Genomic DNA, 279,761 nt, shown 5'->3' with positions numbered 1-279,761 from the left:
ACACAAATGTGCATCATGTGCATGCAGTACCCACAGGAGCCAAAAGAGGGCATCAGATCCCTTGGAAATGGACTTAAAGCTGCTTGGAGGCCACAGTGGGTCCTGCTACCTAAACCCAGTTTCTATGCAAGAACTACAAGTACTCTTAATCACTAAGCCATGTCTCCAGCCCCAATAATACAGGCTTTTATTTGGGGGAAAGGAAGTTCTTCAGAAGAAATCTCTGTTGTAAAGAGAGATAGCTCAGCAGTTAAGAGCACTGGCTGTTCTATGAGAAGCCCTGGGTTTGATTCTCAGCACCTACCCAGCAGCTCAAAACCATCTATAACTCCAGGTCTAGAAGAGCATTGTCATCGTCTAGCTCCTACAGGCATCAAGCACAAACATGCTGTAAAGGCATACATGCAAGCAAAATAGCCATATACATAAAATTAAATTATTATTTTTAATTAAAAGAAGCCGGGCGGTGGTGGCGCACACCTTTAATCCCTGCACTCGGGAGGCAGAGGCAGGCGGATCTCTGTGAGTTCGAGACTAGCCTGGTCTACAAGAGCTAGTTCCAGGACAGGCTCCAAAGCCACAGAGAAACCCTGTCTCGAAAAACCAAAAAAAAAAAAAGAGTAAGAGCTCACTATCTGATTACAATCTGGGGTAGCCATGGGACAGAACATTGGGAAAAGGATGATTGAAATTTTTTCTTTAACCAGGTATGCTGGCACACGTTTTATCCCACCACTTGGGAGTCAGAGGTAGGTGAAGATCTATAAGTTTGAGGTCAGCCTGATCTACATAGTAAGTTCCAGGCCAGACAAAAGATGTTAAGTGATTATAAACATCTTTCATGGCTAGTCCCTTACTGGAGGTTGATAGAGAAAGGAAGGCAGGAATCTAACAAAGTAAGTTGATTTTATTCTAGAAACTTGACATTAACTTCCAAAATTGTCACTGTTTAATCAAAATGTAGGAGTTTTACAAAATGTCATGACTATGAATAACATTTCCTGACTTTTGTTTCGATTAAACCAGTGAAAAACAGAATAGTTTTTCTTTTTGTATCTCTCGCTTGACAGGGTCTGTATCCTCCTCAGAGAGGGCATGGGGAAGTCTTCAGTATAGTAAACTTTGGAAGAGGAAGATGATGGAAGGGAGGAGTCCCTTTTCAATAGCATCCAAAACTGTTATCTGTTTACCTACCTAACATTGTGTCCTTAAGAGTTGAGCCCTAAACTCATTTACAAGGTGAACATCGTTACTCTCTGCATTTATGGATGAAATTAAGGGTGTATAAGGGTTGAGGGTCCCAACTCTTACTGACTTTAATGTATTGGAGATCCATCAAGGGGACCCAGGTAGATGGAGACAGATTGTTGCAGGATTACCTGAATGTGAATGGACAAGGAGTCTATGATGTTTGGTGTGGTCTTAGTGCAGGCAACAACAGTTGATGTGAGTTAATGATTATAGTAGCTGCATCATCAAGTGAAGGGAATGGCCTTTCACCTTAGTCTTTTATCTTAGCTTCTAGCTCCTAAAGACTTCTGGCCACCTCTTGCACAGCGTTCCCTGATTCTAAGAAGTGGTGGTATAAGTGACTTGCCTGGGGCTAAATCCACATTTGTGACATTTTCTAAATTCTCCACTGTTCGTTGTAAGGAGAGGCTTCCGTGATTAAGGCTAAAGCTGTGTTTGCCTGTGGGTATACACATAGGTGTTTAGAAAGCAGTTTGCTGCTATATCAGTGTAGCTAACCATCAGAAGTCCATTCCTTCTGTGGGCATACCACCTTCTATACTTGAGTTGTTAGTCAAGCTTACTGGTCACCTTCCCATCACCCAGACTGAGACTCTCGAATCCATTCAGAGAGCAGTTAGTTAGCACCACTACTAAAACAGTCACGCTGTTATTGCATAGGTGGGTATATCTAGCTTTCCAGTCACGCTGTTATTGCATAGGTGGGTATATCTAGCTTTCCAAATGGTTTTTTATACCCCTTTTATTCCAGTTAATCCTCCTCCATCCCACACCTTCATCTCCCCAATTCCCTCTCTCTCTGCCTCCCTCTCTGTCTAAACATTTCCTCTCAGAATCCCTCTTCCTTTTATCTATGTTCTACTACTCTCTCCCCCCAAGGTATGCACACATGCTGCACACACACACACACACACACACACACACACACACACACACACACACTTGCTTTGCTTTTTTGTTTCCTAGTCCGCACAGGTACTCCACTAGATATAATGTACTAAAACTAGGATCCTCGTATGATGAAAGAAAACTAGTGAAATTTGACCTTTTTATCCTGGGTTACTCATGTACAAATCCACCTGTTTCCCCGGCAAATTTCAATTTTATACCCAAGTTATAGTCTACTATACATACATACCACATCTTTACTATTATTGACAATTTTGTGTCCTCCCATACTTGGACTAAAAGTTATCTAATGCTTTGAAATATTAAAAATATTCTGTATTTTTAATTATTATTAAAATTATAATTCATAAAAAATTATTTATGAATTCATATGTATAACATATGTTACAGCTGTCAGTACACTCTAATTGTTACTGTGTTTAACTTTTACTCTGGAAAAATCCATACCCTAAGCTAACATTATATTTCCTGATGATAGCAATAGTACTTTTGTTTTAAATTATGACACCCAAAGTTTTCTGTGTTTTAGGCTCAACAAAGAAAATATGGAAGCCATATCATCCTGGGTATCCAAGGTATCAGCTTGTAAACCTGATATAATAACTGAGGACTTTCTAGAAACTCAACCTCTGCTGTTTAATTCAGACCATATAACTGAGCCCTCATGTCAAGAAAACCTATCTATGCCAAACTGTACAATTAAACCAGATGAGCCTTCAAGGCTAGAAAAGCCATGCATACCATCCAACCCACAAAATTCAATGAGATGTACAAATACTGATGAGTCATCCATGCAATGCAGTATAAAAACATCAAACAGACATTTGGATCCAAAACGGTCAACCAAGTCGTTAAGTCCCCAAAGATTACATAAGCCATCTATCCTGAAGTCCCATAAGAAACACAGCCTTAAAAAACCGCAGAAGCTTGCCCGTACCTGTAAATTAGCTAGTCAAGTCAATTCATCCTGCTCAGAGATGCAAGTCACACCACCCTTGCTAGCCATTGTGAAAACGTCAGCTTCTCTAGCCACACAGCCTTGCCCATCAGTCCCCAATAATCAACTTGTGTCCACCAAACCATCTAGAAGGAGACCAAACCAGGCACGTGGACGCCGTGTTCTGAAAAAGTCAGTGAGTACAGGAAAGGCTGTGTCACGCAGGAAGCATTCATCCTTCAAATGTTGCCGTTATCAGGAAAAATGTCTTATTTGTAATCCTGAATTTCTTCCCAATGGTCTTGTGGGGCCAAAGAAGGCGCATGCTGGAAATCCCTATGTTTTAAAGACAATGAAGCCATTGCCCCGGTCCTTTTATGAAGCAGAGTACAAGTACACTGAAAGAGGGTACAAGTACAAATGTTATAAAGCTAACGAGGGTGATAAGACTACGAAAACAAATGAGAGTGAAGACAGTGGTACAGAAGTAGTCATTATTTGTGACAGAAGTCATGAAGATGATGACATGGCTCAAAGCATCTCAACTTACTAAGGACTTAAAACAATTTAATCTACATGTGGAATGCCGGCATGTAATCACTATCAATAATAGACATATATGTTCTGAAGGCAATTAAATGCATGGCACAACAAATTATTGGTCGTTGTATTTATCACTACATCTTATTGGCACAAGATTCATTTGGTGTAGTTTTTATATGTGATCACTTAAATGGGAACCATACATGTACATGTACATACAAATCTAGAAAGAAATTTTACTATGGATATCCTTACTTTCCTCTGAGATAGAGCTCAATGAAAGGCCCAATTTGACATTACTTATAGAGGTTTTTCTCAGTGCTGAGGAGTAAACTGAGAGTACCACTTCTGCTAGTCAAGTAGTGTACCGATGAGCTTTGTGACCACTTGGAAATGTTTTTTTTAATTTTTAAATTAATTTTGTATTATTATTTTATGTGTGTGAGTGTTTTGCCTCCATATATTCCTGCGCAACACTGTGAGCCTGGTGCCCAAGGAGGCCAGAAGAGAGATTCCCCGGAAGTGGAGTGCCAGACAGGAGCTGCCATGTGCATGTTGAGACTATTAACTGGGTGCCCTGGAAGAGCTCTTAATCCACTGAGTCATCTCTTCTGCCCCTGGAAATTATTTGTAAATTTTTATTTTCAGAGTTGAGATCAAGCCCAGGACTGTGACTACTAGGCAAATGTTTCACCACGGAACTATCCTCCCAGTCCCTGAAGCAACTTTTAGTTGGGGGTGGGATACGTGGTGCTGATTATGGAATCCAGAACCATGTAAATGATAGACAAGCTCTCTGCCACTGAGCCACATCCCCAGCTCTCCTGTCAATATTTATGTGGAAAATTCATAATTTAAGTAAGACTGTGTCTTTCTCTATAGGACATAGTGCTTGTTGGAAATATAGCTCTATAGCTCTGTACTATGGAATGAATGCTTGTATTTGCCCCAAATTCACATGTTTGAAACCTAATGCTATATAGCATGGGTATGGAGTCCTTGGGTGGTAGTGGGGTCATGAAAATAGAGCACATCATGAACGGGATTTGTACCTTTATAAGGAGCTAAAGCGCTTGCATCTGCCCTGAGAGACACAGCAAAAATTTCCATACACGAATTATAGAGCTGGCCCTCCCTAGACATCTGCTGCTGCCTTCAGTTTGAACCTTCCAGTCTTCCGAACTGTGAGAAAGAAATTTTCAGGCTTATAAGCCACTCCGTTTATAGTATTTTGTTATGGACTCCAGACTATAAGATTCTCAATACAGCTTGCTTCTGGATAATTTAGAAAAATTCCTAACAACCAGTTCTAAGAACACCTCCTCCTCTAGAGATTACCACCTAAATGGAAGCCCCCAACCTATATAGCACACACTCCTGGAATTCTATGATATCAGACTAAGTGTTGTAATTAACTCAGCAATTAACTTACTGTAGATAGCAAGGGGCCCATGGTGAAATTTATACACATTGATTATATAATGAAATTAAATGTTGGGGTCAAAGAAAGAATGGAGGCAAAATAGTAAAGTTGGAGACTGGAGAAAGGCTTAGCAGTTAAAAGCATTTAAACTACCTTAGCATAAGACCTAGATTTAATTCCCAACACCCACATGGATACTAATCATGACATTTAACTCAAATTCCAGGAGATATATCTCCCTCTTCTGGCCTTTATCGGCTTCTGCACGTATGTGATGTGAGATATATATATATATATATATATATATATATATATATATGCAGGCAAACACATATACATATAATTTACATACATATAAATACATCTTTTTTTTAAAAAAAGAACAGTAAAATTGGGAGCACTAAAGAAGACAAGAGGTCTTACAGCTGGGTATGAGAACACAAAACTGATGGGAGGAAAGGGGTTTCTGAACCAGTGTTAGTGGCCTGCTGGTTCCCCTGATTCCTAGTCCCCAAGGAATGCATGCTAGACACTATTGCCCTTTCACATACTATTGAACCCGATGCAGGTAATTGTAACAGAGTAAATCATGAGTGGAAAGTGTCCATATATTTCAGGAAAGAGACTCCCAGATTGCTCCGTGACATGAACCAAGAACAGCCGCAGCTACAACTTGGTATCTGTGATAAGGGTTATTTTGATGCTGAAGCTATAAGCTGGCCACAAAAGTGTAGTAGCAAGATTCCTGCACAAATGATGAGTAGTGGGCCAATGACTAGCAGACAAGGCTGGCAGCCAATGAAGCAGGAACCAGAGATGAACACAGGAGGGCTCTAACGACTCCCTAACTGGGTGGGCAGCATGCGAATAGAACATGGTTATCTCCCTGCTTGAGCCAGGAGAAACAGCTACTTCACCTACTTCTACAAATGTCTTGCATCTGTAATATTCACTGTAATGAGACAATCATCTCATGAGTCACTGTCTTTGGTGGACTTTTGGTGGTTATTGAATTTCCGGCACCTTAAGTCCCTAGGTCAAGTACAAATAGGCCAAGAAAAGGATGTAAGGAAGGAAGGAGGAAGAGAAACGGGGAAAAGGGTGGGGTGGGGGCACTACTAAAACCTCGCCCAAGTCAATAACCTTGAAAAATTAAACCTTGCAATGGCAAGTGTTTTGAACATCTTGGAAACGTCCTCATTTAATAAAAATGGTCTCAAATGACTACTTCCTGGCTAACTTGCCTCTTTGTCTTAACATTTGTGCTACTTTACTCCCTTTGTTCCCACTCTTTCCTTTAAAGCATGTTCAGAAAGAATCAGCGTCCTGGGTCCATCACTTCCTTACATTTTATACTGCCAAGGAACACTGTAAAACCATTTCAAGGATGCCTCCTCCCTTTCAGACCACCCCTATTCTCTTTCCTTTGAATTACCTCTCCATATTCATCTATAAAACTCATACTCCCCTCATGGCTATAGGACTGAAATGGATTATATTTTGCTTTTTGATCAATTTGGTTTAATGGAAGGAACAGAGATGATAAAGCAGGCAGATCTTTGTGAGTTTGAGGCCAGTTTAGTTTAAGAGTGTACATGTACAACATTTGCTAAAATTGTGGTAATAAAAGGTGATAAATGGTAAGATTTAAAATGTTTCTCTAATATACCTTCTATTTATACATAAGTATGGATCTAAAGGATTCTTAAAGATCTTCAAATTCACCCTTCTGTGAGAAAGGCATCCGTAGAGTGAAAAGTATGCTCAGGCAGCAAGATCACTTTTTTCCAAAGGTGAGCTTGCAGTAGCATTGTACAGGTAATAACATTTTTTAAAATTTAATTTATTGCTTTTAATTGAACTTTACATTTTCTCCACTCTCCTTACTCCCCCCCTCCTTCTACCCTTTTTTTTTTGTCTTTTTCTCCTTCCTAGATGAATCCATGTATGTCTGTCTCTCTTAGGGTCTTCTTTGTTGTCTAGCTTCTCTGGGGTTGTGGACTATAGGTTGGTTTTTCTTTGCTTTATGTCTAAAATCCACTTATGTGTGAGTACATATATGTTTGTCTTTCCGGATCTGGGAAGACACTTATGAGTAAGTACAAATTTGTCTTTCTGGATCTGGGTTTTACCTCATCCAGGATGTTTTTTTTTTCTAGCTCCATCCATTTGCATGCAAATCTCAAGATGTCATTGTTTTTTACTCCATTGTGTAAATGGACCACACTTTCTTCATCCATTCTTCAGTTGAGGGGCATCTAGGCTGTTTCCAGGTTCTGGCCATTAAAAATGAGCAAATGTCCTTGTAGTACAATTGAGCATCCTTTGGGTATATGCTATTGCTGGGTCCTGAGGTAGGTTGATTCTCTATTTTCTGAGAAATCGCCATACTGATTTCCAAAGCAGCTGTACAAGTTTGCACTCCCACCAGCAATAGGGGAGTGTTCTCCTTACTCCATATCCTCTCCAACATAAGTTGTTATCAGTGTTTTTGATCTTGGCTATTCTTACAGGTGTAAGATGATATCTCAGAGTTGTTTTGATTTGCATTTCTCTGATGGCTAAGGATGTTGAGCACTTCCTTAAGTGTCTTTTGGCCATTTGAGATTCTTCTGTTTAGAATTCTCTGTTTAGGACTGTACCCTATTTTTTTAATTGGTTTATTTGTTCTTTTGATGTCCAGTTTCTTGAGTTCTTCTTGTATATTGGAGATCAGTCCTCCATCAGATGTGGGGTTGGAAAAGATCTTTTTCCATTCTGTAGGCTGCCAATTTGTCTTCTTGACCACATCCTTTGCCTTACAGAAGCTTCTCACTTTATTAATTGTTGCTCTCAGTTTCTATACTATTGGAGTTATATTTAGGAAGTTGTCTCCTGTGCCAAAGAATTTGAGGCTACTTCCCACTTTCTCCTCTATGAAATTCAGTGTGATTGGTTTTATGTTGAGGTCTTTGATCTATTTGGACTTGCATTTTGTGCATGGGGATAGATATGGATCTATTTGCATTCTTTTACATGTTGATATCCCACTATGCCAGCACCATTTACTGAAGATGCTTTCTTTTTTCCATTTTATAATTTTATCTTCTTTGTCAAAAATCAAGTGTTCATAGCTACGCTGGTTGATATCTGGGCCTTTGATTCAATTCCATTGGTCCTCCTGTCTGTTTTTATGCCAATACCAAGCTGTTTTCATTACTGCAGCTCTACAGTATAGTTTGAAGTCAGGGATGGTGATGCCTCCAGAATTTCCTTTATTGTACAGGATTGTTTTGGCTATCCTGGGTTTTTTCTTTTTCCATATGAAGTTAAGTATTTTTCTTTCAAGGTCTGTGCAGAATTTTTCTGGGATTTTGATGGAAATTGCATCCAATCTGTAGAAGGCTTTTTAGCAATACTGCCATTTTTACTGTGTTGGTCCTACCTATCCAAGAGCATGGGAGATCTTTCCATTTTCTTATGTCTTCAATTTTTTTCTACAAAGATTTAAAGTTCTTGTTATACCGGTCTTTCACTTGTTTGGTTATATTTACAAGATATTTTATATTATTTGTGGCTATTGTAAAGGGTGAGGTTTCTCTGTTTTCTTTTCCAGACTGTTTATCATCTATATAGAGGAGGGATACTGATTTTTTTTTTTAGTTAATCTTGTATCCTGCTATTCTACTAAAGGTAATTATTAGTTGTAAGAGTTCACTGGTGGAATTTTTGGGGTCACTTATGTATACTATCATGTCATCAGCAAATAGTAAAAGTTTGACTTCTTCTTTTCCAATTTGTAGCCCCTTGATCTCCTTTTTTGTTTTATTACTCTAGCTAGAACTTTGAGTACTATATTGATAGATATGGAAATAGTGGACAACCTTGATTGTTCCTGATTTCAGTGGGATCACTGGGAGTTTTTCTCCATATAGTTTGATGCTGGCGGTTGGCTTGCTGTATATTGCCTTTATTATGTTTAGGTATGTTCCTTGTATCTTTGCTCTCTCCAAGACCTTATTATGGAGGGGTATTGAATGTTGTCAAAGGCTTTTTCAGCATTTAATGAGATGATCATGTTTTTTTTTTCTTTCAGTTTGCTTTTGGTTTTTTGTCTTTTTTTTTTTTTTTTTTGGTTTTTTGAGACAGAGTTTCTCTGTGGCTTTGGAGCCTGTCCTGGAACTAGCTCTTGTAGACCAGGCTGGCCTCGAACTCACAGAGATCCGTCTGCCTCTGCCTCCCGAGTGCTGGGATTAAAGGCGCGCGCCACCACCGCCCGGCTTGGTTTTTTGTCTTTAAGTTGAACTTCTTCTCCTTCCTATTATTCTTAGGTTTGGTCTTTACATGATGTCCCATACTTTCTTTATATTTGTGTTAAGAATTTGTTGGAGTTAATATTTTCTTTGACCAATGAATCTATTTCTTCTATCATATCTTCAATGTCTGAGATTCTCTCTTCCATCTCTTGTATCTGTTGTTTATGCTTGCATTTGTAGTTCCTGATCATTTACCCAGATTTTCCATTTCCAGAGTTCCCTGTTTGTGTTTTCTTTGCAGCCTCTATTTCAGTTTTCAAATCTTGAACCATTTCTTTCTCCTGTTTGATTGCTTTTCCTTGGTTTTCTTTAAGGAATTTGTTGATTTCTTCCAAGTTTTTGTTTGTCCTGAGAACTGATTATATTTATCATCAGTAGACTTTCTTTACTCTCTCTGGCATTTTCTTTTTCCTTTTTTTAAAAAATGTATTAGATATTTTAAAAAAAATACCAATCTAAGTTCCCGTTTCCTCCTTCTTCTGGGTTAGGATGATCAAGTCTTCCTGTTGTGTGACCACTGAGTTCTGGTGTTACCATGTTGCTTTTTAGGTTGTTGAAGGGATTATTGAATTGGCGCCTACCCATCTCTTCCTTCAAATGAGGCTGACAGTGTCTTTGCATCTTGTTCCAATCCTTGCTGTGGCTGTCTGACTGCGAGTTTTTCTTGGTCTGCTCTGTACTGTCCATGTCTGTTTCAGAAAGCCTCCGAGGTCTGTATAAGCCTGCTCTCTTCATCTTCTCTCCTGGTTTGCTCTCTTGGTGCTCTCTCTTAATCCCCTCAGTGTTGTAGCAAGCTCTTGGTCCCTCTTAAATCCCCTCAGTATTGGAGCAAACTGTGTTTCAGAGTTCCACCGAGGTTGCAGGAGGATAGGCGGGCTTGTGGGCGGGGATGTGGCTAGTTGTTTGGATGGCAGCAGGATGGGTTTGGGTTTGGGGGAAGCCTAGCCACAAGAAACTACCTGCTGGCTGGCTAGAAAAGCCAAAGGAGTTGGGGGAGGGGCCCGGGGTTTTGTCCCACTGGGGAGGTCATAGAGAGTGGGGCATCCCACCATGCGGCTATTCACTCACCTCTTAAGTCCCCTCAGTATTGGAGCAAGCTGTGTTTAAGAGTATCTCTGGCATTTTTCAAAGTAAGAAAAAAATCAATAACAAATTGTGTGGTTACATAGTAGGACAAAATAATTGTCATGAAGCTTCTTGTTTTTTTTTTTTTACTTCTGAATGTTCATCTACATGAAGCTGCTGAAAGAAAATTCTTGAGTGCTACAAGAGCAAGGTTATGTCTTATAGATGATTACAATAAAGATAATCAACTTCTGAAAGTGATACTGGTTTGAAAAAGGAATATATTGGTTTTGTGTGAATAAGTTTCATAAAATTTGGTTTAATAGAAGGGGCAGAGATTATAAAGTAGAATTGTGAAATATAAAGCTTTCTAGGATGGTGAGATGGTCCAGCAGTCAAAAGAACTTGCCATGCAAGCCTAATAACCTGAGTTCAAACCCTGGAAACCACAGTGGAAAGAGAGATCTGACTCATAAAAAGTTACCCTCTGGCTACAGAGAGAGAGAGAGAGAGAAGAGAGAGAGGAAGAGAGAGAGAGAGAGAGGAGAGAGAGAGAGAGAGAGAGAGGAGAGAGAGAGGAGAGAGGGAAGGAGAGAGAGGGAGACTGGGAGGAGAGAGGGAGAGAGAGATGAGAGATACACATATGTGTGTAGTGATGAGCTGTGGGCTGCATTCCCGCCGCCCCGCTCCTGGCTGCCTGGATCCTGCACAGCTAGCTTTATAGCCGAAATAACAACACACAAATTGTATTCTTTTAAATACTGCCTGGCCCATTAATTTCAGCCTCTTACTCACATCTTGACTAACCCATATCTAATAATCTGTATAACACCACGAGTGGTGTCTTACCGGGAAAGATTCAGCACATCTGGCCTGGTGGCTGGCTTCATGGCATCTCTCCCTGAGGAGAGGCTCGGCAGTCTGTCTAACTTAGGAGAGGCGTAGCATCTGACTGAGCCATCTACCTCACTTCCTTCTTCCTGTTCTGTCTACTCCGCCCACCTAAGGGCTGGCCAATCAAATGGGCCAGGAAGTTTCTTTATTAGCCAATGGGAGTCCTCCATCATATGTGCACACAAATAATAATCTTTTAAAAGGTTTTCTGACTGGTGTAAGATGGTATCTCAGAGTCATTTTGATTTGCATTTCTCTGATGGCTAAGAATGTTGAGCATTTCTTTAATTTCTTTAAGTGTCTTTCAGCCATTTGAGATTCTGTGTAGAGAGTTCTCTGTTTAGATCTGTACCCCATTTTTAATTGGATTATTTGGAATTTTAATGTCTAGTTTCTTGAGTTCTTTGTATAATTTGGTGATCAGCTCTCTGTTCAATGTGGGGTTGGTGAAGATTTTTTTCCCATTCTGTAGGCAGCTGTTTTGTCTTATTGACCTTTGCTATACAGAAGTTTTACAGTTTCAGGAGGGCCAATTTATTTACTGTTGCTCTTAGTGTCTGTGCTACTGATGTTATACTTAGGAAGTGGTCTCCTGTGCTCATGCATTGAAAGCTACTTCCCTCTTTCTCTTCTATCAGGTTCAGTGTGGTTGGATTTACATTGAGGTCTTTAACCCATTTGGATTTGAGTTGTATGAATGGGTATAGATATGGATCTATTTGTATTCTTCTACATCCAGTTATGACAGCACCATTTGTTGAAGATGCTTTCTTTTTTCCATTTTATAGTTTTATCTTCTTTGTCAAAAATCAGGTGTTCCAAAGAATTCAGGAATTTGTAAGAGTTGCCCTCTTACAAATAATTGCTATAATGGATTCTAGGTATTTCTTGCAAGAGACTGTTAGTAAAAAGAGTTAGCCTTTGGGTTGGAGACATGGTTCAGTTGCTCTTGCAGAGGACACAGATTTGGTTCCCAGCACCCACATAGTAACTGCCTGCATCAGGGAATCTGATGCTCTCCTCTGGCTTCCACAGGTACCAGGCAGGACTGTGGTACACAGATGTACATGCAGACAATCCAGTTATAAAATAAACATAATCATTTAAAAATTTTAAAGAGCCTGGCCCCTGAATGTCTCTCTGGATTTCTGATCTACCCCTCATGCACACTCCCACTATAGTATTGCTGCCATGAGGCCTTTATGAAAGCTGTTTCTGTTCTTGGACATTTGGCCTCTAAAACCATGAGCAAAATAAAGTCCTTTTTATAAGTTCCCCAGTGATCTAAATGAAAGAGCATTCAGGAACTGCCAAGAGTAACTTGAGAACGTGATTGTTTTGGCTCACCATTTTCAGATAAAGCTCATCATTGTGGGAATTACCGGCAAGAGGAGCTTGAGGCAGCTTTTCAAGTTGCATCCGCAGCCACAAAGAAAAGAAAGATAATGTCTGTATTCAGCAACCTTTCACTCAGTACCTCAGCCCAGACCAGGAAATGGTGCTTTCCACATTTAGGTTTTGTCTTCTCACATCAATTAACTTAAGACAATCAGTCAGGTATGGCCAGAGACTAGCAATCTAGATAAACCCCTACAGGTATGCCCAGAGACTAGTAATCTAGATAAAGCCCTACAGGTATGCCCAGAGACTAGTAATCTAGATAAACCCCTACGGGTATGCCCAGAGACTAATAATCTAGATAAACCCCTACGGGTATGCCCAGAGACTGTTTCCTTCTGATGCTGGTTTGTTGAAAATCAATGTTAACATCTCAGAGCCAGATGGGATCCCAGCACTGAGAGGGGGAAGTGGACACAGAGTCTCACCCCTAAGAGAGAAGCTGTTTGCAATTGACACTCAATAGCAAAGGGTAAATCTGTCTTCTCTGGTGGAGTGTCACTGTGTATCAGTCACTCTCCAGGACAAGCTCCATGGCCAGGAATAGCTGACCCTACACACACAAATGCTATGGGTTTTGTTGTTGCTGCTGCTGCTGCTGAAATAAAAATACATAAAAAATAAAAGCAGCTGTTCATAGGTATGTTTATTAATATCTGGATCTTTGATTCTATTCCAGTGGTCAACCTGTCTGTTTTTATGCCTGTCCCAAGCTGTTTTCACTACTGCAGCTCTATAATAGAGCTTGATGTCAGGGATGGTGACACCTCCAGAAATTTCTTTATTGTGCATGATTGTTTTGGCCATCCTGGGTTTTTTATTTTTCCATATGAAGTTGAATATTGTTCTTTCAAGGTCTGTGAAGAATTGTGCTGGGATTTTGATAGGGATTGCATTGAATCTATAAATTGCTTTTGGTAGGAATGCCATTTTTATTATGTTGATCCTACCTATCCAAGAGCATGGGAGATCTTTCCATTTTCTGGTATCTTCTACAGTTTCTTTCTTTAAAAACTTAAAGTTCTTGTCTAACAGGTCTTCTTGTCTAACTTCTTTGGTTAGTGCTACCCCAAGATATTTTATGTTATTTATGGCTATTGTGAAGGGTGATATTTCTCTGATTTCTTCCTCAGCTTCTTTATCATTTGTGTATAGGAGGCTACTGAATTTTTTGAGTTGATCTTGAATCCTGTCACATTACTGAAGGGATTTATCAGCTGTGGAAGTTCTGTCTAAGATCAAAAACAAAAATGATAACTTATGTTGGAGCGGATGTAGAGTAAGGGGAACACCCCTCCATTGCTGGTGAGAATGCAAACTTGTACAACAATTCTGGAAATCAATATGGCAGTTTCTCAGAAAATTGGGAATCAACCTACCTCAGGACCCAGCAATACCACTCTTGGGAATATACCCAAAAGATGTTCAATCATACTACAAGGACATTTGCTCAACTATGGTTATAGCAGCATTGTTTTTAATAGCCAGAACCTGGAAACAACCTAGATGCCCCTCAACTGAAGAATGGATAAAGAAAATGTGTGACATTTACACAATGGAGTACTACTCAGAAGAAAAAACCAATGGCATCTTGAAATTTGCATGCAAATGGATGGAACTAGGAAAAAAAACATCCTGAGTGAGGTAACTCAGACCCAGACAGATGAGGTATGTACTCACTCATAAGTGGATACCAGCTGTAAAGCAAAGGATTATGAGCCTGTAGTCCACGGCCCTAGAGAAGCTAAGTAACAAGGTGAACCCTAAAAAAAAACATATTATAGATCCCCATGGGAAGGAGAAATAGAGATCTCCTGAAAAAAATGGGAGCAGGGGTGTGGGGGGAGAAAGGAAGGTGGAAGGAGAGGAGGGGGAAAGTAGAGGGGGAGAAGAACTTGAGGGAATGGGATAGTTGAGATGGAGGAAGAACAGAGATGAGAGCAAGGAAAGAGATATTTTGATTGAGGGAGCTATTATGGGGCTGGCAAGAAACCTAGCACTAGAGAAATTCCCAAGACTGCACAAGGATGACCCCAGCTAAGACCCTAAGCAATAGAGGAGAGCATGCCCAAACTGGCCTTGTCCTGTAGTCGGATTGATGAGTATCTTAAATGTCACCATAGAACCAAGGCAGAGAGCCGCAGCAGAGCACTGGACTGAGCTCCCAAGGTCCAGCTGAAGAGTGGAAGGAGTGAGAATATGAGCAAAGAGGTCAAGACCATGATGGGTACACCCACTTAAACAGTCTACCTGAGCTAATGGGAGTAACGCAACCTCCAGCTGGATTGGGAAGGAACAAGCATAGTACCAAACTAGTCCCTCTGAATGTGGGTGACAGTTGTATGGCTGGGGCAGACTGCTGGGCCACTGGCAGTGGCACCAGGATTTATCCCTACTGCTTGTACTGGCTTTTTGGAACCCATTCTCTTTGGAGGGATACCTTGCTCAGCCTAGATATAGTAGGGAGGGTCTTGGTCCTTCCTCAAAGCAATGTGCTTAACCCTCTCTGAGGGGTGGACGGGGGCGTGGTGGGAGGGTGTGTGGAGGAAATGAGAGAAGAGGGAGTGAAAACTGGGATTGGTATGTATAATGAAAAAAGATAAGTTTGTTTTCTTTTTTAAAAAGACAAGATCTCCTGAGTAAATTGGGAGCATGGGGACCTTGAGGGAGAGTTGAAGGGGAGGGGAGAGGCAGGAAGAACAGAGAAAAATGTAGAGCTCAATAAAAATCAATAAAAAATGAAAATTAAAAAATAAAATAAATTAGGTTTTCACTACTGGTCTCAATAGTATAAGAAATGTTAAGGGATTATTATAAAACATTAGAGGTAAATGGAAAGAACTTTATAATAGGATTCATGCGCTAGTACTGGACTACTGGGTTACCACATTTTGGCTCAAGCTATTTTCATTTTCATCATGGATATCAGGAACCAAAATAATAAAAGTTTAAATCAGAGATGTATGATTCTCTGCAAGCTTAAAACACCTACATTTTATAACCAGTTCCCTAAAGAATATCTTTCTGTTCATTAACTAGGCACTGACTGTTGGACCAAAAGAAGAAGAAAAGTATTTTCTGAGACTATTACATCCCATGGATCCTTAGAAAATGAGAAGTACAGTTGAATGCATTTTCACAGGAAACCACTTCCTAAATATAATCCTAGTAGCACAGACACTGAGAGAAACAATTAATAAATGGGATCTCCCGAAACTGAAAAAATTCTGTAAAACAAAGAACACAGTCAACAAGACAAAATGACAGCCTACAGAATGGGAAAAAGATCTTCACCAACCCCATATCAGACAGAGGGCTGATCTCCAAAATATACAAAGAACTCAACAAATTGGTCAACAAAAGAACAAATAATCCAGTTTTAAAAATGGAGTACAGACCTCAACAGAGGAATCTCAAATGGCTGAAAGACACTTAAGGAAATGTTCAACATCCTTAGTCATCAGAGAAATGCAAATGAAAACATCTCTTAGATCCCATCTTACACCTGTAAGAATGGCCAAGATCAAAAACACTGATTACAACTTATGCTAGAGAGGATTGGGGTAAAGGGAACACTCCAGCATTGCTTGTGGGAGTGAAAGCTGGTACAGCCCCTTTGGATATCAGTACAACAATTTCTCACAAAAATTAGGAAACAACCTTCCTCAGGACCCAGCAATACCACTTTTGGGTATATATCCAAAGGATGCTCGATCGTGCCACAAGGACATGTGCTCTACTATATTCACAGAAGCATTATTTGTCATAGCCAGAATCTGTAAACAACCTAAATGCCCCTCAACTGAAGAATGGGTAAGGGAAATGTGGTACATTTACACAATGGAGTACTACACAGCAGAAAAAAATGACATCTTGAAATTTGCAGGTAAATGGAATCAGCTAGAAAACATCATACTGAGTGAGGCAACCCAGACCCAAATAGACAATTATCATATGTACTCACTCATAAGTGGTTTTTAAACATAAATCAAAGAAAGCCAGCCTACAAATTACAATCCCAGAGAACCTAGGTGACAATAAGGACCCTAAGAGAGAGATACATGGATCTATTCTACATGGGTAGTAGAAAAAGACAATATATCTGAGTAAATTGGAAGCATGGGGACCATGGCAGAAGGTTGAAGGGGAGGAAAGAGGCAGGGAGGGGAGCAGAGAAAAATGTATAACTCAATAAAATAAAATAAAATCATGCACTCCAGGTTTCTAAAAGAAATGGGTGACTTTCTCAATACATAACAGTATCAAAGTTAAATCAAGATCAGATAAACAATTTAAAAAGACCAATAACCACTATGAAATAGAGGCAGTACCTAAAAATTACCTAACCAAAAAGCCCATGTCAGATAATTTTAGCTCAGAAATTCTACTAGACTTTCAAAAGAGTTAATGCCAATATACCTCAAATTATTCCACAAAATAGGAAGAACCTTGCCCAATTTTTGTATCAAGGCTACAGTTATTCTGATATCCAAATCATATATTATGAAGACCAAGCAAAAAAAACAACTACAGACCAATTTCCCTTATGATTACGATGCAAAAATTCTCAATAAAAAACTTGTAAATCATATCCAGGACACAGAAAAAGACCATCCAATATGATCAAATAACCTTCATCCCAAAGATGTAGGAATGGTTCAACATGTGGAAATCTATAAATATAATCTACCATATAAACAGATTGAAAGACAAAATCTATGTGATCATCTCATTAGGTATAGAGAAGGCCTTTGACAAAATCCAATACCCCTTCATGATAAAAGTCATGGATAGATAAGGGATACAAGGGACATACATAAACATTATAAAGGTAGTTTTAAACAAGCTCATAGCTAGCATCAACTAAAAAACTGGTTTAAAAATGGAGAAAAACTCAATGCAATTCCACTAAATTCAGGAATAAGACAAGGTTGTTGACTCTTTCCATGTCTATTTCATAACAGTACTTGAAGTGCTAGTTGAAACAATGAGTGAAGAAAATCAAGGAGATGCAAATTGGAAAGGAAGAAGCTGAAGTATCTTTGTTTGCAAATAATATAATAGTATACATAAGTGACCTTAGAAATTCCACTGGAAAACTCCTACACCTGATAAACTTTTAGCAATGTGGCTGGATACAAAATTAACTCACAAAGTGTCTATATACAAATTGTAAATGAACAGAGAAAGAAATTGGGAAATGAACACCCTTTAGAATAACCTCAAATAATTTATCTTGAAGTGACTCTAACCAAAAAAGTGAAAATTTTGTATGGCAAAACTTCAAGTCTTTGAATAAAGAAATTGAAGAAATATCAGAAGGTGGGAAAAAATCTTCCATGTTCTTGGATAGGTAGGCTTGATATAGTAAAATGACTGTCCTACCCAAAGCAATCTTCAGATTAAATACAAGCCCCATCAAAATTTCAGCACAATTCTTTACAGGCCTTTAAAAAAATTCAACTTCAAAATAGAAACACAATAAATTCAGGATAGCTAAAACAATTCTGAATAATAAAAGAATGGCTATAGGTATCACTGATGGAGGACTCTCATTGGTTAATAAAGAAACTGCCTTGGCTTTTGATAGGGCAAGATTTATATAGGTGGAGTAGACAAACACAATGCTGGGAAGAGGAAGTGAGGCAGATGCCTCAGGCAATCGTCATTGCCTCTCCTGTCTGGGACAGTCGCCATGAAGCTAGCCACCAGGTCAGACAATGCTGAATCTTCCTGGTAAGACACCACTTCATGGAGCTACACAGATTATTAGAATGGGTTAATCAAGGTGTGAGAATTAGACAATAAGAGGCTGGAACTAATGGGCCAGGCAGTGTTTAAATGAATACAGTTTCCATATAATTATTTCGTGTTTTAAGCTAGCTATGTGGGAGCCAGGTGGGATGAAGAGCAGGCTTGCCTGCAGCTCCTTCTACATATCACCATCCCTTACTTCAAAATATATTACAGAACTATAGTAATAAAAAATAGCATGGTATCAGCACAAAAAACAGACACATTGACCAATGGAATCGAACTGTAGACTCAGACATAAATCCACAAGCTTTGGACACTTGATTTTTAAAAAATGTCTGTCATGGAAAAAATGTATATTTGAAATTGTTTTTATTTAGAAATAGAAAACTTCTTGGGTGGAAGGAAAGGAAAAGAAAAAACACATAGTATACAGGCAACTTTTTAGTTTTCAAACCCTCATTTGTTCACTAGTTCCCATGAAGAGAAAGCACTCAGTCACCCAAAATAATGTTATTAATAGGGATACGGGTCAGTTTCACAAAGAAGGCAATGAATCCCATGATAGCAAACCCTATGGCTATGGCCATGGCAATCTTTTGGAATTCTTTTCTCTCAGGCTTGATGCATCTTTTAACCAGCTGATTGAACTACTGACTTGGCTCAACAAATTGTATCACCTGAACCATGACCGATTGCAGGACAGCAGTTGAGAAGGCAGAGACACATAGCTTAGGAGAGTGAACACCTGATATATATGTATGTATATATAGAGAAATACCACATTGGAATAAAAGACAGCATGTTCAACATATGGTGCTGGTCAAACTGGATCTTTGCATGTAGAATAATCCAAATAGATCCATATTTACCACCCTGCATAAAACTTAACTCCATATGGATCAAAGACCTCAACATAAAACCAGAGAGACTAACCCTGATAAACAAGAAAGTGGGGAAATAACCTTGAAACTCATTGGCACAGGTGAAGACTTTCTGAACAGAACACCAATAGAACAGACGCCAAAGATCAACAACGAATAAAATGGAACCTCATGAAAATGAAAAGCTTCTGCATGGGCCAAGGGTATCATCATTCAGACTATGTGGAAGCCTAAACAATGGAGAACAAGTTTTTACTAACTCTACATCCAACACAGGGATAAGAACCAAAATATATAAGAACTTAAACAACTTGATATCAAAAAACAAAAACAACCCTAATTTAAAAATGGAGTACAGATCTAAGTAGAGAATTCTCAAAGAGGAACTCAATTGGCTGAGAAACAAAGACTGTTCATCATCCTTTGTCATCATGGGAATGCAGATCAAATTAATATGAGATTTCATCTTACATCAGTCAGAATGGTTACAATGAATAAAACAAGTGGTAGGTTCTTGCTGGTGAGATGTGATGTAAAGAATACACTCCTCCATGCTGGTGGAGTGCAAATGTGTACAGCCACTATGGAAATCAGTGTGGCCGTCCTCAGGAAGATGGTACAGCTCTACCTTAAGATCCAGCTATACCAGTCCTTAGTCATACACCCAAAGAATGTTTGATTCTAACCAGAGACACTTGCTCAACCGTGTTCACTGCTGCTCTATCCACAATAGTCAGAAATTAGAACAACTTAAGCTTTCCTCCAAGAGAAGAATGGTGTAGTGAGGGGCTGCAGGCCGCTTCCGCCCGCCCTGCTCTCAGCCACCGGCTAGCTTATGCCCCAAAATAACAACACCAAATTGTATTCTTTTAAACACTGTCTGGCCCATTATTTTCAAGCCTCTTACTCACATCTTGACTAAACCCATATCAAATAATTTGTGTAACACCATGAATGGTGTCTTACCCGGAAAGATTCAGCATGTCTGGCCTGGTGGCTGGCTCCATTACATCTGGCATCTCTCTCCCTGAGCAGAGGCATGGCAGTCTGTCTAACTTAGGAGAGGCGTAGCATCTGACTGAGCCATCTACCTCACTTCCTTCTTCCTGTTCTGTCTACTCCGCCCACCTAAGGGCTGGCCAATCAAATGGGCCAGGCAGTTTCTTTATTAGTCAATGGGAGTCCTCCATCATTTCCCCTTTTTCTGTTTAAACAAAAAAGAAAGGCTTTAACTTTAACATAGTAAAATTACATATAACAAAACAGTTATCAAGTAAGAATTGCAGTTACAATATTTATATCTACTTTATCTTTAATCATAACTAAGGAAAACTATAACTATCTATTTATTCTTCAATTCCATCAAAGACTCCAGAAGGATATAATATTACCTAAGTAAACAAGAAATAAGCAACTTCCAAACTCTAGAAATGACAGAGACATCTCGTTGCCTGGACAGTCACCCAAAGTTCCTTTGTACCGTTGGGGCATCCATCTTTGGCCTTCAGGCCCATAGTATCCAGAGACATTTCTATGCAGCAGGAAATTTCAAGGGCAGTTCAGTCACTATCTGCTGTGTCCTTCAGAATGTCTCACAGACTCTTTCTTGAGTCAGGAACCACGAAAGATCATCTCACATTTAGGCAAGTTAGATCATCTCACATTTAGGCAAGTTCAGCAGTCCTCTCTCTGTGGGTTCTTTGGTGTCCAGTTTCTGCAACGGTCCAGGCAGAGCAGTTTCTTGCGTAAATTGCTATCAAACTCCATAAGAGATCCCCTTGCCTGCCCATCATCTTCTTGAAGTAGATTGGTGCTGCCAGGAGCAGATGTGTCTCATTGTCATGAAAAGTCCTAAGTTATTAAACATTAAGTGGAATATTCTGTAGTCTTTGAAAGATATTAGGAATGCCTATCTAACTGAAATATATCTCTATATATCTAGAAAATCTAACTAACATGACTACAAGTTTTGACTGTTATTGATTATCCATTAGCAACCTATATTTCTTAATTATACATTACATTTTAAAATGGAAACTACACAATCACAATACCTTAATCAGTATCAAAAATACATATACATATACAAAATTGACTTAAATTTAATCACTAGAGCAAAATCCATATCAATGCAAATTATTCATCTCCATATCATATCCCCCTTTAAATGTAAAAGAACATTTATAACAATATTTGGGAATATGGACGTAGTTATTTCTCTCCAAACTGCTTCCTGCTGAATGGGGACGCTGTTAATCAGATCTTTCATGGTGTAACCTGTGTGCTAGGTACATCTCAGTCGGCAGTTTGAACGAAGTAATTTTTTGAGGGTGTTCACAGCAACCTTTCAGGAGGGCGTGGTCTATCATACCATATTGGTATAGAAGCAATCCATAGGGTCTCATTTTCTGTAAAAACAAAAGAAGAATCTCTTTTCCCAAGTATTCATATCCTTAGATCCAAATTCTGAAGTCAAGGTATTTTCAAGATATCTTTCTTGGATTAGTTCAGCAGCATTTATAAACAAATATCTTTTTAGCAGCTGTTGCTCCTTCCTCAGCATTCAAACAATTCAAAGAGAGCATAATAGTATACAGCATCAAGATTCTCTGTGTATTTTCCATCTTTGTACAGCTTTATTTTAGCCTCTATTTCATTTATTTTTTACTTTTATTTTTTGAGACACGTTCTCTGCATATCTTTGTCCTGGAATAAACTCTTTAGACCAGGCTGTCTTGAACTCACAGAGATCCACTGTCTCTGCTTCCCAAGTGCTGGGATTATAAGGTGTATGCTACCACACTTGAACTCACAGAGATCTGTACTGTCTCTGCCTCCCAGGCATTCAGATTAAAGGTGTATGCACCACAACCTTGAAGTCACAGAGGTCAATCCACTTCTGCCCCTGAATCACAGAGGTCAATCTACCTTGCCTCTCAAGTGTGGGATTAAAGGTGTGTACTACCACACCCAACTGCTTCCTTTTGTTTTTCTTTACGAACTTGAACTTGTAGTCTGCATATATTTACAACACATTGTAAACCCTTTGAATTTTCTTCGAACTTTGAATCCTTTCTTTTATTGTATATCTCTCTTTTTCTGACTATATGAGTCTTTAATTTAACAAACAATATCGGTTTAGGACTAGAGCCGTGGCCTTTGGACAGCTAGATCCAGCACCATTTCCTTAGCTTTCCAGCTCCGCTGGCAGAGGGTACCACGCTGTAACCCATGTTTATCACCACAACTCTGGCGGTTCAAGGTCCCTGCCAGCAAGCAAGCTGCAACAGTGTTAAACAATCAAAAGCTCCATAGTCAGGACTGCCTGCTTGAAAGAGTCAGAGTTTGCCCTGGAAGGATGGCCCAGAAAGCCAGCATTTTAAAACAGCACAACTTTTTTCCTGCTACAGCTGAAAACTGAAAAGCATGCATTCAGCTTTTCATCAACACCGTTTAAGTGTTTTGTGGCAGGACCTCTTAATGAGCTGCAGGGTTTTGCAGCTGAAGCTGAGTCAGGAAGCCTCTCTTAGATGAGAGCACTTGCTCAGACCCGAGAAATTGCTGTTATCAAGAAAACATGCTTTACTCTAGTCTTTCCCAAGCTTTCTCAAGCTTTCTGTGGATCCAGTCATCCACGTTGGGCGCCAAATGGGTAAAGAAAATGCAGTACATTTATACAACAGACAGACATTAAAAAGCTGAAGTCATGAAATTCACAGGTAAATTGATAAAACAAGAGAAACCATCCCGAGTAAGGTAATCCAGATCCAGAAAGACAAATATGATATGTATTCACTTATATGTGGGTATTATCTGTTAAGATCATACAGAGTTTAGGTATAGAGTAAGGTACCAGAAGGGGCAGATATGCTCCCTAGGAAGGGGAAAAGGAATATGTAGTTATGTATGGATAGATGATGGGGCTGACTAAAATAAAATTATCAAATGGGGAGGGAAGAGGACAGGGGAATGAGGGAGGGAATATGGAGAAAGACAGTTGAAATTAAGGGCTACTACTTGAGGGGTTCTTGGAAATTGAATACAGTAGAAACTTCCTAAACTATATGCATAAATAAGGAAATCTAAATCAAATTGCCAAATAATAGGGGAGACTGAGCCCTAACTGGACATTTCTTGTCTCCAAATAAAGCTTCCAGTACTGGGGTTGGATTGCATCTAATTGAATTGTTGGCCAAAGGGGGTCCTATGGGAATCCCCAAGCAACCCAAGCTGTTGCCAAGACTATACAGGTTGCTCTCTACAGTTTGATGGTAAAGCCCTATTGCTGATGGCAACACATATACAACTCACTGAACTTGAAGAATTCCAGCTGGTGACTACATAGAGCCTTCACTCATACATGATAGTGCCTTTGGTACAGGAAGGTACTCTGGACATGACCAAAAGAGAAATGTAAACACCAACCCAGCCACAAACCCTTTGCACTACAATGGTGTCCTGCCTCCAAGATATGTTAGTACAATGGTGGCACAAATCTTGTGGAAAGAACCAATTTCTGATTTGACTTAAGGTCCACTCCATTGGTGTGGGAAGTTCTTCTGCCTATGTGTTGCTTTTATTGATTAATGAATAAAGCTGTTTCAGCCAGTGGCTTAGCAGAATAGAGCTAGGAGAGGAAAACTAAACTGAATGCTGGGAGAAAGAAGGTGGAGTCAGTAAGAAGTCATGCTGGATGGAACTTTGCCAGGTAAGCCAAAGCCACGTGGTGATACACAGATTAATAGAAATGGGTTAACCAAAGATATAAGAACTAGCTAGCAATGCACTTAAGTGATTGGCCAAGCAGTGTTTTAAATAATATAGTTTTGAGTGGTTATTTCAAGTCTGGGCAGCCGGGAACAAACAAGTGGCCTCCTACAACACTTCATGAGACAGAACTCACATCTGGAACTGGTTGTGTGATCAAGAACCTGAAATTAGATAACCTAGGGACCTAGGGGAAAACCAAATATTACTGGTCTACTGAAAGAACATATCAGTAAAATGATTCCTAATCATATTCTGCTATACTTATAGATCAGTGCCTTGCTCAGCCCTCATCAGAGAAGCTTTCTCCTATAGCAGATGGGAAAAGATACAGAGACCCACAGCAAGACAATATGCAGAGAGTGAAGAAACCTTGGGACACTCAGCCTTAAATGGGCTGTCTCCATCAAATCCTTCCCATTGGGCCGGGAAACCCTATGGAAGAGGAGGCAGAAAGAAACTAAGAGTAAGAAGGGATGGAGGACACCAAGAAAACAAGACTCTCAATATGAGCAATGCACATATTTAACTCAGAGAAACTGAGGCAGCATGCACAGAGCCTCCATGGATCTGCACCAGATGGGGTCCTAACTCAGAAAGAGGTGAACACATTCCTCCATCCCTAACCCAGAACTATCTATCTCCAATTGATAACTACTTGAAAATGAAAATTTAGTTTTCTCCAAGGGAGTCTCACTGGGGAAACAAACTACTCTTAAGTGTGGACTTACATGCCCAGCAATAGATGGCTAGTAGTAAATGAACTTAACAGCATCATTAGAAGTTCTTTCAGATCTCCTGAGTAAATTGAGAGCATGGGGACCTTGAGAGAGGGTTGAAGGGGAGGGGGAGAGGCAGAGAGGGGAGCAGAGAAAAATGTAGAGCTCAATAAAAATCAATAAAATTTTTAAAAAGAAGTTCTTGTTTCATAATGTCATGCAGGGACATTTTTTTAAAAGTCTCATTTTAAAATTAATTTACACACACACATATATACATATATATATGTATATATATGTATATATATATATATATATTCCTCTATTTTCATCCTACAAGTCCTTTGGGTATATATTATGTCCTCCAGTTTAGTGGTTTTATGAGACAACAAGTGGAACTCTGTTTCTTGTGCCTTCTCTTGGGCCCTTTTCCTTTTGTTTGTTATTTCCTATAATGATGTGTTAGTATTTGTTTTATATTATTAGACCTTATTATTATCACTTAGAAGTTGTTTGTTTTTTTAATGAGGCAGAAAGGGGGTGTATCTGGATGAGAAGAGACATGGCAAGGAACTAGAAGGAGTAGAGGGAAGGGAAACTGTAATCTGGATAGAGTATGTGAGGAAAGTAATCTATTTCAATAAAAGGAAAAGTGAATATTGAAAACAACATTGAGCTTTAATTATCATGGGACAGTTTTACAACCATCTTCAATCTATACATAATATATAGATACATATACCTGTGTGAACTTCATACCATATTGCCTGACATTTGTGATGCTACACATTCTCCATTCTTTAGTTTTGCCTGAACCCATGCAGTGTCTAATTTTTGAAAGACTACTCTAAGCCAGGCAATGGTGGCACACACTTTTAATCCCAGTACTCAGGAGGTACAAGCAGGCCAATCTCTATGAGTTCGAGGCCAGCCTGGTCTACAAGAGCTAGTTCCAGGACAGGCTCCAAAACTATAAAGAAACTCTGTCTTGAAAAAACAAAACAAAACAAAACAATAAATGAAATGAAACTAGAAGAGTTACTCATGAGAAGTTGGTGGTAAGACCCTGTTGCTGAAGACACCATACTGATTTGATTATACCATATGCTTGGATCACAGAACATACAGAAATCAAGTTTGTGCTAATCTGGAATCTCCTTTTCTCTAGCTAGCTTTCTAAGTACAGGAAGGTCTGATGTGGGCCGCCAGGGGGAAAAATCGTAACAGTCCTACTGAGCTATTAACCCGTGAGTTACAATAATGACTAGATGGGTGCATATTGCACATTAGCAAATAGTGGCATGAATACTATTGGGGGTAATTGACCACGCGTTTTTGTTAGAATCAAGGCCAGTTCCACAAGGCAGACTCATGTCTAGTACCATTAATAGGGCCCAAATCCTCGGACTTGGTAAGGCATAGGCCATACCTACTACTTTTACTCTGTTGAAAGGACACAGTATTAAACTACTCCCTAAATAAGTGTTTTATATGTGTAGATTAATACATCTGTCAACCCTAATGAAAGAAGCACTTTCCCCCCAGTATATGGTAGTTAATTCAAGAAATTGGAATGGATCAAAGGCAGAAAATAAGAGACTAAGGAGTCCTCAGCCCCAAGAACTCATCTGTGTCCCATTGTCTCCTACCAGGGTTCAGGGACCATCACAGAGGAGAGAGCATAAAGATGATAAGGGCCAGAGATAGTAAAGGGCTGCTGCAAACACACTGTTTTCCAGATTTGAAAGGGATATATATGTGAACTCACAGTAGCTATGACCGCATGCCTAAGACCTTGTGCTACTTTTTTATTGCTGTGATAAAGCACAATGACCAAGGCAAATCGTAGAAGAAAGAGTTTATTTGGGCTTGTGATTCTAGAGAGATAAGAGTCCACTGTGGCAGGGAATCACAGCAGCCAGCAACAAGCATAGTGGCAGACACAACCGAGAGCTCAAATCGCAAGCCACAAGCAAGAAACAGAGAGAAGAAACTAGAAATGACACATAGCTTTTTGAAATCTCACTGACAGTGGCATACTCCCTCCAGCAAGGCCACAACTCCTAAACATACCTGTGGTGGTTTTTATGAAAATAGCCCCCATATGCTCATTAGGAGGTATGACCTTGGAGAAAGTTACTGAGGGTGGGCTTTGAGATTTCAAATGTTCAAAAAAAAAAGATTTCAAATGTTCAAACCAGGCCCAGTGTCACTCTCTATAAAATTCTTGGCTCCTTCTCCAGCACCATGTCTGCCTGCAGGCTACCATGCTTCCTGCCACCAGGATAGTGAATAATGGATTAAACCTCTGAAACTGTAAGCCAGCCCCCAAATAAATGTTTTCCTTATTAAGAGTTGTTATGGCCATGGTGTCCCTTCACAGAAATAGAAACCCTAATTCAATACCCAAACATTGCAACCAACTGGGGACGAAATACACAATACACAAACACCTGAGTGTATGGGAGAACATTCTCATTTAAAGCACTACAGAAGACACTACTGTGTCGTGTCATTCCAGCATGGATGAGGGAGGTACTCACAACGTTCCACCCCTACCTGAGGAGCTACTGGCAGTTGGTGACTGCTGAGGAAGGATGAATCTGTTTTCTATAGAAGTTAATGTACTCAGTAGTTACCTGAGTAGATAGCTTCCTACCCATGAACATACAGGCAGCACACAGAGGACTCAGTTTAGAAAAGGAGGATATGAAGAAAGGGGAGGGGAGGAGTGAAAATGGATATAATCAAAATACATTGTATATATGTATGAAATTCTCAAAGTACTTTTCTGTTAAAAAGTGTATCAACGTGGATAAATAAATCCAGGAGATAGTACAACAAAGGTGTATGGTTTTAAATTAATGAAATACCTTGGCAAATAGGTTGAATTGTGTCCCCTAAACCCCAAATTCACATGTCGAAATTTTTTTCCAGTTTTGTGAAAAAGGGTCTCACGCTGTAGGCGAAGTTAACCTTGAACTCACTACATAATGCTCATGCCTGGCCCTCTGAAATGCTGGGATTACAGTTGTGTGCTACTGCTCTTAGTCAGTCAGCCTTAGGGTAAAATACTAATACAATGGCCCCAGATTGTGACTTTCTATTTGGAAGTACTGTCCTTACAAACTTAATCAGTAAAGTTGAGACCATACTAATGCAGGGTGAGCCCTTAGTCATGTATTACTTATATTATTAAAGGGGGATACATGGGCACAGTCATGTACACAGAGAATGGCATGTAAATACTGCTGGCAGTTCCGATAAACCATGAAACTGTAGTAAGAATTTAGGAGAAAGGCTTTGGACTGGAATGCTGTAGTGTTTTGTGAGGAAGCATGGCTACCCTGATACCTTGTTCACAGATTCCTAGCCTCCAGAATTGTAAGACAATACAGTTTAATTGCATAAGGCACCTCATTTGTAATGTTTTCTGTAGTGATATTTTGCTTATGATCTAACAAATAAAGCTTGCCTGAAGATCAGAATGCAGAGCTAAGCCACTAGTTAGTCATAGAGACCAGGGAGTGATGGCAAACACCTTTAATCCCAACACTTGGGAGACAGAGGCAGAGGGACCTCTGTGAGTTCAAGGCCACCCTGAGCAACACAAGATTGAATCTGTCTAAAAGAGAAACAAAGCTCACACAACGGTGATCCCAGCACTTGGGATTCCATGCCTTTAATCCCAGAACTAGGGAGGTGGAGACAGGAGTGATAATGGCTGAGCAGAGGGAGGAATATAAGGTGGGAGGAGACAGGAGTTCAGATGCAGTCTGAGCATGCAGCATTCAGTCTGAGGTTTCGTAAAGATAGGATCAGCTGCTTTTGGTCTGAGCATTGGTAGAGATAAGAACTCTCTAGTGGCCGGCTGTTTTGCTTTTTTGATCTTTCAGCATTTTCCCCTATATCTGACTCCAAATTTTTATTATTAAGACCAATTAGAATTCGTGTTACAGTTTTCTTATGGCAACCCAAGGAAATAATAGACTTAGTGAAGTTTACTATTGTCTTGTAAGACTTTAAGACAATTCTGAAGCCATTTCTGACAATTCTGAATCCTCTCAGCCTCTGTGCCATAGTGCTTCCCCTCCTCCCCTGGGAATCAAGGACCTAACAGCTACACATGCACGCACTCAGTTCCTGAACAGTTACCCATATACGTATGTTTTGATTCAGTCCCCTGGGAAACGGGGTCAAAATGACCTCTTACCTCATCTGATCTGGCAACAGCTTTCCAGCCAATTATTGGTAATAGCCCTTTCGAATAAGCCAATCACAACCCCCCTTGTTTCTATGGCGTTCTCCTTTAAAAGTAGCCTGTACCAGTTAGTCGGGGTCTCTTGGCTTCCTGAATGCTGAGGGACCCTGTCATGACAGAATTAATAAAATCCTCATGCCTTTGCATCGGCTGTGGTGTGAGAGGTGGTCTCTGGGGGTGACTCCTCCTCAGTGTTTGGACGCTAGAGTCCAACAGTCTTAAAAATAGTTAAGTTTAAATAATAGAAGAACAAGGGAGTAGGACTATAAAAAAACTTTCCTTTCATTCTCTATCCCTGGCACTGAGGCCTCATCACAGGAAACAGAGTTATTGAGTGTGTGTGTGTGTGTGTGTGTGTGTGTGTGTGTGTGTGTGTGGTGGTGGTGGTGGTGGTGGTGGCTGTGATCGAGCCCAGAATCTTGTGCATAATAAGGCAAGTACATCTCTACTCTCCACCACCATCCTTGAGCCAGAGTCTAGTAAAATAATTCAGGCTGGCTTTGAACTCCTGATTCTCCTGCTGTAGCCTGGCCAACTATTGCTGAGGTTACAACTATATGTCAAGAAGCTAATCTTGACAGCATAGACTTTAATATGCATTATGTGATACTTCATGCCTCTTAGGGAAATGCATGTTTGCCATGGTCTCTAGATCATATTTGATGATAAATGTGAAAAGTCCTAAAAGACCCCAATCCATTCATTGGTTAAATGAGAGGATTAGGGTCTGTTTTAAAACACCATTTTTCTTTCCCCTTCTCTTTGGAAGTACAGATAAGCATTCAGTATGTTCTAAGATTTTGGTTTTGAACAAAAAGTAGGGGAACACCTCTTATGTCTCAAAATTTAAGCTGTATCCAAAAACATTCTCTCTCTCTCTCTCTCTCTATCTCTCTCTCTCTCTCTCTCTATCTCTCTCTCTCTCTCTCTCTCTCTCTCTCTCCCTCCTTCCCTCCCTCCCTCTCTCTTTGTTTCTCTCTCTCTCTTACTTTTGAGAAAACGTCCCAATATACTGCCTAGTCTAGTTATGCTCTCCTGGATTCAAACCCTTTTACCTCAGCTTCCCAAGTGGCCAGATCAGCAAGCATACATCACTACAACCAGGTAATATTATTTACCTCTTTTTCAGTTGATGGAGGAGCACCTGTTCTATAGGGCAAACTTGCCCTACACTTGCTTTCCTTCTTCCTTTGCTTCCTGAGTGATGCTGGAATTACAGGCACAATTTGCTTCCCCATCAGACATGAAACAGAGATTTGGGGTTTTACTTTAACAAGCATGCTTGGGTTTAGAGAAGGAGAGAGCCACACTCCAACTTCAAAGCCTGCTTTAATCTTTAATTAGACTGACACCACTAAAAGACCATTTGCATTATATGTCTGTAGAGAACAGCAGCAATAAATATTTGGGTAGATTTATAGAACTTTATCCTGTTGGAAATATGATATATCTATAGAATAATTTACTCTTTATCTTGGAACATTTTTTCTGGATGATTTGTCCTTTTTCTTCATATTTGTCTAGTGGTCTTTTGCATTCCTTAGCCAGATGCCTTTTTTCTCATGAAAAGATCAAAACAAAACACTTTCCCAAACCTAATTTTGGGGAGATTCTCTTTTGGCAAGTTACATCTGATCAAATGAAAAACATTTGTTAGTTTTATAGGTTAGTTTAGATTAAATGGTCATGTTGCTTGATGAACTATCATCTCTTCTAATCAAGAAGTCTCTCTTGTTCAAATTTAATCTTTATCAGTTTTGATGATATTCATAGTTTTTCTTCTCCTGTGGAAACAAAAGCAAAACCCTTTCCCCAATGTAACACATGTCCTTGGATCCATTCTGAGGTCAACACATCATTATAGTATACCAGATGATTTAATTCCATAGTTTTTTTTCTATTATCCAATGTCTCTTGGCAGCTGTTGCTTCTTTCTCTTTAGCATTTTTAAAATTCAAAGTTAAAAAAGCATTATGTACTATATTTCTGGGGGTCTTTATTACCTGTTTCTCTTTATTTAGCATATCCTTTAGAGTTCGAATTGATCTTTCTATAACTGGCTGCCCTGTAGGATTGTGTGGTGTACTTGTAATATAATTTATATTATAATAAGCAAAAAACTGTTTCATTTTCTTAGAAACGTATGTGGAGTATTGTTAGTCTTAACTTGTACAGGTATACCCATGATGACCATAATGTCTGGCAAATGTGTGATTTTTCAGCCTTTTCCAAACTCAAAGCAGTTGGCCATTGAAATCCTGAATAGATATTGATGATGTGGTGTACATATTTTAATTTTCCAAATTCTACAAAATAGAACACACCAATCTGCCAGATTTCAGTCCTTTGTACATGTAGAAGGAGCAGCGGGCTGTGTCCCACCACCCAGCTAGCTTTACACCCGAAATAATTACATGGAAACTGTATTCTTTTAAACACTGCCTGGCCCATTAGTTCTAGCCTCTTATGGGCTAATTCTCACATCTTGATTAACCCATTTCCAATAATCTGTGTAGCACCACGAGGTGGTGTCTTACTGGGAAGGATCTTAACCTGCGTCCATCTTGGAGAGGAGAGCTATATTGTCTGCCTCACTGCCTTCTTCCTCCCAGCATTCTGTTCTGTCTACTCTGCCTATCTAAGCTGCTGTCCTATCAAAGGCCAAGGCAGTTTCTTTATTAACCAATGAAACTAACACATAGATAGAAGACCCACCTCCATCATGTGCATTTTTTGGGTTACTTCCTTCAGATTGTGGAGTTTGGTTGTATAAAGAACAAGTAGGACATTTCCTTATAATTTCTTTGGCTTGTTGCTAGGTGATGAAAAAATCTTTTTTAAAAACCTTTGCTATTGGCAAGATGCTTTGAATGAAATTCTGAGGCCTTCAGCACATTTCCAATCTATATTTGATCAATTTCTTCAATACCTTTTGCTATAGGGCCTGGCAGACTGTTACCGGAAGTATGACATATATATATGTGGGATGATTCCTGTTCCTGTTTATTTCTTGTAACTGAATAAATAATAAAGTCAATTCTGTATAATCTGGTATATATTCAGTGGTTTGAATATGCAAAACAACTTTTTGCATATTGTGAATCAATAACTATGCTGAGAGGACCCACGAAATCCATTAAACCATGAGAATATCCTGTAATTCTGACTTTTGGGTAGAATCATGAGGGCTTTGATACACTTTACTTAAATTTTTTTATTTATAACCTGCCTTTTCTCATTTATTTTCGTCAGTATAGAATGTAGGGACAAGAGATATTGATGTTTCCACTACAATGTGAGGAAGGATAGAGCTGGTTCCCTTTATGAGTTGAATTCTCTTGCTTTTGGGATAGTTGTTAATCTTTCCCAAAAAATTACTGCAAGCTCTTTGCCAGGGATCACTTTATGCCCATAATTTTTATTTTTATTAAAAGGTACTATAATTTCTGCTGGATCTATCCCTGCTAATTGACAAAGTCTCAATTTTCCTTTTCAAATCACCACAGAGATCTTTTCCACATAAGTTTTTAATTTTTTACTCTGCTTATGTGGTTAAAAAATCCACTCTAAGATAATATCTTCCCTCTGCATTAAAATTCCTGCAGGAGAATGCTTAGAGGTTAATATGACTAGAATGCATTTAAGCTTCAGATCCACATGATCCACATGTGCATTATATAATTTCTCTTCCACCAAAGTCAATTCTCTTTCAGCTTTATCTGATAATTTCTTAGGACTATTCAAGTCCTTGTCATTTCCTGAGGTTTTGAAAAAATTACTCAGCTCATCAAGTTTTATCCCAATAGTGTGCTATAGATAGGAAATGTCTCCTAGCAATTTTTGAAAGTCATTAAGAGTCTGCAATCTATCTCTCCTAATTTGTACCTTTTGGGGTCTAATTTTTTGTAAACCTAATTTATAACATAAATAATTAATGAATCTCCTTTTGGATGTTTTCAGGAGCAATCTGTAATCTCCAACAAGGAAAAATTTTCCTTACTTCTTCAAACATTCTTTCTAAAGTATCTACATTTGAATCAGCTAGCAAGATGTCATCCATGTAATGGTAAACTAAGGAATGAGGAAATTACTTATGCGTTATTTCCAATGGCTGGCATACAAAATATTGGCACAGGGTGTAACTATTTAACATTCCCTGTGGGAGAATCTTCCATTAATATCTCTTAACAAGCTGAGAATTCTAAGTATGCACTGTGAAGGCAGATTTTTCTCTGTCTTTTTTTTGTAAAGATATAGTGAAGAAGCAATCTTTTAAATCAATAACTATAAAGGCCATCCTTTAGGCAATATACAAGACAAAGAAATACCAGACTTTAGAGAGTCCATTGGCTGAATCAACTTATTAACAGCTCATAGATCTGTTAACAGTCTCCATTTTCCAGATTTCTTTTTAATAACAAATATAGGAGAATTCCAAAGGCTTGTTGATTCTTCAATATTCTAAGCATTTAACTTCTGTATCAGCTATTCTAAGGCCTGCAGTTTCTCTGTTGTTAAGCGCCATTGCACAACCCATACAGATTTGTTCGTCATTTTAAAGGTACGATTGTTTTTGAAAGATCAGCAGTTGTTGTACCCTGTTCTTGTACAACCTGAGTGATCAGTGGCTGTTCTTTATAATACCTTCTAATATTTTTCCCAGAAACATATGCTAATGTATAATTTGTTTCTGAGATTGAGGGAATGTTAATCCCTGAACATTCCGCTGCTGTAACAAATCACATCCCCACAAATTCATTTCTATGTTGGCCACATATGGTTTATGATTTTAATTTTCCTGTCTTTCCTACTGGCTCTATGCATTCGACTCATCTCACACTCTGTTTTACCTAACATAAAGTTCCAATCCATAAAAACTGAACATTTACCTCCTAAAGAGGTCAATTTAGATGCAAAGAATTTGGTGCAATTTTTATTGCATTCACACCTGTGTCTACCAGACCTTCAATAACAAGGTGATTTTTTTCATATTTTTAATTTTGGTCTTTGTTCATTTATAGAAGTTTGTCAAAATATTTGTTTTATGGTTTCTCCTGAAATTTTTTCTTTTATCTATAGATTTCTACCATCTCAGAGCAATATGGTTTCTTACAAATAGGCATTAGGTTCTTTAATTGCTCTGAGAAGGCTTTTCCTTCACAATGACAGGAAATGATTGATCTAAAGTTGGCATTAGGGCCTTCAAGAAGCCCCTCAAAGACTTTCCAAAAGACACAGGTTTACCTTGACTATCACTTGTTGAGCTAAACTCATTAGTCCAATACCTGCCTTTGCCACACTTTCCACATAATACAGAAGGGAGGGGTATTCTGTTTGAATTATGCTTAGAAAATTTTTTTCTAGGAACATCCTGTTTACAGTCCCTCTTAAGGTGATCTTGTTTCCCACAATTGAAACATTTGACATTGTGATTTTTCTTCAAATCTCTAGAAATCACCTCTTCTATCCAAGCACCATCAAGGTCACAAGAGTCTGTAGCGAGGAGCTGCAGGTCTGCTTTTCGTCCTGCCTGGCTCCTGCATGGCTAGCTTAAAACCCGAAACAACAACACACAAACTGTATTCATTTAAACACTGCCTGGCCCATTAGCTCTAGCCTCTTACTGGCTAACTCTCTCTTGCTTTAACCCATATTTAGTAATGTATGTAGCACCACGAGGTGGTGTCTTACTGGGAAAGATTCAGCATGTCTGACCTGGTGGCTAGCTTCATGGCAACTGTCTCAGAGAGGAGAGGCATGCCATCTATCTAACTTCCCTTCTTCCCAGCCTTCTGTTCTGTCTACTCCACCCACCTAAGGGCTGGCCTATCAAATGGGCCAAGGCAGTTTCTTTATTAACCAATAAAATCAACACAAACAGAATACTCTCCCACATCAAGAGTCAATATTGATTGTATCTCAGATCGATTCTTCCAAAGGTACTGATCTTGCCTTTAAAACCCTGATTATCCTTTTGCATTGAGAAGTAGCATTTCCAAAAGTCAGAGATTGAATTATTATTTGTCCAGCTTATGAATTTGATATCATTCTGTTTACTGTTGTTGTCAATCTTTGTAAGGAATCAGTGAAGATTTCTTTTGGGCCCTGTATGACATTAGTAAATAACTCAATCTTCTTTCCCACTTCTTCAATTCTATCCCAAGCATTCAAAGTTGCTGTATGGCATGAAGTCAGGATGTCACCATCATATAGGGATTGCCTTTCTATATTAGTATAATCTCCTCCAAGAAGTTGATCTTGGGAGATTTCCATTTCTCTAGCTCTACTCTGTTGTTCAATGGTCCACTAGGTCCTCCATTGTGGATCAGGCTCCCAGATTGTTGTGACTAAGTCTTTCCAGTCTTGAGGAATAATTCTATTACAAGTTGATCATGAGTTTAACATCTGCTTCACAAATGGTGAATGCATGCCATATAAGACTACCATGTCCTTGAATCCCCTTAAATCTAACATTGTCACAGGAGTCCTTTCAGCTTTTAGAGTATTGGGGATATCTATCATTTGGCAACTTCTGTAAGGTTACCGTCCATATTAAGATTGCTTGTTTGAAAACCTTAGGCTGTTCCTCTCTAACCTTATAAAGCAATGCTGAAATTGGTTCTCCATTTAATTCCTCTGTCTGGACCTGAATATCTCCATTATCTGTTTTATTAAGTTTTCTAGGGCCTGTATCTTGATATTCATATCAAACAACTTTTAAAAGATAAACCAAGAAATATCAAGATTATAATTAACATTGTATCAATCTCAGTTAATTATCTCATCATTTAATTGTTTTATTTTAAGTCATGCATTGTGCAATTATACAGAGACCTAACCATTTTTTAACGTGGGAAAGAACTCTCTATTGTAACTAATTCCTCCCTTTAAGAATTTCCAATTTTCTCACCAAATCTGCTGCCAATGGCAATGAAGATGTGAGACTGACTGCTGCTGCATAGAACAGTACAAGCCTGACCGCATTTCAAGGCAGCTACCTAGGTTGGCAGCAGCCTCAGAAGGGGGTTCATGAAAAGCCCACCAGAAGAGAAGAAAGGAAAACCTAGCGAGCAGGGCATTGATTCCTGCCATGTGTAGCTGCAGCCTATGCCAGTGGCTGTAAAGCCATAGACAAATAGCTTTATTTTTCACATAAATTTGTACACCAAAAGCTAGGCACCAGATGTAGCATGAATCTAATTGGTCTTAATGATAAAAACCCAAAGTCAGATCTAAGAAGCTGAAAGCTGAGAGATCAGAGAGGCAATGCAACCAGCCACTAGAGTGACCTTTTACCTCTACCAATGCTCTGACCAAAGGTGTGATCCTATCTCTAATAATCCTCAAACATCATCTGCTCCTGTCTCCTCCCTATTCCTCTCTCCACCCAGCCTTTTCACTGCTGTCTCTACCTACCTAGTGCTGGGATTAAAGGTGTGTGCCACCACTGCCTGGTCTCTATGGCTTACTAGTGGCTTAGCTCTGCACTCTGCTTCAGGCAAGCTTTATTTGTTAGATTAAAAGCAAAATGTCACTACAATGCCTGAAGGTAATTCCTAGGTGATTGGTGATTTTAAATCCAGTCATGTTGACAATAACAATTAACTATTATATTTTGAAGTCAAGAAGATACTGACAAATATGTTTCATTTCAAGTGACTCTCATACAGTAACATATTATATACAGGATTAGATTTGAAAAAAAAACATAGCATTATTTCCTAATTGAATGACAAAGATTTCCATGATTAAATTTAGGAATAGGAAGTAATTATATATGCATCATAATATACTTACCATCTCTGTAATAAAATAGAAATTAAAATATATATATGTGAGTACATTATATATTACATATGTACTATATATAATATGTGTGACTACATTATAGAAATATGCGATAACTCAAAGACCTAAAATACTCACTGTCTCATGACCTATAATCACAGCAGTTTGCTCAGCAGCTTTCCTTGATCCTATCTATTCTTTAAATATGCAATCCTTAGGCATAAATATAAATGAACATGAATCAATTATTTTCCTGGAAGGCTTTTTATTCAGACTATGTTGGTATATAACAGTTCTTGGAAAATATGCCAGAGCTATAAATAGGTTCTCTGTACATTTGCATTCATGAATATTGTTTAAGACCAGTGCCTCAAAGCCAACTGAGGAAAATATCACATGTTCTTGAAATAAACAGTAGTTTAAATCAAATAAGAGATGGATTTTTCTCACTAAATTATAATAAGGAGCAAAAATTGATTTCTATCTGCACATGATAGTGTACAACTGTAATCCAAGCATTTGGGAGGAAGTAGGCAGTGTTAGATCACAGATGCAATCCCTGTAGAGATTAGTCATGTCTTATAGCCCATTTGATATCTTCCTTAAACTACTAAGATCCTGTAAGAACCAGTGTAGAGTGAGGTGAAATGATTAGCTTCCTGAATTTTGATCCTATATTCTATCAAGTATATTCATTAAACTGTTTAACTCAGAGATGTATTCCCTTTAAAAAATTTAAAAATATTTTAAAATAGTGAATTTTCTTTGTCTGTGGGCTGTTGTTGGATGTCCTATCCTAGCTTCCCCCATTGAGAATAGCCAGCCTCATTAAAAGATATTTAATCAGAAATTGCCTCAGAGCATCTCTTTATGGAATCTGGGATGAATTTTTATAATTAAAAACTTATTGCTGGGTGTAGTGGTGCATGCCTTTATTCCCAGCACTCAGGAGGCAGAGGAAGGTGAATCTCTGAGTTCAAGTCCATCCTGGTCTACACAGTGAGTTCCAGGACAGCCAGTGTTACATAGTCAGATCCTGTCTCAGAAAAAAAGGAAAGGAAACTTACTGCTTCTAGACTACCAGCTAGATCTTGTCTCAGAAATCATAAACATCTAATACAGAAAAAAAAATGAGGAAAAAAAACAAGAAATAAAAGAAGCCAGATATGGCATACAGGCCTGTATTTCCATAACTTTGGAGGTTGAAGCAAAATGATTGCCATGAGTTCAAAGCTAATCTGGACTACAAGGTAAGACCTAGACTCAAAATAACAATAACAACAAACCCCAATATCAATATGGTACTTTATAGACTATCAAAAAGTGAAGCAGAGGAGGTAGAAACATCCCAGAAGTTAAGAGTATTTGTTGTTCATGTTGAGAACCTAATTTCAGTTCCCCGCACCCACATGGTGGTTCCCAACCACTTGTAACTCTAGTTCCAAAGGATCTGACACTCTCTTCTGAACCCCATGGGCTCCTGCATGTATGGGATGTACATGCATCATACTCAGGCCAACACACGAAAGAAATAACAGATAAATATAAGTTTTAAATTTTGACTTTTTAAAGAAGTGGAACAGGGCTGGGGGCATAGCCAGGTTGGTGGGTGACTTGCCTAGCATAAACAAGGCCCTAGGCACCTCACAAACCAAACACAGTAGCACATGTGTGCAATCCCACCCCTCAGGAGGTGAAGGCAGAAGACCAGGAATTTAAAATAATCTTCAACTATATAGTGAATCTGAGGCCAGCCTGGGATACATGAGACCCTGCCAAACAAACAAACAAGAAAATAAATAAATAAACAAATAAACAAATGAAAAATTTAACATAACATTAAAAATTAAACACAAAATGCCATCCAGAAGCACCATTGCTATCTAGAGTGCATAAATCCGACTCTTTATCAAGAATTCTGTACTTTAGAGAACACCCAGTTGTTTATGGACTAAGAAATAAATAGGGCAGGCACTCCTGAAAGAGATATGACTTAACAATCCAGTGTTTAAAGAGATAAGAGAAAAGCTAAACTCCTGCCTAATAACACATTCACAAATTGTCCACAGAATCCATTCCATCTTTTTGTGACTGATCCATTCCTTTTAGCAAATTTTATTTGGCTAGCAAGGTTGATATAGCAATGGGCTAGGTAGGCTGGAGATTCACAGTGATTGGAGTGGGTTAAACTTCTTGTGAATGCCTGGGGTCATTTGGAAATAACCTTGCATCATGGTAGAGTACAACAGGTATTAAATGATAGGAGATTGCTCAGCAGTCAAGGAAGGACAGTTACTAGAGAAATTGCTTAGTTATTAATTATGACTTACAGCTGAGCAAAAATTGAAACATTACCAATTACAGTCTTAGTAGTTTTCATAGGAGATGAGATAATTAGATTTTTGTGAGCAATGACAAGACCACTGTGCCTTTGAATCCAGTATTCTAACTGGTTGCCTGGGTGATTCCGGGCAATCTACAATGGATACACACAGTGAAGAAAACAGCTCCTCTCTGTATTTTAATGAAAAGTACAGCGTAAGTACATATTTGATGGGTTTAAGCTTTCTTTTGTTGCTGAATTGCTAGGCTCAAGCCAGAATAGATTGAAAGATTTTCATAAAACACTGATTGAAGTAGCATAGTATAGGGAAAATGGAGTAAGGAGGACATATTGGCAGGTAAAAGTACGCCAGTCAAGGAAGAAGAAACCAAAGTTATCACTTCCTAGACGAATCTGGTTTGTATCAAGCTGACAGTATACTATACTTCATGAACTGTTAACATGTTGAAATGTGCTAATTGGGGTAACTTGAATCTGTGTTCTCAGGCCATGGTTACTAATATTGGCACCAAAATGAACCTTTTTTCCCTTTGAGGTAAGAGCTGTGCTTTCCATCAACAACTAAATACTTCTAAAATCCTCAGATTCTTTTGTTGTTGTTGTTTTATTTGCTTTACTTTCAAGACAGGGTTTCTCTGTGTAACAGCTCTGGTTGTCCTGGAGCTAGCTCTGTAGACCAGCTGGCCTTTGGTGCAGGAGAACAATTCTATATCTGTCAATTATGTTTTAAATAAACACTGAATTATCCATAGCCAGGCAGGAAGTGTAGACGGAAAACCCAGACAAGAGTAGAGGTGGGGAATAAGAACAGGAGTATTCTAAGAAGAAGGAAGCTCTTTCCACAGTTCTTCCCAGATCACCGAAGAAGCAAGATGTGATTCTGCCCCCACTGAGAAAGGTACTGAGCCATGTGGCTAACATAGATAAGAATAACGGGTTAATATACGTTATAAGAGCTAATACAAAGCTGAGCTAATAGGCCAATCAGTTTATAATCTTATGGAGACCTCTGTGTGATTTTCTTTGGGACTTGCCTGCTGTGGGAAATGGGCAGGATGGAAATCCCAACAAGCAGGCCCTAATGTTACAGGCCTTGAACTCTGAGATCTGCCTACCTCTGCCTCCTGAGCTCTGGGATTAAAGGCATGTGCTGCCACCCCCCAGAAAAATCCTCAAATTCTTGGATGAAGAGATCAGATCTCATTTTCTTGTTCATAAGGAGAGGAATGTAGAAGAGCCATGATATTCCAGGAAGGTTTTTTTCTTTATTTATTGATTTTATTGAGCTCTACATTTTCTCTCTGCTCTCCTCTCTTTCTCTCCCCTCCCCTTCAACCCTCTTCCATGTCCCAATGCTCCAATTTACTCAGGAGATCTGTCTTTTTCTACTTAGCATGTAGATTAGATCCATATATGTCTCTCTAGGGTCCTCATTGTTGTCTAAGTTCTCTGGGACTGTGGATTGTAGGCTGGCTTTCTTTGTTTTATGACTAAAAGCCACTTATGAGTGGGTTACATGTGATATTTGTCTTTCAGGGTCTGGGTTACCTCACTCAGTATGTTTTCTACCTCCATTCATTTGCCTGCAAATTTCAAGATGTCATTTTTTTCTGCTATGTAATACTCTGGTATCACCCCCTTTGGATATCAGTATGGCGATTTCTCAGAAATTAGGAAACAACCTTCCTCAAGACCCAGTAATACTACTTTGGGGTATATACCCAGAGGATGCTCAATCCTACCCACAAGGACATGTGCTCAACTGTTTTCATAGCAGCATTGTTTGTCATAGCCAGAACCCGGAAACAACCTAAATGCCCCTCTACCAAAGAATGGATAAGGAAAATGTGGCACATTTACACAATGGAGTACTACACAGCAGGAAGGGTTTTTTTTTTAAAGATATGCTTAAATGAAGGCAGGTAAAATTCAAAAATTTCTAGCAGCACACTGCTGAGATAACTGCCTGTTCACCTGGATTATTACCCCCTCTTTTAAAAAAGAACTTCCTGGTTTACTGAAGGGTACTATTAGAGACTAAATGCTTATCAGGTAAGGATAAGACATAGCCTACCCATAACAAAAGTAAATGTTATTTCATCTATTTGCATATAAAATCTGGTGTGGCCAGCAGTATTCTATCAGAGGTATGCTACCATTTTCCGTGTGACTTTGGTCCCAGAACCCTGGCTATGGCAGTAGGGGAATGAAAACACACAGACATACATACAATGATGCTGAGATCAAATGTAAAATACTGAAGCAACCGAGAACCTCGATGTATTTATTAGGTACAGTGCAGGGGGTGGGGTGGTTGACTAGTCTCAGTAGAAGGTCTCTGTAGGTAACAGCAGTCTCAGGCTACAAACATTCTGGAGGAGGAAGCTGCCGTTGCTAGTCTTTGCATACACTGATCAGTCCCTCATAACCACTCAGACTCCTGAGGAAAGTTAAGTTGTCATCCCTCTCAAGCCTGGCTTGTATGGGTAATGACTTTTTCAATTTACCACTTGCCAATTGGTCTTGGAATCCTCAACAGGCCTCGCTCATGTCTAAGCACACATTCACTCAGGACTTCATTCACTCAGAGATTCCTTTGGTCCCTATTGTGCGCATGTGTGAAAGGATCTGGTTGGGATCTGAGAGCATGCTAGTTTGATGAGCAAAAGGCCCATACTCTTGTCATATGCTGTCCTTCCCTCAGTCATTACCTGTGGCCTATATAAGCTCAAAAGAAAAGAGAAATGCATATCTGAATAGCATATCTAGATTTCTAGCAAGTCTAGGAAAGATAGCCTGAGGAGCAGGCTTACTCATTCCTCACTCATTGAGTTGGCCAGGAATTTAGTACAAGTTTCTATAATTATACTTAAATATTTTTTTCAGTGATGTAGTTAGAAGTTGGGGCCTTGTGCATGCATGCTAAGCAAGCAGTCTATTGCTGAGTTATTAACCAGCCCCAGTAAAAGCTTCTCATCGCAATCAAAATAGTACTACTGGAAAACAGAAATTATATTTGCTTTAAAATATCATGTCAAAATAATAAAAATTCAAGCCTGGTGTGATAGCATATGCTTGTAATCCAGTGCTAGGCAGGCAAAATCGGAGATATTACAAGTTAAAGAGCAGTTTGTGTTACACTGGTTTCAGTCAAAAGGCAGAGAAGCAATTGTTTTGGTCTACAAAGAATATTTGAGGCCCTGTCTCAACCAAAATCATATTATTTTCACCAGGAGCAATTTAATAAGTCATCCAATGCCTTCACCTTTACAAGGGACAAATAAGGCCCAGAACGTATAAGTGGTTTGCATAAGAAGCAACTAGTTCACATCCAGAATTGATATCTCTTAGTTCAGGGTCTTTCCTTAGCAGCACATGGATATCTATTAATTCCTTAGTCAACATTTTCTGAGCTTTGCCAGTGTGCTTTGCTCTTCCCCAAAAAACAAAGACTAAGATAGGTAAGACATATATGATCCTGATTCACATATAACTTTCACAGCCCATACTCTCAAAGGGCTCATATTTTGTTCTATTTTGTGCATGTTATTGTTTTTGTGAATGTTTGTGAATATTCACAGTTATATCCTGTGACAAGAAATTAAAATAGATCCAAAATGGCAAATACTTTAGCAAGTAGGGCAGACTAGATACTTGCTGAAGAGTGCCAAATGAAATTAGAAATGCTAGAAATTGAGCCAGTAAGAATGATACCACTTAAAATAAGGCAGACACCAACAGAGATATTAATTAATTCAAGGTTGGATTTGATTGTTAAGGGGAGTTTGTATCTCTATCACTGCTGGGAAGAGAGCCATTTTAAATGGATTTTGATGGCATCCTGCCTGAATCTTAGTACTTTAGTGACAGCTTGGATGAGATAGAATTTGAATTAATTGATCAGGAACACTGGATATGCAATTTGCTATTATTTTAAAACAATGGAAAGTGGTGGAAATAGAATTGTAGAGTACCCACAGAGTTTGTTCAGTTTTAGGTGTGCACCTCAGATTCTATTCTATTACTTATGAAGTCCCATCATCTTTCCTAATTGCCCGTTCTCATACAAATTAAGCACTTCTCAGTAGATCAAGATCACTCATTCCCATGCATCCTCTTCAACTGAAAACATAAGATCCATTCTTTTCTCTTCTTTGACAGTGTTCTTCCTTGTCTCCAGAAAGAATGCTCACTCCTTTCTTCTCAAATCTGTGTCCTGTATTCTCCACTTCCTAAAATGGCCTCTCTTTATAAAATATTTAGCTTTTTTTTTAAAAAACAGAATTATTATCTCTTTGTTTTATTGGGTGTTTGCTTACTAGCCGTGAACTCACCATGGTATCCAGGATGGCTTTCTTCCTCATCCTCTCCAGTACTGGTATTATAAATGTGTGCCAGAATGCCTGGCTTCTTTTTATACTTTTAAATATTCATATGTTCCTTTAGCTTAGAATATAGCTTAATCCTAATGGATCTCATAACTACTGCAAAACATTTTGTTTCCTTCTTTCATCACTAAACATTGCAAATGAACAGTTTATACCTATAAACTCCTGATATCTGGCTTCAAGTACAAACACCGTTGAAACTGTACTATTAAAGCTCATACATGATTTCTGAAGCATCAACTGGAATAACTTTTCACAATTCCTATTTTCTGTGGCTAGGAATAATTCACACCATACTACATATACCAAGCTCTAATGCCACATATTTCCATGCACAGTAGGCATTTTTATTTGAGCATTTGTTGCTGTTTCAGCATAGTTATGATGAATTCATAACTTTCCTCACTGGTGTTTCCTCTGAATGACTTTCTTATGCATGACAGATGTAAGCTCTGCAAAATTGGGGATCATATCTTTCACATTCATAGCTATTTCCATCACATGACTTTGGTATAATCAATAACTATTTGCTGAAATACATAACAAATGAACAACATTCTTCCACTAAGGAAGCTTTAATTTCCTAGAATTATTTTGGATTCGCTCCCTTTATTTGATATGTATATTATACTAGTTTTAAAAACTTATAAATTATGCCTCTAAAATGTTAGTATCATGGGTTTGGAATCAATTTAACTCCTTTGACTCTTTTCTTTGCTATTTTCTAACTATGACTTTGTAACTAACTTTTGTACTAACTTTTTAAGGTTCATAACCCATCAGTTTCTTCATCTACAAAATGGAGGGTAATAGTTGTATTTACCTTTATCAGGTTATTAAGTACATAGTATATAATGCATGCAACAGCATGACATATAACAAATGTTAAGAAATGACAGCTATTTAAAGTGGTCGTATTACTCCCTAGTGTAGGCTCACATTCCCCAAAGGGGAGATTTACTTACTAAATCTTGTCTTTTCTTGAAATGTTCTATATTTTCTTCTTTTTCTTTTGGCTTTTGAGATAAGGTTTCTTTGTGTAGCCTTGGCTGTCCTGGAAACTTGCTCTGTAGACCAGGCTGGCCTCAAACTCAAAGAGATCTGCCTGCTTCTACCTCTTGAGTACTGGGATTAAAGGCATGCATCACCACTGCCCGGCTCTTTCTTTCTGCCCACTCAAAATGCTACACATTCTTTTTTAAATTAAGTTTTATATTTGAAAGTGATAGATATTTATATTCAAAAGCTGAACTGAATTCAAAGGCTTACAAATAAAAGATCAGACTCTTGCTCCACTTGTACCAACTTCTGACCTGTATGTCTAGAGTGATAAAGTAATTTTAGATGCTTTTGTTGTATATTTCCACAGAAAGTCCCTGTACCAATGCCCTAGCTTTATGTTGCTGTGGGAAAAAAAAAAACACTGATAAGAAGGAAAGGTTCATTTTGACTCATGGTTTCAGAGGTTTCTGCCCTGGTTAGCACACTCCATTGCTATGGGCCTGAAGACATTATGGCCAGAAGACCACTGAGGGAGGATGTGGTGTTGAGGACAGGAGTAGTTTACTTCATGCTGTATGGAAGAGAAAAATCAGGGAAATCATACTCTTCAAAGGAACTCCTATCCCCAGTAACTAACATCCCCCAGAGACTAACTTCCTCCAAGCAGGCGCTAGCACTCACTACATCCTAACAACGCCATCAACATAGGAGTCCATCAGCAGATTAACCCATTGACACATACATCTTTGGGGAGATACTTCATATCTAAACAAAAACCATCAATGTTTCTTGATCACTCCATTATTAGGTAGTATTACTTACCTTTTCTAGCATGGAGACAAAGACTTGGGTTTCACACAATACAGTTCTCTCCAAATCGTGCTGCCATCATTCTATGCCATTAACCTCACAAGCAAGCACTTTAACACTGCTCCATCCATCCTCACTCTTGATGTCCTATTTAGTTTTGGTTATGTAAATTTCTATCACGGTGGAGCCACATCAAATTTTATTATGACTCATTTGCTTTTTTTTTGAGCAACTTTTTTTCCTTTAGACTTAAGAAAATAGTTCTTTTTTTAAAAAAAGTTTGTTTGCTTTAATTCTGGGGTATCTATCACTAATTTCTTACTAATTTTTCCATAGGGCTGTAAATCCTTCATTTTTAATACTATTCTCTATATAGTCAAACACATAAGGTAATCAGGTTTGTTTTTCCTTTAGAGCACCCCTCCTGTATCTTCTTTTACTTTCCTTTAGTTCCATCAGGCGTGCCACATAACTGCTTGCCTTGAGTTTTCATTCATTATTATTTAGAGAACTCTCTTCTTTGGTGCTTACACCTGTTTTCTATGCCCTATGTCTTCTTTCTTGCTTTATATTCTTATTTAATGGAATGTACATTCCAGTATCTTCCTAAAAGTGGGGGTTTAAATTTTGTTTCATTAGGATATAACTGGGATAGAGGGCTAATTTAGTGGCATAGCATTTGTGTAGCCTGCGTGATGTCCTGGATTTGATCACTAGCAAAACACAGACAGACAGACAGACAGACACACCATTTATTACCACTCCTTAGTGTACAGTCATTGTTCCTTCATTGTTCTATTTATATTACCTAGTGAAGTATTTTTTCTTCCAAATCTTTACTCTTTTGCTGGGTTGGAATGCTTTCTTGCTTCCTGACCCCATCTTTCTAATGGGCAATTCTAGAACCTTGCTTGCTTTTCATATCATGAGTGATTACTAGAATACATCTGCTTCTCCTTTTTGAGAGCAAAACCATATTAGATCATCCTCAATCTCCTTGGACTTGTGCCATTCTCTATGATTATGAACCTCATCTGTCAGTACCATAAGACGTAATTAATATAGGCTATTTGGAGCACAATAATAGGGAGTAGTGATCTCATCTGAAGAAGTGACATTTAAGCTAAGATCTGAAGTATGAATAGCTAACATAAGTAAAAGCATTTCAGCAGAGGTGGTTGCCTGTGCAAATGCTATTGGGAAGGAAGGAGCTCGGGAAACTCAAATAATGAGCTGAGTCCAGTTATGTAAGTCAGAGGTATAATTGCCTACCTGAGCCTAGAGAAGAGGGCAAGGGTCAGAAAATTCAAGTTTTTGTAGGTGATATTTGGGAGGATTTCGGCTTTTGCTAAAAGCAAAGGGAAGTGTAGTATAGTAGGCTTTGTTTTGGGCACCAATCAACTCCCAAATCACGACACGGAGACTTAATATTAGTTATGAATGTTCAGCCTTAGCTTATGCTTGTTTCACTAGCTCTGATAACTTATTTTAACCTGTTTCTCTTCATCTACATTTTGCCTTGGGGCTTTTTACCTTTCTTTCCTTCTGCATTCCCTAATTTCACTGTTTGTTGTGTCTGGCTGGCTGGCAGCTGCTTGGTTGACTGGCCCTAGGCGTCTTGTTCTCGTCTCTCTTCTCTTCTCCTACCTATTCTCTCTGCCTGCCAACCCCACCTATCCCTCTACTGCCTAGCTATTGGCCATTTAGTTTTTTATTAGGCCAATCATGGGCCTTAGGAAGGCAAGGTAAAACAAATGTAACTCATCTTTACATTGTTAAAAAATGCAACAAGAAATGTAACACACCTTAACATAGTTGATGTAGTATTCCACAACAGGGAAGCCCCCTGAAAAGCCATAAGAAAGACAGGGCTTTTTCTAGTATTTTGAGATAGGCTCTCTATAGCCCAGGCTGGCCTTGAACCTGAGGCAATCCTTCTGTTTCATCCTCCCAATAACTAGGATTACAGGCAGGAACCAACATACTCCCATGAGGGGAATAATTTTATCTATATTTCAAAGATTTTGTGACTGTTGCATGAACAGCAATTTGGAAAGGATCAACAGGAAGGATAATAAGGACAAAATTGGTCTTAAACATCAAGGCTAGCCTTGCAACGAAGAAGGACATTTCGTATATGCAAAAGTCGTTGTAGGAGACGTGTCTGAAAGCTCAGCATATCCAGAAAGATTTCTTTAACTTGCTGATAATAGGCAATTTATATTCACAAGTCATAGTTTCATTTTTTTCCTTTAAAAACATTTAGGACTAAGTGGAAGATGTAATTCTACCTCACACATCACTTCCTGCTGATTTACTGTATTCCAGGCTTGTGTTCCTTCACAAGATGGTTGGACTGCTGTGCCCTAGGGTTTGTTCTGCACTCCTTCTGGTAATCTTTCAAAGTAGGAGGTAGGAAGGTATAAAAGGCATGGGAGTAAAGACCGAGAAGGACTCCTGAGTGCTTTGCATAGAAACGAGCAAAAGGATCACTCTTTTTCCATCCCTTGGCTTCAAGTTCAATCCCTAGTCAAGTTGAGAAGAGCCCAGACAACATGCTGAATTCCCTGGAAACTGTGGCTTCTGCTGCAGTCAGCTGACACTCTGGAAAAGTTGGCACTATGTGTCATTACTGGCTGTGGCAGTGTCAGCAGGAGGAAGTCAGTTTCTGCAGCTCTGTTTATGGAGTTGGCTGAATAGAAATGTTAGCTGAAGGTTTGCTTTTCATAGTCATCCACAACACCTAGGTTTTCTTTGGAAACTGTGAAGAGGCACTGAAAAGAACAAAATTAATTTCTTTTTGTCTTAAAAAATGACAAAGGAGTTACTCCATGGGGTGTATGTGAGAACAACTATAATTTCAGGTTGAGCTTGAGATACAAAAAAATTTGCTTTTATATAAATCTCATATTTTGGTAAGCACAGTTTGGTTGGTATGAAATTTCATTTTTATAGTGAAGTAAATTAGTCAGGACTCATGAGGATAGGTGTTGTGCTGAAATAAATTAGGACAATAAGGAGATAGTGTAGTGCTATTTCATTTATATTTTAATAAATAAAGCTTGCCTGAAGTTCAGAGAGTAAGACAGTCACACTGCTCAGCCTTACAGACCAGGCCGCACTACTTTTCTATAAAAACCGGAAGGTGCATGACTTTCATCCCAGTGGTATATGCCTTTAATCTCAGCCGTAGAGAGGATTATAAAACAGGAGGGCTGGAGAGATGGCTCAATGGTTAAGAGCACTGACTGCTCTTCCACAGGTTCTGAGTTCAATTCCCAGCAACCACATGGTGGCTCACCACCATCTATCATGGGATCTCATGTCCTCTTCTGGCATAAAGTTGATAGAGCTGCCATATACATAAAATAAATAAATAAATAAATCTTTAACAACAACAACAACAACAACAAAAAAAAAAAACAGAAAGAGACAGCTCTCAGACACAGCCTCATCCTGAGATTCCTGGAGGCAGGATCGCTATTTCGGACTGAGGTTGAGGTAAGAGCGAGTGGCTGGCTGCTTTGCTTTTTGAATTTTAGGGTTGAACCCCAATTTCTCTCTCTGAGTTTTTATTAATCGTGCTTTATTTAGTGGAATTCTAATAACAAATGACATGTGAACAACAATTCTTACTGTGTCCTGAGGGATCTTAAAGTCATTGCTTTTAAAGCTCAGTAATATATTTTTAAAAAGTGGAAGAAAACACTGACAATTTTGAGTGTCCATTTTTTAATGTTTATCTGTTCAAATCTATAAAGAGAGTACATTTTTCTTCCATCTGCTTAACAAAACTAGATGTTGACAAAGTATTTACTAGTTAAAACTTCCATATCAAACTTAGTTTTCAACTACTTATTTTGTCAAAAAGTTTGTATTTCATTGATGAAGATTCTATAGTAGTGCCTGAATTATTATCAAACTTGGGGTCACAACCTGTAGCATAAATAATAAGAACCCAGAGACAGATATTGGAGCTCAACATGAAGATCAGAGGAGCAATGCAGCCATGTCACTAGAGAGATTTTTTTTTTAACCTCTACTAAATCTTCAGACTGAAAGGGCAAGGTCCTGTCTCCACGAATCCTCAGACTCCACACTCCACTGAGTTCCTGTCTCTTCCCCTTTATATTCCTCTCTCTGCCCAGCCACATTGTTCCTGTCTCCATCTTCCTAGTGTACGAATCCCAAATACTGGGATTAAAGATATGAACCACCACCACCTGGATCTGTTTCTGGATCGATCTTGAACTCACAAAGATCCATCTGCCTCTGCCTCCCAAATTCTGGGATTAAAGTTGCATGCCACCACTCCCTGGCCTTTATGGCTGACTAGCGTGGCTGTTTTGCCTTCTAATCTCCAGGCAAGTTTATTTATTAAAACACAAACAATATACCACTATAACAACCTGTGACTCAAGGCAGATCTGGCCACCCATCCTCAATGAGTCAATTAGAAGAGTCATATTAAAAGTGGAAAGCAGAAAAAAGAGATTTATTCAATGTGGACACACTGATAAAGGACAAAGAAATCCAGTGGCAGCTGCCTCCTCCAATACCTTTCCATGTCAAAGCAGTCTCAGTCAAGTGTGGTCCCACCTACCACTGACCCATCCCATCACTGTCTGGCCTTCAGTCTCAAATTGGAAGGTATAGCAATTGTTAGAACTGTGGAAAATCTCTTCTCTGAACAAGTTCACTTTCTGCCAGGGGGCTTTTTCTTCACTCAGTGTAAGAACCCTGGGTAAATTCCCATTTCCTTGGCATCTATTGTTTCAAACATGTGATAGTGATAAGTGAGACATAGAGACACACATGTCTCTTCAAAATATCTTTATTTCTGTCCAAGCACATTGCAGAATGAGTGGCAATAACTTCCTTCAACACCCCCCTCAAGTATTCAGAATAGGAGTTATTCACATAGTAGCTACCCAACAAATAATTAGTAAGTAAAATTAAAAGTTTCTATGTTCAATAAAAGTAAAGTCAGGAAAAACAACTCTATTTAAAACCAATTCTTTGGAGTAGTAGAGAGCACGATCTTAAATCTTAATATCTAATTGGTACATTTAAGAATTCTTAAAGATTATTAGACATATCCTTAAGCGTGGGGAAATAGAGGAGCCATAGTAGGAAAGGTAGAAATGGTTGACTTTACCTCTAGGCAGGTAGGACCATTTAGGAACGAATTTAAATCTGGATTTGCACTTTATTGTGTGTGGGCTTCTCCTTGATCACAGAAACAAGGTCAAAGTTCATAGTTTGTTTCTAAGGATGTTTTGAGGTTTTAGCTTTTATTTGTAATGTCCCACCCACATGTGTCCCCGTTCCTGCCTAGACAGAGTGGCTGTGTTCTTTTTCTTAGGTTGCCCTGTACTTTCCAACTGACCTCTCCCTCTCTTCCCAGGACTTTGTTCCCTGGGCTCCTCCAAAGCCTTCCCACATTCCAAGGCCTGCGTTAATCTCCAGCAGCTCTGTTTTATAGGCTTGGCCCAGTGAAAATTTCATGGTTTTCAGGAAAGCTTCCCGGATCCTTTCTAAGGTCATTATCCTCTCCAGTTTCCTTTGCCATTAGAAACCATCACAAAACCGGTAATTTTCACGCGTTTGTACCTTGTAACTTCACTGCGGCCAGCCTGCTGGGGAGGTCTTTTAATACATTACTGTATCCAGCTTCTAGAAAGACAGCACTAAGTAAATGTTTGTTGAAAATCTAACCTTCGGGGGCGGGGGGTGTGTAACATGGGAAGTACCCTAGCCTCACAGTAAAAGCCTTTCAAGACTTCACACTGGGTCAGCCAGGGAGCGGAGCCCAGGCCTTCTAGGCTGGAGGGAGAACTTGCCTGTCTCTACAGAACTCCCTTTTTACCCACTTCTTTAAAGTGTTTATAGAAGAATTCGAAAGTTCTCAGCTAACAACAGCCTAGCGCCCCGCCTCAGAGGGCGGTGGAAAAATGGGTGGGAGCGGGGAGAGCTATCCAGGCTCAACAGAATTCTTGACCAAACTTTCACTTTTTAAGTTTTAAACTTTTGTACACTGCAATTTTAAGACAGCAAATTCAGGGTGTGCAGGATTAACGCTGAGGAAAAGTCGAGTTCTGGGTAAGTTTTCAGCATTCAGAGCTGAATTTATCTTCCTCATCACAGTTCCCACAGCTAAGAATGTACCCAGTGTTTCTGATTTCCACACGCAGCTAGCTGGTAAGGAGAAGAATCTTGATTCAGCCCTATGGTCTCCGCAGCTTCCTTCTCCAACTCCGTGAGCAAACCCAAGTCGGGCGTGTGGGGGAGCTCCCAGCCCGCAGTAGCGGGCAGAGAGAACCGTTGGACTACAACTCCCAGGATGCACTGGGAACATCAAAAAGGGCGGGTGATCGAGGCGAGGGCGGCAGGGAAATCCCGCCCTGCTGCGCAGCGGCAGCGACACAAAGCCCTACTTTACAACCTTCCAGAGAAAGTGGAAGTAAGAGGGCTGAGGTGGGGTAGCTGGACGGAAGAAAACCACAACCCAGGCAAAGACCAGAAAGCCCCAAAATACGAGAAAGGGAGGGCGGCGGCGGTGGGAACCGAGAGGCAAGTCTCTCCCGTTTGTAGCCTAGGAGGGGGCGGCTTTTGTAACTACTCCCGCCGCCCGCGCCGCGCCCCGCCACGCCCGCGCTAGGGTCTCCTCAGCCGCCCGTTAGTCCCGAGTGTTTCCTTAGAGAGCTGCCTCTCCCGGTGAGGAAGCGGGGCGCCCGGCGGCCTCCAAGTGGGCCGCAGCGAGGTTCCCCCTCAGCCCGAAGTGCCGGGCGAAAGCGCGGGGCCGACGAAGGGCTGCGAGGGAAGCGGAGAAGCGGACGAGTTAGGGCCAGGGTGAGGGAGACCGGGGCTCCTCAGACACCCGGGAGTCGTGTTAGGCAAGCGAGGCGCCCCGCTGAAGCTAGAGGGGAGTCGGGCGGGGGGCTCCGCAGCAGGACAAGTGGAAGGCGCGGGTTGCCGAGCCCGGCGCTGACAGGGGAGCCCTGGGCACTCTCCCCGCCCCCCCCCCCCAACTCCTCCTCGTGCAGGGCGAGCACCGCGCTCGGCCCCCATCCCTCCCCGCGCGCGCGCCGGGCTCGCTTCAAGGCGGGCTGCGGCGGGAGCGCCTGGCGGTGCTGGGGCCAGATAAGGGGAGCGACGGGGTCGCCGCCCCCGGGCCGGGCGGGCCGGGGTTGGTTGGGGGCGGGCCCCGGGGAGGGCGGGGCGGGACGGCGAGCGCGCGGGCGGGCGGGCGGGGGCGGGGGCGCGCAGAGGCGAGGAGGGCAGGCGGCGGGCTGGCGGCGGGGCAGCGGAGCTAGCTTGCCGCTTGGCGCCGCGGGCCCACGCCGCAGTGTGTTTTGTGGACGGCGCCTTCGCAGACAGCCCCCCGTGGACGGAGCCCGGCTCGGCAGCCCGCAGGCCTGGACGCGATGTTCCGCCGGACCTTGAATTGCCTGGTGAGTCCACTTGCGGAGGTTCCCGGCGGTACGGGGGGGAAGCCGGCTCTCTGGCCCCTCCGCTTCTCCGGAGTCGATGTGCGAGGGGGACCATTGGGACACGCCACCCCCCTTCCATTTTAACGGAAGCATGCAGCTTCGGGTGGCCTGGGTGGGGAGGCAGGTGGGGCTCCCTGGTGTCCCACCCCAGCCTCCTGGACCTTTCAGCCCGGGCTTCCCCGGTCTCCGAGGAACTCTGCCTCTGGACCAGGGATCGCCTTGGAGCGGCAGACGCGGGGACCTCGAGGTGGGGTGGGGGCTCCCCGGGGATCCCTCAGTTTCCTAATTAGTGGAAGATGGCGTTTGATTATCTGGGAGGAAGCTTTCTTTTGTTTCCTCTGCCACGAGCACATGGAGGTAAAACCTAGATCTGTCACCGTGGCCCAAAAGAAGAGCTAGGGGGGCCGCGAGAGCCCGGGGCTACAGCAGGACCCAGCTCCGGCCCGGCGGGCGGCTGCTGCTGCCCTGAGGCCAGGCAAACTTTGAGGACTCAGCCTCCAGGCTCACCTTGAGGGCGAGATAGAGCCGGGGCCGCCGGCGGGGTGGGCTGGGACCGGGCGACGGCGGGGAGGCTGCACCAGCGCTGCGGAGCCTGGAGCCCGAGGCTCGCGGAGGACTGGCTGGCTGCTCCGGACTTGGGATCTAACGTGCAGCTTGGCTCCTCTGGCCACCTTGCCTCCCTCCCTAGCCACCCCCCCCCCCGCAAAAGAAAGGGAATTGTCTTTTCTGTGCGGGGTTTGGCACGGGAGAAGGGGGAAGGGGGAGGGAAAGCGATTTCTGGCTGCTACTGACTTTTTGGATTAACCTGAGTGTTCCCGGGGTTCCTTAAGGACGGAGTAAAGTGGAGCAGTTTACTTACACGCTGCTGTTTGTAGCAACTTCCCTAATTTCCAGAGGAGGTGGCGGGAATAGGACTTTATTTCTGTCAGGGATAGGAAAGAAAGCGGTCAGCCTCAAATTTTATTTTATGTTTCTGTAGTTAGGGTTTAAAATGGTGAGTGCGTCTCCTGCACTCTTAGGATAGACTTAAGAACTTGACAGTTTGGTACCTTTTGTGAAGTTATTTCGAATGAAGTCATTTCTGGTATGTTTTTCGTAGGTCAGATGAATATGCCCTTAATTCTTTTCCCTACATTTGGAACTTTCGCAAATGTCTCCTGCTTAATAATCACGCTTAATACGTCCCTTTTTAGGATACTACCATTGGCGCATACTCTGTTAAGGTTTTGCTAAATGTTTCTTTCGCTCAGAAACACGCAAACGAAGGTGGAGCTGATTAGTACCTGTGGCACTGAGAACCAAGGATCTCGAGAATCCTGGGAAATGCATTGTGCTGGATGCTTTGCTGAAGCAAGTGACTAAAATTTGTTCTCACATTTAGCCTGAGACTGTAAAGGAGCATTGTATCTTCTAGTTCTGTTTCACATAGGTTCTTGTGATTCTGAAGTGTTGTTTTTGGGTGATAAAAAGAGAAAGGTGACAAGAAAGCTAATTGTAATGCGTAAGAAAAGGGTAATTTTTCACATGGCACTCATATGTTGCAAAATAACTGGCCTCTGAGTCATGTTAAGTTCATTAGCTCAAAATTAAGATGCTAACATCCCCATCCCCATTTTTTAAGGCTTTGGACATTTGAAATTACACAGCCAGTGCTGATCCAAAAGCCGTTTTCTTTTGCTGTGAGTGATCTGCATTGTAGCTGTAAAAATTAAGCCTTGCTGGCCCACAAAGCTAGGGCATGCAGTAGAATTTGCAGCAGTTGTTGAGTGCCAGCCTGCTGGTACCTTGCATTTTTCCCAAGATTTCTGCATAGACTCACTTTTACTAATATGAAAGGGAGCTTTGACCTCATTGTTTCAACTAAGATGTCCAGCTGCACACATTTTACTGCACAGTCCTGACTATGATAAGTCCTAGGAATTTGTTCCAGTGTCATAAGCTGGAAGGTTCTTAGGAGTTCTGTCTGAGCCCTAGGCCTAGAGCAAGGAATTAAACTGCAAATCATTGCACTGAATGTACCATCAAATTTTCACTGCTAAAAATGGCTTTAAATTTGGGGTGTGGGGTAGACAAATTTTTAAATTCCTTAGATATTAAATCATGCTCTATTGTCATTTACATGGAGCACATTCTTTTCCTAATATATACATTTAAATCACCAGATCAGTAAATTAAAGATTGAATTGGAACTTACACAGCCTAGTAGATGTAGTCCAACTATTGTGTTACCCTTACAATTGTTTTTAAGATTTTAGAGATAGGGCTATGGATTCTTTAAAAACCATTTATGCTTTTTTGGCAGTCATTCTTCTGAAGTTAACTTCGAATGTTATGTAAAGTATAGTATTGTTAGTCATTGAACGTTAGAGGACTATATGCTGAAATAGAACTTTCTTTTTTTTTTTTTTGGTTTTTCGAGACAGGGTTTCCCTGTAGCTTCTAGAGCCTGTCCTGGAACTAGCTCTTGTAGACCAGTGTAGTGATGAACGGCAGGGCTGCGTTCCTGCTGCCCTGGCTCCCGCATGGCTAGCTTTACACGCAAAATAACAACACACAAATTGTATTCTTTTAAACACTGCCTGGCTCATTAGTTCCAGCCTCTTACTCACATCTTGATTAACCCATATCTAATAATCTTTGTAACACCACGAATGGTGTCTTACCGGGAAAGATTCAGCATGTCTGAACTGGCTGCTGGCTCCATCGCGTCTGTCTCAGAGAGCAGAGGCAGGGCAATTGTCTGAGCCGTCTACCTCACTTCCTTTTTCCTGTTCTGTCTACTCCACCCACCTATGTTCTAACCTATTAGGCCAAGCAGTTTTCTTTATTAATTAACCAATGAAATCAACAGATTGATAGAAGACCCACCTCCATCAGACCAGGCTGGCCCCGAATTTAGAGATCCGCCTGCCTCTGCCTCCCGAGTGCTGGGATTAAAGGCATGCACCACCACCGCCTGGCCCTAGAACTTTCTTTGTATCTTAAACCTGTGATGGAAGGTAAGACTCACTTAAAAATCACTTCATCTTCATATAGCTTAGTTGTGTTTGTTGAGTCATTTTTAAAATGTCATTTTCTTCCCCAGCTCCTCTATTCTTGAGCTAAGAGAAATAGTGATTAATTGTACTTTTAAAAGACAGGGCTATGGCATGATATCTTTGCCACTAATAATTGTCCTTCCTGATAAATTACAACTTTTGAAAAAAAAATTCTGAGACAGAGTCTCATGTAGTGCAGATGGCCTTAAACTCAATGACCTTGAATTCTTGATCCTTGCTTCCACCTCCTAAATCTTAGGATTGCAGGTGGTTTCTACAGCTGCCAGCATCAGTTTCCTTTAGGCAGCCTTTTGTGGGTTTTTGCTTGTTTCTTTGTTGATTTGAGACAGGATCTCTTATTTAGCTCCGGCTGTCCTGGAACTCACTCTGTAGATCAAGCTAGCCTTGAATTAACGAGATCCACCAGCCTCTGCCTATGGAGTGTTGGGATCAAAAGCAATTCCCACAGCATCTAGCTTCTTATTTCTTTTTGCAAATAGTGTTACTCCATAGTCTAGGCTGACTTTGAACTCTGTCCATCCACTCCTTTAGCCTTCTTAGTGCTGAGATTACAGACTTGCACCATCGTGCCCAGGTTTTGACAGTTAGTGGCGGAAGATTAGTGTACAATAGTGTACAACATTTTGGGAGTTAGACCTGTGGGGGTGTCTTAAGAGTTCTATGTGTTCCTAGTGAACATCTCTGTAAAAACAACAAATATGTAATAATAGCTTTGCCTGTCCAATTAATTTGCTTCAAAGGTATATTTAATTGGAAGTCTGGACTAGTTAAAATTTAGGATGTAAGTTAGGTCGTGAACTTCAATGTTATTCCATTTTTTAATATAATTTGTAGTTGTTATAGGAATTTTATACTTTTCTCTAAAGTTTCATAAGCCATAGGCTTAATGGCTTATTGACAATCTGTCACAAATTTTTCTCTTTTAGTTTATTAAATTCTTGCTAAAGGTTCAAAGAAAATATCTTGATAAAGTAAATTAGGTGATTTTGTTGAGTGGGTACTATCAATTTAATTTGTTGAAGGGATATTGGACAATACAGATCATTGATAATAAAAGCTTATTAGTACTGTGGAAAACTAGAGTAAACTTGTATCACTGATTCTAAAAGTATTTAAATTGTATTGATTCTATGAAGAAAATGTCTTATCAGAGAGACTGGGGAAAATTAGACTGAATCAAGAAGAATGAAAATTTTAAATAAGGCTACAAATGCAAAATAAAAATTAATGAAATGGGTAGCTGGTTTATTACCTTGAGTCCAGAGTAAGGCCACTTTAATAAAACAAAATGTATAAAGGTAGTTAGCAAAATAATTCAAGTAGCTTCCTTTTGTTCCAGAAGCAAGAAAGTTTTTGGCTTCCTTATGAAATTATAAGGGTAATTATAAGAAGTTTTTTTTTTCTATTTCATTTCCCTAATAAACTTGTCCTGATATTGTTGAATGTCAAATACACTTATTTTATTTTGTTGTGTTTTGAAATATATCTGCATATATGTATTGCAATATTTTTGCATTTATATAACTGGTAATAAATATATCTATAGATCTATACATTTGACATTTACCAGATAGTTCTGATGGCTGAACTTGCCCCTACCTAGAAGCAACCTTTTTACCTTATTGCATTCTTTGTAATTGCCTTTTAATTTATATGGCTTTCTAGACTTGCTTTTCTCAAGTGGGAAAGAAGCTCTAATCCCTAAGGCATATATTGTACATAATAAATTAACTTTTCCTAGATAGTTGGAGGAGAAACTGCAGTGTGAGAAAGGAGGGTGTTCTAAACTGAAAGCAATTGGGGGTGGCTTTTAACACTATACTTGGTACCTAGAAGATGTTTAATGAATAACTGTTGAGAATATAGCTTTTAAATGTTTTACATAGACAATAATCTTTACACATGATCAGTGGTTTATAGTGAGCCCTGTTTTTATTCAGAGTGATTTAAGAATAAGGAGTTTGGCCTGGAGAGATGGCTCAGCAGTTAAGAGCACTGTCTGCTCTTTCAGAGGCCCTGAGTTAAATTCCCAGCAACCACATGGAAGTTCACAACCTCTTCTTCTTCCTCCTCCTCTTCCTTCTCCTCCTCCTCTTTTTCTTTTCTTCTTTTCCTTTTCTCTTCTTCCTCCTCTTCCTTCTCCTCCTCCTCCTCCTCCATTTTCTTCCTCTTTTTTTTTTTGAGAAAGGGTCTTACTTTGTAGCCCTGAGTGGCCTAGAACTTACTGTGTAGAACAGGCTGGTTTCTAAGTCATAGAGATACACCTGCTTCCTGAGTGCTGGCATTAAAGGTGTATGCAAGACTATTTTCCAATAATTCTTTAATTTTATGGGTATGGGTGTTTTGCATGCATGTATGTCTGTGTACCACATGTATGCCTACTGCCTATGGAAGCCAGAAGGGGTGTTAGATCACCTTGTGGGGCAGTATGACCAGTGGCCCCTAGAAGAAACCCTTTTTCTTCATGTTGTTCAAAGAATTAACTTGTTTGGCAAATTTAAATGCTGTTTTGTTGAGTGGACAAAATCACAACTGGTTGCTTATCAGCCATGGTTGATCAGTTCTTTCAAAGAGGGCAGACACATAGGATGGAAACACGTTTTCTTCTTTTTCCTGGTGTTGTTGAGTTTCCTGTATATCTGCATTGCTTAACCTCTGAGATATCTGAAATCCTTGAGATTGTATGCTTTTTCTGGTTGGATGGAAGAATGTTCTGACATTCCAGGCAAATTAGGTGTGCTTCGCTAGTTATTTATATTCACTCAAGGTTTGTTTTCTGACCTGGTATAAGTAAAGATCAGCAATGACCATAAGACAAACATACTAGTACAACTGCAGCATATGTTCATACTACTGCAGATTAATGATGAATGAGTGTTCAGCACTGCAGATATGGGCACAGGATGCCCATCCACGTTGGCAGGCAGCCCCTCAATTACTGCAGTGTATGGATGGATTGCCAGATTGGTTGATTTATTGACTATAAAAGATGCATTTTTAAAAATGGTGTTGGATTGACAATATCTGGTTTAGGAAGTTGATTTTATTTGTAATGTACAGACTACCATTGATTTCATGCCCAAAATATTTAATAGAATGTGAGAGGGTTGAAGAAGACTACTTGGTTCAAGCAGGTATCACTTGTTTCTTAGACTTCTCTAGTCCTTGTTATCTTGAAGTATTAATATTACAGTACGTTCTTAGTCCAGTCCTCTTCATTGATATATTCGTGGAAAATTCAAAACAGTGCATTGGACAATGATTTTATACTAGCACAGATAAGCCATAGATATTTAGTACTTGTGAGTTGTTTTGAACTGAATTAACAACACAAAATGAATCATTAATTATTTGAAAAAACAGCTACTAAGAAGCCTCTGTGTTTTAGACTAAGCTAAAAAAATATAGCAGAGGAAAATAATATTCTTTTCACTGGATAGTGTTCTGTTATTATTTTTTTTTTTTTTTTTTTTTAAAACTTTACTTAACTTTATTTCATGCACATTGGTATAATGATGTCAGATTCTCTTGAATTGGAGCTACAGACAGCTGCAAGCTGCCATGTGGGTGCTGGGAATCGAACCCAGGTCCTCTGGAGGAGCAGTCAGTGCTCTTAACCACTGACCCATCTCACCAGCCCCTCTGTTATTATTTTGAATGAGAAAAATAACAATTATATGTCCCACTAAGTGGCCAGAAGAAGTTTGCCCTTTACTGAAACTATTTTTCTCTATTAATCAGAAAGACAACCTTTTTTGATTTTTTTTTAAATATTTATTATTATGTATACAATATTTTGTCTGTGTGTATGCCTGAAGGCCAGAAGAGGGCGCCAGACCTCATTACAGATGGTTGTGAGCCACCATGTGGTTGCTGGGAATTGAACTCAGGACCTTTGGGAGAGCAAGCAATGCTCTTAACCACTGACCCATCTCTCCAGCCCCCCAGAAAGACAACCTTTAAATCATATCCTTTTCTTGGCATTTCATAAAACTGTAATTAATATACTATCTTCAGCTTTTAAAATTATAAATACATTTGTATTCTTTGTTAAGTACAGTTGATAACACATTTTCTACTGCCACTAACAAATCAAATCTAGTTTGAAAGCCAAAGACGCAAAATTAACTCTAGAAGAGCTTTGTATTACTTTTTGTTTGTTTTTGAGATAAAGTTGTCTCTATAGCTCAGAGTGATCTGGCCTCATTATTTAGCCCAAGTTGACCTTGAACACTGAATCCTGCTTTAGCTTCCCAAGTGATGGCTTGTAGGTATGTGTCCCTGTGCCCATTTGATTTATGTCATTTTACTCACTGTGGTAAGTGTAGTTTATCTGAATTCAGAGTAACCCTTACTTAGTATTTAGTACTAAGACTATAAGGTAGTGCAAACGCAGAACAAGCCAGGCATGGTGGTGCATGCCTGCAAACCCAATCATGGAAGGATGATGAGCTCAAAGCCCAACTTCAGCTATACGTTGCATTCTAGGATAGTCTGAGCAACAAGAAACCCTGTCTCATATATCCAAAAATAGGAGCACAGGGCAGAGGAATTGCAGATCATGAAGGATTTGCAGTTGTGTTGTGAAATAAATCTCAACCCTGTTTGAAGGCTGATATGAAATATTGATATTGAAAATTACTTCCAAGATCAGTAAGCTGATCAGCAATGGGGTTGAGTCTGTATCTGATACTAATAGAAATCATACCTTTTCAGTGCTACCTCAACTATGCTTCCCAATAATGAGTCATTTCTTTTCATATTGTTGACAGTATTCCCTCTTTGTCATTTGCCGCAGAAGAGCAACCTGCCGCTAGCAAATTGATGCACCCAGTGGGGGAGCCAGGAAGTATTGATGTTTCTGCCAGTTTAGCGTCAACACTTGCTGGTTTCCTCTCTGGAGCATCACCAAGTTCGTGGATTTCTATTTGGATTTTCATAACTGCCCAGATCTCTCCTTGTTCCATATATTTGTTCATGTTCCCAACATTCGTTTGCATCTTTCTCACATCTCATTCTACACATACCGTAGTTCATAGGCAGTAAATATGAAGTTCCTTTTAGGTTATATAATTCCATATAGCAAGCACACTGATGAGTATTTTTATTATAATACCACATACACACACACATATGGGGAGAGGGGGAGAGAAATTATTGAATTTTTGGGTTAATAAATTTAAGGCAATACTTGTATTATTTTATTTCAGGATGAATTTTGAGTTGAATAATCAGGGAAATATATTTCTGGTTGGTCTCAAGTTTCAGACTATTTACTGTTGTAAAGGAAAAGTAATAATTCTGCAGCAGTATAGTAGATCACCAGGGAGCAGAAGCCAATAGGGAACTGTCACAAATAACAGCTGGGTAGGGAATATTATGTAAGCTATACCTGCCGTGAGAGCAGTGGGGATGTCCTTTAAGCTTCACAATCTATTTTGTGGCAATGTGGATTAAGGAGTCCATAGTATAGTACACAATTTATTTCAGTTCCTTTTCCTTTTCATTTTATTTTAAAGAAAACATAAGCTGGGAAGATGGCTCAGTGTGTAAAAGCATTTGATTGATGACCTGAATTCAGATTCCCAGAACCCACATAAAAAACAGATGCAGTGGTTCAAGTGTCAAAAATCCCAGTGCCAGCCCTACTGGGAAATTGGAGGCTGAGACAGGAGAATCTTCAGAAGCCCACTTACCAAAGCAGAAGTAGTCTCTGTTTTAAAGAAAGCGTGGTGGTTTGAAAGAAAATAGCCCCCAAAGGGAGTAGCACTATTAGGAGATATGGCCTTGTTGGAGTAGGTGTAATCTTGATGGAGGAAGTGTTCCACTGTGGACATGGTCTTTGGGGTCTCCTATATGTTCAAGATACTGCCCAGTGTGAAAGTCCACTTTATGTTGCCTTCTGATCAAGTTGTATCCAACACCATGTTTGCCTGCGTGCCACCATGCTCCCCACCATAATGATAATTGACTGCACCCCTGAAACTGTAAGCTGGTCCCAATTAAATGTTTTCCTTTATAAGAGTTGCCATAGCTATGGTGTCTCTTCACAGTGACAGAAACCCTAACTAAGACAGAAGTTGGTATCAGGGACTGGGGTATTGCTGTGAAAGGCCTATGTTTTTTTTTTTTTTACATTTTTTGGAGGAATTTGGCTTTTGGTACTTTGGTTATGAAATTATTGGAATGCTTTAAGCACTGTTTAATGGGCCATACTAGTAGGAACATGGAAGACAATGATGTTGATAATGATTTGAACTGTTAAGACACTGGCTCAAGAGGTTTCAGAGAAGAAGACTTTTAGTATGTGATATTTTGGTATAGAATGTGGCTGCTTTTGCTGTTGTCTGAAAAGTTTGTCCGAGGATAAAGGGAAGTTTTAGATTAATTCCCTTGGCAGGGAAAATCTCAAAAAAGCTTAGTAGAGTCTGGTACATAGTTATTAGTGTTCACTCTGATGAAGATTTATAGTGAAAAAGAGCAAGCTGAGCAAATAATACACAAAATGTACACATTGAGAAAAGGGACACTCAGAAGTGGAATAGAGCACTAAATTCTGTATTCAAGGAGGCAGATTAAGAAATGGAATAAAGGGAATAGTGATGGCAAGATCCACCCAGCCAAGTTTCCAACTTGTGAAAAGGAAGTAAAGACAAGCTTAGAACTGGTTGTGATTGTGCAAGCCTTTAATCCTGGCACTGGGAAGACAGAGGCTAACAGATCTCAGAGTTGAGGGTGTCCTGGTCTATAAAGCAAGTTTCAGGACAGCCAAACTTAGGCAGTGAAAAACAGAAAGCTGGTGAAGATGTAATTGAACAAGGGGGGCAGCAAGCAGCAAAACTTGGTAGCTTTGGCCACGTGTTTCTGGCTTTAGAATTAAAAAAAAGAATTAAGGACAGAAGAAATGGGTTATGGAATTTGCCTTCCCATCTAAGGAAAGCTGCCGAGGCCAGGCATGTATCAGGGGTGTCCGTGAATGTCCAGTAGAGAGGCCATTGCATGAAGCTGTGAATTTGAAGCCTGGATTGTCTTGTAGACCCCAAGATGTTAGAGATGCCAGATTCGTGGGATACTTGCTGAAGGGAGTTGCTAACAGGGAGTGGAACCAACTCAAGAGAAAGTGTTCTAGTTAACAAAGCTGAAAGGAATTGGAGATCTGAAGAGCATTATGGCATCAGACATGGAGATGCAGAGTTTGGAGTTTTCCAGCTGGTTTTAAGTCTTGCTTTGGTCCAGGATTTCCTCACTATGCTCCCTTCCCTATATTTTGGGATAGTAATGTATATCCTGTGCCATTATATACTGGAAGTATGTGATCTGCTTTTTTAATTTTTATTTTATTGGGGAATAAAGTTAACGGATTGCTTGAATCTCAGAAGAGACTGAACTTTGGACTTTTAAACATTGTTGAGACTGTAATAAACTATGGGGATCTTTGAAGTTGGACTAAATGCATTTTTGCATTATGATGTAGCTATAAGCCTTTGGGGGCCAGAGAGTGAAATGTGGTGGTTTGAAAGAAAATGGCCCACAAAGGGAGTGGTACTGTTAAGAGGTATGGCCTTTTTGGAGTGGGTGTGGTCTTGTTGAAGGAATTGTGTCACTCTGGAGGCGGGTTTTGAGGGCTCATATATGCTCAAGATACTACCCAGTGTGACAGTCTGCTTCCTGTTGCCTTCTGATCAAGTTGTACCCAGCACCTTGTCTACCCACATGCTACCATACTCCCTGCCATGATGATAGTGTACTGAAACTTTGAACTGTAAGTGAGCCAGCTCCAATTAAATGTTTTCCTTTATAAGAGTTGCCATGTCATGGTGTCTCTTCACAGCAATAGAAACCCTAAAATGTAAGGTGAGGGCTGACATCTGACATTTATTCACATGCACAGGCACGCGTGCACACACATGCATGCACGCACTTATGGACACATACATGCACATGAAGAAGGGTGGGTCTCTAGCCTCTCAGGTAACTGGGACTATAGGTATGTTCCTATATAGGTATGCCTAGCTTAGGCTTCTTTTCTGAAAATGTTATATGAGTCATAAGCTTTTATTGGAATACTCAGTGTCTTATTAAGGACTATAAAGGGTTATAAGATACAAGCTCTCATACCTGTAAGGTCAGTCTTCATGTGAAACCAATAAGTCATTAGTATCTGATTGATTAATTGATTTGACTTAATTAGCTGGCCAGCAAGCCTCAATGAAGCCCAGGCTGGTCTCAAACTCCTCATTCCCCTGTCTTACCATCATTCCTGCCTTTGCCCTCTTGAATAGCATATGAAATAGACATTTGGAAGGAGGTACTGGCTTTTGTTTTACATGAAGAATGCTAATCCCATTTCTCATAGTTCTAGCCACAGACAGCTTTAGGTCTCTGCAGCAGCTGTACAACTTTTTCCATAAACTTGTTTCTGAAATCATGATTCCAATGTTCTACCCTTCTGATTTGGAATGGTAAAATGGGAACAGAAATTAAATTAACAATTGAGGTAATAAATTACTACTTCATACAAAATTATGTGATTGGGTACTTCAGTTGTGTGGCTTAAGTAATGGATAGATAACCTTCAAACATACCTTCAGAAACTTCGTATCTCCGGGGTAGTGATTTATAATCTTGAGTACTTATGTCATTTATTTTAATTTCTTAAAGATTTATTTATTTTTATTTTATGTGCATGGGTGTTTTGCCTGTATGTACACGTGCATGCATGCCTGGTGCCCTTGGAAGACAAAAGAGGATGTTGGATTCAGTTTGTTACAGATGGTTATGGGCTACCATGTGGGTACTGGAAATCGAACCCAGGTCCTCTGAAAGAAGAACAAGCTATCATCTCTTTAGCCCTAGTGGTCATTTATTTTAAAAAATGGGAGTCAGACCTTTGTTTAAGAGCATTTGTTTAAATCAAGATAGGGTTTCTCTGTGTAGCTCTGGCTGTCCTGAAACTAGCTCTGTAGACAGGTTGATCTCGAACTCTCAGAGATCTACCCACTTCTGTTTCCTGAGTGTTGGGATTAAAAGCATGCACCACCACCACCACCCGGCTAAGAGCACATTCTTTTTTTTAAAAAAAATATTTATTTATTTATTTATTATGTATACAATATTCTGTCTGTGTGTATGCCTCCAGGCCAGAAGAGGGCACCAGACCCCATTACAGATGGTTGTGAGCCACTGTGTGGTTGCTGGGAATTGAACTCAGGACCTTTGGAAGAGCAGACAATGCTCTTAACCTCTGAGCCTTCTCTCCAGCCCCTAAGAGCACATTCTTTAATACTTCATAACATGACTATAAAATAGGTATTCAGGACTATACTATTTTAAGAGTAGAGCATGAATTGTGATTTATTTTTTATGACCAGTGTATCACTACACCGAGCTGGTGCCACTGGCATTATAGTCCAGTTCATATTTGCCTTTTTCACATTTGTTGCCCTTTTAGTTTTCTGTGATTTAATAAATAGCACTATTTCTGATCTAGTGGTACTAACAATAAATAGAGTAGCCGTCTTTTTTTATTTTTATTGAGCTATGTATTTTTCTCCACTTCACTTCCTTTCTATCCCCTCCCCTTCAGCCCTCTACCATGATCCCTATGCTCCCAATTTACTCAGGAGATCTTGTCTTTTTCCACTTTCATGTAGTTTAGACCCATGTATGTCTTTCCTAGGGTCCTGGTCCTCTTTGTTGTCTAGGTTCTCTGGGATTATGAATTGTAGGCTGGTTATTTTTTTTGCTTTATGTCTAAAAGCCACTTATGAGTGAGTACATATGATATTTTTCTTTCTGGGTCTAGGTTACCATCCATTTGCCCACACATTTCAAAATGTCATTTTTTTCTGCTGTTCAGTACTCCATTGTGTAAATGTGCCATATTTTCCTTATCCATTCTTCAGTCGAGGGGCATTTAGGTTGTTTCCAGGTTCTGGCTGTTATGAATAATGCTGCTATGAACACAATTGAGCACATGTCCTTATGGTGGCTGGCTAGTGAGCTCCAGAGATCCACCCTAGCTCTCTCATACAAGAATGTGCTACTACATCTGGCTTTATACATGGGTGCTGGTAATCAAATTGAAGGTATAATGCTTGGATTATAAGTGCTTTACTGACTGAGTTATTCCTGCAGCTATCTCCTCCTTTTAATCCTCTATCAGCAAACTTAGTAATTTCTATATCTGAAGATGCTGTTCATACCTGCCCATTTCTTTTGCATGATCAGCACCATCTAAGTCCAAGTTAGGGCTCTGATTTATCTGAACCATTGCAATAGCTGATCTTATCCATTTCTGTACTCTTCAGTTGTCCTCTGTACAGCACCAGAGGGATACTTTACAAATGAATATCTCAAAGCCTTCAGTGACTTTTCTCTGTTTTCTGGATTTGCTGTTGTTGCTCTTACTGTTTTTCAATATTTGTTATTTCCTTGTAAAAATTGAGATAGTTATAATTCATATAAAATTTCAACATCGTGGGAGTATACATTTAAATGGTTTGTAGTATTGTCACAGTTTTGTACAACCATCTAATTCCAGTACATTTACACCATTTTAAAACCGAACCCTCTGGTTATGAGCTGTTACTCCCAATCTCTTCCCACACCCACCTCTGATAGTCTCCAATCTAACTTTCTGTACCAAATTTGCCAAATTCAGACATTTCACATAACTGAAATAATATGTTTTGTGCCATGCTTGTAATCCTAGCATTCAGGAGGCTAAGGCAGGAGGTTAGATTAGCAAGTTGGAACAAGCCCACCCTCTATAGTGAGACCCCAATATATGCTCTGCTGTTTTCTTTAATATATTTTTAATGCTTTATTACATTGTGTATCATATAGTCAGTACTTTATTCTTTTAAGGCAGAATAAAATTGCACGTGGGTACACCACATTTTATGTATATTACTCAGGTAATGGATATTTAACTTACTTTTACTTTTTCTATTATAAAAATGCTTCTGAAAGTCTTTGTATTTGTGTTGACATGTTTTTAATTCTCATGAGTGTATAGGGATAGGATTTCTAGGCCATGCTATAACTCTGTGTTTTAATTTTTTTAGAAATTGCCAAATTGCCTCTCACAGTTCTTTTCAAATAACTTTTTTTCTTTTTTTTCTTTTTTTTATATTTAAAAATTTCCATCTCCTCCCCTCTTCCTTCCCCTTCCCTCTCCTCCCCTCCCCCCATACTCCCCCTCCCTCCCTTTTCAGGCCAAGGAGCCATCAGGGTTCCCTACTCTATGTTAAGATCAAGGACCTCCCAACTCCCCCCAGGTCCAGGAAGGTGATCAACCAAGCTGAGAAGGCTCCCACAGAGCCTGTCCATGCAGAATATTCAAAGATCAGCGCCTTTGTCCTTGGCTTCTCAGTCAGCCTCCACCATCGGCCACATTCAGAGAGTCTGGTTTGGTCTCATGTTCCATCAGTCCCAATCCAACTGGAGTTGGTGATCTCCCGTTAGTTCTGTCCCACCGTCTCCATGGGTGAACGCACCCCTCACGGTTCTGACTTTCTTTCTCATGTTCTCTCTCCTTCTGCTCCTCATCAGGACCTTGGGAGCTTAGTCCGGTGCTCCAATGTGGGGCTCAGTCATTTTCTTCATCTCTCGCCAGGTGGAGGTTCTATGGTGATATGCAAGAAATTCATCAGTATGGCTATAGGAACTGGCCTTTTCAGGCTCCCTCTCCTCAGCTGCCCAAGGAACTAACTGGGGGCGTCTCCCTGGAAACCTGGGAACCCCTGTAGGGTCAAGTCTCTTGACAACCCTCAGATGGCTCCCTAAATTAAGATATATGCTTCCCTGCTCCCATATCCACCCTTCCTGTATCCCAAGCATCCCATTCCTCCGAGCTCCCCCCATTCTCCCCTTCACACTTTTCTCTCCCCATCTTCCCTTGGCCCCGTCTCGCCCCACCCTCAAGTTCCCAATTTTTGCCTGGTGATCGTGTCTACTTCCAATATCCAGGAGGATTACTATATCTTTTTGGGGGGGGTTCACCTTCTTATTATCTTCTCAAGGATCCCGAATTATAGGCTCGATGTCCTTTAATTATGGCTAGAAACCGATTATGAGTGAGTACATCCCATGTTCATCTTTTTGGGTCTGGGTTACCTCACTCAGAATAGTGTTTTCTATTTCCATCCATTTGCATGCAAAATTCAAGATGTCATTGTTTTTTACCGCTGAGTAGTATTCTAGCATGTATATATTCCACAGTTTCTTCATCCATTCTTCCACTGAAGCCCTTTGAATCTAGGTTGTTTCCAGGATCTGGCTATTACAAATAATGCTGCTATGAACATAGTTGAGCAAATGCTTTTGTAGTATGATTGGGCATCTCTTGGGTAGATTCCCAAGAGTGGTATTGCTGGGTCCTGGGGTAGGTTGATCCCGAATTTCCTGAGAAACCGCCACACTGCTTTCCAAAGTGGTTGCACAAGTGTGCATTCCCACCAGCAATGGATGAGTGTACCCCTTACCCCACAACCTCTCCAGCAAAGGTTATTATTGGTGTTTTGGATTTTAGCCAATCTGACAGGTGTAAGATGATATCTCAAAGTTGTTTTGATTTGCATTTCCCTGAATGCTAAGGAGGTTGAGCATGCCCTTAAGTGTCTTTTGGCCATTTGAACGTCTTCTGTTGAGAATTCTCTGTTCAGTTCAGCGCCCCATTTTTTAATTGGGTTAATTAGCATTTTAAAGTCTAGTCTCTTGAGTTCCTTATATATTTTAGAGATCAGACCTTTGTCAGTTGCAGGGTTGGTAAAGATCTTTTCCCAGTCAGTAGGCTGCCTTTGTGTCTTAGTGACAGTGTCCTTTGCTTTATAGAAGCTGCTCAGCTTCAGGAGGTCCCATTTATTCAGTGTTGCCCTTAATGTCTGTGCAGCTGGGGTCATGCGTAGGAAACGGTCTCCTGTGCCCATTTGTTGTAGAGTACTTCCCACTTTCTCCTCTATCAAGCTCAGTGTGTTCAGATTAATATTGAGGTCTTTAATCCATCTGGACTTGAGTTTTGTGCATGGTGATAGATATGGATCTACTTTCATTCTTCTACAGGTTGACATCCAGTTATGCCAGCACCATTTGTTGAAGATGCTCTCTTTCTTCCATTGTGTACTTTTGGCTCCTTTATCTAAAATCAGGTGTTCATAGGTTTGTGGTTTAAGATCCGGGTCTTCTATACGATTTCATTGGTCGACTTCTCTGTTTTATGCCAATACCAAGCTGTTTTCAATACTGTAGCTCTGTAATAGAGTTTGAAGTCAGGGATGGTAATGCCTCCAGAAGTACCTTTATTGTATAAGATTTTTTTGGCTATCCTGGGTTTCTTGTTTTTCCCTATAAAGTTGATTATTGTCCTCTCAATATCTGTGAAGAATTTTGATGGGACCTTGATGGGGATTGCATTGAATCTATAGATTGCTTTTGGTAGAATTGCCATTTTTACTATGTTGATCCTCCCAATCCACGAGCAGGGGAGATCCTTCCATTTTCTGGTATCCTCTTCAATTTCTTTCTTGAAAGACTTAAAGTTCTTGTCAAATAAATCCTTCACTTCCTTGGTTAGAGTTACTCCCAGATATCTTATGCTATTTGTGGCTATTGTGAAAGGTGATACTTCTCTGATTTCCCTCTCTGCTTCCTTATCCTTTGTGTATAGGAGGGCGACTGATTTTTTGGAGTTGGTCTTGTAGCCTTCCACGTTACTGAAGGAGTTTATCAGCTGTAGGAGTTCTTTGGTGGAGTTTTTGGGGTCGCTTATGTACACTATCATATCATCTGCAAATAACGAAAGTTTAACTTCTTCCTTTCCAAATCCAATCCCCTTGATTCCCTTATGTTGTCTTATTGCTATTGCTAGAACTTCAAGCACTATATTGAAGAGATAAGGAGAGAGTGGACAGCCTTGTCATGTTCCTGAATTTAGTGGGATAGTCTTGAGTTTCTCTCCGTTTAATTCGATGTTAGCTGTCGGAGTGCTGTAAATAGCTTTTATTATATTTAGGAATGACCCTTGTATCCCTAATCTCTCCAAGACCTTTATCATAAAAGGGTGCTGAATTTTGTCAAATGCTTTTTCATCATCTAATGAGATGACCATATGGTTTTTTTTCCTTCAGTTTATTTATATGATGGATTACATTGATAGATTTTCGTATGTTGAACCAGCCCTGCATCTCTGGGATGAAGCCTACTTGATCGTAGTGGATAATTTTTCTAATGTGTTCTTGGATTCGGTTTGCCAGTATTTTATTGAGAATTTTTGCGTCAATGTTCATGAGTGAGATTGGCCTGTAATTCTCTTTCTTGGTTGAGTATTTGTGTGGTTTAGGTATCAGGGTAACTGTAGCTTTATAGAAAGAATTTGGCAGTGACTCTTGTGTTTCTATATTATGAAATACCTTAAGGAGTATAGGTATTAGGTCTTCTTGGAAGTTCTGGTAGAATTCTGCATTGAAACCATCTGGTCCTGGGCTCTTTTTGGTAGGGAGGTTTCTGATAACAGTTTCTAATTCCTCGCGACTAACAGGACTATTTAGAGCATTTACCTGGTCCCGGTTTAACTTTGGTATATGGTATTTATCTAAAAAACTGTCCATTTCTTTTACATTTTCCAATTTTGTGGCATACAGGCTTTTGTAGTAAGATCTAATGATTCTCTGAATTTCCTCTGTGTCTGTGGTTATGTCCCCCTTTTCATTTCTGATCTTACTAATTTGCGTGTTCTCCCTCTGCCGTTTGATTAGTTTGGCTAAGGGTTTGTCAACCTTGTTGATTTTCTCCAAGAACCAGCTTTTTGTTTCATTGATTCTTTGGATTGTTTTCTGTGTTTCTATTTTGTTGATTTCAGCCCTCAGTTTGATTATTTCCAGTCTTCTACTTCTCCTAGGTGAGTCTGCTTCTTTTTTTTCCAGAGCTTTCAGGTGTGCTGTTAAGTCACCAATGAGTGCTTTCTCCGTTTTCTTTAAGTGGGCACTTAGTGCTATGAACTTTCCTCTTAGCACTGCTTTCATTGTGTCCCATAGGTTTGAGTATGTTGTGTCTTTGTTTTCATTAAATTCAAGAAAGACTTTAATTTCTTTCTTTATTTCTTCCTTGACCCAGGTGTGGTTCAGTAGTTGACTGTTCAGTTTCCATGAGTTTGTGGGCTTTCTGGGGGTAGCATTGTTGTTGAATTCTAATTTTAATCCATGGTGATCCGATAAGACACAGGTGGCTACTAATATTTTTTTGTAACTGTGGAAGTTTGCTTTGTTACCAAGTATATGGTCAATTTTCGAAAAGGTTCCATGAGCTGCAGAGAAGAAGGTATCTTCTTTCCTATTTGGGTGGAATGTTCTATAGATGTCTGTTAAGTCCATTTGGTTCATTACCTCCATTAAGTCTTTCAATTCTCTGTTAGGTTTCTGTCTGATTGACCTGTCCATTGGTGAGAGAGGAGTGTTGAAGTCTCCAACTATTAGTGTATGTGGTTTGATGGCTGCCTTGAGTTCTAGAAGTGTTTCTTTTATATAAGTGGGAGCTTTTATATTAGGGGCATAGATATTCAGGATTGAGACTTCATTCTGAAGGATTTTTCCTGTTATGAGTATAAAGTGTCCCTTTCAATCTCTTCTGATTGATTTTAGTTTGAAGTCAACTTTGTTAGAAATTAGTATGGCCACACTGGCTTGTTTCTTAGGTCCATTTGCTTGACAAACCTTTTCCCAACCCTTTACTCTGAGTAGGTGTCTGTCTTTGTGGTTGAGGTGTGTTTCTTGTAAACAGCAGAATGTTGGATCCTGTTTTCGTATCCAATCTCTTAGCCTGTGCCTTTTTATAGGTGAATTGACTCCATTGATATTAAGTGATATTAATGACCAGTGGTTGTTAACTCCGGTCATTTTTTTGTAGTAGAGTTTGTGTGTTTCCCTTCTTCTAGTTGTGCTGGTGAAGGGTCGCTAGATGCCTGAGTTATTGTGGGCCACTCCTTGGTTTGTGATTTTCCTTCTATTACTTTCTGAAAGGCTGGATTTGTGGCTACGTATTGTTTAAATCTGTTTTTGTCCTGGAATATCTTGTTTTCTCCATTGATGGTGAATGCAAGCTTTGCTGGGTATAGTAGTCTAGGCTTGCATCCATGTTCCCTTAGTGTCTGTAGCACATCTATCCAAGCTCTTCTGGCTTTCATGGTTTCCATTGAGAAATCAGGTGTAATTCTGATAGGTTTCCCTTTATATGTTACTTGACCTTTTTCCTTTGCAGCTCTTAATATCTGTTCTTTATTCTGTATGTTTTGTGTTTTGATTATTATATGGCGTGGGGATGCTTTCTTTTGATCCAGTCTATTTGGTGTTCTGTAGGCTTCTTGTACCTTCATAGGCACATCCTTCTTTAGGTTGGGGAAGTTTTCTTCTATAATTTTGTTGAATATGTTTTCTGGGCCTTTGAGTTGTAATTCTTCTCCTTCTACCCCAATTATTCTTAGGTTTGGTCTTTTCATGGTGTCCCAGATTTCCTGGATGTTTTATGTTAAGAATTTGTTAGATTTGTTTAGTTCTTTAATCTGTGAATTTATTTCCTCTATAGTATCTTCAGAGTCTGAGATTCTTTCTTCCATCTCTTGTATTCGGTTGGAAATACTTGTCTCTGAAGTTTCTGTTCGTTTACTCAGAGTTTCCATTTCCAGTCTTCCCTTGGATTGTGTTTTCTCCATTACCTCCATTTCATTTATCAGGTCTTGTACTGTTTCCCTTACCTGTTTGATTGCTTTTTCTTGTTTTTCTTGGGTATCTTTGAGAGATTTATTTATTTCGTCTACTTTTTTGTTTGTCATCTCCATTTCTTTATTGCAGTTTTTTACCTCCTGTTTAAGGTCCTCTATTATTTTCATAAAGTACTGTTTAAGGTCGGTTTTTTCTATATCTTCTGGGGTAGGGTGTTCAATTCTTGTTGTTTCGGGATGTCTGGATTGTGGTGATATCATGTTGCCTTTCATGTTGTTGGAGGAGTTCTTGCATTGGCGCCTGCCCATCTCTTCCTTCAAATGGAGCCGGGAGGCGCTTGGTGTCCTAGAGCAATCTTTGCTGTGACTGAATCTGGTTGGATCTCCCCAGTGCCAGAGAAGGACCTATTTCTTGCGTCACAATCTGAAGAAGGCCGCACTCCCTTGCAGTAATCCTCAGACCTGCCTGGAGGCCAGAGTCTGACCCCTTTGGGTGGATGGCCTTAGTACAGGAGCAGGACACCTGAAAACATCAAATAACTTTTTTGTGTGTGTGACAAGGTGTCAGTCCGTCTGTAGCTGATCTGGAACTCACTATGTAGAAAAAGCTGACCTAGAGCTGTGGTGTGTAGCATGAATAATAAAAACCCAGAGACAGATATTGGGGTTCAAGCTGAAGATCAGAAAAGCAAAGCAGTCAAGCCATTAGAGAGATCTTACCTCTACCAAGATTCAGTAAAAGGGGCGATCATACAATGCTGTCCTCCAACCTCAGGCTCCACACTCCACTGAGTTCCTGCCTCTTTCCTTTTATATTCCTCTCTCTGCCTTTCTGTATCACTCCTGTCTCCATCTCCCTAGTGCTGGGATTAAAGGTTTGTGATCCCAAGTGCTGGGATCACCTTTAGGTGAGCTCTGTTTCTCTTTTAGACTGATTAAGTCTTGTGTAGCCCAGGGTGGCCTTGAGCACACAGAGGTCCATCTGCCTCTGTCTCCAGACTCCTGGAATTGAAGTGTGTGCCACCATTCCTTGGTTTGTATGGCAGACTAGTACGGCTGCTTTGTCCTCTAATCTTCAGGCAAGCTTTATTTATTAAAACACAAACAATATACCACTATAGGGGTGATCGCCTTTCCTCTGCTCCTAGAATGCTAGAATTATAGGTGTGTGTCAGCACAGTTGTTTTACATTTATTTTATGTTTTGAGATGGTTTCTTTTGTAGCTCAGGCTGGCCTTGAATTTCTGATCTTGTTGCTTCTGCCTCCCAAGTGCTCATGCCACCACAACCAACTTAAACCATGCTTATTTTTAATAGCATTTAAAAACAGAACATAAAGTTTACCAAAACAAGCCTTAAATAGAACATTGACTGGTACAATAGATCTATAAAGTGAAACCTGTTAGGTCACCATTTTCTCATTATAATTTTTTATTAGCAAGTACTTGATTTATATATTTTTCATTTATCTATGTATCTATGGTGAGGCAAAAGTTTTTCAAGCAAAAGTGGTTAAAATGGAAAGAGTTTAAGAAGCCCTAGTTTAAGCACTTAGAACATTTACTTTCTCAAGCAATTTGTCACTAATACGTTAAAGGTATTTACTTTAGTAAGAAAATAGAATGAATAGAACTTTTTTTCAGTTTGCAGGTCGAGTTGATAATTTTCTTGTTTTTATTTTTTAAGACAGGGTATCATGTAGCTCAAACTGGCCTCATACTCACTGGATAGTTGGGGATGACCTTGAACTATTCATGTTTCAACCTTCTAAGTGCTGGAATTACAGGCGTACATTTAATTTTTATGTAAATATTTTTCATATTGTTTAAAATTGCAAACACCTTATTGAAGTGTTCATATTTTGCTATTTTGTAAATGTATTCTAATTTTAATGAGGATTAGATTTTCAGTAATGATAATATTGCCTTATTTTAGCCCCTGTTACAAAAAGATGGAAATAATCTTAGTTCATAGTTCGTATGTCAAAATTTAACGGGATGTTTTTGCTTTCGGTGCTGGGTATTGGACTCAGACCCTCATCACGCGTTTTGTCTTTCCTATACTACTGAGTTATGCCCCAAACCTCAAACAGGTGTTCCTCACCCCTCATTTTACCATCATTTGGAAAGTTGTCTTCTGTTAGAATGTCAGTGCTTAGAACTAATTATTTTAGACAACCTTCAATTGCTGGTCCATGATTTTATCAGTAAGTTGAAGGTTTATAGGGTGGTTTCAGTTGCAGATGGTTTTTATTACCTTCTTATGACTATTAGAGCAGCAAGAACTAGAGTAGTACCAGGACCTTTTTTATGTGCTCTAGAAGCATTAGTTTCCTATATACATTTGCATAGTGTATTAGGATTCTCCAGAGAAATAAAAAGCCAGTAGATATATACATATATGGGAAAATGGATTATAGAAAATTTGTTCCCAGAATTATATTCTCTGACAAGTCCTAAGGTTACAGTTGGTAAGATGGCAACACACAGTTCCCAGTGTTGATGGGAACATTAACAATTTTTAGAAAATGCTGTTCCTGAGCTTTTGATAATCAAGTTACACTTTTTCAGCTTTACACTGACCTGAATGATTGGAAATCAAATGTAAACCCATGTGTTTGTTAGTCTCTGTTCTAGTATTAAACTCATACCAATTATAGTACTTGCTTGGCAAACAATACTAATGGAAAGGACTGTTTTGGTGTTAGAATATTCTGGGCAGACTTTCTAGAGAAAAAGACTAATGCTTTTACCAGTGTCTACCTGCAATTATTTCCAAAGAGATACTCATTTTTCTGTTCATGGATAGGTAGCTACAAAATGGTGGTTAGAAAGAGGTGGTCCTTGTATTATAGGAGGTGCTAGGAAATAGTAACTATAAATAGGTAGTGGGAAGGAAATGAATGGTTGACGTATGTATGTACTTGAAACCAAAATTACTGGATTCCTTGATTATTATAGTTTAATTGATCCAAATGATGATAAATGTAAGCAAAGGACTCACTTCATAAAATAGATTCTAGAATACATTTTGTTTAAAAAGTTATTGGGGCTGGAGTGAAGAGCACCCAGAACCCACATGACCGCTCACAACTGTCTGTAACTTTAGCTCCAGGGAAATCTGACACCCTCACACAGGCACAAACATACAGGCAGAATACCAATGCACATAAAAGTAAATAACTTGTTTTTTAAAAAGTCATTTTTATTTGTGAAATTAGGTTAGATTTTTGACCTTGATGAAAAATAATAGCTGTAAAGGAGTGTAATTAAGTATTCTTGTGTAAATTTAGATGTATTACTTTTCAAAGATACTAATGAAGCAACGTAATCAAAATAAAATCAAATGTAATCAAATCAGAAGACATGATTGATTTTTAAAATGCATGTTTGGAATTAATAATTTGAAGTAATTATGAAATTTTCATTGCATTAACAAGTGTCTAGTTTCTAATATATATATATATATATATATATATATAGCTAGCATTATGTAAGTTTTTTCAGGTAAGAGACAGGAATTTTTTTATTTACAACACAGGGTTTCTCTGTGTAACAGCCTTAGCTGTCCTGGAACTCGCTTTGTAGACCAGGTTGGCTTGGAACTCACAGCGATCCACCTGCCTATGTCTCCCAAGTTCTGGGATTAAAGACGTGCACCACTGGGGACTTTTTTTTAATGGTGCAAACTACCAGTATAAAATCACTTATATTTTTTAACCTTTATTTTTAATTTATGTGTATGAGTGTTTTGCCTGCATGTATGCCTGTATACCATGTATATGCAGTACCCACAGATGCTAGAAGAGGATGTTGGGTCCTCTGGTACTGGAGTTACAGGTTTTTTAGAGCTACCATGTGGATGTTGGGAATTGAACCCAGGTCTTCTTCTGAAATATTTCTTCAGCCCCAGATATTTAAATTTAAGTTTTTTTAAAAATCAAGTTTTTAATATTTGATACATATGTAACAGATAAAAATACAGTGCATAATAATAAACATTTAAATGTTAACTGCCTAACTTGAGAAATTACAATGTTATTTACCTATAATGCTACTGACCCATTTCATCTATCTCCCTACTGTTGTGAACCTTTCAGCTTTTATTTTGCTTTGTTTTGTTTTTGGAGACAGTATTTCTCTCTGTGTAGCCCTGGCTTTCCTGGAACTTGCTCTATATATCAAACTGGCCTCAACCTTAGAGATTGCTTGCCTCTTGGTCTCCTTAGTGCTGAGATTAAATGTGTACACCACCACTCCTAGTGAAACTTTCAGCTTTTATAATTAATACATTATTTACAAACAACTACTTATTTTAAGCCAGGTGTGATAATGTACACTCATAATCCCAACACTCATAATGAAGTAGGAGAATTTTGAATGTTAGCCTTTTGAGGTCATTTGGGGCTACATACTGAGACACTATCTAAAAAAAGGGCTTAAAAATTTATGTGCAAACCTACATAATACAGTGTATCATTTTCTTATTTAGAGCTTTATCAAAATGCCTACTAACTTTTTAATTCTGTATTATATTTTTATAATGTTTTATTTATGTGTGTGTGTACTTGTGTCTATGTGTCTATTAGTGTATGTGTATATGTGTCCACGGAGGCCAAAAGGAGGGCATTGGAACATTTTGGAGCTGGTGATACAGGTGTGTTTGAGCTCCTTAATGTGGGTGGGTGTTGTAATCTGAACTCTGGTCCTCATAATTGAGTAACAGATTCTCTTAACTCTTGCACTATATTTCAAGCCTCTATAAAGTTCTGTGGGTTTTTGTTTGTTTGTTTAAAATATGTATATAGTTTACTTATGCTGAGTAATAATCCACTTTAGGAAGTGAACTAGTTAACTTATCTTACTGCTGCTGCTGCAAAAAAAATGACAATAGCAGCTTAAGGGTTGATTTTGGCTTACAGTTCTAGGAGATAGTCTATCTTGGCAGGGGAGCAATGACTGCAGGAGCAGGAAGAGGCTGACCACATATCCACAGTTAGAAATCATAAAGCTAGTATTCAGTATGCCTTCTCTTTTGTATACTGTTTAGGACCCTAGTCTATAGAATGGGATAACCTGTAGTCAGGATGGGTCTTCCTACCCCAACCTAATCTAGAAAAATCTTTCATAGACATACCCAAAGATTTGTTTTCATAGTGATTCTAAACCCCATTAAGTAGATAGTCAAGATTAGCCATCATAGGAATATACTTGAATTTGGCCCTCTTCTTGATTTTGATTGTTGTTTTTAATATTTATTCACTTTTTGTGTGTATGGATACATGTGCATTATGTGTGCACGTGCATGTCTAGGCCAGAGGTTAGTGCTGGGTGATCTTCTTCAACTGTCTTCTATATTATTTTTAAGACAGGGTTTCACTGAACTCGGAACTAGTTGATTTGACGTAATTAGCTGGCCAGCAAGCCTCAATGATTCGTTTGTCTATGCTTTTTTTCAACACTGGGGTTATAGGTACACACCATGACTTTTTACACTGTGTTAGGGATCAAATTCAGGTCCTTGTACTTGTGTACCAGGTACTCTACCAACTGAGTCAACTCTCCAGACTATTTTGGTGTACCAGTGTTCTCCAGGGTTTTTGTTGTTCATATAAACAGTATGTTTCTACGTGTGTGCATGTATATCTATAGAATTTATGCTTATATACATACACACTCAGGCTTACATGTAGAAAATTTCATACATGCCAGTAACGAAATATCTTGAACTTCGTAAATTGTTCAATAGTTACATCAACATGTTATCATAGGTTGAGTTTCCATTATTACATATTTGGGGGGTGGTTTAAGACAGGATCTGTCTACATAGCCCTGGCTGTCCTAGATGGAATTCACTATGTATACCAATTCGGCCTCAAACTCACAGAGGTCCACCTGCCTTTGTCTCCTGAGCACTGGGATTAAAGGTATATACCTCCATGTCTGGCTGTTTTATATTTTTTCAACATTTGTTTGATTTTTTTCCTTTGGCAGATGTGCTTTATGAAATTTTACTTCCCTCTACCTCTTACCACTGAGAAGCAGAGGCGGGTAGATCACTTGGAATTTGATGGTAACCTAGTCTACCTGTGAGTTTCAGGAGAGCCAGAGCTATATAGTGAGACCCTGTCTCAACAGAGGGTGGAGGGGGAGAAATTTTATTTCTCATCTTAACTCATGCTTCTCTGATTACTGTTTGAATCAATCATCTCTGTTTATGTTGTGGGCCATGTAGATTTTCAGTCTGTGATAATGCTTTTGTGTTTCTTCACTTTTCAAAAAATGTATTTGTGTATGTGCGTATATGATAGATTGAGTTTTGTGTGCATCATAGTGTACTGATGCCCACAGTTTAAGAAGAGGATGCCAGATTTCCTGGAATTGTAGTTATAGGGATTGTGAGTTGCTCACCAATGTGAGCTGGTTGGGGGTGTTAGGAATCAAATCCAGGTCCTAAGCAAGAACAGTAAGCACCGTTAAATATCTTAACTATATATCTATCCTCTATTTTTTTCAGACATATAGTCTATGCTGGTCTTGAACTTGCCATATAGCCAAGGTTGCCCTTGGACTTATGATTCTCTTGCCTCTACCTCCTGATTGTTTGGAATTAAAGGCATGTACCACCCCACATGGCTCATTTTCATTGTTCCACGTATTTTTTTCTGATAATAATTTATGAGACATTGTATTCCTGTGTTCCTGTTTTTTTGTTTTGTTTTGTTTTGGGGGAGATTAAAGGTGTACACCAGTTTTTATGCATTACCAATATCTCATTTAAGTTGTGGCTTTTCTGTGTTTCCCTCTCTCTCTCTCCTTCCTTTTTTTCTTTTGCTGATGCCGAGGCAAGCACATTCCACCACTGAGTTACGCATACCATAGCTTAAAGTTTTTTCAAAACAATGTATTAGTTACATGTCTTGGTACCTGGCAAAAGCATCTTAAGGAGAAATATGCTGTGACAAGGGAAATATTAGCGACAGATTGCATTCGCAGTCAGCAATCAGGAAGAGAAATGATTTCTCCTTTTCTTCAGTGAGATGGGGAAAGTTCATGGACTGCTGTCTATTTTCAGGGTGGGTCTTTCCTTCTTAGTTAAACACTTCTGAAAACACCCTCCTAAGCACATTTAGAATTGTAGTTTCGTCAAGTTGACAATGAAAACTAACTATCATAGCAAGTTTCTATTTTTTTTACATGTGTTTATTTTTTTGTGAGTGAATATGGGTGAAGGATTGCCACAGCACAGGTGTAGAGGTCAGAGGGCAACTTCTGGGAATTAGTCATTTCACCAAGTGAGTTCTGAGGCTCAGACTCAGATTCTGAGGTTTGATGGTAAGCACTTTTTGCTGAGTCAGCTTGCCCCCCCCACATAATCCTTTGTAAAATTTTTATTCTTTTTTTGTCTCTGTTTTTGAGGGGGCTAACTAAAGGATCTTGCTTATGTTACCCAAGTTTATATCAAATCCTGAATGATCTTCCTGCCTCAGACTCTCTAGTACTGATTGCAGATATGTACTACTATGAGTTTCTTGTGTGTGTGTGTGTGTGTGTGTGTGTGTGACCACCTCTGCACATGTGTAGAGACAGGTGATCTCCATTACTAGAATGCTGGGATGATAGATGTGTATAATAACCACATTTGTCTTATGTTTATTTTATGTTTTTAGATGGTATCATGTAGCTCAGGCTTACATTAAACTCCTGATCCTGCTGTGTATCTGTTCTCCCCGAACCTGAAACTAGACTGGGTGCCAGAAGGCCCTAGCAATCCTCCTGTCTCCTCCCCCAACTGTGTTTCAGTTACAGGTGTGTATGGTCTCACTTAGCTTTTTTTGTGTAGATGCTGGGATTTCACTTTAGTTCCTTTTGCTTGCTGACCAAGTAAATGCTCTTACCCACTGAACCATCTCCCCAGCCTGAGTTTCTAATTTTAATGTAAAAATTTGGGGTCTCTTTTCTTATTAAAAGAAAAACATTTATTTGTTGCTTTTTTGAGAACTGGTAATGGAGAAATTTATAGTTTTGATCTCTTTTCTAACCCCGTAGGAAGATCTGAAACAAGTATAATGGGTAAGAATCATAGCATACTCATGTCAACCTTTTAGGTTGTATTGTATCTTAACATAAATCTTATTTTCGTGACTACATATAGATATTTTCTTCTGCATTAATATGTTGCAGTAGATACATGCTGAGTAATTGATATCCATTAAGTCTCTTGTACCAGTATCAAATCTTTTCTGAGAGTTTTTTCTCTGAAAATAGCAAATTATCCCAGGTTTATTCCCATGGCTAAGATTTGCAGTGATGTTGGGCCAGTTTGCCACCACTTTCAAAACACTCATGAGGATTCCAACCTCCTGGTCTGGGGAAAGGGAAAGGATTGTTTCACATAATTAAACAACTGTCCACAAGTTTAAGAAACTTTTTTGATGAAGTTAATCACTCTTTGGATGTTTACACCCCATTCCTATATTTTATATAGGGCTATCCTCACAGCCTTTAGCGGGATGTCAATGTTTCCCCCTTGGTGTGGCTAGAAGGTTCTTTGGCCCCAGCAAGGCTGCAACTGAAGACAGGACTGTTAGATGGGGGATGCAGGTCTAGAGTGGCTACCAACCACAGCTGCTGAAAAGCGGAGCTCCAGCTTTTCTCTTTCCGTGCGCGCGTGTGTGTGTGTGTCTGTCTGTCTGTCTGTCTGTATTCATGTCCATGTTTGTGGGTGCCGTCAAGAGACCAGAGGAAGGTCTTTGGATCACCTGGAGTTAGAATTACAGGTGATTGTGGGCTGCCTGTTGTAGACACACTCCTGTCTTCTACAAGAAGAGAACGTGCTATTAACTGATGAGCCATCTCTCTCTAGCTCTGGGTTTTCTTTATGGTTAGTGCTATATGTATTTTGTTCAAGCAGTTTCTCCCTGTACCAAAGTTAGAAAATGAGTGTACTTGTGTGTGCATGGGTGTGGAGGCTAGAAGTTGTTGTCCTTGCTCTTTACCTTATTTTCTGAGGCAGGGTCTCTCACTGAACTTGAAACTCACCATTTTGGCTAGATTGGCTTTCCAGTAAGTTCCAGGGACTCTGCCCCTCTAGTGCTGGGGTTACACTAATGGGCTGCTGCACCTACCTTCTTACTTTTATGCTAAGAATATGAATTCAGGTCCTCATGTTTGCATGTCAAGTACTTTACTGACTGAAACATCTCTCCAGTCCCCATTTCTCTTTCATAAAATTTTGAAGTTTGGCAAGTTATTTTACATTTCATTATCTTGTCTGTAGTGGATACAACAACCGATATGTGGGATAAAACTGCCCATTATGTGCATAAGCATACACACAAATGAAATACACACAGAAATCTTATTTTTCAGGTCTTTAAAATGCACAGGTTAAACTTGTTTCATAATAACTCATTACTCTTGCATATTCTGAAGTAAATTTAGAATATTTTAACATAGATTTAAGTGTTTTAAATTTTATTTCATTGTTTGTATGTGCACCCAACGCTTTACACCTATGAATATCAGAGGACAACTTGCTAAATTTGGTTCGCTCTCCTTTGCCCTATGTGGGTTCAGGATGAAACTCGATAAGTTGTGATGGCAAGTGACTTTATCCACTGAGCCATCTGACCGCCTATGCAATTTTTTTTGGTTTGGTAGTTTGTTTCCTATTTCTGTATTCTTTCCTCTATGAAGATTCCAGTGTAATACTGCTTTTCTTTCTTTCATTGATTTCCATTCTCTTCCTCTTCAGGAAAATAAGCAACTGAATTCTGGAACATTATAAAATTTCTTATTTGAAACAGTATTTGAATATAAATTTATATCAAAATAACTATACACATGAAATTATAAGAATAAATATCCAGATGCTATGCACCTTTTGTGTAGTTTTTTTCAGTATTAGTTTGCAAAACTAGTATAGTATCATAGCCAAGATTCTGACATTGATATTATCTCCCAGTCATGCTCAGATTTCTGTTTCATTTGTGTGTGTGCTTGTACATGTAATGGGTGGTTTTATCCCACATGTACATTGTTGTATCCACTACTAAAGATAAGATACAGAAGGAAACACCATAATCTAAAAATTCTATCAATTATCAGGTGTGGTAGTACATGTCTTTAATCCTAGCACTCAGGTAGATAGCTATGAGTCATAGGCAAGCCTTGTCTGCATAGCAAGCTTCAGGCCAGCCAAGGCTACATAATGAGAGGGAAAAAAAACCTCATTTAAGTCTGTGTCAATGTGTGCTCCCTGACTGTTCCAGAATGTTCAATTTGGCTGATGCCCAGTTCTAGAAGATCACATCCGATTATATAATCTACAAGCAAGGTGATAAGATAAAACCTTATTATTTAAAAAAAAAACACAGGTTTTTTTAGTCCTGTGTTTGAGGTTGAGGGAGGTCAGTTGCCTAAGTATATTATACATGTCCATATGAATCCTGTGTTTAACATTAGTGAATGCTACCAGTCATATCAATAAGAATCATGAAAAAGCTGGGCTAATCCTAGCACCTAAGAGGCAGAAAACAACAAACAGAACAATCATAAAAATCCTGTGCACCTAAAAATAGTGGTGGAAATGAGGAAATAGTTGTACATATGCTCACATGTGCATGCACATGAGCACGCACACACACATGCACACATGCATGTTGACAGGCCTGAGTTTGACATCAAATGTGTTCCTTGATTACTCTTCTACTTTTATGTATTGATACAGTGTAGTCTGAGGTTTTCTGTCCTGTCTGGTTTCCACAATCGTTAAGTCCCAAAGAAATCACAGAGAGGTCTATATAAGTTATATACTGATTGCCCCCATTATCTCAGGCTTTGTATTAGCTCTTATAACTTATATTAGCCTATTATTCTTGTCTATGTTAGCCACGTGGCTTGGTACTCTTTTCAGTGAGGCAGTCACATCTTGCTTCTGTGGCTGAGTCAGCACTGCAGCAGAATGGGCTTCCTTCTTTTCAGAATTCTCCTGTTCTCATTGACCCACCTCTACTTCTTGTCTGGTTGTCCCATCTATACTTCCTGCCTCGCTACTGGCCAATCAGCATTTATTTAAAATATAATTGACAGAATACAGACCATTGTCCCACACCAATGCAGTCTCTCACTTGACTCCATAGCTTGCCTGTTCAGTTTAGCTAACCAGCTTGTTTCAGGGATTCCCTGCATCTGTCTCTACCATCCTTGGATTCCTATGTCCACACAGCTTTCATGTTGTATCCAGCTGATCTCAGATCCTCAAACTTAAATGGCAAGCTCTTTGCTTGTTGTGCTATCTCCTAAGCTCATAGGATCTGAGTTTCTTGTTTTTTTTTTTTTTTTCCTCTTTTCTTTTTTCTTGATACAAGATCTCTACATAGCCCTGGCTGTCCTGGAACTCACGATGTAGACCAGGCTGCCCTCAACTCAAATCTGCCTTTACCCTCCAATTGCTGGGATTAAAGGTGTATACCACCATGCCTGGCTCTAGGATTTGTTTGTGATAGGATGTCTAGGAAAATTCTAAAGAGATTATATTGAATTAGACAGGGCAGTGAATAAGATAGACCAATTTTTGTAGCATTATCTTGGGAGCAGTCAGGATCTGTTTGTTTTTGACAGGGTCTCACTATGTAGCTTAAGTTGGCCTCCAGCTTGCACTCTTTCTATCTTCGTCTCCCACGTGCTGGGATTACAGGTTTGTGCCACCTCACCTGTATACAGTTTGGATTTTTTTGAACTCAACTTTTTGATGTAATGAATGTGATTTGTTGGTGTAGTTATGATAAAAAGGTGTATGCTTAATCATTCACACATTTGTGGAGTTCCTTATCATATGTCATATATTGTCTTCTACTTGCTAGAGATGCATTGGTGAGCAAATAAGACAGATAGACATCTGCCCTCATTTAACTTCTAAAGTGAGAGAAAATAACAGTTTAAAAAAGGTTAAACTGATGTGGCAAAGAATTCTAGAATAGTGGCCTGAAAAAAAAAAGTGTTCATTTCTCTGTTATATAAGAGATAGGACAAGTTGGCATGAGGTCATCTCGGGTTCTAGACTAAGTAGGTTATTTTTGCTTTCTTCAGCATTTGGTTTTCATGTTCTAGACAGCAAGAATTAAAACATATGATATGTCAGTGATATATAATACCATGTGAAGTTATTAGTGATAAATGATAAAGGAAAACTAATACAGAGTAAAGAATTACCTGACTGGAGTTAATCCTAGACTGGCAAAAGAAGACCTCTTGAGAAAGTATCATTTGAGCTGGTCTGGTAGCATCTCCCTTTAATCGTAGCTATTGATAGGCCAAAGCAGGAAAAACTCCATGAGTTTTAAGCCAGCTTGGGTTTTGTAGTGCGTTTCTGGCCTGCTAAGCCACAGTGAGACCCTATCTTTAAAAAAAAGTGTCATTTGACAAAATAATCTTGTGAGCAAGCTGCTGTTCTGGTTTGTTATACCATAAAGCAGGATTAGTTTTAACAGTCCAGAATCTTAGATCTCATGTGAAAGTGTTTACTTAGTACAAAGGTGTGACTATGCCACAGGTTCGCTCACAGCAAGTAAACAAAAGAGCTTTAAATAATGAATGCTATATTAGTGAGTTATAATGTAAGGATCAAAGCTGAGGTTATTTATATAAGGTTTTGGACTGAGTTTCTTTTTTTCCCCTGGTGCTTTAATGGATGATAAGATTAGCCCCCTAAAAGGGAATAACTAAGATCTTGGCCTAGCACACAGTTCAGACTGTTGAAGTGTTTAAGTGTAGAAATTATTTATGATGAGAATCTGCTACGGAATTCTGGTTAATCTGTCATTGCCAGTGCACTTTTAAGGATTTGGTGACAATAAAGCAATGAAAATATTTCCATCCTTGCTCTTTTTCTCCAACTTTTTCTTGCTCAGTAGTTCTTCCAGTTATAGAAGGCAGTATTTTTCAAGCATTTTTTAAGATTTATTTTTGTTTTTAATTATGTGTGTATATGTATGTATGTCTTGGGAATGTGCATATGTGAGTGCAGGTGCTTCAAGAGTTCAGAAGAGGGCATCTGACCCCACTGAGCTCAGGTCCTCTGCAAGAACAGTATATACATTTAACCTCTGAGCCATCTCTCCAGTCCCTACTGTTTTCTTTAATTATGTTTGAATGCACCTTTAAATCTGAATAACAAGCACTTTATTCCTTCTGTACTACTTTTTTGAAGGACAGAGCGTTTGTTTAATGAGATATAATTTTCTGCCTGTTCTTTTAAATGCCATTTCTAGCTCCAACACATCTCTGTTGAAGTATACAGCTTTAGATTTTCTTATTGTCATTGAGCTATAACATTTCATTGCAGAACTTAAAGAGTTTAGAAAGAAGAGATATAGTTGTATAATGAAAATACATGAGAGAAAGTAATAAATTCCATTTGGAATCTAAAAATAAGGTGCTTCAGAGACAATGGAATGAGATGAATTACTGTCAGATTTTGCTTCCATAGCTGTGAAGAGACAATAGGTTAACTTTGAGGCTTAAATATAATTTTGTCAAAAAGATTTTCCAGTCTTAGAAAGAAGGGGCATTTGATCTGGCATCCTACTGTTTAAGATTTTTATAAGCCCAGTCTTTTCCTAAGCACAAATAAAATCCTTTTTTTTGGCCTCATGCTGTTTGTTTCATAGAGAAAAGGTCAAGTCAGTCTGGAAAAGGCTAATGATCAATTCTCAGCATTTTATAGCAGCATGGAAGTTATTCTGGAAGCTTTTCTCATTCTGTCTTACCCTGTCCGTCACTTAATTTCTGCCTACAATCTGTCTTTGCAAAGCAACTAGGTTGATGTATCTTAAAACACACATTAAGTTAATTCCAAGAATATTTAGTGATTTCTGCTGCGGGAATGTGTATAGCTAGCAACTACCCGCCTACCGGGGCATGGCCTCATAGACTATTTACCTGGATGCAGAGCGCCTCCGGCCCCTTTTCCTCTCTGCTTCCCCTTGGGCCCTGTTTGCTGTTTGGTTTGCTTTGGATCTGATCTACATCCATCGTTCAAGCAGAGAATCCTGACTTTGTAAGTTTTATCTTTTAATAAATATCGGTCTATTTCTTAGTTCTGAGCTAGTGTGGGATTCTTTTTTTTTTTTTTTTTTTTTATAAAAGTGTCCAATCTCTCCACCTTCAGATTTCCCTTATGCTTACAGTGTGCCTGTCAGGCCCTGCCTACCTGTGTGACATCTACCTTTTCTGTACTATATTCATGCCATCATTCCCTTGGGCTGTACTTCCTTACTGCATTCCATTTTCACTGTACCTGCAACTGATACTGTATGGAATACTTGCCTCCAGACCCTATTTCTATTCTTTCAGAACTATACTCAGGCAGTACTTCCTTATGGAAGCCATCTTTGACCATGTATGAGGTCAGACTACCCAGTCTCACAGGCTCTTAAAGTACCTTGTAATTCTCTTATGTAGTTGTTCCAGCAGTTATAATTAATAATGAATAACATAGAACCAGTTGTTAGCTGTCTCCCACCCTATAGCAAAATTTAAAAGGATATATACTTTTATTTATTCACTACACTCCTATTTAAGTCCTTACATTTGATCATATTTGTTTAAAAATGTTGGAATGTTTACAAAAGCCAAAAGGTGTATCATCATCTAAAGGCATTGGAAATTTGATCTCAGGCACCTGGTTTAGACTTACTGTATCAGAAACTGGGAATTGGGCCCGGCAAATATGTTTTCCAACAAACTTTCCAAGTTATAAAATGTCAGATTAGGTGGTTCAAATGACAATAGTTTACTTCTTTCTTTCTTAGCATTTGGAAAGTTCAAGATCAATCTGGTGAGTCTGGTATCTAATAAGAGCAAATGCTGTCTTCACAAGACAACAATGTAGTGAGGGGAGCTGTGGGCCGGCTTCCCGCCGCCCTGCTCTCGGCCACCGGCTAGCTTATGCCCCGAAATAACAACACACAAATTGTATTCTTTTAAATACTGCCTGGCCCATTATTTTCAGCATCTTGCTCACATCTTGATTAACCCATATCTAATAATCTGTGTAGCACCACGAAGTGGTGCCTTACCGTTTAGTTTCTAGCATACGTCCATCTTGGGCTGGAGCTTCATCGTATCTGGTTGCAGAGGCAGGGCAATTGTCTGAGCCATCTACCTCACTTCCTTCTTCCTGTTCTGTCTACTCCACCCACCTATTTTCTAACCTATTAGGCTAAGCAGTTTTCTTTATTAATTAACCAATGAAATCAACAGATTGATAGAAGACCCGCCTCCATCACAACAAAAAGAGGGAGATGCTGAACTCTCTGGCCTCTGGTCCCATTAACAAAGGATCCACTTTCTTCAGTGTGGGACAATACTTTCCCCCCACTTTTATTGAAAATACCTCCCCATATAATATACCCTAATTATGGTTTCCCTTCCCTCTACTCCTTCCTGTTTCTCTCCATCTCCCCTCCTATACACATCCACCCCATTTCTGTCTCGCATTAGGAAACAAATAGGCTTCTAAGTTGTAATAATAAAATATATTAACTTAAAATACCAGAATAGGACAAAAGAAACAGAAGAAAAAGAACCCAAGAAATGGCAGAAGAAACAGATAATGACAGAGACCCACTTGTTCACACACTTGGTAATCTCATAAAAACACAAAACTGCAAGATATAATGTATACTATGGTAGTCTGAATGTAACTGACCCCATAATCTCATAGGGAGAGGCACTACTAGGAGTTGTGGCTTTGTTGGAGTGGGTATGGCCTTGCTGGAGGAAATATGTCCCTGTGGGGGCAGGTTTTAGAGGTTTCCTATATTTAGGTTGCTACCCAGTGTTTCAGTTGACTTCTTGTTACCTGTAAGATGTAGTATGCTCCGCTATTCCTTCAGCACCACATATGTCTTCCTGTCACCATGCTCCCTGCCATGATGATAATGGACTGAACCTCTGAATCTGTAAGCAAGCCACCTCAATTAAATGTTTTCCTTATAAGAGTTGCCATGGTCTTAGTGTCTCTTCACCACAATAAAAACTCTAAGACAGAAATTGGTATTAAGGAATGCGGTATTGCTGTGATAGGCTAGACCATGCTTTTGTTTGGAAGAATTTAAACTTTGGTACTTTGAGTTATAAAAGCAGTAGACTGCTTTAATCAGTGCTTAATGGGCCATACAAGTAGGAGCATGGAAGACAGCAGTATTAAGAGTTATTTGAACTGTGGGGGCTCGCTCAAGAGTTTTCAGAGGAGAAGAATTTTAGTGTGTTGATCAGAGATCATTTTGTGATATTTTGGTGAAGAAAGTTCAAAAAATCTGCCTGAAGCTAAAGTGAAGAGTTTGGATTAATTCAATTGGCAGAAGAAATCTCAAAACAGCCTAATTTAAACTCTGTTTCGTGATTACTAGTGTTCATGCTTATAAAAATTTATAATGAAAATGAGCAAGCTGATTACAATACAATAGATTACAAAACGTAAATTTTGAGGAAGAAAAGAGTGCCAGGAAGTGGAATAGAGCTAAGTCCTGTGTTCAAGGAGATAAATGGAATAAATGGGAGTGGTAAACTAAGGGTAAGATCTCACCCAGCTAAATTTCCAACTTGTGTAAAGGAAGTAAAGACAAGCTTAGAACTGGTTGTGATTGTGTAAGCCTTTAATCCTGGCACCGGGAAGACAGAGGCTAACAGATCTCAGAGTTGAGGGTGTCCTGGTCTATAAAGCAAGTTTCAGGACAGCCAAACTTAGGCAGTGAAAACCAGAAAGCTGGTGAAGATGTAATTGAACAAGGCGGGCAACAAGCAGCAAAACTTGGTAGCTTTGGCCACGTGTTTCTGGCTTTAGAATTAAGGACAGAAGAAATGGGTTATGGAATTTGCCTTCCCATCTAAGGAAAGCTGCCGAGGCCAGGCATGTATCAGGGGTGTCCGTGAATGTCCAGTAGAGAGGCCATTGCGTGAAGCTGTGAATTTGAAGCCTGGATTGTCTTGTAGACCCCAAGATGTTAGAGATGCCAGATTCGTGGGATACTTGCTGAAGGGAGTTGCTAACAGGGAGTGGAACCAACTCAAGAGAAAGTGTTCTAGTTAACAAAGCTGAAAGGAATTGGAGATCTGAAGAGCATTATGGCATCAGACATGGAGATGCAGAGTTTGGAGTTTTTCAGCTGGTTTTAAGTCTTGCTTTGGTCCAGGATTTCCTCACTATGCTCCCTTCCCTATATTTTGGGATAGTAATGTATATCCTGTACCATTATATACTGGAAGTATGTAATCTGCTTTTTGACTTTTATTTTACAGAGTATTATAGTTAAAAGATTGCATGAATCTCAGAAGAGAATTTAAACTTTAGACTTTTAAACGTTGTGACTGTGATAGACTATAGGGACTTTTGAAGTTGGACTAAATGCATTCTGCATTGTGATACTGTTTCAAGCTTATGGGGGTCAAGAAGTGGAATTCAGTAATTTGAATGTAATTGGCCCCCATAATCTCATAGGGAGTGGTACTATTTGGAGGCATGACTTTGTTGGGGTGAGTTTGTCATTGTTAGAGGACATGTGTCACTCTGGGAGTGGGCTTTGAGGTTTCCTATGCTCAGCATACTGTCCAATGTCTCAGTCGATTTCTGTTGCCTGCAAGATGTAATATGTTCAGCTACTCCCCCAGCAACATGTCTGCCTGCGTGCTGCCATGCTCCCCACCATAAAAATGAACTGAGCCTCTGAAACCATAACCGAGCCCCCTTAATTAAATGTTTTCCATATGACTTGCCATGGTCATGGTGTCTTCTCAGCAATTAAAAATCCGTGCCAAGATATATATGCAAAGGACTTGTAGGATAAAAAAACAGAAGAAAATATTATATAATTAAAATTAAAAATAAGATTTTTAAAAAGTTCTGACATGATGTTATAAGATAAGGAACCTCCGATGGATAGCTTCTGGTTAGGAATGGGGGCATGTGTTAACCTCTTTCTGATCTAGGACCCCCATCTGGTGCAGACCCATGGAGGCTCTGTGCATGCTGCCTCAGTTTCTCTGAGTTCATATGTGCATTGCTCATGTTGAGAGTCTTGTTTTCTTGGTGTCCTCCATCCCTTCTGACTCTTAGATTCTTTCTGCCTCCTCTTCCATAGGGTTCCCTGGCCCAATGGGAAGGATTTGATAGAGACAGCCCATTTAGGGCTGAGTGTCCCAAGGTCTCTTCATTCTGTGCATGTTGTCTGTAGGTCTCTGTATTTTTCCCAACTGCTGCAGGAGAAAACTTCTCTGATGAGGGCTGAGCAAGGCACTGATCTATAAGTATAGTAGAATATCATTAGGAGACATTTTTTGATATGTTCTTTTAGTAGACCAGTAGTATTTGGTTTTCCCCTAGGACTCTGGGCTATCTAATCTCAAGTTCTTGGTCACACAACCAATGTCAGGTGTGAGTTCTGTCTCATGGAGTGGACCTTAAGCCAAATCAGAAATTGTTTGGTTCTTTTCTCAAGTTTTGTGTCACTGTTGTACTAACATATCTTGCAGGCAGGACACCACTGTAGAGCAAAGGATTTGTGGCTCGGTTGGTGTTTACCTTTTATGAAGGATCTAATTCAGAATGCCCCAGCTTCTGTAAATACATTGGAGATTAAATGAGTAGATGTTGTAAGATGTTATCTGAAATGTAAGCAAGGTCTACCTACTCAACACAAATCTGGATGTTTAAAAAGGTGTTTTCCATTTGTGATTCCCTCTGTATCCTTTTATCTTGTTAAACCCAGAAAGTGATTGTAAAACTAATAGTATCCATGATCTTTAGTGGTAGAGGGTTTAGCTTTAAAGTTTTTGTTTATCACACACAGGTGATTTATCTGTTTGCTAAAGATTATCGTATTGTGGTTTCATTAGGCTTCTTCTTAAAATCAAGCATCATGAAACATCAGCAGCATTTTCATGTGCACATTTTTGGCTGTGTTGAAAGACACCAGGACTGTACCTGATCATCAGGCAGATGGATTAACTGCATTGTTAAAGGGCACCCATATATAATTTTTTAAAAAAGAAAACATGCTATCCTTCTTCACTATATGTACCAATCCAAGTTCCTGCTTCCTCCCCTCCCCGCACTCCCTCCACATACCCTCCCACCCCACCCCCATCCAATCTTCAGAGATGGTAAGGCACACTGCCCTGTGGAAGGTCCAAGGCCCTCCCCACTACTTCCAGGCTGAGCAAGGCATCCATTCAAAGAGAATAGGTTCCCAAAAAGCTGGTACATGCAGTAGGGATAAATCCTGGTGCCACTGCCAGTGGCCCCTCAGTCTAACCCAGCCATGTAACTGTCACACACACTCAGAGGGATCAGTTTGATCCCATGCTTAGTCTTTCCCACTCTGGCTGGAGCTCCCATTAGCTCAGGTAGACTGTTTCAGTGGGTGAACCCATCATGGTCTTGACCTCTTTGCTCATATTCTTACTCCTTCCACTCTTCAACTGGACCTTGGGAGCTCAGTCCAGTGCTCCAGTGTGGGTCTCTGTCTCTGTTTCCATCAGTTGCTGGATGAAGGTTCTGTGGTGATATTTAAGATATTCATCAGTCTGAGTTAAGATTGGGTTCCCTCTCCTCTATTGCTTAGGGTCCTAGCTGGAATCATCTTTGTGGATTCCTAGGAGTTTCTCTATAGAGTCAAGGGCACAATTTTGATAAAGCCATTCTACCTGAATGCTGCTAGGTGACCCATAGAATATTAATTATAGGGTTTTTTTTTCTTTCAGGCATCTAGTCTTCACTGACCGTCATTCTGATTAGAATGTTTGGGAAAAGATAACTAAGAACAAATTTTGAATATTTGCTTATTTAATTATTTTAAGTGTATAAGTATTTTGCTTGAATGTTTGTCTGTACCATGTACATGCTTGGCGCTCTTGGATTTCAGATCCCCTAGAACTGGAGTTACTGGTTGTGAGCTTCCATGTTGGTGCTGGGAAGCGAAGTCAGGTCCTCTGCAAGAATAAGTGCTTTTTGCTAAGACCAAGGTCCTCCCAACTCCCCCCAGGGAGGGGAGGTATGGGTGGAGGGGAGGGGAGGGAAGGGGGAGAAGGAGGGGAGGGAAGGGGGAGGAGGAGGGGGGAGGAGGAGGGAAGGAGATGGAAATTTTTAAATATAAAAAAAATAAACCATGAGAAAAAAAAAAAAAGAATAAGTGCTTTTAGTTGATGAACCACCCCAAAATTGGAGCTATAAAGTACATTCTGGAGTTGAAGAGATGAAAAGTTAGGAATAGTTCAGAGAATTTCCAAATGCCCTACGACCAGTTTACACATTTTATTAAATGAACCAAACTTTATGTATTACTTTAAAGACCGTATTGATATGTATTTCCTCAGCTTTCCTTTAATTTTTTTTTGTCTTTACATCCCAGAATAAGTTAGTCATCATGTCTCTTTAGGCTTATGTTGTTGTTGGCAGTTCTTCATTGTGATGAAGTTGACAGTTCTACGAAGTACATTGACATTTTGTATAATGTTTCTTTATCATAATCTGCTTTTTTTATGAGACAGGATTTCTCTTTGTCTTGGCTGTCCTGGAACTAGCTCTGTAGACCAGGCTGGCCACAAACTCACAGAGGTCTGCCTGCTCTTGCCTTTGCCTCCCAAGTGCTAGAATTAAAGGCATGTGACACCACCACCCTGGCTGATTTTTTTTTTAAATCATGATTAAATACGTCTTATTGAGCTTGGGGAGACAGTAAAGTGCCATTTGTATAACATCATATCAAGGGTACACATCATCAGAATAACTTATCACTGTTGTTGTTTGTCCCAGTTTCTTTTCTGGTGCCATGATAAAACATTGAACAAACCAGTTTGGGGTTGGAAAGTTTATTTGGTTCACACTTCCACATCACAGTCCAACATTGAGATGAAACCATAGTAGGAACTTAACAGAAACTGGAAGGCAAGACACTAGGGAAGAATGCTCCTGGTTTGTTCCTCTTGGTTTCTTAAACAGCTATCACTTACTCAAGGGTGGCACAGCTCTCAATGGGCTGGGCCCTCCCACCTCAATCAGCAATCAAGATGTCCCAAAGACATGCCTACAGGCCAATCTGGGGGAGGCATTCCTCAATTGAACTTCATTACTGCCTCTATTTCATGTCAAGTTAACATAAGTAAACCACAATGTTGCCTTTAAATCACTTATCTAGAATAGTTTTTGTGAGATTTATCTACTGAAAATATACTCTTTTTTTTTCTATTTCCATACCATGTTCTGTAGAATCAAGTCACTAAGCATATCCTAAGAACCCGTCATAAAGAGGTTCCAAGCAATATCTGTTTTGCTGAGAATTTATAAATTGCTTTTTACTATCTCCTTTAATAAGAAAATGGTTATATGTACTTAGTATATTTAAAATGCTTATTTAAATTGTAAAGTATAGAGGCTGGAGAGATGGCTCAGCAATTAAGAGCTGTTGTTCTAGAGAACCCAGGTTCAGTATCCAGTACCCACATGGTGATTCAGGACCATTTGTAATCCAGTTCCAGGCCCCTGTAGACACCAAGCACATATACATGCAGGTAAAACACCTATACACATAATAACCAAGTTTTTTCTAATTATGAACATATTCTGCTGATGAATGGTTTTGAAATGGAAATTGATATTTTAGTGACTATTCTGGGGTTCTTATGTGGGAACTTTATGTAGTTTTGCATTTGTACTTGTCAACTGGCAGTTGTCCCCATCACTTTCCAAGCCTTTCTGTTTGCCCGTGTTATTGGAATTTAGCTGACTGGTAATATGTCTCTGTGAAACAATTTGGGTAGATTTATAACATAGAGTCTTTTTGATTGAGAAGAGCTCATCAAAATGATTGTAATGTTTGTGCCTTTCTACTGTGCTTTTGTTGAAATAGATACAGCACAAAAGGTTTGCTCATTTTGCTAATTAATGCCTTTGGTGGAAGAAGGAGATACTTCCAACCTGAAAATGTGCATTATTCAGAATTTTATTTTTTTAAGACAGGGTTTCTCTATGTAGTCCTGCCTGTCCTGGAACTCTCTTTGTAGACCAGCCTGGCCTCAAACCTGTCTCTCCCTCCTGAGGTCTGAGATTAAAGGAGTGCGCCACCACTACCAGGTTAGCATTAGATATATTAATCAGACTCACAGGATTTGAAAAATAAAGTTGCTTCACATAAACTTGAGGCTGTTATAAACAAAGCAATTTATGGCATGTGCTATAAGGAAGGTTCATTCCTAGTAACTATCAGATTTATAGGGAGCAAAGAATGAGGGTGGGTGGTATTCATATTTGCTTAAAGATTGTTGACCAGGGTCAGGGTCAGATGTGTCATAGGAACATTGTCTCTGTCAGCTCATCCTTCCTTCCTATTCATAATTCATGCTTTGATTCCTAATGTTCACTTAAAGTGCTTCCCAGAAAGACTGTTGTGGAAGAAAAGGCTAACACTGAAGTAACTTTTAGTTTTTTTTATTAGTAATTTTAGATTCCTGTTTAATTCATTAAATAGGGAGTAATAAACCTCACTGTGTTTAGATGTATTTCAAACAATGGAAGCTAGTATATCTGTCATTAAAAAAGCAAATATATAAAATTTTAAGTTTAACTTTTATGGGTATACTTTATGTAATCGTTAATTTACAAAGGTGTTAGTTTCCAATACATATACCACACCTTTTTTCCTTGCTATTAATATCTTACTATATTAATGTATGATTTGCAATTAACGAGCCAATATTCTTTTTTGGTTTTTAACAAGTTTTTATGTGTGTATGGGGTACATGCTTGTGTGCGTGTATGCATGCATGCACACTTGTGAACATGCACATGTGTACAACGTATGTGTGAAGGTATGAGGTTGATGCCAACAGTTTACTCACTTGCTAAGATAGGGTCTCTCAATTGAACCTAGAGCTCCATGTTTTGACTAGTATGGCTAGCCTGCTTGCTTGAGAATCCTTTTTTTCCACCTTCTGAGCTCTGGTATTGCAGGTGAGCTGCCATGATAACAGCATTTTTGTAGGATCTGGGGGATCTGAACTCACTTCTGCCTGGCATTCCATCCTCTGAGCAATCTCTTTTTCCTTTAACTTTTTTTTTTAAATCAAGGTCTTATATAGCTCTGACTAGGCAGGAACTCACTGATTAGGCCTGTTAGTCCATGGACTTCTAGCAATCTTCCCTCCTCTTTCACAGATGTTCTGGGATTCCTGTCATGCACTAGCATGCCTACCTAAAACTTATTAGTAGTAACTTACCTTCATAATTTATTCAGAATTTTTTGGTCCTTAATATGCCTTTTCTGTTAGTAATCCTACTTAAGATAAACATCATACTTAGCCATCATGGATTTTTTTATTAAAAATTTCCACCTCCTCCCCTCCTCCCATCTCCCTCCCCCCACACTCCCCACTCCCTTCCCCTCCCTCTCCAGTCCGAAGAGCAGTAAGGGTTCCCTGCCCTGTGGGAAGTCCATGGTTCTCCCCTCTCCATCCAGGTCTAGGAAGGTGAGCATCCAAACAGACTAGGCTCCTCCAAAGCCAGTAGATGCAGTAGGATCAAAACCCAGTGCCATTGTCCTTGGCTTCTCAGCAGCCCTCATTGTCTGCCATGTTCAGGGAGTCTGGTTTTATTCCGTGCTTTTTCAGTCTCAGTACAGCTGGCCTTGGTGAGCTCCAATTAGATCAGCCCCACCATCTCAGTGGGCGGCTGTACCTCTCACAGTAGTCCTGACTTACTTGCTCATGTTCACCCTCCTTCTGCTCCTCATTTGGACCTTGGGAGCTCAGTCCGGTGCTCCAATATGGGGCTCTGTCTCTATCTCCATCCATCGCCAGATAAAGGTTCTATGGTGATATGCAAGATATTCATCAGTATGGCTACTGGGAGACGATCTTCACCAACCCCACAACAGACAAAGGTCTGATCTCCAAAATATATAGAGAACTCAAGAAACTAGACTTTAAAATGCTAATTAACCCAATTAAAAATTGGGCACTGTGTAGTGATAAGCAGCGGGCAGGCTTGCTTTTCATCTCGCCCAGCTCTCGGCCGCCTGGCTAGCTTATGCCCCGAAATAACAACACACAAATTGTATTCATTTTAAAACTGCCTGGCCCATTAGTTTCAGCCTCTTACTCACATCTTGACTAGCCCATTTCTAATAATCTGTGTAGCACCACGAAGTGGTGTATTACCGGGAAAGATTCAGCATGTCTGACCTGGCTGGCTTCATGGCAACTGTCTCAGAGAGGAGAGGCATGGCGACTGTCTGAGCCATCTACCTCACTTCTTCTTGTTCTGTCTACTTCACCCACCTAATGGCTGGCCTATTAAGTGGGCCACGGCAGTTTCTTTATTAATGAATGAAATCAACACAAACAGAAGACTGTCCCACATCAGCACTGAACTGAACAGAGAATCTCAAGAGAAGTTCAAATGGCCAAAAGACACTTAAGGTCATGCTCAACCTCCTTAGCATTCAGGGAAATGCAAATCAAAACAACTCTGAGATACCATCTTACACCTGTCAGAATGGCTAAAATCAAAACCACCAATGATAGCCTTTGCTGGAGAGGTGGTGGGGTAAGGGGTACACTCATCCATTGCTGGTGGGAATGCACACTTGTACAACCACTTTGGAAAGCAGTGTGGCAGTTTCTCAGGAAATTCGGGATCAACCTACCCAGGACCCAGCAATACCACTCTTGGGAATATATCCAAGAGATGTCCTATCATATTACAAAAGCATTTGTTCAACTATGTTCATAGCAGCATTATTTGTAATAGCCAGAACCTGGAAACAACCTAGATGCCCTTCAGTGAAAGAATGGATGAAGAAAGTGTGGAATATATACATATTAGAGTACTACTCAGCGGTAAAAAAACAATATCTTGAATTTTGCTTGCAAATGGATGGAAATAGAAAACACTATCCTGAGTGAGGTAACGCAGACCCAAAAAGATGAATATGGTATGTACTCACTCATAAGTGGATTCTAGCCATAAACAAAGGACATTGAGCCTATAATTCGTGATCCTAGAGAAGCTAAATAATAAGGTGAACCCAAAGAAAAACATATAGTTATCCTCCTGGATATTGGAAGTAGACAAGATTGCCGGGCAAAAATCGGGAACTTGTGGGTGGGGTGGAATGGACCTAAGGGGAGATGGGGAGAGAAAAGTGTGAAGGGGAGGATGGGGAGAGCTTGGGTGAATGGGATGGTTGGGATGTAGGAAGGGTGGATATGGGAACAGGGAAGTATATATCTTAATTAAGGGAGCCTTTTTAGGGATGGCAAGAGACTTGACTCTAGAGGGGTTCCAAGGTGTCCAGGGAGATTTTTTTTGTTTTGATTAGTTTTTCAAGACAGTGTTTCTCTGTGTAGCCATGGCCATCCTGGAACTTGCTCTGTAGACCAGGCTGTCCTCGAACTCAGATATCCACCTGCCCCTACCTCCCTGGTGCTGGGATTAAAGTCTTGTACCACCACTTAGCAATGGATTCTTTTTTTATACATTATTTTTTAAAATTTATTTATCTTATGTGTATTGGTGTTTTGCCTGCAATTTGCCTGTGCAACACATGGGTGCCTGGTGCCCACAGAAGCCAGTAGAGTGAGTCACATTTCTAAAGACTGGAGTTATAGATGGTTATGGGTGCTGGGAATTGAACCTACATATTCTAGAAGAGTAGCCAGGGCTCTTAACCACTGAGCAACCTCACCATCCCCATGACTCCTTTTGATTATAGTAGTTTTTCTTGACTTAAATGATACCGATAGTTTTTAGGATTCCTGGTAAGATGTTTTGTAGAATATCCTATAATTAGAATTTGTCTATTTTTTAATGATTAGATATTTGAAGATTTTTTTAACAATACCATTGCACTTGATTAAGTGACCCAAAGAGTTTAATTAGTTGCTTACATGAGTATGGATGAGGGGATATTTACAGGAGTGTGGCCAGTTTACCACTGGTTATACCAACCAAAAAAACAAAACACAAAACAAAAACAAAATCTTCCCTTCCCCAGCATCAGTAAACTGCCAATCGTTCCTCAGGGAGGTGAGAACCTTCTCAGCTGCCCCCTAGCAACTGTTAACTGTTTATAAGTCCTCTGGGGTAGAGTGTGTTGGGGGCGGAGCCTTTCAAACTGTTCCATCATGCAAGACAGAATGATGACAGGACCTTATTTTGTGCAGGTAATCAACTAGTATTTTTCTGAAAGGAAAAACAGAAAGACAGAGGGCCATGCTCATCACATATCCATGGTGCATAGTATCAGTGTGACTTGTCACTAATAAACTTTACCTTCATTGCCTGTATGAAATAGTGTCTGTCGCATTACTCCCTTGAAGATTTACCGATTTCTTAGAATACAAATTTGTGATGATTTTGTCTCTGATTGTGGAGAGAAAGAGGATTCATTTTCTTATTCAACAGAATTTATTGCAAGATAAAGAAAATGTGACTTCTTAGGTAAATTTTATTTTTTCCTTCAAGGTCTATGGTTACTAGCTAGGGTAATAAGTCATATTTAATGAATAATCTATACATTTTAGGAAACAAAAGTTATCAAGTATCTGGTAGCTGATGTACAATACATATTTGTTTAACTGTTATGAATATACTGAAATTTTCAAGAAAATTCTTTTTTGTAAGAAAATATCAATAAGTAATTGAAATACATTTGCATGTTTCACCAATTCAGTTCTTCATGGATAATTAGTTATTAGATTTTCAGTTACTTCTAAATATAAGCTACTTCCCAAAATAAGAGCATTTCTGTTTTCATATCTTTAATATACTATAAGTACAAAAGACTGTATAAACAATAAGAAGTTGAGCAACCTCCTGCTTATTACATACCCTCAAATGCTAGTTATAGTAAGAGATGAAGATCAGAAGAGTGCTGGGAGTAAACATCACAAGCACATCTTGTGTTGACATTTCTTAGGGAATTTTTAACATCGAGGAATGAGTGTGTCACACCACAGATGAGCCTGAAGGATTCATTTGATTAATTTTATTCAGCAACAAAATCTCATAATCAAATGATGTTTCTTGATGTCTTCTCTTGCTTTGGAGTTGGATAATCTAAATTGTGTAACTTCCGTTGGGTTTCCATTCTGTCAAGAATGAAAGACTGTCTGTGATGATGGAAAAAGAATATTTTCCATTGAACTATGCATAAGCTCAGTGGGAAGAGTTAAGAATTACAAATTAATGCATTTAACTGAATTTTATTTCCTAATGATAGGCATCTCTACCAGATTTAGCAACACTGCAAACATGGAAAGAACAGAGGCCATCTGGGTTTCTTTGCTGGGTCTGTTGCTAGTTTGTTGTGTAATATTTTAGTAGTTTATCTCTTTAATGGTCTTTAGATTTTACTATGCACAGGAAGAATACACATAAAACTGAGCATTGTTTAGCTCCTTTAAAAATGTGTAGCTCTGTGGTTCACAATAAGAACTAAAAGTAGCAGAGTGGACAATTATCCTGATTTCATGTTATATTCATAACGAGATACATAAAGCAAAATTGTTGAAGGTATCTGACTTTTCCACAAGACAGTTTGAATATAGTTGGAGACATATTATTTTAATATGAGCTATAAATACGAAGAGGAATTAATTTGGGGGTAATACCTGTGGACTGTAGAACGTTTTATGATAAATATTCTAGATTAGTGAAGTAGTGGTAGATAGAAAACATGTAGAGAGATCCCTGGGCCTAATTCTTTTTCTTCTGTTGTTCCCATATAATATCCCCCTCTTTATGCTTTTTTTTTGAGTTTTAGTTTGTTTTGTTGTTTTGAGGTAGAGTTTCACTGTGTTGCTCCTGTTGACCTGGAATTAACTTATGTTGAGCCTCTGACCTTAGCCTCATAGAGTACTACAATTAATTACAAATGTGAGCGACTACACCTGGCTGCATTCTCTCTTCCATTATTTCTTAGCGACTCTGTGGGCTTGCTTCATACTCTTTTTACACAGCTTTTCTGTGGACGGAGCTGAGGCAGGTCAGCTTTGAACAAGGCTTTGGGCTCTGTCCCATCCTAAGTTGAAAATGATTTTGGAAACCTGAGGCTGCTAGCTTAGCAGTTCAGTATCTTTGCTAGTCTCATTCTGACTCTGTGTGTTTTGCTAGGACTGCTTTTGACTATTTCCTTATTGTTATGACTAACGTATTTTTGTGCCAATAACCAGGCCTTAGTTTGATCCAGCCTTGTAAAATCTTGATCTGTATAAAGTTATTGTATCTGTTCTTTCTTTCAAGGGTGAAAATATGCTTTCTTTCCACTAGTTCTCAGAATTTGAGTTTTACCTAGACCATGCCTGTGATTGGATTTTCCACTGTTCAGTTTCCTTACTGTTGATGCTCACCAACTAAATGACTGTCACAACTTTTTGTTTAAGTTCTGTCTGCATTCTCTTTGCTCAGTATCTTCATGCATGCTGCTCACCTATCTGTGCCTCTAATTCTTGCTGCCTTGTCTTTTTCTAATTATGTACATTTTGCCTATTTGGGATTTCTTCTTAGGCACTACTCTTGGGTTTACCTCTAAGCACCTGAGTGCTCCATCCATCTAAAGTCTTACCTGTAATTCAAACTTTGTGCAGCTTTTTTCGCTACGCTATGCTGCCTACATTTCTAGTACTGCCTAGAGTGAATGCCACACTTCTCTGTCTCATGAACTCTTGGGCACTGAAAACCTGATGGAAAGTGATATGCAATGAGGAATTAAATCACAGCTGTAGATTCTTGTTCTATTAGGTACTCTGGCCTGTTGCCTGATACTCACGTCATTCATCTCCCACCATTACCTGCCAGACAATTGCAGATGACTCTAAACCTGGTTATCAGTATGTTTTCACCTTAACATAGAGCCTGACTCATAGTGAGTTGTCAGTAAAGAGTTATTGGATGAATAAATGAATATAAGACTCAGTAGTGTATTTTTCAGTTTAGATTTTCCTCTGAGAGTGCAAGTTAAAAGACTCTTGCTAATTTGTCACAGCACTCTGCAAACCCAAGATCATACACATTGGCTTACCCATGTTACACCTGCCTGTAACTGTCACTGAATGCCTTGATAGTCAAAAATGCCTATCAGGGATTTGGACAACCGCTCACATTTTTCCATCTTATAGCATCTATTGACAGTGTGAGCAAGTGTTTGCTGGGGCTCTTCAGCACTTCAATCGAGAAAGAAATTACACAGAACAAAGTATTCTTCCCTTGTCCATCTAAATCAGAACACTTGTAAAGTAAGGTGAATTAGTGCTTGAATAGATTGCTGTGTCTTTGGAATGGCTTTGAATGAGTTATGTATAAGCTCAAGCAATTGCTAAAGACAGTGGTTATTTGTTATCTTCAGTTGACCTTTTTTGATTACATACTAAATGAGGGTGTTTGAGTTTTAAATTATGTATGTATTGACCTCTTACCAGAGACCCATTTTGCATAATCATATCAATTAGTAATCAGAGATCTGTCTGCTGTCCATATCTTATTCTTGGCTCAAATTCATGATCAGACATCAACATTTTTAGTTCTGATTGGTTGCAGATATCTCTTTGGTCATGCTCATTTTTTAGGATTATTAATAAACATAGTTTACATGTAGAGAAGTGTTTTTAGGTATATACAATTGTATGAGTTTGGGCAAATTATAAATTATATAATTTGTTAACAGCTGAAATAAAATAATAAAAATTTCTGTCACCTTGTGCTCCCTTCCTATTTTGCCAAGCCCTACTAGTTTTTTTAATCTGATTTTAAATCTTTTGCAAATAGTGCACAAATTGAGTTTCATTTCTACTATCAAAGCATAAACAATTCTCCTATTCCCTATACCCTTTGCTTAATTGCATGTATTTGTTCTTGATAATATTTATGCTGAATGGACAATTACTAATTTTATTTGTGTCATTAATTTACATTTCTGGAGTTTCATATTAATGGAATCAAAGCACAACCTTTTGAGTCTAGTGCAATGCTTCTGAGAATCATGCTTGTCCCATTTTTCCAGTTTGCTTTCTTTCATTAGCTAGTAGATTTTCCCCATGTGGTGTACATTTGGAATGTTTTTATGTATTAGTGGTTATGCATAAAGTTGCTTAAATATCTGTGCTTAGCTTTTTTAGGCATTTACCTTTTCTTAGGTGAAAACACAGAAATATGTTTTCTATGGCTGAGGGTTTTTTTGTTATGTATGGGTTTAACTTTATAGAAATTTACCAAACTGTTCTCAATGTCCATAACCTTTTTGGTACTTAATAGCGATATATAAGATTCTAGTTGTTCCATGTCCATTTATTGTCTGTGTTTTAAGAATGTATTGGTATTTGTATTTTTTTAATTTTTATTTTATGTGTATGGGTGTTTTGCCTGCCTGTATGCATGTTGCCATCAGCATGCCTGGTGATGCCTGCACAAAAGCCATTAGATCTTTTGGAACTGAAGTTTTAGATGACTATGATCTGTATGGTAGGTGCTAGGAACTAAACCCAAGTCTTCTAGAAGAGCAGCCAGTGCTCTCAACCACTGAGCCATCTCTCCAGCCCTGCTGGGAAAGAAAATTTTATAGGTAGAAAGTGATTTCTCATTTTCATTTTATTCTACATTTTCCACAATAACTAATATTTTATACATTTTATTTTATTCATTGTGTGTTTTCATGTGCACACATGTATAAATCAGAGGAACACATGTGGGACTTGGTTCTCTTCTTCCTGTATGTGGGTCCTAGGGATGGAACTAGGGCAGTCAACCTTGATGGCAGGCACCACCTTTACTGGCTGGGTCATTTTGAGCGAGTGTTTGCTAGCATTTTTTTTAACCTTGTGGATGTTTTTAATAATACAGTTTTAGGTTTCTAGATATACCTGTCTTTCACGTATGCATTTATTTTTTTTCTAATTTTCCCACTTTGTGGCTTGTTTTATATTATTTTACTTTATTTGTTACATTTATTTATTTGCTTTATGTGTTTATGCATACAAATGTAGGTTCCAGGGATGAAATTTAGGTAGTCATGCTGCCGTTACCCACTGAAAGAACCATCTTGCTAGCTCTTGCCTTTTTATTTTTAAAAAATATTTTTTCAAAAAGTAGAAGTTTTAGTTTTGGTTTGCTTTCTGTTTTTTCAGGTTTTTTTTTAATGTTTATAACATTTTTGTACTAAGAATTTTTCCCCAACCCAAGTTCTTATATAAATATTTAGATTCTTTGCATAAATTTTATAGCTCTTGTGTTCATATTTCAGTGTATTGTCCACTTGAAGTTGATTTTTATGTATGGGTTGAGGTTTTGTTCCTTTTTTTAAAAAATGGGTTTTGTTTTGTTCAGTTGTCCAACCACTATTTGTTGGGGAAAATTACTTTTTGTCTCTTGAATTAACTTGGTATTTTTGTGAAGAAACTGTGTATGTATCAATTTCCAGACAGTAGTCTTTTTAATGAGCTGTATTTGTTGTCTTACTAATACCAGACTACTTTGAATATTATATTATAAAGTATTTTTAGTCAATTGATAGGAGTAGTTCAACTTTTCTTTTTTTGTAATTGTTTAAGTTGGACTGGGAATATACTTACTGGTGAGGTTTTTGGTTAGCACCACACAGATTATTGTTTGGGCTTTCTTATATAAGTATTCCCCATATTACTTTTAAAATCATCCTGCACATTTCTGAGAGGAGGAAGGGAGAGCAAACACTTTTCATTGTGATCTGTAAATTTGGACTTTGGGTATATCTTAACTGAGTTCTCAGCACTGCCATTTACTTAAAAATTTTGGACACACTCATCTCTCTGTTCCAGGTTTAAATAATGCGTTATAGATTAGTAACTTCTTTTTTTCTTTTATAAGAACAGAGTTTTTGCTGGGCAGTGCTGGCACACACCTTTAATACCAGTACTTGGAAGACAGAGGCATGCAGATCTCTGAATTAGAGGTCAGCCTGGTCTACAGAGTAAGTTCCAGGACAGCCAGGGCTACACATAGAAATACTGTCTCGAAAAACAAAACAACCAGAAGAACAAGAACAAAAAAAATGGAGTTTTTTTTATCACTGACCAGACTGGCCTGGAACTAACTATGGAGCCCAGGCTGGCCTGGAACTTGTGACAGTTTTACACTACTTCCAGCAACATGGAGTTTTTATGAGGAATATAGATAATACATGTAAATAATTTCACACGTAGAATGTGTTCACTATAGTGATATTCAGTAATCACATTGTTTTTTCCTACAATGAAATGTATTTCACAACTGAAAGTAACTTTTAAAGATTGCCAAATGAAACTTTTAGAATGATTTTGTTGTTATTTATTTTGCCAAAATAGCCTTGAGCAAATTGAACATGGTTTCCTTTATCGCTCTCAAAGCGTCAGTTTTATATAATGATTAATTTGAAAGGTTGTTTTTTTTTTTATTTTTTGAGACTGGGTTTCTCTTTGTAGCCACGACTGTCCTGGATCTCACTACTATGCAGAGCAAGCTGGCCTTGAACTTGAACTCACAGAAATATGCCTGACTCTGTATGCTGAATGCTAGGGTTAAAGACATGATAAAGCCATGTTCAGCCCAGTTTGGAAACTTTTTTGAAGTACAGTTGAATGCTTTGGGTTTTTTTTTTTTTTTTTTTTTTTTTTGTTTGGAAGTGGTTATTTCAACCCAGAAGTCTGGAGATGACATTTATTTCCTGAGTCATGTAGGTCTGATTGTTTATGACTGGTGAGACTCTCTGCTTTAATGAACACAAACCACTTAGGCTGGCTGGAGGTAATGATCACTTTTCCAGTAAAGTTATTTTGGTTATCACAAGTAGAGCCCAAGAACTTTGTGTTTCCTCAGTCAGTTCACAGGAGGTAGGAATCAAAAGAAAAATTGAGCTCAAGAAAGTTTGTAAAACTGACAGGACCAGAACATTAGGGAACAGTTGTTTCCACGCCCACACCAATCTATGGCCTTCTGGAAGTTGATTACCATCATTTGATTTCATAGTAGTAGTCTTCCAATCAAATGTATGCTGCTTGATACTTGAAAATATGGAAAATCTATAGTATTTGGAGATTTTTTTAAATAATGTTACGCTATCCCTTGATGTTGCTGAAGATCAGTTTAACATTAGTAGTCGGTTTTGAGTGCAGTCCTTCTATTACCATAGCACCTCAGTAAATACGTTAAGCTTGTAGTTCAAACTGTGCTCCAAGCAAGCTATTGTCATGGTGAATACAATTATCGTTTTGAATATCACATTTGTTCATAATCCAGATTTTTGTTTTTGTTTTAGGGTAGTATTTACCTTTTGGTGCTTTTGATTCCCCTTGTTCCTAAGTGGTAAATTTATTTCATAAAAAGTTCATTTTACACTGTTTTTTTTTTTGGAGCATGATACAGCATATCTCGGACTGGCCTCAAACTCATTATGTAGCTGTGGATGGCCCTGAACTTCTAATCCTATTGCTTCTACCTATGAAATATTTGAATTACAAGTGTATGCCATCTTGCTTTGGTCAAGGAATGCTAGATTTCAAATTCAGGGCTTTATTCAGGTTCAATAAATATTCTACCAATTGAACTTTAATCTAAGACCTAAAATTTATTTTTACTGAATTGAAAGTACATGGTTCACCCCTTTTCATTTAATTATTTCCTTTTTATATCCATTGAGAATAGGTCTTGCTTCTGTTTCTTGTTTTTGTTTTGAAATAAGTTTTCATGTGTTCCAACCTGACCTGTAGCCACAATTGGCCTTGAACTTTCAATACTCCCGACTCTTCTTCCCAGGTACCTGGTTCCACTTTAATTAAGAGAAAAGTAGCTTCTAAAGAGATTTTTTTCTTCCACTGATTATCATTGACTATTTAGTTGTTATCTAGGGCCTGGTTGAGGTTTTGTTCTGGTTCATTAGAAAAGTTCTTTGAGCCTTGAAAATGTTCTGACTCTTTTAATCTCATTGATGTTGTAGATATTCAAAAACAGATGTCTATTGTCTACCTTTATCCTCACAATTATGATAAATAAAAGTAATTATCTGTTCATCTTTCCAGGAATTCACAAAATAATGAGTTAGAGAGATGAAGTATTGTGAATAACTTCTCTAACCCCTCAAACATGTAAATGCCCCTTCTCAATTGGCTGAACAATGGTTCCAGTGTCCTAGCAAGGATTTGCAAATACTGGTAACTAAACTTTCGAGTAATTTTAACTAAAATACTAAGCAGTAAGTTTGAGGCCCAGCCTTATAGATTTAGCTAGACCTCACAGAGGCTAATTTGTGTTCAACACATTTCTAAACATTGGAAAGGAATAGTTTTTTTAATTAAGAAAAAATGAAAATCATTCTCAAGGACATTACAAACTAGAAGGCAAAGTGCAAGTAAATAGAGAGATTGTTATATTTTCTACCTCATCCAGTCCATTCTCTGTAATGCTACAGTTCTTTTAAAAATCATATCCTTTCCCTACTTAGGTGTGACTTCATCACAAATTGTAGCATGATTTTTATGGGTGGGGCATTGGAGATCAGAGTCCTTCATCAGTTATGCACCATGTAGTTGGAAGGCTTTGATCTGCCCCCACTTGACTTCCATAAATGCCTTTTCTTCTTTTCTTTACATGTCCTTAAAAGAACCACTTTAAGCGTTTCTTTTGGGAGATGTTTCCTTGAAAGAAAGTTTCAGTGTTTATAGTCATACTGCTACAGTGCTACAGTGATCACCCTTAATATGTGTCATTGATTCCACAGTTTGTGTCTTTACCACCTGTTGTTATAGGATCAAATATCTCATAGCTGCTTGGGAAATAGTGAAGGAACGCATTTTTAGGGCATAGACAAATGTAGGGTGATAGTAATCGAGGCAGAGTGAACTGAGCAAAGTGGTGCATGGAAAGGAATAAATTATATAACTTTTCTTTCCCTTGTCTCTTTCTCCCTCTTCTTCCTTATTAAATAAGTATATATTGTCCCAAAACTGTCACTTTTAGGGAAAGTATGTTATGATTTAAAAAAGTGAGAGAAAGAATATCTTCCTGGTAGTTGAAAATGATTCGTTGTTGAAAACAGTGAATATTTGGGGGGGGGGGCACTTCTCTTGAGGGGAAGCACAGTTGATGGAAATGGAATTTTATTATTGCCAAGAAAAGTGTAATAATGATCAAATCTCATATAACAACTACTATCAGAATGGAAGTTTTCGCAGAGCAAAGAGATTTCAAAGTCTTAGCTAATGGCTTATATATATTTAGTATCCAGTGTAGGAGAACTCTAATTTTATAATAGAATTTGACAAATTTTGACAATTCAGTTTGTGATGTATGAATTAATGGAGGTCCATTTATCTTGGCATTTGGTGACTGGCAGATGTTGGGCATATTTTTGAAGAAAAGAATAGACAGTTGACTAGAAGCCCAAATCTTCACTATGAACTACCTACCACTGCTGCATATTGGTACAGGACATAAACGTGCTGCAGATAAGGCTTAAGAAAACACTCTATCAACAACTAGAGATTTGACCCTGTCCTTATTAAATGTTCCACTGTAGTGGCCTCAGACCTTATGAATGATAGGTGCCCCTTTTACACAGACTTGAATCAGTCCTGTAAAGTGTCTGTGTCTTATTTCCCAGTTACCCCTTAAATGGAATTTAGTTCCTTCATTTGTAGCATGGGGATGAATGAAACAGCAACTATTTCATGGGCTTGGTATAAGGATTTAACAGAGAATACATGTTGAAGGTTTCAACTGTGGTCAGTAAATGACATCTATGTTTTATTATATTGTAGAATCAGGAAACTAAGAGTAAAATCTTACTATTTTTTAGGTGAGTATTATGATCGTGTTCATTGAATATCCATTCTGTGATAACTCAGCACAGTAGTCTAAAGACTATAGTTGTCATGGCCTGTACTGCAATTTATCTAACACGCAATTGTTGACCTGTATCTTATCACTCAGATTAATCAACTTTTTAGTATAAGACAAAAATCATAATGCTAGCAATGTTTACAATTGGTTTTACATATATCCCATCTAAATTAGATAGCTTCTCATTTAATTGTTCTATTTTCTTTTTCTCTTCTTTTTTTTTTTTCCGAGACAGGATTTCTCTGTGTAGTCTTGGCTGTCCTGGAACTCACTCTGTAGACCAGGCTGCCCTTGAATTCACAGAGATCTGCCTGCCTCTGCCTCCTGAGTGCTGGGATTAAAGGTGTGCGCCACCACTTCCCTGCTTCGTTCCATTTTCAAACTGTCTAACATATCATCATACAGAGACCAAAATTCCTCCATTATAATGGTTTTTTCCAGGTTTTTAATGTGGAAAAACCTCTCTCTTTTAACTAATTCCACCACCCTCCTTTAGAATTCTCACTTGTCTTACCAAATGTACCAACAATGTTTATGAAGATGTAAGGCTGACTGCTGCTGCATAGAGCCGTAAAAGCCTGAGTATATTTCAAGGCAGCTACTTAGTTTGACAGCAGTCTGAGAAAGGGATTCGGGAGGAACCCGCAACCCATGGTGGAGAGAGAGAGGGAGGGAGGAGGGAAGAAAAGCAAGCCTAGCCAGGTGAGGCTGGTGCCCCACATGCTGCTTTGATGGGAGCCCCACGTGCAGCCTTGGCCTGTGTTGGTGGCTAAAAAGCCTCAGACAATGGCTTTTTCGTGAATTCGTACCCCAAATGTTGGCTGCCAAATGTAGCATGAATAATAAAAGCCCAGGGATAGAAATTGGGGTTCAACCCCAAAATCAGAAAAGCAAAGCAGCAAGTCACTAGAGAAGGCTCACCTCTACCAAGGCTGGGTTGTAAACTAAGCCTCTCTCTCCTCCCATTTTATATTCCCTCTAGTGCTGGGATTAAAGGCCTGTGACTTCCCAGTACTGGGATCAAAGGTGTGAGCCACCACCTGGATTTGTTTGTGCATTGATCTTGTGTGTGCCTTGAATCATAGAGATCGATCTGCCTCTGTCTCCCAAATCCTGGGATTAAAGGTGTGTGTGTCACCGTTACCTGACCTCTGGTGGCTTTTGCTTTGACTCTAGTCTTTAGGTAAGATTTATTTATTAAAATACAAATAATATACCACTCCAAATTTCCTGGGAATTCTCCTTCAGACAGTGTCAGAATGCACACTCACACTCTGAGAAGCTTTGATTTAAACTAGGACTAATTATGATTGGTTAGTTTTAGAGTAGAATAAAGCAAAAAGTGATGTTATCCAGCAGCACACACTAACTTATCCTCTCATGTCTTTGCCAGAATGGTAGTAAATATAGTCCTTTTGTTTATGAAAATTCAACTTTTCCTATTCCTGGAGATACTAATAGCTAAGGTTTATTTTGTGGTAGTAGGTACTTGCATATACTAAGTACTCTACCACTATATCACCAGCCTTCATTTTACTTATTTTAAAAAGGATCACATTATATTTCCCAAACTGGCCTTGAACTCATTTTGCAGATTATGTAGACTTGATCTTGTAGTCAGTCTTCTACATGCCCATTTTGCCAGGCTGTGCTAATTTTATTGAGTTCTTTTTAAAGTTCATGTGATGTCCTGTGTCCACCTATTGATTTATTAGAAAAATACCAGTGAGATAGATGCTGTTATTGTCCTTTTTTTATAAAGAAGAAACTGAGACTCTAGGATATTAAGAGATCTGCGTAAATCACAACTGTTTTGGAGTACAACAGGAAGCTTATCTGAGTAATTTACTCCAGTATTACTTTATTCTTATTGAGCCATAAATGCATGGAATTGGAATGACTGACTTCTGTCCCACATTATCTTTGGAGCCAGCTAGCTTTTAACTCCTGTTTCAGAAGGGCAGGAGAGATGAATTTCAATTCCCAGCACCTATGTCAGGTGGCTCACAACCGCCTGTAACTCCAGCTATAGGGTATCTAACACTTTCTTGCCTCCGTGGGTACCTGGACACACATGGCATATATACATATACATAAGTAAAAATGAAAATAAGATACATATACATAAATGAAAATAAATCTTAAAAAAATAAATGTGTTTTTTGTAATGGCAATTTACCTTTTAATTTTGTTTTTATTTATTTACTTACTCATCTTTTTATATATTTTGAGAAGGGTCTTATGGAGCTCAGGGTGGGCTCTATCTAGTTTGCTGTGTAACTCAACTTTGAGCCTTCTGATCCTCCCCCACTTCCACCTCTGATGTACTGGGATTATAGATGTATACTACAATGCTCCAACTAAAAAATACTTTAAATTGTGCTAAATTCGACATAATAAAATTTATCATCTTAATCACTTCTGATGACATAGTTCTGTGGCAGCAAGTTCATTCATACTGTTGTATAACTATCACCACCACCATTTAGTACTAGAAATGTTTTTACCTTGCAAAATGAACTTTGTATCCATTAAACAGTAAGTCTGCATTCCCTTTCCTTCTAAATCCTGAAAATTTGTCTCTGAAGGAAGTCTGTACACACAAGAGCACACACATACATTATACCTTGAGAATTTCATACATGCACACAATGTAGTTGGTTATGTTCAACTCCCATTCCTTCCCCAACTCCTCCCAGATCTACCTTCCCAGCTCTTCTCAATGTCATTTCTTCTTCCTCCTCCTTATCTTCCTCCTCTTCCTCCTTTTCATCTTCCTCTTCCTCTTTCTGCTCTTCCTTTTCCCCTTTTCTCTTCCTTCCCTTCCTCCTCCCTCCTCCTCATGTCTTCTCCTCCTTCCTTCTTCTATTAATTATCTATAGAATTCCATTGTACTGCCCACATGCTGATATGAGGCCACCATCCACTAGGATGTGGTCAACATACCAGGTCCCATACCCTTAAAAAGGGTTTTCCCTTCACCAGAAGCCATCAACTAAGGCAGTCTATTCTTTCTTTGAGGGTATAATATTAATCTCCACAGCCAATAGCTTTCTGATTAATATTTAAATAAAAATACTGATTTGCAAACATGCCCTGAATGTTGTAACAAGAACTCATAGACTTTTTTAGTAGAATTTTGCATGTTCTTCAAATTATTTGATTAGACAGGCATAGTGGCACATGGCTTTGATCCCAGCACCCCTGAAGCTGAGGCAGGTGGACCTCTGTCAGGTTAGTGCAACCCTTGTCTATATATTGTGAGTTCCAGGTCAACCTGGGTTACATAATTGGAACTCTGCCTCAAAGAAACAAATATATAATTATGTGATTAGGAGGCTGGGGAGACAGCTCAGCAGCTAAGAGCACTTAGCTGCCCTTGTAGTGTGGAGTTGCACCCCAACACCCATATCAAGCAGTTTATAGTTTCCTGTAGCTCATGCTTCCAGGAATCCAGTGCCGTCTTCTGGCATCCTTGTGCACCTTTACTCACACACTAACTCAGATACACATGATTAATGATAAAATAATTATTTTGCTGATTTATTCTTAAGTATGTAGGTGTTTTGCCTTCATGTATGTTTATGTACCACATGTGTACAGTCCCTCTGTAAGCCATAAAATGGTGTCAATGTTCCCTGGAACTGGAATTGTAAGCTGCCGTGTGGGTGCAGGTTCCAAGGAAAAGCAGCCAGTGCTTTTAAACAAGTAAACAATTTCTCCAGCCCCAATGTGAATTCTTATTTGTCTTTCTTTTCCTTCCTTCCTTCCTTCCTTCCTTCCTTCCTCCCTCCCTCCCTCCCTCCCTCCCTCCCTCCCTCCCTCCCTCCCTCCCTTCCTCCCTTCTTCTCTTTTTTTCTCTTTTCTTCACAAAAACTTATGTGGAAAATGTCTCTGAGTTAATTCTAAACAGAAAATTGAGACTTCATCAATTAGCAGAATAGACCCAGCAGATATTATAGTATCTTCTAATAATGAAGAAATTGACAGATTATAAGAAGAATGTGAACTATGGCAAAGAACTTCTTATGTTTGGGGGAAGATTAAGAAAGAACAGCTATCCCAAAAGCAAGAGAATTCGACTTATAAAGAGAACTAATTGGATCCTTCCTCTCATTGTACAGAACACACCAATAAATGGAGCCCCTATATTCTATACTGATGACAATAAATCAGGAAAGGCAGGTTGCAAATCAGGATTTAAGTAAAGTGGTTCAAAACTCTCATGATTCTGTTCAAAAGTCAGAATTATATGCTATTCTAATGGTACTAAGGGATTTTAAAAAACCTCTCAACATAATTACCAATTTGCAATATGCAGAAAGGGTTGTTTTGCATATTGAAACTGCTGAATTTATACCAGATGATACATAATTGACTTTATTATTTATCCAGTTACAAGATACAAACAGGAATAAGAATCATCCCATATATGTTTGTATATGTGTGTGTCTGTGTGTGTGTCTGTGTGTATACCAAATCCATATGGGTCTGCTAGGTCTTGTAGCACATAGTAATGCAGAAATCGATCAATTATTGATTGGAAATGAGCTGAAAGCCTCAGAACTTTAAAAAAACATTATGTCAATAGCAGACGTTTAAAAAAAGACGTTCATCATGTTTCAACAAGCCGAGGAAATTATAAGGAAATATCCTTCTTGTTCGATTTTCAAGACAGGGATCCCCCTGCCTCTGCATCCCGAGTGCTGGGATTAAAGGTGTGTACCACACCCACCAGCTTCCTACTTCTTCTTTATTCAACCAAATACCACTATCTGCAGGAAGTAAGCCAATGGGCACTCAAAAAGGAGTGAAATCTGGCAGATGCATGTGTTTCATTTTATAGAATTTGGAAAACTAAAATACGTACACCACACCATTGATATCTATTCAGGTTTTCAATAGGCAACTGCTTTGAGTTCAGAAAAGGCTGATTTGGTAATCATACATTGTCTAGAAGTTATGGCCATCATAGGTATACCCGTACAAATAAAGACAGACAGTGCTTCATCATATGTCTCTAAACTCTAAAAAATGGAACAGGTTTTTTTTGCTTATTATAATATAAAGCATATTACAGGTATACCACACAGTCCTACAGGACAGGAAGTTATAGAAAGATCAAATTGAACTCTATATTTTAAATAAACAGAAAGGGAGTCACCATGTGAGAGCTGGCAATCTATCCCAGATCTTCTGGAAGGGAAGGAAGTGTTCTTGCTACTGAGATACCATCTCTCCAGCCCCATGTTTTCCTACTGCTGAAAAATTGGCAAAATGTTACAAAAAAACCCACAAAACTTAGATCTCTTCAAAGGTGCAAGACTTTTGACACCATTTACGAGATGATAAAGCTATATATAAATTGTATCCAATTCAAAAATTAGTAGTTGTAAAACCATATATTAATGTATATGTACATTAATTTTTATAACAATAGTGTTTTAGATGTGTTAAGGATCATTGATATTCTCTTATTTCTGTTCTAAGGATTTGAGGTGGCTAATATTTTGTTCTTTTAAAGTGGACTGGGATTTTTTTCTTAGAGCTTCAATATTTTTGGCAATTTTAAACTTTTTACTAATGAAGCATTTCTAGTTTATAGACTATTGTGTGTCATTACTTTTTATCATTGAATTATACATCTTGGTAATTTATTCCACCTGGGCTGCTATGTGTTCCTTAGGAATTTTCTTTTGACAGTTCTCAGTAATACTAAAAACAGATGTGTTTTTCCAAGAGGTGGAATTATTTTAAAATTAATATCCATAGGTAACAGTTCTACCTGAACAAGTCATATATAGCATATACTATAATTCAGGCAAGCACAAGTATATTACCAACAAAACTGTAATGTCAGTCCTATGTCCTTTTTGTCTTCTTTGGGGGTGGTTCTTTTTCTCTCTCTTTTTTCTCCAAACAAATTACAAAATAGTACATTTTCTGATCTCCTAAAACTATTATTTTCTATACTATAGAAAATGGCATAGTTATATTGTTTTACGGTTCAGGTACCAATGCATTTGCAGTTGCTTCCCAAGGTGCCATGTTTTTAAGCCATTACAAAAACTACAATTTCTTGATCTGATGCTTCTACTCTTGAAGAACTCTATACAAAATTGCTAGAACTGACCTTTCTTTCTGAGCCAGGGTCATGTATCCCAGACTGGCTTCAAACTCTCAGTACCATCAAGAATGATGAACTTTTGATCCTTCTGGATCCACCTTCTTAATTCTGTGATTACAGACTTGCTCCCATTATGTGTTATGTGTTATTGTCTCTTATGTGGTGCTAAGGATTATGTTATATGCTCAGGATTTTGTGTGTGCTAAGGAAGCCATTAAAGTACATTACCAACCCCAAGAGCTGATATTTGTAGTATAGAACGATCATTACAGCCAATTTGAACTTGCATGCTGAATCTACTAAAATGAAATATTTTGAGATAATTATTTTCTCTGTGCCTCTGTTTTTCCTACTGTAAATTGGACATTAAAAACCTATATTTTAGTCATGTGCAGTGGCACACACCTTTAATTCCAGCACTTGGGAGGCAGAGGTAGGCGGGTCTCTGTCAGATTGAGATGTGTCTTGTCTACATAGTGAGTTCCAGGACAGTCAAAGATACATAGTGAGACCCTGTCTCCAATAAACAAACAAAACACACCTACATCTTAGCTTTGCTGTGAGTACTTTTATCCAGAATCACAGAAACCTAATTTATTCTTTCACTTAAGACAGGAAAATATTGTGGCTAATGATGCAGGCTTGAGGATCTTTTTTTTTTCTTTTTACAGAGATCCGTCTGCTTCTGTCTCCCAAGTGCTGGGATTAAAAGCATGCACCACCACTGCCTGATAAGAATTGATCTGTTCAAGATCCTGAGTAAATTGGGAGCATGGGGACCATGGAAGAGGGCAGAAGAGTAGGAGAGAGGAAGGGAGGAGAGCAGAGAAAATATATAGCACTATAAAAATAATTTTGAAAAAAGAAAAGAAATTAAACCTAAAAAAGTCACTTTATCAAACAGGAAGAAAAGAATTGGTCTCTTTCTAAAATGTAAAAGTTTGCTCTGTTCCTTTCTAGCCACTTCAATTAAGCCACACAACTACTTTGTGCTTCAAGTTCTTAATATATAAAATGAGAAGACTAATTAATAGGGTTGTTAGAAGGATTAAATGAGTAAATACACACAAAAATCTTTAAATGATGCCATGTAAGTTTTAAGTAGCTTTTAACCATTGTTATCATCATCATCATCATCATCATCATCATCATCAGTCTTTTCACTTGTCAGCATACAGACAGTATCAGTGTCCACTTACTAGCTCACTAAACTAAGAATTCTTTGAGCTTGTGCAGAATTGCAATCTTCTTTGTGTTGTCTTTTTGTTTTGGTTGTTTTTGTTTGTTTTATGTATACAGTGTTCTGCCTGCCCACCAGAAGAGGGCAGCAGATCTCATTATAGATGGTTGTGAGCCGCCATGTGGTTGTTGAGAATTGAACTCAGGACCTCTGGAAGAGTAGTCAATGCTCTTAACCTCTGACCCATTTCTCTAGCCCTTCTTTATGTCTTCTGAAGCTAGTATATTAGTACTAATTTTAAATATATGTGGAATGAATGAATGAATCCTGCTGAGTCTATTTTAGCTTTGCTCAAGGATGACCACTTCAGAATAGATAACACATGGGAACTCATCCCTGAAGAAGAGTGATTCTCCTCTCAGCAGTCATTGGTAACCTGGGAAGCATGTGGAATTTACCCTGTCTGTATTGGCAAGTCAAATATTGTCATTATGCTGTTTTTATTCAGGCAACTATATTGTAGTTCAGAAGTATACTTCTTTATAGAAGACACTGTCTCACAGAAGATAATTCTGGTCTTCCAGCTTTCAAAAAAATTTCTGTCCCTTCTTCCACAATTTTCCCTTAGCCTTAAGTGTAAGTACTGCATTGGTAATGTATCAGTAGAGTTAGATACACCACAGCCATTTACTTTGTACATTTTGACCAGGTGTGAGTTTTTGTAATAGTCTCCCATCTAATGCAAGAAGAAGCTCATTGATAAGGTTAAAATCTATATTTATCTGTGAGTCTAAGAATACATATTTAGAATCTAGTTAGATATATTAGTTTAGAAAAATGGTAGAAGAAGGTTCTACTGTTGGATCCATAACTACACTGGCCTCTACAGTACTAGGTATGAATTCTCTCCTGTTGAGGGGCATTAAGAACCCAAATTGGGGGCCTAGAAGATGGCTTAGCAGTTAACAATAGTGGCTGTTCTCTTCCAATGGACCCGAGTTAGATTCTCAGCACCTATATATCAGCTCACAACCCTCTGTAAATTCCAGTCCCTGAGCACCAGACACCCATGTGTTGCACAGACACACAACGCAAACAAAACACCTTAAATGAATTAATTTTTAAAAAAGTGTCTAGGGTATATGAGAGGAAAGAACAGGAAACGACATTTGAAAAAAATCTTTGTGCAATGAGATAGATGCTTTACTTCAATAATTATTCTTTTTATTCTTTTCTCTTACCTCTTAAAACCTATGTGCACATCTGTTTTCCTCTTATTTCTTTCCTTCTAAGTTAAATTAGATTTGAAATAACTCATTAATGATTTGAAATCACTGGGCAAAGACAGCTGGAATCAGTGGTGTAGTTTTATTCTTGTCTTATCCCTCTAGGGATGATGTGAAAATAGATACTTTCTCTAATTATAGTCACTAAAAAGCTAATGAACTCTTCTGTTTTATAAAACCTTCTCTATTTCTCTTTTCTAAACACCTTTTATTTTTGCTATTGATAGTTGCTGTTTATATTATTCTGGATTCAAACATTTGATTCCTTCCTTTATGAAACTAAACACGATACATTGTACAAAGTGGTGGCTCACAACATTCCATAACTCCTGTTTCAGGTGATTCAAAGAAAATTGTGCTTGTAAGGAAAAGTCATTTTGTATTCAGTTTTTAAGGTATTCTCTTTATTACTGTTGTTAACTTGGGGGTTGATTGTGTCCACATTTTGATGAGTAACATATTATGACTATAGTATTTATCTGGTTGTAGGAATATTTAGATCTTTCTTATTCAGGTTTGGCACAGCATATAGATAAAATCTAATCCTATAGAATACTCTTTTAAATACATAATATTTTTCCTTGTTATGCTATTGTGTGCAACTGTAGAAAACAGAACATTAGTTGATTTAATTATTGACATTCACTAATTGTACATACTAATAGAGATCAGTGTGATATTTCGATATATATCGCTAATCACATCTAACCAGTAACATTATATAATGTGATATATATAATCATGCATGTCACTAATCACATTCAACCTTCCTTTTTCACCCTACCACTTTCTCCATTTCTACTAATCGACATTCTACTTTCAAGTTAGCTAATTAAAAGATTGCATATGTAAGTGAAAATGTACTTGTCTGTCTAGTTTATTTCAATTACCATTTTGTCTTTCAATTCAGTTCAATAAAAAATAAGATTGAATTTTTTTGGGTGATACCAGTTTAGTGTTGTGTGTGTGTGTGTGTGTGTGTGTGTGTGTGTGTATACATGCTACACATTATCCATCCATCTGTTAAGGATTACCCGGGCTGACTCAATATCTTAGCTATTATGAGTAATGCTACAATAAATTAATATTTCAATTTCTGATTCCAAAGTTTAGAGTTTTAAATATATAAGTGATTGCAAAAAAGGTGCTGCATTTCTTGAGAGTAATGAAAACCTTCTAAAATTGCATTGTGATAATAGTTGCATAATGCTGTGAACATATTAAAAATATTTTGTGATAAATGAACAGATCCTATGAGTGTATTAGTGACATATCAATAAAGCAGTTTGAAGGTGTACTTAAATCATTATATAATGGCTCTACAATTTTTTAGTTGACTGTGTATCCTTTGGCAACCTGCTTTCCTTGCTGTACCCTAATAATCACCCAAAAAATTCAATCTTATTTTTTATTGAACTGAATTGAAAGACAAAATGGTAATTGAAATAAGCTAGACAGACAAGTACATTTTCACTTACATATGCAATCTTTTAATTAGCTAACTTGAAAGTAGAATGTCGATTAGTAGAAATGGAGAAAGTGGTAGGGTGAAAAAAGGAAGGTTGAATGTGAGTAGTGACATGCATGATTATATATATCACATTATATAATGTTACTGGTTAGATGTGATTAGCGATATATATCGAAATATCACACTGATCTCTGTTAGTGTATAGTGAGGATAATACTGTTAAAAATCTTCTGTATCAGCTGGTTTTGAGAATTAAATGAAATATATGCTAAGAACTTTGAAATGTGCTTTTGAGCATAAACCAGATATCAGTACTATTTGGCATATTTTAATCATACACAGAGCTTAGAAGAAAAGTCTGAGGATGGATGTACTCAAGTGCACTGTGGTTAGTGAATGGATGGGTAAGAAAAGCCACATGGAAGGATTTGGTTGCTCAGAAAGAATATGTAGATTAGTGAAAAATAGAGAAGTGAACGAAATAGTAGCATTTATTATGTAGGCAGGAGGAGATCCAGAAAGGAAAAATTAAGATGATTGCTCAGAAGGATGTGGTACTACAGAAACAAAGGGCAAAACAGACTATATGGATGCTAATAGTAGTACTAGAGAGAAGTTAAAGACTGGAAACTATAGCTAGGGTTGGAACAGTATAGAATATTTATCTAGCATTCATAAAGCTATGGATTTGTTTGTAGAGTTCTGTAAAACAGAAAAACAAAATCAGACGAAAATTTTAAACTGTAAATTTCCATTGGGTTTGGCAAGTTTGTATTGTGAGAATATAGGGCCAAATACTAACCAGCTTACAGAGAAAGATGGTTTTAAAAAAGCATGAGGAAATTCTTGAAGCATCTTTTTTTGAGGAAGATTGTTATTTATTTATTTATTTGTTGAGTTCCTACAGCATATCAGGCACTGCTCTAGGTAATTGTGGTTTACCAATGAACAAAACAAAATAATCTCCATTCTTAAGGCTGTCCCTTCATACTGGTCCTGGTACAAGGAAGAAGAGACTAGAAGGCAGATATTTTGTCAATGAATTTTTTAAAAGAAGTGTTTAAACATAGTTAAGGTAAGGAACAATGGGGACAAAGTAGAAATGACAGGGCTTGATAATGCAGAGGAAGTATGGTAACATTGGTGCACAAAGATGGGAAGGTGGAGATCAGAAAAGGGAGGTAGCGAGGCCCGGTGATGGCACACCTTTAATCTAAGCACTTGAGAAGCAGAAGTAAGTGAATCTCTGTGAGTTACAAACCAGCCTAGTCTGCATAGTGTGAGTTTCTGGACAGCCAGGGCTACATAAGAGAGACCTGTCTCAAAAAGGAAGAAGAGAAATGTAGGTGAAGACTTAGTCTTGAACAGAAGAGATGTCATTTTCTCAAACTGCAAGAGCTGGCATTTATGTGCATGGAAATGGGAAGGGCTTCTTGGCACTAGATGTCTTTCATTGAGGGATGCAGAAGCAAGGGCTCATGTGGGGAGAAGTATGAAAAACAACTTGAGCAGAGTTATAAAGTTTTGAAATATATACTTAGGTGGAAAAGGAGTTCTGGACTCACAGGTTTTTGGATCAAAGTGTGTATGTTGGGGGGGGGGGTGTCTTGTGTGGGTGATGGACTTTCCAAGTAGTGTAGCAAGATTTAGTGTGGAGAACAAGATTGAAAGCCAAGTTTCAAAGTCTTCATTCATTGTCAATAAGTGACCAAAGATCTGTTTTTGATAGAGATGATGAGATGGGTATTAAAGGTCACTAGAGATAAAGAAGTCAAAGAACTGTGGAGTGAACTGACTGTGCAGATTAACCTGATAATTTCATCAGATGCTGGAAGGAGATGAAATGGAAAAGTTGCTGATGACCCAAGTGAATGAGGTCAGATATTCTTGGGGTGAATATGATGACCATATGAGAAATAAAAACTAGTGCCTGCCTTCACATTATATGAGCCCAAAGGTATGAAGTGATGAGGTTGACTTAGACTATATAAGTAATGCAGAGGCTAATGGAAACTCTGATTGGTAGAAGTTAGAGGCATGTTGCAGAATATATGGGTAATTACAGGGAAGAATTTCCAGTTTAAGTGTGAAGAGAAAGTGGTTAACAGGGCTGCAATTTCTGCAGGGCATAGTATAATCGTGGCAAGGGGGAAAGGAAACATGATGACCCATGCCTATAATTCCAACACCTGGGAGGCTGAAACCTAAGGATTGCCATGAGTTTGAGGCCAGCTTCAGCAACATGGTATATTCCATGCCTGCCTAAGCTATACAATCTCCCCCCCACACACAAAAAAAGGAAGGAAGGAAGGGAGAGAGAGAGAGAGAGAGAGAGAGAGAGAGAGAGAGAGAGAGAGAGAGAGAGAGAGATGCTAGGAAGAAAAACATAGATAATACGAAGATAGGCAGCAGAATCACTGTCATTGGTAGTTTTAATTGACTTTAAGGATTCAGTGCTTTTTTTCTTTATTTGTTCTCATTCATTCATATTTGTTCTTCCATTTCACGTCCTCCCTGCCAGTCCTTTCCTCTCTCCTTGTCCCTGTCCCATTTCTTCCCTCCAAATGCTATGACATATGAGCAGATTAGGCATCCCCCAAATACCCTGTAATTTCCCTCAGTCTTTTCTCTCTGCAGAAAGGGTCTAAAGTTATAAACTTCCTAATCTACATCCCTTGGCATTTATTTTAATCTGTGTCTGTTTTGTACAAAATACAACTACAACAGTGTACATGCTGTTTTAGAAATGTAGCCAGAAACCTTAGTTGTGATAACACTTTTTTGGGTTACTTTAAAAATTAAAATGTGTCTTCCCAGGAGTAAATAAGACATTTCTGCATGGTAGTTTTTGTTCAGTTAGGGCTCAGTTTCTGCTTTTAGTATAGCAATTGGATGGTTGTTTATTTATCTATCTACTTATTTATAAAGAAAAGGGGGGAAGAACAGTAACAAATAGTGTAGGTCCGAGAGTTACACAGTGGAAAAGTAGATGATATGCCTGTGCTATGGACAATTAGTTGCTCAACTATTCTTATTTAAACATTTTCAAAGCTGTTTTTCATTACTTAATTCTGATTATCAGACTCCAGTTTATGAATCCAAGTCCAGAGGTAATCCTTACTAAGATTTATAGCCGTTGACACCACAAAGATGTGTAGTTTAGTTGCTTAGGAATTTACTCGTGGGGGAATTATTTAAGAACGAAAATGTGTGACAGCTAAGAAAAAAACTGGACATTGGTAAAATTGAAACTCCTTAGGAAATAATTAGTTCATTTTGTTATATAACATCCTGGATGAAAATCAAAGGTTACTTGGGTTCATACAAGAAGTATTTCTTTTTCTTCTTTCCTGTCCTCCTTCCTTCACTCTCTCCCTTCCTCCCTCCTTTCATTTCTTCTTTCTTTTTCCCCTCTGTATAGTCCTGGCTGTCCTGGAACTCACTCTGTTGACCAGGCTGGACTCAAACTTAGAGACTTGCCTACCTCTGCTTCTGAGGTCTGGGATTAAAGGCAAGCACCACCACTGCTTGGCTGGTTGTATTTCTTAAAATCAAGCAAAACGTCATGCTTTATCCTAGACATAAGTGTAAATTTGTCATAAAAACTTCATTTTAGAAAATCACAGTAAAACCAATTAACTCATAATGTATAATATGAGAAAGATCTACACAACAGTCTTGCAATTTTTATAATAATCTACTGTTTTCCTTCTGCTGTGATAGTTTCATATACTTAATTATTCCCAAAGAAAATCTATTCAGATATCACAGAGATGGAGACAGTATTTAGCAAGCATACACATGTTTTAAAAGTGATTGCAGCAATTGTTTTTAACATTTAGGATGTAATGATTCAGCACATGAATGGGGCACATTGTTCATTTGTTTTCTGCTTACCTAAATATGTGAACTAGGATCAGATTCTTCCCACTGCTCCATTCTTATTTGATCTACTCATATTTTTCTCTGAAATATCCCTGACTTACCTTGATCCTAAAAACAAAATTGCTTTAAACATTTACTGTTAATAAGTACATTAATGGAAATGCTGGAATACTTATGATAATTTCTCTAAATTTCTTTTTTTAAAGATTTATTTATTTATTATGTATACAACATTCCTTCCATGTATGCTTGCATGCCAAAAGAGGGCACCAGATCTCATTATAGATGGCTGTGAGCCACCATGTGGTTGCTGGGAATTGAACTCGGGATCTCTGGAAGAGCAGTCAGTGCTCTTAACCTCTGAGCCATCTCTCCAGCCCCTCTAAATTCCTTATAAACAAGTTCTGGAGGAGTTTTTAATTTAGTTTTGTTGCTCTGTGTATTAAAATCAAAGACAAGAGCCATTGCTCCTTACAGAAGTGCTTTGATTCTGAAATACCAGGTGAGGCTTGGTTTTGAGCTGACCAAAACTTGGTTTGGGCCCCCAAAAGAGACATTTAGGCTCTCTTGGGACCGAGACTTATCAATAGTGAGAGCACAATGGATGGGGATGTTTAAGGATATTAAAGAAACTAAGGGAACGCAGGTAAGTGTGTCTACCAGGACCTAACATTGGTCATAATCTCAATCTTTTATCTTAAACATTTGATGTTCCTTTAAGTATGTAACTGCTTATGTTCATTCAAACATGTTAAATATTCCTTTTCTAGGACTCTAACATGTTAATTTTTGTAGATCTGAATTATTGATGTCCATGGGGACCTTCCCATTTGGCTCCTGCATTTTATAGATAAGAAAACTGAGGTGCAAAGGAGAACTGAGATTCAGAGTTGTTTTTCTAGTGAAGTAAGCTTCTTCCTAATTTAGCAAGAGAATGATGCTTATCATTTTGCCTTACATATTTCTTGTTCTTTAAATTTTGGTTTCAGTAAAAAGGAATAGGCCTTTGGTTTGTAGGATTTCACAATACATGTCTACATGCACAGATTATTTGACTTGATTTGGAAAGGATCATAGCGGAAAATGATTGTCTGAGGTCAGTTGTTTCCACTTCTAAATCTGTGGCCCTCTGCAGAGCTACTACTCTAACTGCCTTCTTCCTGTTAGTTAGGGTGTTACCAGGACAGGATGGGAGGTTTCTTCCTATTGCCTGCCTGGGTAGATACTTCCCTTTCATGCCCAGCACCCAGGCTCCCTGAATGGCAAGCATTGCAGAGCTATGTGGTATTCTAGAGTGTATTCATTTGATTATACTTGTTGCTTGTTTTTGTTTCTAGTCTGTTGCCTACCAAGACCCTCCAGTTGCTACTGCATACAACCATGAGCTGAATTACTTATTATAACCTTTGAGGAGCCTTGAAAAGTTTGTTTTCTTTCTTTTGAAAATATTTTGAGTGTTTCATGACTATGAGTAAAGTCACAATATATCATTTTTCTTTTGTTTATATGGTAATTAAAAGCATTGAAGAGATAGCTCAGTAAGTAAAGTGCTTGTCTAACAAGTATGAGGAAGGACCTAAGTTGCATTTCTGCCCGTATAAAACCTGGGTTTGATGACATGTGCTTGTAATTCCAGCTTTGGGGGGGGGGGCTCAGAGACAAGTAAGAATCCCTGGATCTTACTGACAAGCCAGCCTTGTCTGATCAGCAAGCCTGATAGCAAGCCCCAGTTCCAGTAAGAGATCCTGTTTTAAAAAGCAAGGCGAATGGTTCCTTAGGAAAGACATCTGAGACTGACCTCTGTTTTCCACAGATGTGTGCATATATTACATTGCTTGCCTGCACATACATACATACATACATATGTACATAAAATTAGTAAATTGTTATCTGATTAGTATAGTGAAATATTTGTGGTCCTTTTGATCTTATAACCTTAGTATTTTTTTCTTCCATTTCATAAGAACTTTATCTCTTTTGTTAGAAAACTCTCTATATTGGTTTCATTTGGACCATCTGAGTTTGAAGCATAGTAATCCTACAGAAGATGTTTTAACTTATTTGTATTAAGATTATATTTTACGTGGGTATTAAGTTTTAAAATATGTTTTGCGAGCAACTGGTAGTGTGTTCAATTTTAAAATCTGTATTGTGAGAAATTGGTAAACAAAGTCTGTTTCCATTGTTCTGTATAATACTTTTTCTTAGTATTTACTATATGAAAACAGTGTTTTGTACTCATAAGTCATCACCATTTCTATTTAAATTTAAATTTTGTTTTTGAATATTTGTCTGCATGTATATAAGTGTTGCACGTGTATACAGTGCTTGTGAAAGTGAGAAGAGGGTATTGCCTATCCTGAAACTGAAATGACAGATAATGAGCTGCCGTGTGTATGCTGGGAACCAAACCCACATCTTCTGCAAGAGCAGCAAGTGGTCTTAACCCCTGAGCCATCTCTCTAGCCCCACCATTTCCACTTAGATGATGAAGAAGCTGCAACATGATGCTGAGTCAATGAACTTTATGTAGTTTACATAACTATTAAGTGGCAAACTCAGTACTTGAACCGAGACATCTGGCTCATTTACCCATATACTTAGCTTGTATGTTCCTTTACTTTACCAGAACTTGTATGCCACCTACTCTGAAATTGTGATAATTTCATGCCCTCTGAAAGAAGGTAATTATCACAAAAATCAGAGTACCTGACATTTGGACATTTAGGGATATACCCATTAAAAAATGAGACAGGGCTGGGGAGAGATGGTTCAGTTGGTAAAGTGATTGTCATCTAAGCTTGAGGACTTGAAGTTGGATCTAGCACCCTTGACAGGTGCAATGACATTCTTTTGTAATCCTAGCACTGGGAAGATGGGAAAAACTCTGGGACTTCTCACTAAGTCTAGACAATTGGTGAGTTCCAGGTTCAGTGAGAAACTGTGTCAAAAAATATCAACTTCCGGCCTCCACATGCATGCACAGCCCCTACAACACAGCCTTGACCAAAATATATTTTTCTCTTTATAATGGACCTCTAGTCTTCACAGATTGGCTCCAATGATACTGTAATTTGGGAGCTAGTCTTGTTTAGTCAAACAAGTGAGCCATATTTTACTATAATGCTGCCACCCCTCTGTCCTTCCATTAATAAATCCAGAGTTTTTAACCTCCTTATAACACATATTTAGAACCTAAGATTCCAGTTGTGTGCTGAGAGAATAAGACAACAGATCTCCAAGAATTACTGATTGTGATTACCTTGGGGGAAGCTACACTGTGCAAAGGTTGCTCCAAGTTTACATAATTTACATACTTTCCATTTAATACTAGAGCTTTTAATTGGATTGTTAGATTTGGCATTAAGTGACCTTAAGTTTACTTTTATGGAGATTCATCCAGGTAATTCCAGTCCAAACAAACAGCAGTTGAATGTAAACTGCGATACTTGTAGAGAAAATAAGATAGAAGACCAGTTTGGTGAGATTAGAGCCCTTTTAATAGGGAATTACCATGGAGAGAATAGTTAGAATGGCTGACAGAAGTAAGGTATATATATAGACTAGTCCTGGAACCAAGCTCAGTATATGGCCAAAGATAAAATTCTTTTGTCATAGCATATAAATCTAGTAGTGTAACATATGTGAAATCTACAATATACTTTAGAATTCATTTCATAAAATTCTAGATAAGATGCCATAATTACATAAGGCTTGGATACACATTCATTATTTTCCTAGAAATTATAAAGTAAACCTCTCCCTACTCAGTTTTTTTCCTTCAATCCTTTTTCCTTTATTCTTCTGTGTTTATTTAGCAGTGTGCTGCAAATATGTTTATATGTTTGTCCTGCTTGGATATTTGATCAAATCCATAGTGTTACAAACTTGTGCATGGCAGGAACTGGTATAGCCCTAACTAAAATGGGTCAATGAGAGTTAGAGTATAAGCAGAAAGAGGGAAGTGATCAAGCTTTGCCTCAGGTTTGCTCTTATTTGCCCACTGATAACCTTGCAGCGTGACTAGAGGTGAATGATTAAAATAAAAGAATAAGAATTCCTGGATAGCAAACTATCCCCAGGAGTTGCAGGTGACTTCAGACTGCATGTAAAGGTCATGAAATTCAAATCCTGCTCATGTACTGTGTAAAGGACCAAAGCAAGGTGAGAGCCTAAAGAACCATGGGGATGTGTTGTACTTGAGTTATATCCTAGTATTTTCTTAGTGGCAATTATATGGTTAGCTAAGAAAGAGTTTGCTAAGAAAGTCACCAATTCATTAAAAACGTCAGGCAAGGCGTGGTGGCACGTGCCTTTAATCCCAGTACTTGGAGGCAGAAGCAGGCAAATCCTTATGAGTTCAAGACCAACCTGGTCCACAAAGTGAATTACAAGACAACCAAAACTGTTAACACAGAAAAGCCCTCTCTCAAAAAAACCAAAAAAAATCTTTTAAAAACCTTTTTAGAGGTTGCCTGGTGGTGGTGGTGGTGGTGGTGGTGCATACCTTTAATCTCAACACTCGGAGGAAGAGGTGGATCTCTGTGAGTTCCAGGATAGCAAGGGCTACACAGGGAAACTTTGTCTCGAAAAAGAAAACAGACAAACCCAACAAAACAAATCTTTCTAGGATCTGTTTGTCATCTATAGAACAAGAAAGTGTGTGTCTTTATTAATGAGTGTGTGTAGGGAGATTGACAAATTTTATACACTTCACTATAACCTCTTCTACTTAAAACATGGTATTCCCCCCCCCCCAAAAAAAAACCCCAATGATAGCCATTTTGTAATTAACATATACCAGTTAGGTGTCTGAGCAGTTTTCTACATAAGATCTTAGGGATATCAAAAGATTTTAAAGGGGAAAAAAATCACTAATTCATTTTAAGATTATCAATGATAAGATTTTCTTACAGCTGAATATCCTTGTTGAATTTTAATATTTTCCTCATCCTTTGTGTTTCTCTCTCTCTCTCTCTCTCTCTCTCTCTCTCTCTCTCTCTCTCTCTGTGTGTGTGTGTGTGTGTGTGTGTGTGTATACGCACATGTGCATCTATCTCTAGTTATTTGTGTGTGTGTGTGTGTCAAAAACCTTGGGTGCCCTGCTTAAGAATGCTATCAACTCTGTTTGATACGGGGTCTCTCATCCTGCAGCATACAAGGCTGGCTGGCCAGTGTAGCCCAGGGATCTTTTAAGCACTGGAATGACTAGCAAATAGTACAATGCATGGCACTTTTATGTGGTTTCTGGGAATCAAACTCAGATAGAGCCTCATGCTTGTGAGGTAAACACTATACTGAACTGAGTCTTCTCCCCAGTCCAGGTTGAACTTGAACTTACAATTATTTCCTGCCTCTGCCTCCTGAGGTGATGCTGGAAGGGGTAGGGCACCATGGCCAAGTCTAAATTCTAACATTATTATTTGGAGGGTTCTTTCTGTTTTGAAATGTAATTTTTTTTCAGGGAAAGCTTACATATTGCAATGTGCTGCTCTTTGTTCTTGACATTCTTTATTCTTTCCCTTCACATAGTTGCAGTTCTTACAAGGGAATTCAGTGTCCATCTCACAGGTATACTCACATGTACACAGTGTCTGTTCAGGTAAAAACATGTATCAGACCTTTAGTGACAAACCTGAACAGGGGCCAAAGAGCACAGCAGAAGAGTAGAAGAGGCTGGCTCAGCATTTAAAAGCACTTGTTCTTGCAAAAGACCTGGTTCAATTCCTAGCACCCACAAGGGGGTTCACATTGATCTGTAACTTAACAACAATCCATAACTCCAGTTCCAGGGGGATCTCATGCCATTTTCTGACTTCTTCAAGTCACCAAACACATACATGGCACACATATATACATGCAGGCAAAACACTCACACATATAATAAAGTGAATAAATCTGAAAAGGAGTTTAAGAAAAAGAATGGGAGAAAGTGGCAGGTGTCGGATATAAACGAATATGACAGAAAAATCTCTGTACTGTGCCTCAGAAAAATGATCAGTTTTGTCGTCATGGTAGCCTCTTTGGCTTATTGGAAATTTTATGTGATCAAATTGCTCTCTTTCCTGGCTCACTGTAATAATCATTTCAATCTACTGCCTTCCTTTCCAATTCACTGTGTAGTATCATAGGAGCAAATAATTGCTGTGACCAAATAGAAATAATACTTGCATTTTAGTAGTTCTTGGCATACATCAGGAACAAATATTTTATATTTATATGCATTCTGTACTTAGGATAAAATAAAACACTAAAAGCAAACATACTAGTCTTGTTTTTCATTTCCTGTAAGTCAAAGTAATATAAACCTAATCTGATTTTCGTCATAAAAACAGCATTATATTAAGGATTATTTCTAGCCTAATTCCTGACTTTTTAAATAGAAACAGCCTCAGCTACCAGTTTTAATCAAGTGTTTAATCAGCTGGATATGATTAATCTGAACATTGCTTTGGATAAAATTGTTTAGAATCTATGTAAATCAGTTAACAGTAACCAACAGTCTGGAAATATTTTTTTTTTTTTTTTGGTTTTTCGAGACAGGGTTTCTCTGTAGCTTTGGAGCCTGTCCTGGAACTAGCTCTTGTAGACCAGGCTGGTCTCGAACTCACAGAGATCCGCCTGCCTCTGCCTCCCGAGTGCTGGGATTAAAGGCGTGCGTCACCACCGCCCGGCCTGGAAATATGTTTGAAGCACTAAAAAGTCACTATACAATGTTGCTCTTGTCACAACCACTGCCTTGTTTTTTTTTTCTGAAAATGATCAAAAGAGTTTCCTTTTAATTTTAATTAATATACATGTGAGTATGTGAGCAATTTGTATGTGCCCACAAAGGCTAGGGGCGTTGGGTTCTGCTGGAGCTAGATTTACACACAGATAGTTGTGACCTCCCTGATGGAGGTGTTGGGAACTGAACTCGAGTCCTGGAAGACCAGTATGTTCTCTTAACCCCAGAGCCATATTTCTGGTTCTTTAAAGTTTTTTTAAGCATTTTTTTCTTTACAAAGTCAGGGTATTCATGCAGGATTTCTTTGGGTTAAGTTTTAACTAGTTTGTTTGAGGAAACTTTAGTGGAAACTGGCAATTAACAGCTTTTTTGAGAAATTTGCTGAGACTTTGTGCTTTGCTTGTTGTATATTCTCCCTAGGGAAGAGTTTATAGAACAGAGCTAGGTGTGGTAGTACACACCTTTAATCCCAGCACTCTGGAGGCAGAGGCAGGCAGATCTTTGAGTTCAAGACTAGCTGGTCTCATAATAAGTTCTAGGACAGCTAATGCTGTGTAGAGAGACCCTATCTCAACTCCCAACACACAAATATTGTAGAACAGGTTATTAGTCATTTGATTTGATTCGTCCTTAGAGAAAGTAATGGTGATCTGAATACGGTGGCACATACCTGTAATCCCACCACTTCAGAAGTAGAAGTATCAGGAGGAACTCAGTGTCATTCTCTGCTTCCTAGCAACTTCAGGGCCATACTGGGTACATAAGATTCTACCAAAAAATAATAAAAGAAAATGATGGCTGATGAGATATGAAGAATGATTATAAGTAGGTAAAGAAATGATAGGAGTATTCTATGCTGAGAGAAGCAGTGGAATAGAAAGAATCATTGGGGCAGGAAGAAGCCTAAGGCTCACTTGAAATGGAAAGAAGACTAATGAGTTATAACAGCAATAGAAGAAGGTAAGCTAGGTAAGCAAGATATGGAATTAGACAAGGAGAGAACTTGACGATGTGTAAGACCTTGCGGTATAGACTAAATGTATTAAGATTGACATAAGACCATTATTAGGAAGATTGGAGGACTGGTGCGTTCAGGTTTGTATTATGTGACTATTACCTGATACTAGCTGTGTCAGTTTTCACTATTGACATTTACCTGATTTTTGTGAATGTTCGAATGTGAGCAATCTCCCCCACAACAATAAGCTGCTTGAAGACAGATACCGTGTAAAATCCATCACTCTGTTTCCGGTGCCTTGTATATAGTAGAAAATCAATTAATTCAGGTTAATAAGTTTATTAACAACATTAGTAAATTTATCTTGTCAGCTAGGGATATATATATATATATATATATATATATATATATATATATATATATATATAGTCTGGTAATAGGATCTGTGCCTACTGTGTATGAGGGCCTGAATTCAATCCTCAGATAGTAGACAAAAGAGTTACTTTTTTTTAAAGTTAAGGTAAATTCACACAATATAAAATTAACCATTTGTGTTACATTTTGTGTAATCCACAATGTGTGTGGAGATCAGAGTACAATTATTGGGGAGTCTGTTCTCTTCTTTTACCATATGGGTTCAGGGAATTGAACTTAGATTGTCAGACTTTGCCAGCAATGCCTTTATATGATAAGCCATCCCACCAGCTCAAAATTAACAATAAAGGTAAACACTATTGTTTTTAGTAGTATGAGGTTAGAATATATACCTTTTGTTGTTTTTCTTCCATGTTTCATGACTTTTTCTCTTCAAAGTAAGTCATGAAAATTAATCTTCTCTCATCTTTATGTTTTGGAGCTTGCACTAAAGAAATTCTCTTAAGTATCTTGTTTGACAGTAGCTTATAAGATCCCAATTTTAGAAATGACCCTGCCATGTCATACAGGAAGAAATACTGCACAGAGAAGCAAGGCAGAATCTAAACCCAAGGTAGGATAGAAAGAGAAAATTAGGAAGATTTGGCAACTGAAAAGAGCCGTTCACCCTACAGTCAGTTGAAGACTCTTGCTGTCTGAGACTGAAGAATTCCCGCATAGTGGGTCTTAGAGCTGAAAGGGGATCCAAGCCACCATCCCTAACCCAGAAGCAATCCCCAATTGATAACCACTTGCAAATGAATATTTAGATTCCTCCAAGGGAGTCTCACTGAGGAAACAAACTACTCTTAAGCATAGGCTGTATGCCCTGCATCTTTGGAGGTTCTTTCTCTCATTGTCTCATAATGTTATGTCTGAGTTTTTGGTTTTGTTTTTATACCAGTCCTTTGTTACTGCTTCTGGTTTTGTGTTTTTATGGGAGTCCTGTGTGTGCAAATGTGTAGTCTCTTCATCTGTATATGTTTCTTGTACTTTATCTATGGCTCTTTTCCTTCTGTTTGTTTTGATCTATTCTGGTTGGTTTATTTTTGTTTTATCTTATTATATTATATTTTATTTTATTATTATCCCTTAGATACTTGTTTGTTCACCAAGGAAACAGAAAGGGGTATATCCAGATGGGAGGGGGAGGTCGGGAAAAACTGGGAGGAATCAGGGGAGGAGAAACTGTAATTAGAATGTATTGTATGAAAAAATCTATTTTCAATGAAATAACAGAAAAAAATGAAGACAGGGACTCATGCTGTAGCTCAGGTTGATTTATAACTTACCATGTAGTTCAGGCTAGCCACAGACATGCAATCTTTCCAACCCAGCCTCCCAAGAACTGGGATTATAAATTTGAGCCACCATGTCTAGTCTCTAAGTAAACTCTAAATTAAAAAAAAAAATAACTCGGTGGGAAAAAATTCAGCATTCAATCTGGAGAGATGGCTCTGCAGTTCAGAACACTTGCCACTCTTCTAGAGAACTCTAGAGAACTCAAGTTTGGTTTCAGCATCCATATCATGGCACTCACAATTTCCTGTAACTCCAGTTCCAGGGAATCCAGCACCCTCTCCTGGCCTCTGTATGCATTGGGCATGCGTTTGGTATACACATACATGCTGGTATTCATACATACACATAAAGTGTTTTTTAAAAGAATTGCAATGTTTAATTAGGGTTCTCTAGAGTAGCAGAATTTATAGATTGAATCTCTCTCTCTCTCTCTCAATGATTTATTAGACTAGTTTACAGGCTATGGTCTAATCCAACAATGGCTGGCTATGAATGAAATGTCCAAGAATCCAGTAGTTGCTCAGTTTGGATGTCTCATTTGAATTTTGGTGCATGTTAGAATCCCCAAAAAAGTAGGCTTTAATGCCAGTGAAGGAATGGACTTCCCAGCAAGGTGAGGGCAAGCAGTCAAAGAGCAAAACTCTACATTCCATATTCTTATATAGGCTTCCAACAGAAGGTGTGGCCCAGATTAAAGGTGTATCTTTCCTCCTCAACATCTGGATTAGAAGTGGATCCACTCACTTCAAACCAAGCAAGAAATATCACACAGGTGTGCCCTTCATTTCTGGATTGTAATTTATTCCAGATGTGGTCAATTTGACACCCCAAACTAGCCATCACACATATATTTAACATTTGCTTAAAACCTTTTCCACCTATACCTGCAATTTTCTAGTAATCTCATCCAAAAACATTTGCAGTAAATGATATGTCTGTACTCCACTTGTGAACCCCTTAATGGCCCCTGGTTTTATTTTATGAGATTATAAACTCATACAAGACTCTTCAGGAGCCACCCTATAATCTGTTATCCTGAAGAATGATAGACGGAGAGGGAGGGGAGGGTCCTTTAGAAATATGCTTAACAATGAAATTCCAAAAGCTTCAAAAATCTTATATATGGTCACTACTAAGATATGTAGGCACAACTCTTCTTTTTGCAAAAAGTTACATGTATTTATTTATTGTTTATTCATCCGTCCATCTATCCATCTATTTATTTGTGTGTGTGTGTTTGTGTGTGCATGCCTGTGCAAACACGTGCTCATACGCCACAACGCACTAATGGAGGATTGAAAATCCATCATGTTGGGTCTCCGGGATTGAACTCAGTTTATTAGACCTGGTGTCTAGCACTTTTACCTACTGAGACATCTCACTGGCCCTTGAGTCATTTTGAGAAGTCACATACTAAGGTGTGCCTTATTCTTTCCCTGATTACCTTTCTTTGTTCTTTAAATAAATTCCAACTCTGCTTCATATGGATTCGTACTGAAATTCTTTTCCACTGCATGACTAAGAATATAGTTTGCCCAAATGGAAGTCTTTGAAGAAAAAAAAACTCTAGTTGTTTCCAGCATAAGTATCAAGCTGTACATTTTTCCTCTGCTACTACTGACAAGTTACCAAGCTTTGCTGGATTTTCCTACTTAATCTTTTTATTTATTTATTTATTTACTTACTTACTTAGTTTTTTTTGTGTGTGGGGGGGCACAGTTTATCTGTGTAGCTCTGGCTGTCCTGGAACTTGTTCTGTAGACCAAGCTGGCCTTGAACTCAAAAAGAGATCTACCTACCTCTGCCTCCCTGAGTGCTGGGTTTAAAGGTGTGGGCTGCCTGGCCCTACTCAATCTTTAAACATTAGATTGTCACTTAATGAAGAAACCTACAGCTACTATGCTGTATTATGATTTAGCTGAAAGCATTTTTCATGTTCCAAGCTTGACAGGTATTTTTAATTTTGGCTTTAGATTCTTACAATTGTTCTAGATACCCTTCATGTGCTTTAGAAGCAACCTACTGCTATTTTCCGTCGTATGCTTAAAGTAGAACCACAAACTACTATTTCTCTTACTTGTTAAAAGTTTTGCTTTGTGGAAAGTGACTTGGGGGCAATTTAACTTTTAGTATGATTAGTATTTTGCAGGGAAGGCATACATTTTTTACTATATCCTCAGGTTAAAAAAAACTGTCAAGTAGGTTTGTCTTTAGATGTATTCTTTTTTATAACAATCCTGTGTGCAATTAAAATTCATAATTCCAAGTTGTTTATTAGTTTTTAAATTGCCCTTATGTTAATTAGCCTGTTTTAACTTACAGTTGCTTGTACCTTTGGGTGTGAGGATATGGATGTTGTATTTTAAGAGGGTTAAACCATTTTTTCTCCTCTAATAGGCACATTTGAGAAGGGATTCTTTTTTTCACATGTAATGATTAACATTAAGTAAAATTTGACTGTGATTTAAATTGATGTCTTTAAAGACTTAAAGAACCAATGTACCTTTTAGAGTACAAGATAAATATCCTGAAGGACCTTAATGTTGTCATTTTGTACTCAAACACATTTTGAGAAGATGTTAGTACATGAGTCATTTTTTATTTTATTTTATTTTATTTTATTTTATTTTGGTCTGTATGCTTTTCAAAGTGTTTTATGTATCCTTTTTGCTTAGAAGCTTACAAATATCTTTCATTCCAGTACATTACCCTTTACATGTGGTTTTGAAAATTAATCTTTATTTTCAAACAGTTATTCTTGCTCTTGATTTATTTTATTTTAGAAGTCTTGGCTGAACTGGGTTGCCAAATTGTACATCTGAAGCTGCATTGTAAGATTTCAGTGCTAGATGTATGTATAAATGTTATCCTTAATAAGATCATCTAGTCAAGCCATATGCAAGTTACAGACAAAAACTCCAGTGCCATGGCTTTCCCAAGACACGCACAGACCAATTAGTATCAGAAGGTAATTAAGACCAAGATCTTCTGGTGCCTTTCCTCATAATTGAACTTTAGAAGCAAAAACTTCTACTTGGGCTTATAGCCAAATACTTAATTTTACTTATCTACTTATACTATATAAAGATAGAAACATCATAATTTTACCAGTTATCTCATCTCATATCTTTGAAAGCTCTGCCAGTATGGCCAGTTGTGAATGCTGTGTTTTTCCTGCCAATAGAATCTACCATGGTTATAGCCTAAATGTTTGATGCAGTAAAAAAACTGGAATGGCATTTCCCAAACCATATATTAAATGTGATGCCATGACATATTTTTTAGGGAGAAAGTCCTTTATTTAAATAATCGTGGGAAAGGCTAATTTACACAAAATTAAAGTGCTTCCTTGTAAACTTTTAAAAACTTGCACTATGTAAGTATTCATTGTGAAGCTAGGAGAGGGGGTTATGGACTGGGTTTGGTCCTTCTGTAAGGAACATTATTGTTAACTTGTTCCATGTAATGGATTTTGGGGAAAATTTAATAGTGATTCTGTTATTCTTGACAGTTTATATTTATTGTGGGTTCTTAATTGACAGTCCTTAAAGACAGTGAGGTCTAACAAAGTAAGCAGATATTTTAAAATTTACAAATTATTTATTTGGTCTGCTCTTTCTATGCCTCAGCATACTACAATTTGTCTTTTTTACTTCAAAACTCTTGCTGATTTCTGTAAAATCTAAGCGTCTTGAAGGATAATTAGTCTTGGGGCTGGAGAAATGGCATATAAGTTAAGAGCATTGGCTGCTCTTCCAGAGGACATGTGTTCAAAAATTCCCAACACCCACATGGAAGATCACAGTCATCTGTAACTAGTCCCAGGGGATCTGGCAGCTTCTGGCTTACACTGAAGGACATGTACATGGTGCGTGGATATATATGCAGGTAGAACACCAGTACACAGAAAAGTGAAAGGTTTTAGATTTTTAGAAAAAAAAATAGTCTCTTGAACTGGAGAGATGGCCCAGCAGCTAAGAATATTTTCTGTTCTAGCAGAGGACCAGGTTTGTTTCCCAACACCTACAAAGGTGGCTCACAGCTTCCATACTTCCTGGTGCTGGTGATTCTTTGCCCTTTTCTGGCCTCTGTAATCACCAGGCGCATGTGTGTGGTACGTATACATACCTGCAAGCAAATACTCAAGCACAAAATAAAATTAAATCAGTTTTTGGAAAAGAATAATTATGTCTGGTTTGGTGGTGCATACCTTTAGTTTCAGCAACATTTACAGGGGAGAGACAGGTAGAACTCTGTAAGTTAGAGGGTAGCCTAGTTGGTCTACATAGTGAGTTCAGGATATCTAGGACTGCATAGTAAGTCTCTGTCTCAAAATAGAAGGAGTGGTATGACCATTTAGTCCTTATTGTTCACAGCAACTTCAAAACCTAAGCTTTGGAGAAGGTAAGGAAATATAGAAACAATGGCAATTCTTCAACAGTACTCAAGTGATTATGTACTCTAAGACAAAGGGAGAAAGTAATTACTATTTTGCTGCCAAGATATCAGAGTGACAGTTCTAAAGGACCAATGGTGTGCATTTTGGACAACAGTCTACAAGAGCTCCATGAGTGGCCCTCGTTTACCATCTAGCACAATTTAAATCTGTGGTGGCCCAGTGTTTCAAGTTGTATATTTCTATAGTTACTTAACATCTGCAAAACCTTATCCTTTGTTCACATGAGTAATTCAGCATCATAAAAGGTGATCTCTGTTTATTGAGTTAATCCTACTATAGGTAGTTTTTAGTTGTGTTACCTTTTTAGAGATAAGGTAATTAAGTCAAGTAACAAAAAACTATTTTTCTCAGGTTTCATTCTGAAAACACACACACAGTTGTAAATGTTTCCTAAGAGTATATTTTCTTTGGTTTTGTTCACTCCATATTTTGTTCCCAAATCCTTCAATTGCAAGAAAGATTGTTCTTTTCAAGAACAGACTTTTCTTTAATTAGAACTGATCAAAGAAGTTGGCTATCACTAGCTTGTGAGTCAGAATCCAGAGCTGTGTCTCTTTAAGCCATGTGCCACGATGAAAATCTGTTCTTTTCCTTCCTTTCTTTTGAAAACGAATTTGTAGTAGTGGAGATTGAACCAAAGGCCTTTCTTATACATGCTAGGAAAATACTCTACCACTGAGCTACTTCCCCAGTCAGGCGCATTACATCTAACTTTGGGGGAATGTTAAAAAAAAAAATAAGCTGATAATAGCTGAAATGTGTTATTTTATTAATTACATTTACAAATTGGACTTTTTTCCTAGCTGGTTTGCTTTCTGTTTATTTATCAGCTAGAGTTAAAAAATATATCCATTGGGCTTATTGAAAATACTCCAGTATATATGTAAACGAGTGGACCTTTCTAGGAAATTTCATACCACTTTTGAAATAATAACGATGCTACTGAAATATGAAATGATCCACACCATTGTATATCTTTTTCCTCTCTGTCTGTGCCCTAAACATAACTTTTTTTCCTTTTAATATTTTTTTTCCTTTTCTGAGCTAAACAGTAGTTCTTGAATGAGAATTTATCTCTTCTACGTAATAATTTTATTGTTTGTTTTGCTAGATATTGCCGTTTGCTGTTGAGATATATTGAGATCTTTAAATAATGAGAATTTACCAGCTCCAAATAAACTTTCCACAGAAACCATTTTCTTAGACCTTACATGTGTTTTGTACAAATTTTTGAAGCTTCAGAATTTAGAAATACAGCCATTTCCTTGAGGAAAACCCCAGTGATTCCCAACAAATACCTAGACTGTTCCTCAAACTATTCACAGATCTAAAACTAAAATTTTAGTTAAGCTGGGTAGTAGGCCAAAGCAGGTGTATCTCTTTGTGAGTTTTAGGCCACCCTGGTTCTATATCAGCCAGTGCTACATAGAGATCCAGTTTCAAAAAAATCAAATGTGTGTATGTGCGCGTGTGTGTGCATGCATGTGCACATGTGTTAATTTAAGTTTAGTGAACTTTCCTAAGAAAGGTATTGTCACCATGGTTTGTTTATTGTAGCTAGGGATTAGGGAAAGAAGATGAGAAAAGAATATAGTGCCGTGCCAGGATATTGATATTTGAAAAAAAAAAAAAGATGCTTGAAGTGATACTGCCAAGGCAAATTAGGATCTTTAGAGAAATGTAGCAGGTAGCTGTGAAATGGTAAAATAACAGAGGGCTGGCCACCACAGTGCTGCTTCCAGCTAACTCTTTCAGGTCCTCTAATGCTTCCTTTGGCACCTCCCACAGAAGTACATAAATTCCTCAAACCGAAGTTGGCTTTCATCCTAAGTTCCAGGAAACTTTGCAAGGATCACAAAGATTGGTGCAACTTCTTAATGACTTGCAGCCTTTTCTCTGTGATTTGGCTGCTTTTCTGTTAGAAAATTTCCAGTCAGTATGCAGATGGCCCCATCTTTTACTTCTGCCTCCGAGGTTTGTAATCTGTATTTTATTCTGTTTTCTAGTTACCCAGGGTTGTTTAGTCCAGAAGCCTTCTTCTTGCTTTCTCTTTGTATGCGTATTTATCCATTTTCTGAGGGTATTCATCAATGCTTAGTTGGGTTGCCAGCTTCTCTTTGTCTAATTTTAGAACTTAACTACCTTCCTATTTAGAGTTTTAAGGTTTGTTAAGTGTTTGGAATGAAAAGTGGTGTACAGATACGGTAGCAAGAACATAAGATATTTTGTCACTTTGTAAAGACTTGTTTATGTATGAGTTTTGTCAGGCTATAGACAAGATACGAAAGATACTATAAAGGTAGGTTGCTGTGTACCATTAGGAAGTTTGGGAGATGCAGGCTACATTTTTTAAATAAAGCAACCTCTGAATCATTTTTAAAATTCCTGTTAAAATTGTGAATCACAAATGCTTACAGCATTTTGATCCATATACTCCCTTAAGTATCTTTTAGGAAAGCTGAATTTCATTTACACTTCTGTAGTTCTGGGTTGGGTTGAGAGCATGGTGTTCATGGTGTGGGAATGCTTAGGAATGGTTGTTCATGGTGAACTTTAACTGTTCAGTAGAACACATTTATATTAGAACTTCCAACAAGGTGTTGTTCTTATATATACCCTCCTGTTCTTTTATTTATTTATTGTTTTAGGTATTATGCTTGCAGATTTTGATGTTTGTGTAGAGCTAAAATATATTCCATATAGCAGTGTTTTTACAGTTAAATATGCTGCCACTTGGTAATACCCAAGTTTGTATCCACATAACAATTTCATGTGCTTGTGTTTTTGATAAGATATTTACAAATTTCAATAAACAAGACCACATAATTAAGCTCTAAAGTCAAAGCCAAACAAAATGTTCTATCTAAAAGTTTGCTTTGCTTCCTCTGGTAAAGGAGGAAAACAGCTTGATCACTTTAGAAGTTGCAATAAAAGCAAAATATGAAATGCACATTCTTAAGATTCATTTTTACATTGTGACTGTAAGTTAATGTCAGGATTATTCACCTTGGTTTGTTGCAGTGGAGCAAGCATGGAAACCTTAATCAATTGACCACTGAATACATTATAATAATTTCAACCAAGAAGCTTAATACACTGCAGTCATTCCCTGGCAGCCTACTGTTCTTTTCCCTGTACTGCTCCCCTCAAATCTTGGGATAGTAATCTGACTTTGGGAGGCTTTTAAATAGGTGTTTTGACTTTTGAGCAAATTTTTTTCAACTTTGAGGTAATTTGTCCATTTTCAGATTTACTGTGCAGTTAAAAAAAGTACTAATGCTTTAAAGAAGAAAATAGCTTTGGGTTGGAGTGTGAATAGTTTAAAATCATTTCCGTGTCTTCAAATTTTTTAGCTATATATATATATATATATATATATATATATATATATATATATATATATATATTCTATATTTATGGGTGTCTTGCTTGCCTGTATGTATATCTGCATCAAGTACATGCCTGGTGCCTGAGGAAGTCAAAAGAAGACATCAGATTTCCTGGAAGCTGCCCCATGTGTACTGAAATCGAGCCTTAGACGCTCTGGAAGAGCAGCCTCTGCTTTTAACTGCTGAACCATCTCTCCAGCTCTTTTCAAGTTTTAATTAGTAATTTTGTTCATTTTTACTTATAGGAACTCAGAGACAAGGCTGACCAATAAAAACAAATATGTAATTATCAAATATGTAAATATGTATTAATGATGTGTCATTAAGATAGAGTTGGTGCTAGTCTATTTCAGGTTTAAACAATAATATTTCTAAAGACATTTGGATGGGACTTAGTCCAACACAGAATGAACTCCTTATGAAAGTCAAGACTGTATTGGTGACAGGAATTACATACTTCTAGACCAAGGCTACATTGTCTGCCTTCCAACGTTGATTGTTTTTTAGTGCTTCCTTTTTGAATTTCTTTGTTCTGGCAAAAGTATCTATTTTATTCAAAATCATGGTAAGCAACACTAAAGTTTTAACACTACATGGCAACAAGTGGAAAGGTACAGTAAATGTATACAAATTCAGAGTTGTCATTTTATGTGAGCTAAACTACATTGCACAGTTGCAGGAAATGCAAAGAGAGATTACAGTTTCATTAAAATTAGGGTAAAACAGGCACAGAAAAGACACCTGCTTCATATCACCCCATCTCCAGTCCTCAGAAAGTTTCAAATCCAAACCTTTCCTAGAGTAAAAGACCTATTTTGATAAATTTGAAAAGTGGATATTATACAGCTTCTTATTGCCATCTAACAACCACTTCTAGGAGCTAGACATTAATATATACCTACTTGGCACATAATTTCAATCCATTTTCTTGAATTTTTGGATACAGATATCACTTAAGCATTATTTCACAGAGATCCGAGAGATGTGTGTGTAAACCTCTTAGTAAAATTGTTAGTATCATTCAGTTGTAGAGGATTCCTAAAAAGATGTGCGTAAAAATTATATGTTTTACTTCGGAGGACCAATGAAGTTGAAGACAATTTAAAATTGGGAAAGTACTAGTTCATTTTCATCTTAATCTAATTAGTAGCCACTGTAGAGGGGAGAAGCCATATTGGCAGTGCAAGAAGCATACTGCTCTACTGACCCTCTATCCTTCCTTTTCCTAGTCCTCATCCCTCTTTCTGCTTTAATTTTTTATTTCCTTTGTATGGGTGTACTGTCTGCATGTATATCAGTGTACCATGTGCACAATCTGGGGCAACAGGGCAGGAAATTTAGAAACAACAGACACACATACAAAAAAATTCTGGGATTGGGTAGACTGTGGAATCTGGTGGAGACACACCAACAGCCGCCACCAGGAAACCCATCATATTTATTTATAAATCTGAATTGAGGAGGTGGGTTTGTTGTGTACAGCTGAATGAGGAAGCTGGTTTAGCTTATCTAGTAGAGAGCAGGTCAGCATAGGGAAGCAGTCTCAGGCTACAAACATCCGGGAAGAGGAAGCTACAGTAGACATTTTCTGCACATACTATCAGTATCCACACATGAACTGGGGAAGCCTTTGTAATTTCCCTGAGCCTGAATCAGGGAAAGCTTTGCCAGTCTCATTGGTCTGAGGCATTGGGGTACTTGACATGCATGTTCATGTAAATAACACACATTCAATCGGCACTTCCTCTGCTCCCCACAGTTAACCTCTACTTGCTTTTTAAAAATGTGTTTATTTTTATGGTCGTATAAACCCAGGAACTTATATGAAATAGGCAAGCACTCTACTACTGAGATCAACACCACACCTGAGTGTCTCTGTTAGTGTTTTCCAATTATTTTTGGTTGACACTGTACAAATTTGAAGGCAGTGCTTTATTTGTTTCATAAGCTTGAGTTAAAAGTAGCAAAACAGAGATGCTTTTTACTCAGGGTGATTATTACTTATTAAGGTAAATTTTACAAATAATATCTTCAGAAGACACAAATGCAGACAGTAATATATACAAATACAGTAAATATTTGGAAAACTTCAAAATTTCTAAGTAGTCTTTTAACATTATTTAAGATTGATATCTTTGACATTTGAATAACTCAACAAACACTTTGTTGTTAGTATTTTAAAATATTGTAATTGAGAAATTATTAAAAATAAGAATAAGGATCTAAGATAATAATTTTTTACCAGTATAGTTAGAAACTGTTTCTAGTAGAATACTATCAAAGACTATTTTGTATATATAAGAAAATGTATTCTATTTCAAACAATAGAAGATTGAAGAGATGATAAATTGGTAGAGAGCACTGCTGTTCTTCCAGAAGACCCAAGTTTGGTTCCCAGCATCCAAATGGCAGTTCACAACCATCCATAATTCCATTTACAAAGGATCAAGTATCCTATTGTGGCCTCCTTGGGCACAGTGCAACAGACATACATTCAGATAAAACATCCATACATATAAAATAAACATTTTAATTTTTTTAAAATAGAGAACTGTGAAGTCCCAGAAAGTTTTACATATACTAGAACATTACTCTGAGTCTTTTCAATACAGTGAGTCTATTCTTAAAAGATATTTTAAAAAGCACTAGAAATATATTGTTTTAAGTGAGACTTTAGGATAATAGAATCTGGGAGGTCACAAGGAAGTTTTCTTATAAAGGAAAAGAATCATACGGGGTTTTTTTTTGTAGAAAGGTGATCTTTCTATTAATAGGATTTCTGACATGTTTAGAAATAATTTGCATTGTAGTTTCTCTTCTCTGATATGTTTGTTGACAAGAAGGTCCTCAGAAGTTGTATAATAAATAAATATTCCCATTCTATTTTTTTCTAAGTTAGCATGTTGTTATAAACATAATAGTTGAGCTTTATTTGTACTGTAGGTGAAATAATATGGCTGGCACTAAAAATATAGTATTTCTTTAGTATGCCTTCCCAAATTTCACTAGCATAAATTGACAGTAGATTGATTAAATTTACCATGTATTTTAGGAGAACTAAAGAATTGCAATTACTTAACTATTCAAATGGGTTCAAGATATCTTTAAACCTTTTTCGGGGGCAATCAGAAAAAAACTCTCTTAAGGGAGCCACAGCATGCTGCCAGCAAGCAAAGCCCAGGTTTTTAAGTGGATTTGGTTGGCCACATTGGCGCCAGAAACTGTATTAATTAAATCACTGCTTGGCCCATTATCTCTAGCTTCTTATTGGCTATGTCTTACATATTAATTTATCCCATTTCTATTCATCTGTGTATCACCACGTGGCTGTGGACCAGCTAAAGTTTTAGCATGTCTGTCTCTGGCAGCAGCAACATGGCTTCTCCCTGACTCTGCCTCCTTTCTCCCAGCATTTAGTTTAGGTTTTCCTGCCTAGCTCTGTTCCTCTATAGCTCTGCTATAGGCCCAAAGCAGTTCCTTTATTAACCAATAATATTCACAGCATACAGAGGGAAATCCCACATTATAAGAGATTTGTGGATTTTAATTTCTTGACAAGGTTTTCACCTTTCCCTGCTACTCTGATTCTCCAGAGTTCTAAGCATGGTGAAAACATAGAGAAATATGGTGAAAAGCTGACTTTCTCCTTCTTTCTCTTGGTTAGTGCGCTGGAGAAGAGAAACGAGTTGGTACACGCACAGTATTTGTTGGCAATCATCCCATTTCAGGAACAGAAGCTTACAGTGCACAAAGATTTTGTGATAATAGAATAGTCTCCTCTAAGGTAAGTTGTGTTTCTTTTTTAAACTCTCCAGATGCTCATATAAAGTTGCATATTTTTATTTATGCTTCTAATGAAGCTGCTTCTTTTACATTTGTGTATACACATAGTCATATACTTCTACAAATCATAATAATAACTGTAGTAATTATTCCTCCAAAAAATAGTTTAGTTTTTAAGAAGCCTATCATTTTTTCTGGTTATAACTTTCACTTGCCCTCCTTTATGATTCACAGTTCCTGTTGATTGTGCGTATTACGTTAGGCCTTAAAATGTGCTACAAGTAATTATTATTGTGCTTAGAAGGGGTATCTTTCAGTGGTCAAACATTTGCCAACCAACATTGTGCAGATTTGTGGGGCTTAGTAATTTATTTATGTAAAGCTTTCTGAATTCCTTTGAAAGGATTAGTCTGTACATGATTTCCATTCTTTTGGATGGTGCTTAGTGACTTTCATTTGCATATCTTCTCTTTCCTAACTTCTGACTTGTATTTCTAGCTCCTAAAAAAGGCCTGTATACTGCTTGACCTATCACCTATAAAATTTAATAACAATAGCCATCACTTTTGGGCTAATGGTCTTATTTCAGTGTGCTATAAGCTAAGAGCAGTGGCCTACATGTTTGATATGTATTTAAATCTTGATAAAATATTCACTAGCTATATCATCTTTGTCAAATTAAAATACAATTTATGAAATGGCTAATACTTTATATGTAAAAACACTTCTTAAAGCTTTTAGTACTCAGTAGTTATTGCTCTGCTAATATTAATTTACTGGTCTTTATTGCTGGCAGACCAGGCAAGATGTTAGGTAGTAAACGACTGGTTTACTATCATCTCTTGTAGCACAGAACATATTTTGATAATGTTCTTGCTTCCAAATGAAGCTTGGAAAGGGAGAGCTAAAACATTAGTGAAATTTAGTTCAGTGTACACTTGAAGTCAGTTAGGACCTGTAACCCCAAATCATATCCTTCCTTTAATAATACACCACTTTTTGGTATTCAAATATTCCTTTGGTTTCTCCTTTAGGTAATGACATAATGAAAATTGTTTTTGTTAAAAGATTAAGATGTAAAATATAGTCAGAAGCAGACAGATGTCTGTGAGTTCCAGGACAGCCAGGATTGTATTGTATGAGACCTGATCTCTACAGAAAAAGAAAAGATTAATATGTAAAATATAAATGTGAAAACTGAGTAGCCCACTGAACAGATATGTATGTAGCCATGTAGAATACTGTGATATATCAGATAAAATGTTGATTTTCTTTTAGTCTTAAAGTCCTGTCCCAGAAATTTTATTCTCAGTCAGGGGTTACTTGTGTCTGTGACAGGATCTCACTGTGTAGCCCTTGCTATCCTGGAACTCATTATGTATGCCTATAGGCCTAGACTGGCCTCACACTCACTGAGATCTGCCTGCCTCTGCTTCCCAAGTGCTGGGATTAAAGGAGTGTATCAATACAAGTGACTAAAGTATAGATTTTTAATCTCCAATTTAGGGTAGGAAAAAATAAGGCACAGAGAAAATAATTCTCTCAAAATATTTCCCACTTAGACTTGGATAGGAAGTTAAAATAGTTTAACTTGGACCTTAATTCTCTTATCCATAAAATAGGTCTATTGAATTGTTCGTTTTATGAGATTGTAGTGAGGATGAAAAGAAATGATACACAGAAAACATTTACCACTATGTTTGGAATTGTTAACACCTAGTAAATGTTATGTCTTATTGTGTTCATGGGATTATTCCAGTACATTACTGTTGATGTTTTTGGATTCTTGTGATTTGAATGTATGGAGAGAGTCCTTTTTAGTAGAGGGCCTTTGGATCTACTCTGGAGAAACTTAACAATTTTATAATTGTAATTTATCTTCCTCACATTACCTTTTGGTTCCATATATTTGTACCATACTCTTTGAATTGAATAAATACACAGTTTATAGACTATGCTAGCTGTCTTCCAACTTTGTAGCAAGTGTTACTTTCCTTTCTCTACTTTGTCATAAAAATAACTCTTGTTTTTGGTGCTTTTTTTCATTACGAATAACCTCCTGTAGAGCCAATGTATCGGGAAATAAATGTTGTTAATACAGGGAGCACTGAAGAAAACACTTTGACCTTTAAATTTTATTTACTTATAAAATTAGTGTCTATTTTTCTTCTGGGAACACAAATATTTCCTTAGAAAAGAAATGTCCCTTGAGGTGTTACTAATTTAAAGTATTCTGTGCAGAGTTTTGGTTATCACCAGAATTTTGTAGCTGATGAAAAATTGGAAATTCCCTTCCTTAACAAAAAGAGCATTAATTGCACTGCTGTTGTTCTTTAGGGCTTTTTTTTACTTTGGTTTTGATTCTTTGGTTGGTGTTTGGTTTGTTTGTTTTTCCAGTTTCTGAGCTTTAGAGTGCCATCAGTGAAATGATCAGTGAGTTATGCATAGTTGATTTAGAAAGTTAAACTTGACTCAAATCAGAGTTTTAGGTCTAAATTTACACTATCGTTTTTCCCTTATTTAAAAAACTGAATTGAGAAAATAAGAAGAAAAAAATTGAATTGAGACCTGTAAAATGGCTCAGTGTACCCATAAGGCACTACCAAACCTGATGACCTGGGATTCAGTCCTTGGGACCTACACTGACTCCCATCAGTTGTCCCCTGACCTTCACATGCACACACACTGTGGCACACATTTGTGTTCTCTTGCATACACATAAAACAAATAAACCAGAGTCATCAATAGTACAATTTATTAAAACTGAGAGAACTTCTTTCTTTCAGTTGTGTCTGACACACTAAAAATAACCTTTAAGTTTTACTAATTTCTGATTCAATTTTCGTCAGCAACTTTATTGCTTTTGAGAGGTTCAGAATTTACAGTGGGTAGAACAGTGTGATAAATAAAAGTTTTGTGTGGCATTGTTAGTAAAAGTGAAGGTAGATTGCAAAGCTCAAAATTCCATTTAATGCTAACATAAAGGAAAATTAATAATAACTTGAGTATAGTAATGTAGCAAAGTGAACAGTTACTAATATAGAACTTACTATAAAATTAGTCTTGCTTTTTTAATTCTATTGCATCCATGTGTATGTAGTAGTTAGAGAAGGTTATGTACTTTGTGTAGTTCAGCTTGCTGATAACTTTATCGGTTAATTTTTAAATAGTTACTATTTCATTTTTACCTGTGTCCCTGTTCCTTTTTGTTGTTTGTTTGCTTTTGACAAGGTTTTGTTATTTAGCCAAAATTGGCTTTTGTATGTAGTCCAGGCTGTCCTTGAACTCCTGGCAATCCTCCTACCTCACCTTCCTGAGTGTTAAGAATACAGACATGTGCTGCCCCATCTAACTTGGTTCCACTTTGCTGTTCCAATACAGAAACATTAGAACACATTACTTGGAGCTTTATCCTCAGCATTCTTAGTGCTAAGTAAAAACCTTGGTGAAATTTATGTAAAATCAGCTCCCCCCACCCTCATCTCTGGTGCTTGGAATCAAGCATAAAACTACATGCATGTTGGATAATCACTTTGTCACTGAGCTATACATACCTCATACTCCAGACCCAATCAAGTAAAGCTCAAAGCCTTTAGTCTATTAGTTCATTTTTATTTCAACATTTGGAGATTTATTTGATGGAAAAATTTGTTTTTAAATTCTTTTAGATAGTAGATACTTGAGGCAGTAACACAACTTTATCATATAGTTATTAGTTTTAGAAGCCATGTGTATGTAACAACTACACAATAGTGAAAAATACTCTATAGAAACTACTTGCAGGTTAAGGAGATGGCTCAACAGTTAAGAACACTGGCTCTTCTTTAAGAGGTTCTGAGTTCAATTCCCCCACCACCCAAATAGCAGCTCACAACTGTCTCACATTGTAGTTCCCTTTGACTGTAGTCCCCATGGGTTAGAATGCCCTCTTCTCGTATACAAACATGCAGACAAAACACCCATATACATAAAATAATACCTAAATAAATGTAAAAAAATTAAAAACAAGCTAAAACCTAAGTTCCTGGGTATACCTGTGAGGTATTTTAGCCCACTTGTGGTGGTGAATGCCTTTAATTCCAGCACTCAGGATGCAGAGACAGGGAGATCTCTGTGAGTTCGAGGCCTGCCTAGCCTACAGAATGAGTTTCAGGACAGCCAAAACAAAACAAAATTTGCAGTGCTGGTATTTCTGTGTAGAAGCAGTTGAACATGTTCTTAAATATTTGGGCTGACTTTTAACTTTATCCTTCCATGCTAAAATATTCTAGTTGGGGATTGGAGAGACAACTCAACAGTTAAGAGCACTACCTCTTCCTAACATCAACATGGAGGCTCCCAACTTTCTGTAACTCCAGTCCCAAGGGTCTCAAATGTCTCTTCTGGCCTCTATAGGCACCACACACACACACACACACACACACACACACACACAGTACATAGACATATATACAGGCAAAAAAAATACCTATATACATAAAATATAAGTAAATTATTTCTAAAATTAGCATAAAGATTCATTCACTCAATCTTCTAGGCAAGAACTTAGGATAGAAAATCCATTTTCATCACTGTATTTAAAATAACTGGTATTTGCATTTTCTTCCTGTGATTGGCATTGTTTTTGGTTTGTAACCGCAGACCAAGTCTGACAGTCTAGTTTTAAGATAAACAATTAAATTTTAATAACTTCATGTATATATCTACAGTTCCACTTTTATTCTAAATAGAAAGCTCTTTAAAAAGAATTCTCTTAATCTGTGCTAAAGTATTTGTTTCAATGTGTAGAATAAATAATTGTATCCTGATTTGCCTTTTAATTAATTAAATCAGTGATTTAAATGGCCAGTGTACAAATTTTACTCATGATTTCTTGATTTAAAAGTCTCAGTAGTGGCTTGACAAGTGTAGTCCTAGGACTTGATAGGCCAAAGCAGAGGATTGCCCTGACTTTGAGGTTAGCCTGGGCTGTATGTAGAATGAGACCCTGCCTGAAACAAATATCATGTGTTTCTTGCCAGCCACCATGACGAGAGGACACTAATTTTATAAGTAATAGCTATGTAAAGCACTGATCTGAATCCTTAGTATTGCAAAACAACAGCAGTAGCCTAACAGGACTAGATCAAAAAATGGTTCCCCTTGATCTGTTAATATTACCCCAATAAGGACATTTAAGTGGCCTTAATGCTTATCTGTTTAATTTTTTTTTAGTGTTTAGTTTGAGAACAGAAGGTTAGTGTCCTAGTTCAGCTATTAGCAGTTTATTAGAGTTCAGCTTTCATTTATTTATTTATTTATTTACTTGAAATTAAAATGGCAGTTAAATGCCAATTTTGGATTATAATGGTTTCAAAGCAACTCTATCAGTGGTTTTAAATGCTTATCTTTTTTATCAAAGCAAATTTGAGAATATCATGAAAAATGTGAATTCTTTCTCTCAAATAATAGACATTTCAGACAGCACTTAATTTTTTCACATTTTATTATTTTTTTTAAAAAAAGAAAGCAAACTATTCTTTTCCTATTACGTACCAATCCCAGTTCTCCCTTTCCCACCTTCCATCCCCTCTACCTTCCCCCCCACCTCACCCCACCCCCATCCACTCCTCAAAGATGGTAAGACACATTGCTTTGGGGAAAGTCCGAGACTCTCTTTACTATATCTAGGCCGAGCAAGGTATCCATCCAAAGGGAATGGGTTCCCAAAAGGCCAGTACATGCAGTAGGGACAAATCCTGGTGCCACGACCAGTGGCCCCTCAGTCTGCCTCAGCCATGCAACTGACACCCACATTCAGAGGATCTAGTTTGGTCCTGTGCTTGTTCCTTACTTGTCCAGCTGGAGTTGGTGAGCTCCCATTAGCTAAGGTAAAATGTTTCAGAGATAGCACTTAATTTTATGGTTGGTTGATTGGTTTGTGGCATTCTGTAGCGCAGACAGACCTGAAACCCAAAGTGATCCGGCTGCATCTGTCTGTCAGTGCTAGGCTTAAAGGTGGCCCTGGCATTTCTTCATTTACTAAAAAAGATTTATTTTATGAATGTTTTGCCTGTGTACATGCATGTGATTTTGTGTGTGTGTGTGTGTGTGTGTGTGTGTACTACATGCATGCTTGGTGCTTTCTGATGATCAGAGGGAATATAAGATACTTATGAGCCATTATGTGGGTGCTGGGAAATGAACCCTGTTCTTATGTAAGAACAGGTATTCTTGACCACTAAGCCATGTACCACTTCCCTGGTCCTCTCTAAGGTACTCTTTTGACCTCAGATTTATTCTCCCTGTTGACTGTTGATTGTTATCTTAGTTCTATTACTGTGATAAGACACCATGACTGTCGCAACTTTGCTGGGGTGGGGAGTAGAGTAGGATTTACTTCACCTTATAGTTTATTATCATGAAGGGAAGTCAGGACAGAAACTCAAAGCATGAACCTGGAGGTACGAATTGAAGACCTTGAAGGATTGCTGCTTACTGGCTTGTTCTTCCTGGCATGCTCAGTTTGCTTTCTTATACACCCTAGTACCAGCTCCCCTGGGAGGACACTACCCATAGGCTTGCTTAAAGGTCATTCTTATGGAGGCACTTTCTCACTTGCAGTTCCCTCTTGTCAGGTGACTCAAGCTTGGGTCAAGTTGACATATTTTTTTTTTTTTTTCCGAGACAGGGTTTCTCTGTGTAGCTTTGGTGCCTGTCCTGGAACTCACTCTGTAGACGAGGATGTCCTCAAACTCACAGAGATCCGACTGCCTCTGCCTCCCTAATGCTGGGATCAAAGGCATGTGCCAACACTGTCTGGCCAGCCCAGTTCTACTGTAACTGCTTACCTCCATTTGTCTTCTTTCTCTTGAGATTCTCTGGACTTTGAGAGCCCCTAAGCCTTGTTTAAAGGAGATGTTAGGGGCCAACAAGATGGCTCAGGCAGTAAAAGGGACTTGCCATGTAAGCCTGACAACTGGAATATGATGCCTGGGACCCACATAAAGTTTTGGAAGGAGAGACATCCTGCCACAAAATTATCATCTGATCTCCACACGCACACCATAGCCCATTCACCCCCCCCCACCACAAAATAAATACATAAAATTGTTTAAAATAAAATTTAAAAACTTAAACTATTAGCAGTAAATTTCCATATACTCTGTCATATTCTGAGACTTTAGCTTTCCAGTCCTTTATCAATGGATATCATGATATGCAATTGATCAGAATAGAGACTTTCCAAGTATAAATTTTGCCTTTTACCTTCAAAGTCAAAGGTTTTTTTTTTTTAATTCTGGCTTCAAATCTTCTATATTATGGTATGTACTACATCTGTTGATTTTTAAATGACCCAGTCGTTAAGCTTAAGGCATTAATAAATTACATGTTGTGCATGCACTCAGATTGTGTATGTACCTTTTCATTTATGAACACATTCTCAGCTGTCATGAAGGTAGGCGGTACTAGTAGAGACAAAATTTTATCTGACAATGATCTAAATCCAGTGATTAGTCCTAGCCAAAAGAACTAATATACTCATTCACTCACTCTAACTTTTCTCTCTCCCAGGAATTTTTAGAATGAATATTAGGGAAGACAACTGAAAAACTTAACTTCTATAGAAATCATTGCCTATTTAGAGAAAAACATTATTGAAAACACAGACACATTTACAACTTATAGTAATTGTTAAAAATAAGTTCAGAGCTTTAAAGAAGAAACCATTACTCCAATTAGTATCTTGACAAAGTAAAACTTTACTTTTGATCAGAAAAAAATGAGCTACTCATAAAAAAATGGAAGAGCAGGCAAACCAGGACATCAAATTCACTTGGCTTTTATTTTAATACAAGTGGTGACTGTGTTTTTCCCATTGGTTGGGGTTTTACCTCATAATATTTTGTAAATGGCTCATTTAAATTAAGTTTAATTAAATGAGTTGCAACTCAGTTAACAAAAGTTTTACCCTGTCAGGTTTGGAGATTAAAACATTTGCAAAAAGGTTTTACAACATGAGAGAAGATAAAATTACTGAAACTCTGATGGTAAACAAATGTTTTATAGTGTTTTCAGAAAAGCTAGTATTTAATGTTTTTTATAGTAATGAATACTTGCTACCTCAGCTTCCCAAATATTGGGATTATAGGTGTGTGCCACAGTGCTTAGGCTTTTCCCCATTGATTCTAGGAAACTTTGTTATTAATTTGTTTTAGAGATATGAGTTAGTCTTTAGCTCATCCAAAATTTCATCAGCAGTTCAATAGTGAATAATTTTAAGGTAATACAGAATAGGTGTGTCAAGAAAAAAAATTATTGAGGCTGGAGATATAATTTAGCAGTTAAGAGCACTGGCTACTCTTGCAGAGGACCCAGGTTCAATTTATTTTAAACAATTTTATGTATTTATTTTGTGGTGGGGGGGGTGAATGGGCTATGGTGTGCGTGTGGAGGTCAGATGATAATTTTGTGGCAGGATGTCTCTCCTTCCAAAACTTTATGTGGGTCCCAGGCATCATATTCCAGTTGTCAGGCTTACATGGCAAGTCCCTTTTACTGCCTGAGCCATCTTGTTGGCCCCTAACATCTCCTTTAAACAAGGCTTAGGCGCTCTCAAAGTCCAGAGAATCTCAAGAGAGAGGGAGAGAAGACAAATGAATACATATAATATGATATGACAGCAAATAGCAAAGAATCCGTTTTATGTTGGGTTGGAAAAATTAGTTGGCCAATGAAAGTTTCAGTGAAACTTCATTTCTGGAAAAAAAAGTATTCTATACCTCTAAATATATTCTGGTGTAACTAAGGGTGTGTGTTTTCAATTGTTAGATATACTAAATACTACTTTATATTATAATAAGATTTTTCAAGTTTCTTTTCTAATAATACTTTTTGTTCAACTTATTTTATAGTATACACTTTGGAATTTCCTCCCAAAGAATTTGTTTGAACAGTTTAGAAGAATTGCAAATTTTTATTTTCTCATCATTTTTCTTGTACAGGTAAGAACTCCATGAAAACAACATGGATAAATTTGGTTGTTTCAAACAATTTGTAATCTTAAGTTGTCCTGTGACTTAAAAATACTTGATTATTATTTTTAAGTAGAAATATAATTGCACTTCAAGAATTGTGTGATGGTATAGGTTGTCTTAGAAATGAGATTTAAATTTTCATGGATTTTGTATCTTTATCTTAAATGTATATTGTATAACATTTTAGTGATCTTTTATATATCAAAATTTTAAATAGTTTAAACTAACAGTTTTACTTTTTTAACACCAGGATTTTTGTGGTAGGAGAGGAAATGGTTTATTCATCTTAAACTTTCATATCACTGTTCATTACTGAAGAATGTCACTACGGGAACTCAAGCAGGACAGGAGCTTGGAGGCAGGAACTGATGCAGAGGCCGTGGATGAGGGTTGATTAGTGACTTGTGTCCAGTCTTGCTCAGCCTGCTTTCTTACAGAACTCAGAACCACAAGTCCAGGGATGGCACCACCCACAATGGTCTGGGCCCTTACCTTTTGATCACTGATTAAGAAAATGCCTTATAGCTGGATCTTATGGAGGCATTTTCTCAATTGGGGCTCTCTCCTCTCTGATGACTCTAGTTTGCATCAAGTTGACATAAAATCAGCCAGTATACAGTCCTATCTCTGCTTCCCAAATATTGGGATTATAGGTATGTGCCACCATGCCTATACTTTCCCCCATTGGTTCTAGGAAACTTTGTTATTATTTTGTTTTAGAGATATGAGTTAGCCTTTAGCTCATCCAAAAGTTCATTAGCAGTTTAATAGTGAATAATTTTAAGATAAAGCAGAATAGGTGTGTCAAAAAAGTTATTGAGGCTGGAGAAATAGTTCAACAATTAAGAGCACTGGCTACTCTTGCAGAGGACCCAGGCTCAATCCTGGTACCCATGTGATGAGTCAGAACCATCTGTAGCTCCAGGTTAAACACTAGTTTTAGTCTATTTGAACACACTACTTTTCTTCCTTATTACACCTTTCTATCTACCTTACTCACTTACTTCCTTGAAGTTTGAAAGTCTAGTAAATCTATCTGCTTTTCAGTGTTCGTTTTACCATTCGGTATTTTAAATTTTAATCATTTAAAATCATGTCTTACATCTTTAAGTATATAGTTTATTAGAGTTTTTCTTTCACTTACTACTTTAATGATAACCCCCTCCTCATCTTTTTTAATGAAGCAGAAAAATGCCAGCGAGTTAATGTTGAATGCTTTTGTTTGTATACTCTGAAGCTTTGCCTAATGGTATTATAATTTAGTTTAGACCTCCTGCTTAAAACCAGTTTTGGGACAGAATATAGAAGAGAGTAAACTGCCATAGTGAATGATGAAATTTTTAGAAAGGCACTCATATCCATGGTCAGATGTCGTAGAAGCATAAAGTACACCATGGATTCTGTTGGCAAGAATCATTCAGTTTATTAAAGTGTGTATTTAATTAATTTAAGCAACTGTATGCTGACCACCTACAGTTTGTTGTACAGTAGTCCCGAACAAAATATGATGAACAAAATACTGATTTTTTTTCTACCCTTAAGGAATTTATATTAAAGTTTTGAAGAGTTGTATAGTCACTTAACTCAAGAGATTGAAAGGGCTTCAAAAGTACGTGATATCTGAACTGATCTTTAAGGGTTAGAAGAGGTTTCCATGGCAGAGAATGCTACAACCAGCATCCCATGAATAGAGAAGAGATTGTGTAAAGGCATACACCTTTAAAGGTCTAAAAGTCTTATATCTACATTTTTTTTGGTCCGGGGATGATAGTGAGATTTGAAGACAGATTGTAACTACGACCCCACCCCCCAATAATCTAGTTCTACTTCCGTGTTTCTTATTTTTGTGAATAAATAACAGCAACATTCACCTAGGCATGTTAATCCAACACTTGCAATATATCTGCAATCAATAGTTATAGCTCATTACTTACCAGTCCTGCCATTTTTTGTTCCTGAATATCTTCAGTGCTTCTTTTCACATCCCTTACTTCTACCCTAATCCAAGACATCAACTTTCACTTGGATTACAGCAGTAGCCTCCCAAGTAGTCTCCTGTCCTCCACTCTTACTCTCTTCTAGTCTTTCTTTCACAAAGCACTGAGAATAAATTTTCGTGTTACCTTTTCCTGTGTAAAATCTTCAAAGATCCCCTACTGTGGAATGAACTGTCACAAGTCAACAACTTTCCCTGCACTCTTCAACACTGTAACATGAAGGGGCATGCTTTTTGGGGTTTCTGTTCTGCCCGGTTCCCACAGCTGTTTAGCCCCAAAGAAAATCACACAGAGGTCTCCGTAAGTTAATAAGCTGATTGGCCCATTAGCTCAGGCTTCTTATTAGTTCTTGTAACTTATATTAACCCATTATTCTGATCTATTTTAGCTATATGTCTCGGTACCTTTTTCAGCTGACAGATCACATCCTGCGTCCTCTGTGGTCTGCATAGGACGGGGAGGAATCAGCTTCCTCCTTCCCAGAATTCTCCTGTTCTCATTGCATCACCTCTACTTCCTATATGGTTTTCCTACCTATACTTCCTGCCTGGCCAATCAATATTTATTTAAAACATGATTGACAGAATACAGACAATTATCCTGAACCACAACATGACATTTTGCGGGGCATTTTTTCATTTTTCTTTTGTTTACTTGTACATTTGTCACTTTTCCTTTTATTTTTTTTTTTTTTTTTTTTTTTTTTTCCACAAGGTTGGCAACATAATTTATTCTTTAGTCATGTTTTCTAAGCATAGATACATACTCATTGCCTTTTTGTCGATACATGGTTAAAATACTTAATGACTTAATTACTATCAGAATGACCAAATTATACCAAAGAACTCAAGAGAAAGCACTTTCAAAACTATTTTCTTGCCTGATATTTTCTAAAATTCTGTCTGAAAGCCAAAAGCTGAGATAATTAAGTTCACTTAAATGACATAAACATCACCCAATTCAACGTTAGGAAGCACTGTGCAGGACTAGAGTTGTGGTAGGCACTTTCCTGTCATTTACAATGCCCCAGGATTATCTCAGCTAAAGAAGCAAGGTAGATTTGTTTAAAGAAAGTTTTACTTTCCCCTAGAACCTTTTCATTCTATTTTGTTAAGTATATCACAAATTCAACATCAGATTTTTTGTAAAAACTGGGACCATCAATCCTTTTTGTATTAGCAACCTTAAAGAAGCCTGTTTACCTTAAGGTTTGTTCTCATGGTAATGGTCACTATGTATAAATGTCTTAATTAAATGATTAGCCTCCATAGAATGATCCTCCTTGGAGTATAAGTTCTAGAATTTCCTAATTAATCCATCCTGTATTCTGCTATGCCTGCAGGCATCTGTTCATAGGATGTGATCATTTTAAAAGGGCAAGATGATTTAATGTTAGACAACTAACTAGCGTTTACCTTTTGTATTTTCACAACACCTTTATTTCATAATGGGAATAAAATCAAGACATTTCTTTCTAAGGAAATTGTACGTATTTATATTCTTGTATCCGTAAAAACTAGTCTATGGTCCTCTGGCATAGGTGGTCAGTGAGGGAACCAAGAATGGACGTACGCATTACTCTCATGTTCATCATTTCAGATAAGGACCATAAAACCTCATGTCACTTCCTTTTGTCAATAAGTTTGAGTATTCTATGAGGCCATTGACCCAGTTGAAAGGATTTCCACTTGCAACATCAGAAACCACTCTACTAAAGTAAAAAGTGCTTATTTAAGCTTAATATGGTTTGGAGACAGCGTCTCCTGTAGTTCTGGCTGGCCTGGAATTCACTGTGTAGATCAGACTGGTCTCAAATTTAAAGTAATCCTCCTATCTCTGCTTCTGCATCTGAGTGATGATTTGTTAATTTGGTAGAGGAAAGGAATATGTTGGAATGATTTTTTTTTTCCTTTTAGAAGACCCTGTGTATATTGTTCATTGTGCCTGAAAACTTTCTTTGAGATAGTTTACTCCTAGCTATCCTTATAGATCTCAGCATCTATACATTGGTTTTAATGTCTTATTTTCCTTCTAAGCTTTCAGCTCTGTGAAGGCAAACACTTCTCTATCTTTTTAAAGCAAGATTTCTAGCAGCTGAATGGTAGCAGTACAGGGGCTGGCAGAATGCTTTTCAGCCATTAGCTGATAAACCAGTATGCATATTTCAATAAAGGAGATCATCTAATCTTGGATGAAACCCAGTTCTGAATTTTCTTAAATTGACTGTTGTTGTAATTAAAATTAGTATTCATCGCACTAATAGAACATATTTTGTTTGAAATATTTGAAACATGTAAATGCTACATATGAGTTAATAGCTAATTTTATTTTCAATTTAATTTCTTTACCTAGGTCACAGTAGACACACCAACCAGCCCAGTGACTAGTGGACTTCCACTTTTCTTTGTTATAACTGTTACAGCAATCAAACAGGTAAGTTTCTTACTTAAACTATGCCTGTTCTTTAATGCAAGCTGGTGTGAATTTTCTTGTAAATTCTCTAATTTATTTACTCTTTTCTTTCTCAATATCTATGTGTATGTGGTATAAGCATAATGAACAAGTAGAAAGTTCAACTCAGTAGGGAAATGGAGAGTGGGATTTTACTGTTCATTATTCTGATTTGATATGTCTTGGAATTTCCCATTCCAATGAATTTTAGTTGTTTTTGGTTATAGCTACAACTTAAGAACACAAATACTTGAATTTCTTTATTATCAGTAATACTATTGAGGAGGGTGATGGTTAGGGGAGAATTCTATCTTTCTTGTCAGAATTGGCAAGCTGCCACAGATTATGTGATTGTCTTTGAAGTATTTTGAACATTTTATGTGTTAGTACTTTTAAAACTGTCCAAATGAAATTGAAAATTTAAACAGCAAACTTTAAGTGAGGAATGGGTTAACTGTATAGGAACAGACCACAGACTATGCTTATTTGCAAACATATTTTTAGATAGTATCTATCAATATGCTTTTTGAAAGTACCTTAAGGTAACTGATAGATTGAAGGAACAAGGTTACCTTTCCTATTGGGGTTATCTGATCGTCTGTCTTGCCTACTAGGGATTTTAAAATTGTTTTTTCATGTATTTCATTGCTAAATAAAGACTTGGAATGTTCTTTCCCTTGGGCTATCTAGATTATTATTTTCCTTACTCTCATAAATTTTTAGTTCTAACAATAGCATTTATGGTTTTCAGAGGGCTTTACTGATTCATTCTACTCCCATTACTAGTTATATCCTTCCTTTCTTTATTAGCATCAGAGAATGTACCCTATGAAATGATAGCCTGTGTTTTCATAAAGAGGGTAGAATAGGAATGAAGAGGAAAAAATGGAGAGGGGAGAAAAAGCTATCAAGAGATTATTTTTCAGATGTAGTTGAAAAGGCACAGATATTACAATGAGGGGGGAAAAGCATTGAATATAAAAGAAGGAGGTCATGTTCAAATGAGCATCCTGCTTCCTTAGCTCTCTTAGCTTAAATCTATTCCACATGAAAAGCCCAGAAGAAAGTGAACCATTAAAGCTCTGATTATTTTTTTTAATTCTAAAAGCAAACACTAGTTTCTATTTTCTTTAATCATTAAGTCAGTGGAGAATTTTAATTATTATCTCCACGATATGTAAATTCTCTGACAAAACAAATTTCAAATTTTCCTACTTTCTGCATGAGAAGAATTATATTTCTAAGTTATTAGGTTTATCATAAAATAAAATGTCAGAGCAATTATCTTCAAATTAAAAGTGGAAAGATATGCTAGAGAGACGACTCAGTACTTAAGAACCCTGGCTTCTCTTACAGAGGACTCAGGTTCTATTCCCAGAACCCTCATAGTGACACACAACCATCTATAACTCCAGTTTTAGGGGATCTGACATCCTGTTCTTGCCTCCCCAGGTACTGCACACTCATGGTGCATAGGTATATACAAAAAAAATACCAACACACAAAATAAAATAAACAAATCTTCCTGGCAAAGTAGAATTATAATGTTCCTTAATTCTTCAGGCATATATTGAAGAAAACATAGGTATTCATTAGAGCACTGCAGGAATAAATAATAGATTTTCACAATGAAGAATGTTAACACTCTAATACCTGTTTTGCCTTTAACGTATATCTTATTAAAGAACCTTATAATACAATAAAGCTATATGCCTAAGGAGTATGTTTAAAGTATGCTTCAGATTTTCTAATAATGTGTTCATCATTGTATCTGTGGCATTCTGTGTTAAAATTAACAAAGTTATAAATATAATTTTTATTGTCTTTATAGGGATATGAAGATTGGCTTAGACACAGAGCTGATAATGAAGTTAACAAAAGTACTGTTTACATTATTGAAAATGCAAAACGAGTGAGAAAAGAAAGCGAAAAAATCAAGGTACTGTTTTACTACATCCCACCCGGCTCCTGCATGGTTAGCTTTACACCCGAAATAACAACACACAAATTGTATTCTTTTAAACACTGTCTGGCCCATTAATTCCAGCCTCTTTCTCACATCTTGACTAACCCATATCTAATAATCTGTGTAATACCACAAATGGTATCTTACCGGGAAAGATTCAGCACGTCTGACCTGGCGGCTGGCTTCATCACAACTCTCTCCCTGAGCAGAGGCATGGCAGTCTGTCTAACTCAGGAGAGGCGTGGCATCTGACTGAGCCATCTACCTAACTTCCTTCTTCCTGTTCTGTCTACTCCACCCACCTAAGGGCCGGTCTATCAGATGGGCCAGGCAGTTTCTTTATTAATTATCCAATGAAATCATCAGATAGATAGAAGACACACCTACATCACTACATCACTCCTTTTAAAGCTACTCTTAATGGTGCATGTGTGTATGCACACACACACATGTGCTTGCATGTTTATGTGTGTACATACATATATGCCATGGAATATATGTGGAGTTCAGAGGACAAGTTTCTGGAGTCGGTTCCCCCTTCTGATATGAGTTTGTGGTTCAGAATCAAGACATCAGGCTTACAAAGCAAGCACTTTTACCCTCTGAATTTACCCTGGCCCCACTCAGAATAATTGGAATCAGTCTTGCATGATAAAAATGCACACTTGGAAGTACACAGATCAGGGCAGTAGAGGTGCATGCCTTTAATCCCAGCACTCAGGAGTCAAGAGGCAGACAGACCTTTGAGTTCAAGGTCAATCTTCTCTACAGAACAAGTTCCAGGACAGCCAGGTCTACACAGAGAAAAGGTGTCTCAAAAAAAGGGGGGGACGACTAAAGGAATCCGTATTATTTATTTATATTCACAGTGTTATATAACCACCATCTCTATTTACATCACCAGAAAAGGAAATTCCATACTCATTACACATTATTTCTTCTACCTAAGTCCTGTCAACACTAACCTTACTCAATTTGCGGTTTTAATATTTTACATGAATGAAATAATCCATTACATGAACTTTGTGTTTTCCATCTTTCAGAATATTTTAAAATCCATTTGTGTTGTAGCATTTATCTATAATTCATTTCTTTTGATGATAGCATATTCTATGTGTATACCACATTTTCTTTATTCACTAGCTAATGTTTCTTCTGTGGGTGGCTATAGATGTTGTTGCTATGAACATTCAAGGACAAGTTTTTGTTTGAGTATCAGTTTTCAGTTCTTTTGAGTATATGCCTTGGTTGAGTCTGCTAGTCTTATGACAATTTTAATGAACCCCATAACTTTTTTCACAGAGAGTATACTGTTTATATTTCCAGAGTAAGGTGGTATTTATACTTTATTCAAATTAGTCATTGTTTGCTTCTTCTACCAAATCAAATCCCTGCCAGATAACATTTAGATTTTATCATATCAAATTTTTTTGATTGCCAGTAGATTTTAAAAAAATAGTAAACTTTGCTGTTTAGAACAGGTTTATGTTCACAGCAAAACCTAACAAAGTATAGCTATATAGCCATGTTCTGACACAATACCCTTTTCTATTGTAAGCATCAGTAAACCTTCCTCACTACATAAAATTTAGTTACAGTAGTGTTCACACTTAGTGCTATCCATTCTAGGAGGTTTGATAAATGTATGGCATGTATTTAACATTGTAACATCATATAGGATAATTTCACTGTCTCTAAAAATCTATGTTTTTCCTCATTATTCTTCATTCTCCCTTAATTTCTGCAGTCACTGGTCCTAATACTACATGTTTTTGCATTTTTCAGAGTATTTTATTGTAGAAACCATACCATATGTGGCCATTTTTTAAAAAGATTAACTTCTTTAACTCAGTATACATTTAAGTTTCCTCCATGTTTTATCATGGCTTGATAGCTCATTTCTTTGTAGTGATGAGTATTATTAATTTTTCTGTAGTTACCAGTTTACTTCTGGAGAAGGTAGATATTTTACTGCTTCCAAATTTTATCAAATGTGAATAAAGTTTCTACAAACATTCAAATATAGGTTTTTATGTCGGTATGTTTTCACTTCATTATATGTAATATTTTCATATGGAGATTAATAGTGTATGTTTTTTGAAATGGGTCTGTCTCAGCTTCCATCAGACCTTTAGTGTTTGGTATTTGGGTCATTCTAGTCAGGAGTTGGGTTGCCATTGTTTCTTTTATTGTAATTATTGTTATTTTAATATACTACTGTGCTTTACATTCTTTTGAAAGATTGATTGCAGTTATCCTGAGTTTTGTGTTGGACTTGGGGTGCTAGAGTGTTTTTCCTGTTACTTTTCCACCATCTTCTTTTACCTTATTCTAGATGGCCTGACTAGGAGTATAGGCCTCTTTCTGTTCTTTTGCTTTTCTCTCATAGCAGTATACTACTGTTTCTTATTTCTTATTCAATATGAAGCTCCACATAGGAACAGAGTAATTTATTGGTTCTCTAGTACCAATCTCAGTATTGGCCAAGCACTCTGCACTATATATATGCCTTTGTCTTAGATGTAAATGAGCTTCTTGCTTCCTATAAGAGAGGGTTTCCTGATCCTGAAATGCCTCACGCTATACAAATTGTCATCAGAGAGCTTTGGTAACTGATAGAAACAGAGATCCACAACCAAGCTCTGGGCTGAGCTCTGAGAATCTTGTTGAAGAAGGATTGTACGAACCAGATGTGGGCGTGGGGTTAATGCCATTACAAGGGAACCAGGGGAGATAACTAATCTGAGTTCATAGGATCTCACAGACACTGGACTGACAGCTTTAGAGTCTATGTGGAAAAAACCTAGACCCTCTGTATATGTGTGACAGTTGTATAGTTTCATCTACTTGTGGGACTCCTAGCAGTGGGAGTGTAGCTTATCTCTAACACTTTGGCTGGCTTTTGGGAACCTATTCCTCTTACTGGGTTGTCTTACTAAGCCTTGATACAAGGGGAAGAGCTTATTCCTACCTCAACTTGATATGCCATGCTTTGTTGATACCCATGGGAGGCCTGCCCCTTTGTGCGCAGTAACAGATGAGGAGTTTAATGTGGGTGTCTCAGAGGGAAAGAAGTTGGAGGGAATGGGAGGAGAGGAATGTAAGCCGACTTTTCTGTCCCACCAGCCAGTTCCCAAATATCTATACAGGGACTTACTAATTTTAAATGCTCATATGTTAGCTCATTTTGTTATTAACTAGCTCTTATAACTTAAATTAGCCCATATTTCTTATCTATGCTCTGCCATGTAGCTCAGTACATTTTCTTAGTACAACAAGTTCATCTGCTGTTTCTGCATCTCCTCATGACTCCTCCAACTCTGCCCTTCTCCTCCCCAGCATTCTCTCTGCCCTGAAACTTCTGCCTAACTACTGGCCATTTAGCTTCTTCATTAAACCAGTCTTAGTGACAAATACTCACACAGTGTAAAGGAATATTCATTTTTCCTCATGCATTCCCTTGGTATTATAAAACAGATCATCTGGGGCTGGAGAGATGGTTCTTCCAGAGGATCCTAGTGTGATTCCCACCTGGTGGCTCACAACCATCTCTATCTCCAATCTCAAGGGATCTAATGCAGTACTGTGGCTTGTGGGCACTGCACACATGCTTCACATAGCCTTCAGTGCAGGCAAATCAAATAAACTATCTATTGTATAGGATTATATATATTATCAGAGAACTTAATATGCAAGGCAAAGGATAAGACCTTTGGAAGGGAGACAGGACAGGAGATCTGTCTTATTGTTATTAATTATTTTATGTATGTTATTTCTGTGTATGTGGTATATATGCATGTTGCAGTGTCCATGTAGGAAATCAAAGGAAAAATTGTGGGAGTCAGTTCTCTACTACCATGTGGGTTCTGGGGATTCAGTTGAGGTCATCACACTTGGTAGTAAGTGTCTTTACCTGCTAAGCCATCTTACCAGCTCCCTGTAAAAATGATAAAGGGACTGGAGAGATGGCTCAGAGGTTAAGAACAATTGCTGCTCTTGCAGAGGACCTGGAATCAGTTCCTAGCACCACATAGCTTCTCACAACTATATTTAACTCTATTTTGAAGGTCTTCTGGTCTCTGCATTCACAAGACATATATATGCAAAACACTGATCCACATTTATTTAAATGATTTTAAATGGTAAATAGAAACAGAACTTGAGGTGATACAGTCATTCTCTTTCCCTACAGTTGTCTTCTCCTTTAGCTTCAGGGTGAAGCCTAAATTCCTTAGCCTGTCTGGCCTGGCTCATTTATTTAAGTATGGCAATTGTTATATCATAACCTGAGCATTTATGTAACTGTGGAAGAAAACATCTAAAAATAATATTTAAAAATTAATTTGATTATAATTGCCAATTCTGGTGCTCTTGGATACTAATTTATATTAATAAGGAAAATATATTTTTCAATTCAAATAGACCTAAAGTCCTCATCTTAATCTCTAAAAACAGAAGAATTTCCTGTATTAGTTGAGCATTCACAGTCAGTGTAGCAGATCAACATGATGGACTTTGACTTCTCTTAACTGTGTCTTGCTTTCTGTCATTATCAGTTGCCTCTTTTTTACCTCTCCTTTATATTTAGCCCTCTGATGAACTTAAAATTTTTGTTTTGTAGATTGTTTGTAGTGTATTTATGATTAGTGGTAATAGTCTTGTGGATTTTGAGGGTTTTTTTAGGTTTTGTTTTTAGTTTTTTTTTTAAACAGGGTTATTTTCTCAGTAATGTGCCATGAAAATTGTTGGATAGTGTTATCTGAAGGTTTTCTTATATCCTTCTCAAAAAATATACTTTGGTATTCTCAATTTGTGAATAAAGTAATGACATTGAATTAATAAGCAGTATTGACACCCATCAGATAGTTAATATGCGTACATTATTTAATGTTTTGTTTGTTTCATCATTTCAAACACCAGTCTTCTGCAGTTATTGGAATCATTTAAGCCATTTATGAAAGTAGTATTTAGTAACAAAGCTGGGACATGAAGTCAGGTTTACAAGTCTTCACTTTTTAATGTTTTATTCTCTGTATCATTGAATTGTTTAAGATTCGATCTCTCAAGTTTTTCTTCTTCTTGGGTACAGGATACTTGTTGATAAGAGATTGTTATTGCTATATTCTCCCGATGAAAAAAATTCTTACCCTATCTCGAAAAAAAAAAACAAAAAAAACAAAAAAAAATTCTTAGAAAGCTGATCTAAGACTCGCCTCTGCCAATTATGAGGAAAACTGATCCTTTTCTCAATTGCCTGAGGTTTCTGAACACTAAAGAAGGAATCCAACAATCATAACTGCAGACAAAACATGCTGGTTCAAAGTGAAAATATAGATGCCTCTGGTCATGAAGTACCTAACTTGAAACCTGTAGATTTTCTTTCTTCGCTCTTGAAATGGCCATAGAAATTATCTTATTACATATCAGTTTCAGGAATATCAGAGAACACAGAACACATGGATGTCAGAATTACCCAACAGTCGTAAGATATTCTGAAAGCATTCTAAGTATGTCCTTAAAGAGGATTTTGAATATTCAATAACAGTCTTTAATTTCTTTGCATGTGATGTAGAATGCTGATAATCTCAAAATCTCATCTGTAGATATCTCTTTTAACAGTTTTAGCTGTATTGTGAGGTATACTGAATGCTTTCTTAAGAATTTAAAGTATTTATTCTGCTGTTTTAGGTTGGTGATGTAGTAGAAGTACAGGCAGATGAAACCTTTCCCTGTGATCTTATTCTTCTGTCATCCTGCACAACTGATGGAACCTGTTATGTCACTACAGCTAGTCTTGATGGTGAATCTAATTGTAAGGTAATGGAGACTAAACCTGACCTGAGCATTTTTATTCTCAGAATGATTAATGAGATAGTTCTGTGTCCTAACACTCCTAAATCCCTTAGCTCACTTTTGCTATTCATGTTTTATATTTGAAGACAGCAGTTATGTAATTATATTTGAGCTTCTAAGTAAACACCCACCTTGGAGAATAGGTTTGCATTGTGGGGGATAGGGTGGGAGATCGTGCCCTAACAAAAAGCCATCAAAATTATTGATGCAATTCAATTAACATTTTATTTATGCTTTTTGTTTGTGTTTTTGTTGTACTTAGGACTGAACTCTTGGCTCACACATGTACACTAGAACTACTACTGAGCTATTTTTACCACCCTAGACTTTTATAAGTGAGAATACTTGTGAGCTAAACTACATAACTACAAAAATAACTTCAAGTATTTTGTAACTTTATAATTCATCTACTTTTAATTTTTTAAGAGTTGCATATTTTTGTTTAAAAGGTTTATTTTGGGTCTGGAGAAATAATGCTATAGTTAAGAGCACTAACTGCTCTTTTCCTAGAGGACTTAGGTTCAATTCCCAGCTCACAACCAGCTGTGATTCCAGCTGCATGGGATCCGACTCCCTGACCTGCTTGGGCGTACCCTGACCTGCTTGGACACTAGGCACATTAAGTGGTACACAGATGTACATATAGCCAAAACATCTATATACATAAAATTAAATAAATCAATTCATGTGTTATATAACTAGTCTAATATGGAGTAATTTGATTACATGTATCCATACCTTAGGATATAGTTTAATAAATGTTGTATTTTATTGTTAACCAGTAGGAATTTTAAGTATGTTATAGTCAATTCAATCAGAATGGGAGATAATTTACTTTGCCATCCACTGTTCCATGGGGCATGAAGACTTATCCTTTCTGTGGGGCTTTTAAGGAGTATGGCAGCCTTGGAGTCCAGCTCCCAGAATTGCACCTAGGGTTGCAGAAAAGAATGCCTTCAGAACAGCAGGGACTTAGGAAAATTTCCTTTCTGAAGAAAAAAAAAAGACTTATACACAATCTGAGGGTTATGCCCTTTTTATTTCCAGCTCTTGTTCTCTCCAGTTCCAGTTGTCTAGTTCTAATTCTCTCGGTCCAATTCTCTCTAGCTTTTTTGTTCACCTGCCTTACATGTACACATTCAACAACAAACTTTTTTCAATAAAAATGTTATAAAAACTACATTGAAGTTAGTGAGTAACCATAACAACTCCGGCTTCAAGGTTCCTGGTGTACAGGCCGTGACCTGAGACTGGGGACATAGTGCCTGGTGAAAGAAGCTGCTGAAGGATTTGTGCAGGGAGTAGGTTTTTTTTCAACCAGACTTAGCAAGAGGTTTTAAACCAGCTAAATATATGTAGCTTGTCTTAGACTGTGGAGAAACTGATTTTTTCTTATGTTAGTCTGGGTAAAGAAACAAAATAGGCTTCTAAGTGTCTTAACAGTCCTCGTGGAACAATAGATCTAGTAATGAATCTTATCTTAGCATATCTTAGTATATTTATGTTCAACAAAATTACACAGCTTAATGGGTAGTTATCTTCCTGATCATCCACAGATAGATGTGCCCATAAGATTGAGATGTAATCATGAGATTACATGAACAAATTACATAAAAATGCACGGTAATGGGGAGATTCCCCAGCTGTTTTTGCACATGTGAATTTACAGACAGAAACAGCCAGTTTCCAGTGTCAGTGGTCCCATAAGTCTTGCTTGAACAGGGTTCTCTCCATCAGAGAATAATTCATCTGGTAGGTTGACATCTGAATTATCAATTGCCATCTGCTGTATTTGTGTCATGGCCCTCAACAACTCGTTGCAAAGGAGTAATTCTGGTTTGGTGTGGCCTTTAATCTCAGTACTTGAGAGGCAGAAAAAGATAAATCTCTGTGAGTTTGAGGCCAGCCTGATCTACGTAGGGGATTCTGTATGGAGAGATCCTGTTTAAAAGAAAAAAAGTAGTAATACTAATAAGCTCACCTCTTGGTATATGTTTGGGGAGGTCTTCTATTTGTTTTTTTCCCCTGTGGAATTAAGGAGTAGAACTCAGGATGTGAAATAAAAGCTTTACTTGTTACTATTTAATGATTTTGTGTTCAAGCAAATGATACTAAATTACTGGTGTCTTAGCTGTTCAAAAACTGAGTTATATTTTAGGGATTATTAAGATAGAGAAATCTGTGTAAAGATTCTCTAACATTGAGAATATTGTTTAGAGGAAGAAAATTTTCAGTTTTCTTTTATCAGTTAAGTGGCAATAAATCAAAAATTTTAAAGTCAGGCAGTAGTTTTAAATGTAAAGCAAGAAGTTCTCTAATATCCCTAAAGACTGTGTCAACAGCTTTCCCTTGTGCATAAGTGCTGTAATACTTGAATCTGCATTAGCCCTTGTTGACAGTTTATAAATAAGTTCATTGGATCTTGTCTTGCATTTTGGATGAATTAAGAGTATAGTACATATATGTAGAATATCTTAATCATTGAATATAAGACATTAGCTTTCTGTTACTATATAAAATATACCCATATTGAACAGCTTCAAAATCTTTATAAACTGTTTATGTAATGGAACCATTAATTTTTTTCAAATGTTGGTTTTATATATAAGAGAAAAAATATATTAAAATCTTCTTGGGGATTTCAGTTAATTATATGCATGCTACACATGTAATACTCTCCAGTGTCAGTGTCAAGGACAGTTTTTGTTTTTCTTTTACCTTTAAAATCCTTTTGGAACAGGGTTACCTGTGTATTTGTAATGTATTTTAAGAGTAGTGTCCTGTAATTCATTTGGTGTAGAATGTCCATCAACATTTGTAATATTCTGCTTAACCCTCTTACTCTAAAATGTGCTGTTTCTGAAATAATTTGGCTATACAGTTATAAAAAAGAAATACTTTATATTTGATTATCTTCTGCTTTCATATAGACACATTATGCAGTACGAGATACCATTGAACTGTGTACAGCCGAATCCATTGATAACCTCCGAGCAGCAATTGAATGTGAACAGCCTCAACCTGACCTCTACAAGTAAGCATCTAGTTTTACTTTATTGCTGTCCTTTGACTCTGTTTCTGTTTTGTCACCAGTAAAGCAAAGAAATACCCATTACTTATTTACCAGTCTACTCTTGTGTATATTTTTATAAGCTGTTCTTCCTATTGGAAAGGAAATTAATCAAATCAGCATTGCTCACTACCAGCCTAAGGTAATTCATTATGGGCCCAGACATCCTACTTTCTTTTCCTTTTCTTTTTGTTACTTGTAAACATGGCTATCAGGTTTTTTTTAAAGACGCCTCATCTATTAGACTAATGGAGTTCCAGGAGTTAATTAAAACAAAAATAAACCTTTTGCATCTTATCCAGTGTGAAACAAGAAAGAGGATATGGGGCACTGCAATTAAGTAGGCACACCATCCTTTCTTGTTAATGATGATGACGAACTAAAGGTTGCAAATAGGCTGTTTGATGTTCACAAGCTATTAAATTCATGGATCTATAAACGGGTATGTTTTCTTCTGGCACATGGATGCAGGTTTTCTGATTAACATTCATTGGTGGTTGTCAAAAAATTGGCATTAATGTCTAGGACTGGTTAGTTTAATTAGGGTGTGGTACTGCTGAGGGTTTGGTAATAGTTTTTAATTCATTCCATTCTATACCACCGTTGCAGATAACAGCCACTATATGGGCAAACCATCATGTTAATTTATGTTGTTGGTCAAATAGAGGACCAAATGAATGGATTTGGTTTACTCTAGTTAGGGTTAGGAAATAGTAAAGAAATATATCCTACTATGAGAATGTTGATCCCCTCCCCCACAGTTTATTCCTTGTTTCCTCTTTCTCTTTTGTATGTTTTGATACTAAGAACTAGAGCCACAAGCAAAAAAAAAAAGCTTTCTCCACCTTCAAGTAACTAATGAGTAAAGGATATCAATCAATAAAGCTAAGCTTATAGTACAGTAATAAAGATGTACACAAAGTCCATGAAGTTCCAGAAGAGGGAATGACCTATTCTGCCTGGTAATATATGTATAAGTTTCACACACATATACATATTCATATTTATAAGGGAAATCCCCAGATTTTAAATTGCCTTAAATAAGAAGGATAATTTAGAGTAGACAAGGTTATTCTAATTTACCTAAGCTGAATCCCTTCAATATGACTTCAGAATACCAAGTATTTCTACCACTCTGATAGAAATCATGCATACAATATTTATCAAATTCAATTATCTTTCTTAGGGCAAAGAATCTGCCTTTTTAGTTTATTATGTTTCAGCATTTTTCTAGTACACTGCTTTCATAATTAACATAGAATAAATGGATAGATCTTCCTATTTTGTATATAAAAGCATTTAAACTGAGGTACTACAGAGATTACTCAGTGGTTAACAGAATGCATAACACACACACATTAGATTTGTCATAACCACCTATAGCTCTGGGGGATCTGATACCACTGACTTCTTTGGGCACACGAACAAACACAGAGATACACATGTTCATGCAATGAAAAATACACATGTTTTTAAAATACAGCATAAATTTTGATTGGTAGGGATGTGGATATGAATCTGTAAGAAGTTACAGGGCTGAATATTATCAAAATAAAATACATTGTATGAAATTCTCAAAGAATAAATAAAGATATTTGAAAATCAAAATGTTTTAAAAGTATTTGAACTGTATATTACTTTTCTATGAAGAAAACACCATACTGCAAATTACAAAGTAATTAAGGAGGGTTATGCCGTTTTATCCCTTTTTGCAGAATTGTAGGTTGTGCTTGGATCAGATCAATTGCCAAATACAAACATTTTTAGGTTTACATAATCAAGTATTCCTTGTGTGTAGTTGTCAAAAGTTGGACCTATGACTAATACTAGTGTCACCTGAGAGTCTGACAAAGAAGTTTAAGGATGGGACCCAGAATTCTGAGGTTTAAGTAAGGGTCTTTCTACCCACTGTGATTCATAAGCAGCTCATGTATAAAAACCATTGAACTAATCATTTCAAAAATTGCATATAGTATCAGAAACCATTCCTAATCACATGAATCTAAAAAGCCACAGTATTTATAGAAAGGTATCATATGATGTGTTGTGTATATGTATAATACCAAGTAGAATTCCATTAATTTAAAATATTTGTTTATACTTATTATTTTAAAGATTCAATGTTATGTAATTTATAAGTTCAATGTAACTTTTTCCAGATGCTTAATAGAATTTTAAATTCATTCATTTTTATATTTATTATTTATAATTTGATGAATTTCTAATTGCTGGTATTTAGATTTTCACACTTGCTATTATGTTTTGTTTTTGTTTTTAACAGGTTTGTTGGGCGAATCAGTATCTATAGTAATAGTGTTGAGGCTGTTGCCAGGTTAGTTGGCTATTCCTTTTAAAAACTATCCTTTTGGGTGTAGTGATGAGCTGCGCGGGCTGCATTCCTTCTGTAGTGAGGCACTGCAGGCAGGCCTGCTTTTCATCCCGCCCGGCTCCCGGCCACTGGCTAGCTTAACATGCGAAATAACAACACACAAATTGTATTCTTTTAAACACTGCCTGGCCCATTATTTTCATCCTCTTACTTACATCTTGACTAACCCATATCTAATAATCTGTATAACACCACGAGTGGTGTCTTACCGGGAAAGATTCAGCATGTCTGACCTGGTGGCTGGCTCCATCGCATCTCTCTCCCTGAGGAGAGGCACGGCAGTCTGCCCCAGAGAGGAGAGGCGGGGCAATTGTCTGATCCATCTACCTCACTTCCTTTTTCCTGTTCTGTCTACTCCACCTATCTAAATCTTGCCCTGTCAAAAAGCCAAGGCAGTTTATTAGCCAATGAGAATCCTCCATCATTTGGGAGGAGGAATATTTTTCTTTTAAACCCAATAAACTAGTCAAATGCCTTTCCTTAAATAAAGTGAAAAGAAGAGAGCTAAGTAACCTTGTGATTAGTTGGGCTATGGTGATCAGGTCTCTTCGTGTTGGATAGAAGATTATTATTGAAATAATATACAGACTTTCTAAAAGAACAGAGCTCCATGGGACCCGCCAAATGTTCAACCAGTAGAGACACTTGCCACGAAAGCCTAGCTACCTGAGACCAATCCCTATAAACCACTTTAAAGGTGGAAGGAGAGAAATGACTTCATAAAGTTATCCTCTGACCACTTCACATACATACTCTATGGCATGTGCACCAACATAAGCACAATAATTATATACAGAAAAGTTTTAACTAAAAACATAAAAGAAGCTGGGCGGTGGTAGCACACACCTTTAGTGCCAGCACTCAGGGAGACAGAGACAGGAAGATCCCTATGAGTTTAAGGCCAGCCTGGTATACAGAGAGTTCCAGGACAGCCAGAGATACACACAGAAATCCTGTCTTGAAAAACAAAAAAAGAAAAGAAAAAATAAAATACATAAAATAGCAGTGCTCTGTACCTGTTGATTGCTTTTCCAAACCTGTTCTAGATAATCACATACATTTTCCTTGGTTGTATGGTGGCTGACAAGCTGGAAAATAGTGGTTTATTTGAGAGTAATTGAGGGTCTAGGCAGTGAAGAAAATGCTAGAAGAATTACTTGGACCTAAATAAAATGTAAAGTTAATCGTTTATGAGACATTCAGAAAAACAGGATGCTTTCTTTCCTCTCTTATTACATAGTTAATTGTCTCAGCTTTTCCACTTTGCCTTGATCTCCCAGAAGTCAGGTTCATTCTCTACAAAGATGCCATTGTGTTTTTGCAGCTTGGCATTTGCCTTCCCAGTCTTTTATCTGTGACCCTTCATTTCTTACTTCTTATAGCTCTTGTCTTGCTCTCTATAAGTCATAATCTTTTGATCCTTCTTTACCTCTGTGTGTTGCTGACTACCACTGTACTATGTTCCCATCTGGCTGTACCCTCAAGTCACTTAAGATGGAGGGATCATTCTGTTCATCCCAGGGAGTAAGCTTATGGTAGAAATATATACATTCTGAACCCCTTGGAGAATAGATGTGTGTCAGGGTATCTGTCCCCAGTAATGATGACCTTGTACATTGTTTCATTCAACTGTGCTTGTTTTTTACTTAGATCTTTGGGACCTGAAAATCTTTTGCTGAAAGGAGCTACACTTAAAAATACCAAGAAGATATATGGTGAACAACTTTGAAAATATGTTGTTAAAATGTGTTTCATAAAGCTTGTGAATAAATAGTGCATGTTTAAAAGTGAACATGGCAGATACCTGCCTTTTATTTTCAGTGTATATTTATGTGTTGATAATTTACAAGATAAATTAATGAGTATGATACTTTATATAATTAAAATTTTAATATAAGTGATAGATCAGCCAATGAGTAAAAATACTTAGAATTCTTACCCTTATAAACTGTGAAGAATTCACAGAACCAAACAACCAGCTTATTTAATATTCTGTTATTCTTTAGGAGTTGCTGTTTACACTGGGATGGAAACCAAAATGGCTTTGAACTACCAAGGGAAATCTCAGAAACGTTCTGCTGTCGAAAAGTTAGTATGTACCACAAATTTTGTTTAGGCATTCTTGATTGAAATAGTTATTTCTTCAGTAACTCCAAATAACAATACAGAAAGCCATCATCCACAATAATAGCAGCCACCATTTTAAGCACTTGTTTTTGTTCCTGAGACAGTCCTCACTGATTTATGTCTTCATTTGATTCAGTCCTAAATAATCCTATGAAATAATTTACATTAGACTCTTTCAACAATACAAGTGAAGAAACATAGTCTCTAAGATAGTAAATGAATTAACTAAGCTTGCATAGGTTTAAATGGCACCATTTACCTTAACTGTAAATGCATCTCCTTTTGTTACTGAATTTGGGGTCCTTTCGTTGGTATGTGCAAGTTGATTCTACAATATTGATCTAGTAGACATTGGAATAGTACCTGGTAGATCATTAAGACAGGTACCACTACCAGGGCTTTTTAAGTTTAACTTAAATTTTATGTGGTTATTTATGTATGTGTATTACAGTCTCATGCAGCTTAAGATGGTTTTTAAATTAGCTACATGAGCTGAGGATGATCTTGATTTTGTAATCCTCTTGCTTCCTTCTCCCAACTCCTGGGATTTTAGGTACTACCAGGACAGACACACGTCTTTCTTTATAGAAATGTATATGACACATTGTGCCTTATTTAGAACTTTATTTTGAAATAATGCTAAGAGAATATATGCAGAGCTTAAGGTTCACATTTACTATTCTACCTTTATTCGATATATTTAGTCTTTCGGGGAGAAGATACCAACTACACTTTCCATAGAAGTTAAGTAGATATTAATACATATGGATATGTATGTTTCTACTTATTTTAAAAGGTGTGCTTGAAAAGCCAGACATTGTACCATGGGGAACATTAGTGATCGATAAACTGTTCAGGGCTAGATTTTCCATTTTGCCAGAACTGTTACAGTTATTCTTTGGCTGTGATAATTAAGGTTCTTATGTAAAATATGATTATTATAAAATACACAAGAGAATCTTTAGTTAATACTAAACTAAATCAAAACAATATAATTTAGATTTTTATTTTGCTTATGTCTTAAGTAATGAGACATAATATCTTATTTTTCAGATCTATTAATGCCTTCTTGATTGTTTATTTATTCATCTTACTGACCAAAGCTGCAATATGCACAACTCTAAAGTATGTGTGGCAAAGTACCCCCTACAATGATGAACCTTGGTATAATCAAAAGACTCAAAAGGAACGGGAAACTTTTAAGGTAATTAACTTGCTATGAGGGGTGTTAACTCTTTTGTAACTAGGCTAGCCTTTACTGAAATACTGCTCAGAAAAATGTTACCTTTTGATTTAGATTTAATTTTGTTTCTTTATATATGTCTATGCTTGTTTCTAACTTTTTAAGAGACTGGAAAAAATAATGAGCTTTCTAGCATTTTAATTCAGTATGAACTTGTGCAATATCTACATATTGTAGCATGAGGGGCCAGCTTGTTGGGGTTTCCTTCCCACCCGGTACCCCATAGCCGGCAAGTCCCAGAGAAAATCACACAGAGATCTCCATAAGTTATAAAACTGATTGGCCCGTTAGCTCAGGCTACTTATTAGCTCTTGTAGCTTATATTAACCCATTATTCTTATCTATGTTAGCCACATGGCTCTCGGTACCTTTCAGTCCGGTAGGTTACATCTTGCTTCTCGGTGGTCTGGGCTGGAATGGAGGAATGGGTTTCCTCCTTCCTAGAATTCTCCTGCTCTCATCGCTTCACCTCTACTTCCTTTCTGGTTGACCCACCTATACTTCCTGCCTGGCCAATCACCATTTATTTAAAACATGATTGACAGAATACAGATAATTCTCCTGCACCAACATATAAACTTTGAATATTCCTATATATGGATGGGAGGAATATAGGACTTAATGAGGTGAATAAGTATTAAATTGGAATGTATATACATCGAAAAATGTAGATAAAATTCAGTGTTCTAAAATGTAATTTTTTGTTGTTGTTTGCTTTTTTGGGATATGGTTTCTCTGTGTAACAGTCCTAGCTGTCCTGGAACTTGCTTTGTAAACCAGGCTATCTTCAAACTCACAGAGATCTTTCTACCTCTGCCTTCTGAGTGCTGAGATTAAAGTTGTGTGCCACCACCACCCAGTTTAAAATGTTCTTAATACTAACAATTTTGACTATAATGATATAGTGTCATTAGGAAATTTTTTATGTTAATAGTGTGTTAAGAATTGGAATGGAAAGAAAACAATTTTGTATTGTATTTATCTGAAGAGGTCATGATTCAAATTAACATGCACCATCTCTTATTTTAGGTTTTGAAAATGTTCACCGACTTTTTATCATTCATGGTTCTCTTCAACTTTATTATTCCTGTCTCCATGTATGTCACAGTAGAAATGCAGAAATTTTTAGGCTCATTTTTTATTTCATGGGATAAAGACTTTTTTGATGAAGAAATTAATGAAGGAGCCTTAGTTAACACATCAGACCTTAATGAAGAACTTGGTCAGGTGAGAACACAGTTTTTTCTTAAACTAATACAGTAAAAATATTTTCTAATCTGGAATACCAATATATGTAAATGACTTAGGATTTCTATTGTTATAAAGAGACACTATAACCACTGCAGTTCTTCCACAGGAAAACATTTAATTGGGACTATCTTACAGTTTCAGAGATTAAGTCCATTATTTTCTTGGTGCTAGAGAAGGAGCTGAGAGTTCTGTATCTTGATCATCAAGCAGCAGAAGTGAATGCTGCACTAGGCCTAGCTTGAGCATATGAGACTTTAAATAGAATCCCCATAGTGATATACTTCCTCCAACAAAGCAACACCAATTCCAACAGTGTCTCACCTCCTAATAGTGCTATTACCTATGGACATATGGGGGTCAGTTTTATTCAAACCACTACTTCTACTTCCTGACCCCCATAAGTTTGGAGCCATATAATAATACAAAAAGCATTTACTATAACTTCAGAAGTCTCAATAGTCTTATCAATCAGTCTCAACAATATTTAAAATCCAAAGTTCAAAGTCTCTTCTGAGGTGATCTCTTAACTGTAATCACCTGTAAAATAAAAATGAAAAACACACTTTCAATATACAGTGACACAGGATATACCCCCCAAAGGGGAGGGAAGGGAACATAGTGAGGAAATCTTGGACCAAAGCGGGCAAATTCCAACTTTTGCATTTCCATGTCTGAAGTCAAAGCCTTCTTCAGATTTACAACTCCTTTTACCTTTGTTGACCATAACACACTTCTTTCTCTTGGGCTAATTAGACTCCATTAGCAGCATTCTTTGGCAGGTATAGTTGGATTTTCTTTTGTACCACCAGTTCTAAAACAATGGCACAGAGACTTTTTAGAAATTATGAAAGCTTGGCCTTAGCTTAGGCTTGTTCCCAAGGAGCTCTTAACTTGTTTATATTAATCTATGCTCTGCCACGTGGTTTGTTACTTCTCCTCAGTATAGTATGTCCCACTTCTTCTATGTCTGGTTGATTAATCCCCCCTCAGATTTTTTTCTCCCAAGTTCCTCTCTCTCCCTCTGGAAGTCCTGTTTATCCTCTCCTATTTAGCTATTGGCATTCAGTTCTTTACTAAACCAATCAGAAGGTGCCTTGGCATAGATACTCTTCACAGTGCAGAAAAAGATTATCCCACAGTTTTTTCCCTTTTTGTTAAATAAAAAGGAAAGATTTTAATTCTAACACAAAAACTATATACAGTAAGAACAATTATCAGGTAAGAATTACATTCACAATGTCTAGTCCATCTGTATTTGACAAATTTAGAGAAAGTACTGTATTATCTATCCTGTTTTGATGAGTCCAAAGTTTTATACCTAAACCACTTTCTATTAAAACTTGTATTTTCAATCTAAAAATATCCTTTTAGACCTTAAAACATCTTTTTTTTATTTAATATTATTTTTCACATTTCAACCCTGCATTTACATCATTTCTACTCTTCCACCTCCCCATTCTAACATCTTCCTTTCCCCGTGACCTCAATTTTTTTTCCTCATTTTTTTATTAAAGATTTCCATCTCCTTCCCTCCTCCTCCCCCTTCCCTCCCCTCCCTTCCACCCATACCCCCTCTCCACCCCTCTCCAAGACAAAGAGCCATCAGGGTTCCCTTCACTATGTTAAGTCCAAGGTCCTCCCAGCTCCCCCTAAGTCCAGGAAGGTGAGCAACCAAACTGACAAGGCTCACAGTGAGCCCGTCCATGCTGTAGAGTTCATGTTCATTGCCATTGTCCTTGGTTTCTCAGTCCTCCTCCGCCGTCAGCCACATTCAGAGAGTCCGGTTTGGTCCCCTGTTCCATCAGTCCCATTCCAACTGGACTTGGTGGTCTCCCGTTAGATCTGTCCCACCGTCTCAATGGGTAAATGCACTCCTCATGGTCCTGACTTCCTTGCTCATGATCTCCCTCCTTTTGCTCCTCATCTTTTTAGATAAATAACCTTTATAAGCTTTACATCTCTTTTGTGACTTTTTTTTAATTTGGTAGCAAAGAAAATAGTAAAATAGCTGCAACCCTTGGGAGAGTAGATCCTGCACCTTGCATGGGCAGTAGTGACAATCCCATTGGTGGAGGTGTGAGCAAGGGAGAGTTGTCCGTATTACCCATCTGTAAGGGCCCAGCATCAATAGTGTAGCAGACACCAAGGCCTCGATCCAGATCAACAAACTCTTTGCGATGAACACCTGCAAGTAAAGATATATGGATAAAAGGGTTTATTGCATGACTCACTGTGTGACACTGCAGTTTCCATGACAAGAGTGATTTGTTTTTCTTCTCTTTTTTTCTCATAAATTTTATTTTATTTTGGGGTGAGGTAGCAAGGACAGAAGGTAAATATGAAGGGATGGGAAAATGAATGGGATGGAGGTGTATGATATGAAACACAAAGAATAAATAAAAATAAGAAAATGAAAAATGGTAAAACTGTAAATATCTAGTTTTTGAACCCCATCAGAGACCTGAGAAGGATAAAATATCACCTGAGTAAACAGAAAGTACAAGAGCAAGCAGCTTCTAAAACTATAAAAATGACAGAGAAAACTGACTGCCTGTACATTCACCCAAGATTCCTCTGAAACATTGGAGCATATATCTTCTGCCTACAGGCATAGAATATCTGATAGACTTTTCTGTGAAGCAGGAATTCTGAAGGAGTCTTCTACCTTGTCTTGACAAAGTTCGGCAATCGTCTTTTTTTGTATTCTGCTTGTCCAGCTTAGACAGCATACTGTCAGCATTTGAGTCAAGGGCAGTTTTTTTGCCCAGAGGCTAGCTTTGCCACATTGAAAGTAAGCTCCCTATAGAGATTCTTCAATGCCCATCATGTTCTCTGAATTCATTGGTGCTGCCAAAAGCAAACATAACTCACTATCATGAGAAGCCTTATATTATTAAAACATTTAAAATATTATGTTGTATAGATCTCTGAAGTGTTTGAAGACCATGTATCTATGTAAAATAGATCTGTTTAACCTTGAAAACATACTAAATATGACTACAAATTTGATTCTTATAGATGACTAAATACTAATCTGCATTTTTAATTATCTTAAACAATTTGTAATAATAGCTTTTGAGGACTAGAACTTTACATTCCATTTTTAAATGAGCTACATAGACACAATACCTTAAACAAGAATAGAAACATATATAAAGTATGTTCTAACAAAATAACCTTAAGTTTCTATCCATATACAAAAATCTATACCAAGGTAAATTATGAGACTACTAGTTGATTTTTAGTATAGTCAATATTCTACCCTTTTATCTTATCATTCCTATACCGCCCTTTTTCCCCATTAGATAGGAGAGAAAGAAAGGATCAAGGAAAGAAAAAGAAAGGAAGAAATCCCTTAATCCAACCTTCTTTGTTTTAAGTTTTTTCCTTGACCATTACCAATAACTTGTAACGGCTCCCTTAAACAACAACAAACATCCATAGCTCACTAAACAACCAAAACCTACCCATCCTACCTCTTGTGAATATGGGCATCATGTTCTTAAGATTACTTCCTGTTGTCTGGGGGGAGGGCAACAGCATCTTTAGGGAATCCTGAGAAAATTGGGATAATGGCCAAGTCCTGGAAGAGCTAGCTGTATCATTGGTTATCCAGTCTCTGTGTGATGGGAACATGCAAGGCTTAACTGAAGTCATGACTAGAGTAGTCTATGAGGCTGGACCATCTCACTTAGAAGCTTTGAAGTTGTTCTGGATACAGATTTTTGAGGAAACTGCAGCAAACACACTCTGAGAGGCTGGATCATCTGGGTACTTGTCTATATTGGTATCTAGTCCTTTTTTCTAAAAACACGAGCTTTTAAAGGGAATATACATACCTGCATTAACACAAGTATGGAATGTGCAGTGTGCACAAGTCAACTAAAGATGGTCTCTATGTTTGAGCAGATAAAAGTCATCTGTTCACATTATAAGTTTATTTAGAATGTATAATGAAACTAATATAAATCTCCATGCTATATGAAAGGATGGCATGTAGCAATGAGTCATGAGGACTCTGTAGCCAAGATTTATCATGTCTCATCCAGCCTTACAGTGTTCCCATTATAGAGGGATCAGCATATATGTTACCTGTCCTGTAGGCTTTCTTTGTTTTTTTCTTTATGTCTGCAGCCAAGATTTTCAGGCTGTCTCCCCAGTCAAATATGATCTTTATTAATTCTGAAGGAATCCATAGCTTTTTGTTTCCTATAGAAACAAAGTCATAACCTTTCCCTCAACCAAATACATTTCCTGACTCATTCTGAAGTTAAAACATCATTAAAATACGTAGGCTGATTTAATTTAGCAGTTTTTTCTCCAATCCAGTGTCTCTTAGCAGTAGTGATTTTTTTTTGCTCATTAGCATTTTAAAATTTTTAAATTAATAAAGCACTAAATAGGGTTCACATGCCTTGTGTTATGGCATTCTTCATCCTTACATTGCTTATTCTTTTTATATTACTTTACTCTTTCTTGAAAGACTTTACTTATTATTTTTAAGCTATTATCTTTTTTCTATGACTGACTATACCCATTTTCTTCACCATCTAAGCACATTTTCAAACATACTGTACATATTCTTCACCAAAATATCATAAGAATAGTCTCTAGGCCACATACTAACAATTTTTTCTCTGAAACCTCTTGAGCCAGGCCTGTACAGTTCAAATTACCGTCAGCACCTCTGTCTTCCTTGTACACACCAGTATGGTCCATTAAACTCTACTTAAAGCACTCAACTTCTTTTCTAATCAAAAGTTCCCATTCCTCCAAACAAAAGCATAGTCAAGCCTATCACAGCAATACCCCCGTCCCTGCTATCAACTTCTTTCTTACTTAGGGTTTCTATTGCTGTGAAGAGATACCATGGCCATGGCAACTCAAGGAAAACATTTTATTGGTGTTGGCTCACAGTTTCAGAGGTTCAGTCCATTATCATCATGGTGTGAAACATGGTGGCATCCGGTAGACATGGTGCTGAAGAAGGAGCTGAGAGTTTTTCATCTTGATCCACAGGCAACAGAAGTGAATACCACACTAGGCTAGCTTGAGCATATGAAACCTCAAAGACACCTCCACCCCCACAGTGACACACTTCCTCCAACAAGGCCACACCTTCTAATAGTGTCGTTCCCTATGGACCTATTTTTATGTAAACCACCACAGTAACCATTCCTTCTCTTGATTTATAATTCAAAGAATATTTAATGCAGTTAATTAAAAGTTTACAGTATGTTCACAACTGTCACTTAAGTTATTTGACTAATATTTTTGTAAAGTATGAAATTAATACATTTGAGTGTTATAGAAATCCATATAAAAATTCACCAAGTGTTAAATTATGAACAAGATATGTTGTTTTTATCACTTCCTATAATTATTTGTGAATAGGATAAGGTGTAATAAAACACAGCTATTTTACACATGCATATTGATAACCATAATTGTCCCATATTGACATTTTCTAGGGTGCATTTCTTATCACATTGAACATATAGACCTAGCAAGCTATGCTTACTCCTTCCTTCTCAATACCATATTCCAGTGTACTTGCTTCATATAACAGTATAACCAAGAAACGTTGTTTCTGACATAGGTGCATTTACATTCTAATTCTGTGCGAACTGTGATTCCAAGTAATGACTTCTTAGGTGCTTTTCTCATTATTGTTTTCTTTTTTAATTTTTTTAAAAAAATATTTATTATGTATACAATATTCTGTCTGTGTGTATGCCTACAGGCTAGAAGAGGGCACCAGACCCCATTACAGATGGTTGTGAGCCACCATGTGGTTTCTGGGAATTGAACTCAGGACCTTTGGAAGAGCAGGCAATGCTCTTAACCTCTGAGCCATCTCTCCAGCCCCTTGTTTTGTTTTTCATGGTCTTAGTGACTGAACCAAAGATATCAAGATGTACCACTGGATTATAATATGTTCACTTTCTTTCTACTTTTGAGACAGGGAGTTACTGAGTTGCCTAGGTAGGCTTTAAACTCACCTTGTAGCACCCTTTGTGATCTTTTTGTCTCTGCTTCCCAAGTAGATCCATATCAGATTTGTGCTACATGATCTAGCTTTATTGTTGTTATTGAGATAGATTGTTCCCTTTGTTTAAATTTACTGTATTTTATGTAATGGTGTTTATTGTTGGAGAGCATCTTTTGGCTTGCAGTTAATTCTCATGATAGTTATATTAGAGTGATATAAATCTGACTAGAAGATGCAAATTCAGGCATGAAACTATAGCTAGAACAAAGCCTCATACTTGTTGAAAGTGCTTATTTGCATCTTTAATTCAAAATACTTCCTAAATTTAGCCCTTCTAATGCTCTTACTCTATAAATCTGACCTTTTTATATTTTTATTTTATTTATGTGGGTGTCCTGGGCATGTCTCTGGACCATATTGTGTAGTGTCTTTTGATGCCAGAAGAGGGCATCAGATCCTCTAGAATTATAGTTAGAAATGATTGTAAACTGCTACATGGGTGCAGGGAATTGAGCCTATGGCCCCTGAAAGAACAGCTAGTGCTCTTAACCACTGAGCCATATCTTCAGCCTCTATTTCCGCTCTTGACACAACCTTTGCCTAAACCAAAATACCATTTCACAAATGCAATTGGCAGAGCAAAAGGACTTTGCATATATTATTCTGTTTAGAACTGACTTCAGAATCCTGGTAGCTCAGATCTTGGAGTCTACATTCATCATAAATTCTGGAAATGCTGAAACAGTGGCTTTTTTTAGATATGTCCAGAAGGTTATTCCATTAAATAATTGAACTATCACAGTTGATACCAGCATATAGGAGCCAAGTTGAATAGAGTTACTTTAATCCAAATGAAAGGTATCAGTCTACAGGCTTTTGGCATGAGAAAACATTTGAATGTACAAGTTACCAGTTCCTGCTTGATTCCAAGTAAATACGTGTCATGCTTGTTGCTTGGTTATAGGGATTTTTCTATCCAAAGGAGAAGGGAGGGCACTAGAGAGCCTAAGGCTAGCCTCAACTACTAATGCAATATAATGGATATCTTCCCAAAGTTGAAACTTAGATTCTAGAGACTGACAGGATACCCAAGCCAGGTTCCACTTGGTAGGATTCTTACCTCATTCTTTCAGCTCTCCTTTTTAGCAGTATCTGTACTACCTGTAGGAATAGTCTAGTCTGGCTCTTATCTTCTACATTGTATTAAGACTACAGGAAGTAAAATAGAGCTTTGGGTAATGATCTGGTAAATTTGATTAGTGGAAAGAAGCTACTGCTTTTGTTTCAATTACCATTCAGTTCCCCAGTCAAACTCTGCATTTCTGGCTTATGGTTATCATTTCTTCAAATCACGGAGTTAATGGTAGATCACTCCTTCAATTAGTATTATGCCTAAACAACTCAGAATCATTACTAGTGTGTATGCTTAGAAAGTAACTGAATGAAAATGCAAAGAAGTTATAAAGTAGTTTCTTTAGGCCATTTAGCATTCAGTGGACTGTACACAAAAAAGTAAGTGTAGCCAATTTCCTTTTTTGAGCAGTAATTCAAGCTGCAGAGCTTTTTATGTTAATAAAGGTAGTATCAGTTCATTGCCTTCAAGGCCACTGTAAATATTTGCTTTAATGACCCTTTGGTATTTAAAAAGTATAGAAAAGTTTATATTGGGACAGTGCTTGGTGTAAGAAACAAAACACAGATTGCTGAATTTTTTTAATGTTTTTATTGAGGTCTACATTTTTTTTCTGCTCCCTCGCTGCCTCTCCCCTCCACCCTTCAACACTTCCCTAAGATCCCCCATACTCCAAATTTACTCAGGAGATCTTGTCTTTTTCTACTACCCATGTAGATCAGATCTATGTAAGTCTCAGAGTCCTCATTGTTGTCTAAGTTTTCTGGGATTGTGGTTTGTAGGCAGGTTTTCTTTGCTTTATGTTTAAAAACCACCTGTGAGTGCGGACATGTGATCATTGTCTTTCTGTGTCTGGGTTACCTCACTCAAAATAATGTTTTTTAGTTCCATCCATTTTCCTGCAAAATTCAAGATGTCGTTATTTTTTTCTCCTGTGTAGTACTCCATTGTGTAAATGTACCACATTTTCCTTATCCATTCTTCGGTCGAGGGGCATTTAGTTTGTTTCCAGGTTCTGGCTATGACAAACAAAGCTGCTATGAACAAAGTTGAGCACATGCCCTTCTGGTATGATTGAGCATCCTTTGGATATATACCCAAAAGTGGTATTGGTAGGTCTTGAAGAAGATTGTTTCCTAATTTTCTGAGAAATCACCACACTGACATCCAAAGGGGCTGTACCAGCTTGCATTCCCATCAGCAATGCAGAAGTGTTCCCTTTTCCCCACATCCTCTCTAGAAGTTGTCATCAGTGTTTTGATCTTGGCCATTCTTACAGGTGTAAGATGGAATCTCAGAGTTGTTTTGATTTGCATTTCTCTGATGACAAAGGATGTTGAACATTTCTTTAAGTGTCTTTCAGCCATTTTAGATTCCTCTGTTGAGAGTTCTCTGCTTAGTTCTGTACTCCATTTTTTTATTGGATTATTTGTTCTTTTGATGACCAATTTCTTGAGTTTTTTTGTATATTTTGGAGATCAGACCTCTGATCTGATGTGGGGTTGATGTGGGGTTTTTCCATTCTGTAGGCTGTCGTTATGTCTTGTTGACCGTGTCCTGTGCTTTACAGAAGCTTTTCAGTTTCAGAGCTTTTTATGTTAATAAAGGTAGTATCAGTTCATTGCCGTCAAGGCCACTGTAAATATTTGCTTTAATGACCCTTTGGTATTTAAAAAGTATAGAAAAGTTTATATTGGGACAGTGCTTGGTGTAAGAAACAAAACACAGATTGCTGAATTTTTTAATGTTTTTATTGAGGTCTACATTTTTTTCTGCTCCCTCGCTGCCTCTCCCCTCCACCCTTCAACACTTCCCTAAGATCCCCCATACTCCAAATTTACTCAGGAGATCTTGTCTTTTTCTACTACCCATGTAGATTAGATCTATGTAAGTCTCTCTTAGAGTCCTCATTGTTGTCCCATTTATTAATTGTTTCTCTCAGTGTCTGTGCTATGGGGTTATATTTAGGAAGTGGTCTCCTGTGCCAATGCGTTCAAGTGTACTTCCTGCTTTCTCTTCTATAAGGTTCAGTGTGGCTGACTTTATGTTGTGGTCTTTGGTTCATTTGGACATGAGTTTTGTAATTGGTGATAGATAAGGGTCTGTTTTCATCCTTCTGCATGTTGATATCTAGTTATGCCAGCACCACTTGTTAAATATGCTTTCTTTTTTCCATTTGATATTTTTTGCTTCTTTGTCAAAAATCAGATGTTTGAAGATATTTGGATTAATATTTTGGTCTTCTATTTGCTTCCATTGGTCCTCCTGTATGTTCTTATGCCAATACCAGACTGTTTTCAGTACTGTAGCTCTGTGGTAGAATTTGAAGTCAGGGATTGTGATGCCTCCAGATGTTCTTTTATTGTACAGGATTGTTTTGTCTATCCTGGTTTTTTTGCTTTTCCATATGAAGTTGAGTACCGTTCTTTCCAGGTCTGTGAAGAATTTTGCTGGGCATTACATTGAATCTGTAGATTGCTTTTAACAAGATTGCCATTTTTACTATGTTAATTCTGCCTACCCATGAGCATGGGGGATCTTTCCACTTCCTGGTGTCTTCTTCAATTTCTTTCTTCAAAGATTTAAAGTTCTTTTCATGCGAATCTGCCACTTGTTTGGTTAGAGTTATTTCAAGATATTTTATGCTATTTGTGGCTATTGTGAAGGGTAATATTTCTCCGATTTCTTCTCCAGCCCTTTTATCATCTGTGTAGAGGAGGGCTACTGATTTTTTTTTTAAGTTAAATTTGTATCCTGCTACATTACTGAAAGTGTTGATGAGTTGTAGAAGTTCCTTGGTAGAATTTTTGGGGTCGCTTATGTAAACTATCATATTATCAGCAAATAGTGAGAGTAGGACTTCTTCTTTTCCGATTTGTATCCCCTTGTTCTCCTTTTGTTGTCTTATTGCTCTAGCTAGGAACTCAAGAACTATATTGAATAAATATGGAGAGAGTGGACAACCTTGTCTTGTTCCTGATTTCTGTGGGATCGCTGGGAGTTTCTCTCCATTTAATTTGATGTTGGCTGTTGGCTTGCTGTATATTGCCTTTATTATGTTTACGTATGTTCCTTGTATCCCTGCTTTCTCCAAGACCTTTATTATGAAGGGATGTTGTATTTTGTCGAGAGCTTTTTTGGCATCAATGAGATGATCGTGTGGTTTTTATTTTTCAGTTTGTTAATATGATGGATTACGTTTACAGACCTCGTATGTTGAAGCATCCCTGAATCTTTGGGTTGAAGCCGACTTGATCATGGTGGATGATGGTTCTGATGTGTTCTTGGATTCGATTTGCCAGTATTTTATTGAATATTTTTGCATCAATGTTCATGAGTGAGATTGGTCTGTAATTTTCCTTCTTAGTAATGTCTTTCTGTAGTTTGTGTATCAGGATGATTGTATCCTCATGAAAATCGTTTGGCATTGTTCCTTCTGTGTGGAACAATTTGAAGAATATTGGTTTTAGTTCTTCTTTGAAAGTCTTGTAGAGTTCTGAGCTGAAAAAAATCTGTTCCTGGGCTATTTTTTTTGATTGGGAGACTTTTTTTGGCTGTTTCTATTTCTTCAGCAGTTATAGGTCTGTTTAAATTGTTTATCTGGTCTTGATTTAATTTTGGTAAGTGATATTTATCCAGAAAGTTGTCCATTTCCTTTGTGTTTTCCAATTTTGTGGAGTACAGGTTTTCAAAATACCTGATGATTCTCTGGATTTCCTCCATGGCTGTTGTTATGTCCCTCTTTTCATTCCTGATTTTGTTAATCTGGATATTCTCTCTCTGCCTTTTGGTTAATTTGGATAAAGGTTTGTCTGTTTTGTTGATTTTTTCGAAGAACCAACTCTTTGTCTCATTGATTCTTTGTATTGTTTTCTTTGTTTCTATTTTGTTGATTTCAGCTCTCAATTTGATTATTTTCTTTTATATAGTTCTCTTAGGTGAGTTTGCTTCTTTTTGTTCTAAAGTTTCCAAATGTTCTCTTAATTCACTAGTGTGTGATTTTTACAGTGATTTTTTTTTTTTTTTACATTTAGTGCTATGGACTTTCCTCTTAACACTGCTTTCATTGTGTCCCATAAATTTGGGTATGTTGTGTGGTCATTTTCATTGAATTTTAGGAAGTCTTTAATTTCTCCCTTTATTTCTTCCTTGACCCATTGATGATTAAGGTGAGCATTGTTTAATTTCCAAGTGTTTGTGGACTTTCTGGAATTAGTATTGCTGTTGACTTGTAGTTTTAAACTGTCCTGATCTGATAAGGTACATTGAGTTATTCTAATTTTTTGTATTTGTTGAGGTTTGTTTTGTTACCGAGTATGTGGTCAATTTTTGAGAAGGTTCCAAGAGGTACTGAGAAGATATATCCTTTTCTGTTTGGATGGAGTATTGTATAGATGTTTTAAGTCCATTTGAGTCATAATATCTGTTAGTTCTGTTATTTCTCTGTTAAACTTTTATCTGACTGACTTGTCCAGTGGAGTGTTGAAGTCTACCACTATTAGTGTGTGGGGTTTAATGTATGATTTAATTTTAGAAGTGTTTCTTTTACTTATGTACCCTTGTATTTGGGGCATACATGTTCAGTATTTAGATTTACTCTTGATGGATTTTTCCTGGGACTAACATGAAATGACCTTCTTTGTCTCTTTTGACTGATTTTAGCTTGAAGTCTATTTTGTTAGCTATTAGGATAGCTACACCTGCTTGCTTCTTAGATCCATTAGATTGGTATATTTTTCCCAATCCTTTACTCTGAGACGATGTATGTCTTTGAGGTTGAGATATGTTTCTTGTGTGCAGAAAGATGGATTCTGTTTTGGCATCCAGTCTGTTAAGCCTGTACCTTTTTATAGGTGAGTTGAGTCTGTTTACATTAAGGGATATAAATCACCAGTGATTGCTATCTCCTGTTGTACTGAATGTGAGCGGCGGGCTGCTTCCTGACACCCAGCTAGCTTTACCCAAAATAATTACATGGAAACTGTATTCATTTAAATACTACCTGTTAGTATTTAATTTATTGTATTGTTTTCTTTGTTTCTATTTTGTTGATTTCAGCTCTCAATTTGATTATTTTCTTTTATATAGTTCTCTTAGGTGAGTTTGCTTCTTTTTGTTCTAAAGTTTCCAAATGTTCTCTTAATTCACTAGTGTGTGATTTTTACATTTTCAGCCTCTTATTGGCTAATTCTCATATCTTGCTTTAACCCATATTTAGTAATGTACCACCATGAGGTGGTGTCTTACCAGGAAGGATCCTAGCCTGCGTCCATCTAGGAGAGGAGAGCTATGGTGTCTGCATGAGGCGTCTGCCTCACTGCCTTCTTCCCAGCATTCTGTTCTGTTTACTCTGTCTACCTAATTTTCTGTCTTATCAAAGGGCCAAGGCAGTTTCTTTATTAACCAATGAAAGTGACACAAGACAGATGACCCTCCTCCATCATCCTGTTAATTTAGTTTTCATTGTTGGTGTTGTTAATTTGCGCGTTTTTCCCTTCTTTGGGATATCCTGCTATGAGACCATCAATTGTCTCTGTTTTTGTTGGTGTAGCCGTCTTCCTTGGGTTGGAGTTTTCCTTCTAGTACTTTGTGTAGGGCTGGGTTTTTGGCTAAGTATTGATGAAATCTAGTTTTGTCATGGAATTTATTGTTTTGTCCTTCTATGGTGATTGAAATTTTTGCTGTGTATAGTAGTAGTCTGGGCTGGCATTCATGGTCTCTTAATGTCTACATAATACCTGACCACAACCTTCTGATTTTCATTGTCTCCAGTGAGAAGTCAGGTATATCTCTGATAAGTCTACCTTTATATGTTACTTGGCATTTTTCCTTTGCAGTTCGTGATATTCTTTCTTTATTCTGTATGCTTAGTGTTTTGGTTATTATGTGGCATGAGGGCTTTTTTTTTTGGTTCTAGTCTCTTTGGTATTCTGTAAGCTTCTTGTATCTTCATATGCATATCTCTCTTTAGGTTGGGAAAGTTTTCTTCTATGATTTTGTTAAATATATTTTCTTTGCTTTTGAGTTGAACTTCTCCTTCTATACCTATTTTCTTAGATTTGACCGTTTCATGGTGTCTCATATTTCCTGGATGTTTTGGGTTAAGCATTTGTTAGATTTAATGTTTTCTTTAACTGATGAGTCTATTTCCTCTATTGTATCTTCAGCACTTGAGATTCTCTCTTCCATCTCTTGTATTCTGCTGTCCATGTTTGTGTTTGTGGTTCCTGATCGTTTTCTCATTTCTGTTTCTATAATTCCCCCGTCTTGTGTTTTCTTTATTGTCTACTTTTCACTTTTCAAGTCTTGAATAGTTTTTTTCATGTTTCATTTCTTTTTTTTTTCCTCATTTTTTTATTAAAGATTTCCATCTCCTTCCCTTCTCCTCCCCCTTCCCTCCCCTCCCTTTCACCCATACCCCCTCTCCACCCCTCTCCAAGACAAAGAGCCATCAGGGTTCCCTTCACTATGTTAAGTCCAAGGTCCTCCCAGCTCCCCCTAAGTCCAGGAAGGTGAGCAACCAAACTGACAAGGCTCACAGTGAGCCCGTCCATGCTGTAGAGTTCATGTTCATTGCCATTGTCCTTGGTTTCTCAGTCCTCCTCCGCCGTCAGCCACATTCAGAGAGTCTGGTTTGGTCCCCTGTTCCATCAGTCCCATTCCAACTGGACTTGGTGGTCTCCCGTTAGATCTGTCCCACCGTCTCTATGGGTAAATGCACTCCTCATGGTCCTGACTTCCTTGCTCATGATCTCCCTCCTTTTGCTCCTCATCGGGACCTTGGGAGCTCAGTCCGGTGCTCCTATGTGGGGCTCTGTCATTTTCTCCATCCAATGCCAGGTGAAGGTTCTATGGTGATATGCAAGATATTCATGAGTATGGCAATAGGATCTGGACATTTCTGGCACCGTCTCCTCAGCTGCCCAAGGACCTAGCTGGGGGCGTCTTCCTGGACACCTGGGAACCCCTCTAGAGTCAAGTCTCTGCCAACCCTAGAATGGCTCCCTTAAGTAAGATATAGAATTCCTTGTTCCCATATCCACCCTTCCTATATCCCAACCATCCTATTCCCCCAAGCTCTTCCCATCCTCCACTTCACACTTTTCTCTCCCCATCCCCCCCTCATGTTTCATTTCTTTTTCTTGGTTTTCTTTGGAGACATTTCTGATGTCTTCCAATTTTTTGTTTGTCTTTTCCTTCATTTCTTTAAGGGAATTTCTCGTTTCCTCTTTAAGACTTTCAAACATTCTCTTCAAGTTATTTTTAGGTCATTTTCTTCTGCTTCATCTATATTTGGTTGTTCAATTCTTGATGTTGTAGGGTCATTAGATTTTACTGGTGTCATGTTGCTCTTTGTGTTGTTGCATGTCTTCTTACCTTTTCTACTCATCTTTTGCTCTAATATTTGTGGTTGGGGCTGTTTGGGATTCTGTTGAATAATCTGCCAGGTTCCAAAGAATCCAAAGCTCATATGGTTGTTCCTTATGGCATAGTCAGTGCTATAGTTCTAGTTACTCTGTTGGTTACTCCGTGTTCCTGGAGATAGCTCAGTGCTCCTGTGCTTTGCTATGCTCCCTTGGAGTTTGCTGTCTCAGGCTTACTTTGCTCTAGGTTACCCACTTTGACCTGTTTCTGTAAATCCTGGTCTGGATCCCTTCTGCAGAAGTCCCTGGCTTGAAGTTGGTCCTGTAAAGGTTTCTGGCTCCAGTCTACTGCCTTAGAGTTCCCAGGCTCGGGTGCACCCAGAACCACAGAGGACCTGGCTCAAGCTTATTCCCTCTGATGTCCCAGACCAATGCCCGGACTAACAGAAGTCCTGGCTCAGGCCTACTCCCTCTGAGGTCCCAGACTCATGCCTGGCCCCACAGAGATCTCTGGTTCCTTCCTACTCCCTCGGACGTCTCAGATTTCATGCCCAGACTGGCAGAGGTCTTGGCTCAGGCCTAGTTCCTGGGAGGTCCTAGACTCACGCCCAGACCCACAGGGATCCTGGCTTGGGTCTACTCCCTTGAAGGTCCCAGATTCATGTCCAAACCCTTATTGGTCTCTGGCTCTGGCTCACTTGCTAGGTGGTTACCCCTCTGTACCTGCTCCCGTGGAGATCGCTGACTCTCCAGATTGCTTAATTTAATTAGAATGTTTAAGATACATTTGATAAAGTACCAATTTTTGATAAAACTAATGGTTTTAATGACTCTTGAAAAACTCATGGGTCTAGCCTTCTTTATATCCCTCATTTTTGCAGCTATATTTAATATGACATCATTCTTTTGCTTGTTTGTTTTGTTTTTCGATACAGGCTTTCTCTGTGAAGACCTGGCTGTCCTGGAACTCGTTCTGTAGACCAGGTTGGCTTTGAGCTCACAGAGATCTACCTGCTTCTGCCTCCCAAGGACTAGGTTTAAGGGCATGTTTCACCACCCCCAGGCAACATTATCATTCTTAAGTATAAATTCTGATTCTACTAGTTCAATAAAGCTGTTGTTTTGACGTCCTAACATGTACCTGGGATTTGTTCTATGTACTGAAGGTGCTATTATGAAATTAAAAATACTCAGATTATCAACTATTTGGGCAAACATATTAGACCTAATTAATCAGAAATATTAGATGGTAAGGGGAAGTAGAAAGAATCTTAAGACTAATTTTGGTCGAGTGAACCACGGTATTAGTCAACATATATGTTGAATGTAGGGCATATTTTTTGTTAAGATTTATGTTTAGTCATTATAGTCTGACACATCAAGTATTTTACTTTAAAGAAAAATTAAGAGATTTTTCTCAAGATTTGTGAGTGATAAAGCCAGGACTCTGAAGTGTGCCTTTAGGTTAAACCATTTGTTATTTGTTTTGTTTAATCAATTTTTACTTACAAAACAGATCACTTCATATGTTCAGTCTAGCTCAAGAGTTCTGTTTGACCTCTGTTTAGCAGCCAGTTTCACTGAAAGATCAGAAAAAAAATATTTTTTTCTTTCACTATTCTCAGAGTAATTCAACACAACACCATCATAATATGTGGAAGTAGAGAGGATTTGCACACATACATCAAGCCAAATTCTCTAGTGAGCTCCAATTCTGATACTGTTCACCTGAAGATACAAATTGAAGGCTAAATCCCACAATGCTGTCATCATTCAAATACCAGTCACAAGTGCAGGTTTTCTTTGTGATTCTGACCATCCAGTTGCAAATCAAAATTTACATAAACTCTTGATTGACTTTCATTAATTTGACAACATAGCCCCAAAAATCTCAGAGAATCATAATATTGCTTATTTTATTTAAATGGTTATGAAAAGGGATACCAATGGGTACCTAGATGACAACAGGCAAGGTACATGGGAAGGAGTGGAGACCTCTCATGCCATCTTGAGTGTGCCAGCCTTCAGAAAATCTTCACATGATCAGCTCTCTGAAAGGTGGTCTTGTTTTGTTTTGAGGGTTCAATAGAAGTAACAAAACATAATATAACTGATTAAATCATTGACTATTGTTGGTAACTTAAACTTCAGCTCTTTTTATTCTCCCCCTCCGGAGTTGTAAGATGGAGGTGAAAGTTCCAGCCATCAAATTAATGTTTTAATTTTTCCAGTGACTTGCCTTTATTCAGTATGATATCTAAGTATATAGGGCCACCAGTCATCTCATTTGTATATAAAATATACATATTTCTTTTTGGGGATTATCAGAGGTTTTTAGAGTTTTATTCATGAGACTGAGATTATTAATATTAGGTATTTTATAATGTAGTAATTTTTCCCATCTTCAGACACCCATCCCTTTACATCAAGAGGACATATAACCTCAAATAGTAATGAGACATTACTTAGAATCTTACTCAGTTATTAATACTTGCCCTAGTTCATTATCCAGAATGTCTCCAAGGGTGAGAATATTGAGAATATAGATTTCATCCAAAACTTGTCCAATTAAAAAAATTATTGGGAGGCTTTGATTTGATTGAAGTAGGAGACACTGTCATCTCTTTGTCTGAGCCCATTTTAAGGTATTAAGTAGTATTAGATCATACTCATTGCATAATCCCATTTATTCATTTGTAATCCACAACTGTGGTTTCTGCTTGTCTTCATATCCAAATTTTCTTACTTTGGGAAGGGTGATTAAGTTTGTCTGCTGTGTTTATCTATATTCTAGGCTACTACTCTAGAGGAACCCTTACCTCAATCTACTACCATTTAGATATGGTAAAGTTATATGAAGGTGTGGTCAGCTATCTGTAATGTTACTTCCAAGTATGGTAAATGTACAATCCACTGATATAAGCCCCTTAGGAGTTTTAAAGGAGTTTTCAAACAGGATCTGGGAGTGTACTTCAGTGTGGAGTGCTTGCTAGAATCTAGCACTTATAGAATCTTGAGTCCTATTCCCTACAGAACAAATGAAAAACTTAAAATTACTTGCTTCAGAATAATATTGCTTCTTTGTTTTGTGTATGTATGTTTGTATATATGATTGTTTTTTCAGTATTAGAGATTGAACGAAAGACTTAACACATTGTAGCCAAGCCTCTTAGCACTAAGCTATAGCTCTAGCATTTTTCTTTTTTGAGACAGGATCTCAGTGAAATATCCAAGATGACTTTGAACTCACTCTGCAGCTCACACATGTCTTGACCTCGGCAGTACCCCCACCTTGGCCTCCTTGGCAGCAGAGATCACAGGCCTGTACCACCAGGCCCAGCACTTAATAGTTTCACCCTAGTTCTGTTAACCATTGCATCAGAAAAGAAAGAAAGAAAATTGAGGTGGTCGGTGGAAGGAGAAAGAGGGTATAGAAGCATACTGTGTTAGCACGTATTGCAGATTCCTCTATCTTCCTCCACCTCTCTTGCTACATCCGCCAGCAAAACAGACTATCTAGTTGGGATACACCTTTTGTCACACCATGCTGAATATGAACACACACTCATTGATCTCCCATCTCAAAATAACATTCTTACCAGTCTGGAGATGCCATGTGTGTTTAAAGCTATTTCAGAAAGTAAAGGATCAATTGTATATTTTACAGTATTCAACTAATGCAGACTCTCTAGCCACAAAATGATGAACTTGGCTTTTCTGATATGGAGGAGTCTTTTTGTCCATCTCAAAGTTATCATTAAAGAAGAATAATCTGTGAGGGAGAGCCAAGCAGCAATCTCTCCTTTTTTCCCAAGCCTTTAAATATGAAGATACTTTTTAATATAAATCACAATTAGCCCCCTGTTTACTTTTCCTGAGTACATAGAATATGAGAATAGTTTTGTAAGTTTTCTGATTTTAGAGCCAACAAAGTCAACATTGCCTAGGAATTTAAATTTGAAAATAAGATGCATGTTTTAGTTTATTGTTTTTTGCCCTATACCTTTGAGATTTGGTGTTTGCAGACCTTTACTGTCTATACTGTTCCACAGGGGCTAAAGAATTGTACATTTTATATTGAAGTTACCACTTTTAACACTAATGCCTTAAGATTCTAAAAGGACACTAGAAAGATAACTCAGTTAGTAAAGTGCTTCCTTCAGAAGCACAAGGATATAAGATCTCTCCTAGGGAACCACTGAGAAAAGGCCTAGCATAGTGGTTGCACTTTAACCCAAACACTGGAGAGGCTCTCTAATAGACTAGCCTTTCTTCCTTGGGGAGTTCTAGGTCAGAAAGAGACCCTAACTCAAAAGAGAGCTGAACAGTTCCTAGGGAACAACACCCAAAGTTCTCCTCTGGCGTCCACATAACACACACAAAAGAATCTCTGAATGAGCTAATACTAATCTAAATGCATGAGGTGAAACAACCCAGGATTTGTGGAAATATGAAAGTGAATATTTTGACCAAGAATAGAAAGCCTCAAAGAATTTCAGTTTATTTAGAAAAATCTCAATGATGCACAAATAATACCACTAAGATGAATTTTAAAATTCAAACTTGGCTGGCTAATAGGGAAAAAAGAAGACTAGAATGCTTTGTTTGTGTCAGTGCTGCTACCATGAAAAGCTTTGAAAAATAATTAGAAAGCAACTGCTGGAGTGCAACTCTTTTCCCGTACATTATAAAAACCTTAATCTTGTGCTTACACTTGTTCTTGTCAGCCCATAATTTTAACTATTTAAGCATACATTACTGAAAAGGAAGATAAAATTGTGGGTTTCTAAAAGCCAGATGTTATAAATAGAATAGATAAAAACTGAGATAAAATTAAGTGCTCAAAAAGATTTAGTATAGTGGAAATTTTATTTCATTAGCATATTTCCCATTATTTGTAAAAGTACAATATATATTATATTTAACCTATTAATTGCTTTTCTTAGATTTGGAAACATTTTTAGGAATATCTACAAAAATAGACGTGAAAAGAAGTTTTTATCACCCTTTACCTGTTATATCTCCTAAGTAGATAACTGTCAACATTTCTCTTTTGTATAATATGTTCTATAGTAATGCTTTTTACATCAATGCAGTATTTTTTATTAAACTTTCTTTTTACTTATTCTTTGTGTCCTTCACATCACACATCTTGATCCCATTCATTTCGCATCCCTTTGTATCAACTCTCTACCCTTGCAGCCTCCCCCTTAAAATAAAATAAAATTTAAGAGAAAAAAGAAAAGAAAAAAGGACAAATCTCACCTTGGAAGCTGTAGCGTGGCACAGGGAGTCACGCAGTAGACCCTTTTATCCACATATCTTTACTTGCAAGTCTTCATTGCAGAGTCATTGGTCTGGTCCAAGGCCTCTGGTTTCTACTACACTATCGATGCTGGGCCCTCTCTGGGACTCCTCTTGGTTACCCTGCAGTTGCCCTGTGTCATGGAGATCCTGCAGCTTTGGGTCTTCAGGACTGACCTTCCTGTGCTCCAGCAGATCACAGATGGGGTGGATGTTGGGGTGGGCTAACACATAGCCCTGGTTCTGGGCCTGGGTAGTTGCAGGGTTGTTAGCCTGCCAGCTCTCCCCTGTCTTCACTTCCAGGGTGAGCTCTCCAGCATTGCCCAGCTAGTTTTCCTTCTTGCAAGAGGTTGGGCTAATTCTGCTATCACACTCTTAGAGTTGACTCTCCTGCACCTACACCTTCAGGGCCAGCTCTACTGTGTTGCCCAGGTGTGTGCAGGGGCCACTCCTGAACGCTTCAGCTGGTGCGGGGCAGGGACAACTCCCACCTACCACAGGCAGTAAGGGGCATCAGGGGGAGGGCCTCTCCCCTACCCACACCACCATATGGCAGATGAGGGGCCTGTGGCCAGCTATTCCACTCTCCTACCCTCAGGGCCAGCTCACCCTTGCTTCTGCCAGCAGGGTGAGCTCTACTGTGCTGCCCAGACAAGGAGCAGGGCCCACTTGCCTGAGTGCTGCAACTGGTGAGGAGAAGGGTCAGCTCTTTTGTCTGTCATTTGTTGCAGGCGGGTGAGGGGTAAGGGGGAGTGACATCTCCCACACACCCATACATACTGCCATCAATGCAGTATTTTTATTGAGAGTTCTCCTGACAAGATAGTTCCCCAGATACAGGTGCTTATCAAAAAGCCTGACGACCTAAGATAGGTCTCTGATCCTACATGATAGAAGGAGACAACTGTCTTCTTCAGGTTGTCCTCCAACCTCTTTCTGTGTGTTGGCTCGCATTTTATGTGCCATGACATGGACACATACACCCAATGAATTTATAAAATAGAATAAAATTGTAATTGTTCTTTTCAAGGGGAAAAATGATCAGTTTTTCTTTTATTGTATGCCAGGTACATTTCTATTAGGTTTTTTCCATTGGATTATGTACATGACAGTGAGGGTGTGTGTACTATGTTGGTTTCTTCCTTAGAAAATTGACTTTTTACTTTACCTTATAAAAAACATTAAAGGATTAAATTAAAGGTGCTTAGCTTAATAAAAGAGTCATGGTTTTCTGTCCTATTAGTCTTCTACATTTAAGTAAGTTTCAGTGTCTTTGAAAATGCTCACAACTTTCTCATTCATTTGATAATTTTGCATTTATAATCCAACATTTGACAAGTCTTAGAATAGGTGATTTCTATGGCTATGAAAATAGGACTGCCTTCTTATAGCTGTCTAAAACTTAACTATATTTATGAAAATTTATATGTTTATATCTTTGTTTTTAGGTGGATTATGTATTTACAGATAAGACTGGAACACTCACTGAAAATAGCATGGAATTCATTGAATGCTGCATTGATGGACACAAATATAAAGGCACAACTCAGGAAGTTGATGGATTATCTCAAACTGATGGGCCCTCGGCCTTTTTTGATAAAGCAGATAAGGTGACATTTTCCCAATTAATATTTTCCCTGAGAAATCAATATTTATAAGCATTCTTTATTGTTACATAGTAGAAATACAGAATTTTCCAATGGGCACATGATACAGATACAGACCTTTGAATAATCATTTGTACTTTTGAATACCTTCTTTTATTAACACCTTTAGCATTTATAGACAACTAGAAGTTACAAGTAAAATTATAGGAAATGGCATTTGAACAAAACATTAACTTGGCTGTATGTGATTTCACTTTTTTTTTTTTTTTTTTTTAAAAAAATCAGCTCCTCTAGGAAGTCGTCTTTTCAAATCTAGATTTGAAGTTCTGGATTTTTATGTTAAATAGATCAAATGAACAATTGCTAGATTATGACTTAGATACCTAACTACCTCTTAGGCCTTGAAGTTATAGCCTTAGGTATAGGTGGTACTACTCTAACTTGGATGAGTTAATACATATTCCAGGGATGCTGACTATGAACCCGTAATTCTATTAGTTTCTAGATATGCATTTGAGTATTGGGAATTTATAGATTTTCATTAGTTTCTTAGAGATTATAAAATTCTGTCACATTAATATCTTTTCTTTGTTCTCTGTCTGGTTACCCAGGGATAGAAATAATAGTCATCTTCCGTTTCTGTTTTACAGAACCGAGAAGAACTCTTTATGCTTGCCCTGTGTTTATGTCACACTGTAGAAATTAAAACAAATGATGCTGTTGATGGACCTACAGAAGCAGCTGAATTCACCTATATCTCCTCCTCACCAGATGAAATAGCTTTGGTGAAAGGAGCAAAAAAGTAAGCATTTCTTTTACTTCTGAGAAAGTGAAACTACAGGAGGGCAGAAGTTTGTTTGCTTTTTCATTTGCTTCAGTAACTCTATCTTTGTGCCTTTCCTATTATGTAACTTCAAAAAGAAAATAGTGATACATTTGTTTAGCTTGCCTTATTCATGTATTCTGACATTAGTTCAAATTGTCATATTATTTTGTAAATCAGTGACAGCTTTTGTACAACACAGGTAATTTCTGAATGCTTCCAGCAATTTTGATGTCATTTGGTAACTGACAATCCAGTTTACCAATGAGATTCAAGATGGCTAAGTATCTAAAAGGCCACATACTATGTTTGCTGCAAAATTGGAATTACAAATTGAATACAGTAGTAGCCTAAGTATCTAAAAGGCCACATACTATGTTTGCTGCAAAATTGGAATTACAAATTGAATACAGTAGTAGCCAGTCATTGGCGTGCTCTTTGTTGGCAAATGAAATAGGAAGTGCAATTTGAGATTGAGATTGTATAAAAGAAGAAAGGAATTTAAAAGGATAGGTAATAACAGCGAAAGAGGAAAATAACTGTTTCTTGAAGATATACAAGTCTTTATTGTTTTTGTTAGGTTTGGGTTCACATTTTTGGGAAATTGGAATGGACATATACGAGTAGAGAACCAAAGAAAAGAAATAGAAGAGTAAGTAGTTCTGTATTTTGATGTTTGTTATTTTTTTAATCCAATTGTGAACATTAATGCCTTGCTCAGCCTTGATGCAGGGAGGAACAGCTTGGTCCTGCCTCAGCTGAATATACCAGACTTTGTAGACTCCCCCATGGGAGGCCTTACCCTTTTGGAATAGTGAACAGGTGGGGATGGAGGGCAGGAGGAGGGATGGGAAGGGGAATTGTGGTTGGTATGTAAAATGAATTAAAATTTTAAAAAAAGATTTGAAAGAGAGTAAGAAGTAGTTTATGGGAGGGCTTGGAGGGAGAAAAACGGGGGTAATGTAATTATTCTATAAATAAATCAGGTAATTATATTATGAACTCAAAAAATAAAAGTAAATGGATTCAGATAGGAAAGAAAATGTAATGCACCTATAAATATTGAACTGTGTTCTCCCATTTCAGGATTTCATATAAATATAGTTGGAGTAGGAAAAGCTATTTTTTGTAGAGCGTCAAAAATGAAGATTTAAAGTAGAAGCTCCAGTTTGGTTTACATGTCCAGTAGCCAGAATGAGTCTTGCTGAACTATTTGCAAAATATAGATGAAAATATTCATTCACAAGTCCCTCCTTTTTTTTAACTCTTCTGTATGATTTCATCTAAGTAATAATTTATCCATAATAGACAAATCTAAGCCATCTCATAATGTTATTAGGTTCTTTAAGCCCTTCTCTGGCTTCTTACTGTTTTAGGATAAAATGCCACATTTCTGAAACAGCACTAAATTCCCAGTTCTCAACCCTTTCTTACTTTGAGTATTTCATCTCTTGCATAGAACTGAGTTTTTCAGACATTGGAACTTTAAACTCTGTGTGAACCATGTGCTGCCATACATGCTTTCATGTGTCTTCTCCCCTATGAAAAGTCAGCCCCGTTTCCTCATCGTGTCATTTTAGAATCTAGCACATACCCTTGCCAGGAAAAATTCGCCATTTTTCTGTGTTTGGGTCTCTCCATTTTAAGTATTTTTGATTGAAGTATTGCGTGGACATGGAATATAGTTATGTTCATTATCCTTTGTCTCCTTTATACTGTGGTAAGTTCTTGGAGAGAAGAGTCTTTGGCAGATTCATCTCAATTTCTCAGAACTTAGCACATTGTCTGACTGCATAGTAGGCACACCAGAATTACAACCACCCTATACCCCCTCCAGAGATGACTTGGTAAGCCAGTTCTTTGTTTTCCATTCTTATACAGTCACTCTCTTTGTAAGTTATACAGTAAGAAAATAAAAATAGCTTTTACTGCTATCAGCATGCTCTACATGCAGAGAAATTTCAAAGAAAAATAAAAGTACCAGTTGTATAAAAAACTAGCTCTTCCCATCCAAAGAGCAAAGCTTTGTGTTCATTAAGATCTTTGAGTAATGTGCTTTTTCTTACTCAGTGTAGTTTAGGTATTTCACTTTTTTGTCCTTCCTTTCCTAAAGGTATGAACTTCTCCACACCTTAAATTTTGATTCTGTCCGCCGACGTATGAGTGTAATTGTGAAGACCCAAGGAGGTATGCATCTTTAAAATCTGCCTTATTTATCTTTTTCTACTTGTAAGAGTTTTTTATCAACTTTCTTGAGGAAAGAAACATTTTATGTAGTTTAGGATTAACTAATCTTATAGATTTTACTGAAACGGCAATTTAGTGTTTCAGAAATGTCACATTTTATCCTAAAACACTAAGAAGCCAGAGAAGGATTTAAAGAGTGTAATAACAGTATGAGATGGCTTAGATTTGTCTATGTATGGATGAACTATTAATTAGATTAAATTATACGAAGAGTTAAATGGTCTGGAATTACCAATTATAGAAGTCTAGAGTTCCAAGAGTGACTGGTTTTCGATCCTTCTCTGACCACTATTATTCTCCTACTGCTTTACACTCGTTGGAAGCAAGTACAGATGGATGATTAACCCGTTTCTAGGAAAGGGCATTTTGTTTCATTCCAGCACTAAGAACTGTGAAAGAATAACACTTGCCTTTTTAGAGAAATGGGTACCATCATCTCTAAGCTCCTCAATATCTTTGGAAGGCACTGTGGTAGTTTGCCTTCTGTTCAGATTCTGAAAGACTCTTTGGAGAGCACTCCTTTATTTGCAAGCTCTCAGATGTATATACATGTGTGCACATGTGTTTTGGGCCCAATTTTCAAAATATCCTTAATTCATTTTAGTATTAATTACTTTGCAAATTCCTTAATGAAGAGAAATGGAGAAAGGTGGGTTCACTTTTACTCTGCCTTCTGGGATGACTGCAAAGTCATGGAATTGGTTTTAATATATTTCCATGAAGTTTGTTTATGACTTAAATATACTTCAGATGTGTGATTAGAAATGAAACATTTAGCATTTAAATCCTTACTGCTTTTATGTGTGCACATCTATTCCTATATTCTTCTGCAAATGGCAAAATGCCTGCAAAAACGATATGCAAAGGTCACTGGTCCCAAAGCTACATTTTTTAATTTGCTCAGCTATTTACCTCATAAGGATAAAGTGTCTTTTAATGCTCAACAGTACATGATCTAAAACTGTATTTATGATACCAGCATTCTACAAAAATATTTTCAAGTTCCCAGTACAGACCATCAAGCAAGTATTCTTCTAGTTTATTCAAAATGAATTCAAGCTGTTGGAGCTTGAATGTGGTTCTTGGCTCTACTTCATGACCTGTTACATTTTCAAAGTAATGTCACCTGGAGTTCCTTGACACAGCCTACTAGTCCATGATTTACTGCAAGGAAATATAGCAGGGCTGCATGTAGTAGTATCTGGCTTATTTATGGTGTCTATAATGTTCTGGAAAGATGATGATTGTTCTTTTGACAAACTAAAGCTCTAGATATTTTATTACATTGCAAGACAGGTTCAAAATATATAGCAGCTGGATGACAGAGGCCATCTTAAAGTTAACTCTTCTTAAAATCCTAATACCAGTCTTCGTATTCTAAGTTGAGTACTTTGGTTCTTTATTGCAGGAGATATATTACTTTTTTGTAAAGGAGCAGATTCATCAGTTTTTCCCAGGGTGCATAACCATGAAATTGAGTTAACCAAAGCCCATGTGGAACGTAATGCAATGGTAAGCCTGTGCCCTTCCCTTCAATAAGTAAATGGAGAAATACTGCATATAACTATGTTTATGGTTTTTAAATAGATGTTAAAGTTAATTTAGTTTATTTTATGGTCTATTTCTTGTGGATGGAAATTTGGTTATATTCCTATATTCTTTATTGTGACATAAACTATTATTCTATACTAGTACTATGGTCAGAGCTAATACTAAGTGAAGATGTTTCAAGAATCTTACTTGTTGAAGATGTTTCAAGAAGTTTTTTTTAAAGAGCTGTTAGTTTTTTAGAACTTGACTAAATAATTAACTTTTTGGCTGCATTCTGTTCATTTAAAAAAATCAAATGTGTTAAGAATTTCTCCTGTACAGATGGGTAAAGCAAATTCATTTCAAGAATATGATTGGGGCTAGGGAGATTGCTCAGAAGTTAAGAGCATGCACTGGTCTTACAGATGAGCCAAGTTTGGTTCCCAGTGCCCACAGTGGATAGCTCATAACTAACTGTACTTCCAGCTCCAGGGGATCTTATGCCTCTGGCCTTCACTGTCACCTGCACTCATGTGCACATAACTATACACATACACTGACACATGCTCAACACATAATCTTTAAAATAGTATGACACTAATTCAGCTATTACAGAGGTAACTGTAGACCTTTTGCTTTGCTTCTAGGATGGGTATCGGACTCTTTGTGTAGCCTTCAAAGAAATTGCTCCAGATGATTTTGAAAGAATTAATATACAACTAATAGAGGCAAAAATGGCCCTACAGGATAGAGAAGAAAAACTGGAAAAGATTTTTGATGAGATTGAGACAAATATGAATTTAATTGGAGCCACTGCTGTGGAAGACAAGTAACTAGATACTCTTGCTATTTTTTATTTTTAGTTTTTGAAGTTATAATATAATTACTTCATTTCTCCTCTTCCCTTTCCTTCCTCTAAAACATCCCATATCCAATTCTACTTTGTTCTCTTTAACATTCATGGCCTCTTTTCCTTTATTTGGCTGTTTGTGTATATATTCCTAAATATATAAATGGTTACTCATGTTACTATATAATATGTAAGTAATATATTTTAAGTAATATGTAAATGTTGCTTGTATATTTGTTTTCAGAGTTGACCATCTGGTATTGGATAATCAATTGGTGTGCATTTACCTGAGGGAAACTGTTTATCCTCCACCAGCCAGTATTCCTTAATTATTTGTAATTCTTTATCTCTTCCAGAGCTTTCCCCAGGCCATATTAGCATATCTGCTGAATAAAGATCTACTCTATTATTTTAATCACCAGTCACTTAATATGACTAAGATTAGTAATTTATTTACATATTTTGAAATATCTCATTTAGCATTGCCATCTAAGATTATTTTACCATGTATAGAAAATACAGCAGATTTTGAACTCTAGAAATAGTTTCAATTAAATGCATGTATCTAAGAAAGAATGAATCATTTATCAATATAGTTTTTTTAATATTTACTAAATCATCTAATTGTTTATATAACTTTTATAAAAACAACCTTACAGTACATAAAGCAGGGTTGTAGAATCATTATTTGAGCTATTTCCTAGAAGATTGGGTAAGATTTTGGTAAATGAGCAGAAAGGAAATTTCTGGTAAACAGCACAAGAATTTTACCTGCTTTAACAAGCCAGAATATATTTTTGAGCACTTTAAAATATGATTAAAAATAAGACAAATATGTAAGATGAGATCTGTCAGACATTATTTTAGGACTTAGTGATGTGCTTGGGATTTTTTTTTAATTTTTGAGTATTTTACAAGTTTTCAAAGAAAGAACTAGAGAGATGACTCCATGGTTTGGCATACTGGTTTCTTTTCCAGAGAATGTGGGATCAATTCCCAGCATCCACATGGTATCAGTAATCATCTGTAACTCCAGTCCTGAGGAACTTAATGTCTTCTACCATCCTTGGACACCAGGCATGCATGCATCATAGAAATATATATGCAGAAAACCAACCATGCACATATAATACATTAATTAAATTTTTAAGTATGGAAAAAATTTACCAATATATTCAACCAATTGAAAGTATTAAAGTTTTTATTACTTTTATGTTAGTATTTATTTATTCTTTGATACTTTAATACATGCATAATATAATTTAGTTACTTCAACCCCATTAACCTCTCTCATCCTAGTCCTGCTCCCATTGACCCTTCTGTTTTCATGTCTGCTTCCTTGTCTGTCTTTCTGGTTTGTTTGTTTGATTGATTGATTGATTGATTGATTTTTGTCTTTTGCAACCCACTGAGTTCAGTTAGCATTTCTTGCATGAGCATGAATAGTATGATCATTTACCTGAGCATGGGAAACTTAATGGTGGCTGTGCCATTAAAGAAAATGAATATCCTACCTCATCAACCATTAATTGCCAGTAGTTCCTCAGAGAGTAACTTTGAGCTCCTTGCCCACCTATGAGAGAATTGTTGATAGGTCCCATCTTGTGCAGGTAAACCCATCTGCAATGAATGTATGAGTGCAGTGGCCAGGCCAAATTCAAAAGAGAGCAGTTCAAAGTACTCTTCCCTTCCAGCCCTTATATTCTTTCCTCTCCCTCTTTTAAGATGTTCCCTAAACCACAGAGAGATAATATAAAATTCTTATTGAAGTCTGAGATGTAAACTGTCATTTATTTTTAGTTCTTTGACCAGTTATGAGTCATTTCATTAACGATCACCCACTACAAAGAGAATCTTCTCTAACCAATGTTGAGAGCAGCACTAATCTATAAGTATAAACAAAAATATTTAAAAGACAATTTGATACCATTTCCATTTAGTAAAAACAAAAATCCCAGTAGGTTACCTCTTAGGGCCTAGGACCTCCCCAGCTACAGACTTTTGACATGAGTTTCCTTCCATAGAATGGCCCTCAAATACAATCCTTTAAAGATTTATTTATTTTTTGTGTATGAGTGTTTTGCCTGCATGTATGCCTGTTGCGCTACATGCGTGCAGTGCCCTTAGAGGTCAGAAGAGGTTGTCAGATCCCTAGAAACTGGAGTTACCAACAGTTGAAAAGTGTCATGTGGGTACTGGGAATCTCCTCGGCAAGAGTAGCCAGTGCTTTAAACCACAGCCGTGTCTCCAGCTCCCTCAGATATCACTTCTAGAAACAAGTTGCTTCTGCCTATCAATCACATTCACAGTATAGTGTATCATGGATACATCTTACTGGCAGGTTGATCCTGTAATTCAAAGGGTTCTGGGTAGATTAGACTATTGATAGCTCCTCATTTTTATTCATTCTCATCTTCCCTTAAACCTTTCCATCTTCAATTTCTGTCCTGAAATTTTTTTGAAGTCATCTTATTTTTATTTTGAATTGTTGTGTGTGTGTGTGTGTGTGTGTGTGTGTGTGTGTGTGTGTGTGTGTGTAATGGATAAGGGTGGTGAGAATTCCATGTATGTGGGAATGTCCCTGCAGGACATACATCTGATCTCTTATAGCAGGAACCACAGGCTGCTGGGAGCCACCTGACACATGCTGGCAGTCGAAATAAGGCCCTCTGGAAGAGTAATACATGTTTTAAACCCCTAACCATCTCTCCAGTCCTCTCCTGAAAAATTTAATAACATACATTACAAAAAGTTAAAAAGTTTCATTGTGACATTCCCATACATGCAGATATTTTAATCATATTCTCAGCTTTTACTGTTCTTCCCAACTTCTTTTAAAACTCCCCTTTCCCTTCCTTCTGTTAACAAAATTTCTTTTGTAAAATTTCATTGATTATTCTGGTGACTAAAAGTTTAGAACCTAAAGAATGTGTCATTCTTCTATCCTTTACCTTTTAGAATTATTCTTAAATCCTCATTAAAAATTACTGGGTTTCCTCTTTATTATTTATTTTCTATGATACAGGATATCAACTGTGTAGCTCTGGCTTGCCTAGAACACAGTATAGAGACCATGTTAGCTTCAAACTCACAGAAATCTACCTTCATTTGCCTCCCATGTGCTAGGATTAAAGGCAAGCTACCATACTTAGCAGATTTCCTAATCTTAAAAGCTCCCTAAAGATATCAATTTATGAATAGTCCCCATATCTAATTAGAATGTTTTAGCTCTTTCCATTTTGGAACATGTTAAGAATTTGTATGGTTCGACATGGAGGCTCATGCATTTAATCCCAGATCTTAGGAGGCAGAGGCAGGGATCTCTATAAATTCAAAGCCAGCCTGGTCTAGTGAGTTCCAGAACAGCCAGAGCTACATAGTGAGATCATGTTTCAAAAGAGAAAAAAAAAAGAATTACATGGTGAGATGTCATAGAAAATACACTTAAAGTGACAATAAATAAAGACATTTGGTGAGTTTTTGGATATTTTTGCTTATAGTTTCAATTCTTTTGTTATTTGTTTTGTTTTGTTTTTTGAGGCGGTTTCTTTGCAGCTTTGGAACCTGTTCTGGAACTAGCTCTTGTAGACCATGCAGGCCTCAAACTCAAAAACTCCGTCTGCTGCTGCCTCTCCCTCCTGGCTTTATATTTTCAATTTTTATTATGCCACTGGGTACCAATTACCTCAAGAAATATGAAGTTTTCTGAACTTCATTGTTTGGAATTTAATTTAGTAAGAGCAGCTCTGCCAGAGACAAAAACAACAGTGATAAGGAGTCAGGATTCTAGACTTGCATTGCTAGTAAGCTGTAAGAATGCTTGCTTCAGCAGACCTTCTGTCATGAAATTTACAAGTTAACAAGGTTTCTTTGTGTTTGTAGGCTGCAAGATCAGGCTGCAGAGACCATTGAAGCTCTGCATGCAGCTGGCTTGAAAGTCTGGGTGCTTACTGGAGACAAGATGGAAACAGCCAAATCCACGTGCTATGCCTGCCGCCTTTTCCAAACCAATACTGAGCTCCTGGAACTGACCACAAAAACCATTGAAGAAAGTGAAAGGAAAGAAGATCGATTACATGAATTGTTAATAGAATATCGTAAGAAGTTGCTGCATGAATTTCCTAAAAGCACTAGAAGCCTTAAAAAGTAAGAAAGTGCATATATTTCTTACTTATACATTTATACAAATGTAAATAACAAATGCTTTTGCAGAAGGTGCTATTTGCTGTAATTTATCATTCTCTGTTGATGTTTTATTCTTGTAAGTTAAAATGTTCCCCAGAGGACTTGGTTAATGGTCCATTTGAGATCATTTGTCACTTTATACCTCTCTTAATGTAAAAGAAAATTAGATTTCTCAACATTTTGTGTTAAAGCTCATTTTTGGTTTTTTGGCAGTGCTGTAAATTGAACCTAGGGCCTTATACATTCTAGGCAAACACTCTACCACTGAGTTATCCCCAGCTCTCTGTCCTTTTTTAAATAAATTTATAATTCACATGTACTAAAAGCATAAAATTGTACATACTAAGTTAATGAAATATTTTGATGCATGCACACACTATATGTTTAAATTATAGCTAAACACACTTTTTCCCAAAGCACATTTCTTTATAGCAAAAACTTTCAGAATCATCTCTTCTAACATTTTGAAATTTATGTAAATTAGTGTTACCTATAGTCACCCTACTCTATAGGTAATATACCAAAATTTCTTTCTCCTGTCTAAGTATTACTTACTATCTTTGATCAACTTTTCCTCATTCTTATATCCACATACTCTCCTAGCTTTTGATAACCACCCTTATATTCTCAACTTCCATGAAATCAGTGCTTTGAGATTCATATGAATAAGATCACATATGACTTGCCTTTTTGTACTCAGATTATTTTATTTGCTTATTATATTACACATGATATAATGAGTTCATGTCATCTATGTAGCTGCAAATGACAGAATTTTGTTTTTGTAGCAGCATAGTATTCTATGTATGTATGTCCCATTTTTTTTTCACCTGTTCTTAGTTGGTAGATACTTAGGTTGTTTCCATCTCTGGGCGCTTGTGAATAGTGCTGAAATGAACACTAGAGTACATATGTCTCTGACCTTTATTATATATATATAAAATCAGTAATGAGATTTCTGGAGTATAACAGTAGTTTTCATTTTCTTTAAAAAAACTTTTAAAGTAGCTCAATTTCTAAACATTTAGTGTCTGACATACAGTAACATCAATCTGTAACAGAAAATTGATTGAATTTGGTCTATTCTGAGTGTATGGGTGTTGAAAGAGAGATATCTCACGCTTGTGTTATGTGTGTATTAGTCACTTTTCTGTTGTAGTAAAACACCACTACCAAGGCAACTTACAGAAGTTAAGAGTTTATTTGGACTTAATCTGTGGTGCCAGATCAGAGGCATGGAAGCACAAACTAAAAGCTTATATTTTTTGATTGCAAGCACAAAGCAGAGAGACCTAACTGGAAATGGCATGAGGCTTTGAAACCAAAGATGTCCTTACTCTAGCAAGGCCACACCTCCTAAGCCTCCCCCAACAGTGCTACCAACTGGATTTCAAGTGTTCAAATGTCAGAGCTCTATGGGGGACACCCTTACTCAAACTACCACAATGTGCATTCAAATTGTGATCCACACAAATCCCCACCTTTGTTACCACCTCCTCAAACCCACAAATCCCTTTCCCAATTCATGACTTTGTTGTTTGGTTAGTTGATTGTTTGCTTGTTTGTTTGTTTGTTTTACTTTTGTTTTGTTTGGTTTTAGAGACTACTCTGTGGCTGTGTTTTTGGAACTGATTTTTTTGAGACAAAGGCTCCTGTAGCCCTGGTTGACCTTGAACTTTTGATCCTTCTACCTCTATCTCTCTTTGCATTTGTTTTCTTGGCACCTAAATGCCTCTTACTCATAGTTAGACATTAAAACTACCTAAAAAAATCTTTAAAATATAATTGTGCAGTACCAATTTGTGCCCACTATTTTCTTTTTTACTTGGTCTACAAATGGAGCCAGGCATGGACAGTTTATTTTTAAATATAGGTAAACTAGGGTTAAGAACCATTAGGTCGTATAGAACGTTATTTATTTAAATGATGCGTCTGTATGTGTTTATATATTGTTGGGTTTTTTTCCTTGGTTTTTCAAGACAGGATTTCTCTGTGTAGCTCTTGCTGTCCTGAAACTCACTTTGTAGGCCAAGCTGGCCTCAAATTCAACAGAGATCCACCTGCCTCTGTCTCCTGAGTGCTGGGATTAAAGGCATGTCCTACCACCACCCGTATATATAATGTTCTTTTATTTTGTCCTATTTAAAAAACCCTATTCTATCGATACTCTTGTCATTCAGACAAAGATACTATATTTGTTTGCCCCTAAGTCATTTTATCTTTTGTTTCCCTAAAGTTTCAGTTTAACTGATTATTTATCTTCATATCAAATTTTACATCATTTCACAGTAGTTTGACTAATTCGTATATAGTTCAAAAGACTCATTTTAAATTTTTTATAGAGTCATACTGCACAACCACCTTCATTTTTATACTTTTCAGAACTTAGAAACAGTTCTTGTACCATGACACTATTAACCCCTTGTGGCCTGTTATTTCTGTTGTATAGGCTTCTTAATAGGCAAACTTCACATAATCTACTTTGTTCTTTTTGTTCTCTTCCTCATTTTTCTACTGAAGTTGACATTATCAATTAATCCTCCCTAAAACTCTTAGGCCAGTGAAATAGCTCATCAGCTTAAAAGCCCTTGCTATAGAATCCTTCTAACCTGAGTTCAATCTCCAGAACCAACAGTACAAAGAGAGGACAAATTCTAGAAAGTTGCCCTCTGGCCTTCACACATGTGCCATGCATGTGCATATGCATGCGCACACAAAATAAAACTTTAAAAAACAAAAACCAACTCTATTTATTTCTGTGATGTTCACCAAATGCTGATATTTCTTTTTTTGGCAATCTAGTATCTTCATTTTCTCCCTAATTAAACAGCTTTTTCTAACTAAAAGTCACTATTTCTATCATTGGGGGCAGTTCATTCTTTGGGATGAATATATGAAGGAACTAGAACTGGTGACTAGTCTCATCTGGGATATTCACCTCTGTGATTAAGAAACTCAAACTCAAGCAGGGTGTGGTGGTGCATGCCTGTAGTCCCAGGACTTAAGAAGGGAAGACAAGCAGTTCAAGGAGTTAAAGGGACCTTCTTAGTTACAGAGAGTTGAAGATCAGCTTGATCTGTACGAGGCCTGTCTCAAACAAAATAAAAGTCAAGGTGTTAATTATAACTGTATAATAGATTCAAACACATTTTTAAATCTTTTTCAGAGCATGGACAGAACATCAGGAATATGGATTAATCATTGATGGCTCCACATTGTCACTCATACTAAATTCTAGTCAAGACTCTAGTTCAAACAACTATAAAAGTATTTTCCTGCAAATCTGTATGAAATGTACTGCAGTGCTCTGCTGCCGGATGGCACCATTACAAAAAGCCCAGGTAAGTGGATATTAGTTAATTTTCCATTCTGGATCCTCTTTTCACATCGCATTTCCCTGCCTTTTCATTCTTTGTGAGCAAACCTGAAGTCTCTTCCAAATTATTTTAAACCTGTACTCTACCTTGTACTCTCTAGCTTGCTGACCAGTTCTTCACCTTCTAGACTTCTCTAATGAGTACTTAGTTCCTACTGCCTCTGCCTGGTGTTCCTTCCTCCTCGTGGCATTATTAACCCTATGTAACCTGATCTTTCTTCTCTTACTATTCTGCTAGCTTGGATACAAATAAACCTGGCCCAATTCCTTAAGCAATATTTTTTTGGTTTCTTTACTACAGTTGACACTATCATTTACATTCTCCTCAAAATCTTTCTTGATTTCTGTGCTTGTCCAAAATGCTGATATATTCTCTCTCTTTGACAGTGTAGTATCTTTTCATTTTGTTTTATCCTGTATTTTTAAATTTTTATTTTAATGTGTGTGAGTATTTTGCCTACATGTATAACTCTGCACCATTTGGGTTCCTGGTGAATGCGGAGGCTAGACGAGAGCATCAGAACTCCTGGAACTGGAATTACAGACATTCATGAGCTGCCACGTTTGTACTGAGAGTTGAACCTGAGTCCTCTGAAAGAGCAGCCAGTGCTCTTTACTACTAGGCCATCTCTCTGGCCCATTATCCTGAACTTCCTTAATAGTTTTTTCTTCTCTATGGTAAAGTTTTCCTTTGATTTTCACTTTATGGACTATCTCTCTCTGGATTAACTCTTCCTTCCATTGATACAGCTCTAGTCTTGGCTTTTCCTTAAGATTATGTCTCCTGTTTCTAGCTGTCTGCTAGACATTTCCATTTTGATTGCCTACTACTACGTTAAATTCTAGTATCTTAAGATAGATCTTAGAGTTTTCTTGAACAGTTTATTTCTTCTGTACTACTACTACTTGTACAATATTCTTCCATGTTGATCTGAATCCATGATCCATACATGAAAATTCATTAATCTAGTCACACCAGACCTATTTTATGAGTGGTTACTATTATTACTTCCCCGTGTGCCTTTTGGATATCATTCATTTTCTCTGAGAATACCTTAATTATTTCCTTACACATACAAATTCTACAAGTATTTCATTGTTAATCATGATTTCTTCCATAAAACAATGCCTAATTGGCAAATACTTTCCTCTTTTTTGCTATCATAAGCTTTCTTATATGGAAAATTTTCACACTTGTTTGTTTGTTAGGTGGTATGTGTACCTTGGTGCACATGTAAAGATAAGAAAACCACTTGCAGAAGTCTTTTCCTACCCTCCTCCATATGGGTATCAGGGATCATACTGGATAATAGCATGTACTCCTATACAGATACCATATTTTATCTTTATTATTTTTCTGTTTATCTGATATGCTTGAATTTATAATTCATTTCTATTTTATTTGCATGCTTTCTAGTGACCACACCTCTTTTTGTTATTAGTATATTGTTTTGAATGGTATTTTGCATATACTTATACTTAATGAAAAAGCTATTTTAGTTAAATTAACTCTTTTTCTTGAAACCTACCTACAGTTTGGAGAAAAACTCTTAATATGGGTAACTTGAAAAGATTAGAAAAAACTATATATTTACCTTACCAATTCATTTGTGACTCTGCAGTCAGTAATCACAAATCCTTTTATTTTCTACAAGTACAAATTATAATCTTTCAACCTAACCTATATTTTTCTTGAAAAGGTTGTCACCTTAATAATTATATTGCCTTCCAGGCTGCAATTTTTAATCCTTGAGGTACAAATTATTGCTGCACATAGTATACCAAGTGCAAATTAGTTAACCATTATTATAGCCCATTGAAACTGAATTTGAGTTTGGATTCTTTAGCTTTGTCCTTAGTTCTTTCACTTACAGGAATAAAGGAGTATTTCTGACAATCTTTTGTAAAGTTCTTAACAGGAACCAAATTAATTGGAGTAGTCATGCAAATGCTAACATTTCACTTCATTTTTTTTGTTGAATGAAATTGGACATGTAGGATTTTTATTTATTTATTTATTTATTCATTTATTTATTTATTTATTATGTATACAGTATTCTGTCTGTGTATGCCTGCATGCCAGAAGAGGGCACCAGACCCCATTAGAGATGGTTGTGAGCCACCATGTGGTTGCTGGGAATCGAACTCAGGACCTTTGGAAGAGCAGGCAATGCTCTTAACCTCTGAGCCATCTCTCCAGCCCCGGACATGTAGGATTTTTTAAATGATTTTAACACAGCTAAAAACTTATTGCATCTTATTTAAAGAAATACTATGTTGTCCCTTGCTTGCATAAATTATTTGTAATCATTTCATTATATTGAAAATGAATTTAATTTATGCTAACCAACTAGATATATCAGGGGACAAACTTTTTGGAAAGCATTATTTAGCAGCTGAAACTTACATATCATATTAAGGCTACTAAATTCCAAGGAGTCTTGAGAGTAGTTGGCAAACAGTGAGTATCTGAAACAGTGGAAAGACAGCTTTGACCCAAATATATTCCCCAAGAAACTTTTCATGAGGTTTTGGAGACCCCTAAAGCAGAAATCATTGAGCAACAGCATAGGTAAACATTTTTTAAGTATTTGCCCTGAACACAGCATTGAATCACACTCAATGTTTTCACATCTAGATGAGATACTATTTAGAAAGTGACTGAATTTGTAGCATTTTTCTGCAAATCTCACCTCTTTTAAGATACCTCCTTTGAAATGTAGCTATCTGTAAGAGAAAACAAACCATATCGTGTGGTTAGGAGAGTTAGTAAAATGTAATTGGCAGCCATATAGGTGGATAAGATTTCCATAATTACCATTGAGGAATTCTAAAGGGAGATAGGAATGTCTTCAGAAAGAAGGGATTAAGAGATAACCAAAACACTATTCTAATTATCCCATTCTTGTTCTGGTAGCTTTGTACATGTTACCTCAAATCCAATTTATGATCTCCACTCTCACATTCAAAAATATAATCTAAAAAGAACACGTGAAAAGATGGCAAACGAAGGAAACGTGCCGATCTTTAGTAAGCACGACAAGAAAGGTTTTGAACATTTATGCATGTACAGACCTAGAAACAAATGGGGTGCTAGTGTTTCATTTTAAATGACTATGTTACTTCGCACCTGACAACTTAAGACTCTCACACATATGTATGCAAACTAACTTTCTGTTTGGAAATCCTTCATTTACATTTATAAATGACAGTAAACCCCAGTGAGTTACTACACATTCTGCTTTTGATTTTTCTGTCTCTTGTATTTTATGTTTAGATTGTCAGAATGGTGAAGAACTTGAAAGGCAGCCCTATAACACTATCAATAGGTGATGGTGCCAATGATGTTAGTATGATTTTGGAATCTCATGTGGGAATAGGTAAGAAACATTTAATGTGATGGCCTCTATAAGGTATCATTGTCAGTATTGCTTTTTAGGTTGAATCAGTCTTACTCTAGATTGTTTTAGTTACTCATCTGAAATTTGAACTTGTGAATAATTGTTAATATAATAAAAGATTTCTTATAATAGTGACCATTCCAAGGTCCTTCCCAGAGTAGTGAGAGGGTATTTATATTTGCCAATCAAAGTGGATTTTTTTTTCCCAAGGCAGGGTTTCTCTGTGTATCCCTGACTGTCACTCTGTAGACCAGGCTTGCCTGGAACTCAGAGATCCACTTGCTTCTGCCTTTTGAGTGCTGGGATTAAAGATGTGAACCACACCCACCTGACTTCAAAATGGATTTTTCAAACCTTGTGTCACGATTAATTGAGTAGTTCCTATTTTGACAGCATGCATGAAATTTTATTAATTTCTTACACCTTTAGCCAGGCTTCCTACTCTATTACTGTTCCCTCTGTCTTTTGAGATTGTTAACTGTTAGAGGTTAAGAAATTATCACTGGCTGGCTCATTGTCTACAGTGGTATTTATGGGTACCATGGGCTATGGTGTTGAAGTCTTATGTTGACTTATACCAACAGTTTTTCTGGCACCTACACAAAGTTTTCACATACCCAATTGCTATTAAGTACCCCAGCAACATTGGACAATGGATTGGGAGCACGTACAGAATTGAAATATTGGAATATTATATAGTGAAGTTTAGATTCCAAAATTCCTTCTCCTACTCAAAAGTAGAATGATTTAGCATGGAATTCTAAGTTTTTCTCATTGGTTACCCAATGTGGAAATGGCCTGTGACTCATAAAATCCATGAGTAGCTATTCAGTTTCATATAGTGAAAGGGTTTCACTGTCTTCTCATTGATTTCTTTGACCACAAAACCCAGACCTCTGGCTTGCCTTAATATAACATTTAGTTTAGTGTTATGCAGTTAAGCACATACGGAATGCCTTAAATAATTTTCAGGTGGATTTTTCCCCACTAGATAATTTTTGCTTTGTAACGATTGAAATAATGACTAGTTAATTGTTTTATATTGTACTAACAAATAGCTAATAATCAGTTAAACATACTTTTATTTGGTGAGTCTCAGTATCATTGTTAAAGCCACTTTTATTTTAAAAGAAGTAAATCTAAGGTATACACTTGATTTGTAGCATTTAAATAGCTTAAAAATATAAACACAGACCAGGCATTTGCTCATTCTATAAAGTTATCACCATACAAAATATTCTCTCTTTAGGTATTAAAGGAAAAGAAGGTCGCCAAGCAGCCAGGAATAGTGATTATTCTGTTCCAAAATTTAAACATTTAAAGAAACTACTATTGGCTCATGGACATCTATATTATGTGAGAATAGCACATCTTGTTCAATATTTCTTCTATAAGGTATGTGATCGATCAGATGTTTATAATTTAACTGTTTTGCAGGGGATTGTTTTTGAAACAGGTTCTTGCTACATGGCCTACATTTAAATCAATTTGTTTTTGTTCGTTTTGGTTTTTGAAGACAGGATTTTTCTGTATAGCACTGGATGTCCTGAACTAGCTCTGTAGATCAGACTGGCCTCAAACTCACAGAGATCCGCCTGCCTCTACCTCCTGAGTGCTGGGAGTAAAAGAATCAAACTTCTTATGTAACTAGGGCTAACACACACTTCTCCTGTCCCAACCTCAAAGGTGGTGGAATTGCAGATGTGAACTATGGTGCTGAGCTTTGCAATTTAATTTCTGTGAATCTAAACCAAGGCTTTACTGCTCCTGAATATAGCCTGCTCCATCTGGATAATTTTGGTTTTGTGTATGTGTGTGTGTGTGTGTGTGTGTGTGTGGATGATCAGAGATGATCATTTGGTATTAGATAACCAATTGGTGTGCTCTTCCTTGGAAAAGATTATTTCTCCCACTCTTGGCATTTCTTGTGTAGGGTTGACACTTCGTGATCTTTTCTCCATCCACTTTGGCTTGTATATTGCTGTTGTCCTTGTTCAGCTGGTGTTTAGGTGATCGTTCTGGTGAGCTTCTGGGTTAGCTTCTGATATTATTAGGAGACACAATCTCACATCGAATTCCCTGATCCTATGGCTCTTACAATCTTCCCCCACTCTTCCTTAGTGTTCCCTGGGTCTTGGGTGTGGGTGTTTTGTAAATGTATCTATTCAAAACTCAGCTCCACAACTGTGCATTAGATTGTTTGTGGTTTTCTGTAATGTTATCTACCAATTTCTAAAATAAGTTTGTTTGATGAGAGGTGAGAACTACACTGCATCTGTGGATATAAGAGCAAATGTTCAGAATGTAGTTAGAATGCTGGTTTAGTAAAGTGGTGACTATATGTTCTCCTCCAAGACCCATGACTCCACTAGCCCTGAATAGTTCTAGGTTTCCAGTACTAGGCATCATTTCCTTCTTGTTGAGTGTATCTTAAGGCCAATTAGAGAGCTGTTGGTTACTACCAAAGTATGTGGGCCACCACTGCACCCTTAGGGTTATTAAGCAATTCTGGTTCTCGATATAGTTCAGAGGGATCATTGATCAGTAAGACTGTAGGTTGCCTCCCTCCTTTGGAAGCTTACATGGTGCCTTCTGAATGCTATTCCTCAAGGAAGAGACATTCAGGTCAGTTCCAACTCAGGGGCTTCCAGCTTCCAGGCCCTTTGTCTGAAGTGTACGGTATCTTCAGCAATAAGGACTTAATCCTTCCACCTTTTGGAGACAACCAAGGGTAATAGCAATGGACTATATGTTTTTGGACAGTGCTGACCAACAACTCAAAAAGAGGGCTTTTCATGCCTATTATTGAGGTTTTTGCTAGGTGGTCTTTGGCTCTTGGAAGGAGCATTGTCAGCACAGATTAGAAAATTTCATTTAAACTGTATATCATATTTATACAAAGACTTACATGTTTTATAGGTTTTTTAAGTATATAGTTAACAGTATGATTCCTTATGACTTTCAAACTTCCTTGCTATAACTTCACCTTTCTTCCTCTTTCTCCTGTATGTATCTCCCCTCCCTCCAAATTAGAGCCCCCATTTTTCCCATTTCCCCAGTCAGATCACTTGTACTTATTCCCTTCTCTATGACTCCCCAAACTCACCAACACTAGCAATGGTTCCTCTTTATATTCATGTTTCTACAGTTACTCCAGGATATGTGCTCATGTCTGAAGATTTGGAACTAAGAATCTCCCATGAGAAAGAATATGTGATAATTGTATTTAATGGATTTAGTTCCATCCATTTACCTGCAAAATTGATGGTTTCATTTTTCTTTACATCTGAATAGTATTCCATAGTGTATATATACTCAGATTTTCATTATCCATTCACTGGTTGGTGGACATTTAGGTTAGATTATTTCTGTTCCGTAGCTATTATGAATAGAGCAGCAATAAACATGGCTAAGTATCTGTGGAATAGGTTTTCTCATTCTTTGGACATATGCCAAGGAGTACTATAGCTGGGTCATATGGTAGTTTTATTTTTAGCGTTTTGGAATTTCTCCACAGTGACTTCACAGGGGCCTCACCTGTCTGCAATTTGCATGTCATCCTTGTGCAGGGGCCTGTATATTTTCTTGTATTTTTTTTTCAGTATTAGTGAATGTACTGCTGAAGTGAGCACTGCTTTTATTTTTTGAGAGTTTCTCACTATATGACCCTGGTTAACCTGAAAACTCTCTGCGCAGACCAGGCTGGTCTCAGACTCACAGAGATCTACCTGCCTCTGCCTCCCAAGTGCTGGAATTAAAAGTATAAAGTGTGCTACTGCATCTGACCATTTCAGAAACTTCTAACTTTAAATTATTTTTGTGTATGTCTTTGGAATTCAGATTATACTTGGTTTTCCAAAACCCTAAGGTACATTGTTACTTATTTGAGAGCTCTGATTTTCCCTCTTTAGCAAAGTCTCATGTATCTCAGGCTGGGCTTGAACTAAATGTGTAGCTGAGGATGACCTTGAATTTGTGATCCTTTGGTCTCTAATTCCCAGGTACTGTGATTACAGGTGTACGTCTTCATGCTGAGTTTATGTGGTGTTGGTGTTTTTTATATAGGGCTTTACACATGCTGAACATGTACTCTACCAAATGAGTTAAATCCCCAGCCCCATCTGATGTTTTAAATGCAGATACTTATAGACATAAATTTCACTCTTAGGACTACTTAACCTATAGGTTTTGGTATGTTGAATTTTCGTTTTCATTCAGATCTCTGATTTTTTTAAATTCCCTCCTTGATTTTCAGTTACCCATTCATCATTCCATAGAGTATTTTTCTTTTTGTTTGTTTTTGAGACAGGATCACACTGTGTAGTTCTAGCTGGTCTGGAACTCACTATGTAGCTCTGGCTTGCTTGAGACTCATAGAGATTAGCCATCTTCCACCTCTCTGTCTCCCAGGTACTAGTGTTAAAGGTGTGTGCCACCATACCTGGCTCAGACAGTGTTTTTTAATGTCTGTGATTTTGTATATGTTCTATAGCTTTTCTTGCTATTGGTATCTAGTTGTAGTCTATTTTTGTCAGCTAAAGTACAAGAAATTACTTTAATTTTCCTCCATGTATTAAGATTCACTTTGAGTTGGATGGTGGTGGTGGTGCACGCTTTTAATTCAAGCCCTCAGGAGGCAGAGGCAAGCCAATCTCTTGAGTTTGAGGCTAGTGGGGTCTACACAGTGAGACAGCCAGGACTGAAACCCTGTCTCGGGGGGGAAAAACTGACTTTGTGTCCTATTGTTACTGTATGTTCTATTTTAGAGAAAGGTCCGTGGACTGCTGCGAATACTATATTCTGCTGTGTTCACATAGAATTTCTATAGAAAACTGTTAAACTCATTTGATCTGTGATGTCATTTAACCCAGACATTTCTCACCCCTCAACACATACCTTTTTGAATAAGGATAATTATTTGTTTGTAAGTAGAGTATTAAAGGCACCTTTTATTGTTGTTTTGGTATTGTTGCTTTTTCTCCCTAAGTAGATTTTTTGGAATACCTTTTTCTATCCTTACACCTAAGATTGTATCTATCTTGGATGCTGAGATGTATTCCTTAGAGGCAAAAAAATGGAAAAATCCCATTTTTAAATCAATCTTCTAATCTGTGTCTGTTTGTTGAGGAATTGAGATATAAGTATTATTAGTATTGAAGTATGTTAATTCCTCTTATTACTATTCCTTATTTACTTAACTGTTGTTTCTTTTCTATAGACTTGTGGTCATGTTTATCTTTCTCTTCAATCCAAAGGATTCCTTCAAGTATTTTCTGTGTAGGTTGTTTAGTGGTTATGAATTCTTTTATCCTGTTTTTATCATAATTAACTTTTCTTTCTCCTTCAATTATGATAGTTCTGTTGGAAGCAATTTGGTTGATTGTTGTCTTTAAGGGCTTAAAATGAATCATTCTAGAAGATCTCCTGGTCTTTAAAGTTTTGTTTAGAGACCTTGTATTATTCAAATGCACCTGACGTTATAAGTGACGTTGTGTTCCTTCTTGCAGTTGTGTGTATGTGTACACACTCAACACACACAAGTACTGCAACATCTTGAAGTCACTTCTTTCCCTTTACCATCTGTGTCCTAGGTATCTAACTAAGGTTGCCAGGCTTAACCTCAGATGCCCTTACTCATTGAGCCATTACTCTGTCTTCATATTAATTTATCTTTCTCATTGTTCTGTGTTTCAGTTCGTCTACCTTGTCTTTAATCCTTGATAGTCTGTCCTCCCTTTGATCCATTCTATTGGTAAGACTTTTTTAAGAAGCTTTTAATTTGACTTATTGGATGTTTTGTTTTCAGTATTCAATTGTTCTTTTACTTAGCATTTCTAACTCTTTGCTGGATTGTATTTTCATATCCTCTGTTTACTTATTTAACTGTTTGTGTTGAGCATTCTGCTTTGGAACCTTTGTCTGTATTCACACTGTCTCTGACCAGGTTTTTGTCTAGCTGGGTACTATGAGGTTTTGAAGCAGTGTTTCTTCACCATAGTGTAGAGAGGCATTCTGCTGGCTAGGTTCAGCATATAGTTGTAATACTTACTCTTAGTTTCCAGACGGTGCAAAGCATGTATTGTTTTGAGCCTGCCAAGCTATCAACTCAGCAGGAGTCTTTTAAAATGGTGTTTTACAACTGTTCCAGTTAATTGCCAAAGAAAGGGGTATTTTTTTAAAAAAAAGGGGGGGTCTTTTCTTTGAAATCACCATGCATAACTTTTGTCTCCTTTCTTCCAACTTTCTTTTCTATTATAAATGTCTTTTGCTGAGAGTATTGTGCCAATTTTTGAGGCTCTCTGTCAAGTTTCAGTGATCACTAACAGAAAGGAGGGAAGTTAGTTTCCCAGACTATGCTGTCCTTCAGGTCAGACTCGATTTGATTTTTTCTGATCTTATTTCCAAGGTTTTCTGTTTTACTTTGAACTAAACTAGATATTTTGTGTCCATCACCCATATCTTTTGATAGCTTTCCCCAGATTATTCCCTAGATAATCCATCAGCCCAAACCTACATGATGTCCACCATCTTGTCTACCGTCTACTGTTTCACTTCATTCATTTTGTCATCTATGGCCCATCAAATGAGTCATCATCAATGATTTTTCATGGTATATATAGCACCAGATGCCAAGGCTCCCATATATGCATTTGTTAAATTAAAAAAAATAAAAATTGCTGCAGGTGTGCATCTTTAATCCCAGCACTTAGGAAGCAGAGAGGTAAGTGAATCTCTTGTCTGAGGCCATCCTGAGTTACATGAGGAGACCTTGTCTCCAAAAATAAAAAAATAAAAATAAAATAAAAGAGAATATTTAGAAATAACACATGGTGTGTGTATATAGAAAGGAAACTGTATAGCTTATATATAAGAATATGGATATTCTTTTCATATTTATACGTGTGTGTGTGTGTGTGTGTGTGTGTGTGTGTGTGTGTGTGTGTGTGTAAAACACTGATGCTAGGTTGCCAGATTTGCTATAAAAACAAAAAAAATCCTGCCTTGCCAGTTTGTATTAACTAATTGTTGGGCCAAACATTGAAAAAGAAAAGGTATAATTATGATTTTATTAATTGAACCCAATGTGTGTAAAATAGTTTATTGTTTGACAGAAGCACTTAATTTATTAATTAATCCTCAAAAGCCTCCTATGAGACAAGTTGCAGTATCTTAATTTTAAATATATAAAAAAATAGATCTCAAGGAAATGCTGTCTTGGTTCTACAGCTGAGAAATATGAGAAGTATATTCCCACAGTAGGTTGAATCCAGGAATCTACATCAGAGCTAGGGTCTGTTGCGCTTGGCATCACTGATTATTTTTTGACCTTCCCCTAATAGAAGGTTCCCATGAAGAGTTATCATGTATTTGTTTGCTAATCTGACTCTTCCCAAAAATCTTGGTTTGTCCCCAGTTGGATTTTGCCCTGCAATTCAAGCATCTACCACCAGATGGAATAAATTCTCTGTTAAAAGAACAAAACAAGCCTGAACTTACCAAATGTTGACCAGTGTTCAAAAATTATCTCCCCTTTCACAACAAAGGGGTATCAGAGATTATTTTCTTACCATTTCATTTTCAAATTGTTTCCCCATTAATGGAGTAATTTAGCTACAAATCTATGTTTGTTTCTTTATTCAATCTTCCACACATAATAGAACCAGGTTACTTTAAAATGTACTACTTTGCAAAGAAATTTTACTGTTATGTTGTCCGTTTTCTTTTACTCCAGCCCTATATTGGAATGCCAAAATGTAGTGCTGTTTGGCTTTTGGGGGGAGCTCACCACCCCATTCCCAAATAAATAACATGTGGAGTCTTATTATTACTTACAATCACCCGGCCTTATCGTGACTTGTTTCTGGATAGCTTTTCTTCAATTATCCCCTCTACCCTTTGCCTCTGGGCTTTTGTCTTCTTATTTCTGTATATTTTGCTTTCACTCTTACTTTATCTGTGGCTCGTTGTGTGGCTGGTTCCTAGTGTCCCCTTCCCTCCTTTTTGTTAGGAATTTTCCTAACCCAAGCTCTCTGCCAATGCAAAAACCCCAATCAAGCCAAATCACTACAAGCCAAATTAAAAAATATCCAGGATTAATGGGATTCCTGCACTCTCAGGTAGCCCCAGGGGGAATCAGGAAGCTGCAAATGCGACTATGGGAGCGGGGGCATGCTGGAACTTTCCAGGGAAGCAGTTTAAATAGACTGGGGGAATGGTCAAGATTTTGGCAGGCTGTCTTGACCCTCCTCCAGGGAGGGGTCAAAGCTTGGTGGGCACAGGGACAGGGCCTCCAGAGATGGAGGCCAGAGATCAGGACTTGGGACTTACATTCCAGACTGTTTGTATAAGGGGTAACAGGAAGCTGAGATGATATTTTGACTAACATTTAGGCTCTCTTAGGAAAAAGGGGCATTGACTCAAGTCTGGCTACTTCCTGCGGGCATGGGACTACGTGGGGAAGGGGAGAGCTGGGTGTTGGGGGGGGGTCCATGCTCAGCGAGAGGTGTGGCTGGAAAGGCATCCCATGTACTGTCATCCTGGAGACTCCAGGCATCTGTTCCTTGGGGGAGGTAAGAAGGCAGGTGTCTAGGAGAAGAAAATATTGTTATTACCAAAGATGGCTGTGCCAGGATGAGGAGGAGCAGGTAGGCCCTTCATTGTGGTATCTTGGAAAACCTGCCTGCTGGACAGACCAAGTGTCCGGAGTAGGTGCCTGCTTGAGCCTGGAGAGATGGTGCCAGCATGGGTGTCCCAGGAGCTTGGCAGCTGAGGGGATTGCCATGTAAGGTCCTGTCCATTTAGGTTCAAGAGATCTAGGAATTAGCTATTTGAGGAGTACTCTGTCCCCTGGGGAAAGCAGGGTAGGTTTAGGGGCATTAGGATCCACTGGTGTGGTGGTAGGGAGACAACTGTCAGCGTGTGAATGGAGAAGGGACCTTAAAAGGGAGACGTAGGGTAGGTACCCCGCCAGTGGAGGAGTTTGGACTGGGAGGTGAAGGCTAAGGAGAAGGGGGCCTGCAGTAAAACAGCTCAAAAGAGCTCAGGGCTGTAGGGGAACGTGGGGTGGCCCTGAGGCGAGTTAAGAGTAGTGGGGAGAAGGAAGGGCCAAGATAACCTGGGTTCAATGGAGAGCTTGATTAGCTGTTGTTTGATGAGTCCATTGGCCCTCTCCACCTTTCCCGAGGATTGTGGGCAGTAGGGGATGTGGAATTTCCTGGAGATGTTGAGAGCTTCTGACACAAGCTCCATGACCCTGGAGGTGAAGGCTGGCTCATTGTCCATCTGGATGGTCCATGGGACACCAAACCGAGGAATGATGTGGTCTAGGAGTACCTGAGCCACCACATCAGCTGTTTCCCTGGAGACCAGAAACGCTTTTATCCATCCTGTAAAAGTGCCCGTAAGTGTTAAGAGATAACAGAGTTTTTTATGAGTAGGCATATGAATGAAATCAACCTGCCAATCTTCGCCCAGTTGGTTTCCACGAAGCTGGTGTACAGACTGACATACATATGTGTAGAGTCCCTTGTGGGTTGGCCTGGGCACACATCTGGCAGGAGGAGTAAACCTGTAAAATAGAATCTTGGAGATGGGTGGGGTCAAAAGGGGGCTCCAAGAAGCAGAACAAAGCTTTGGGGAAGCGGCTAAGGATTTCTCGACCCAGTGAAGGTGCTGGGCAAGCAGGTATCACTAAGAAAGAACGAGAGAAAAGTTGTCCTGCAAGGATGCAGGACAATGGCAAAGTTTTAAGTGTGGGAGGAACAGGTCCCATCTACCCCCATGACTGAAATTGGTGAGGGGAACATAAGGCCCCAGTGAGATGTTAGAACAGAATAGGTATCTCCCGTGTCCAAAAGAAAAGTAATGGACTTACCCACTACCTGAAGCTTTACCCTAGGCTCGGATAGGGTTATGGGATATACCAAGTCTGCAGTGTCAATCATCTGCAAGGCTGAGAAGTTCATAGGCTGGCACAGTTTCTCTTGCCAATGTTGGTGAGGCCGGACCTCCATGGCATGCATGGCATAGAGGACAACCCGCACGGGGGCATTGTGATTTCCAGTGTCCAGGTTGCTGGAAGATAGGGCATAACCTCAAAGGAGGCGTAGTACGATATCGTGCCATATGACCATTTAGGCCACACTTGAAATAGCGTGCATGTGAGGTTGACTTAGGCTGGGCTCCATCAGGGTAGAGCCTTGTGGTTGGCTTCCCTTGTCCCCCTTCCTACGACCTTAGGGCAGCTGTTAAGGCCTGGGCCTGTAGATTAGCTGCCTGTTGTAGCCTTGTCGGTTGGGAAGAGTCAGCTGTTTCTTCTCAGGCATTAAAAACTTTAAAGGCCATTTTTACCAATTTTTGTATAGGGGTTTGGGGACCCTCCTCAACCTTTCTTAACTTAAAGCAGAATGATTTGTAAAAAAGGAACCTAGCCACTTTTCTATCTGAGAGAGATCTGGAAGAGAAAAGGGAACATGAACACTCATAATTCCATTGACTCCCGCCACCTCCCAGAGAGGGCAGAGAAAGGTGGAGCTATGGTGGGATCTGGTATGGGAGGAGACAGGGGAGGACTGGGAGGGAATATCCCAGTGTACAGAGGGGGTCCAAGGGTGGGAAGATGAGGTTGGAGGGGGAGGGGAGGAGGAAGGTGGGTAAAGTGGAAGTTGACCTTGAACTTCTGGATTGGGAAGGGAGGGGGTGGACCGGGAAGGGGAAGAATGTGGAGAATGTTGCTCTACAGGAGGGGGTTGGGTAGTGTGGGCTTGAGGGAGTGGGGGAGGGGCCAGTACCTCTGGCTGCATGTTCCAGCTGGAATTGTTGGGGTCCCAATTTCCAGATGACTGGGAACTTGGAGGTGTTTTGGCTCTAGTGACCAAGACCGGTGCCACGAGACACTGGCTACTAAGGGAAGGGCGAGAGCACAGAGCCCCAAAATCATGGACATATGTAAGTTCTGCCCATTTGTCCTTATGGCGACAAAAATTTTCTAGGTCGCGGAGGACAGTAAGCTCAAGGCTTCCTTCTGGTGGCCAATGCATCCCATTGTCAAGATCGTGTTGAGGCCAAATCTTAGTGCATAGGGAAATTAGCCATTTGGGACAGTCCCAATTTGTAAAGATTTTGTAAGAGGCATCCCAGGGGTGACAGCGGATCTGGCTTTGAACTGCAAGTGCCCATTTTAAATTCTATGCCCAACCGCATGGCCTAAGTCTATAACAGCGCATCCTCTAAAATAGCTCTTAGGCCTAACATGGTCATGGAAATTGAATGGTAGTAGATGTCCCTAAAGCAAACAAAGTCCATCTCAGCTAGACACAGTTTTGCCGGTCTAGCCTCTGAGCTAAGGTCAGACTCTTGATGCGGGCACATGGCTTCCACAAGAGTCTGATAATCAACAAAACTAAGTACTAATGGGTCCCCCCAAAACCCTATAGCATAGACAAGAAAAAGGGACTCACCTAGACACAGCCACTGTAGCCCAGGAGCCGGTATTAGTGTGGTGTGGAGAGCTCAGATTACGGACTGGGGGCTTTCGACACGTGGCCTAAAGCCATGTGGAAAGGCCGCCCTACCCAGTGGGACCTCCAAGATGTTAGGAATTTTCCTAAAGTGAGCTCTCTACCCACGCAAAAATCCCAATCAAGCCAAATCACAACAAGCCAAATTAAAAATTACCCAGGTTTAATGGGATTCCTATGCTCTCAGGTGGCCCCGAAGGGGAGCAAACACGACCATGGGGGTGGGGGACAGTTTAAATAAATTGGGGGGGTGGCCAAGATTTGGGGGCCTGTCTCCACCCTCCTCTGGGGAGGGGTCAAGGCTTGATGGGCACAGGGACAGGGACTCCAAAGATGGAGGCCAGAGACTGGGACTTGGGACTTAGACTTTTATTGCTCCTTCTTCCTCTAGATTGCTCCTTTTATTTATTCTCTCTGCCTGCTAGCTCCACCTATCCTTGCTCCTGCCTTGCTATTGGCTGTTCAACTGTTTATTAGGCCATCAGGTGTTTTAGACAAAGAATCACAGCTTCATAGATTTAAATAAATTCAGCATTAAACAAAAGCAACACATCTTTACATTATTAAACATTCTACAGCATAACTAAAAGTAGCACCTTAATATTTTACAGCATTGTTATTTGATCATTAATCTTTCTTTAAAGGTAATCCCTCAGTCTGATGTTGTTTTACCATAAATGGATTTGGGTGTGGTGGGGTTTTTTTGTTTTGTTTTGGTTTGGTTTGGTTTTGGTTTGGTGTTTTGGTTGCTTTACTGTTTTAAATGTATATGTGTGTTTGAAATGGGCTTACTTTGTAGATCAGACTGGCCTTGAATTTGCCTTCTGCCTCAGCCTCCTGAGTTCTGTGAGATTACAGCTGTATACCATTGTGCCTGGCTTTACCACATGTTTAAAATGAATATGACTTTGCCTTGGTTCTTATTATTCCATCCATCCTTAAGACCTAATTTAAGTTATGAATATTTATTTTCCTTTTTCTTCTTTTGGTTTTTCAAAACAGTATTTCTCTGTATAGCCCTCCTGGACTGGGCTGGCCTTGAACTCAGATCCACCTTCCTCTGCTTCCCACAATGCTGGGATTAAAGCCTTGTGCCACATTCAAGTTCTGAATTTTTGTCAGGGAGGGGAGTGACATGGGGTCTCTCTATATAGCCCTGTCTGCCCTGCAACTCCCTATGTAAACCAGGCTGGCATCAAACTCAGACATCCACCTGCCTCTGCCTACTGAGTCCTGGAATTAAAGCATGCACCACCATACCCAGCTCAAGTTCTGAATTCTTCATTCAGTTAATCAAAAAGTAAATTTTCAGTGTATGGCTGTTTGCCAAGAACTCTTTTAGAAACCAAGGATTCACCATGGCTAGCTAAACACATAATGTCCCTTTTATTATGGAACTTACATTCTAATGAAGGAGGCAGACATCCTCTCTAAACTCTCTAGTCTTAGAGTAGTCCACTGAGCTCTGCTTTCTCTAACCTCAGAAAATTTCCCTACAGAGCATAACTCTAAAAGAAAGTTGTGCTATTTCTGTGTTTTGTCAAAACTGATAAATACAAGTGAATGCTGATCTTCTAGAATGATGTGAGGACTGACTTTTTTTGCTACATTTTACTGTTATGCTCTGACACTTTATTTTTATGTTGTTCAACGTGTACTAGACCACACTTCTTTAACAGTGTCCTCCAGAGTCTATAATATACTTATCTAAATATTTTAAGCATAGTAGATGATTATGCATGTTGAGGATCCCTTGGCTTTTTAAAATAGCTCTGAATCTCCCAGAGCAAATTCTGGTGAATTAAGTGAAAATGTGTAGCAACAGGAAGGACACTGGTTTCTTGACATAGTAAAAATAGGGTGTTTGAAAGTGTTTCCTTAAGAGAAGTCTAAGACTTTTTGAACAAGAAACTGACCGGAGCACTCAAGTAGCTTATAGTCTACTTTGAAGAATGACAGTCATTTAAAAAATCGTGGTTCTGGTACATTTGCCTAAAGGCATTGATTTCAGTATTTTATAGTCACACTCAGTGGCTTGTAATGGCCTTGTGAATTCTCCACTTGCCATTTTTATGTTTGACTTTAGTATTTCTCAAGATAAAAAGGTAAGTCCCTTTAGAGAAAGAGGCTTTATTTTTTAATGTACATGTATTTATTTAGTGTAATATGTGTGGGGATGCATATGTGCTAGGGCACACGTGTAGATGTCAGAAGACAGCTTGCAGTAGTTAGTTCTTTTCTTCTACCATGTGGCTCCAAGGAATTAGAAATCAGGTCCTCAGGCTTGGAGGCAAGTGCCTTCACCTGCAGAACCACTTCACCAGCCTGTTTTTTCCTTTAATCTATTTTCTTATTGTTAAAAGAATGTTGAAGACCAGCTTTAACAAAACTCGTATGTTCCAGGGTAAGAGCTTGAGGATTAGAACTATTAAGCAAAAGGAACAGAGATATAAGAGAAATAAAAGACAGAAACACAGAACAGAATCAGGAGGGACTTTAATCCACCTCATTTATTTTTCACATGCCTATATACTTCAAAAGGGGAGGAGGGATGCAACAGACTTCATTAACATTAGGAAATGACTTGAATTCTCTGACCTTTGGTTCCGGTGGAGTGAATCCACGTCTATAGCCAAAATATGAATTAACCACACCCTAGGTCAGAATTGCTCCTTTGCAGCCATACCTGTTGTCAACAACTTTGAGAGAGCAAAAATAAGCTCAAACTCTCTTTCCTCCACTCAAGGTGGAACAGGTTCACATCTGTGGGTTTCCACATGAGAAAGGTACCTGTGTATGCCACAGCCCATATGTGGAGGCCAGAGAACAGTTTTATGTAGTCAGTTCTATCCTTCTACCTTTATATGAATTCTGAGGATTAAACTCGTTATCAGGCTTGCAAGTACCATTGCTTGCTGAGGCCATCCCACCAGCCACCTTATTTCTTTTATTTTGTTTATTTAATGGGGTGTGCATGTATGTGCTATAGTGCATATATGGAGGTCAGAGGATAACTTTTGGTAGAGAAGCTTGTTCCTTTGTGTGAGAGGGCGAGACAGGGTTTTGCTGTATAGTCCTAGCTAGCCCAGAACTAACATTATAGACCAGGCTGGTTCACAAAGATCTGCCTGCTTCTGCTTCCCAAGTGCTGAGATCAAAGGCCTATGCCACCACACCTAGCTATTCAATTTGATAATGACCGTCTTTGCTTTTAGCAGATTCTTAACCATGTTGTTTAATGAAGCATTAATAAAGAGAAGTATCAGTTAATTACTGTTGATGTCAACATAAACTATAATAATAATCTGAGTATGTATTCCTATTAATCAACTTTAAAATATATGTTTGAGGTCAGAAACTTAGGTCTAACAGTGATTGTTGTTGCAGATGACTGGAGTTAGATTCCAACACCCTCTTCTGGCCTTCACATGCACACACAGAGAGACACAGTTGCAAATAAAATATTTAAATTAAAATATACATTTTGGATATTATGTAAGTCTATAGTGATTCTTTAAATCCAGTTGGAATTTAAGGGACAATACATTAGGTATTCATATCAGATAAACATATTTCTTTCCTTTAACAAGCCTATAGAAAGCCAGCATAGTAACTCATATTTATAATCCCAGGACAGGAGGCAGAAGCAGGAGGAAAACTATGAGTTTGCGACGTGATAGGAGTATATATCAAGTTCCTGACTACATTGGACTGTAGTGTGAGATCTTTCTCTTCAAAAAGGAAAAAAAATTGGAAATAGCAAGAGGTTCTCATAAGTGAGATTCTCTTTTGTTTAGGTAGGGGAAAAGTTACTCAGTATGAATTAAGCATTTGATTTCAATTAATCATTTAAAACTAACTTATTTATATCTTTGCAACAGAAAGTTGTTGCATTTAGGGATGAAGGATTTAAGAATGACTTTGTACAATGCCCTGTTTGGGTTTTTTAAACTGATTAAGTGAAAATACTAATCTTGTTCTTAATATTTTCCAGAACCTTTGCTTCATTTTGCCACAGTTTTTGTACCAATTCTTCTGTGGATTCTCACAACAGGTATGTGCCCTTCTTAGTAGAAGTGTAGCAGATACAAGAACTATAATGATGACTGACTCAGAAAATTGGTTAATCTAGAAGTAATTTAATGATTTTGACAAGCTTGATAACCACATTGTCACAGGTATCTGTGACTGAATTTCCAAATCTTAAAAGTATTTTTATTTCTCTTGATTCTAAATGCCAGGAACCAATGTTTTTCTGAAGATATTTTAATGTTTCAAACAAATGCCTTACCATTTTAACACTTGCAAGATAGTGATAGGGAAGAGGCAGACGAATACTTGATATAGGATATGGTATCAGTGCTCTGAAGAAAAAATATAAAATGTAGTAAAATGAATGTAATTGAATAATAAAAGAATATACTGTGACAAGATGAGAGGCTACTATTTTGAAAGAGCTATCTGAACAATCTCTCCAATAAATCAACATTGAAACAGAGACCTGAGTACCCTAGGGAAGAAATAAGCCGACATCTTAAAAATGTTACAGGTAAAGAAATGGTCTCTGAGGAGATGGCATGAAGCACAAATCTTTACTATTTACTTTGGACTTGTATTAGTGCTGGCAGCAACATGCTTTATATTGTGTTTTGATGTGCATATAGGCTGTCTTTTTCAATCCATAGTCTCATTAGATACTCTTTGGAATTCAGAGATTGGGCGATGAAAATGTAGAAATGGAATCACTATTTAAAACAAAAACTTTTGTTTTAGTAAAACTAGGATATTACTTGTCTTTTTTTCCATGAAAAAAGATACATTTGTTACAGATTTAACAAGATGACAGTATTATCAAGTAAACCTTTTTGTGGAACATTCTGTCTCCTCTAATTATGCATCCAAGAATTACAATTAACTCTCATGTAACCTTAAAGTTCCATCCTGAAGCAAAAGTAGATTGATGTTTCTTTTGTTTTCAACACTAAATTGCACAACAGTCGGCCTGGGAGTTGCTCTTTAAATTTACTCATTAGTGAAAATGGGTAGTTTCCAGAGCAAATTCTGTATTGTATGTCGTGGACTAGTACAGTAGTACATTTGAAAATAAGAAGATATATAGCACATTTTTATGCTTTTATTTCAGTAAAATATTTTTCTGGCATTAAATCTTTGTTCATAGAAACTATATCAAAATTGTCTCGATTTTTATGCAGAACCATCCTTTTAACTTCATTGAGAATGTTGAATATACTATATCACATGTTTTTTCTCTGTTGAAATCAAAAAAGACGATCCCCTTTTGGGTCTGCCAGCTCCCAGTATACCCTCACTCTAGTCCCTGTTTTTAATTTGAACCCCTTGATGAATGTAAGGATGAGTCATGTCTCTCCCCAGTGCTTTGCATTTACTATATTCTCTAATAATGGTTTAGTGAATGAACTAAAAAAAAGTTCTGTTGAAGTTGTTTCCAACCTTTTCAAATAACTTTTCATTGTAATTGTATGTTTACTTCACTGGCTGAAAATATGTAGTTGTATTGATTAGTATCACATTTAAATGAATTTTATTAATCAAAGAACATTTACATGTGTGTGTGTTAGGATTCTTTTAATCACAACAACAAAAATGGTTATATGATGACTTCTAGCAGTGTCTAGACACACTGAACTTGATAAGTACTTTCACCTGAATAAAGGTCATAAAATACTTAAAAGTTTTTCAGTGGAAGTTTTATAGGCTAGAGAGATGGCACAGTTTTAGATAGCTAGATGTTAGATACATGGCACAGGTTGGATAGCTCACAATCATCTTTAACTCTAGCTCCGTGGGGATCTTACACTATCTTCTGGCCTCCTTGGATACATGCAGTCACATGAACTTATCTATACACATAATATAAAAATCTTTAGAAATATATTTTGAAAAATTTTCTAATTTCTGATCAATCCTTTACAAATGTGGGTGTGACTTCTGTGTTCACTCGTCCAGTATTTACTGAATGCTTTCAGAATTCCATCCTCTGTGGGAAGCTCAGTACTGTTAAAGCACTCTAGGAAAAGATTACTAAGCTCATACTTACAGCTGATTAAATTCAGTTTATTAGTCCTTAGGGAGTAAGAACACACACCAGAGGAACTCTCAGGAAAAGGGCAACTTTATTACAAGACTTGAGGTTAATTGTAGGATTTGGACTTATAAAATATTAATAAAAAATAACAGTATTAACCAGAAAAGATCTGCAACATAGGTTGGCTACTCCCTATGGTTTAATATCTGTAAGAACTCCTGACTTGGATTTATTTATTTGGGTTTTTTGTTGTTGTTGTTTTGTTTTGTTTTTCAAGACAGGGTTTCTCTGTAGATTTGGAGCTTGTCCTGAAACTAGTTCTTTAGACTAGGCTGGACTTGAATTCACAGAGATCCACCTTCCCCTGCCTCCTGAGTGCTGTGATTAATGGTGTGCGCCACCACTACCCAGCTTATTTTGTCTTTTCTAAAATAGCTACTAAATATCTACATTTTTAGCAACTGAAAAACCTTACATAAAGTTAATAGTTTTTGTCTACTAAAAATAAGACATGGCATACAAATATTCTAAAGACCCTGTTAAAGGGTAAGGTTTGTTAATAATGACACATAAATTTTTTCAATACTTTTATCTTTACCAGGTAGAGTCTCCTTACTTACAAAGTTTCCTCTGCTCTCACAAAAAGCATTTTTTAAAAAATAGCTACAGGTTTTTATAAGTACATAATTATATCATAGATGAATGGCTACAGAACATTGTTTTCCTGTTTGTCTTTTCAGCCACTCTATGATGCTGCGTATCTTACAATGTACAATATCTGTTTCACATCCCTGCCCATCTTGGCCTACAGTCTACTGGAACAGCACATCAACATTGATACTCTGACCTCAGACCCTCGATTGTATATGTAAGTTGAAAATGTAGCTCATAGTAGAATTTGTGAAATCCTCTTGCATCAGTTCTTCTAGAAGGAATGGCGGGCAGTCCTGCTTTTCGTCCTGCCCGGCTCCTGCATAGCTAGCTTAGCCTCGGAAATAATAACACAAAAATTATATTCTTTTAAACACTGCCTGGCCCATTAGTTTTAGCCTCTTATTGGCTAATTCTCACATCTTGCTTAACCCATTTATATTAATGTGTGTAGCACCACGAGGTGGTAGCTTACCAGGAGAGATCTTAACCTGCATCCGTCTCGGAGAGGAAAGGCATGGTGACTGCCTGAGGTGTCTGCCTCACTCTGCTTTCTTTCTCCCACAATTCTGTTCTGTCTACTCCGCCTACCTAATTTTCTGTCCTATTAAAGGGCCAAGGCAGTTTCTTTATTAACCAATGAAAGTAACACAGACAGATGACCCTCCTCCATTAAGTTCTGGTATTATTGGTATTAGTTACCATGCTGGGCTTGAAGTAGTGGATTTCATTTACTCTATAGGTAGGAAGGACACAGAATTGATCACTTGGTTCATTAAGTGGTTCTGTTGTGAATTTTCAGCTAAAATATATCATTCAACAGAAGAGTGGTCTATTTTCCTAGATAGCAGTTCTATACTTAAATGGATATTTATAGGACATAAGTTATTGTACAGTCTAAACATGAAGTCCTGGTCTATGTACATGTACCTCTACAGTTTCCTACTGAATTTTAGCAGTGACATTATGCATTATACCTTTAGAACTTATTGACTCACATTTTGAGAAATATTGACTTGAACCATTTGATTATTTTAATATTCTTAATAGAAATTTGAAACCTGAAGTAATTCTTTTGTTAAGAGAGTAGGCAGGCCTGGAGGGATGGCTCAGCTGTTAAAGGCTAGGCTCACAACCAAAAAAATATAAAAATATAAGAGAGTAGGCTGGTATAGCTGATTGCTTGAGCTTTAAACAACAAAAAGAACAGGTCTGGTAACATCTGGTAACATCTGCTGCATGGCATATAAAGGTATTTAAGCTGTGTTACTGCTCAGCCTTTCTCCAGATCCCATATTCCTGTTTTTATTTATGCTTTCCTTCATGTTGGGTGACCTGTGTGAGTTTCTAACAGTTTCTTCATCATAGTGTGACTAAAAAGTTTTGTCTAGAAATTTCAGTATACCATGATACTCCTGCCATTCTTTTCCCACAGAATTCTTACAAAGACAGGAATCACTTTCTGCTTTTGTACTCTTTACCCCAGTCTAAGTAAGTGACTAGAAAAGCCACATTAGCTAGCATTTGCTAGACACTCACTCCAAGAGTCTTCAGATAGATTCTTTTCCTGTTTCTAAGAAACAGCCATGTCTTTCTTCTCCTACTTTTCCTTTTACGGATAGCATCCCCAGAACTTCAGTTTTGCACCTAAAAGTCCTATAAGATGAAATTTGTATAATTTGTCATATTTTCATTCTCTATCCCAAGTAAGTAAAAAAAACATTGCATTTATGTTATAACTGTGATAATATAACCCAATGACATTCTGTAGAGTTATCAATAGGTGTGCTATTTGAGTAATTAAACACCCTTAGATACATGGTACAAGAAATTTCAAATAGAAGTAAAAAAGGTACATACATAAACCCATTTTCTTTGTGCAGATCTGCTTCATTAGATGTAGTAGCCTTATTTGACATTCTTCACATTCTGGCGTTGACTGAAAAGATTGTGCTATTTTCAAAATTTTAACTTTATCAGTCTACCTGCCATTTATTAGGACATCATTACTAGCTTTGAAAGATTCCCCACTTAATTAAGTGTGGAGTTTGAGAACCATTATATTATATAACCCTTTCTGAGATTTATTTGTAAATGAGAATAATGACACCTAGTTTTTGTACTCCCTCTGCTTCTCCCTCTCTCCCTCTATCTACTTGTCTATGTGTATACATACATACACATGCGTGAGTGTGTATGTGTGTGTATATATATATATATACACTAACTTAATGTATATATACATGTATAATGCTATAGGTAGATAGGTGGGTGGATGGATGGATGGATGGATGGATGGATGAATGAATAGATGGATAATCAATCCTAACTCAGTTCCTACTATTTTATAAATAAGTGTTAAATGGTATATAATTCTTATTGATGTTGTTTTGCTTGACCAAAATTTTAGAAATATTTTACAGTTTACATCAGTGTCTTGGTCAGGTAGTGATTACATGAAGATCTTAACTTTGGTCAGTCTATCTCTTTATTTGAAAAAAATCTTTCTGTCCATCAGGGTAGCTCCTTCATTATAACAAGCTCAGATTAATGCCCATCTTTGGTGTTTCCTTGTATCTTCAACTCAACAGCCTACAGAGATTCATTAATTGTTCTCTCCATTTCTTTATAGGAAAATTACTGGCAATGCTATGTTACAGTTGGGGCCCTTCTTATATTGGACATTTCTGGCTGCCTTTGAAGGGACAGTATTCTTCTTTGGAACTTACTTCCTTTTTCAGACTACATCCTTAGAAGACAATGGAAAGGTAAAAACCATGTATTTTTCCCATAGATACTGCATTTTCACACACGTTTATGGTAATCATTTTGCAAATTATTTTTCTTAGCACTAGGTCTTTAACATTAAGAAAGTACTAGAGTCAGAAATCACTTTTGGCTGGGTGATGGATGGCGCATGCCTTTAATTCTAGCACTCTGGAGGCAGAGGCAGGAGGAACTCTGTGAGTTCAAGTCCAACATGTTCTACAGAGTGAGTTCCAGGACAGGCTCCAAAGCTACACAGAGAAACCCTGTCTCGAAAAAACAAATTTAGGAAGAGATCTTAAGCAAATCCTCTAGAATCTGAATTTGTTTATAGTTTTTAGGATATGAGAGAGTTCTTGGGACTTTAGACTTTATACCTATGTGTTGTGATAGGAAAAACAAAAGCTTTTTCCCATGCTACCTGCATTTCTAATTTATAGTTAGTAATTGAAGCGGTGGCTACTGTGTGTTTGTAGTGTTAGACGAGTATGTAAATAGGGAATCTTTTCTTTCTTTTCAAAGTGGGAGTGCAGTATTCTTTTTTAAAATGCTGTGTTGGTTCTGCTAGCCCCTTCTGAGAAAGTGACAATATCAGTGAGCAGCTGCACTAGGATGATTTTGACCTGCTCATACTCTAGGAGAGAAATACTGATGTGGGACAAGGGAAGAGGCCATCTTGCTGCAGCCACACACTGGGAAACTGAAACTTCTGCCTTGCATGTTGCTTTCACTGTGTTCTCCTTTGCCATGTTTGGTACTTTTCTTTTATGGTCATTCTTATCATAAATATGAAGCAAAAAGCTAAGTTTCAAAAATAATTTATTACATATACTATGTCTGAACCCTATACAGCTAACATCTCTTACAAAAGTGTAAGCTTAATGAATTTGAATAGTACTTTGAAATTAGATACTATAGTCAGGACTTCCTAATTTGGACTAACAAGATAATTTAGTATGAATCCTTTCTAATTATTAATTTTAATGTAACTATTAGAAAGTTATTAATTGACCTTAGAATACGTATATCTAGCACTTGCCACAGAAGGTCCTGTTAAATCTCGGGTATCCTTGGGAAAGCCACATTAGCTTTCCAAGTCAGCTTTCATCTTTGAGTAAGTAGAAGTTCAGTTTTATGACTTCTCAGATCCTCAGCCATGAGTAGTTCTGTGGCTTTTCCTTTTTATTTTTTGACACAAAAAATTGTATATAACTGGCTATTGCTTTAAAAAAAATTGCTTCAAACATTCATGGGCTTAGCCAACATAGGTGGTATTTAAGAATCAGTGGCCCAGCCTTTTTCTGATTCATTATGCATTTTGAGTTTATGAAGTCCAAATTAAGATTTTCTTGTATATGTCACCATCCTTTTTAAGTGTTTGCTAAAATTATATAAATAAGAATTTTTTTATCAGCAGCTAAACCCATGTCTGATTTAGTTGAATCATTTTTTCTTCTAGTAACCTTTTGTTTTTATTTTTTAAAAACGTTTTACATCTCATTTTCTGTTTCAACATTATGCATTCAGATATTGACAGCATTTGGTAAGCATATGTGCCATTCATTGCCATCACTTGGATTTATAAGTGGTACTGCTTCTCTTTGGTGTGCACATGCTAACAGATGTAGTAATAATTAGACTCGCTTTTTAAAATGTGAGTCCATTTGTGTTTATGTAAGAACTTTCCTTATATTCTAGGATGAAAACATACCAAACTCATTAGTGACATGAGTCATCCAAATGACTTACTTTAATAAATAGTGCTTCTAGTGGAATAGTATGTTTCCCTCTTCCTTTATCAAACCAGTGAATTCCCTGTTTGATGCTGCATGGTAATGAACCCAGCCAACCATAGATGTGGTGTATCTATCCATGAAAGTCTAGCATTGTGACTTAATCTTAACAACCAGGCAATTTTCCCAAATAATTCACAAAAAGATCTTTGGCAGTTACATGCAGGATTAAACCTGAATGTTTTTTTCTTCAGCAGGCTTGTGTATTTATGGTACATATAATTTTTAAATGTTTTTCAGATATATGGAAACTGGACATTTGGGACCATTGTTTTTACAGTCTTAGTATTCACTGTAACTCTGAAGGTCAGATTTTTTATTCAAATATATTTTGTATAATCTTTGTCTCTTAATATTTGTGTTACTATATGTTATCCAAGCCCTTTTCTGAATGCTAGGGGTTTTAGTATTTGTATATATTTCTCATTTTTTCTAGTACATGTTCTATGTTATTTTATTTTGAGAATAAAGAAATTCAGACACCATACTTAATGGAAACCTATTCCTTCGTAATCACTGTATTGTTTTATTTTTTTGAAAAATGTTTCATTCACTATATTCTGATCATGCTTTTTCCCTTCTCCAATTCCTCTCAGATCCTACCTACCCACTTAGCTCCTTGCCGTTTCTTTTTCTCTCTCTTTAGAAAACAAACAGGCAAACCAAACAAAAACTTAGAATCCAGAAGGGGAAGTGGGCATGGATTCCCACCCCTAACCAAGAAGCTGTCTGCAATTGATACCCACTTGCAACGGAAAAATTAACTGTTGTTTTTAAGGCATTATACTAAATTATATATAAACAGGCTGAAAGATTGTAAATATGTATGTGTGTGTGTGTATACTATTTCTATGTTGAGAACTTGTATCATAGGGCTGAAGAGATTGCTCAGTAGAGGACCTTGCTTAGTTTTGCAGAGGATTGGAGTTCTGTTCCTAGCAGCCATGTTGCAAGGTTCACAACTCCCTGTATTATCAGCTGCAGGGCATCCAACACCCTCTTTGGTATCTGCATACATTTGCACATACATGTAAATAAAAATATAAATATTTTAAAACTTTTGTTTATTTTTATATGTATGAATGTTTTACCTGCATGTATATCTGAACACTATATGCATAAATGTCCAATGAGGCCAGAAGAAGGCAATGATCTCCTTCAGACTGGAGTTAGAGACAGCTGTGAGCTGCCATGTGGGAGCTAAGAATTGAACCTGGGTCTTCTAGAAGAGCAGCCAATACTCTTCAGCCCTTGAATCATTTTTAATGAAAAAAAATTGAATCTTTAATAAATTAGCATCTATTTAAGAATCCCTAGTTGGCTCTAAAAGAATTTTAGTCCTTGAGACACTTAAATAAGTGTCTGTATACAAGATACGTATGCAAAAGAGCACGGTGGTAATACAATTTTATAATCTATTAGTTACTGACATTTACCCATATGTTTGTTAATGAAGTATATAAAGATATGTGACAGGAATAGGCCTGATTGTCTGTATCTATATTCCTGAATTTGGGAGACTGAGGCGAGAGGATCACCAAGAATTCCAGGCCAGCATGGCCTGAGTGTAAGATCCTGTCTCAAAAACAAACAAAAGTCAGTGCAACAGAAGAAATGGAATCTTGGCAAAATCATTGTCATTCATATGTAGCCATGTAATAATGCTCTAAAGCTTTGGTAAATGCTGTCCTTGAAACTCAAGAATTTGGATTTTCGTAGTTGAAAACATAATTCATCTGATCCTTCTAGTAATATTTCACATGGAGTCTTAGGTTGAATCAGAATTCAGAAATATCGTTCTCATAGAACTTATAGAACTTCTGTTTTCTCTATATTTTGTTCTAATATTTTCAGTATTCACCTGCTAATTCAGTAATATCATAGAACTTTACTCTGTGTATGCATATTTCTATTCCAAGGCATGCCTGTGGAGGTCAGAGGACAATGTGTCCTTTCACCATTTGGTAATGGGGATTAACTTTTCAGGCTTGCCAAGCAATCATTTTACTTACCAAACCATCTTGCCAAGCATTTTTTGAAGGATTTTAAATAAATTCTACAATTCATCTCAGGCTAACCATTTCATAACTATGTGTCCTTAGACAAGTAACCTCACTTTTCTGTATTTCAACTTGTATAAAACAAAGCTAAAAGTAGTACTTCCCCCATCTTAGGGCGTTTGTCATAGGTCACTAATGAAAACAAAATATTTGAATGGAAATATCTAGAATGTATCAGTGCCAACTGTTAACTATTATAATGTTTCATAAAATCATGATTTTTCAGTGGAAGTGCCCTGTTTTTCCCAGCTTATTGTCCTAGTCCTTTGCTGTACACTTAAAACTCAGCCTCATTGCAGCACGTGTGGCTCATGGTATCCACTCCATCCTCTTTTCAAGAGTACTGTTGTATCATTTTCCCCTAGCAGACCAGAGTGGGAACTCAGGATTTGTCTGTATCACAATGTTATCAACATCCTTTTATGAATAAGAAATTGTAACCGAGCTAAGGACCAATGGTGTCTCTGCAAATAAAATTAAATGCTCTGGTTGTTACCCTGTGTGAGCTAGAAATTTTAAGCAAGTGCATGAGATGATACTATTTCTAGATCACATTTGAAAACCAAAGGTGCCACAATCTAAAAATAAAGTCACTATCAATCTTTATAGAAACATGCAATTTTTAAAATGTGAGGCAACTATTTTTATTAATTTAATGGAGTAGATAATGGTTTTATAGTTGGAAATCTGTACCCATGGTTCTTTGCTCCATAGTGTATGATGCATAGAAGTAGTTACCTCTACATATAGTGACTCTTACCTATTTATTCTTTTATAACTTCTGGTCTGCTCTTTTTAGCTATTCTTCCTCTCCTGGTTTTTGGCATACCTGCCTCAACCAACTAGATCTCATTTGCCATTTTATCCCTGGTCACTATTACCTGAAGACTTGGGACTTTGGCCTCCTATTTATTACCGTTGCTTCATTCGTCACCTGTCACTCAATAGTGAGACATCTATAGCCCTCTACCTACAAATTACTTGATTTAACTACACTTCCATGCCTGTACTATAGAAGAATTTAGAGAGCTCACAGCAGCACTCAGCATTCTTATTTTAGTACTTTGAAAAGCCTAGCTTCTGCTCTTTTAGTTATATCCTCTTCTCAAGCCATGGCTAAGGCGAAATCCTCCCATAGCTATTGCATCTGTATAAATTATCAGATATCATAATGTATTACCGAGTATATTTTGTGCCTGTCAAAAAATACTTATGTTGTATCTTTTCAGCTCGCCTTGGATACCCGATTCTGGACATGGATAAATCACTTTGTGATTTGGGGTTCTTTAGCCTTTTATGTTTTTTTCTCATTCTTCTGGGGAGGAATTATTTGGTAAGCAGCTGTACATATGTGAGCAATATTAAATAACAATATGCATGCATACTTTATATGTAAAACATACTTTTAAAGTTTTAACTATATGTGATATGTAAGATGGCTAATCTTTGATATTAATGGACTAGAGGGTACATTATACCTTGTATTGTTGCTACTTTGAGGTAAAATTTCTAAGTATATTATTAGTCCATTTATTTAATTTAAATATTGAATTAAAAATTCATTCAATATTTGTATAGCCTTTGCCCAAATATTTAAATTTATAGATATATTATCAGCTCTCTGTGAAATAAAATAATTAATAGCCTGACTACGAATGTGATTTCCACTAGAAATGCTCCTCCTATGAAATTTCAACCTGATAACATTGGCTAAAACTTACATTATTGTCCATTTAGACCAGTGTTCTCAATCTGTGGGTCATGACCCCTTTGAGGGGGGTCATATAACAGATACTTACAATTCATAACAGTAGCAAAATTACAGTTATGAAGTAGCAACAAAGTAATTTTATGCTTGGGGTCACCACAACATGAGGAACTGTATTAAAAGATCACAGCATTAGGAAGGTTGATAACCACTGATTTAAATCCTATTATCATTTAAATGATAGCATTTTCCTTCAGTATTTATAGGAGAGGCAGGATCACCAGAAATCAAGGTCACCCTGAGCTATGTAGTGAGTTTGATACCATCCTGAGATACAAGAGACCATGTATCATCTTTTACATCCTCAAAAAGGGAAAGAGTTTCTCTTTTGAAAAGCTATTTAAGATAAAAATCCTTTAAAAAAAAAACATGATCAGGTGTAGCAGACCATACCTTTAATGTCAGAATTGGGAAGGTAGAGATAAGTAGCCTGATCTATGTAGTGAGTTCCAGACTAGTAAGGGCTACATAGTAAGAAATTGTCTCAAAATAAAACACACACACACTGAATCACTTACAAAGTGTGTAATTATAGCATATATTTGGCACCTCTATAGTTAATGATTAAGAAGCAAAACTGAAAAAATACTTGTTTCTTTAGTATTATGCAACTAAACCAAAATTTACTAATTAAATGCAATACATAGTTGTCTACCCAGAATAATTCTTTGACACCAACATCAACTTCTAAAAGTTAGACAAATTTCCATAATAATAAAATATTTCTGTAACCTAAACAATTTTAACCCTTTATACAGACTTTTTCATTAAATCATTTAAATGAAAAGACTTTGTCATACTTACAGTGATACCTACTGAAAATGAAGTACAGTAGTCTTTCCTTGTTTATGGTTTCTCTTGAGGGTTTCACTTGTTCTCAAAGAACCATAGACTACGAAAAATCATATGAAAACTCTAGAAATAGGCAATTCATAAGTTTTAAATGTAGTTTTTGGTAGTGTGATAAAATTGCACCTCACCCAGCTCTGTCCTGCCAGAGACATGAATCATCCTTTGTCCCTTGTACTCAAGCCATATATACCACCTACCTGTAAATTGCTTAGTAACTATCTCACTTTCAGGTCAGCAGTCATGGTAGCACAAAGCTTGTATTCAGCTGGCCCTTATTTTGGGTCAACAAAGTATAAGCATAATGATGCTGGTGACTTTGTTATGTTTATTTTTTTATTATTGTTGGACACTGTTAGGGGAGGGTACTAATCATTAGCTTCAGGTACCCACTAGGGCTCTTGCACATATATCGTATAGATAAAGGAAGATCGGCTATTTGTTTTATTTTGTTTCTTGTAGTTCTGTGCTTAAACAGAATTGCTCAGGTTAAGCTACACATGAACTTAAATTATAAAACAACCAACAAAACGGGACTGGAAATTATATAAAACTTTAGCTGAATTACAACTAATTGCTCTGGACATGTTTTACACTGAGATATTGAAACCCCGCCTTCCTTTTTAAGATTAAAAAAATTATGTGGTATATATGTGTGAATGGGTTTGTGCATGTAAGTACAATGCCTGTGGAGGTCTGAAAAGAAACTAGTTCATGAAGTGTGATACATGATCAATGATCTAGTAAAAGAAGCAAGTATTTATTAACCTGGAGTTCTTGAGTTCCAAATCATTTATGATGATCTGGTATGCATCCTGGCCTTAAGCAGCTATTGTCTTCACCTCAATTTAAAATAATACTTTAAGACAGAAAGATTATGTGTTATAGAGTTTAGAGGATAAGGGAGATAGGATGTGTTTCTTAACTCTATTTAACAGTTCAGTGGAGGCCGGGAGGTGGTGGCACATGCCTTTAATCTCAGCACTCAAGAGACAGAGGCAAGCAGATCTCTGTGAGCTTAAGGCTAGCCTGATCTACAGAATGAGTTCCAGGACTACTAAGGCTACACAGAAAAACCCTCTCTCAAAAAAAACTAAAAGAAGTAAAAAAAAATAAATAAATAGAACAGTTCAGTGAATGATTTAAAATAAAATCCAATTTCAGATGAAGGAGTCTCATAGATTTGGGATTCTAAGGTTTACTATCTTATTAACAGTTATAGTCTGCTGTCTGTTTATCTCCTGGGCACAAATTATTATTCAGTATATGTTTGCAGACAGGAAGACTAGATTCCTTTCAGTTATGAGTGACTGTAGACTGTACAGTTCTTTTTCATATATTTGCAGAAGTTTTTAAGGGGATAATTCATTTAAAAAGTTAGATTTATGAATGAGCAAAAAATCATTTTAATAAGGCAGCTGAAGAAATAAATGCTTATTAGGTTGGAAATTAACTTCATTTCTCTTAAATATCTTTAAGCTCTGGCATTTTCCAGTATATATAAATATTCACCATTTAGCAGCTTTATAGTTGATTGCATGATTGTTTCCAAGTTAGATGAATTTTATTTTTTTTCTCTTTGATTCACATCCCTTTCTAAACATTTGGTAAATGAAATTTGTGTAGTGTTTTGGGGTTATTCTAGAGAAAATAATTTTTTTCATGTGTATGAAGAAGATTCCTTTTAAATGCAAAAGACAGGAACTAATTTGGTTTTCTTTTCTGTGTTTTCTTTCCATTCCAGGCCTTTTCTGAAACAACAGAGAATGTATTTTGTGTTTGCTCAAATGCTGTCTTCTGTGTCCACATGGTTGGCCATAATTCTCTTAATATTTATCAGCCTTTTCCCTGAGATTCTCCTAATAGTAGTAAAGAATGTACGAAGAAGAAGTGCCAGGGTAAGAACTACATTTATGTTCTAGTCTTAATATTTGGAAGAGGCTTCACTGTCACCGTGAACTGAAAATCTTATTTAGAGAATTGCATTAGTTACAGCATGTTAAACCCCTCCTTGCAGGTTCATCACTTAATTTCCTCTTCTGCATAAAAAGTATAGTAAAAACTTCGTTATCCAATGCAGGTGGTAAGTAGATTCCTTAATAGTGTTCTATGTGATCTTTAGTAATCCATATGGAGTATCTCATATGCTCCATATGGAATTTTTAAAGGGAAAAAGACTTTATTTTTTATTTATCTCAGAATTAATTTTCATATCAGGAATTTCCACACCAACATTTAAGCTTTGACCTTAGAAATTTCCCTGTGGATTGTTTGCCAATTTTTTTTCAGTTGATAATCCTAATTTGCCTCTTTCAAACCTGTCCCCTTCCTTTGATTATAGTGCTGCTTAATCTCTGTGTTGCTTCTAGCCCTGTCTCCTAGCAGTATATTTCAACCAAAAAAGAATTCCTTGGATGTGGTTTTAACATCCTTACTCTTCAGGACACACTTGTGAAAAATTATGATAGTTTCTAAGTGTGTTTGTTTTGTTAACTATTAAATTATATTTCTGCGAAGAGAAGTTATTTCCCTCTGGCACATTGCCTGATACCTTTTGGACATTTCTTTAAAGGCTTTTAAGTGAAAGGGTTAGAATTGCCTGAAAAACCACTGGCAAATTTTTACCAGCAGATTAATTAAGTATATCCTATTCCTGCCAACACTTGCTCACTTTGTTAAAATAAAAGTCCTGTTTCCTTCATATTGATTATCAACTAGCTCTTATAACACCACTAAGGCAGTATTTTTGGGAAATAGTCTAGTCATGACCACCTGGTGTAGTTAATCAAATTATCAACCAATTGAACTACAAAGCTGGTATATCATAGGGGTTTTTCTGCATATTGAATTACAAAACCAAGTTGTTTGACATTATGTAGACATGAAGATACGAAATTATTAAGTCTTCAATAGTATTTTAAAGGGGGCTTAGGAATACAGCTTTGAAAACATTCGTGCGACTCCAGGTTTAATCCTCAGTACTGGGGGAAGGGGGGAGCAGTATACAGCTAGGTGGCCAGAATTGCTCTGAGCTTCCTATTTTTATGTGGCTTATGGGATAGGATGATCATAATTTTAATATAGATAAGCTGTATTTGTTTACTCTTTTAATCCTTCCAGTGACCTTTGACTAGCTCCATTGAGCCTGGTTTTTAGTTTTAGGATGGAAAGTAGTATTGATGGAACCATTTTCTTCCAGACTGGCTCAAATGGCAATTTTCATATAGCCAAATAAAAATGATTAAGTAAGAAAAAGGGAAGGAAAAGAGAAAAAAGAAAAATGACTCAGGGACTGCAAATATATGTCAGTTGGTAGAATATGTTCCTAGTATACACGAAGCCCTGGGTCCCATCCTCAGCATTACCTAAAATCAATATAATAGCCCATACCTGTAATATGCAACAAGAGGATCACAGTTCAAGGTCATCCTTGGCTAAACTCTAGACCCTGTGGGAGGGAGGAAGGAAAGGAAAGATCCTTTCTCTATACGGAATTTACAAAGGAGGTTCTCTTGCAAAGCTCTTCTAATTTTTTTTAATCTGAAAAGTACATTTTGGGCTGCTTCTAATGTTTCTTTTTGGGATAATGAAGCTCATGTTGCAAAATGGCTCACATTCAAGCTTCATGCTCTTAAGGGTAAAAAATTCTCAGAATTCAAAATCTTCAAATGTATCATCCCAATATCTCTTAGGCCCTCTCTAAAAATGAGACACCAGCTAGAATGTCCAGTGATGTTTGTATAGACCATTGAGTGGAAGGATGTTACTAGGAAGCAATAGATACATAGTCTCAGAGCATTTTTATTCCATGTAAACAAGAGATTCCAAATTTCAACTGAAAGCATAGAATGTTGCCAGTGGGTCAGCATGAAATTTTTTTGTGGTTTATATCCGTGACAGAAGGAATTCTAATGTCTGTGCTATAGCTTGGCATGAAAATATGCTAGAACAAACAGGAAATTTTTTCATAATCATTTTCATTCATTTAGTCATTCATTCATTTATTCCTCTCCCTTTTTGAACCAGTAAACATTTGTTGAACCACCTGCTGATGAACATCTCTCTATATAACCAGTGTCTGAAAGGCTAAATTGTTTTTCAGACTCTTAGCATTTTTAGAGTTACAAATGTGTCAGAACAGTTATGAACACTACACTATCTGTGGGGGGAGTACTATATATATGAATGCATATACGCTAACAGGATCATGACAACCATAGGTCACATCAGAGTTCATTAGGCCATTAATAAACAAACAGAAGCCAACTTTTAAACAAAGCAGAATGAGTATCTTATTTTTCATAAATATATTAGTCTTTATGTTTAATGTCCAATACTGTGTCAGCATGAATGATTTCTTGTTTTGCTCAGTATTCCTTGTTAAACAAGAAGGTAGGCTTACTTTAAAGTGAAGCAGATTACTTTACAATGGGTCATGCTCAGAGCCTAGCAGATTATGTAATGGGATGAAATTGAAATGTGTGTCCCTATCTAGAGTAGAAGGGGCCCCTAACTTCAGTATTCATACTACACATTCTCTACATACTCTAGAATTGTCTGCAGCTGTTTTTAAAAGGAGACTTCACAGTAGGTAGTGAGCATGCCTCTATGGTATTTGAAAAGGAAGCTAATATATTTAATAATTATAAAAGCGTCTTTATTTTGGGTTCCTCTCAATTCAATTTATATATTGTCTGAGGATCCATGATGCATTCATTAACTACTATAGTGGGTGGTCATAATTCAGGGATGAGTCAAACATGGCCCCAGCTCATTGGAACTTTCCTTCTAGTTATATTATAAAGTATGTCCATTCTGAACCCTTCTGAGCAAATATAAAACATAATGATACAATCAATTATATGGTTTTTGGTAGCATAACAAGATTAGAGTCATTTCCTCCTAAAAATCTCCAGTAAAAAAGCTAATAATGGTAGCCCCCAGCACTGCTGAAATCTATTATGATGTTTACACTATAAATAATGCTCACGGGGATGGAAAGATGGCTCAGCAGTTAAGAACACACGTTCTTGCAGAGGACCCAGGTTCTCATAGTAGTTCACAACCATCTGTAACTACAGTTCTAGGGGCTCTGATGCCTTCTTATGACCTACACAGCTGCTATGCATGGTCATGGTTTACAGACAAAAATGCAGGGAAATACTCTTACACATAAAATAAATCTCAAAAACTATAAATAAAGAATGCACAGTGGGTAGAATTGGAAGGGGAGATGAATGTGATCGAAATAGCTTATACTCATGTATAAAATTACCAAAAAATAAATACACTTGCAATAGGCTGAGGATAAAAATAGCCCTTTGGAATATTTATAAATCTTAAGAGAAAATTAGGAAGAAAAGCATATTATTTGCCAGGTGGCGGTGGTGTACACCTTTAATCCCAGCACTCAGGTGGCAGAGGCAGGCAGGTCTCTATGAGTTCAAGGCCAGCCTGTTCTACAGAGTTAAATTCCAGAACATCCAAGGCTACACAGAGAAACCCTGCCTCAAAAAAACAAAAAAAAAAAGGGCTGGAGAGATGGCTCAACAGTTAAAAACACTTGGCTTCCAGAGGTCCTGAGTTCAATTCCTAGCACCCACATGGTGGCCTACAATTATCTATAATGGAATCTGATGCCCTCTTCTGCTGTGTGTGAAGACAGAGAACTCATATACATGAATAAATCTAATTTTAAAGAAAGAGAAACATATTAATGAAAAAGTCTCAGTAAATTATAAATTATTATAAATGACAAATTTCTAATTTGAATTTTTAAAACTATATCTTTGAAAATAAGCTGACTCAAGTCACTTGAGTTATAGTTGGGTTGTAGTTCATTTACCTCTTAGCTTAATTTTCGGTAACAAGGGTTTTTTTTGTGCCTAAAGCCCCATCTTTAAAGATAGTAAAATTTACACCAGGCAGTGGTGGCACATACCTTAAATCCTAGCACTTGGTAGGAAGAGGCAGCAGACCTCTGTGAGTTTGAGGCCAACCTGGTCTACAGAGTGAGTTCCAGTACAGCCAAGGCTACACGGAGAAACCCTGTCTCCAAAAAAAGAACAGCAAAGCTTTTGCAATTTATGAAATGGCAAAGCTGCATAACCATACCGTTGGCGGTGTTTGATAGAGCTACCATTGAATGTTGAACAGTGAAAGAGCAAGATAACACCTGAAAATGAGTTTAAGGTTTAAGGTTTGAGGTATTTCAGAAAGCTGTATCTCATATAAACACAATAGCTGTGTGTAAATCATTGAAATACCCCTGGTACCCCTGTACCCTATAGGCAAGTAGTAAATACTACTCTACTTTGTATTTCCTGCATGGAGATTTCCAACTTTCCTTATGTAATGTTTTCTCATATAATCTACCTCAATCTAAAAGGAGATTTCACTGCCTGCTAGACATGAGAAGAGTCATCTAATTACTAGGAAATGACCCAGTAACATCCTTATGCCTAGTGTGGGTGATGTCTACACAAAAGATGAAGGAATATTCCAATATAGATATGAAGCTGTTTAAGAGGAGAACGCAGGGAAAGAAAAAATGTCAGCTATGTGACTAAAGTTCCCAGAGAATGCATTTTGAAAAATATAATATCATTTTAATAATAAATTATAAAAATGATGAGTCATGTTACAATACTTACAGTGTCATATACAACCATGTATTCAAGAGGACAGTACTCCTAAAAAATGTATTAATGAAATTAAAATAAAATTCTAATCATATTGTAAGGAAACCCTCTACTGTCATGGTTCTTGGGATGTGCCTTTATCCTTGGCCTCTTTGGCATACTGCTACTTAAGCTGCTCTCAAAGCTCTATAGGTGACTGCAAAAGAGTGTGGACATTTTACACTGGTTTAGCTCATCATCACCTGTCCTATCTACCACTACCAGTTGCTAGTTCTGTTTTTTATTGTTTTGAGTTCTTTTTTTCATGTCATGCTTTCTACTGCTTTCTGTATGCTCATATTTTCTTATCTTTCTTTATAAAGTCTCTAAACACTTAATCTATTGGTCCCTAAAATTTTTGCTTCCTGTAGTACTTTTATCTGGTGGTTGGATACAAGTTTTGAACACAACAAAATGTGCTTATACTTGCAGTCTCTAAATAGATAGGCTTGTACATTAAATTTAGAAATGGGGACATGGTATCATGTTAATCTTGTTGCAAGGTTTTTGCCCACAAAACAGAAGATCGAAATAAATTTTTCTTTCAGAATCTGAACTATTTCTCTAGTTTTATCAATTGGTAATTTGCATATTGCCAGTATGTCCCCAACTTCCGCATTTAAAGTAAAATATAAATGGGAAGAAGTATAGTTATATTAAAACACAAATAAATGCGAGTATTTCTATTTAAAGGTTTGGTTATTAAACTCTTGGATATGTACATCATGTGAGCTATTTTCTTTTTCTAAGTCTATTTAATGAATAAAAAGTTAATAGTAGTCTTCTGATTGTTTGGGTGGGTGTTTAGTTGTTTTTGGGTTTTTGAGACAGAGTCATATTCATAGTGATCCTCCTGCCTCAGCCTCCTGAGTGCTTGGACTACAGTGTGTACCACCATACTTGGCTAATGGATAATCTTGACTAGCGGAGATTTTGAGTTCATCCCCATCCATAGGTGACCTCCCATCTTCTTTCTTGCATGGGCAGTGAGTGCCAAAGCCAACTCTGCAAATTATGTCATGTTTGTAGACATGGAAAAAGAATCTCTCAGGTTTTCTAATTAAATTTTTATAGCCTTCAATATTTTTAGTTTGAAAAATATGTGCTTTACATAGGAAAAATTTAGCCTACCTTTGTAAAGAGGTCTTACTTTAAGATTTTATTTATTTATTATTTATTTATTTATTTATTTATTTATTTATTTATTATGTATGCAACATTCTGCCTCCATGTATGCCTGAATGCCAGAAGAAGGTGCCAGATCTCATTACAGATGGTTGTTAGCCACCATGTGGTTGCTGGGAATTGAACTCAGGGCCTTTGGAAGAGCAGCCAGGGCTCTTAACCACTGAGCCATCTCTCCAGCCCCTGTAAAGAGATCTTTTATGCAAGAAAAATAATGAAACTGAATTCTGCCAGTATAAAAGAAATTAACCGCTAATCCAGGGGCAAATGGTAGGATGGTTGTACCACCAAATGCTTTCTCATTATATTGGTTTTGATTAGATTTTTAACCTGTAGCTGCCCAAGAAGCAGTTGGTCCTTTTATAATGTCTATAAAATTGAATAGGAAAGATAGTTACTTCAGGTACATTAGTGATTTGTGATGGAACTTGATTTTAACTCTCTGACCAATGGATTTTGAACAAAAATAAGATAGTAAATTAGTGATTAGAGATTAACATTTTTAATGAGAGGCATATTAGAATTATTTTATTTAAAATAGTACATCCCCATTAAAACAATTTTAAGTTCGAGCCAGACAGTGGTGGTGCATGCCTTTAATCCCAGCACTCAGGAGGCAGAGGCAGGCGGATCTCTGTGAGTTTGAGGCCAGCCTGGTCTACAAGAGCTAGTTGCTAGTTCCAGGACAGACACCAAAACTACACAGAGAAACCCTCTCTTGAAAAACCAAATAAAAATAGTAATAATAATAATAATAATAATAATAATAATAATAATAATTTTAAGTTGATATACAGGAAAACAGCAGCCGGAACATATAATAGATTATTTCTAACTAACTCTACTTTTACTTTAGTAAGTAACGTCTTCAAAACTAACATGTCATTTCTACTTCCAGTTCTCAAGGTTTCTTTTTAAATGTTTTACATCTAAGAGAATATTTACTTTTTCTTTTCTTTCTTTCTTTTTTCTTCTTTTTTATGGTTTCTGCATTTCTCTCTTTTCTACTGCAATTTTCCACCTTTTGTGCAATTGTGAACAAGGTAACGAAACGTCTCCCTTCCTCAGGAACATCTACTATCTTCATGCTTTCTCAAACTTCCAGCAATCACAGTTTCTCTTGGAGTGAATAAGGTGATTTCCTTTCTTAATGTACCAACTTGCTTGCATTCTCATTGCCTGACACCATTTCTGATTCTTCATAGACAGTTACTTCTCATGATTCATTTTTATATTTTTTATTGATACTTAAAACATTTTACCATTTTCTTTTAACCATTTAGTCACCTTCTAAATTGTCTTACTTGAGAGAGTAATTTTCAAAAACTTGAACTATAACTTTGTAATATGGGATATGCAGTATAGTAGCCATGATGTTAGAACTAGCCTGTTCATCAGGACAAAAGTATTTTGCACAGATTTTTCCTTTTTGACACACTCAGCACCAGCACAACTTCCAGAGGTGTTCACCAAAAGGATGGTAAGGTTCATTAATCAAACCATATTGACTCATCTTACCATATAACCTACCACTGCCATCCCAGAAACCCAAGTTTGCCACATACTGCTAATGTCTATTTACTTCTACCACAAAAACCAGTTTGAATTGGAGACTTTCTTGGTCCTTTAAATGTATTCAATTGAATGTTATGCATTTGCTGTATAGTAAAATAAGTAATTTGTACTGTGGGGCCAGGAAAGTAGTCTGTAGGAAATGATTTCTTTTTTTCTCCTACATTTTTATCACCAGGTAGGTTAACCTATCTTCAAATGCTTTAAGTATCTTTGCCTCACTATTACAGAGCAATCTGAGCTGTAGAAGGGCATCTGACTCATTATCCGCCAGACCTTCTGTCAGACCTCTTCTTTTACGAACATTCTCAGACGAGTCTAATATATTGTAACAGGTACCTAGTGTTAAACAAGTGGGCTGGCTTTAAAAAACAGATTAACAGCATTATAAAAAAAATGAAAATATCACTCTTTAAATTTTCTCTGCTGTTGGTGTGGTGAACTTTATACTATTCTTTGCAAAAATATAAAGATGCATTGCTTGGAATATGGGGAAATTTATACTTTAAATTTGCTGAAACTGTGATGAATTTTTTGACGATTTCGGAGCTGAATGTTAATACAGTATATTTAATTTGTGAAGAACAAATTGTCATGGCATTGCCATCATGTGAAAATACTTGATACTGATCTAGAAATAATATAATTTTGACTTATAAGGTTAATTTTGAAAATTCAAAATAGATATTCCAAAATTGCATCTGTATAATACCAAGTCAGTTTAGCATTGCATGTTTTTCTGGGAACTATGTGAAAATAATCAAATGTGTTTGTACCTTCATGTGCTGTGTCTGTGTGTTTGTAGGTATACACTTTTAATGTCCTTGTAAATGTCTAATCCCCAAATATATGTTAATGATCTAGTCCTCTAATTTTAACAATTTTAATGTCAAGTTTTATTCAAGCTAAATGTTTCAACTCTCAGAGGTAAAATCTTTCCTAGCCATTCAGGGGGATGCATGCTTAATGACAAACTGTTTCCTAGTTCATGTTTCCAAACCAGATTTATTTGATAACATTGTTTTTATTTACCTCAAAAATATTTTAGAAGAATTAATATACCATGATAGGGACCTTAGAACTCAGAATGATTTCTTTCATGTGCAATCTATATTTTCTACTGCAGAAGACTCTGACACTCCAGGTTCTGGAAGGTATTTTATCCACTGAAGATAATTTAGACTAATTCCTAAGTAATTTACTTATAAAGTTGTCTACTTACAAGCAAGTCAATACAGTTTATAGTGCACATGATTTTTATGTGCACATAAAAATTGTGATCATATGAATAAAATTGTGGAACAATTTACTTTGAATCTGTTAGATTGAATCTGTTGGTTCTTTCACCTCCCATCATTCACCACGTTCTGTGTCTGCAGTGCTATTTTGGAAGCAGACTTCTTGTGCTGCACTTAGCATGTTATACATTTTTAATGACTTACCTGCATGTGTTTCTCCTCAGTAATGAGTTTACTTCTTAGTAGCTTTCAAAGGCTTTGACCATTTTGTTCCAGATTGCTTTGTCCTAAGTAAACCATGAGATGCATCTCAGCTATATTATTTGCATTTAATTTTGTATCCCCCTGGATTGCTTTCTTTAGCTTGGTCTGTGGTTGGGGGTCTCTGCTGAGTAGCAGACACTGCTACTGCTTTTGGCCTCTCCAGGGCCTCAACTCCTACAATATCTAGAACTTAGGAGGTTTAAAAAGAAGTGTTTCATTTTTAATGTAGTTATTTCTTCCAGGAATTGATTTTTGTGTAGCATTATTTCTTCTCCAAGGAAAATATGTGGCAATTCAGCCACTGAGTTTGTTCCTTGGTAGATAATGGGACAACCTGATTTCTTTCACATATTCTCCGGGTGAGTGGCAACCTTATTTTGGTTAAAGTCACTATGACCTGAAGACTGGGGAACATGAATAGAAACTGAGGGTATTATAGTCAATTTATAGTCCATAAGAAATGCGTCCCAGGTTGAGAACAAAATAGTACTCTCTTTAAGATCTTCTTCCATTACTGTATTTCAAAAATGTTGAGTTTTAGACCATCAAGATGGTTCATCAGATAAAGGTGCTTGCTGCCAAGGCTGACCCACCTGAGTTCAATCCCACATGATGGAAGGAGAGAACGACTCCTGAAGGCTGGTCTCTGACCCTCACACATGCACTATGGCATGTGCACATGCATATACATGCTAAATAAATACATTTTAAAAAAAACTTTAAAGCTTGATTTTAGCATAGAGAATCAAAAGGTATGCCCCCTCTTCTTGATGCATAACTTGTGTTTATAGTCAGTGGTCAGGTCGTCTATTATACCCCATCCTATTCACAGCATGCAATGATGTTTAGAGGAGAGAGAATATGCAGATTTATTAAAGAAGTTTCTCTTTTTTAAAAATAGATGGTGAATAATAAAAAGTTTGAATCATAGTAAATCATCTACCAAAAAAGAAAAATTAACTTTGATATTATGTATGGTGTTCTTTTGTTTTTTTTTAAGTAAAGTAGTATTTTCACAGAAATTTTCCAAAACTAAACATCTCAAACGTCATAAATCCAGGGGCTGGGGCAGTAAAGTGCTGGCTGTACAGGCAGAGGGACCTGAATTCAAGTCCCAGCAGCCACATAAAAACCCAGGTATGCTGGTACACTTGTAATCCTAATGCTGGGAAGACAGAGAGGAGAGGATTCCTTGGAAGACAAAGCAAGAAAATTCCTGTGGCTTCCTGGCTAGTCAGCCTAATCTATGGGCAAGTCCCAGGTCCCATTGAAAGAGCCTATCTCAAGAAAAAGAAGGTGAGGGTCGAGTGTAATGCTGCATATATTTAATCTCAGCACTTGGGAGGCAAAAGTAGGTGAATCTCTGTGAACTCAAGGCCAGTCGGGGGTATATAATGAATTCCTGTCTCAAATAGTAAAAAAAAGGTGAATGGCACCTAAGCATGACACCAGAGGTTAATCTTTGCCCTCTACTTGCCTTTGCACACATATGCATATATACTCATATACATACATACCCAAAGATAATTCACACATCAAAAAAGCAATTTATTCTTTGCAATTTCTGAGCATCTGCTATGTGCCAAACATTTTACTAGATGCTAGAAATAAAACCATCATGTTCCTGTATTCCAACAGCTCCCAGCTTAATAGGCAGTCCCAGTGTGAAAACCTGCTAGGAGAACCCTGGAGCAATCCAAAAGCAAAGAGCAAGCCTGAACTATTCAGCTGACAGATGAGGAAAAATTTAGAAATATGGTTGTGATGTCACTCTTTTTTTCCCTCCTGCATGTGAATAAAACTTGGCACTTCTGGTAAAACAGTTGCTTTACTCTCATAACAAAATTTACTACTTGGTGTATTTTTTAAATGTTATACAGATGGTTATATATTGTTACCAAAATAAATTTTATAACTCTATATTTTAACCTTTTCAGAATCCGAATCTTGAACTGCCCATGCTGTTGTCCTACAAGCATATTGACTGTGGTTGCAGCTAAAGAAAGAAAGCATGAAGGAACAACTACAAAAGATATTAACTCAGGATACTCAATATGCAACAAAAACCACTCTCATGTGTAGGGTTCAGAATAAATGTCCATTAAAATACCAAATAACTCTCCTAACCATTTACAGTTATTGTAAGTAGCCATTATGGCCAAAGTTAAGAATTATATGAAAGTTTGAAGTAAGCATACTTAGAATTCTGGATTTAGATAGAATAATGTAACTATGAAATGGGTGCTCTTTCAACCCATTGACTTTGTGAATGGATTTAAACATAGTAGTATAAAGTAGAAGTCATGCATTGGGAATGAACAGATTTTGCTAATACAGTGTTACTTTTTTGCCTGGCAAAAGACATAGGCTGTTTGTATCACATTTCTTGTTCCTGCTGAATGATTATCTTTTTTTTTCCACATACAAAAGGAATACTTGAAAATACAGAAGGACTAAATGATATTACTGTATCAGACAAAATAGTCCATTTTCTATTCAATCATAGGCTAATTGTCTTGGTCTAATATCCTTTCCAAAAAATACCTTGAAAATTTTGTGCGATACTGTTAATTCCAGTTATTATTGTTGAAAAGAGGTTGGAAAAGGTTATTTGGTGTGTTTTCTTCTGAATTACACACCACTTAGGTATTTAAGATGACTAAACTTGAAAATAAAGTACTTTGGTCACTTGGGTAATAGCCCCTCAAAAGTTAAGCAATAAAAAGGTATTTCCAGTGTCAATTTTGCTGGGTAATGAGGTAAGATGGGTAAAATATATAAAAATAAATGCCATTCTTAACATCGGCATTTTATAATTCTATGTGGCAAAGAGGGGAAGTGTAGCTTATTTTAAACTACTAACGGTTTTTGTTGGAAAGAGGTTGTACTTGTGCATATATACAGCACTTTTTTTAAGTTACCAATTTGGTAGGGGAGAGATTCATTCCAAAACTAGTCAGTAGCTTGTAGAGGCATGGCTCTTTGGACATGAATGTTGTCTCTTGTAGCTAACTGGGACAGGCGAGTGGTCTAATTCTGAACTGTGAGATGGGCTTGGTAAGATTCTCAAACTTCTGGACAACAAAGAGCTTTTAACCCCTAATAGTTCACTTAAAACATGAAGTCTTTATTTGATAGAAAGACTACATTTGAAAGCTAGACTAAAATGATATTTAAAAAATATTTTTCTATCAGTTTCCAACTTTTTTGTCTTTCTGACATTCCTGTACTGTTTGATGTTTATATTGTACCTTGATTTAGCAAAGTATTGCATTCATTCTATTCCAGTATATTTATATAGTCCATATGGCACATTTGATTCTTCCATATATATTGTGTTGATGTTTAGATGTAATTTTTTTAATTCTAAAAAGGTCATAATTTCAATTATCAGAAACCATTCCATAATTACTTAATTTAATTTGTTTTTGTCTATCAGTATTATTTTTGAGTGTTTTGTTAGGTGTCATTCACAGCTTAAATGTGCTGTGTGCTCTTGTAGCCTGTATTTGAGGTGATCTGCTGAAAGCAAAGTCTTTCTATTCTTTTCCTATTCCAAAGAGCTAAAACATCTAACCCAGGAAAGCTTTGCTATTTTGTTATTGTTGTCGTCATTGTTGTTGCTGCTGTATTATTATTTTACATCAGAACTATAAGGACTGTGAATAGCTGTAAGAGCCAAATAGAGAGGCTTAATTAATGAAGAACGATTAAGGAGTTAATATATATCAGGATATCCAGGATAGTAGATAATAAAACTGAATATATGTGACATGTTGCAGTGGAGAGAAATCTAGATAAGCAAGTGAGGAGTATTTAGAGTCATGTCTCAGGCAAATTACATTATACACTGCAGCTCAAATAAGAGGACCTGGGTTTGCTTTTTGAAAGATTTTTACTAAAGATCTAAAACATGGCTAACGTGGGATTAGCAGATGAAGTGACTTGAAATGAGCCATCCAGTATTCCTAGCACTACAATCTAACCACTCTTATATCAGAAGAGGGCAAGAAATCAGTTTTTTAAAAAAAGAAAACCAGTATAACATATTTACCATAAATAGAATGATTTTTGAATGATCAAAATGTTCATGTAATTTTCCAAACTGTTGTCTTTTGTTTGAGGGTGTTACCTATTAAACAGAAAATATTCATTCCATATCTACTACATATACACCAGCAACAGTATAAATGTAAGCCTAAATTTGCAAAAGTCATAATTTAGTGATGGAATTTTTTAATAATATGCAGTATATAAATGTGCAGATTTTATGCAGATGTTGATAAAATCATTTTTCAGCTTGTAAAATGGAACTGCAATATTACATTTTTCAATTTTTTACATCTACTTTGTTGCTTTCTAAAATGAACGTGAATGCCATCTTTTATGAATGCAACTTGCCTTTTTCATTACAGAAATTTTCGTCTCATGTAATCAATAAACTTTGGTATGATATGATTAATAGTTGAGCCTCTTTTTTAAAGTATCAATTTGATATTAAAGTTTTATGGGGACAGTTTAGTAATAGAAGGTAAGTTTCTAATTTTCTCTTTGCATATATACTTATAAAAAAAACATGTTTTATAATTGTACAAATAAAGACCCAGCCAGGATATAGCTGTAAAACAGTGTGTATTAGGCATGCACAAGATCTTGGGTTTAATCCTTAGCACAAAAAAAAGTATAAAACCCAACCAATAAATGCATATTAAATGTTCATGGTAGACTTTTACTGCTGCCCACACACTGAAGGGAGTATGATGTACGTTCTGTGTGATCTGCATCTTCGACCCATTGAAACTATTTGATTCTTAAGTGACCAGAGATGAAGTTTTACAGTAACTTGAAAGTTAGTCCAAAGATGTGCATATTCACATCTCCCTTCATGGTTCAGGCTACACTCAGGCCTTGAGAAAGAAGACTTTTCTGGAAAAGTGCTTAGCTGTCAAATCAGTTGCTCCACCTAAATCTGATTGTGTTGCATTTTACACTTCAGTCACTTCATTTTGGTAACCTTTCAATTCATTTAGTACTCCAGTTAGTCTATATAGTTCTTGCTTTTATTATTGTAAGAAATGTGCTGTATTCAGAGACAAAATTGAGTTAAAATTTCAAATACTGTTACTCCGTGTGATAGAACTCAAATGAGTTAAGGATCAGACTTGTTTTGTAAAATGTCATTTGCTATTCAGGTGGAAGCATAGTTATTTTTATATTAAAGACGTGCTTATTGCTCTGACACTAGTTAATGAACATTTGTCATTTACCAACATTTCACATATGTGTAATACATGCTTTCTAACTTACTGAAATCAGTCTTTGCAGGATTCCTTCCCTTCCCCCCTCCAATGGGTCACTCTCTGTCTCCCTGCTTTGTCTGCCTTCGATTCACCAATACAGTGGCTGTTGTGAGGTCTGAGTGATTTGACCTCTTCAGCAAGAAACACATGCAAAGGTTAGGGGCTGAGGTTATCACTATGGTTATTCAGTGAATGCATCTACGGGTAAAATGCTGGATGCATACTAATGAAGTCTGAAGGCTTGAGTTCTGGGAATAGTTATCAGAAGAAAAAAAAGGATGGCATTAGTTTGCTATTTTCATTCACATTTTCTCATTCATTGGATGAGCAAGGAACCAGAGCTCAGTGCCTAGTTCATTCATCCTTGGTTCTAAAGAAATGTTCCTCTATGGGTTAAGCAAGACCTCATCTCAGGGGTCTTAGAAAGAAGCAGGTTAGTAGCTAAAATGAACAGTGTACTTTGTAGGCCAGAAGTCCTGCTAACAATAAGTCTTTGGCCCTTGTCCTTTGGGTAGGGAAAAAGGATATACGTTGCTAAATCACCTGCCGCTGCTTTAGGTTTTTGTGTATGTGCACTGCCAAGAGCATGCTTTCTATTAGTAAAATCACCAAATGTCCAGCTCCTCATTTTAGGTAACAAGGTTCTAACCACAGTATACATTTTTACATGTTTACTTATCCCAACAGCCTGAGGAGATACACACGGACATTTCCCATATGCCCAATGAGGAAACAAAAAACAAGGTCACATTGTATATTAGAGTCAAAATTTAGATCCAGGTTTGTGGCAAGTGTCTGTATAACTGGGACACTATATTATCATCATTATGCCATCCCCTGATGACATTAATTAACAAGCCACCCAAAATTAATCACGAGAAAACATCAGACAAACACAAACCAGAGGGTTTATGTGTAATAGTGGGCATGTTCAACATTACCAAGATCATGAAAGACCAAGACTGAGAAACTCTCAGATAAAGGAGACCAGCCATCATGAAGCATGTAATCTTGGACTATATATATACTTTTTAATAAAATACATAGGTAGTCTTATGTAGCACAGGCTGACCTTGAACCTTTTTGAATTTTTGCATAATCATGTGAATATGCATAACATGATACATGTGTGGAAGTGAGAAGAAAGCTTATGAGAGTCAGTTCCCTCTTGTGAGTTCTTGGAATTGAACTCAAATTGTCAGACTTTTTAGCAAGCACCTTTAACTGCTGAGCTATCTTATTGTCATTACAGGCATGCACCACCATGCCTAGTTTTATGTGGTACTGGAGCTACAACTCAGGGCTTTGTGTGCTTGGCAATTATTCTACCACTGAGCTACATCCCCAGCCCCACATCAATGTTAATTTTCTGGTATTTGAAGTTAGATTGATCATATAAAGTGTTTCATTTTGAGGAATCTAGGCGAATGGTATGTGGAACTATTTTCAACAAATCTAGGATTATTTAAACATAGGTTAAACAAAAATAATGAATTATAAAATGGCAATGGAAAAAACAAGTGGGAGACAGAAGAGTACATGTATATTTACCTAGTTTATTTTATCTTTACAATATCTCTGTGTAGAGACTATTAAACTCTGATCTGTATACCTGTAGTGAGGGCATGCTTGCACCCTACACTGACAGGTGTAGGCCCTATGTATTCTGTTGGCCTGTCCTTTACAGGGACTTAACTATATGTCCTGTCATAGAATTTATCTGTCAAGGCCACAGTCTAGACCAGATCTCATGTGACTGAACAGCATGTAGGATTTTCAGAACATTTTACAGGAATGTCAGTGACTTTAGCCATTTGCCAAATGGCATTGACTCCAGACTTTACATGAACCCAGTGATCAATCTCTAATAGTAACTGAAGATAGATGACCCATACTTTTGCAAAGACATCTGCTTCCTGATTTCCAGGAGGACTCAATGGGCTGCAAGCTGCTACATGGAAAACTCATGGGTTTTGATTTTTATTACGTATTTGTCTTCACATCTGTTTCTCCTACCATGGCTGACCCAACACCTTCCAGTTTTCCTTTTCTCATTGGGACACCCATAAAATGGAGCCTCTGAGTGTAGCCCACTTGACAGTATATTGTCTCAGGCAGGCAGTCTCATGAGTGACTACTATCCACATTGCTCTTCACTAGGCCCATTGGCTACATTTTCTTTTTTTTTCAGTCACATGGTTTCTATGTTTATTTGTTTAGTACAACTACCCATTCCTGTTTCTTGCTCCCATTCTTTATACCAGGAATACAAGGCATACATAGGGATGGGTGGTATCCCTTTTAACACTTAATCTGGGTTACCTGTTGGTTATTAGAGGGGGTGTAGTGAATAGGCGAGCAGGCCTGCTTTTCGTCCCGCCCAACTCCCGCATGGCTATCTTTACACCCAAAATAACAACACACAAACTGTATTCATTTAAACACTGCCTGGCCCATTAGTTTCAACCTCTTACTCACATCTTGACTAACCCATATCTAATCTGTGTAGCACCACGAAGTGGTGGCTTACCCGGAAAGATTCAGCATGTCTGACCTGGTGGCTGGCTTCATGGCGACCGTCTCACTGAGGAGAATAATGGCGATTGCCCAGAGAGAAGAGGCATGACAATTGCCCGAGGCATCTGCCTCACTCCCAGCATTCTGTTCTGTCTACTCCACCCACCTATGTTCCAACCTATCAGGCCAAGCAGTTTCTTTATTAATTAACCAATGAAATCATCAGATAGAAGACATACCTACATCAGAGGGGGTCTCAGTGACTTGGAAGGACGCTAGCCTAAGGAAGCCTGTACAACACTGATAACATGGCTTGCAAACACTACACCATATTCCTGTAAATATGCATACCACCTTTGTAGAGTTTAATTTTATGCCACTCTAGAAAGAGACTTGACCAGAAGGTGGTTCAATCCTTTCTTAATTGTATAAGGTATTTTTGTGGCTACCAAGGTGTGACTGGTGATAAATTCTGCCTGTTGTAATGGTTCATGTGCAGCCATCAACTGTTACAGCACTGTGTACAGAGCATCTGCCCCTTTCCGAAGCCATATTATAATCATTTGCTCAGGTTGTTTTTGCCTTAGCCCTCAGCTGTAGCCGTCTGAGCTTGTGGTGACTTCTAACACAAAAGGGCGCTGGGATAATTGGACACACAGCTGTTTAGCCTGTCTTACAAAGATCTTAACTTGCTCAACAACCTCTTTAGCCTTCCTGTTCCAATTCTGCATGCCACCCATCTTTAACAAGTTATATAGAGGATGGGCAAATAATTGGGCAAGGTGGTTAGTGAAACTCTGCCAGTGTCTAAGAAGCCCCAAGAATATCTAGCTCTTTTTAAAAATTTTTTTTCATTTATTTTACAAATCTGTAACTTTTTTACATTTACAAGCACTGACTGTTGTGGGATTTTCTCAGCATACCAATATTACTGGACCAGGATACCGCCAGTAATTTTGCAGTCGTACCTGGCCCTTGGACCTTGTATGGATTGAAATCTTATTCTTTTAGATACACCAGTATGTCTTTTCAGTGTTTTTCTAAATCTAAAAACACTCAGAAATTAGCATAATGTTATCTTTGTAATAAAACCTTATTAGAAAGGATGGGATGGGATAACAAAGCAAGGTGCTAGGCCACCATCCTTTGACAAATAGTGGAAGTATGAAGGTATCCTTGGGGAAGTAATTTTAAGATTCATTGTTGGCCATTCTAGATGAATGAAACTTAGTCTTGGGATTCAGCAGCAAGGAGATTACTAATAAACACATCACTTCTATCTGTTGTTTGACATTGCCATCCTGAGAAACTTTCATAGGACCTTGCTGCATTTTTCCACCCAGCATGGTTTTAGGCCTAGCTCGAGATGTTTGGTTTATCCCAGAGCCACGAGGGAATGCCCACTTGTTTGCTTGATCCTAGCTGTGGTGTGGTAGGCACTTGCCAAGCTGCCTCTGCCCGCCTCTCCCCCCCCCCCACTTTCTTGAGCCGGGATGTGATAGAACCTTGAATTGTGGCTAAGCCACTTCAATTGTCACTCCCTAGTCACATTGAGTTTCTGTGAGTACCCCAGCTAGGCAAACATTTTTCATCCTAAGCATGCTTGTTTTTCAAGCTTTTTTTTTTCAGGAGAGAAATGTCCACAGTTTACGTATTACCCACTCCTAGGATAAGCCTGGTACTTTTAGTTTGTATGCTTTTATCCTCATATTCATCAGCCACTGTGTATTGCCCCTGGTGGTTTTAGGTGTTGTCATGAATTAAAGTGCACTCAACTTCAGTATCTACCAAAGCCCAATTATTTTGCATATTGGTAGAGGGACCAACGAATTTATAATTTACCGTAAGGCCTCTGCTTGCTGTATATGGCCCTCACTCCCAGGCAGCTTTAGCCATCCTTTCAGAGGAGCAGCTAAAGTGGTTCCCACCCTAGAACATCTTTCTCCACATCAGGGCTACATGGGGACTATCTGTACCTTCCTGTCTTCCATGCTTTTAACCCTTTGGTAAGCTTGCTGGCCAGGCTTTAAATTCTTCCAAAACTCCAATTCCACATTGATTGTTGGTTTTTTCTCTTAATTTCCCTGGTGCTTTATCACATTAATTTTATTCACATATTGATATAGGTTGTTCAGATCCACCAAAGCCTCCTCACAAAAATCACATTCTACCATGGAACTCAGCAAAGCCATTACCATTCCATCCCAGTCCTGAAGTCCCCGATGAGTCAACATCTTTTTCAACTCGGGTGAACAGAGTTCTATCTGACGCAGTGACAAGCTTTATCAGACATGCTTTTAAAAAAATGAGCTAGCATTTTTTCTTGGTTTTCGTCCTCTTACGTATCTGACTCTTCCCACTGGTTTCAAGTTTTGGGATTGCAGAAAGGTCTCCTCAGCACAGCTTTAACTTGCACTCAAAACCGTCATTTTGATCGGAAACTGTAAAGTGCCTTCAGCTGACGCTAGAACTCCTTGCCACAAGGCACTGTGCTCCACCTCTTTCACTGCTTCTTGAGTTGGGCCTCACATGATAACTTGCCTTCCTGTTTTCCCATTTAGTGCGAACTTCTTTGTACACTTGCCCTTCTGTCTGTCTGCACCTACATACTTTACAGTAGTACAACCTGCCTATCTTAGGTTACTGTCTCTGGCTACCAGCATGCTGGTTTCTAGTCCCCAGACTTTTCCTTCTCAAGTTACATGTTCTACACTGCACATGAAGTACTGAGAGAAAGGTTCTGAATAAAGACATCCTGAAGACTTTATTTGCATGGGTTCATTTGAGTTAATTTTGTTTGTTTCATTTTGTTGACACAGAATCTATGTAGCTTTGGCTGTCCTGGAACTCCCCTATATAATACAGACTGTCCTCAAACTCACAAAGATCTGCCTGTCTCTGCTCACAGAGTGCTGGGATTAAAGGTGTGTGCCACCATGTCCTGCTGGTATACAGTTTTTTTCTTGGTGGTATGGGGGCCGGGGGATGTGGTCTCTCTATGTAGCCCTGGCTGTACTAGAACTCGCTTTGTAGACTAGGCTGGCCTCAAACTCACAGATCCACCTGCCTCTGCCTCCCAACTGCTGGGATTAAAGGTGAGCATTACCATGCCCTGCAGGTATACAATTTCTAAGAACTTTCACATTAATATTTACAGTTTACTACATTCAAATATGCCAAAAATTTACTATGGTATATGGCAGATGGTATGTTGTATTAATGCAAAGAGTTCCAGAAGCAGAGAAAAGTTCAGATTTAGCCAAGTACAGGTTGTAGAATATTGATTGGTAAATTGCAATCTCTGAACTTTAGTGTCCTAATCTGTAAAATGGGAGGTAGCAAGCCTATTCAGCAATGTGAAGATGCTTATATGAGATCATACTTGTTAAAATACAAGGACTGGGGTGATGGCTTAGTGGGTAAAGTGATTGTCCCACAAGTCTGACAACCTGATCTTGGATCCCCAGAACCCACATAAAAAGCTAGACACAGTAGTGTGTATGCATCCATAATCTCAATGCATCCCTACGAAGACATAGGGACCTGAAACAGGAGAATCACTAGAAGCTCTCAGGCAATAAGCATGGCATGTACAACAGTGAACAAGGAAGGAGACCCTGTCCCAAACACATGCAAGGTGAGGACCTACATCTGAAGTTGGTCTCTGATCATTCACATGCCACATCATGCATAACCCCCAAACACAGACACGTATATACAAATCACCTAACAAAGCTGGGCATGGTGGCACAAGCCTATAATCCCATGATTTGAGAAACAAAGGCAGGAAAATTGTGAGTTTGCCTCAAACTGAGATGTGTAGCAAGTTCTAAGTCAGCTAGTGCAATATGGTAAGACCCCTTATGAAAAATCAAACTGACTAAAGATGATGCTCAATTGGTACTGTGCTTGCTTAGCATGCACAAGATCCTGTGTTTGAGACCCATTATCACATAAACTGGGTGTAAACACTTATAATCCCAACACTTGGGTAGTGGAGGTGAGAGTCACCCTCGGTTGCTTAGGGATCAAGAAATTGTCTCAAAAAGAAAAGGAAAAGCAGACAGGCAAACAAACTAAAATCACAAGAGACCCAAACTTCAGCATATACCAGATATTCAGAAATTGTAAATCATCTTACTATTTCTATAATTAAACAATAGAATGGTAAGCAACCAAGGGCAAAAATTTTAAAGGATGCCTTCTGAAAGCATCCAATTCAACTTCCTAATTTTACACAGAAGAAAAATGAGGACCAAAATAAGGTAGAAAGAAATGTTATGTCCTTGACTGGCAAAATGACTCAGTGGATAAAAGGCACTTGTTACAAAGCCAGACGACCATAGTTCAGTCCCTGTGGTTCACATAGTGGCAAGAGAGAATCTTCTATAAGTTGTCCTCTAACCACTGAGCACCAAAGCATGTGCACACAAATACACAGACATGAGGATAAATAGACATAAGGATGGATGGATGGATGGACGGACGGACGGACGGACGGACGGACGGATGGATGGAATAAAAAACTACAAAGGTATGTCCAGGTAATAACCATCTAACTGTAAAGAGTCAGATGCTATTACTGAACTTAGAGAGCAAACACATTTCCTGTCTTATTTCTAATGTTTGAGTTTCTACAATGAGGAACTCAGGATGAGTAGATAGCTCAGTTAGTACGGTGTTTGCCTTGCAGGCATGAGAGCTTGAATTTCTTTTTCTTTTTTTAAGCATAATTTTTATTGATTCTTTGGGAATGTCACATTATGCACCTCACTCATTTCCCAGTCCCTCCATATCCACCCTTCACCCTTGTAACACACCCTCCAAAGAAAACTTAAGTAAAAATAAATTAAAACATAAATTTAAAACAAATAAGAATATTAATTTAAAAACTAATGTCAGTCACATTCAGAGATTCTGGTCTGATGACATGCTTGTTCAGTCCCAGTCCAGCTGGCCTTGGTGAACTCCCATTAGATCAGCACCACCATCTCAGTGGGTGGACGCACACCTCGTGGTCCTGAGTTCCTTGCTCATGTTCTCCCTCCTTCTGCTCTTCATCTGGACCATGGGAGCTCAGTCCAGTGCTCCAGTATGGGTCTCTGTCTCTATCTCCATCCCTTGCCAGAGGAAGGTTCTATGGTGATATGCAAGATATTCATCAGTGTGGCTATGTGATAAGGCCAGTTCAGGTGCCCTCTCCTCTCCTGCCCAAGGACCTAGCTGGGGACATCTCCTTGGACACCTGGGAACCCCTCTAGAGCCAAGTCTCTTGTCAACCCCAAAATGGCTCCCTTAATTAAGATATCTTCTTCCTGGCTCCCATATCCACCCTTCCTCCATCTCAACCATCCCATTCCCCCAAGCTCTCCCCAATCCTCCCCTTATCCTTTCTCTCTCTCCATCTCCCCTTCCCCCCACCCAACCTCCATCCCCGTGCTCCCAACTTTTGCCCAGGAAGGCTGACAGAAGCCATTGATAATGGCACTGGGTTTTGATTCTACTGCATGCACTGGCTTTTTGGGAGCCTAGTCTGTTTGGATGCTCACCTTCCTAGACCTGGATGGAGGGGGGAGGGCCTTGGACTTCCCATAGGCCAGGGCACCCTGACTTCTCTTAGGACTGGAGAGGGAGGGGGAAGGGAGGGAAATGGGAGGAGGTGGAAATTTTTAATAACTAAGTAAATTTAAAAAAACTAATGAAAATAATATCATGCAGTATACTCTTTTTTTCCAAACAGCTTCACTTGCAGATGTTCATTGTATAATGTGTTGTTGGTCAAGGCTTCTGGCTTCTGGTACCCCATCAACATGACCCTTACAGAAACTCCTCCCAAAAATCATACTGTTGCCCCAGAGATCCTGTATCTCTATTTTTACAGGACCAGTCCCTTCACATGCTCCAGCAGACCATAGATGGGGTAGATGTTGAGGAGTGTCAATTCAAAGCCCTGGGCGAGGGGAGCAGGGCCAGTTTGGCAAAGCCCCTCATGGTTCAACACATGGTTCACATGGGACCCTGTGGTAATACAGACAACAGACATCAACAAAAACCCAGCTTCAGAAGGACCACAGACCCAGACATGGCCAGCAGTAGTAGTTTGAGCCTTTCAGATTGGCATAGGCCAAGCAGCAGCATGGTTGCTAGATTCCAACATGGCCCCTGATAGCAGCCCAGACCCCAGGCTCTCACATGACTTTCGATGATAACAGGAGCCATGATATCAACAAAGATCCTGGCTGCAATAGGGCCACAGACTCAAACATGATCCCCAGCCACAGCTAGGAAGGGTCAGACTTTCAGTCTCGGAACCCACATATAATAGTCCAGGCATGGTGCTGAAGGTTTATAATCCCTGTTCTGGGAAGGTGGAGACAGATCCCTGGTGTTAGCTACTAGCCAGCCTAGCCTACATCATGGGTTTTAGGCCAGTGGGAGACCCTGCATGCAAAGAACTGTCGTACCTGAGGATGACACTCAAGATAGTCCTCTTGTCTTCAAATGATTGTATACAAACATGCACCTGCACAGCACCATCAAGCATGCACACAAATTGCAATTGTAAGATATCCTCTTCAATTATCTTTCTATCTCTTGGATTCAATTTTGTCTCCTATAATAATCTGAAGCAAGATGACTTTTTTCACTGACAAGGCACATTCATGAATTCAACGTATATTAGACTGTCCACTGCTGTAATGAATACCTGAAAAAATGGTTTCAAGAAAGAAGGATTTATTTTGGCTCATCAGTTTAGAGGTTTCCGGCCATGGTTGGCTGGTTCCATTGTTTCTGGGCCACAATGAGCATATGATGGAGCAAAGTTGCTGACCTCATAGCATACAAAATCAGAGAGTCACAGACAAAGGGGCAGGGGACAAGATAAGTCCTTCAAAAACATGCATCTAGGGACCTACTCCATGCTATCAGGTGTTGTGGAATAATATTTTTGTACACTGTAAAGATGTGTCTTTGCCAAGGTGACTTCTTATTGGCTTAACAGCCATTAGCTAGGCATGAGTTATAGGTGGATCGGCCAGGCAGATGGAACACTGGGAAGGAGAAGGATGGAGTCGTGAGGAGTTGCCAGTGAGACTCAGAGGAAGCAACATTTGCATTACAAAGTAAAGATAACTCAGCCACGTAAAAGAACACAGAATAAAAGAAGTGAGTTATGGGCTGGAGAGATGGTTCAGTGGTTAAGAGCACTGACTGCTCCTCCAGAGGTCCTGAGTCCAATTCCCAGCAACCACACAGTGGCTCACAGTCATCTATAATGAGATCTGGTGTCCTCTTGTGGTGTGCGGACATACATGGAAGGAATGCTCTCTACATAATAAATAAAGAAGTGAGTTAATTTGTCAGAGCTAGTTAGTAACAAGCCTAAGATATGGCCAAGCTTTTATAACAAATAAGTCTCTGTATGGATATTTGGGAGCTGATAGGCGGGGCAGAAAAGTCCACCTGCAATCAGGCCGTACATTATAATCTTTCCATCACCTCCCAATAAGGCCATCAAATTATGAATTCATCAATGGATTACTCTGTTCATAATATCAGGTCTCTGATGTAGGATTCCCCTCTGTATGCTGTGAATACTATTGGTTAATGAACTGGCTTGGCCTGATAGGGTAGTATAGAGCAAGCCAGGGAAAACTAAACTGAATCCTGGGAGAAGGAAGGCAGAGTCAGAGAGAAACCATAGACCTGCTGCTGGAGACAGACATGCTAAAACTTTGCTGGTAGGCCACGACCTCTTGGTGATCCACAGATTAATGGAGATGGGTTAAATTAAGATGTAAGAGTTAGCAAATAAGAAGCTAGAGCGAATGGGCCAAGCAGTGATTTAAATAATATAGCTTCTATGTGATTATTTCGGGAGTCTGGGTAGCCAGTAAATGAACAAGTGGCCTCCTTACAACAAGTCCCACAGGATCCAGTCACATCCCAAATCTCATTGGCTGGCAACAAACATGTGGACAGCATTTTATAGTCAAACCATAATATCACATTCCTTTTGCAGGGTTCTGGTTTCAAATGCTACCAACTTGTGTTTTGTACAAGCTTTTCAGAGCCAGTTCCATCTTGATCACCTGTTTCTGGCTAAGCTACCCTTCATCAGTGTCATTCTGTGATGGTTAATATTGATTATCAAATTGACATGATCTAGAATCATGAGGAAGCAAGCCTCTGGTCATGTCTGTGAGGGATTTTCTAGATGAGGATAATTAAGGTGTAGAGGTCTGCTCAAAATACGCCATCAACATCCCATGGGCCAAGGTCCTCTACTGCAATAGAAGGAGAAAGCTGACTCAGCTGAGCACCACTGTGCATGTCTCTCTGCTTCTTATTGTTGCAGTGTGACAGGCTGCCTTGCCCTGCCATGTTTGACTATACCGTTGAACTAGAAGACAAAATAAGCTCTTCCTTCTTGTTTTTGCTAGGTATTTTGTCCCAGCAACAAGAAAAGTAACTAATAAATATTCATAAAACCTGGTACTAAGAGAGCCACTAAGATAGGTACCAGTAAAGGTACCTAGTGACTAGCCTAAAAACCTGGGTTCCATCCCTGGGAGACACACACACACACACACACACACACACACACACACAATAAATAAATAAATAATAAAAATAAATAAATAAATGTAAAAATTATAAGAATAGAGCACAATATTGGAGTTATGTAGTAGAACAATTACCTTCCTCTCTTATCTGTCTCCATTGCTGCAACTGAAAACTGGTTTTCTGTGTTACTTTAAAAAATGCCTTGATGCCAGGCATTGGTAGCGCATGTCTTTGATACCAGCACTGGGGAGACAGAGGCAAACTCTTTGAGTTTGAGGCCAGCCTGGAATACAAGAGCTAGTTCCAGGACAGGCTCCAAAGCCACAGAGAAATCCTGTCTCAAAAAAAACTTCATATTTCTTAATTTGTGTCCATGTAAGTGCCTGTGCTTGGGTATGTGTACATGCAAGTGTGTGCCCACAGTGGCCAGAAGCAGGTGTTTGATCCCCCTGGAGCTGGAGTTACCAACTACAGACAGTTGTAAGCCTCTCTGTGTGGGTACTGGAAATTGAAACTGGTACTCGGCCAGAGCGACAACCATTCTTTTTGTTTTGTTTTTCGAGACAGGGTTTCTCTGTGTAACAGCCTTTGGTATCCTGGAACTAGCTCTTGTAGACCAGACTGGCCTCGATCCACCTCTCAGATGCTGGGCTTAAAGGCATATGCCACCACCACCTGGCCAGCAACAACCATTCTTAATTACTAAGCTATCTCTTAAGCCCTACCCTTTATTTTCTTTATCGCTTACACCATACTGCCTGCCCAGATAATTTCCACGTACATTATTGCCAAGCCATGAGTTCTTGTATTACTTTCCGTTGGTTTATGTGACAAACTACTTCAGACTTCAAGGCTTAACTCAACAAAAACATTCTCTCTAAATTCTCGGAAACAGAACTTTAAATCAAGGTGTTGGTGGTGCCATGTTTTCTATGATGACCCTGTGAGAATCCTTCCATGATCTTTCAGTTCCCAGTAGGTTGAGCCATTTCAGGCTGGTGGTAGCATAACTTCAATGTCTGCCTCCATTTTCCCATGCTCTTCTCTTCTTCCTAATTCTCTGTGCATCTCTCATGAGGATGACTTTTATTTAATTTAGGAACCACTGGGATAATACAGCATGATCTCATCTTGGTCATAAATTATACCTACAAAGACCCTTTTACCAAATTAGATCATATCCACAAGTTCTTCGAATTGTGGTATATATACATTTATACATACATATCATATAATATATACATTTATACATACAGATTATATATATATATATATATATATATATATATATATGAGGAGTGTAGTAATTAGTTTCATAGTTCCTGTGACAAAATTCCTGAGAGAAATAATTTAAGAGAGGAAAGATGTATTTTAGGTTCGTATTTTGGCTCCCAGGTCCCTTGGCTCTGTATTTCTGGGCCTGCTGTAAAAGCACTTCATGTCATGGTAGACAACAGCAGAGATAAGGGAGTGCACTAGAACCAGGCATGACCTTTATGGTTATGCTTCCAGTGGCCTACTTTCTTCAGCTATACCCTGCTTCCCCAAACTTCAGCAACTTCCCAAACTACCAGCATTAGCTGTGGAACAGACATTTAGAGCTTGGGCTTGTGAGAAACGTCTCATAGACAAACTGTAACAGGGGAGCTGTGAAAAATAATAAAAATACAGATTTTCATCTTAAAGACTATAATAACAATAAATAAAAACAGTTCTGAATCTTGCTGCAAAGCACAATTGTACAGTTATGATATCATAACTGTACAATTTTTCTAAGATTCTTTTTTTGCAACAAGGTCTCCCTGGGATGTATTTATTTTGTCTACATGTATGTATGCACACTGCATGCATGCAGTCCCCAGAGAGGACAGAAGAGGGCAGCAGACACCCTGGAACTGGAGTTACAATGATTTGTGAGCCGCCTTGTGGGTCCTGGGAACCAAACCCACATCCTCTACAAGAACAAATGCTCTTAAGCCTGAGTCATCTTTCTAGCCCTCTATCTCTAACAGCTTTTACATCATCATCCTTCCCTGATAGTAAATGGTCTCCATTGAGAACAGTTATGAAATTTGTCTTCTTTATTTCTGTGTCCTCATGATCCAGCCCAATGCTGGCTACACAAAAGGATACTTAATAAATATCCTTTTTTTCATTCTATATTGAATATTGAATACAGCAGTGGATTTGCACACAAAGATATCAATCTAATATATAATTTCCTTATAAGACAAAGGTATTGGCATCAAATATGCTTTCAATTCACTACATTTTAGCAGAAAGATGTGTTTTTGCTGGAGAATTTCCACCTAGATTTCTCCAATAATAAAGCTCATGTGAGCCATCACAGGACAGATGGTTCTGCTATTTAAAACAAATTATAACCTTTAAGATGAACATGTTCTAGTAAAATGTAAATATAAATTTGTTTTGCATTTTAGTTGAACAGTACTATTATTTAACAAATAAAGCTAACGTAAGTTCTTCAGAGATATGTTTTAAAAATGATTTATTTATTTGCATCAATGTTTCGCCTGCATGTATATTTTGTGTGAGGGTGTTAGACCCTAGTGCTACAAACAGTTGTGAGCTGTCAAATGGGTGTTGGTATTTAAACCCGGGCCCTCTGGAAGAACAATCAGTGCTCTTAACCACTGAGCCATCTCTCCAGCCCCCGGAGAGATTTTTTTTTTTAAAAAAATATAAAGTGAAAATATTTTTAAATGACAAAAATATTAGTCATACAAATTTATATATACAACCCATCAATATTTCTAGAAGCTTTAGAAGAACTTTGAGTGACATTTAAATTATCTATTGTATTGGATGTGTTTAGGTTTTAGAAAGACATGATAGATTTTTTTATCATGTATTCTTTCTGGATAATAGTTTTAACTTTCCTTTCAGCCATCCATGCATCATCAAAGGATACAAAATGCCATGTTGTTGTCTCCCAAGCCCCTACTTTTGATTATAAAAATCTTCTAACACTTTTATTGAAATCATATCTTCACAAAGACATAATAGCTCATGCACTTGGCAGACTGAGGCATGTTCAAGGTCTGTCTGGGCTACAGTGACTAAGGTTCTCTCTCTCTCTCTCTCTCTCTCTCTCTCTCTCTCTCTCACACACACACACACACACACACACGGTGAGGGGAGGAGACAAAGAGAATATCAGCAGGAACTACTGAGTAGGAAGTTGAGAATAGGAAGGGGGATTTGAATTGGCTATGATAGAGATACATGTTACACACTTATAAAGCTATCAAAGGGTAAATAAAATATTCTTTTTAAAAATGAAGCTGAGTGATAGATAGTAGTGCATATCTTTAATCCCAGCACTCAGGAGGCAGCAGCAGGTGGATCTCTGAATTTGAGGCCAGCCTGGTCTACAGAGAAAGTTCCAGGACAGCTAGGGCTATTATACAGAGAAACCATGTTTCAGGAAAGGAAAAAAGATACTAATTTGCTTGCATGTTTTTAAATACTTTTTTGGATTTATTTATTTTATGTGTATGAGTATTTGCCTGCATATACATGTATGTACGTGTGTACTAAGTGTGTGCCTGGCACCCATGGAGATCAGAAGAGAGTACCAGATCCCTTAGAACTGGAGTTACAAATGGTTGTGAACTACTATGTAGGTGTTGGGAACTGAACCCTGATCCTCTCTGTAAGAGCAACAAGAGTTCTTAACTCTGAGCCATCTCTCCAGCTCCTAAAAATATTCTTAAAACAAAAGGGAAAAAAACAGAATTTAAATAATTTAAATGCTTGGTGTTTAAATATAAGTAGTGTGCTGATGTGGGATTCCCCTCTGTATGCTGTGAATACCATGGGTTACTAAAGAACTGTCTTGGGGCTGCACAGAGCAGAATAGAGGTAGGCGGGGAAATCTAAACTGAATGCCGGGAGAAAGAAGGCAAAGTCAGGAGAAGCCATGTAGCCCTGCCAGAGACAGACACAGGGCAGAACCTTGATAGTAAGCCATGCCACATGACAATACACAGATTAGTAGAAATGGGTTAAGATGTAAGCGATAGTCAATAAGAAACTAGAGCTAATAGGCCAAACAGTGATATAATTAATATAGTTTCTGTGTGGCCATTTTGGGGCTGAGTAGCAGGGAATGAACAAGCAGCCTACCTACTACAAATTGACACTCTAACATGTGTTAGCTAAATCTACATAAAATCTGTGAGGGCTTAGAAAGGAATTCTAGACACTAAAAAACAAAGTTTGGCCACATCCTCCCCCCCCCCCCGCCCCCCATGGGCTCTGCTTGCTGGCAGCATGTTGCAGCTCCTTTAAGAGAAATCTTTCTTATTCAGCAGTAGTAGCAAAAAGAAAAAAAAAAATGCAAGGTTTCAAAAAAGCAGCACAAACCACTCTGGCTTTTTCAGGAGGCTGAGCACTTGAATGGTTTTTGTGGGCCTGGGTACTTATATGCTCACTTAGGGTTGGGAGGAAAGTAGCTGAGAGGATGAACATGGCTCAGTGCTCCCCGCCTGGGCAGGCAGTGGAATCAGGTCTACTAGGTGTTTGTTGTTGGGGTTTTCTGTCCTGTCTGGTTCCCGCAATCATTAAGTCCCAAATAAATCACACAGAGGTCTATGTTAGTTATAAACTGATTGGCCCAGTATCTCAGGCTTCTTATTAACTCTTACAACTTATATTAGCCCATTGTTCTTATCTGTGTTAGCCACGTGGCTCAGTACTTTTTTTCAGCGAGGCAGTCACATCTTGCTTCTTCTGTGGCTGGGCCAGGACTTCAGAGGAATGTGCTTCCTCCTTCCCTGTTCTCACTGACCCATCTCTATTTCCTGTTTACTCTAGCTAAGCCCCAACCCCTAATTCCACAAGAGTTCAGAACCTCTCATAAATAGTACTACCATTGTCGAACCCTCCTTTAGCAACAAAGGTTCCTAGGAGGGCCATTTAATATTCAAACCATAGCAGCAGTATTTGCTTTTCTTTTTCTTTATGTCTAACCATTCATTAAAACTAATGAACAAATCATTTCTTTTGTCCATTGTCCTATGCTAATGTCTGTTTTGTCATGTTTTTTTTCAACTGTTTTTCTCTTTGTCCATTTACCATTTAAGGATGTTATCTTTTTATATAATTTTGGAACACTGCAGTGTCCCTGCAGTCAATACAAGCCTTCAAAGAGTGAGAGTGGGTGCTAGCTTAGACGAGGTAGTGAAAGAAGTTCTGTGAGCTGAGGATGAGGCAAACAACTTTAAACCCAGCACTCTGAAGGCAGACGCGGGTGATGTCTGGAGTTTGGAGCCAGCCTGGTCTACATAGTAAGATACTGTCTTAAAAATAAATAAATAAATAAATAAATAAATAAATAAATAAATAAATAAACAAAGAAAAAAATTAGAGTGAGGAGGAGAATCATGGTTCTCATGGTCTGGAAGTGGAAGAGAGGTGAGAAAATGTTGGTCAATGGTAGAAACTTCCAGTAAGTCGGGAGGAACAAGTTCAAGAACTCTGGTGCAAATGGTTTCGATCACAGTTGATAACAATATGTTGTACAGGTGAATTTGCTGGGAGTAGATTTGACATATTCCCATAATGCAAAACCGAAGGTAAGAAAAAGGTAAAGAATAGGTTAACTGTAAGCAGGGGATGTCATTGTAAGCTCAGGTGGTAGAGTGCTTGCCTAGCATACATGAAGTCCTGGGTTCAGTCCTTAGCACAGTATAAACCAAACACGGTGGTTCACACTAGCGATTGTAGCACACAGGAGGTTGAGTCAGAAAGACCAAGGCCATCTCTAGCAACCTAGGAAGTTCTAGGAAAGCCTGGTACACCAGAGATCACCAAAAACAAAAACAAACAAACAAACAACAACAAGAGCAAAGGCATGCCTTTAATCCCAGCACTCTGGAGACAGAAGCATGTTCCAGTCCATCCAGGACTAAATAGATAGACCCTTCCTAAAACTCAAAAAAAAAAAAAAAGAAAGAAAAGAAAAAAAGCGGAGTGGGATATAGTACCTTGCAACCATGAGTCCCTCACATTGTTAAAATACACAAAACATATATATGTATATATGTGTCTATGTTTATAGGTAGTAGCTTGAATTAGTCATTGTGCTAGGTATGCATATATAAAATGGTCATATTTAATATGTATATATCCATTGTATATTATATGTGATACACACACACATATATCCTTTTGAAATAGGGTCTCTATAGCCTTGGCTGGCAAGGAACGATCACACTAGGTTGACCTCAAACTCACAGAAATCCACCTGCTTCTGCCTCTGAAATCCTGAGATTAAAGGTATCCACCACTCCTAGCTATAATCTTTTTAACGCTGTGAAACATATTTGGCAATTTTCCAACTGCGATTCTATTTGGGTCACCCTACCTTTCTGAGTCTTAACCATTACTGCACCTTCCCTGAAAGGTGTAACAGTCCCCTTTTCTTCTCTCCTTTCTTTCTGGCCTATACCTAAGCATGCTTTCTCTGGTACATTGGGCTTTTTCACTTTTTCTAACACTCCCTTCCCCTCTCCTCTCCTTCTCTCCCTCCCCTCCCCTCTAGGGGTTCCTTATCTGGCAAGGCAGGAGTGACTTTTTCTCTTTCTCTTTTCTAGCTTCCAAGCAGTTGCTGAGATTCATAGCTTGCCCCGCCTGGGGGTTTTCTTTTAAACTCTCAAACTCCTTTTTGTATTCAGTGCATAGATACTTTCAGAGCTAGTTGGTTTCTTCCCGATTTGACCTTGTAAATAAAAAACAATTTCAGGTCTGCTTCCTCTACTGTGATACAATGTACGATTCTGTCCAATTTGTTTCTGAGTGTAGTGCAGTTCAAGGTTTCTCTGTGTGGTTTGGAAACTCTCTGCCTGATATTGGGAGGGAAGAGAAAGAATGTGTCTCTAGTGAAGCTGATTGGGAAAAGATGTGGTGGCCGGTGACTTCTTTTGGCTGAGGTCGCAAAATGAGCCACAACTGTTTGAAGGACAGACATTTGTGGTAAGAGTGTCTTTACCACAGATGAATGGAAGGAAAGCATGGAGGTACGACTAGAATATTCCTATATCAGGATACTCGTATTTAAAACAGCGTCCACCATACTTGCTCAGTTCCATCTCCATGATAGACTCCTCCTTTTCCAGGCTGGTGAGACAGCTCAAGTCAGTAAAGAGGCACTTGTTACTCTTGACCTGAGTTGATCCCTGGATCCACATAATGGAAGGAAAGAACATAGTCCTGAAAGTTGTCCTCTGACCCCCCGACAAGCATGCTATAGCATGCACATATCCGCATGCACATCACCTCTCTCTCTCTCTCTCTCTCTCTCTCTCTCTCTCTCTCTCTCTCTCTCTCTCTCTCTCTCTCTCTCTCTCTCTCTCTCTCACAGGTACACATACACAGGGATGCCTTCACCTTTCTGAGGACCCCATGGAGTTCAAATGTCTGTCTCTGAGCTTTGTCACGATTGTGGCATGAGAAAATGCTCTATGTTATCTGAATTTGCATAGGACTAATTGTACATTTAGATGCTAGAGTATATATACATATACATATATATATATTCTTAGTGAAGAAAAGACTTTTCTATTACTTATGCTAATTTTTTGGGGGGGAAGCATTCTATTATCTTTGGTCCTCAGAAGGTGACTGGGAAGCAGGCCCAAAGAGCAAACAAAAGTAGGTTATCTTGAGGACAAGCTTCTAAAAGAATATAGTGGCATTTCTCACTTTTGTTTTCATTCTGTTTCACCTCAGGGTAGCCTCAAACACGCGTTACTCTCCTACCTCAGCCTCTCAAGTAGGCCTAGAGCTTTCACACCCAGCTCATCCCTTATAGATTTGGACAGGGTGTCTTTGGAGACAAATCTCAGGGAAAGAATGGGAAAGTTTTGTAAGAAGCCTAGAAGTTTCTAAAAATGAGTAAGGTACGAATTTCCACTGTTTCTTTCTCTGATCTGCAACATTCTAGAAGAGGGCAGATAAGGACTGAAAGGCCCTAATGAAAGCCCATTGTTTAGAAAGCTATAGAAAGGAACTAGAGCAGGTCCTCTCAAAGTCAGCTTTCTGTCTTACTTAGACCTGAGCTGGCTTTTCTCCAGGAACATCCCTTTCTAGAATTGCCTTTGTCTGTGTTCCCATTGTTCTTCCCCTAGAATCTGTAGCTCTTGTTAACTTAATGCTTCCTTTGGAGGAGATGATTTTCTTTAGTAACTTCAGACCAAGCTTTCTGAGTGTTCACATCTCTGTGCAGCTTAGGATTTTGGGCACTGAGCTTGTATATGAGAGAAATGAGAAAATGCCTCCATCAGTTTGGCTTGTTGGCGCATCACAGGACGCTTCCTTGACAGATGATTGATGTGGGAGACCCTAGGCCACAGTGGGCAGTGCCACTCCAGGCAGGTGGTCCTGGATTGTATAAGAAAGCAAATGGAGCAAGCCATGGAGAATGAATCATTAATCAGGTTTCCTTCGTGGTCTCTGCTTCAGTTCATGCCTCCAGGTTCCCATTGTGAGGTTCTGCGCTGGCTCCCCTGGCCAGTAGACTGACTGGGAACAGAAATGGAGGCCAGATAACCCCCTCCTGCCCCTGCCCTCAGTGCTTTCCTTTCCATCATGGGGTTATCATGATGAAAAGCAAAAAAAAAAAAAAAGCAAACTAGGGCACTCTCCCACAAAAACGATTTCTCTGTTTGGTTTTTTAAAAATATCTTTTGACTATTGTTATTTTTGCTTAACAGTTTGCCTCAGTATAGAATTCTAAGCAGACCCAGAAGAAATTCTGTGGGCTGGGTGTGAGGTAAATGCCTGTAGTGCCAGCACGCAGAAGACAGAGGCAGGCAGATCTCTGTGAGATTGAGGCCACTACTCATTCTTAAAGGGCAAAGCACAGCCAGGCTACACAGAGCAACCCTGTCTTGAAAAGCTACCCTCCCCAAATTAAAAAAAGAAAATAAATAATCCTAAGCTGAAAAAACTTTCCCCAATTTTTGTCTTTCTATTTATTTATTTATTTATTTATTTATTTAAGATAGGGTCTTACTGTATAGCCTTGGTTTCCCCATGATTTTGACTCTACTTTCTTTTTCTTTGCAGTGGGAGAGGTGTTTGTTTGAGACAGGGTCTTAACATGTAGTCCTGGTTGACCTGGAACTCACAAACATCTACCTGCCTCTGCCTCTCTAGTGCTGAGAGTAAAGGTATGTGTCACTATGCCTGACAACTATACTTTTTCATTAGGCCATTTATAAATTTTTATTTTTGAGGCAGACATGTAGCCCAAGCTGGCTTTGAACGCACTATATAGCCAATGATGGCCTTGAACCCTATCCTTCTGCCTCTGCTCCTCAAGCACTCAGATTACAGGAGTGTAACTACCTAATGTAACCACCATTAAGAATTACAGGCTCCTGCATACTAATGGAACACTCTGCTCACTCAGCTTAATTCCACTCTTCCATTACTTTCTAAAACCCAGCATTCCTAACCAGGAATTCACATTTGAGTTTTATTCTTTTCTAGTGCATTCATTACCTCTTTCTCTCTCTAAGAACCTAGGTTCTTTTATACCACTGATATCCTTTAAAGGGGTACATATCCATGCAGTTTTTAAAAAGGATCATATTTGTATTTGATAGGCCATTTTATTTTCTTACTGCTCTGAGCATGGAACCTAGGACCTTTGTCTTGTTTGGCAATCAGGCTCTTACATTCTACCACTGAGGCATGTCCCAAACCTTCGATAGGTCCTTTTACTCCAAATATCCATCCTTTTCCTTTCTGGAGTCCTTTTTTCTTTTATTTCTTTGAAATATCTTTCTCCATTGTCTCCTCTCTTTCCTGGACTCCTGCTGGATATTGAACCCCCTGAATTCATTGTCTGACTGTGTTACTTTTACAACACAGTCAGTCCCACTATCCTTTCCTAAAATTTCAATTTCTTACTGAGAAATGATGAATTAACCCCTTTTCTCCTCAAATATCCCACAACAACAAATCCCCCTTCTCCTTTTCACTATTGTTTAATCATTTCATTCCATAAAAATTAGTAGAGAGGTTTGCATGGCATGTTACTGGGATCAGCTCTCCAAGAAGAGTAAGAAGGAGAGGAAAGAAGGTTGGGTAGAGGAGGAAATCAAGTCTAAGGTGATACTAGAAGAAGCCCCCTTAGCCAGTACAAGAATTTCTACAGACTGGATAATATTTCAGAATGGTCTTGACTTGAGGCAAGGATGCTGAGCCCTGAAACCCATTGTGTGAAGTCAAAGGATGCTGACCTTCAACTAGGCAGCTCCTTTAGTGAGGCAATCTTTTTTTTTTTTTTTTTTTTTTTTTTTTTTTTTTTTTTTTTTTTTTTTTTTTTTTGGTTTTTCGAGACAGGGTTTCTCTGTAGCTTTTGGAGCCTATCCTGGAACTAGCTCTTGTAGACCAGGCTGGTCTCGAACTCACAGAGATCCGCCTGCCTCTGCCTCCCGAGTGCTGGGATTAAAGGCGTGCGCCACCGCTGCCCGGCCAGTGAGGCAATCTTTTATGGGAGCCAACTGCCTCAAACTTGGTTTTTGAAGGAGGATCCCAAGGACACAGCTTAGCTTCTACCCCGTTACCCTTTGTCCCTGTCAGAGTCTTACCTAAGCAAGGCTGGCCTCACACTCTCTTTGTTGCTGAGGATGACTTTGAACTGATTCTCTTCCTGGGATTGCAGGCATGAGCCACACCCAGTTTTATTCAAGGATGGGTATCAAAGACAGGGTTTCCTGCATACTAGGCAAGCACTCTTCCAATTCAGCTACATTCCCAACACCGTGAGATTTTTTTTTAATGTTAACAATCATGTCCCCGGGTATAGGATCTTTCTTTTTTGTTTTCCAATTGGTTTTTGGTTATCACAGTCCATTATTATATATAGATTATGATAATGACTTGATTATTTTAGTATATAACCATTAGCTTTTTGTCTTGTTTTGTTTTCCAAACTCTCCTGTTCCTGAATTATGTTTGTTTCTTCCAAGTCTCCCCCCACCCCACTTATTTATCCACCTATATATCAACTCTTAAAGGACAAGACACTGCTTTAGATGATGATAATCTAACAGTGAACAAGGCTCTTAATTCAGGAGGCAGAGATAGGCAGATCTGAGTTTGAGGCCACACTGAAACCCTATCTCGAAAGAACCAAACCAAAACAATCTCCTCAAAGGACTCAAAAAGAAAAAGAAAAAGAAAAAGAAAAAGAAAAAGAAAAAAGAAAAACTCTCAGATAATAAACTAGTAAATGTACCAACAAATAATCAAATATAAGGAGTTCATCCTTGATTGGCGTGAATACAATTCATTGGGATGGGATGGAGCGTGTGAGTGAGAATAGGTAGTAGTGCATTTTCAATATGGTTACCAAGGAAGGTAGCTGAAGAAGTAGCATTTCAAGAGGAAGCTGACCACAAAAGAGCAGGCAAATGCGATCAGAGCGCTGAGAAACAGCAAGGGCTGTGCTTCCGAGAAGATGGCAAGTGGACTAGGCTGCAGGACTACCAAGGCCACAAATGTGGCTGGAGAAAAATGCACAAAGAGGCTGTGCAGGAGAGATGTGTAGCAAGGTAGGAAGGGATCAGCTCTGCCTTTCGTGTCTTGTGTCAGGCGTAGTTCTAGCAAATAGGAGTGTGAACCTGTGTGCCTGTTTAAACACACACACGTGCGTGCATGCATGCATGCACACACACACACACACCTATTATTTATTGATGAGAGAGAGAGAGAGAGAGAGAGAGAGAGAGAGGTATTTGAGATAGTTTGGTACTCTCCAAACCAGAGCAGGCAAGAGTCAGGGAGAAAGGAATTATCTCAAGGATTTGCCTCAGTTAGAATGCTGGTGGATGGGCAGCAAACTCTCAGGCAGAAAGGTTCTTAGAGACTTGCCTCAGAACTTCTTCCTTGGGGAACCTTTAGTTTTGCCATTAAGACCTTACAGCTGATTGAATGTGGCCACCCAGGCTTGGGAGGATTATCTCCTTTGCTTAAAGTCAACTGATTTGCAGATGTTAACCACAGCTCAAGGCAGCAGTAAGATTAAGTGTTTGAATAACTATGGCCTAGCTGGGGGGAGGCCAGAAAAACTGAAAAGTAACCCCAGAGTGACTTGCCTCTATCATTCGGTGATTTGCCCGTCTGTTCATATTTAAAAACAAGGCCCAGAACTGCTGATTGGAAAATTCACA

The 279,761-nt window shown here is 37.8% G+C and overlaps 2 protein-coding genes and 1 pseudogene across 5 annotated transcripts in view; 2 read left to right on the top strand and 1 right to left on the bottom strand.

Moving 5' to 3' along the window:
* Positions 1-3,650, top strand: part of CXHXorf66 (chromosome X CXorf66 homolog) — a 12,123-nt gene extending 8,473 nt beyond the window's left edge. The window contains exon 3 of the mRNA XM_038315887.1: positions 2,690-3,650. Within this exon, the coding sequence (XP_038171815.1) occupies positions 2,690-3,650 (961 nt within the window). The remainder of the gene's footprint in view (positions 1-2,689) is intronic.
* Positions 3,651-17,338: 13,688 nt separating this feature from the next.
* On the bottom strand, positions 17,339-19,158 carry LOC119804481 (annotated as a pseudogene).
* A 33,550-nt stretch (positions 19,159-52,708) lies between these two features.
* Positions 52,709-255,629, top strand: Atp11c (ATPase phospholipid transporting 11C). Of its 4 annotated transcripts, none has more exons than XM_038316043.1 (30): positions 52,709-52,886; positions 143,462-143,581; positions 152,475-152,564; positions 156,947-157,027; positions 158,877-158,984; positions 164,700-164,828; positions 167,795-167,898; positions 170,216-170,266; positions 171,974-172,038; positions 172,330-172,411; positions 173,504-173,654; positions 174,723-174,920; positions 196,185-196,346; positions 196,994-197,145; positions 197,747-197,818; positions 199,280-199,353; positions 200,822-200,925; positions 201,591-201,772; positions 205,676-205,939; positions 209,145-209,319; positions 212,632-212,734; positions 214,005-214,150; positions 228,269-228,328; positions 231,082-231,209; positions 233,625-233,760; positions 235,792-235,857; positions 238,841-238,944; positions 241,973-242,126; positions 249,896-250,000; positions 253,105-255,629. In XM_038316043.1, exons 1-29 carry the CDS (start codon positions 52,860-52,862, stop codon positions 249,995-249,997), a joined length of 3,390 nt encoding a protein of 1,129 aa, XP_038171971.1. In that variant the 5' UTR covers positions 52,709-52,859; the 3' UTR covers positions 249,998-250,000; positions 253,105-255,629. The 4 variants fall into 4 exon arrangements, with proteins under 4 accessions (XP_038171971.1, XP_038171970.1, XP_038171973.1 ...); XM_038316042.1 differs by lacking the exon at positions 52,709-52,886 and adding an exon at positions 120,492-120,539; XM_038316045.1 differs by lacking the exons at positions 52,709-52,886; positions 249,896-250,000 and adding exons at positions 120,492-120,539; positions 242,246-242,311.
* Positions 255,630-279,761: the final 24,132 nt, after the last annotated feature.

This window comes from Arvicola amphibius, chromosome X (assembly GCF_903992535.2).
Source record: "Arvicola amphibius chromosome X, mArvAmp1.2, whole genome shotgun sequence".
NCBI lineage: Eukaryota > Metazoa > Chordata > Mammalia > Rodentia > Cricetidae > Arvicola > Arvicola amphibius.
Note: the sequence above shows the minus strand (reverse complement) of the source record. Positions and strands in the feature narration are given on the sequence as shown.

What these genes read in the sequence shown, in the direction of transcription:
- Atp11c (XM_038316042.1), top strand. Translation starts at nt 120,507, where the DNA reads ATGGAAAAGTTGCTGATGACCCAAGTGAATGAG. An exon ending in TGATGACCCAAGTGAATGAG is followed by an intron (nt 120,540 to 143,461) that starts GTCAGATATTCT and finishes TCTCTTGGTTAG; the next exon opens with TGCGCTGGAGAAGAGAAACG. An exon ending in AATTGTGAAGACCCAAGGAG is followed by an intron (nt 199,354 to 200,821) that starts GTATGCATCTTT and finishes TCTTTATTGCAG; the next exon opens with GAGATATATTACTTTTTTGT.